The 258,271-nt window shown below is 40.3% G+C and overlaps 2 protein-coding genes across 3 annotated transcripts; both read right to left on the bottom strand.

Moving 5' to 3' along the window:
- Positions 1 to 41,353: 41,353 nt before the first annotated feature.
- Positions 41,354 to 227,853, bottom strand: lmntd1 (lamin tail domain containing 1). The gene is made up of 12 exons (XM_062981783.1): positions 227,727 to 227,853; positions 141,976 to 142,077; positions 91,319 to 91,434; positions 83,297 to 83,520; positions 78,450 to 78,497; positions 76,707 to 76,911; positions 60,102 to 60,288; positions 58,475 to 58,594; positions 56,530 to 56,726; positions 53,157 to 53,326; positions 47,209 to 47,276; positions 41,354 to 41,642 (listed from the first exon to the last, which is right to left on the bottom strand). The coding sequence occupies exons 1-12, from the start codon at positions 227,835 to 227,837 to the stop codon at positions 41,619 to 41,621; spliced, it is 1,572 nt and encodes a 523-aa protein (XP_062837853.1). The 5' UTR covers positions 227,838 to 227,853; the 3' UTR covers positions 41,354 to 41,618.
- On the bottom strand, positions 162,998 to 205,157 carry LOC134299314 (uncharacterized). 2 transcript variants are annotated; one of them, XM_062981780.1, is made up of 2 exons: positions 202,549 to 205,157; positions 162,998 to 163,999 (listed from the first exon to the last, which is right to left on the bottom strand). In XM_062981780.1, exons 1-2 carry the CDS (start codon positions 203,541 to 203,543, stop codon positions 163,981 to 163,983), a joined length of 1,014 nt encoding a protein of 337 aa, XP_062837850.1. In that variant the 5' UTR covers positions 203,544 to 205,157; the 3' UTR covers positions 162,998 to 163,980. Both variants share the same exon structure in this region; 1 of them encodes a protein (XP_062837850.1).
- Positions 227,854 to 258,271: the final 30,418 nt, after the last annotated feature.

Here is a 258,271-nt window from a genome sequence, read left to right as displayed (position 1 = left end):
GCCACAGCTGAACCAGTTTCTAGTTTTACTAGTTCTGTTTTTTCTTGGAAACCTGTTTTTGCAGATTAGAAGCTTCTCTTGGTTATACAACATAAACAAATGGAACTCCTTCCTCAATACCAATATCCATGTCCTGAATGAGATTATTGTGCCTTTGAGTTGACCCACCAGTCCATCGTACTTCTAATTCTCTATCTTAACCCCCAAAGATAGCAACGACTAGTTTTCCATTGCCGCCACCTGGCTCTTTCTCCACCAGACAGTTTTATGATTTTTCCCCCCTGCACAAGCATAAAGGGAGAGTTACGCTGTCTTATGATTCTTCATAATTCCAAGCAGGTTTCTATTAAAAGAAGGTGGCATTTAATTGGCACAATGGACTTTTACTGGGTAAATTATTCCCCTTCTTTAAGCCAAGCTTTACAGCTAACAAATCGTAATGCTCCAAAGCCTTCTTCCAGTGTAGCCTTGTTGAACTTCATTTTGGCAGTAGTTACTGCTTGGCTTGCTCTTCATAATTAGCCTCTCTACTGTCCCTCCTCAGAGTCACATTTGAATTGAATGTTCCTGAGGCCAAGTTCAAATGTGGACCATTTCCAGCATACAGAAGCGAGATCAGAAAAACTGCACTGGGGCTTTTTCCAAGTGTTTGTTCCATGTGTCATGAAAAGACCCAATGGCTTTGACATGTCTCATTTGCTGTGCTCAACGTTTCTGTGTTTGGATAACACTCATGAAATTGGCAAAGGCCACCTTGAAGAAAATCCCTGCAAATCCTCAAAAAGTTCAAGCACAACCCTCATCCCTTCAAATAGAAAACCCCGTTGGTGATGTTTGCCAGAATTGGAGCCAAAATGAGGCCACTTAGAAATAAAAAGGTTTAGTATGTGAAAGGTTTTGTCTGTCATGACAACCAAGCCTAAGAACCTTATCCCGTGTGGGGAGTGGATGGCGTAATTTAGTCAATTAGAATTATAAATCAAAATGTTCCATTATTACTTATCCCGTGTCTTCAGAATTTTCTTTTTTCTCCATTGTTAACTGTATCCATCCTTATCCCACAAGCGAGTGGATTGTTTGCCCTTTCCCATTTTTAAATTTTCTTTTAAAAACACTCTCAGTCGTATAGTCGTTTTCATCTCTTCGTGACCTCATGAACCAGTCCATGCCAGAGCTCCCTGTTGGCCGTCGCTGCTCCCAGTTCCTTCAAGGTCAAGCCAGTCACTTCAAGAATACCGTCCGTCCATCTCGCCCTTGGTCAGCCTCTCTTCCTTTTTCCTTCCATTTTCCCCAGCATCATGATCTTTTCCAAGCTTTCCTGTTTTGTCATGATGTGGCCAAAATACTTCACATCATGTATTTTGGAGGGTAGGATATTAGAGGCTCTAATATCCTTCTCTCCAGTGAGCAGCCGGGCATTTCCTGGAGGATGGACTGGTTGAATCTTCTTGCGGTCCAAGGCACTCTCGGGATTTTCCTGCAGCACCAAAGTTCAAAAGCATCTATCTTCCTTCGCTCAGCATTCCTTATGGTCCAGCTCTCGCATCCATAGGTTACTATGGGGAATACCATTGCTTTGACCATGCGGACCTTTGTTGCCAGTGTGATGTCTCTGCTCTTCACTATTTTGTCAAGGTTGGCCATTGCTCTCCTCCCAAGAAGTAAACTTCTGATTTCCTGGCTGCAGTCTGTATCTGCAGTGATCTTCGCGCCTAGAAATATAAAGTCTGTTACTGCCTCCATGTTTTCTCCTTCTATTTGCCAGTTATCAATAGGTGTAGTTGCCATGATCTTGGTTTTCTTGATGTTTAACTGCAACCTGGCTTTTGCACTTTCTTCTTTCACCTTGTTGATAAGGCTCCTAAGCTCTTCCTCACTTTCGGCCATCAGAGTGGTATCATCTGCATACCTATGGTTGTTAATGTTTCTTCCAGCAATTTTAACTCCGGCCTTGGATTCCTCAAGCCCCGCACGTCACATGATGTGTTCTGCGTACAAGTTGAATAGGGAGGGTGAAAGTATGCAGCCCTGCCATACTCCTTTCCCAATCCCAGTCTGTTGTTCTGTGATCTGTTCTTACTGTGGCTACTTGGTCTTTATACAGATTTCTCAGGAGACAGACATGGTGACTTGGTATCCCCATATCACCAAGAACATGCCATAGTTTATTATGATCCACACAGTCAAAAGCTTTAGAATAGTCAATAAAGCAGAAGTAGATGTTTTTCTGGAACTCCCTGGCTTCCTCCATTATCCAGCGGATATTGGATAAAACAAATTAAAATGCTAAAGATTACATTAAAGGACCAGAAATTTAGCAATCTAGCAAAGTTGTGAAGTTTCTTATTTTTAATTATATTTAAAAAATTTACCAAAACGGATCGAGCAGCCACTTTACAGCAGAGTACCATGGGACAGCCCATTTGCCAATGTCGAAGTAACATCAGGTTATTTATGCTATTAGGAAATTTCTCCATAAATGTCAGTGCTGGAACATATTGGTACTGAAAAAGCAGTCATGTTTTGATTTATTTTGGTCAGAGATGCTCTTTTGACTCAGGTGAAACAGCTATAGCAAATGTGTCATCCTGTCCTAGAATCTCTAACTTCTTATTTATTTAAGGCTGTTCCAACTGATGACTCAGAACAGAGTTTTGGTGACTCAGTGGTAGAATATGTTCCAAACCTCCTTAATATAGACAGCTGTGGCATATGGCAAGCAGGAAACGTAAACTGCCAAAATTGCTCCTGTTCTTACATCTGCACTGAGAACAAACTGAAGGCTCTGCAGTTTTTGCTTGTGACTCATTTCAAAAAAGCAGAATTGAGTTTGAGGTGCCTTCGGGAAGAATTGTGACAAAAAAGCACCACCCCATAAGAGCACAGGTGGTTCTTTCCATGCACCATTTGCCAGAGATAACAGGGAAAGCCTGCCTTTCTGTCCTGAAGAGGGGATGAATGTGCAGGAATGCTCCGCAATGCCATCTCTTTCTCTTTGGGCAGCCTGAAAGTGCACATCTTTCTGGATTGTACTGAAGAGAGATGTGCCAAGATGCAAATTTACCTAAGGCTCTTTGGCTGAGATGTGTTTGCATCCAACCAGCAAGGGGCAGTCTTGCCAGAAAAATAACAGCCATGCAAGAGAGTTCTTCATGCTGGGAGACTACGGCACTATTCGAGACATACTTGGTAGTGGGCTGCTTGAATCTTTTATTCCATTCCTGCCCCCTCCCCACACTTAACAAAATATAGAGCAGCCCCTTCTCTGCTGCTTTTTCTTCTCTCCCATAGGAATAATAATGTGGGTAATAAAATAAGACAGCTTTAGTCAACACTCCTTTCCTTCACTTTTTTTCTGTTCTTTACCAGCTAGCGTAGTCTTTTCTGTTTTTCACGCTCTTGTTTTCCCAGCCTACCTCTGTTCTTTATTTGCACCAGAGCAAAGGTTGATGTGGTCAACTAAACAATTAGTTCAATATTAGGAATAATAATAATAATAATAATAATAATAATAATAATAATAATAATAATAATAACAACAACAACCAGTGCAGGTGGTCCCGGTGGTGATTGGCACCAGAAGGCCTGATCCTTGCAGCCCAGGAGCAAGCCATCAGAACAAATGCAATTAAGGCCAAGATCGAAAAATCAGCTGATGACCCAAAATGCAGACTGTGCAAGGAAGCTGACGAAACCATTGATCACATCCTCAGCTGCTGTAAGAAAATCGCACAGACAGACTACAAACAGGCACAACTACGTGGCCCAAATGATTCATTGGAACTTATGCCTCAAGTACCACCTCCTAGCAGCAAAGAACTGGTGGGCTCACAAACCTGCAAAAGTATTGGAAAATGAACATGCAAAGATACTGTGGGACTTCCAAATCAGACTGATAAAGTTCTGGAACACAACACACCAGACATCACGGTTGTGGAAAAGAAATAGGTTTGGATCATTGATGTTGCCACCCCAGGTGACAGTCGCATTGACGAAAAACAACAGGAAAAACTCAGCCACTATCAGGACCTGAAGATTGAACTTCAAAGACTATGGCAGAAACCAGTGCAGGTGGTCCCGGTGGTGATGGGCACATTGGGTGCCATGCCAAAAGATCTCAGCCGGCATTTGGAAACAATAGACATTGGCAAATACGATCTGCCAACTGCAAAAGGCCACCTGCTGGGATCTGCACGCATCATCTGAAAATACATCACACAGTCCTAGACACTTGGGAAGTGTTCGACTTGTGGTTTTGTGAAACGAAATCCAGCATGTCTATCTTGTTTGCTGTGTCATAATAAAATAATAATAATAATAATAATAATAATAATAATAATAATAATAATAATAATAATAATGAAACAATACTTTATTTGGAGGAATCGACACCATGTCAGGGCCTGGGGAACTAAATACATAGTCTTAGGAAGTGGCACTAGTCCTTCAAATAGTTATATCTTACTCCATTTCCCCTAGAGCAGTGGTTCACAACATCGGGTACCTAGATGTTTTGGACCTTCAACTCCTAGAAATCATATTATAATAATCATATTATACTATACTAATAATATAATATATTATATATGCATATAATAATATTATAATGTACAGTAGAGTCTCACTTATCCAACATAAACGGGCCGGCAGAACGTTGGATAAGTGAATATGTTGGATAATATGGAGAGATTAAGAAGATACCTATTAAACATCAAATTAGGTTATGATTTTACAAATTAAGCACTAAAACATCATGTTATACAACAAATTTGACAGAAAAAGTAGTTCAATATGCAGTAATGCTACAGAGTAATTACTGTATTTATAAATTTAGCACCAAATTATCACAATGTATTGAAAACATTAACTACAAAAATGCGTTGGATAATCCAGAACGTTGGATAAGTGAATGTTGGATAAGTGAGACTCTACTGTAATAGTAAGGTAAAGGTTTCCCCTGATGTTAAGTCCAGTCATGATCGACTCTGGGTGCTCATCTCTATTTCTAAGCTGAAGAGCCGGCATTGTCCATAGACATCTCCAAGGTCATGTGGCCGGCATGACTGCATGGAGCGCCGTTACCTTCCCGCTGGAGCGGTACCTATTGATCTACTCACATTTGCATGTTTTCGAACTGCTAGGTTGGCAGGAGCTGGGGCTAACAGCGGGCATTCATTCCATTCCTGGGATTTGAACCTGGGATTTTTTGATTCGCAAGTTTAGCAGCTCAGTGCTTTAACACACTGTGCCACCAGGGCCCCCTATAATGTAATACAATATAATAATAACAACAACAACAATAATAATATAGACACTTGGGAAGTGTTCGACTTGTGATTTTGTGATACGAATTCCAGCACGTCTATCTTGTTTGCTGTGTCATGATAAAATAATAATAATACACTATTTTAATGGTATATTACTAATAATATTACAATATAGTGTTATAGTACAATATAGTAATAGATAATGCTTATATTGTGCTATACGAATAATATAATATATTGTATGTACTTATGACTTGTAAGATGCCCTGAGTTCCCTTCAGGGTGAGAAGGGCAGGAAATAAATGTTGCTAATAAATCAACTGGTTACACCAACAGAGAAAGCTGTACCTGCTTCATTTTTTTTCTGTAGCAAAGTTTTTAAGTTCCAGGAGACAACGGTTCATCTTTGCTTCTAGTATTTCTCTTATCCATTCTCCTTAAACTCCAGGATTTTTATGTCCAGCAGTCTTTCCAGTTGCTGTTCTTTTATCCTGTTCCTATGTGAATTTAAATCTTCCTGGTACTAAATTATACTCATTGACAACTAGCACTGGGCAGTTGATTTTAACCTTCTATAGAAACTGACAGATGTATGAAAATCTTATTGAAATTCAATGTATCTCTGCTTTAAAAATGAAATTTGAATCTCTATTTCCAAACCTACTAAATTATACAAAAGGAGGCAAAAGGAGTAGATGAAAGAAGGAAGAAGTTTGTGGGTTTCATGATGCTTAGGGACAGAGTTAGGGTTCTGTGGGAAAATCGGGAACAAAGTTAGGATTCGGGGCGGAGGGGAGTCTTCTGAAGGGTTCCATGATTGAAAATATTTGGGAACCGCTGCTCTAATCAATAAAAAACAAACTCATTTACCTGATTGAAAGATTTGGTGGACAACAGACCACTTGAGTTGCGAATCTTTGCAAGGGCTTTATACTTGCGGCTGAGCCTTCCCAAGTCTGGTTCTTCTCAAATGTGTTAATCTATGAATTCCGATCTTTCCAGCTTGGGTGCAGCTTGTCACTGTCCAACACATCTGGAGGACATCATTTTAGAAAAGGCTAGCAGAAGGAAGGGTGTCTGACAGGATCTGATAAATGTTGCAAAGCTTGCAAATTACTTTGAAAAAGCGATATAATGACATGCTGAAGCCATTCATAATGTAGTTGTTGCAGGGTGATGATGCTTTGGCACACTTCAGATATTTCCAAATGGAGAGCATTAAGTTGGGAAAGACTTGATTATTTTTCGTTTAAAAATATACCAGTTTTTGCCTGTAAGTAGCCTTTTAGATCTGAGATTGTGCATAATATTTCATTAATTTGCTGGGAAATTGCTTTTGAGGCAGGCATCTGCATTTTAAGCTTATGCAGATGGGCAATGTACTCTTAAAACCATTCGCTTCATGTTATCCAATGTAGTTCTAGTTCTTGATTTTCAGGAACTGTTTGATTCCTTCTAGTTTTATCTCTAGACAGTGAATAAAAACATAAATGGTTAACAGCTGAGGAAATTACTGCAATGAAAACTGAAGCTGGTGAATAAAATTACCCTTATTATCAAAGGCTTTCACTGGGTCGCTATGAGTTTTTCAGACTGTATGGCTATGTTCTGATAGCATTCTCTCCTGACATTTCACCTGCATTTGTGTGCGGCATCTTCAGAGATCTGTTGGAGATGAGGCCAGTGGAGTGTATATACAGTAGAGTCTCACTTATCCAAGCCTCGCTTATCCAAGCCTCTGGATTATCCAAGCCATTTTTGTAGTCAATGTTTTCAATATATCATGATATTTTGGTGTTAAATTCGTAAATACAGTAATTACAACATAACATTACTGCATATGGAACTACTTTTTCTGTCAAATTTGTTGTATAACATGATGTTTTGGTGCTTAATTTGTAAAATCATAACCTAATTTGATGTTTAATCGGCCTTAATCCTTATTATCCAAGATATTCGCTTATCCAAGCTTCTGCCGGCCCGTTTAGCTTGGATAAGTGAGACTCTACTGTATATCTGAAATATCCAGGGTGGGAGAAAGAACCCTTGTCAGTTTGAAGCAAGTGTTAATATTGTTACGATATGTAAGAAATCAGTTAATGTGTGTGTGTCAACTGCAAAATAAGATGCATGAAGCTTATTGGTTGAGCCATGTCTGGAGAGCTGTTAAGCCTGGATGTTTTTGATACTGTTGAAATTTTGTTCACGCTTGGGCTAAGCAAGTGCAGAGAGATAGTTGGGAGACTGAAGCAGAGAAAGAGACAGAGCATGAAGAAGCAACTCATGCTTTGTCCACATGGACAAAGGAAAGACTATTTTAAATCTCTCATGAAAGGACATTATGTGAGTCGGTGCAACTGAGCACATTGTACATATGTTGTTCAGGGTTTAAGAAGAATAAGCCACTTGTTCTTTATTGTTCACCTGTGTCGCACATATCTTCTTTCTCTGGTAAAGCAGTACGTGGACAATACATTATGATTTTTCATTATGTCACAAATATTGCAATTAGCACCACAGTTTAGAAGAGATAATGACAAGTTGGAAAGTGTCCAGAGGAGGGTGACTAAAATGATCAAAGGTCTGGAGACCATGAATCCCTATGAGGAGCATGTTAAAGAGCTGGGTCTGTTTAACCTGAAGAAGAGAAGGCTGAGAGGAGACATGATAGCTATGTATAAATATATGAAAGGATGCCATAAGGAAGAGGGAGCAGGCTTGTTTTCTGCTGCCTTGGAGACGAGGACTCATTGGAGCAATGGGTTCAAATTATAGAAAAGGAGATCCCACCTGAACATTAGGAAGAACTTCCTGACTGCAAGAGCTGTTCAGCAGTGGAACTCTTCGCCTGGGAGTGAGGTGGAAGCTCCTTCCTTGGAAGCTTTTAAACAGGCTGGATGGCCATCCATCAGGGATACGTTGATTGTGCTTTTCCTGCATGGCAGGCGGTTGGACTAGATGGCCCATGTGGTATCTTCTAAGAAATGCTTTGTGGAGGGAAGGATATTAGAGGGAGGAAAGCTTAGAGAAGAGAATGATGCTGGGGAAAATGGAAGGAACAAGGAAGAGGGGCCGACCAAGGGTACGGTGGATGGATGGTATCCTTGAAGTCACTGGCTTGACCTTGAAGGAGTTGGAGGTGGCCATGGCCGATAGGGAGCTCTGGCTGGTCTGGTCCATGAAGTCACAAAACAACATGAATGCTTTGGAAGTCAGGCCCTACATGGAATAGCTAAGGGGCAATTCCAAATCAAGTGGTAACTTGATAGCCATTTTAAAATATCTGAACATGTAGAAGATGGCACAGGCCTTGTTTTCTGAAACATCAAAAACTAGAACATAAACCAATGGATTTAAATGGCAACAAAATAGATTCCTTTCTATACTTTAGAGCTGTTCAACACTGGAAAGAGCTTATGTTGGATTTTCAAATAGATGCACTTTCAGGAGTGCTTAAGCAGTTTTCATGGCAGTCAAATTGAACTAGATGGCCCTTGGAGGGTGTCTCTTCCAATGCTATGATTCCATTATATGTTTTCCCTCTAATCTGTCTTCGTGATATAACATGACTTATAGTGGATATCTGGATATTGCTGCTGCTGCATGAATTGATATGCATGTCTATATGCATTTATTTCGTTAATGTAGATATTTTGTAACTTTTTTATTGTGTAATTCTTCTGATTGCAGGATAAATGCTTGACCTAACACTTCATTTATACAGAAACACAGAATTCTCAGTCTATATATATAAAAGGGTAATGACATTTCGGCCTAGGACAAAGCAACAAAACTGCACATCCCAGAAACACTAAACTTGGCAGCACAACCCCTCATCCATGCCTCTACGTGCATACAACAAAAAGAAAAGAAAAATAAAGTCCTAGTTAGAGGGAGAGGAATAATTGTTTTTATCCAATTGCTGCCAGTTAGAAGGCTAAGCTCCGCCCACTTGGTCTCCTAGCAACCCACTCAGCCCAGGGGATAGGCAGAGTTAGGCCTCACTTAGGCCTCTTCCACACTGCCTATCAAATACAGATTATCTGATTTTAACTGGATTATATGGCAGTGTAGACTCAAGGCCCTTCCACACAGCTATATAACCCATTTATAATGGACTTAATGTAAGGTAAAACCTTTACCCTTTACCTTAACTACCACCAGTTCCTCAATACTTTATTTCCCATACCACCATACTTCACCACAGCAACACGTGGCCGGGCACAGCTAGTTATTATATAAGCTATAGTTTAGTTATTTTTCTTGGCTATCTCAAAGATTAAGGTGGAATGGGGATGTTCCACTTCCTTTTAACCTTGTGAATAATGGATTGTCTTTCCCAATGAGGGACTCAATGATAAAAGCTGGCTACCATTCAACATTGAACAAATCTAGGACCATTCGTTTCATAGATCAGTTTTTCTGTGGTTTATTGAAGATAATTGAAATAAAATGCAAACTAGCTTATTAGGGCGAAAAGAGAAGTTCATAAGACAGTAACTTAACAGGGATTTAATTTCAATACATTGGATAATAGACATACACTACAAAAATATGAAATATCAAAACTTCAAAATTATTTAAATATAACTTCCATGAAGCAGCATCAAATAATTTGAAAGATGATGAAGTATACCAGAGGCTGAGAATTGGGATCAAGCCATCTCTAACTGCAACACATGTGTTTATTATGTTGACTAAGGAATTACAAAATGTGCATTGTTGTTGATGATAATTCATATCCTGTCAGTTCCTTAATACTGGGACTTAAGACAGTTTGCAAAAATGAAAGCAAATGCGTACAAAAACATAAGTAAAACATACAGAGTTATTTTAAAAATACAATTGCATGATCTATAGAATTAATATTATTAAAAATCAGTGTGTCATCTCAGGGAGACCTATTTGTACTTCTAAAAAGCTAGATGAGATTTATCTTATTGTTGCCATTTTGGCTTTGACTTAAGATAACCCAATGAACGGGTGACCTTCAAGACACCCTTGTCCTACTAAGGCCTTGCAGACTCAAAGCCAATGTTCAGTGATAGAGTCTCTTAAGGATGCGATTATGTTTTGTGCTTCAAGCCATTATTGATTTATGGTGACACTAAGGCTAATCTGTCTTGGGATTTGCTTGACATGATTTGTTCAGAAAGTAGCTTCATTGCCATTGCATGAAGCTGAGGTTAGGAAGTGGGTTTCTATGGTTAAGGAGGGATTTAATTAACCCTGGTCTCACAAAGTCTTAGCCCAATACTCAGACCACCACATCACACTACGTTCTCAACCTGGGGTCCCCTGATGTTTTTGATTGTTGTGTTGACACTGTTTTTAGTTATTGATACTTGTTTTAACTTGTTATGTTTTGTTCCTGTTTTGGGTTTGGCTCCATGTTAGCCACCCCGAGTCCCTTCGGGGAGATGGTGGCAGGACAGAAAAATAATTATTATTATTATTATTATTATTATTATTATTATTATTATTATTATTATTATTATATTGTATGACACAGCAAACAAGATAGACATGCTGGATTTCATATCACAAAATCACAAGTCGAACACTTCCCAAGTGTCTAGGACTGTGTGATGTATTTTCGGATGATGCGCGCAGATCCCAGTAGGGTGGCCTTTTGCAGTTGGCAGATTGTGATTTTGTCAATGTCTATTGTTTCCAAATGCCGGCTGAGATCTTTTGGCACGGCACCCAATGTGCCCATCACCACCGGGACTGGTTTCTGCCAGAGTCTTTGAAGTTCAATCTTGAGGTCCTGATAGCGGCTGAGTTTTTCCTGTTGTTTTTCATCAATGCGACTGTCACCTGGGATGGCAACATCAATGATCCAAACCTTTTTCTTTTCCACAACTGTGATGTCTGGTGTGTTGTGTTCCAGAACTTTGTCAGTCTGGATTCGGAAGTCCCACAGTATCTTTGCATGCTCGTTTTCCAATACTTTTGCTGGTTTGTGATCCCACCAGTTCTTTGTTGTTGGCAGGTGGTACTTGAGGCATAAGTTCCAATGAATCATTTGGGCCACATAGTTGTGCCTCTGTTTGTAGTCTGTCTGTGCGATTTCCTTACAGCAGCTGAGGATATGATCAATGGTTTCGTCGGTTTCCTTGCACAGTCTGCATTTTGGGTCATCAGCTGATTTTTCGATCTTGGCCTTAATTGCATTTGTTCTGATGGCTTGCTCCTGAGCTGCAAGGATCACGCCTTCTGTCTCCTTCTTCAGTGTTCCATTTGTGAGCCAGAGCCAGGTCTTCTCCTTATCTGCTTTTCCTTCAATTTTATCAAGGAACTTTCCATGCAATGTTTTCTTGTGCCAACTGTTAGCTCTAGTTTATTATTATTATTATTATTATTATTATTATTATTATTATTATTATTAACTCCCAGTTTACCAGCTATTAGGATTTCTGGGAGTTGAAGGCCAAAAACATCTGGGGACCCCAGTTTGAGAACCTCTACACTATCTTGAATCTATTTTGAGACTGATGACCCCATCAGATAGACTGATTTGCCCATCATATGCCACTTGCTCTCCACTATCGACATGACGACCATTAAATAACACAGAGGGACTTCCGGCTGGCGAAAGGGGAGAGCAAGCTGTATATGCCAACACATAACCAAAACAGGAGGCTTTCTGTGTTGCCTTTGGAAGAATGGGGGAAAGCTGGGTAGCAATGTTTCCCCCATGAGATGGGGATCCAAGTAAGTTGGGTGATGTGGAGTGTGGAGTGACAGGTTTGCCATATCCTTTGCCAGGACCTCACAGATTCACCATGATGCATCGTGAATTCATAGCCATTTGTGATGAGGTAGTGAGTCTATCTGTAATATACTAGAATATCCTAATACTGACTTCTGATGTAGGCAAAATTGAGATGAAAAAATATCTTATTTACTTATTTATTTACAACATTTTTACCCTGCCTTTCTCACCCGAGAAGACTCAAGGCGGCTTACAACTGGCAAAAATTCAATACCCAAATACAGTAGAGTCTCACTTATCCAACATAAACGGGCCGGCAGAATGTTGGATAAGCGAATATGTTGGATAATAAGCAGGGATTAAGGAAAAGCCTATTAAACATCAAATTAGGTTATGATTTTACAAATTATGCACCCAAACATCATGTTATATAACAAATTTGACAGAAAAAGTAGTTCAATACGCAGTAATGCTATGTAGTAATTACTGTATTTAGGAATTTGGCACCAAAATATCACGATGTATTGAAAACCTTGACTGCAAAAATGCGTTGGATAATCCAGAACGTTGGATAAGTGAGACTCTACTGTACAATCAATAAAAATCAACAATACATCTAAAACGATTAACAATAATTGATAAAAACACACATACAAGCTTAAAACATATACAGTAGAATCTCACTTATCCAACATAAACGGGCCAGCAGAAAGTTGGATAAGTGAATATATTGGATAATAAGGAGAGATTAAGGAAAAGCCTATTAAACATCAAATTAGGTTATGATTTTACAAATTAAGCACCAAAATATCCTGTTATACAACAAATTGGACAGAAAAAGTAGTTCAATACTCAGTAATGCTATGTTGTAATTACTGTATTTACGAATTTAGCACCAAAATATCACGATATATTGAAAACATTGACTACAAAAATGCGTTGGATAATCCAGAATGTTGGATAATTGAGACTCTACTGTACAATCAATAAAAATCAACAATACATCTAAAACCATTAACAATAATTGATAAAAACACACATACAAGCTTAAAACATATAGTTATTTAAATCCCTTCTTCCAAGAACCTTGTACGTAGACCTTAGTTCGGGTTTGTGTTAGGTTTGTGTTAAACCAGTTTTTCATCAAGGTAGAGCTGGTGGCCTTAGGAAGAAAAATAGTGTGCAATCCTCTATTAAAGACTGCATCAGTCATGTCAAACTGACACTTAGTCAAAGTGTAATGGACTGACAAACCCTATTTTAGAAACAAGGCTTTCAGTAGGTTCAGCTAGCTTTCTTCAGGAAACAGAGCTGATCACAGCACACAATTGTTGTCAGAACTGAAAACTTTTCAGTTATATAATATACTTAAAGCACAACACAGTTCAAATGTTTTCAGGGGATTTTCTCTCATTTGCCAACAACACTAAACATTCTTCCAGGTCTTAGTTCCACTTCTCTCTTGTACCAGGTTTCTCACAGGAACGACCTTGGCAGCTCAAGAGTTGGTTTTCCTCCTCCACTCATCTGCTCATTATTCCAAGCTGTGAATGAAAAACAACCCTTCTTCCCAGCATCATCAGCTGTGTAGCACATCCCATCACCAGTGTTACAAAGCATATGCAAAAACATGACAAGCCAGCATGGCAGGATCTACAATCCTGACATAAAGAGAAATTCCGTTATGTTCTGCCAGATAGACTTGCTTCTCCATCTTCCTCTACTTAGTGCCTTCCATCATGAACGTTTGCATTATTATGTCTCTTAAAAGCTGTGATTCTATACACAATAAATGTGATTAACTGCCTTGTGGCCTCACAGTGTAGAATTGCAGGCCTGAGAGTCATGCAGTTTCATGTATTTGTGAATCAATCATATTTATGGTTGGAACTGTGAACTAAAGGTACTGTTAAAGCCTCAAAGAAATCACTGGGATGTTAAGATGTATCTAGAACTGGCCTTATATTTTGCATCAATGGTTATATCAGTTGTTATCAATTCCCAATAGTAATGATAAATCCACTGGTGAGAGAAGCAAGTCAAGCTGCCCTTCTGACATACAGAGATTTACAGAGAAATCAAACTGAAAGTGGCTCTGAAGATCCAAGCTGCCTTTTCCTGGAGCAATGAATCACCAAACTATTTTTGCCGCAGAATGCGTTGAAAGTAACCCAGTTCTATTCATTGATCCTCTGTGAGATGCCAGGGAAAGTTAATGGGCATAAGAGATGCTTGGGCCAGGAGCCTGAAGTGGTAAGATGAATGGGCAAAATACTTCTGTAAAGCAGAGCCAGTGGGTGCCGCTGAGCCTACATAAATCACTCCTCCTAAATTAGGCTGTGAAAAAAAATAAACAAAACACACATGTGAGACACTTGGTAAGTATTAAGCATTGTGCGATCAATGAAAAAAATGTTTACTCATTACTACATTGGGTGGGGGGAGGCAGAAATGTTTCTAAAATATTATAAGGGGTCCATATCATAACTATTACACTGTAACAACATTTTCATTTCTATTTCATTATGTAATTGCGCAAGTGGAGAAACTTCCAGGCCTCCTTTCTCCCTCATTTTTAAAGCTATTGAGATGAAACTTGCTACAATTGTAGAACACATTTACCATTGTCCCCACTCCCCAGGTTTCAGGAAGTTTCACACATCTACTGATTTTTGGGAATTTTAATTTATTTTTACAAAAATTTAAAAAAAAACTACTAGAGTTCTCTATTTCTATTTTCAATGATACAACATAACCAGGACATCATTTCCCACAAGTTTCAGAAAGATTTGGACATACGCTGATTTTTAGGGAATGTTAACCAACATAAACTGAACAGTACTATTTCACTGGAAGACCCCAGGGGCCATCCAGTCCAACCCCTTTCTGCGAGATAGGAACAGCACCGTCAAATCACCCCCAACAGATGCCATCCAGCTTTGGAAATAATAATATTTCATTGCATGATTATAAAAAATGAAATATAAAGTGCAGCTGCAACTCCTCCATAGTCTGGAAAGGGATAACAACAGGACAGAGGAAGAAGAAGACATTACTGCTAACTATAGCTTTACTATCTAGTTTAGCTCTGAGAAATAATGTATTTCCATTTGCAGTCTTTCTAAACTTCCACATTCTCATATTTATACTGTAAATATAAAAAATAGAGTGAAATGCAAGCATCAACAAAAATTATTTATACAGAATTTATTAACTGTATACTTGTAAGAGAATGAATGCACGTATATGTATACAAATATCTCTGTTGAGATGGTAGATGAATTCTTGGTTATGACAGTATATCTTGGAAGAGATTAGAGAAACCATAGCTCTATATTTTAAAAAAATTAATCTAAATTCTTAGAACTGGTCAGTAGCTTATGGCATTCTCCAAATAGAACTGAGTTTAATTTACGATGACCTTGGATAAGTAATTCTCTCTGCCTCGGTTTTACAATACCCAATTCAGATGTGCTTCTAGATCTTAATTAAATATTGCAGTCTTTCAAGATGCTCCACTGAACAGAGAAAATTATTATTAATCTCTTTCAGAAAACCTTCCTATATCAATAGTTAGCGATTGGGACTTTAAAAACAATACACTACTAGATGTATTGCTACCTGGCATCCAACCAGGTCTTTATAACCTTCTATTGATCGGGGACATTTTTAGAAAGAAATGAAGGGAGTATATATATAGAATGAAATGGTAAGCAAGCCAATGTTTACAAAAGTCAATGCGAACCTTTCACTGGGGCCTTGTATCTAGTGTATGCTGCACTCAGCTTTTTAAAAAAATTACCAGGGCCTGGGTTTTTATTTGGGGGGAGGGGATAGGACTGGAGATCTAAAGGGGGGACAGTGAATTTCTGACATCTGCTTCCTTAAAATAAACGTCAAGGCTCCTTTCCATTGTTTTGGCCTACAATTCCCAGTAATGCCAGCCAGTTTACCAGCTGTTAGGATTTCTGGAAGTTGAAGGCTAAAAAATCTGGGGACCCACAGGTTGAGAACCACTGCCCTATGGTCTTTCCTCACCCAACACTGGTCTCCCTCCATCGTTCACTCTTCTTCTCAAATGGGGACAAGGTAGATAAATGGTGATGCTCATACACAGTTGCAGCTTTGCTTGTTTATTATCAATTAATTTGTAAAGGGCAAATATAGTATCAAAAAGTTTTTTTAAAATAAATTTTTATTGATATATAAAATAAATAGATAACGAAAGAGTGAGAACAATAATTTTGACAGAAAGTGAAGAAAAGATTTAGGAGAGAGAAATATATATATATGTATATATATACATACACATATCGATACACACCTATACATATACACACATATACGTATATAAAGATGAAGAAGAAAAGAAATTTTTTTTGAAAAATACAAAAAACAAAAAAGACTCCCGAAAAACAAAACAAAAATAAAATAAAATAAAAAATTAAAATGACTTCCGTCTTCACCTTTGCGTTTCCCATTCTGTATAAACTCAAGAGATTGATCCAAAAGAGAAAAAAGAAAATTGAATCCGTCTCTTTTTCTATAATGGTAAGGACTGACCCTAACAAGAGGGTGTTGCCCTTTATATTGGCTTGGTCAATGATTCTTTGCTTTGCATAAAGCTTTCGAGGAAAAATGCCCCGAAAATAGAAGAACAAAAAATTTGTTCTTCTAATTCTTCAACTAATATCCTTCAACTTCTTTTGTTTTCAAATTCGTCTACTTTAGACCAATCTGTATATCTTATCGGAGTCCCTGTGTTTTTCTTTAATAAAAAAGTGAGTTTATCCATGTCCTTTATCACTCTCACTTTCTGAAGCCATTCTTCCATTTTCGGTGTTTCTTTTTGCTTCCATATTTTAGCAAAGCCAATTCTAGCAGCTGTAGTTAAATATGTAAATAAAATGTCATCATTGGTACCTAAATGTAGGTCCCGGTCCGTTATACCTAGTAAATAGTACTCCGCTTTTCGAGGAAAATTTATTTTGAGTATTTGTTGACAGATTTTATGGACCTTCTCCCAATATTTTTTTGTTTCTTTACATGTCCACCACATATGGAAATAACTTCCCTCTTGTTCTTCGCATTTCCAACAGTTTTTTTGAGTGTTCTTATACATTTGATTTAATTTCTTTGGTGTAATGTACCAGCAATGGAACATTTTTAGCCAGTTCTCTTTCAGGTCCATTGCATATGTGTATTTCAGTTTTTTAGTCCAAATAGATTCCCATTCTGCTAGAGTTATTGGTCTTCGTAAATTTTCAGCCCATTTAATCATGCAATTTTTTTACTGTTTCCTCTTCTGTGGACCACTCCAATAGTTTATTGTAAATTTTTGTAATTGTCTTATTTTCCATTTCTAATAACTTGTCCCAAAATTGCTCACTTTGGCTAAATCCAATTTCTCTGTCTTTATTGTACTGTTCCTTAATCTGTAGATAGTGAAGCCAGGAGATGTGGGTAAATTTTTGTCTGATCTCTTCATGAGATTTCAAGGTAGGGGAACCTTTTATTAACAAATCCTTATAAGTAGGCCAGTTTGACCAGCCTAATAGCCTTCTTTGTTTGGCTTCCATAGTTGATAGCCATAGTGGGATCCTTAAATAAAAATACTTTTTATATTTTTGCCATATCCTGAGCAGGGAAGACCGAATAAAATGATTTCCGAAATTTTTCTCTTTTTTCTCTCTTTCGTACCAAACGTACGAATGCCAACCCACTCTCAAGTCAAAGCCCTCCAAGGTAAGTAATTTTTCTTTTTTAAGATTAATCCAGTCTCTAATCCAGTCCAAGGCACAGGCGTCGTGGTAAAGTCTTAGGTCTGGGAATCCAAATCCTCCTCTATTTTTTTTGTCAATTAAAATTTTGTATTTAATCCTAGGTTTCTTCCCCTTCCAGACAAACTTCATTAAGTCTTTATCCCATTCTTTAAATATATTATTGTTTCGTATTATTGGAATATTTTGAAATAAGAACAGAAGTCTTGGTAATATATTCATTTTGACCAGGGATATCCTTCCCAAAAGGGACAAATTAAAAAATTTCCATGATTCTAGGTTCTTTCTTATTTCTTTCCACACATTGACATAATTATTTGTTAGAAGTTGGGAGTTTTTTGAAGTGATCCAAATCCCCAAATATTTTATTTTTGTCACACATTGAATGCCTATTTTTTGCTTAATGTTTCTTGACTCTTCTTTGACATGTTCTTTGTTAATAGCATTGTTTTTTTCTTGTTCAATCTGAACCCTGCCAGGTTTCCAAATTCCTGTATTTTCTGAAGCCAAGTATCAAAAAGTTTTGATCTTTACAATAATGCCCCCCCCAAAGGTGAGTTACTCATATTTGTCTCATATTTGTATAATGCACTTAGAGGATGCCAACACCAGTATCCAACTGCAATGAAAAGAACAGTCTGTTTGTAATAAAATATATTCAGAAAATGATGTTTTGGGTAGAAATGTTCTGAAATGTATGGCAATATATATATATACAGTAGAGTCTCACTTATCCAACATAAACAGGCCGGCAGAACGTTGGATAAGTGAATATGTTGGATAATAAGGAGGGATTAAGAAAACGCCTGTTAAGTGTCAAATAACATTATGATTTTACAAATTAAGTACCAAAAACCATCATGTTTTACAACAGAAAAAGCAATCCAAAACATGGTAACGTTATGTAGTAATTACTGTATTTACAAATTTAGCACCAAAATATCACGATGTATTGAAAACATTGACTACAAAAATGCGTTGGATAATCCAGAACATTGGATAAGTGAGACTCTACTGTATATCTTCTTCTTCATTCACACAGTCGTTTCTGACTCTTTGTGACCTCATGGACCAGTCCACGCCAGAGCTCCCTATCGGCTGTCGCTGCCCCCAGTTCCTTCAAGTTCTTGTCAGTCACTTCAAGGATACCGTCGATCCATCTAGCCCTTGGTTGTCCTCTCTTCCTTTTTCCTTCCATTTTCCCCAGCATCATGATCTTTTCCAAGCTTTCCTGTCTTCTCATAATGTGGCCAAAATATTTCATCTTTGCCTCTAATATCCTTCCCTCCAGTGAGCAGCCGGGCATTATTTCCTGGAGGATGGACTGGTTGAATCTTCTTGCGGTCCAAGGCACTCTCAGGATTTTCCTCCAGCACCAGAGTTCGAAGGCATCTATCTTTCTTCGCTCAGTCTTCCTTATGGTTCAGCTCTCGTATCCATAGGTTACTATGGGGAATACCATTGCTTTGACTATGCGGACGTTCGTTGCCAGTGTGATGTCTCTGCCTTTCACTATTTTGTCGAGGTTGGCCATTGCTTTCCTCCCAGGAAGTAAACACCTTCTGATTTCCTGGCTGCAGTCTGCATCTGCAGTGATCTTCGCGCCTAGAAATATAAAGTCTGTCACTACCTCCACGTTTTCTCCCTCTATTTCACAGTTATCAATAGGTGTAGTTGCCATGATCTTGGTTTTCTTGATGTTTAACTGCAGCCCAGCTTTTGCACTTTCTTGTTTCACCTTGTTGATGAGGCTCCTCAGCTCCTCCTCACTTTCAGCCATCAGAGTGGTATCATCTGCATACCTAAGGTTGTTAATGTTTCTTCCAGCAATTTTAACTCCGGCCTTGGATTTGTCAAGCCCCACACGTCGCATGATGTCTTTTACATACAAGCTGAATAGTAGAGTGAAAGTATACAGCCCTGCCGCACTCCTTTCCCAATCTTGAACCAGTCTGTTGTTCCGTGGTCTGTTCTTACTGTGGCATGGATATATACTATACTATATATACACACACATACACAGAGAGAGAGAGACACACACACACATACACACAATGAGGGGGGTACAAGGGGACCCTATTTTGTTACGTTTTTGTCCATCTTCCCCTACATTGTATTTGTAGAACTAATATTGACACATTAATCAAATCTTGAATAGTGAATATGTAAATCCTGTTGATTTAATGAGTCTCCACCGGTTAAGATTAACAGTAAGACTCAGGACAAAATTGATGGAATCAAAATTGAGAGTATCCTTTGAGGGACAAAACAGAAATCCAAGAAACACATACTCCCTGCACCTGACTCTGAATGTTGGGCAACTAGTATGATTCACATCTCCCCAGCTTACCTTAATGTTATCTTTTTTTTTGGTTGGGGTAAATGAATTTTCTACAATGTTTTGCTGATAATTGCCTTGAGCTGTTTATCATCAGGTCACCTATCTCAAAGTTGGCCTGGAGCATTGATGAGTTGGTTTTGGTTCAAGTTTGCTTTCTCCCTCCCTTCTTTTTGTAAGGTAGAGAAGAACCTTTTCGATAACAGATAAAATATTCAGCTGCTCAACTCAGCTAACACCAGAGGTAGTAACACCAAATTAACCTTGAATAATATAGTTGAAAGCCCCTGCAGTAGTGCTCCTCTTGGTGCATATCTTAAATGATTCAGCACCAAGTAAATAAATCAGTTAGGTACAATATGTTACATGGTACCTGAATAAGAGTAAAATACACACCCAGACTGATCTTTTCATTGTTTAGAACTATTTCAAGCTTTAAAACAGCACCATTTTCTTTTCTTTAGATATGGATGTTCTGAATGTAAACAACTTGGAGGAAAGAATTAAGCATCTGGGACTGGTTTATTAGAGATGTCGGACTTGCAGAAAGTCATTGTCTGGGTGTGCAAGATGCCTTGCAGTTCAGCATCTCATTTAAAATGCTCTTAACCCATGCACTGACCCATTCCATGAAAACTCTTGCATGTCAATCATGTGTGACTCCAAAAAAGCTGCCCTGCTATTCAGATGCTACACACAAAAGAAGCACCAGTAAAATGCTGGATCAAATCATACATTAATGCAGAAAATTGTTTTCCTATGATCCACATCCACTCAAGTGAACCTTTACCTCAGGATCATTGATGAATAATATGTGCTTTACCAGATGTTCTAGGACCATGATCTCATTATTTATAGCTAGCCAAACCAGTGATGAGGATGACAGCAGTCAAATAATGTCTGAATGTTCAGGTGTTCTCAATCTCTCCTTTGAATATACTGGTCACCTGAAGTACACTGATCATCTTTCTCTATATCAGAGGTGGAACTACCCTTACATATGTTGTTAGACTGTCAAAAGTCAGACGCCAATTAGAGAGCAAAACAGAGTTTATTTAAGAAATAGCCCAAAAACAAGTCACAAACATAAAAGATGGCTTAAAACACTTAACTTTCAGTATTTTTAAGCAGTCCAAAACAAAGCAAAAACTTGGAAACTCCCAAAAAACTTCCCAAAATCCCAAACTATCAATGTAAACTTAAAGCTCCAAACGGAAAAACCAAACTGGGCAAAGGAGCTTTCCACTGAGCAGCTTGTAAACAAAATTTGGAAGCTGGTGCAAAAGGAGAGAGAGCGGCTCCAAGCCGCTAGGGAGGCAAACACCAGGCTTTGGGATTTAAAGGGACAGAGCAAGGAAGCATCGTCAAACCGGTCCGGAGTTGAAACAGGAGAAATAGCAATAAGAGTGCAGACAATGCCAGGAGCTCAAGGAATGAAGCGAAGAGTTGTCGTCAAGTCGGTCCAGGGTTAGGAAAGGAAGCAGCAGCAGGGTCGGGAGGCCAGACAGGAGTTGAAAACCATAGGTAGTCACAAATCAGGGAGCGAAGGCAGAAGCAGAGTCGAGTTCCAGTCCAAGGTCCAAGGTCCAGTAATCATCAATTCAAGGTCCACGAAATGGAATGGCACAAAAAGCCAAGACAACGGAGGCAACAGCAGATCTGAAGCAAAGTCCCAGTCCAGTCTTCAATAACACATACAAGAGTCCCAGTGGCGCCCAGCAACACCTTGCCACACGCAAAGTGAAGTGACTAAACATTCCCATTTTATCTCAATTCTCCCTGGGTGTCCAAACACCAACGCCCAAAGAGCAGGTGACCCAAATCCTTAATCTGAATCAGAACTCCACACAGCTAACGCCCGTGGGTCGGGTGTCCCGAATTCTTCATCAGAATTCCAATCAACCTGCCCACACCCAACACCATGCACACCTGAAGATCCATCTTCACTCCTCCAAGTAGACCAAGTGGGGTCTGCTCCTGAAGGCACCCAAGCTTCCCCAGTGTCAGCAGTATCCATGGGCCCCGATTCCTCCCCAGGCATCTCCGGTGCCTGTGACCAGTCAGTGCCCACTTCTTCAGCCACCACCTGTTCCCCAGCATCCATTTCTTCCACAGACTCCCCATCTGAATCTTCCTCAGAAGACTCCCCATTGAGATCCCTAATTCTCTTTCTGTGCAAATCCTCCAGCGAGCCCTCCTCGCAAGCGTTTTTGCCTTCCTCTCCTGATCCCACCACCATCATTCACAGTCCCCGAAGGCGCAGTCACAACATAGACCTCCCAGCAACCTAGCCAACATAGCAAAAGTGGAGGAATGTTGGAGTTGCCATCAACAAAATAAAATAATATTTAGGGAAGGCCTCTTTGTCCAATCCATGTCACATCCTGCAGAATTCTATTGGTGGCAACATGGCAATAGGCCTCCTTGCTGATGGTGCTCATCCTTGGAAATGACATGTCAGGTATACAATATATTCAATGTTCTGATAATGTTTATTAACACGTCTTTCTTTTGGCTTTCCTTAACCATTCTTTACTTTAAAAATTATCCTATGGGCTTTTGAAATGTGCAATATTGTTATTTTCTGGATTATTATGTATTGTTAAGCTGTTTTGTGATTTTTTTCAAAAGGTCATGGCATATATTTGAAAACAAATGAACAAGAAGACTAACTGGGCTGCCCTTTTTCATTTAAATTAATTGGGTTCTGCACAATTTACCATCTCTATCACTGTTTCCCACCAAAAAAATTGGAAATAGTGATGCAATGACTTATCTTCCAAAACTGTTTTGAGGATGATTATTAATCCATATTCAAAATCTTCTATACATTATTTTACAATCTTGCATATATAGTATGACCCTTTTATTCAGATTTGATAACTATAGTTTCACTTACCTACACTCCCAACAATATCCCTTCCTTGAAGTGTTTGTGGATCTCTTTATGTCCTCCAGTGTAATTCTATTACCGTGTTTCCCCGAAAATAAGACAGTGTCTTATATTAATTATTGCTCCCAAAGATGCGCTAGGTCTTATTTTCAGGTGATGTCTTATTTTTCCATGAAGAAGAATTCACACTTATTGTTAAACAAAAAATGAACATTTAGTATATACTGTACAGTAGTTGTCATCACAAACCAGTATAACCAGACAAACTGTGAATCCTATCAAGAATTTCTTGTTACTACCAATATTTCCATGTACAACACTCTATGGTACGTACATTTACCGATCCTGCATGCTCTGGTGTTCTGTTCGGCGGGCATGCTTCCAAACAAAAGCTTTGCTAGGTCTTACTTTCGGGGGAGGCCTTATATTTAGCAATTCAGCAAAACTTCTACTAGGTCTTATTTTTCGGGGATGTCTTATTTTAGGGGAAACGGTATGCGCTTCTGTCCAAGGTATAACCAATATAAAGGGTTCACTATTATCTACAGTTTCAAGTATTCACAGGGGGTCATGAATACGGGTGTTGTAAGTCCAGAATTATGCACACTTAGGTCTGAATTCTATTGTTAGGCCCAACTATAGTATGACTTTCCTACATTTAGTGTCAGTCAACATTTGGTTCAATTAGTTTACTACAGTTAGGGCTAATCAATTTATTTACTAGGTTCTTAATTTATCTTCTAAAATCTCTCTTTATTTGCTTAAATACTCAACACAAAGATGGTTAAGCATTCATAACCTTGCAATGAAGTATGTCCCAACTGTGGCGGATCAAATTTTGTGTATGGTGTAGCAATTAATCCTTTAGAATTTGCTATTGCTTGTGTACTAACAGAGGACAAAAGACATAAAAGAGACTAGACCTTCCAGGTATCTTTGAAGTAAAGCCCTGCACTGTCATGAATACTCCTACTACTATGGCCAAAATTCATTTTGGATAGTTATGAATGCATAACCATTGTAATTATATAGGCAGTGACTTCCACCCTGAATTCCCCATTTACTGGGTTGCAGCCACTGTGATCCACAGGGATCTGTTCCCTGTTGATGGGGAAAGAGCTGACTGATGTTTTCATCTCTTCCTGTGAGTGATTTTTGCTGCCACAGGGCGAAGTAGGGTCCCTGTTGAAATCCCCCCTTGGGCCAGTGGTTAGTCATGTAAGGTGGAACTGTCAGTCATTGCTTCCTGATTGACAGGGAAATAGATCTTCATTGACCGCAGCAGATGCTGTCTAAGTGGGAATTGGGGAACTTTCTTAATACCTATGTATCCTTTAAACTATGAATACATAGACATCATGAGTACGAAACAGCCACAAGTACATAACTCCAGTCAATTTCAGCCATCATTTCTCCTATTACTATTTTTAGCAGCGCCAGCTAAAATTTATCTTCTAAAATAAGGAGTAAACATCATTCAGACATTGTTTTTCCTTGTGTTTTTAGCCACAGTACCACCAGTCAAAAATGAATAAAAAATATTTGGCTTTCAGTATTTTTTTTCAACTTAGTCTCGCCTGTTTTTCCTTCATCCTGGCAGGCCTATATAGTTTCAGCACATAATTACCTTTCTCTTCAAAGTGCTTTCAGCTGTGTTTTCAGCCAACTTTTCTGACTTTGCCTGTTCCTTCAGCTAATTGATATATTGCCTTTACGAGTGCTTCTCAGAGGATCACAAAACTTGGAACAGCTTGGGGGGATCAAATGCAGTCCAAAAATAATATCTGAAGTGATTGTTAATAGTAACAGACCTCAGAAACTTGGATCAGAACCTTAGCTAATATAAATGATTGGAGCCAGGGCAATTTTAAAGGGTTGTTTGGATATCTGAACCTGATCCTCTTCAGAAAACTTAACATCTCCACCTTTTAAGAAAGCAGTTTGAAAAGCAGACATGTAACTCAAGCTGGTCCTCATTTAGAAAAGAAAAAGAGCAATTCCAGCTGAGAGGCCCCTTCTTTTCTCCTTGTGTGGAGCTTTTTGTGGAAGAACACTTGTCTATGGATGGATTGTGGGTGTGATCCTAGCTAGACTGAAACAACTTCAGAAGGAACATCAGATTCTTTACATCTAAACATGGACCATGATATGTTAGATAGAAATGGCAAATAATTTCTAATCATAGAATAAAATATTGTGTGATGAACAGGTGGTATATTGATAGCCTGTGAATGTCATAATGCAATATCTAAAGATCCCCTAATAGCTGAGTCTTAACCATGTGTGTGTTATTGCAAAGTGTTGCATCATCCAGTGCCCCTTACTAATGACCTATCAGCAGGTGGCTAAATAAGGATGAAATAATCCATCTTTCTCTCTCCTGTGTGACTCGGTGTGAGTATCTGCCTATGTTGTTTGTGACTATCTTATGACTCTGATTGTTTGAAGTACAAGGAATGAGGATCTGCAAATCCTGATTGTATATTTGTACATACAGTAGAGTCTCACTTATCCAGCACTTGCTTATCCAACATTCTGGATTATCCAACACATTTTTGTAGTTAATGCTTTCAATACATCGTGATATTTTGGTGCTAAATTCGTAAATACAGTAATTACTACATAGCATTACTGCGTATTGAACTACTTTTTCTGTCAAATTTGTTGTATAACATGATGTTTTGGTGCTTAATTTGTAAAATCATAACCTAATTTGATGTTTAATAGGCTTTTCCTTAATCCTTCCTTATTATCCAACATATTCATTTATCCAACATTCTGCTGGCCTGTTTATGTTGGATAAGTGAGACTCTACTGTATTGCAATGGTGAAGATTAAAGTCTCAGGGTAATTTGGATGAAAACCTGAATCCATGAGTTTACTAACCAGTGTGTACATAAGATCAGATGCTGGCAGTTGGACTCTGCTGATAGATGGGCTGAAGCATGTTTGTGCTGTGAAAGGACTCTGCTGTATTTTGCTTGCTTCTGGGACACTTGCTATCCAGCTTGCAGTGGTTCAGGGAGGTCATGATTTGGAAACTATAGATCATTTCACAAACCCATCCTACGATATGATATGGAGTAGGTCTTTCAAGCTAGCACCCCCTTGACTGATGGAAAGGTTGCAGAGTATGGCTCTGTTCTTCAAGTAGAATCATAGAATAGTAGAGTTGGAAGAGACCTCATGGGCCATCCAGTCCAACCCCCTGCCAAGAAGCAGGAAATTCGCATTCAAAGCACCCCTGACAGATGGCCACCCAGCCTCTGCTTAAAAGCCTCCAAAGAAGGAGCCTCCACCACAGTCCGGGGCAGAGAGTTCCACTGCTGAACAGCCCTCACAGTGAGGAAGTTCTTCCTGATGTTCAGGTGGAATCTCTTTTCCTGTAGTTTGAAGCCATTATTCCTAGTCTCCAGGGCAGCAGAAAACAAGCTTGCTCCCTCATCCCTATGACTTCCCCTCACATATTTGTACATGGCTATCATTTCTCAGCCTTCTCTTCTGCAGGCTAAACATGCCCAATTTGTTAAGCCGCTCCTCATAGGGCTTGTTCTCCAGACCCTTGATCATTTTAGTTGCCCTCCACCTTCCAGCTTGTCAACATCTCCCTTCAACTGTGGTGCCCAGAATTGGACGCAGTATTCCAGGTGTGGTCTGACCAAGGCAGAGTAGAGGGGGAGCATGACTTCCCTGGATCTAGACGCTATACTCGTATTGATGCAGGCCAAAATCCCATTGGCTTTTTTTAGCAGCTGCATCACATTGTTGGCTCATATTTAACTTGTTGTCCACAAGGACTCCAAGATCTTTTTCACACGTACTGCTGTCGAGCCAGGTGTCCCCCATTCTGTATCTTTGCATTTCATTTTTTTCTGCCGAAGTGAAGTATCTTGCATTTGTCCCCATTGAACTTCAATTTGTTAGTTTCGGCCCATCTCTCTAGTCTGTTAAGATTGTTTTGAATTCTGCTCCTGTCTTCTGGAGTGTTAGCTATCCCTCCCAGTTTGGTGTCATCTGCAAACTTGATAATCGTGCTTTCTAACCCTTTGTCTAAGTCAGGGGTCCCCAAACTAAGGCCCGGGGGCCGGATGCGGCCCTCTAAGGTCATTTACCTGGCCCCCGCCCTTAGTTTTATACTTAGACTCGTCCAAAGTATGAAATGACTTGAAGGCACACAACAATAAAAATCCTACTTAACATGACTATCTCATTGGCCAGAAGCAGGCCCACACTTCCCATTGAAATCCTGAAAGATTTATAGTATGTTGGTTAAAATAGTTTTTATTTTTAAATATTGTATTTTTCTTTCATTTACTAATATTGTGCTATGGTAATAATATAATATATTGTGTACACATATAATATTGATAATAACTTATTTATATATTTATTACAGTATTTCTACCCCCACCCTTCTCACCCAATAGGGGACTCAGGGCAGTTAATAATAATAATACAATATAATAATATTGAATAATATAATAATATAAATTATATATTATATATAAAATGTACTGTAATATTACTAATAATATTATAGTATAGTGGTATAGTACAATATATTAATATATAATGCTAATATTGTACTATATTAATAATATAATATATTGTATGTACATACAACTTGTAAACTGCTCAGAGTCCCCTTCGGAGTGAGGGAGGGTGGGGTATAAATGTAGCAAATAAATAAATAATTGTTGTTGGTGTGTGTGTGTTTGCACTACAAATAAGATATGTGCAGTGTGCATAGGAATTTGTTTTTTTTCCCCCAAATGATAATTCAGCCCCTCAACAATCTGAGGGACCATGAACTGGCCCTCCACTTAAAAAGTTTGAGGAGCCCTGGTCTAAGTCATTAATAATGATGTTGAACAGAACTGGGCCCAGGACGGAACGCTGCAGCACTCCACTCGTGACTTCTTTCCAAGAGGAAGACGACGCATTGGTGAGCACCCTTTGGGTTCGTTCGCTTAGCCAATTACAGATCCACCTAACCATAGTTTTGTCTAGCCCATATTTTACTAGTTTGTTTGGATGGAGTCTCATTCCATATTCTCTGAATTTGCAGTAAACAATAAAACACTTAAACATAAGAATCTGATTACCATATTATTGATGACATATTACCATATTATTAATGGCAGCCGACCTAGAGATCTCAAGATGTTGGAATGTTCTCCCAGGCCTATGCAAACACTCATGGACTAATCGTATATAGACAATAGTGCTTTATGAAAAACCTTCCAGTAAAAAGGAACATAATCAGTTGCAAAGACAGATTCAAATACTTTATGGAGACCTCATTTGTTTTTCTAGAAAACATAAAAGACGAAGGAAACCATGGGATCACCAGCAGACCATGTCATATCTGGAAAGACTGACTTGACATGAGCCTTTTTAAGTTTACATTGAAACTTGTTAAACCAGTCTAAATATTATGGTCTTTCACAATATGGCATGAACTTTACACAATGTTATGCCTATCCATCACTTAACTATGACCCACAGAAGAAAAGAATGATAAACACATGCATTCATACTGTCATAGATAGAAACCAAATTATTTGTACAGATTTATGTTATGATCAATAATTTTTTTTTCATCTCACAGTCATGGTTTTGGTTTGCATATAGATTTTCTATGAAGCAAAACATTTTTCAGGTTATACGTTACAGAATGAAGTCAAGCAATAGACCTCACTTGATTTTGAAATGAGTGTGTGCCATTAATATATAAATATTTGCATGCAATTTTTATGCCCAAGAACATATGATGTGTAATGGTGGTATCTAGTGCTCTTTCACCAAAACCTGCCTTTATGGGAGCCTTCTTTCCCTCCAGATTTGCTTGAGCATTTATCTCAAGGAAAAAAGGTTTCTGAATTTCCCCATAGAGCAGCTCCTGGCTAGCAAGCTCCATATCTCTATGCTCCATCCGCTTGTCAAGTTATCAAAGATCACAGAGTACCTGCTGCTTTTTAGAATTGATTTTTCATTGTAACTTTCATTGTAGTATGACTGGCAAGGGCAAGAGGTGTTTGTTATTGTTTGAGGAATCTCAGGTGAACATTTTGATTCCAACTGCTAAGACTTAGGAAACAAGTGATATCTCTATTGGTCACGGAAGAAGACAGAAAATGTCAATTTGTGCCTGGCTTCTTTAAGTGCTTGTTTATGAAAACCTACCAGTTTTCTATGGTTGTTGGGATTTATGCCTACTTGACCCTCTCCTGTACATGATTGTTTATTCCCCTAATATTTATATCTACACAACTAATTGCATGGACCATGTATCAAGTCTTAAAAAGTCATTATCTTTCTGTTTGACAGTATTTATGTTTAATTTTAAAATCATTTATACTGATATATGCAGCAACTTCATTTATTATTTCCTGACTCTTTTAGCTTTGTTGATAATAATTGTGATTAGAATTCATATTACATCAGGAATAGTGTTCTTCTTTAGTGGACTATATTTCTATGTCTCTGCAGGTAAATTATATAATTTGTTCCCAACCTTTTTCTAGCCATGTCCCTGCTAAGCCTCTCTAAATTTATTATCTCCCCCCGCCCCCGAGACATATAATTCTGATTATTTAAAACTACTATGTATTTATGTGGAGTATGTCTAAAAGACCATTGAATATGGTATCCAAGAAAGAGAAAAATAAAAGAATAAATTTATTTGAGTCATCTGCATAGAATTCAGGGTAACTTCAGTGTTACACATCTGTGCCGTTCGCGCGCAGATCGCCCCATTCTCCCTTCCTGGCGATCTGCGTCCAGGAAGGGAATGAATGAATAGTTTATTGTACTAGCCATAGGCCATGCCATCAGTAATGTACAACCTTTATAAGCACTTTCCAATATAAACATTAAAACTTGTTAAAAAATTTAAAACTAGCTCTTTAAAATTATGATAGCAGCAACATAACAATGACAGTGTCTGATTTGTATCATCCCAAACCATCACCATTTCCATTTCTGTCCTCAAGCCTGGATTTTGCTACTTTAGCTCTGATCTTTTGGGCTGCAATTGCAAATGTGGCAACCTTTAGTGTTATATTTTTGGAATAATCTGCTAGCAAGTCACAGATCACAGCAGATTGTTGCCATGCTGCCCTTTCTTCCAAGAGTGTTCCCAGGAGATTTTTCCTAGGATCATTATACAAGGGGCAATGTAGCAGATAGTGTGTTAGATCTTCTTTTTCCCCTGTGCCACAAATGCAAAGTCGTTGGACATGGGGGATCCCTCTGTATCTCCCCTCTAGCCAGTTTGATGGCATTGTTTGGAAGCGCAGAGCTGTGAATGCTTTCCTCAGGACTGCAGACATTAGGTCTTGAAGATATTGCTGACAATATTGGTCACTTTTTAGTTGGGGATACCAGGTAGAGAAGCCTTGCTGTTTACTAATCTGCAGATTGTCAGCTGCATCCATCTCAAAGATTTTGTCTCTGATCGCCTTCTTGTCCAGATGCATTAGAGTTGTTGTTGACCCATCGAAATACTGATGGAGCAAGGCTTGCCAGTATTGAACCCATCCTCCTTGCTTATACTGCTCCATCATGCATTGCTTTGTTATGCTCTTGTCCTCCATTCCCAGAAGTCTCTTCCCGTATGAGATGTTAAGCTTATGCATTCTGGCCTTAAGTGAGGGAAGATCCAATTCAAGCCTTAACAAGGCGGCTGGAGTCCCAGGGGGAAGGGCTAAAAGAGCTCTTGCAAACTTATTCTGAATACATTCAACCTGTTTTGTATTACCCTGTCCCCAAATTTCTGCTCCGTATAACAGTTGAGGTAAAACCTTAGCAGCAAAAATCTTTACTGTGGGACATACCAAGGAGCCTCCCTTTGTTTTCCCAAAGGCTAGGATTGATTTCACTGACCTCCAGGCAGATAATTTGGCTGCCTCTATATGGCTCTTCCAGTTCCCATTATATGAGAAGTGTATGCCCAGGTATTTAAAGCTATGACACTGCTCTATTGAGTGGCCATCCAATTCCATTTATGTATTTGCTTCCTTTTGGAAAATACCATCACTTTGGTTTTAGAGTGATTGATTATCAGCTTCTCGTGTTCACAGATTCTACTTAGTGACCTCAAAAGTCTCCTGAGACCTATTTGCGTAGTTGACAGGAGGACCATGTCATCCGCATACAACAAGACTTGGATTTTCCTACTACCTCCTAATGGAGGGAAGTGGTCAGGGGAGCTCAACTCAGCAACTAGATTGTTTATGTAGAAATTAAACAGAAAAGGTGCTAGCAAACAGCCTTGCCTAACTCCTCTTTTTGTTTCAATGTTGCTCGATAGCTTGCCTGACAGACCTAACCTCACTCTTAGGTCTGTTCCCGAATATAGCTGATGCAATAATAACAACAGTCGTCTATCCACATTAGTCTTTGCCAACTTTGCCCACAAACGCTGTCTGTCAATTAAGTCAAAAGCTGAGGTAAAATCCACAAATGCCGTGTATAGGCATCCTTTTGGTTTCTTCAGACTATTTTGGATTAGGTGCGAAAGCACAAAACATTGGTCTATTGTGCTTCTGCCTTGCCGAAATCCGGCCTGTTCTTCTGCAATAATATTATTCTCCTCTGCCCAGCTATGTAATTTATTTAACAGAAACCTACCATAGATTTTTGACACTACATCCAGCAGGCTAATAGGTCTATAATTGCGTGGGTCCGTCCTATTGCCTTTTTTATATAGAGGGACAATTATACTAGTTTTCCACCCATTTGGGATGATTCCTATCTGGTTGATATATGTTTCTCTGGTTTCTCTTCAGATCGTATAAATCTTTCGCGTCCAGGAAGGGAGAATGGGGCGATCTGTGCCGTTCGCAAGCGCGGACGGCACAGATCACCCCATTCTCCCTTCCTGGACGCAGATTGCGTTTATAAGACTGACTTTCCCCCCCTATTTTGGAGGAAAAAAAAGTGCGTCTTATAAAGCGAAAAATACGGTAGGTATTCTGAGTTGGACAGTCTTATCTTATTAAAGTATTATTATTATCTTAAATTACAGTTTTATATAAATATTCAAAAAAATTAACCTACTGATGCCTCACATAATGCAATTTTATTAATATCTATTTTTATTTTTGAATTTGACCCATAGCTGCTGCATTTCCCACCCTCGTCTTATACTCGAGTCAATAAGTTTTCCCAGTTTTTGTGGTAAAATTAGGTGCCTCGGCTTATATTCGGGTCGGCTTATACTCGAGTATATACAGTATATTCTCAATTTGACACGCTTAAAAAAACCTGATGTTAAATTTCTTGTGATTGATCATTATTATTTATTTATTTTTATACCCGTGAAAAGAATAATTGTGCTCTGGATTTTTTCACAAATGTCTTGCTACATTCATACGCAGAACAAAAAACATTTTTATATATTTTGCATATCTTGTAATGTTAAAAGAACATTGAGAGGAGTGGGGTGTTTGGAATGAAAGTTGTCTCCTTTTTCTGTGCTCATGCACTCTCTCCTTAACTCTATGATCTCCCAATGAGCAGTTTATGCCTCTCTCCATTGTCACCAGTTGACTGCTGCATACCTTCATATTTTAATGTTTAAAAGGTATAAAAGGTAAAGGTTTTCCCCTGACGTTAAGTCCAGTCATGTCTGACTCTGGGGGTTGGTGCTCATCTCCATTTCTAAACCGAAGAGCCGGCGTTGTCCGTAGACTCCTCCAAGGTCATGTGGCACATTGGCATGTTTTCGAACTGCTAGGTTGGCAGAAGCTGGAGCTAACAGCGGTCGCTCACGCCGCTCCTGGGATTTGAACCTGTGACCTTTCGGTCTGCAAGTTCAGCAGCTCAGCGCTTTAACACACTTCGCCATCGGGGCTCCTTTTAAAAGGTATATGTCACTATATATTTTGAAATATGATATATGAAGCCCCTAGAAACCATAAGAAATTAAAAATAATCACTGTTAATAACCCATTCTGGAATTATCTCCCTTAAAAATCAAATTGACTCCCTATGGGGCATGTGCCTCATGTTGGGAACCTGGGCTTTAGACTATTATGAGGTTTTCAGTCCTCATGACCTTCTAGCAAACAAATTAGTCAAATGTGGGATGGGCAAAACTATGGTTAGGTGGATCTGTAACTGGTTAAGTGATCGAACCCAAAGGGTGCACACGAATGCTTCCTCTTCATCCTGGAAGAAATGATGAGTGGAGTGCTGCAGGGTTCCATCCTGGGGCCGGTTCTGTTCAACATCTTTATTAATGACTTAGACGAAGGGTTAGAGGACATGATCATCAAGTTTGCAGACGACACTAAATTGGGAGGGATAGCCATTAGCCAACACTCCAGAAGACAGGAGTAGAATTCAAAATGATCTTAACAGATTAGAGAAATGGGCCAAAATGAAGTTCAACAGGGACATATGCAAGTTATTCCACTTTGGCAGAAAAAAATGAAATGCAAAGATGCAGAATGGGGGACACCTGGCTCGACAGCAGTACGTGTGAAAAAGATCTTCCAGTCCTCATGGACAACAAGTTAAACATGAGTCAACAATGTCATTCAGCGGCTAAAATGTCAATGGGATTTTGGCCTGCATAAATATGAGTATAGTGTCTAGATCTAGGGAAGTCACACTACCCCTCTATTCTGCCTTGGTCAGACCACACCTGGAATACTGTGTCCAATTCTGGGCACCGCAATTGAAGGGAAATGTTGACAAGCTGGAATGTGTCCAGAGAAGGGTGACTAAAATGAACAAGGGTCTGGAGAACAAGCCCTACGGGGAGCAGCTGAAAGAGCATGTTTAGCCTGCAGAAGAGAAGGCTGAGGGGAGACATGATGAGGATTATGTATCAAGATGTGAGGGGAAGTCATAGGGAGGAGGGAACAGTCTTGTTTCTGTTGCCCTGGAGACTAGGACGTGGAACAACAGCTTCAAAATACAGGAAAGGAGATTCCACCTGAACATCAGGAAGAACTTCCTAACTGTGAGAGCTGTTCAGCAGAGGAACTCTCTGCCTCAAACTGTGGTGGAGGCTCCTTCCTTGGAGGTTTTTAAACAGAGGCTGGATGGCTATCTGCCGGGGGAGCTTTGAATGCGAATTTCCTGCTTCTTGGCAGGATGGCCCACAAGGTCTCCTCCATCTCTATGATTCTATGATGATTTTAATTTTCAATAGCAAATAGTATTTCATAAAAAACAAATGAATTAACATACAAAATAAAGTGATGGATAAAATTATTTCCACACATTTTAACTAAGGCCCCTTCCACACAGCTGTATAAAATCCACATTCAACTGGGTTATATGGCAGTGTGGACTCAGATAACCTAGTTCAAAGCAGATATTGTGGATTATCTACGCTGATATTCTGGATTATATGGCTGTGTAGATGAGCCCCGGTGGCGAAGTGTGTTAAAGCACTGAGCTGCTGAACTTGCAGACCGAAAGGTCCCAGGTTCAAACCCCGGGAGCGGTGTGAGCGGCCACTGTTAGCTCCAGCTTCTACCAATCTAGCAGTTCGAAAACATGCCAATGTGAGTAGATCAATAGGTACCGCTCCGGTGGGAAGGTAACGGTGCTCCATGCAGTCATGCCAGCCACATGACCTTGAAGGTGTCTACAGACAATGCCGGCTCTTCGGCTTAGAAATGGAGATGAGCACCAACCCCCAGAGTCAGACATGACTGGACTTAATGTCAGGGGAAACCTTTACCTTTACCTTTAGCTTGGGAACAGCTTCATCACAGGGAGGTGGTGGAACAGCAAAATATATAGTTTCAACAAATAATTATCTTTTTCCTCAATATGCTTTCAGCTATGTTTTCAGCCAACTTCTCTGACTTTGCCTATTCCTTCAGCTAATTGATGTATTATATATATACAAGTGCTTCTCAGAGGATCATAAACGTGTCTTGGAGAGATTAAATACAGTCCAAAAGTAATATCAGAAGTAATTGTTAATGGTAACAAATGTCAAGAACTTGGTTCAGAACCAGAAGCTTGGTTCAGAAGGATAAGGACTATCACTTGCTTTTATACTGGTTTGTACAATAAAGTCCCATGTTCTTTTTATTGTGTTTGTGCATCTTATTGAGCTTATTCAGACTGACACCCAGAAACCTATGAATGGCTTTACTTCTTGGCCTCTGACTTTATTCACTGTAAGACACTGATTGAAAAAGGGGGAATTCCCGAGTAAAGGCCAAAGAGCATGTTCTTCCCAACACCTAAATAAATCTGCCTTCCATTCTTCTACTTCTTACTTTTGAATATAAAGACAATCAGACACAACACACACTTGCACATAATATATTTGAATTAAAGGGCAAATTATATGTTCATGTATTAAGGATAAATAGACCAACTAAAGCTGTATTCTCATTGGACTGCCCACTAGTTCAGCAAGCCCACATGTTGTCTATATTTCTTAAGTGTAAGCCCAATATTAGTTCTGGGATGGCGGTGAGAGACCAAGACAACATCTGGGCTATATATAAACATTTATTTCTCGATGTTTTTTTAAAAAACGTACCAGGGAAAAAGAGATATCGGGTTATTACTGCAGCAAAGTAGCTACTCCAACCCCTATTAGTAGTTACAGTAGCTCAACTCCATTCATGATATTAGTTTGATTTCAAATTCCAATAGTATCCTATTCCATCTGGACTTTGATTTAGCATTTTTGGCAGGAGATATATGTAGAACAATCTACATTACACAAATTGACACATTTTGATTTATACATAGTATATAGATCTCTGCCCAAATGCTAGTCAAACTGAAGAAGAATCCATTAATGTGACCTAGTACAGCTAGAAAACAAAGAGCTTTAGTCCTCCATATATTAATTTAGTCTTACTTTTGTAATTAGTAAATTGTTACATAATATACTGTCTAAACACCATATAGGTAAAGGTAAAGGTTTTCCCCTGACATGAAATCTAGTTGTGTCCGACTCTGGGGGTTGATGCTCATCTTCATTTCTAAGCCGAAGAGCTGGCGTTGTCTATAGACACCTTCAAGGTCATGTGGCCGGCATGCCTGCATGGAGTGCTGGTACCTTCCTGCTGGAGTGGTACCTATTGATTTATTCACATTTGCATGTGTTAGCAGGAGCTGGGGCTAACCGTGGGAGCTCACCCCGCTCCCCGAATTCAAACCGCCAGCCTTTCGGTCAGCAGTTCAGCAGCTCAGCAGTTTAATCCACTGCACCACTGGGGGCTCCACAAACACCATATAGTACAGAATATTTGTTTAAGATAGGTTAGGATAGTAAGATAATAATAATAAGATAGGTTAGGATAGTAGAGAATATAGTTCTCTATTTCTGTTCCTAGAAAGAACTAAAAAGAAAAGAGCAAAATCATGACCGTGTTGTCAAAGGCTTTCATGGCCGGGATCACAGGGTTGTTGTATGTTTTCTGGGTTGTATGGTCATACAGCCCAGAAAACATACAACAACCCAAAATCATGACCTACTGGTTAAACCCAACTAGAATAAGACCCATTGAATCAATTGTTCCATGGTGAAAACATAGCTAAATTTCATTCACCTAGATCTCAGAAATGTTGGCTGGTATCTTTTTAGGCTACATGGGCCAAATTGTGTTTTAGATGCTAAAAGAATTTCACACAATTCATGGCTGGATTTGTAACATTTGCAGGTTTCACTTTTGCAAATTTGATTAATAGGTTCTGTCTAGGTATCTCTAGGTCCTCCAGTGTGATGCTATGGTCAATCTCCAGTAGAAGGTAACTATTGAGCTGTGCTGGCGGACCTAAAGATTCCTAGAGAGAACACCTTTCTAGATATTTATACATTCTTCATGACAATTCTAATTGAACTTGACGAGTCATGCTGTAGGTCCTAGAGTTTCCTAGAGAAAAGGTTCTCTTGGGTAAAAATATAGTGTTTTTTGTTCATAGTTTTTTCCACTTTCATGGGAGTCCTATACCACAAATCCCTCCAAATGTGCATGGCGGACGTTATGTCTAATCTGACAAAGTTAGCATTGCTGACTAAAAAAAAGCCCAAATAATAGACATAGAGGAACAACAATTAAAAAACAAAAATGCCAGGCAGTGTCTATAAAAACATCTATTATTTGCCAGCAGCTGCACCCAGGCTTTATCTAATAAGCATGCACCTGAGCCTGAAGACATTTGTGCTACCAAATATAGAAATGTTCTTTCTTCAAGAAGTCACACAAATACATTCATAATTATTTATAGTAAACCTGCAAAGTGCTCTTCCATCTCCTCTCTGGTAAAATTAACATTTTATTTTGCAATTCGTCATGTTTGTCTCAAACTGAAGCTTTATGCAATGCTATGGACCAAGGAAACAGCTGGTTGCAATTTGTTCAGTTGCCATTAGGAAGACCAATCATTTCTATTTGATCACTATGAGAGCCAAGCAGTTTTTCATACATAAAAATATCTCATTAGCTTGATTATGTGTGAATCAGGTAACAAGCTAGTAAATTGAAATATGTATGTGCAATGTCATGGTGCCCTTTTATCAAATTTTCTAAATAAATAGATAAATAAATAAATACGATGTAAGTGTTCCCAGTATTTTTTAAAAACTAAACATATCTATTATTATGCTGATTTGGAAAGGTTAAATTACTAACAAAATATTACTATATGAGATCAGAGCACCACTCAGAAGGCTTAAGAAAGAAGAAAGGGATGATTGGCAGAACAATAAATATGGCTTGACTTACAAGGGAAACAGAAATAATTCTCATGCTAAACCCATACGTTAAAAACTTTTATATTGCATTCATTTCAGTAAGAAAGTTAATGCTATAGCTTTGATTCAATTTGATATGTGTGTGCAGTTTAGATGCAGACGAGCTTGGGCTTTCTTTGGTTAAAAGGTAATTTTGAAAAGAACCAAGAAACATCTGGAATAAGTGGATGTCTGTGTCTTCAACCATCATCATCAGACCTTTGGGGATCACACCATCTCCCAATCCTATAGTTTTTTTTAAAAAAACCTCTTGCACTCTCTAGGAAATTGGGAGTGATTTCACTATTGGGCCTGCCTTTCTGATATATTTCCAATGGTGTGGAGAACCTTCAGACACAATGGGAAGCTCTACTTTCCAGATTCATTACTCTTCATGTAAGGACAGCTGTAGAACTGACACTAGGGAACTAAGGCTGGATCTATATTCCAGGATCTGAGCTCAGATTATTTGCCAGATAATCTGGGATAAAAATAGAATTTGGGATCAGATCCTGGGTTATAGGGCAGTGTAGATCCAGCCTAAGGCTACTGAAATTATTTTTCCTGATTTGTTTAAATATGTGGTCTATATACCTCAATAGACAAAGGTTTTCCAGGTCTCCAAGGTATGTTGAGAAAACAGGACATCCTTTAAAAAATATCATAAAATCAAATTTATCTTTGGGGTTTTTGTATGTATTTTGTATGGCTATGTTCTAGAAGTATTCTTCCTGATGTTTCGCCCACATCTATGGCAGGCATCCTCAGAGGTTGTGAGGCATGGAGAAACTAGGCAAGGAAGGTTAATATATATCTGGGGAGAGTCCAGGGTGTGAGAAGAGTTCTTTGTCAGTTGGAAGTCAGCGTGAATGTTGCAGTTAATCACCTTAATTAGCATTGGAAAGGTTTGTCTCTTGTCTGGAGGGCATCCTTTGTTTAGAGTCATTAGCCGTCCCTGAAGCTCCTCTGCCCTCAGAGTGTTGCTTCCCATCTACTGTTCTGATTTTTGAGTTTTTTAATACTGGTAGCCAGATTTTGTTCATTTTCATTGTTTCCTCCTTTCTGTTGAAGTTGTCCACATGCTTGTGGATTTCAATGGCTTCTCTGTGTAGTCTGACATGATAGTTGTTGGACAAGAGGGATCCTCTCTCCTCTGCAGGAGTCTACCGGATACCATGCAGCTGTGGACAAGTCTACATAGGGACCACCAAACGCAGCATTGCCCAAACACGAGTCAACGAACATGAAAGGCACTGCAGACTAACTCAGCCAGAGAAATCAGCCATCGCAGAGCACTTGATGAACCAACCTGGACACAGTATATTATTTGAGAACACAGAAATGCTCGACCACTCCAACAACTATCATGTCAGACTACCACAACCCTGTGATCCCGGCCATGAAAGCCTTCAACAACAAATTTATCTTTCATCAATATATATTGGGCGCCCATAATTGATCTATAGGCTAATGCATGCTGAAAAGTTGCTATTAGATGCAAGGAAGGCTGTTTTGTTCACTTCCAAATGGCTCACACCAGAGCTTAGAAAAGTTACTTTTAACCTGCAGTAGTTGCCAGGACATCCTAGATGCTGTACTCCAAAAATTAACTTGTTAAAGCTTTGGTCCTGAATATAGACAAAACCAAAGTCTGAAATGACTTGAAGGCACACAACAACAACAACAACAACAACAACAACAACAACAATCCTAATTAACTTGACTATCTCATTGGCCAGAAGCAGGACCACACTTCCCACTGAAATCCTGATAAATGTATGTTGGTTAAAATTGTTTTTATTTTTAAATATTGTATTGTTCTTTCGTTGTTGTTGTTGTTGTTGTTTTTGCACTACAAATAAGACATATGCAGTGTGCATCGGAATTTGTTTGTATTTTTTTCCAATGATAATCCGGCCCCTCAATAGTCTGAAGGATTTAAAGCCCTTGGCTTTAAAAGTTTGAGGACCCCTGGACAAAACTAACAACCTCATAAGATGGGCTGCTGGAATTGTCACGCATCGTAGCGATTCCATTGGTGCATATCGGGGTGTATGGGGAACCTGTTGCCCCACATCCTGCATTGCCTGACTTACCCATTGCCCCATCTCACAGGGGGAAGCATCGGCCGCCTGGCTTCTCTCTGTTAATCCAATACAACATGGGAAGCCTCCGTGGCAGCATGACCAGTTCATCTATACCTTTGCGATGGAGCCTTGCCAGAAGTTGCTCTATGTTGTGGAATGGGAGACGATGCGTTTCATCGCAAAAGTATAGATAACAGGCACATGCCACCGAAAAGTACCCCATGTGATGAGGTTGTAATGCACATATTTCAAATAGTATTGATAGCTGTTAATTATGGACACTTTATCAATTTTAAAGTATAGTTTCCACCTAGTGAATCATCACCCAAAAGGTGGGTACGTACATACGTGTGTGTGTGTGTGTGTGGGGGGGGGGGGCAGCACTTTTAACCCCTATCAACCTACTGCCTCATCACACCAGAGCATGGATCCACTTTAAATCCAGTTTCTGTGTCCTGCAGAATTCTTTGGTATGTAATTGGGTGAGGCCCAGGACGGGTCTGGCTGAGCTGTTTAAAGGTTCCTCCCTAAAGTGGATTTAAAGTAGATGCAAACTCTAGTGTGATGAGGTCCCTAATCCATAATGTTGTCAGTGGGGAAGAACTTGATTGCAATCAAGGGCAGCAATAATTAAAGTCTTAATCCACCTATTCTATATCTTTGGATAAATGAAAAGGTACACATTTACCAAATTTTGCCCAAAAGGGAATTTTTATTGGAAATGCAACGATGTTTAGAATTAAAAGAGTTAAATGTATCTGAGAGAAATCACTAGTGGCAGGACTCAATAGTGTTTCAGTGATCATGTGTCTTCTCCATCTGTCTTAATCTCTTCAAGAAGTGGGATGACATTCTTAGCAATCTCTTCTCTTTTATTGTCTGCCTTCAAGTCATTTCTGATCTATGGTGACTATAAGGTGAACCTATCACGGATTTACCCCCTCCCCTCCCCAGATACATGATCTGTACAATCATGCTTCATCTATAGGTCTATGTGAATTTTTGTGTGCTAAAGCAACATAACCTGATTCCTTTCTCAAATACGGATGGATTTAAATAATTGCTACAGTGCATGAAAGGATCCGAAATAAACTTGCAATGCTAAGAATGGGAAAGACCCATTTTTGGAAAGTTGGATAACTGTTGCTAGCCATAAAAGATAAAAACTCCTTTAGTTACCCCAAGAAGCTGCAAAAGAATATTTCAGTCAAAATTGTAGCCAACATCTTGGTTAAGGTCAGTCACAATAACCCATTTCTTTGCAATAAAGGCACTAAAACAGTGATAGATTTGTGATGGCCATAAATTAAATCATAGAGTTGGAATATGAAACAACTTTGTTTCATATTTCACATGGCAGTCTTTCAGCCATCACATCTTGATGAAAAAGAGCTGTGTCCCTACTAGAAATTGATCTATTGTCCACATGTCATTTTGTCCCCACAAAACCCAAATACATTTCCCGTACAGTAAAAAGGACAATAGAATTCCTATCATGTAGTTCTTCTAAACAGCTGAAGTGGATGAAAAACCATCAGCAAACAAGGTTAAAATGCAAAGACGTGTTTATATTTTCATTAGGTGAGAAGCACAACCATGAGTATGCAGTCTGTACATATCATTGACTCTACTTGTTCAGCTATAAACAACTAACTTAGAGCGGTATCATGTTTAACCATGTCAGTGTAATGAACTCAACTCTCTTTAAAATGTCTTTATAGCTTACACTACTAGGTTGCCTTACAAGATTGTTTTTACATATTCTAAGAGCAGAAGACTGGTGTCTCAACTTTTGGCCTCTCACTGGTCATAAGATTAGTCTTTTCTCCACCTAAAGGAAAGTAAAAGTACAACACAAAGGTAAGTAGCTCATTGAGAGCAAGGCAGAAATTGCTTCTTTGTGATAGCATCTATATATATATAAATGTAATGTGCATTTTTTCCTATGGAGTAAACAACAAAACCACTGAACCAAATTACACCAAATTTGGCCACAAAAGACATAGTCATCCAATCTATGTCTTTCAAACAAAAAAGCCTAGAAAAATAAAGTCCAAATAAAAAAAACCCAATTGTATGCCATGCATGCCCAGAGGACCCCTGAGAACTGAAACAACTGCATTACCCAGAGGACCTTGTAGGTGTGCGCAGAGCCTAACGCCACTTTTAAAATATGTTGCCATGGTGGAACAGCCTTGCAGCTTCAAAGCCAGGCTGCCTCCTAACCAGGGAATCCTCGGTTGGCCACCTTGAATACCACTGAATAGCCTTACAGCTTCAAAGCCAGACTGCTTCCTAACCAGAGGGATCCTAACCACCAGACTACACCACAGCAACGTGTGGCCGGGCACAGCTAGTTGTTTTATAAGAACTACATTTGGATATGTATCTTTTATAGAACTACATTTTAATATGTGTTTTTATAGAATTTTTGCAATGTTTGTGTGTTTTGACTATGCTGTGACCTGCTTTGAGCCATGAGGAGAGGCGGATAATAATAACAATAATAATAATAATAATAATAATAATAATAATAATAATAATAATAATAATAATTTATTTATTCAAGTTGGGACTTTCAAGTTGGAGCTTTATTACATGTTACTTAGAGTAGTGCAAGTAATTTCATCCTGGTGCTGTTCTGCTAATATCTGTAAATTCTATTCACCTCTTCAAAATGGATTTCTCAACTAGGTAACACTGTACTGGTGACAAAGTTGTACCAGTGCAGACATTGTCCCTAATATCTTTACTAGAAAATACGTAATCTCTAATGTCTTTTCCAATTTGACACTGTGATGCTACTAGTGGCATCAAGGCAGCTTAACAGTATTCATGTTGGATGACTAGCTTATTTCCTGGAAAAAAAATTCTTGAACTATACCTCTCAGGATCTGGGAGCTATAGTCTAATATTTAAAATAGTATACAATGTGCCTTAACCTTAATTTAATGAGATGTTGGTTTAGCTGTTCACAAACCTTCTCATTCATTCTTGGTTGGTCAATTTCTTGAGGAGGTATTGAGGGGCACCTTTGGCTGATAGAATGCAGTTTTGTTAAGAAAAAAGTATTTAGGGTGTCATATCATTTTTCCATCATCCATTTGGTATAGATGAGAATCAGCATGTTTTCCTTGGGCGCTTCCACACAGCACCAAAATCTTCTCCAAAGCAGGTTTATGTAACCCACTTTGGCACAGATTTCTGTCGCCATCCCCCCGGCCCCCAAAACTCCAGTGTCTCTACTAGAAACTGATCTATTGCCCACATGTCAATTAAAATCGGGATGGCATAAAGCCCCCCGAAGCTCCCCAATTTCCCCCTAAAAGTTAAAGAAAAGGTATCTGGCTTCCATAACCTTTCTCCTTGCATCCTCCTGGTGCAGGGAAATCACACCTGAGGAAATGGAAGGGACAATAAGGAAAATCCCTCTCCCTATATCTTTGCCTATCATTTCCTCACATCAAGAGGATGCAAGGAGGAAAGTTATGGCAGCTAGGTGTCTTTTCTTTAACTTTTAGGGGGAAATTGGGGCTTGGGGAGAGGGGCCCAAAAGGAGCCCAAAAGGTGTAAGATGGCAATGGAGATACACCCCGAGGTAGTCCTGAGACTACCTGGAAGTGAGTCTCCACAGGCCCAATACCCCATTAGACCTGGGTCTTTCACGAAGGCCTGGATCTAATGGAATATCTAATTAATTCGGAACAAACCAGGGGAATCTTGGTTTATTCCGAATTAATTCGTTTTCACCAGAAGCATTGTTTGGATGTCTCCGGTAAAAACAGAGACAGATCCCAGTTTTTGGGCCTGTCTGGATGGGACCCTTATCATTTTTAGCAATGACAACAACAGAAATTATTTATTTTATTATCATTATAACACATATGGCATATATGTACTTTATGTAGTGTTGTCAGCATGCATGAAGCTATACAGAGTAGAATAGCACAAGTCCCTGTCCTAGGGTCTCATATTCCAAAATTCAGCATATGATGAATAGGAGGAAGTGGAAGAAGGAATAGAATATGTCATGTGATAGCCTCTGTGGGACTCCATATCCAAAATGGAGCCTAGACTGCATGTGATGAAGTCATTACAGTGCATTTGCACTGTAAAATTAATGCAGTTTGACCACACTTTAACTGCCATGGCTCAATGTTATGGAATCTTTGGAGCTGAAGTTTTACAAGGTTTTTAGCTTTCCCTGCCAAATAGTGCTAGTGCCTTACCAAACTACAAACCTTGTGATCCGTAACATTAAGTGATTGCTATTAAAGTGGGGGTCAAACTGCATTAACTCTACAGTGTAGATGCACTGCCTGTGTTCTAAAACTAAACAGCATTGCCAACAAAAAATATATAAATTCTACTAATACAGAAATGAACTCAAATAGCAGATCATTTCTCACTGAATAGCCTCCTCCACCCAGTCCTTGGGAACGGCCTATTCCTGCTGGTTCTTCTTTTGCTATCACCAATTCTTGCTTCACTTCTATAGCTAGTCACTTTAGAAGATCTGAAACAATATTTTCCCCTAGAAACAGTCAATTAATTGTAGGCTAGCCATATGATCTGCAGCAGTCATGCTGGCCAGATGTTCAACAAGCAAGGCCAATTGTTTCATCTTTGCCTTACAGTTCTGCCAGTTAATGAACTCAATTAGGTCACAGTTGGCTTCTAACTTTCTGATCCCCATAGCAGATCCTTCAGATATAGTCAGAGACTGAAACACAAAAATGTACAATATGCCTCAGTCCATGGTATCAGATCTCTGCATAAACTGGTAAGCTTTTGGTCTGAGTTCTCCAAGGTTGTACTGCCCTTTCCACATCTTCTTGTGAACTATGATAAACCAAAAATCATCAATTCTCTCCCAAAATCATAGTAAAAAAGATTGGCTTGTCCCGATTATGTCAAAACAGGAAACTGTAATTGACTATCTGAACTAATATCAAAAAGGAAAGTGAAAAAAACAACATTTGGCTCATTCATATTCTGAGTTAAGATGAGATATGACAATCTGTATACAATCTAGGTAATAGACACACATGTTGCTATTATACAGTATATCAAAGCTAATAAATTGTTATCAACTCAATTCTACCATAACCAATGAAGATAAATGTTTTCATCAGCAGCAAAGAAATCAGATTATAGAAAAGCTTTACTTTATTTGCCATTTCAGTTCAAGATGACCAGATAGACTGGCGTTGGGGAAGGAGGGAGGTTGCATCTTTCTTAAGGAACAAAAATAATTGCATTTCCTTTGTGAGAAAAGTTGTTTTCCCACAATCAAAGCATTCTTGGCTTGATCTAGAAATAACACTGTAAGATTGAGGACTGTTCTGTAAAAAGCAAGTGTAATGTAGCTTGTACAAAGGGCAAGTGGGTTGAAATCCTTGCTCAGCTACCAAGTCTATCTTGGACAATCATGATAGTTTTATTCAGAATAAGCAAACACAGGAGGAGCAGAATTATTGTACACTAGTTTTGCCCCCAAGTTCTTAATCATTCTTATCACGTGGAGACCAATATTCTGAAGAGGAGAGCCTCCTTTATGCACTAAAAATTCCCATGCCTTTAGGAATGCTGGACAATCAACCTTCCTCGTTGGGTGGAGTCTCCATACTTAGGGGTTGTTCTCCTATTTAGAAAGTCAATTTTCACTTTTCCTATTTGGATTGCCCTTTTAGTTCATTCCTCCCTTTTCCCCAGTGATTTGTTATGGTACTGTTCCATTATCTGGGTGGAGGCCACTAAAGGGGGGGGGGTGCTAGAGAAAGAAGGATAGTCCATTTTACAGGGGTGGAGGGTGGGTTGAAGGAGTTAAAGCATTTCCCCTGTTTTCTTGTTATTCCCTCCAACCATGTCCCCATTGTGGAAACATCCCTTGTTTATGACATGAGAAGTGGGGAGAGGGAATAACCAGTGAAAACAAGGGAAATGCTTTTCTCCCCCCCCCCCCATTGACTTTTTCTCTCTCTCTAGCACCCCTTAGTCCTTTTTACTTAGGCAATCCCTCGTAGTTCGAGGATGATGGTCTTCCAGTTGTGGGGTCTTGAGGGTGGGTTCTTAGGTGGCTGAAGAGACCTATTCTTGATCTGCATGTTCTCCCGCAGTGAGGACATCGGTTTCCAGGTGGAAGGTGGTCCCGGTCAGGGTTGGCTTGACGGGCCTTCCTCTTGGCACGTTTCTCCCTTAAGCCCTCAATTTGTGCCTCTTCGAACTCCGTAGCACTGCTGGTCACAGCTGACCTTCAATTACAGCGCTCAAGGGCCAGGGCTTCCCAGTTCAGTGTCTATGCCACAGTTTTTAAGGTTGGCTTTAAGACCATCTTTAAATCTCTTTTCCTTCCCACCAACATTACGTTTCCCGTTCTTGAGTTCAGAGTAGAGTAACTGCTTTGGGAGACGGTGATCGGGCATTCGGACAACGTGGCCAGTCCAGCTGAGTTGATGGTGTAGGAATATCGCTTCAATGCTGGTGGTCTTTGCTTCCTCAAGCATGCTGACATTTGTCCGCCTGTCTTCCCAAGAGATTAGCAAGATTTTTCTGAGGCAACACTGATGGAAATGCTCTAGGAGTTGAGTGTGTAGACTGTCCACATTTCGCAGGCATAGAGCAGGGTTGGGAGGACAATGGCTTTATAAACGAGCACCTTGGTATTTCTACAGATGTCCCGATCATCAAACACTCTCTGCTTCATTCTGAAAAATGCTGCACTCACAGAGCTCAGGCGGTGTTATATTTCAGTGTCAATGTTGACTTTTGTGGAGAGGTGGCTGCCAAGGTAGCGGAAATGGTCAACATTTTCTAATGTTACACCATTAAGCTGTATTCCTAGCATTGCAGAGGGATTACCTGGTGCCTGTTGGAAGAGCACTTTGGTTTTCTCGATGTTCAATGAGAGGCCGAGCTTCTCGTATGCTTCTGCGAAGGTGTTTAGAGTGGCTTGTAGGTCTTCTTCTGAATGCGCACAGACTACATTGTCATCGGCATATTGGAGTTCTATAATAGATGTTGTGGTGACCTTTGTTTTGGCTTTCAGTCTGCTGAGATTAAAAAGCTTGCCATCTGTCTGATAGATGATTTCCACTCTGGTGGGAAGCTTCCCATCAACAAGGTGAATTATCATAGCGATGGCCTCCACCCAAATAATGAAACAGTACCTTTGTTACTTTTTCTGTTTCTTTCTTTATCTACTAATCATCTGTTCACAGCCTAACATTTAGAAGTGTAGGTAGCCTCTTCTAATCCAAAGTTCAAAATACTGCTGGAAATGGACACTTGGTGCTTACAATAAGCTCTTAAGATCAAAGATCTATTACTCTGCTTATGCTATTACGAAAAGTACCAGTTTCCTCAATAATATTTGAAACAGTTGTTTTCATACTCACCCCTATGGATCGAGTTGGTCTTGTTGCACTTGTGCTCCTACTGCTGTCTTTTGTAGTGTAGAGAATGTCTGTGGAGGAAAAATGAAAGTAAATTTCTATACACACTGAATGAAAAAATAGGACATATAGAACAAAGGAGGACCACTAATGTGGAAACTAAGCTCTGTGAGGAACAGTTGAGTGGGTTGTGTATGTTTTATCTGGAGAACAGGGAAAGAAGTGATATGATAGATATCTTCAAATATCTAAAGGACTATGTGTTGTCGAAGGCTTTCATGGCCGGAATCACAGGGTTGTTGTATGTTTTCCGGGCTGTATGGCCATGTTCAAGAAGTATTCTCTCCTGATGTTTCGCCCACATCTATGGCAGGCAACCTCAGAGGTTGTGAGGACTGTCGTATGAAGGATGGGATGATTTTGTTTTCAGCAGCTCCAGTTGAATCAATGGTTTAAATTGCAGTAAATGAGTTTCTAAATAAACATTTGGAACACTGATGACCAGAGATGTTCAACTGCAGAACATTTCGCCTTGGAAGGTGCTGGGCTTTCGTTCTCAGGTGGTTTTTAAACAGAATTTGGATGACCATCTCTCAAGGATGTTGTAGCTGTGCATTTTTAAACTGGTAGGGGGCTAGACTAGACGATTGCTAGCATCCCTTGTAGTTCAACTCAATTATTCTACATGTGCAGGGTGGTGTAGGTGGAAAACTCCTTTTTGACAAATGTTATATCAAAATTTAAAGCAGAACATAATTTAATCTTTTAAAAAACCCAGAGCTGCTTGGGATTTAATATTTTAGTTGCTAGCGCACTCACTTTTCAAACATTTTGCAAGTATGTTTCTTGATCTTTTAAGCCAGATAAAATTATGTTTCAATTTTCTGCAGACGGCATAAATCTTTTTGGACTTTTATTAAACCTATCTGAGAGAGAGAGACTTTTATGAGACTATAACTTCACATATGACACGTTTGTTAAGCACTTAAAGGATAAAATTACTCATATTTGCCTCTACCCTTATTTTTAATGAACTTTAGTGGATCAAGGCACTTGAAGAAATGGGCTTGCCACACACATACACTCAACCCTGTCTTTCTTTACAGCAACAGGCAGGGAGAAATTAATCAGGGGTCTATTCACATTATACAACTATAGTGAAATATTCAATTTTAACCTGCAGTGGAATCTTGGGATATTTGCATTAAGAAAGGGGCATTCAGAATTTTCCGACAGAGAATTGTAGTGGGTTGTTGTATGTATTCCGGGCCGTATGGCCATGTTCCAGAAGTAATCTCTCCTGACGTTTTGCCCACATCTATGGCAGGCATCCTCAGAGGTTGTGAGGCATGGAGAAACTAGGCAAGGAAGGTTAATATATATCTGTGGGAAGTCCAGGGTGTGAGAAGAGTTCTTTGTCAGTTGGAATGTTGCGTGAATGTTGCAGTTAATCACTCTAATTAGCATTGGAGAGGTTTGTCTCTTGCCTTTGGGGCATCCTATGTTCAGAGTCATTAGTCATCCCTGGAGCTCCTCTGCCCTCAGAGTGTTGCTTCCTATCTACTGTTCTGATTTTTGAGTTTTTTAATACTGGTAGCCAGATTTTGTTCATTTTCATGATTTCCTCCTTTCAGTTGAAGTTGTCCACATGCTTGTGGATTTCAATGGCTTCTCTGTGTAGTCTGACATGATAGTTGTTGGAGTGGTCAAGCATTTCTGTGTTCTCAAATAATATACTGTGTCCAGGTTGGTTCATCAAGTGCTCTGCTATGGCTAATTTCTCTGGTTGAGTTAGTCTGCAGTGTCTTTCATGTTCTTTGACTCTTGTTTGGGCACTGCGTTTGGTGGTCCCTATGTAGACTTGTCCACAGCTACATGGTATCCAGTAGACTCTCTTGTCCTTTGCTGACCGTAGCATTTGTTGGATTTTCTTCGTGGGTCTGTAGATAGTTCGTAGGTTCTGCTTCTTCATCAGTTTGCCTATGCGGTCAGTGCTTCCCTTGATGTATGGTAAGAACACCTTTCCTCTGGGTGGATCTTTGTCTTGACTCTCATGGCTTGTTCTTGGCCTTGCAGCTCTTCTGATGTCTGTGGTGGAATATCCATGCAGCTGTGGACAAGTCTACATAGGGACCACCAAACACAGCGCCCAAACACGAATCAAAGAACCCAGTGAGTTTCCATGCTCAGTCCACTACATCTTGCTGGTCAATCCTAATAGATACGTATTTCAGTAAAGGCATAAAAGAAGAATCACAGAGTTGGATGAGACTACATGGGACATCCAGTCCAATGCCCTGCCATGCTGAAAAAGCACAAACTACCCCGAGAGATGGTGATCCAGGCTCTGTTTAAAAGCCTCCAAGGAAGGCGCTTCCACCACACTCTGAGGCAGTGAATTCCACTTGCCACTTTTTATACAGTGTTCATTGATGCAGATGTGCTATAAACTGAATAGTATACTTCCCGACTTCCCATCCTCAACGCAGCATTTTGGCGACGATACACAGCTGCAGGAAGGGGTGTCTGGCTGGTTGAGGATGCAAGCGGCAGAGTTTTGTGTGGGAGGAGTTGCCAAGCTCATTCATCGCTATGATAAGTGCTTAGATTTGAATGGCGACTATGTTGAGAAGTGGTATTTGGGCGTGGCTTTCAACTGCATATGCTAAATGTTTTCTCCTATACTTTGCTCATTTTTAATTCCAAAACGTAATCTACTTTCTGGATAACCCTCATATAAACAATCTAAGGTGAACACTCTTTTAAAGGACTGTTAATCTTTGTTTTCTTGGACTCCAATTACTTCATGTAGCTATAAACCTGTTTTGTAAATACATTAGACATGCAAAGAAAATGCAATATCTTAATAGCCACAGCTTTCAAAAATCAGCATTTCACCAGGCAAATGTTAGTAGCAATAATGAAATTCAAACAATGAATTCCTTTCTTTGCAATAAAACATGAATAAGAGTTCAATACATGGGATTCTTTGAAAATTCTTTAGAAACTCCACCTTGAATTTTCTATCAAATAAGTATAGTAAAAATGTACAGTGTTCCCTCACTTATCGCTGGTGTTAGGTTCCAGGACCACCCGCAATAAGTGAAAATCTCCGAAGTAGGGACGCTATATTTATTTTACTATTTATACATTATTTTAGTAGTTATACACTCTTTTAAGTTTTTATCAACCAATTGTGTGTTGATAAATCGCCTCCTTCTCCTCCCGTTGCCGCTTGGGCTCCTTTTCTCTCCCTTTGGCTTCTCCTTCCTCCCTTCCTTAGGCTGTAAATTGTAATTTTTTATTATTTATAATAGTCTTTTAGAGTTTATTGAGAAACCGCAAAACAGCGAATCCGCGAAAAGTGAACCACAAAGTCGTGAGGGAACACTGTATAGTAATCTTATAACACTTATTAGCTCATAATGTGAATAAAACAGAATAATGTAATGCACTTGTCACCCCTTTGATTTTAATAAGAGAGCATGAAGCAGTTGCTTAACAGAGCACTTTGGTTTGATCAAAATATTTCACATACATTAGCTCAGTAAAACTAACAATAGGGAGGATTTTTTTTGCCCAAGTATTATAAACTACAACTACCACAGTCCTCTATCATTAACCATGGTGATGGAGGTTTCATCCAAAAATATCTGGTGGACCAAAGATCTTATAAAGTAGGAAACCTAATATTATTTATCTCCATGGGAAAAGAGGACAATCTGAAACACCTCGTCTCATGACTGGGGGGAAAGTGGGGAAAAGCAGAGGGAAACATCTTACTTCATTCCGTCAAGGTCCGTCTTCTGGGATGGCTAGACATCCAATGTTGTTCACTCCATTTTTTTCCTATTTGTTGTAGTTTGGGCTCCATTTCCATGGGCTTCAGAAGTGAAGTCCCACATCATGTTATGTCCCCCATGGGACTCTGTTTCTGAAGCACATGGAAATGAAGCCCAGATTGCATGGGACGAGGTCTCTAGTGAGATCTTAACTGAACTATGATCCCCATTTATTTGTGATCCCACTCTGTTTCTCTTGGTCATTTAAATTTACAACAGTGACTCCATTTTTTCCTAAATACCTCAGTGGAGAGCAACCTTTAGAATTAAATAGTTTAGATTGAATCTGATATGCAAATTTTGAGATCTATCTAGGATTTTCAAACACAATATGTGTTTGACTGTTGTGGATTTAATTAATATATTTTCTCTAGGTCCTCCAGGATGATGTATGGTCAGTTTCCATCAAATGGTGATGACCGAGTTCCTTGGAGAATCTAAAGAATCATAGAAAAGTATTCTTTGAGGTATAAAAAAGTATTTTAAATATTCATGATCTGTCCACTTTTGTGGGTGTCCTGTCCTCCAACACCTACAAATTCGAAAGCCTACTGTATTTTCAAATTGCACTAGATGTGGCAGTAACAAAAGGCGTATCTTAAAATGTGTTTACCTTGCTGAAATGTTAATACCCTGTTTCCCCTAAAATAAGACATCCCCAGAAAATAAGACCTAGTAAAGGTTTTGCTGAATTGCTAAATATAAGGCCTCCCCCGAAAGTAAGACCTAGCAAAGTTTTTGTTTGGAAGCATGCCCAACGAACAGAACACCAGAGCATGCAGGATCAGTAAATGTACGTACCATAGAGTATTGTACATGGAAATAATGGTAGTAACAAGAAATTCTTTTTAAGATTCACAGTTTGTTTGGTTATGCTGGTTTATGATGACAACTGATGTAAAGTATATAATAAATGTTCATTTTTTTGTTCAACAATAAAAGTGAATTCTTCTTCATGGAAAAATAAGACATCCCCTGAAAATAAGACCTAGAGCATCTTTGGGATCAAAAATTAATATAAGACACTGTCTTATTTTTGGGGAAACACGGTAGCACAGTAAAGAGTACAGCATTTAAATTAAATATTACTAGGTGAGGAGAGATGGATCCTTTCTAGATGCTTTCCCTTAAAACCTATTATCCCAGATTGTTGTTATCTCCATTGTATTTACTTCCGAGTCCAGGCTAAACAGAGGGTGAATCCATGCTATCGCTTCAATTGCCATGGCTCCATCTAATTCAATGGTTCCTAACTTTGGTCCTAGAGATCTTTTGGACTTTAGCTCCCACAATTCCTAACAGCTGGTAAGTTGGCTGGGATTTCTGGGAATTGAAGTCCAAAACAACTAGTGGACCAAAGAATGGGGAACCACAGATCTAATGAAATCCTGGGATTTGCATGTTAAGAAGTAGCAAGAATTCTCTGCCAGAAAACTCTAGGGCTATAATTGAAGGACCTACTGAAAGATTTCATCCAACTATGTTCCATGATTCAACAGGATCAAATGAGTCAAGTAAAGTGGTATCAAATTGCTTTAATAGTGCAGTGTGGATATATCCTGTGGTAGGCAAAAATTATACAGGAAATAGAGCAAGGATCAGCATTCTGTCTTCCTCCCACTGTTTAACACATACATCAGAGCAGTGTTTTCAGACAGGGTTGCAATCAATCTCTTCTTCTCTGGTCTGCTCATCAATTGGAACCTAAAAGAGTGATGTGACATGCATTCTGTTCTTTTTACTCATTCCTGATGAAATGCAGTTCCACAGACACCAAAACCTTTTGCTGGCATCTCCCTGTGATGTTTGCAGCCCCTTTGCAGTTTCTTCACACTTGCTTCATTAACAAAGCAGTCGACAGAACGGGCCTCTCCTGATGAAACCTCATTTTTCATTTTAACTTTCTAGAAGAGGCTCCTAACAGCAAACATCTTGTACCAACACAAGAGAAGTGTTACCAATAAGTGTTGACAAGCCTGATGCAAGAGGAAGCTCTGATAGAAAACTTTCACTCCTATCACCCAGGGTTAATACTACCTACTGTCAATATGTTTTTTAAAAGGAAAGAAAAACAAGAAAAAATATCTCCATCAAAGCTCTTTAACTCACCAGGATCTGGACCCGGTCGTACTGGCTGTGATCTGGTTTGGCTGTACATGTGGCTCTTGTCGCCCAAGGTTATATATCTTTCCTGAACATAGTAAGGATGTGTGGATGAGTTGGGACTTTGACACCAAGGATTATGAACAGGGAACAGGGTGGGCAGTATCTTTTCTTCTCTGTAGAAATAAAAAAGAAAAGTGTTCATTCAGAAAATCAGTACTGTTCCATTATCTGGGTGGAGGCTAGACAGAGAAGGATAGTCCATTTTATGGGTGGGGAGGTGTTAAAGGAGGAAAACCATTTCCCCTGTTTTTGCTTGTTATTCCCTCTCTCCGCTCCCTATTTCATAAATGAGGGGTGTTCCACGATGGCAACATGGATAGGGGGAATAACAGGAAAACAGGGAAATAGTTTAACTCCTTATAACCCCCTCCCCCCCCCCCCCCCCCAAAATGGACTATCATTCTCTGTCTAGCACTCCCTTTTGGCCTCCATCCGGATAATGGACTAGCAACTGTTCACTTTGGACAGACAACTTAAATACTCATTATAGAGGCTGGCCATTTCTCCCTTTCTTGAGCACCAGTATATTCTCTCTTTGATTGTCTCTGTGTTAATTCTACTACAGTCAAAAGTCCAGGAACATTGCTGAAGCTAAATAGTGTGGACCTCAAAAATGCTGGAAGGTCCACTGAGTGCATAATTCATACCACTCTTAAGCCCTCATGGAAGGCCTATTTTTTATTTTTTTATTTTTTTAAATATATTTTGATTGAAGTTTTACCTTATAAGATAGAGTAAATTAACATCAAAAGAGTGAGAACATTTGATTGTATAGAAAGTAGGAAAACTGAGATTAAAAAAGGATCAAAAAGGGAGAGAGAAAAAAACCAAAAACCAAAAGCAAAGCTAAAGTGTCTCTCTCTCTCTCTCTCTCTCTCTCTATATATATATATATATATATACACATACACACACACACACACACACACACACAGAGTAGAGTCTCACTTATCCAACACTCACTTACCCAACGTTCTGGATTATCCAACACATTTTTGTAGCCAATGTTTTCAAAACATTGTGATATTTTGGTGCTAAATTTGTAAATATAGTAATTACTACATAGCATTACTGCGTATTGTACTACTTTTTCTTTCAAATTTGTTGTATAACATAATGTTTTGGTACTCAATTTGTAAAATCATAACTTATTTTGATGTTTAATAGGCTTTTTCTTAATCTCTCTTTATTAGCCAACATATTTGCTTATACAACATTCTGCCGGCCCGTTTATGTTGGATAAGTGAGACTCTACTGTGTGTGTGTGTGTGTGTATATATATATATATACACACACACACACACACACACACACACACACATACATATACATACACAAAAATCTGAACAAATGGCGATATAAAAATGCAAAAGTACTTGGTAAAGAAACACACCAAAAAGCAAAAGCAAAAAAGCATTAGACACTTTGAGCAGAATCGCTAGATTAGAAGCAGCTGACATTGGTAATGTTCTAACAAAGAACTGACAAAAACTGTTAAAGTTAAACTAAACAATCATTGTTGTTCCAGTACAACAGTTGGAAAATATAATAATAATAATAATAATAATAATAATAATAATAGTCAGGATTTCCAAGCAGTATGTTATCATTTGGTTAACAGATAGATAAAGAAGAATAATATAACGTGCATTTATGATAAGTCTATATTTTATTAAGGCTAGTAAAGAATCATGTTCTTACTCCTAGCCACCAGCAGTTGTGAACTCTAGTTCTTTTTTTCTTCATCATGACTTTTTTTAAACATAAATGAGTGGTGAAAATTAAAGTGTATAATAGTCAAATTTGGAACCCCCACGTTGAAATAGACTTTCCTTCTAAAAACCTTTTGAAGGCCTATTTTAATAATAACTATTAGAACAGGGGTCCTCAAACTTTTTGAACAGAGGGCCAGTTTATGGTCCCTCAGACTCCTGGGGGGGGGGCTGGGGGGGGCTGGACTATAGTTTGGAAAAAAATGAACAATTTTCTATGTACAATGCCAAAAACATGAAAGAACAATACAATATTCAAAACGAAGAACAATTTTAAGCAACATAAACTTAGTTGCTTAAATGTATTTTAATGGAAAGTATGGGCCTGCTTTTAGCTGATGAGATAGTCAAATTAATTAGGATTTTTGTAATTGTGTGATTTCAAGTTGTTTTAGACTTAGAGTGACCCTAAGCCTAAAGTTTAGGGTGAGGGCTGGGTGAAGGACCTGAATGAATCTGTGGCACTTTATCTATGTTTCTGAGTTCGCAACTTATAATGTGCACTTTGCTAATCTATCATTATAACCTCGCTGTTTTTAATTCTATGTTTTTAGCAAGTGTGTTTCATTTTTCTGGTCAATGTTTAAATATTATAACTGGTGCATGTACATTGTTGTTGTTTTGTATCTGATATTTCTGTGAGCTTCCCCAAGTCCCCTCCGGGGGAGATGGTGGCGGGATACAAATAAACGTATTATTATTATTATTATTATTATTATTATTATTATTATTATTATTAGGACCTTGGGAGGGCGCATTTGGCTCATGGGGTTTAGTTTGGGGACCCCTGTATTAGAATAACTTATTTTAGTACCTCATCTATTAGTGTCAAAAGACAATGATCAAATTCTGATATCTCCTCTTATGACCTCATAATACGTGGCTTTTTTTTGCAGCAACTCCAGTTGTGCTGCAGCTTTACCACTGAGCCCACTGGCTCCCACTACATGTGGGAGAAGTATTTCTGGAGTGGCTCTGGGGCAAAACTATGGAGCAACTGGGGTTGCTGCTAAAAAAAACCCCACCAACGGCAACACGGGAGGCTCCCCATGTGACATTGCCTTCAATGGGGCAAGCTGGCTGGCAAACACTTCCTCCCATGTGATGAGGGAGGGAGCTGGAATGATTCGAGGCATGGGGCAATATATCCCCATTTCCCTTGGGTAAGTGCTGCTGGGATCGCTGTGATGTGTGGCAATTCCGGCAGTGCGTGTGATGAGGTAGCAATGTTCTTTGATTATATTGTTTGTTTGAAACTTGAATCAAGGAAATCCAGGATTCCCAAATTAAAGACTACTTTCCCAAAAGATGTAGATGTCTTATCCTTAATGAGGGGACAAGTGGATGAAGATTTTCTAAGATGTTCTCTAACCGGATACTCTGACAGAGCTAATAAGGGTAAGAAACATCCAGTGTCAGTATTCTGCTTCCGTTCCTCTTGGATTGTTCTTGACGACACCATCCTCTGGAGAACCCCTGCGGAGTACAGGCTTGCATCTACCATTCACTCTTACATAATAAGTCAATTTATCCAAGAAATATACCTTAAAATAAATTCTGGTTCATTCTCCTTTGTATTACTTTGACTGACACTTCCTCGCCATGAGTCAAATGCCCTAGTTTCTTGCTGCTGATGTCCTCCGCTAATGGGTTCTTTAAGGTTGTTACTCATTTTACCGTTTTCTTCATCTTCCTTTGTTTGCTTTTGGTTCCAGTTTATGGGAGTGTACCAAGCGACAGCCTGAAGAGAGAGAGAAATGTTACCAATTTGCAAACCCCTATAACATGGTTGGCTCCCTCTTCTAAATATATTTCCCTCAAATTGGTTTAAGGGACTTTGGGAGGGCAATGTTATGAGTATTCTAATGTATCTTTGAGCCTCAGCATGTCTAGACTTTTTAGCTCAATCCTATCACAAGTCGAACACTTTCCAAGTGTCTAGGACTGTGTGATGTATTTTCGGATGATGCGTGCATATCCCAGTACGGTGGCCTTTTGCAGTTGGCAGATCGTAATTTTGTCAATGTCTATTGTTTCCAAATGCCGGCTGAGATCTTTTGGCATGGCATCCAATGTGCCCATCACCACCGGGACCACCTGCACTGGTTTCTGCCAGAGTCTTTGAAGTTCAATCTTGAGGTCCTGATAGCGGCTGAGTTTTTCCTGTTGTTTTTCGTCAATGCGATTGTCACCTGGGATGGCAACATCAATGATCCAACCCTTTTACTTTTCCACAACTGTGATGTCTGGTGTGTTGTTGTTGTTGTTGTTGTTGTTGTTGTTGTTATTATTATTATTATTATTATTATTATTATTATTATTATTATTATTATGGTACCTATATGGGATCCTGGAACCAAATGATACCAAAAGTCCACTGTACGGCACAGCAAGTACTAAGAATGAGTAAATAGGGGACTGAAAATTTTGTCTCAATGTTCTTCAGGCTGCTCAATAAATTCAATAAATTCACCAATATATGTAAAGATAGGACTGAAAGGATTTCCTACGGTTTCTAAGCAAAACATCCCAGAATGTTTTAAGAGAAGAAAGCACGGCCTGCAGTAATATAACATTATGAAAAATAGTGAGTTTACAATAAGGTCAAAGTATTTGTCCATGTAGCCTAGAACGGCCTTCTCTTGACTTGGCCGTGTCTATCCAGGGTTTCTGAAAATGCATTTCCCATTATCTGCCATCTGATCTTTCAAACAAGATGTGTTACAATTGGACTACAATGTGTCCACTTCAGTGCTTTCACCTCAGCTCACTGAGCCTGCCCAACTTCTTTACCTGAAACTGCTTCCTTAATCACTACAACTTTAAAATGAAAAATATGATCCTTATAGAAGTGTAGGCATTGCAAGGAGCGGGAATTAGGACGTTGGCCCTCCAATGAGAATTTCTGCAATATCACCCTGAAACTTCCTTTCTAGCAATGTAACAATACAAAATTTCACTTGAGCATTTAGAAACATAATTTGGGCATCCAACGAAAAGGGACACCGAAATTCACCAAGGGACTGCAAAGAGAGCAAAAATGAATTCTAGGGTGAAATGATTTGCTGTCTCTCACTCTGTAATGCTACCAATTTGGGAATTGGGGAAAATCACCTAAGGTGATTTATAGCCTGCTAGATCAGTGTGTTAAAGCGCTGAGCTGCTGAACATGCGGACCAAAAGGTCCCAGGTTCAAATCCCGGGAGCGGAATGAGCGCCCGCTGTTAGCCCCAGCTCCTGCCAATCTAGCAGTTCGAAAACATGCAAATGTGAGTAGATCAATAGGTACCGCTCTGGCGGGAAGGTGGCGCTCCATGCAGTCATGCTGGCCACATGACCTTGGAGGTGTCTATGGACAATGCCGGCTCTTCAGCTTAGAAATGGAGATGAGCATCAACCCCCAGAGTCGGCCACGACTGGATTTAACGTCAGGGGAAACCTTCATCTTTTAGATCAGAAATAGAAGGTGGACATAATAATAATAATTACCTGCCCAGTAGGATTGCAAAGGATTGTGGTGCATGCTGGTCCTGGCTTAAATTTCTCCATATCCTTCCAGAGGTAGTCTGTTGGAGGCTTATGTGGCATTTTAGAACAAGTAGCCCACACCTGACATAACAGGATAAGACAATAATGCAACGTAAGTTATCCCTCAGATTTCTTCACAACATAAATATATAGTAAGTAGAGTCTCTGCCTCGAGGGGAGTGATGGACAGTGGTTGTGTTTTCCAGATCCAAATCTCCTTCCTATGGGTTTTCTCCCATAGCGTGGTAAATTTGGGAAGGCAATGAGGAGATTACAATGGAATAGGGAAATAGAAAGCAAAGGTGATGTTTTAACTTCCATTTGCTTTTCTATTTTCTACCGCCTTTACCAGAAGTAACTTTTCCTTATCAAAAGAAGATTAAAGGCTATCAAGAACTGGTATATACAAGAACTGTTATATATTGTGCAGATCTTGGAAAAGTTACTTTGGGAGGGTGGGGGTATAATCCCAAACTTTTTCAGCCAAGGAGTCCTTTTTGAAGCAAAAGTTTCTCATGGAGCCTCAAGAAATGTTTAGTGTTTAGTTCTATCTGGCTATGTTCTATGAGGCATATTACATGCGATACGTATACAGTGTTCCCTCACTACTTTGTGGTTCACTTTCTGCAGATTTGCTGTTTTGCAGGTTTTTCAATAAACTCTAAAAGACTATTATAAATCATAAAAAATTACAATGTACAGCCTAAGGGAGGAAGGAGAAGCCAAAAGGAGAGAAAAGGCTGTGGCGCAGGCTGGTGAGCAGTAAATCACTCTGACCATGAGGTCATGAGTTCGAGGCCAGCCCGTGGCGGGGTGAGCACCCGTCAATTAAAAAATAAAAAATAGCCCCTGCTCGTTGCTGACCTAGCAACCCAAAAGATAGTTGCATATATCAAGTAGGAAATAAGGTACCACTTATAAAGTGGGGAGGCAAATTTAACTAATTTACGACGTTGGAATGAAGAAGTGCCATCAGAGTGGATGATGAAGCAGCTGCGCCCCCCTGTGGCCAGAAGCGAACATCCCCTTAGGAGAAGGTTAAATTGCCTCTGTGTCTGTCTCTGTCTCGGTTCTATGTGTATATGGGCATTGAATGTTTGCCCTATATGTATATAATGTGATCCACCCTGAGTCCCCTTCGGGGTGAGAAGGGCGGAATATAAATACTGCAAATAAATAAATAAATAAATAAATAAATAAATGTAGCCCAAGTGGCAACAGGAGGAGAAGGAGGCAATTTATCAACACATAATTGGTTGATAAAGACTTAAAATAGTGTATAACTATTAAAATAATGTATAAATATTAAAATAAATATAGTGTCCCTAATTTGCGGATTTTCATTTATTGCGGGTGGTCCTGAAACCAACTTTGATGTGTGCTAGTTTTGTTCAGTTTGTTGCACAATATATGGGAACTATAATAATGTGTGTGAATTACACCATGCCTCTAGCCAATATAAATGGCCAGTAATTTTGATGTCTGGTATAGGCAAAATTACAAGCACTTGATATACAAACATGATCTCTCTGGAGGTTATTTTGTGTTCTAACAGTAAAATTCAATCCATCTTTTCTATTTCACTCACTGTTAATGAAGTGTTAGCCTTCATTCTGACCCTTGGGGGGAATCTGTAAACTGCTATGGGATGTCCGTTGAGGTTCTGCTGGAGAGTATGATTTCCAATCTCCTCTTCTATATCTTGAGATGTGTTTAGTATCTTCACATAATGGCCACCTGAATGAACTTCAACTACTTTAAGGTTCCCAACAGCACTAAAAACAAAAACAGAAAACTGAGTTACTGCTTCTCAGGATCCCTGCAGCAACTGGGGATTACCAGTCCAGGTAAATACAAGATCATCATTTTTTGGAAGATTTCTTCTGGGAGAAGTGAACCCTCCCTACACCTTGGCTTTTCTATATTCATCATCATCATCATCATCATCATCATCATCATCATCATCATCATTATTTTATGACACAGCAAACAAGTTAGATATGCTGGATTTCATATCACAAAATCACAAGTCGAACACTTCCCAAGTGTCTAGGACTGTGGGGAAGTGTTCGACTTGTGATTTTGTGATATGAAATCCAGCATATCTAACTTGTTTGCTGTTTTATTATTATTATATTTATATCCCACTTTATCTCTCCCAAATGAGACCCAAAGCGGCTACATTTTTCCTCCAAAGCCTCCATCCTGATAGGATATCAGATCTTTGACTTCTGAAATGATAAATTTTAAGATGAAATGTTCATATATGTACTGTCCCAATTCAACTCTAACAACTGTGTGAGAAGACTTTTACGCACAATATCGGATCATTACAATTCTTGGTTTCCTTTCCTCAGTCCTTTTTATGGAAATGCCTGTGTTAGGTTTGTTTGATACTATAAAGTACAAGATAAGATAACATTATTTCCTCTGTTTTACTTCCATTAATGATTTCCTGCTTTTAGGAAGAGTTTTGTTTGGTTTAAGGAGCCCCGATGGCGAAGTGTTTTAAAGCACTGAGCTGCTGAACTTGCAGACCGAAAGGTCCCAGGTTCAAACCCCAGGAGCGGTGTGATAGCTTCCAGCTTCTGCCAACCTAGCAGTTCGAAAACATGCCAATGTGAGTAGATCAATAGGTATGGCTCTGGTGGGAAGGTAACGGCGCTCCATGCAGTCATGCCGGCCACATGACCTTGGAGGTGTCTATGGACAACGCCGGCTCTTCAGCTTAGAAATGGAGATGAGCACCAACCCCCAGAGTTGGTCACGACTGGACTTAACATCAGGGGAAAACCTTTACCTTAACCTTTGTTTGGTTTATCCTCAAACTGGCAAACCCAAAGAGGATCCTGATAGTTCAAATGTTCCTTCCACTTCAGGATCCTGCAGCTCCATTTGTAATAAAAATCTTAAAGGTTTTGAAATATTAATTTGTAATTATACTCCGAATAATGTATAATTTTAATATATCAAACATGGCAATTTTATGCCAGGTAAAATTATATATATGGAAATGGATTTTATATTCCTAAAGTCACAAAGCAACATTTAATCTGGGAAAGATGTCAATACTGTATTTTTCAAGTTTTTCCAAATATGTTAATTCTAGCTTCCTTTCTTTTACATTGGAAATTGTTGAAACAGCAACAACCAATAGCACCATCAGACAGTAAGTAGGGAGTAGCTAGTGTTCACATTCATTGAGGGCCTGGTAGGAGCTCGTTGTAGTAGTTGTAGTAGTTGTTGTGTATCTTCAAGTCATTTACAGCACATGGCAACCCTAAGGTGAATCTATTACAGGGTTATCTAGGCAAAATTGTTTCAGAAGAGGTTTGCAATTGCCTTTCTCTGAGGCTGAAAGAGTTTAAGGTCACCTAATAGATTTTAGAGACATTGTCAAACTCAAACCCAGGCCTGCATGGATTGCAGTCTTCCAAATGTTTGGGCTTCCAACTCCCAGAAGCTCTAGCCAGCTGTTTCAATGGCCAGGAATTCTGGGAGCTAAGTCCAAAACACTTGGAGTGCAGGCCTGCTTAAACCAGTAAATCAAATATCTCTGTTTTCACTTTGGGCTCCTCCATATCAGTAAATGCTAGCCGATTACAGGATTGAACAGATGCCATAACCTGGAGACAAGGAAAAGGACTATACATCTCTTGTATATAGAGCAATTCCCGACTTCCAATATTACAATAGATAGACATAAGGCAATGCAGTCACTTCACTTTGCTTCTGACTCAGCAAAAGATCTCATTCATTGTTTTTTATATCTATATATATAAAAGGGTAATGAAATTTCGGCCTAGGACAAAACAACAAAACTACACATCCCAGAAACACTAAACTTGGCAGCACAACCCCTCATCCATGCCTCTACGTTCATACAACAAAAAGAAAAGAAAAATAAAGTCCTAATTAGAGGGAGAGGAATAATTGCTTTCATCCAATTGCTGCCAGTTAGAAGGCTAAGCTCCACCTACTTGGTCTCCTAGCAACCCACTCACCCCAGGAGACAGGCAGAATTAGGCCTGACTTAGGCCTCTTCCACACTACCTATAAAATACAGATTATCTGATTTGAACTGGATTATATGGCAGTGTAGACTCAAGGCCCTTCCACACAGCTATCTAACCCATTTATAATCTTATATTATCTGCTTTGAACTGGATTATCTTGACTATACACTGCCATATAATCCACTTCAGTGTGCATTTTATCCAGCTTTGTAGAAGGGGGCTCATAGAAAGGGGCTTAATGTCAGGGGAAAACCTTTACCCTTTACCTTAACTACCACCAATTCCTCAATACTTTATTTCCCATACCACCATACTTCACCACAGCAACACGTGGCCGGGCACAGCTAGTTGTCTATATAAAAACTGAGTTCCACATCAGGGGTGCAATGAATCCACTTTGGGTTTTATTCCAGACTTTAACCGGTGCTGATCCCATTTTGAGTTCACTACACCCTGACCCACCAGCCACCACTGTGTACATACTTTATTCTCTTTTGCAGATAGTTCTCCTTATACTTATATTTATTAAAAGCACAGACAGCAAGGATACCGGTACATTTTTGCACTGATGAAAGTCAGGCTGGCCCATGTTGGTAGGCTCAGATATACAAGCCAAATGAGGACTTTGCATATGTTTTCCTCATTATGTCACTCTGTTGTAAAGTGCTGGTTACTTTGACCCACTCTGCTTTGAGAAGTGTGAAAACGACTTGGAGAGTGTTTTTTAAAATGTTGTTATATCACAGTCTACTGTTCTGTTTGATGAGTGGAATATCATTTTATTGCCTTGTTTATAACCACAAGATGCCTGGCATGCTTTGGAATGAAAAATCGTTGACTGCATTTGCTTTTCTGTGAACACAGTCCAAAAAGGGAAGATTGGTTTGCAAGTTGCTCAGTTTTTACATTGTACAAGAGCAAAGTCCCATATTCATCTTTAAACCATACTTAACGGGATCCAAAGATAAAGAAGATTGAAGGCTCAACGGTAAATTGTCAGCTAAAGGTCTGGATTTTTTTTTTCGTGTCAGGAGCAACCAGAGTTGTTTCTGGAGTGAGAGAATTGGCCGTCTGCAAGGATGTTGCCCAGGGGACGCCCGGATGTTTCTGATGTTTTACCATCCTTGTGGGAGGCTTCTCTCATGTCCCCGCATGGAGCTGGAGCTGATAGAGGGAACTCATCCGCGCTCTTCCCGGGTGGGATTCGAACCTGGCAGCCTTCAGGTCAGCAGCCCAACCTTCAAGTCACAAGGCTTTTATCCCCTAGGCCACAGGAGGCTCCAAGGTCTGGATGAAACTCTCCATCATGTGGTTTGGCCTGGACATAATAATAATAATGATAATAAACTTTATTTATACCCTGCCACCATCTCCCCAACGGGGACTCGGGGCGGCTTACATGGGGCCATGCCCAGAACAATACAATTTGACAGAATATAAAAAGAGCAACAAATCATAACACATTGAACAATACAATAAATGATAATATACATTACAACGCAAAATCAGAAGAACAATAAAAACAAGGGCGGGCCGCATGAACACTAAGTTAAAACTCGGCGTGAGAAAAGGAATAAGAATAAAAACCACAAAGAACAGGGTCATAAAATAGTGGTGCAATCTGGAGGATAGATATTGGAGCAGGGTAACAATTGGACATTAGGTCATTCCCTTAATGTCCTCTTGACAGTGGGAGGCTATAAGTGTTTTAGAACAGAATACTCCCCACAATGTTTTATAGTTTCCCAACATATTTTTAATTCTTTTTTAATTCTTCTCTGGACTTTCACAATTGCAGAGAAGGAGACCGACAGTGGACCAGTGGCTTTAACACCTCCACAAAGACTATATTGTTTCAAACCTTTAATACTATTTCTATCCCCTATATGTATATAATATATGCAATTTATGCCAAACCGTAACAAGATGAGCCTCAGAGGCCTTCACCTTTTAGCCACCCCACAGAGATATTTCCTGGAACAGGAGAGGCTGGGCTGATGCCTCCCCATCCGCTATACCTTTTGTCTCTGTATTCATGTTATGCTGTACCTTTGAAGACATTTGCTTGTACATGCATCCTTTCTGGCCAGATCAAATAAACCTCTGTGGCTCATCTTCACCCTGATGAGTAACTTTTTTGTCCTGGTCTATTTTGGTTAAGCTTGAACACTCATCGGGCACGAATCCTTTCATCTGCAGTCCTAGCTCTACATTTAACTACATAAGGTCAGACCTGGGATATAGAAACATGGTCCTCCCCACAGCCAAATCTGGCCTCTCACTTTTGCTTTACTATTTTTACATTGATAAGTTTAACAGCAACTAATAAGCATCTCAATTACATTAAAATAGTGTTAAATAGGCACCAACTCCTGCGACCTAGTAGGTCCCGAGAAAAGGTTTACAGGAATAAATGAGAATTAAACTGCCAAGCCCATGTAAAAAAAATATTGGATAGTTACACAACGTTTTTGTCTTGTTTTGTTGACAGAACAAATAACTGCTTAAATTGCCTTTGAGACACAGAGCACGTAAATCCTTCAACGAAAAACACAAAGCAATTTCTATTATACATGCAACTGCAGGAAGAAGGTGACTGACTCTACTTTCTTTCCATTCCCATCCCTATTCTAAACGTTTATTTTTAGAAATAAATTTATGACTATCTATTTTTTATTTTTTTTTAGTAGAGAATAGCATTGCTGGGCTTGTTGCCAGGGGAAAAAATAACATGAATAAATCCTTTTTTTAAAGGAGATCTTTTCTTTTTTCACGTTCATTCTGATTTGATGACTCCTTCATCCATCTAAAATGGGAGGAGAACTTAAGGGAGGAGAAGTTCCAACCCAGATCCACTGGGCATGATTAGCACCAGAAAAGGGACAAGACATATAATAGCAATAAGTATTGCAAAGAACCAATTAAATGAATTTCACTTACCGTATATACTCGAAGATAAGCCGAGTTTTTCAGCCCTTATTTATGAGCTGAAAAAGCCTCCCCCGGCTTATACTCGGGTCAAGGTCAAGACCAGCAACAGAGCCTGCAGGCTATTGCTTGCAATATGTGATCTATTTCTCTCTTCTCCTCGCTTATCAGTGTTTTCTTTTGCAAAGCCTCCCTGCTCTTAATCAAGGTAATGTTTTGCAAAGAGAAAGACACCCTTGCAAGTCAGGAAGAAGAAAAATATATCTTCATTAATCTTATGAAAGCATTTTCCCCTGAAATATTTGTTAAACTCTCCTACAGATATGTAGGCTTTAACCCTTTGCAAGCTTTTGCAATCTGTAAGTACCCTTATATGTGTATCTATCTATAGACATTAATTTTATATATGAATTTTCCCCTCATATGTTTGCAGGTCTTTGCAAATCTTTTATACATATAGATCCATGTACCTGTGCATCTGTAGCAGAGCCGGCCCAATGTAATTTTCAAGTGTAGGCGAACAGAACTTTGGCGCCCCCCCCCCCCAAACCTTCGGGGTGAGAAGGGCGGGACACAAGTATGGGAAATAAATAAATAAAATCAGGACAGTAAAAAAAAACACTCAAAAACAGAGGAATTCCAGACATGAAACAATCAGGGCCAGCTAACACCTCCCAACAAAGGATTCCCCCAGGCAGGAAGCAGCCAGGCTTTGAAGGTACTGCATTTCCCACCCCCGGCTTATACTCGAGTCAATAAGTTATCCCAGTTTTTTGTGGTAAAATTAGGTGCTTCGGCTTATATTCGGGTCGGCTTATACTCGAGTATATACGGTAATTTAATTGGTTGGTTAGTGGGAAATAAAGGCAATAATTCTTCTTGGATGGCACACTGAGATCATGTTCCCTCCATGCCATGGATAACTGTTTCCTGTTACTGACTGATACGAAGAACTGGAGTTTAAAGGGTTCAGTCCTTCCACAAAATACTACCAATAAGTCACAAGAGGATGTCCACATATGATTGGAATAATACTGGCTCTTCATATGTGCTATGCAGCTCTTTTCTTGCCTGCAGAATCACATGAGCAGTATATTGATTCTGGCACATGCAAGCAGCACTCACCATGCCCAATTCTCTCTCTGTGTGTAAGAAAAAGAGATGAGGAGTTGGTGAAGGGGACATGTGTTAGATTTATTTATTTATAGCATTTATATTCCGCCGCCCTTCTCACCCCGAAGGGAACTCACATTACACATTACACATATAGGCAAACATTCAATGCCTTTTAACATAGAACAAAGACAAACAAACATAGGCTCCGAGCGGGCCTCGAACTCATGACCTCCTGGTCAGAGTGATTCATTGCAGTTAATTGCAGCTGGCTTGCTCTCCTGCCTGCGCCACAGCCTGGGCCCATCTGCTTAATGACTATTAGCATAGACTCTATAAACCATACAAATATCTCATGCAAACAAAAAACAAAAACCCAAAACCAAAACCAAAAAATATAGAAAAATAGATTGGAGTATTAATCATACAAGATCATCTCTGTAGCTGCTCTCTTTCTTTTGCATTGTGACATTCCAGGTAGGAATCAGTAATTTTTTTTTTAAAAGAAGACCTTTTGAAATTTACCATTTTTCCATAATTTAGACAGAAAACATATTGGGAGTTTAAATATTTATCTATAGGAGATGGTGAAACTGACAGATTCGTTTATACTTAATCCCAGAAGCAATTCCATGTGAGACATGATCTAGAGCAAATATTGGGATGTGAAATCATTTCAGGCTATGCAAATAATTTCTGGGCTTGCTTCAATTCTGTGACTGTAGTTCTACGATTAATTATCTTTTTCTCTTGTAACACTACAAATTCCTGATTTACAAATCAGACCATATATTTTTTATAATTTGTAAAAATTATAGGATATTTTTGCACATAGGATAGTAGCACCAAAATAAATGGGCATCAGAACAAAAACTGTAGAAAAGGACTGCAGCCAGGACAGACTCTTACAACCTCATCACACGGGCCGGTGGAATCACCACACATTGTGGCAAATCTGGTGATCGTCATCAGGGGGTGTGGGGAACCCATCACCTCACGCCCCACATTGCCTGGCTTGTGAAGAAGCTGATCCTACGGGGGGAAGTGTCAACCACGCAGCTTCCCCCCATTGCTTCCTGCACAACATGAGAAGCCTCCCATGTTGCCACCATGGTGGCATATGCCGGTCCAGTCTAGATCATTCACAAACCATTACCGGAAGTTCCTGTGCACCATTCAGTGGGAACTGGTGGGCTCTTGTGGATGATCTAGAGCTTAACAGGCGTATGCCATTGGAAAAAGCCCCATCTGATGAAGTCATAACATAAAACTGGCATTTCACTGAAGTCACAGCATTGTTGATAGTTGATACATACTACATTGACCACCTTAGATATTTCTTCATTAATGCAATGGTGTCAATTCATCAATCCATGGGCTTACAATCAAACTTTCACATAGTCTTGTAATACTACTTTCCTGTATTACTTCTGTTCTGTATTATTTATTTATTTATTTATTTTATTTACAGCATTTATATTCCGCCCTTCTCACCCCGAAGGGGACTCAGGGCGAATCACATTGCACACATAAAGGCAAACATTCAATGCCATGGCACAGAACAGAGACAGAGACAAGACGCAGGCTGGCCTCGAACTCATGACCTCTTGGTCAGAGTGATTTGTTGATTTGTTGCAGCTGGCTTGCTTTCCAGATTGCGCCACAGCCCGGTCCTTATTATTATTATTATTAATATTATTATTATTGACACAACAACACAGTATGACACAGCAAACAAGATAGACATGATAGATTTCGTATCACAAAATCACAAGTCGAACACTTCCCAAGTGTTTAGGACTGTGTGATGTATTTTTGGATAATGTGCGCAGATCCCAGTAGGGTAGCCTTTTGCAGTTGGCAGATCGCAATTTTGTCAATGTCTATGGTTTCTAAATGCCGGCTGAGATCTTTTGGCATGGCACCCAATGTACCGATCACCACCGGGACCACCTGTACTGGTTTCTGCCAGAGTCTTTGAAGTTCAATCTTGAGGTCCTGATAGTGGCTGAGTTTTTCTTGTTGTTTTTCGTCAATGCAACTTTCACCTGGTATGGCGACATCAATGATCCAAATTGTGACGGCGCGAGTGGCGCCATCTATATGTTGGAACTATAAGTTTCAAGATTTGAATTGTTGTATCATGCCTGATTTTGCCCTTACCCTGTAAATGTAGTTGGATTGGTTATTTATATCTGTCAATCAATGTTGTTTGTACCTGTTATATTGCTCACTCAGCAAAACTGTTTGGCTCCACCTCTTCCTGAAGTAGGACAGTGTTTCCTCTTTTCATTCCATCAGCAAGTTCTCTTATCGGATGGACGTGAAAGAGAGGCTTGGCTCAAAAAGCCCTTCAAAAGTTACCTCTCAGCACCAATTCTGAGGTTCTTACCCTTGGGACTCACACTTCATGTTCAGGGCCAACCTGAACAACGTTGAGGAGTCTCAAGCGCCTTCACATCAGTCCTTTGGCAACAGAGGAAGACTCTTGTCTTCAGATATAGGTCATTGGACTGAGGCTGAGTTTGCTCCGGCATTCACAGCCAGAGAAAGAGGGATCTGGACAAGCTTCATGGACTTAAACAACCAAAGACTGTAATGTATATTTTCTTTTACCCCCTTTGTGAAGAATAAACCCAGTTTTTGAGTTATCTACAGTGTTTTGGTCCTTGGGAGTTCCAGTTTCCCTAAAGGAGGGCAAGAAGCAATCCCCTGGGGAAAGATCACGTCCATGCCTCTTTCACTAAGAGTTTATAGCCCCAGGCGCGACGGCACAGTGGTGAGAGAAGCCTTCTTTTCCAGAAGTACTGAGAGAGGAGCCTTCTTTTCCAGAACTGCTGAAAGAAGCCTTCCAGAAGTGCTAAGAAGGGAAAAGAAGGAGCCAGGAAGGGCCTTGAATTTGCCAAGCCCATAGTCTCCTAAAGATAAAGAAGTCAAAAGAAGCCTGCCTTTGCCTCCAGAGGGAAGCCCAGCCTTCACAAAATTGAGACATTTGCAAGCTTTCCCGCTCTTTTTGCATCTCAAGCCACCAGCAAATTGCTACATTCAGCTCTTGTAGCTGCAGCAAGTTCAAGCCTTCTGCAAAGTGGATACATTTGCTAGAAGCCTAGCCTTTGCAAAATTGAGACATTTACAAGCTTTCCCGCTCTTTTGCATCTCAAGCCACCAGCAAATTGATACATCCAGCTCTTGCAACTGCAGCAAAATCCAGGTTTCTGCAAAGTAGATACATTTCTCCAGAAGTCAGCCTTTGCAGACCAACCAAGCCTCTTCCAGAAACCAGTTTGCAAAGCAATAAATTCCAACCTTCTGCAGTTCCTGCCATTTTCTTCAAAGCCTGCTGCAAGTTTATGAAAGCCCAGGCTTAACTTCTCAGTTAAGCAGCTGTTTTAATTGTCTTGTTTAAAGTATTGCATTGCCCTTTTGTGTGCCTTTAATTGTATAGTTATATAGTATTGCATTTTGTACTGTTTGAAACTTGGGATAAGTTTCCTTTTGAATTACAGAATGTCAAGTCATAGCAATGAGATTTTGCAGACAAGGGTCAAATCCCCCCTTGTAGAAGGTGCAGAAGAAAGGGTTCAAGGCTCCCCATGTGTAAGCCTTAGATCCAGTCTGCTCAAGATTCCATCTAATGCTAGCCTTAAATCCAAGCATTCATCTAGGCATAGCAGTTCCTCCCAATCCACACACTCATTCATCAGTACTTCTTCCAAAGCAGCCCACTACAACAGAGAGGCTGTCCGTTTGAAAATTAGAAAAGAGGTTTTAGAAGCAGAGGCGTCTGCAGAAATGGCTAGGCAAGACTTTGCCTTCAATGAAGAGGAACTCCTCCTTCAACAGGCTAAAGCCAAGCAGAAACTGCTTCTAGCTCAGGCTAGGGCCCAGCAAGAAGCTGATCTAGCGCAGGCTAGGGCTCAACAAGAAGCTGACCTGGCACAGGCCAGGGCCCAGAGAGAAATAGAGCTTGCAATGGCTGAAGCCAAGCAAGATGAGCTGCAACGGGATCTAGATCTGCTTCAAGTAAAAAGAGACACAGCACAAAAGATAGTCAGAGCTAACATTCTAGCCAAAGCTCTATCACAGGAACTAACCCAAGAAAACCTTAGTTTCCTGCCAACACAAGAGCCTACAGCAAAGGTTTCAGCACATCTGCAACTGGAATCACCTGTAGTGCAGAGTCATATCTCCTTTCGCCACCTTGAAGATCGCTCACCTGTTCCAGTGTTCGCGACTTCAAGGCCAGCCCATTCCTCAGAAGTACAGCAAAGCACGGCCGGGAGAGTGCCATCTCTGTCAGAGTCCATCCCTGCACTTAGGCCTCAGAGATACCACCTGTCTACTTGGGAACGAAAGGATGACGTCTTTCAACAACATCCAGATGTCCATCCACATTGGCAAGGCATGGCCGGGAGTGAACCACCACATTCATCCCTGCATACCAAGTCAATTCTCCCATCGCTGAAGATAAAGGCTTCAGAGGTGCTGCCTGCCAGCAATCTGCTGAACCCAGCATCGCCTACCATCGCGACAAGATGTGTTCAACCGAAGAACATTAACTTCGTCGGGCCACATCACACTCCTCAGATGTACTCTTACACACTGGAGTCTCAATTGGGTTCCCTCTTGAGAAATCCAAGAAGAGACATCCGAGACAAAGGCGTCCAGAAATTCACTGACCGACCGGATGACTACCTTCTGTGGAAAATCACCTTCATGAGGGCCATTCGAGATTTCAAGCTAGAAGCGGATGAAGAACTGTCCCTTCTTATGGCGTGGCTTGGACCCAGCTCAGCCGAGCAAGTAAAAAGACTTTATGCTGCTCATGTAGCAGACCCCCAAAGAGCTTTGTCCACAGCGTGGTCTCGCTTGGACCAGCGCTTCGGTGCGAGCACTGAGATAGAAGCATCCCTCATGGATCGACTCAACAGGTTCCCATCACTGAAGATGAAAGATTGCAAACAGCTTTGGGACTTTAGTGATCTTTTACTAGAGCTAGCTTCAGCCAAAGGAAATCCAGAGCTGCCAGGTTTAGCATGTCTGGACCAGCACACGTCGCAGAGTACCATTCTCTGCAAACTTCCTTTTCCTCTTCGAGAAGCTTGGGGGAAACGGGTGTTCAAGTACAAAGAGGAGAATGCAAATGTATACCCGCCCTTCACTTTTTTGGTGGATTTCGTCACTAGAGCAGCCCGTGAGAGGAATGACCCTCAGACAGGTCTTCTCGCTTTGTACCAAGACCTAAAGCCTGAAAAGACCTCCAAAGAAGACAAAGCCCAGGGCAAAGATCTTAGAAGGAACCTGAGTGTCAAGATGACGGACGCAACTCCTGCAGCTTCTGCTCAACCAGTCAGCAACAACACCATATCCTGTCCCATTCATCAAAGGCCACACAGCCTAGCTGAATGCAGAGAGTTCGCAAAGAAGCCTTACAAAGAACGACTCCAAATAGTTCAAAAGTCCAAGGTGTGCTTTAGATGCTGCGGCGCCACTATTCACTTCTCCAAAGACTGCAAAGAAAAGGTTAAATGCCAACACTGCAACAGCATCAAGCATTGCTCTGCAATGCACAACTTCGATTCCCCTCAATTCAAAGCAAAGTTAAATTCTCCTACCAAAGAAGAAACCAAAGAAGACCAAAAGCCTACAGAACCTCAGGTAGCCCTCAAGGCTCCTGCGGTTGCCTGCACCAAGCTTTGTCAAAATAGCCACAAGCCCAGGATTTGCCACCCAATCTGCCTGGCAGAGGTGTATCCAGACAAGCAGCCATGGAATAAGAAAAGGGTCTACGTCGCTTTGGATGCCCAAAGTGACGCATCTCTTGCAACCCCAGAGTTCTTCAACATGTTCAACCTTCATACCGAGACAATAGATTACACCATATCCACTTGTTCTGGAAAGAATAAGATGAATGGCAGAGTTGCAACAAAGTTCAAAATCTCACCTGTTGGACAAAAGGCCAGGTACGATCTTCCCGACCTTATAGAATGCAGCCTGATTCCCAGGAACAAAGAACAGATAGCCACGAAAGAGGTGGTACAAGCCCATCCTCATCTCAAAGGTATTCAAGATCTAATTCCAGCTTTGGACTTGGAAACAGACATCGTCATGCTTATCGGTGCAGATTGTCCCACACTGTTCCGTGTTAGCAACCAGATTGAAGGTCCTAAGGGATCACCCATGGCCCAGCAGTTGCCTTTAGGATGGACGGTGTTAGGCCCAGTCTGCCTGAACAAGATGTTCCAGCCTGTCACTAAAAGGCCTTCACTAATGCAAGGATGTGCCAGCCACATCTCAGTTTGCTGCCAGGGAGTAATGCCCGATTACTCTCCCATCATCGAAGTCACAGAGAGAGATGAGCAAACAGCCTTCTCTAAAAATGATCAGAAGTTTCTTGAGATGATGAACAACCAAGTCACTCAAGACCCTGAAGGTAATTGGATAGCACCTTTACCTTTCAAGCCGGAAAGACCATCTCTACCCAACAACAGAGATGTTGCCCTTCATCGTCTCCTGTCCTTAAGAAGAAGGATACTAAAGGATCCGAAGGTAAAGACCCAGATCACCCAGTTTGTGGAAGACCTCTTCAGAAGCAACTACGCTGAACCAGCCAGCGTGTGTGCGGAGGGAGAAGAGCAGTGGCATTACATATCCACTTCAGAAAATCCGACAGATGTGACATCCAGAGGAACATCAGCCGCAAAGTTGTCCAAGTCATCCTGGATCACTGGACCCAAATGTCTCCAAAATCCTTCCTTTCCAGAAAGCATTTCCGTGCTCAAAGACACTGAGTTGCCAGAAATTCAGTCCTGCAAATCTACCATCGATGGCCAAGACTTATCAAGGCAAGGTTTAAATCCAGCCAAGTTTGAAAGATTTTCAAAATGGACTAGACTTCAGGCAGCCATTGCCAGGCTCATACATTACATCACTACAAAAAACAGTGGTGCAATTCAGCCCCAAGATCTTTCGAAAGCCTCAACAGTCATCCTGAGATCCACTCAAAGACAGTGTTTTTCAGAAGAAATAGCTTGTCTAGAAAGAAAAGCATCCTTGCCCAAAAATAGTTGTTTAAAGGACTTGAACCCCTTCCTGGACAATGAGGGTCTCCTTAGGGTTGGAGGTAGACTAAAAAGAGCAAAGATTAGATCCTGTGTTAAAAATCCTTTTATTTTGCCACACCATAGCCACATAGCTCTGCTGTTGACACAGCATTTCCACTCAAAGGTCAAACACCAAGGAAGGTCATTTACAGAGTCTGCCCTAAGAAACTATGGGTTTTGGATTGTTAAGTGCCAACTTAAAGGTTGGGGATTTGGTGTTACTTAATCAAAGATGCTCCTAGAGTGCGCAAGGCCCAGGTTAAGGTCATCTCTAACGAAAAGGTTTTTTTTATTTGACAGGCCTATTAGCGACATAGTTGAGTTATTTTCACAAGACGTACAGTCTTAAAGTTATTAGAGTTAAAGGTATTTAACTCCATTTTGTTTAGATTTCCGAAAGTCCGGAAATCTAGGCCGGGAGTGTGACGGCGCGAGTGGCGCCATCTATATGTTGGAACTATAAGTTTCAAGATTTGAATTGTTGTATCATGCCTGATTTTGCCCTTACCCTGTAAATGTAGTTGGATTGGTTATTTATATCTGTCAATCAATGTTGTTTGTACCTGTTATATTGCTCACTCAGCAAAACTGTTTGGCTCCACCTCTTCCTGAAGTAGGACAGTGTTTCCTCTTTTCATTCCATCAGCAAGTTCTCTTATCGGATGGACGTGAAAGAGAGGCTTGGCTCAAAAAGCCCTTCAAAAGTTACCTCTCAGCACCAATTCTGAGGTTCTTACCCTTGGGACTCACACTTCATGTTCAGGGCCAACCTGAACAACGTTGAGGAGTCTCAAGCGCCTTCACATCAGTCCTTTGGCAACAGAGGAAGACTCTTGTCTTCAGATATAGGTCATTGGACTGAGGCTGAGTTTGCTCCGGCATTCACAGCCAGAGAAAGAGGGATCTGGACAAGCTTCATGGACTTAAACAACCAAAGACTGTAATGTATATTTTCTTTTACCCCCTTTGTGAAGAATAAACCCAGTTTTTGAGTTATCTACAGTGTTTTGGTCCTTGGGAGTTCCAGTTTCCCTAAAGGAGGGCAAGAAGCAATCCCCTGGGGAAAGATCACGTCCATGCCTCTTTCACTAAGAGTTTATAGCCCCAGGCGCGACGGCACACAAATCTTTTTTTCTTTCCCACAACTGTGAGGTCCGGTGTGTTGTGTTTCAGAACTCTGTCAGTCTGGATTCGGAAGCCCCACAGTATCTTTGCGTGTTCATTTTCCATTACCTTTGCAGGTTTGTGATCCCACCAGTTCTTTACTGCTGGGAGGTGGTACTTGAGGCATAAGTTCCAATGAATCATTTGGGACACATAGTTGTGCCTCTGTTTGTAGTCTGCTTGTTCGATTTTCTTACAACAGCTGAGGATATGATCAATGGTTTCATCAACTTCCTTGCACAGTCTGCATTTTGGGTCATCAGCTGATTTTTTGATCTTAGCCTTAATTGCATTTGTTCTGATGGCTTGCTCCTGGGCTGCCAGGATCAGGCCTTCTGTCTCCTTCATTGTCTCATTCGTGAGTCATAGCCAGGTCTTCTCCTTGTCAGCTTTTCCTTTAATTTTGTCAAGGAACTTTCCATGCAATGTTTTGTTGTGCCAGCTGTCAGCTCTAGTTTGTAGTGCGGTTTTCTTGTACTGGTTTTTTGTCTGCTGTGCTTTAGGGAATTTCTGATTTTTTGACTTCAATCACAGCAGGTTATTGTTATCATCATCATCATTATTATTAACACAGCATTTTAATTTTTTAAATTGAATATAAATGTAAACTAAAATAAAAGGAAGCAATCATCTTGGGAACAGGGAGAGGAGGAGGTTCCTTCTCCCTCTTCGCATTGTTATCCAACAAAGGAAGCCAGTGCCTTCTGGATACTCTTTTGCGCATTCAGATAAACTATGTTGTAAAAAACTATAATATCCCAGGGAAAGGTTTTGAGGCCCATACAACCCCTGAAAAGTCCTGATTTGGCAGGGATAATCATGATTAATCCAATGCCACCCCACTTTTGTGTCGCTTCATTGCCAGACCATTGATACAGAAGCAGAAGGGATCCATCACATCAAGACAGGTGACAGCAGCATTGTGAATCTGGGGGCTGTTGATGAGTTTTGCCCATTAATATCTAGGCATGAGAAAATCACCAGCGAGAGGTAAACTAGCAGTGGGGTGCACAAAGCATCATGAGATAAGGATTGTCACCTGTGGTCTAAAAAGTGCTGATCCAGCTGCAATGCCAGTTTGCCTGCCTAGTGTTATAAAGTCTAAACACTGAAACAAAATCTAAACACATGCAATTGTTAATCTCTCATTTTCCTTACATCTTCTGGTGTCTTAGTCACACTGAAATTTAGATCACAAGTTCTTTGGGGCAAGAGCTTATCTGTTCACATCTGTCTGATGGTATTATTTTGGAAATAAGAACTGTAATAGTTTTCAACTGAGTGCTGGCAGCTGGTAAAGAGCTTGCACCAAGAGCTAAAGGAAACCGAATTCTCTGGGTCTCTGATGGGATAGTTCCCCATGGCTTGAAAAAGCTGCTTTTCAATAGTAATTGCTGATGATTATAATGTCGGTTTGTCACTGTAAGTATATAGTTATAGTTGCAGGGGGCTTTTTGGAAGGTAACCCTTTACTCTCCTGTTTCCTAAAAGTAGCTTGAAGGTTACACTTTTTAACATTTGAATGCTATAAGCCACAGTGCTCTGGTACAAAACACATTCTTCTCTGGTCCATCTTGTTGTTGCCTCTGCACCCACATCAGATCAGAAGCATAAGAAAAATAGTGTGAGTTAACATTTGAACAAGGTGATAATTTTCTTTTAGTGCAGTCATTCACTCATAACTATAAAAGTAATTGAAAATAAAGTTATCCCCGTTGAGTCCCTTTTAAGAGAAAAAAAGTGGGATATAAACAACAACAAATAAATAATATTACACAGTAAGAGGGGTGTGACATGATTTCTTAGTCATAACATATTATGCTTTCATAAATATTCCAATCTCTGCCCTCTAATACACTGTGACTGTACCTGGATGCTGAAGAGTTGTAATATTCAGATGGAATAGGTTGTTTTCCTTTATCCATTGGTGAAGCATCTGTACCAATCTTCTTGGACCCAGAGAATAAAGATCTGACATAGTCCTGACCTTGTCCAAGTACATCACTTCCAATATTAGAGAAGCTGGAGCAAGGATCATATTGTTTTTGTAGCAAAAAGCTGCCACTTCTGGGAGCTGTTAAGAAAAAGAGCAACAATGTGCAGAAATATATTTTTAAAATAGAGGCTAACATTCAAAACCTACTAGGGAAATCAATCAGCATAATTTAATTTACATTCTTTTTGGGTTTTGTTGTTGGTGTGAAATGATGCTCCCCCCCTTCCTTGGCACAAATCTATGGTGATAAAATAAGACACAGCTGGTAAAGTGAATATTTAGCTCCTGACATGCAGATTTATTACCTTGCTGGAATTACCTTTAGTAATAAATTGGACCATCAGTGGAATTGCTGTTACCATGAAATTGCTAGATGGCTTGATAGTATAGCATCAGTCAGGATCTATTGAGCTGTCTTCTACCTATAGAATGACTGTGCTAATGTTCCCTAATAAGACTTCTATTATTCCTTTACACCCCATCCTTTTGTGATTTCCTAACCACCAGGGCCTGCAATCATCTGCTGGATAGATATATTGGCATATTTCCCTTGGGGAACTGACAGATCCAGCTTGTCTATCCAAATGTATCCCCCTCTATGATCCACCTTGGAGGTTAAGATCATCGAGGGAGGCCCTGCTCTCGGTCCCACCCCTCTCGCAAGCATGACTGGTGGGGACGAGAGATAGGGCCTTGTCAGTGGTGGCCCCTTATCTATGGAACTCCCTTCCCATTGAAATTAGATTGGCCCCTTCACTCCTGAGCTTCAAGAAAAAAACTAAAAATATGGCTTTGGGGCCAAGCTTTTGCTGAGCAATAAGAGACTATAAATAACATAATGATGACTCAGATTGGTCCTGGAATATGACCTGGATTGTGTGATTTTAACTGATGTTGTAATGTTTATATTTTAATTGGTTTGGATTTTAATGCATTTTTAATTTATTGATATGTATATATATATATATGCATCTAATTGTTGCCTTTGTAAAACCGCTCTGAGTCCCATTCGGGGTGAGAAAGACGGGGTACAAGTGTGGTAAATAAACAAACAATCAAATAACAAATATCTGAATAACCCATGATGTTTGAAGTAGAGGTAATATCGATTAAAACTGGACAATAATTTTAAACAACACTCTGAAGATAGTTGGGAACTATACCGTAGAGCAAGGCTTTCCCAACATTTCATGTAATTCAATTTTATTAGCAATTTGGAAAGTTCTGTAGAGCAACAGGAAACAAAATATAGAAAAGAGGGGTCGGGGGGGGGGGAGGGGGAGACAAAGTTTGAAAACACAAATTTTGCATTGATATCCAGCAAGGCAAGCCAGTGCCTTCTGGGTACTCCTTGTGCATTCGGAAAAACTATATTGTAAAAAACTATAATATCCCAGGGAAAGGTTTTGAGGCCCAAACAACCCGTAAACAGTCCTGATTTGTCAGGGACAATCATGATTAATCCAATGCCATCCCACTTTTGTTCAATTTTTCCTCTCCTCTCACTGTCCCTCTTTGTCCTTTGTCTACTTCAGTTGCTGCATATAGAGCAAAATCTAACTGCTCTAGTCTTCCCTGGCTTTTGTGTTCTTTAGAAAATAAATTTTTTTTGCTACCTTGACCATATTCTGATGTTCCATGGCCATGTGCATCTTTGTTGTCATCTGTAAAATGTTCAAAGGAGCGAAAGTGTTAATGTGGTAAAATAACTGATAAAAACAAAATCATATTTTTCTATTTATTTTCTGTAACCTCAGAACCAAATATCACTGAATTTCCAAATTAAAAAACAAACACAGACACTAAAACAAGAAGCAAATACAAGAATTCAATACAAAAATAACTCCACCCAATTGCTCCCCATCCCTGCCAACTAAAACCAAATTCCACTTCCATCTTTCTTAAAAAAAAATAGAAAATAGAAAAATAGAAAATTAGAAAATATTAAAAACATGACTGATTTTCCTCTCCTTAGGTAAAGGCAACTATCAGAATATTACATTACATATACTTCTTATTCTAATTAATTGTATTTTAGGTCCTGCTATATAAAAACCAATATATTTAAAATTAATAATATTCATATAATATTCATATTTAAAATTAATAATATTCATATCTACAATTTATCCATTTTAACTAAAGTTCATATTCTTGTAAATTTATCTTTAGTTTATCACCACAATATCCCCCTTCAAATGTTATTCCTTTTAAATTTAAATTAATCTCTTATATTGACTGTTTTTAGTATTTACTGTATTTCAGCAATCTATATAGTATGTAATTGTCTTTTCTCTTTCATTGTCAATGTTTTATTTCACCAATCCATCCCTACCTTTAAGAAATCTTTATTTTTATTTTTTATTCTGCCAAAATTCTCAGTTTATTTCTCCCAGTCCATTTTAAACAATTGTGTGTCTGGACCATCACTTAAATAGGGAATTCTCTCTTTAAGCTTAACATGTTTCTCATTTCTAAACGGACTCTTATGCATTTTGTGCTGGTTTTCTCTTGATATTTGCATGCAGCTTGCACACTCACACAACATTTCACCTTTGTTTTTTGTAGTATTTTTTGTTTTTCCTCATTCTGAAGACAAGTCTTATCTATTCCTCTGATTCAATCACACCTACATACATAGTCTGCAAACCCTTTGACATTTCAAGCTGTCTAGGGAGGCCTGTTTGCTTTTTTACTCCAATTTTGTTGTTGTTGTTTCTTCCCTTGGTGTTCGCTGTTACCCTTCATCAATCTGTTAATACTGCTCTTAACCCTTGCCTGAATTCTGTTATTATATCTTTTGTATCCTTAAAGTCTTTTTTAATTCTAGCTGTGGTTTGAGTTAGTTTTTTTTAAAAAATCCCATAACAATAACAGCATTAGAAACTCTGCCATTATCCATGTTTTCCATAGGTAGAAAGGCAGTGAGAGAAGGTAGTGGAATTTTACTATCTACCAGCAAACATCATAAATTATACACTTATTGCAACTGGCTCATATTTTCTTGGAACATTAGTTACAATCTTTATAGTTCACAGCATATTAGCCTTGGGTTGTCTAGAAGTGTCTTCAAATTGCTAATAAATGGTTTTTCAACTCATAGCTAGTTCAGTCTTTACCCCCCTATGGCAGCCAAAAATGAAAGGAGAGGTGGTCTTAAGCCAGCTAGTAAGCTTGCTCTTAAATGCTGTACCTGAATTTAGACATACATAATGAGAAGCAGAAATCTTGCCTTCACTTGAGGAGGTTCTCAATGCTCACTCTTCTTTTAAGTTGTTTTATAATACCAACGGGAAGGTATTTTTCCTTGGAGTTTCATCAGCTTTATAGCTGAGGGGAATACTACAGAGGAGCTAAGATGGCAACCAGAGCTGCAGCCTTTTTTGTGACTGGTACTCCCTTTAGGACTTGCACATTATTAAGGCAAATACTGGCTCATGGTAGACAATCTTCTTTTATACTCAAAACGTGTAAATGGATGGTTTTGGATCCCCAAAAAACAGGTTTTCTCTGCAAATTGCTTATCTCCTATAACGAGCCAAAGTGAGAGAGAACTTGCCTTTTAGCCAGGGCCGGCCCTAGGTAATTTTCAAGTGTAAGCAAGAAGTATTTTTGGTGCCCCCCCCCCCAAAGGGACGGAGAAGGACAATTCACTCACCAGGCCCCCGGCCTCCTCCTTCGCTCCGGAGGAGGAGGTCGTGGGCTTGGTGAGCAAACCGCCCCTCTCTTCCTCACCAATCCCGCGGTCTTTTCTTTCACTCCGAAGGAGGAGGCAGCAGGCTTGGCGAGGAGGAGAGGGGTGGCTCACTCGCCAAGCCCCCAGCCTCTTCCTTTGCTCCGAAAGAGTAGACTGCAGGCTTGGCAAGGAGGAGAGAGACGACTCGCTCGCCAAGTCCGCAGCCTCTTCCTTCGCTCTGAAGAAGGAGGCTGCAGACTTGGCGAGGAGTAGAGGGCCAGCTCGCTTGCCAAGCCCCCGGCCTCTTCCTTCGCTCCAAAGGAGGAGGCCCCAGGCTTGGTGAGGAGAGGGGCAGCTAGCTCACCAAGTCCCCGGCCTCTTTCTTCACTCCTGGCTCGCGGGAAGGGGAAGGTGAGGCGTGCCCGGAGAGTGTGCCCCCCACCCCCCCGCAGGGAGGTGAAAAATAAACAAAAAAGACAAAAAAGAATCTGCTCATTTAGGGCATCAGCGCCTCAAATGCTCCCCCAGAGGATGGCACCTTCAGAAACCATGTAGTTTGCCTAACTGTTGAACCGCCCTTGCTTTCAGCTCATGGCCCCAAAGTCTGGAACCAAAAAAGGTTTCTAATTCCATATCAAAAACATACCCTTTCTACCTGCACTCATTACTGCAAATGCAAATAACTTTGTATTCATAATTTTACAAGGTATATGACACAGTAGAAGGTCTTGATTCTCTTGCCCTATCCAAGATTTATGAAGCAGTGCTTAGACAAACAGTAGCTCCAGAGTCTGGATAGTAAAACAGGTCCTAGTCCTGGGAAATGATGACCATATGTCACCTCTGAGTAGGATTGTGTGTGAGAAAGAGGAAGAAAGGCTGGTTGATGACTGCAGTACAATGACATATGGTGAATGCTATTGCAGGTTAATAGGCTGTGAAATCTGTACAGGATGAACACTATTCCAAATGGGATTTGGTAGCCAAAATCCAGTACTCATCTTCATATTGAAATAGCCAGAGTAATTGGGCACTTCATGCCTATTGCCCCATGCAGGAATGGGTATACCTCTGGGCAGAATAACTCACCTGTATAACAGCCTGCATAAATGCCAGCATTTGTGTTACTGAGATCTGGGAATCCACCAAAGGGAGCAATGTAACAAAATATATAATATCCTAAATTGGAACATTCCGTTTTATTGGATGGAGTAGGATAAGGAGAAGATCTAGAATTAATCTCATGGATTTGGGTTAAATACTCACTGGGTGCCCCATTAATTAATCCCAGAAAATTGTGTACACTCAGCTGGTGAAAAGTAATTAAGGATCAAACTACTACTATGTCATCAGAAACATGCACTGTGACTTTCTGCCCTGGGAATATCCACAGTAGATGTTTAATATGGAATGCTTTGGTTACTTACACCTGGTGGTCCATCTTATTTTATTTTATTTTTAACTCATTATATATGTTTAATGAGTTTTTATGGTTCAATGTATTGCTTTGTTTTAATGTACTTGTTTTGTATAATGTTGATTTTACTGTGTTTTTATTGCAATATGTTTTAATTGTTCTACTTTGTCTAGTGTTTTCGAGCCTTTGTCCTGTGTTAGCTGCCCCGAGTCCCTGCTGGGAGATGGTGGTGGGATAGAAAAATAAAGTTCCTTACTTACTTACTTACACATACACACACACACACATATATATGGACACGTAGAACACTATAGCATCACAAAGCTAAAACAATATTATTTTTCTGAAATTATTTTAAAGAAATCTTTTTTGGTCATCCACACTGGTATTATACTGTTTTAAATGTATTTATGGGATTGTTTTAAATTGATTGTTTTATATTGCTATGTTTTATTTTTCTACTGTATTGTGAACCGCCCTGAGTCCCTTCGGGTGAGAAGGGCGGCATATAAATGATGGAAATAAATAAATAAATAAATAAATAAAACATCATTGACTGGATCATTTAAAATCATTTAAAAAGTTGTTGTACATACTAAAACAAGGACGAGAAGGAGGAGGAGGAGGAGGAAAAGGAGAAGAACTAAAAAGCGGAGGAGGCAGTGGCAAAAAGAAAAAAAGTGCGAGAGCGAGAGAGCGAGAGAGAGAGCGAGAATATCCAATAACATCCACAAATAACAAGGAGACATGTCTATATTTTTAAAATGTCAGGCATTATATACAATCATCCCTCCACTTGAATGCGTTTGACACTCATGATTTCAATTATTTCTGTGCTTGTGCCACAGCAGCCCCAATATATATCTACCTTCCAATATTGGGGATGCTGTGTGAATATTTACATAGACAGCCCTATCCTCAGGAGGTAAGCACTGCAGGGGAGCTGTTGGTTGTCTAAACTCTTCTTCACTTTCCCCTCTCTTGATGAATGTGCAATGTTCATGCATTAAATACAGAATCCACTTTTCATTTTTGTTAATATAATGTACCTCAAAACATAGGCCTGGGCTGTGGCGCAGGCTGGAGAGCAAGCCAGCTGCAACCAGCTGCAATGAATCACTCTGACCAGGAGGTCATGAGTTCGAGGCCCGCTCGGAGCCTATGTTTGTCTTGTCTTTGTTCTATGTTAAAAGGCATTGAATGTTTGCCTATATGTGTAATGTGATCTGCCCTGAGTCCTCTTTGGGGTGAGAAGGGTGGAATATAAATGCTGCAAACAAACAAACAAACAAACAAACAAACAAATAATAGGGAAAGCCCATAATGTCCTGGCCATTTCGTAAGTAGGCATGAAGAAATTATACATTTACCTTTATCTTTGTCAGGAGTCATAAGTGATGATATGGGAAATCTGACCATTCTGGAAGATGATTTTCCAGAGAACAAGTTGACGATTGAACCGGACTGAGAAAACTGTGAAAACAGTACTTTGTCTGAACATTTGGGTGTAATGCTTGCTTTGTAATCCGAAGAATGCTGGAACTGGAGTGAACATCGAGGTATGCTTGAGATGGAACGTGCTGCTCCCCCAATTCTGTATAAATATAACAAAAACAAAGAGGATGACTCCACATCCAATGTGTCATTAAAGCAGGACTTGAACAAATGTTAAAGAAAAAAAAGAAAGTTGCTTTCATTGTATTACAATTCCCTTGTGTTATTAAAATCAGTGCTTAGAAAAGTTTTTTTTTTAAAAAAATAATAATTTAGCAACATTCACAAAGCTTAGAAAATTTCCAAGCATGAAAATATGTTCTTATTTGTTTTTGCTTTTATTCTATGATTCTATGATTATTTGAATGATAGCCATTCAATCCAAAGCAATATCACACAAATTGCTTTTGAATAATAACCTGTTGTACCATTTTTTCAGTTGCTTTACAAATGTCCCATTAACTCAGTGGGATCTATTTCCCCATTGCCTCAGCACTATTCAATGAATACAATATACTCCAACTGTCCCTATTTGTCAAGAACATTCCCATTTAACCCTCTGCCATCCCACTTTTTCAAATGTAGAAGGGGTCTCAGGACTCTTCCACACTGCCATATAAAATCCACATTATCTGATTTGAACTGGGCAATATGATAGTATAGACTCATACAATCCAGTTCAAAGCAGATACTGTGGATTATTTGATTTGATCATCTGGATCATATGGCAGTGTAGCTTCAGTGGCTTCAGGCAAAAGGAATTTGCTATAGAATTTGCTATGGGCCTGGACTGTGGCGCAGGCGGGAGAGCAAGCCAGCTGCAATTAACTGCAATGAATCACTCTGACCAGGAGGTCATGAGTTTGAGGCCCCTCGGAGCCTATGTTTGTTTGTCTTTGTTCTATGTTAAAAGGCATTGAATGTTTGCCTATATGTGTAATGTGATCCGCCTTGAGTCCCCTTTGGAGTGAGAAGGGCGGAATATAAATGCTGTAAATAAATAAATAGACACTTAAAGCTTATGTATTCTCACTAAACATCTTTGCCATCAGGACCACACTCTGAAGTTACCTGAGTGTCCACACATGTCCCAGTTGTCATCTGTGCAACACTGGAGGATATGGAGTAGGTCTACTCCAGACAAAAGCAACTAAAAAAATCCAGCCAATGCTTTTTGATTGATCTTGATTCAATCATTTTTGTATATCACTTTAAAAACTTTCTAATATAAGTTCCCTTTTTTTAGCCACAGGATGATTTTCAGATATGATTATAATTATCCCACTGGAGTGATTATTATTCAGCTTGTAGAAATGAATTAACTGGAGGTGTGAATTGGGGACATATTGCTTTGTTGTGATTAATGAATAATTCTGTGATTATTAATCATTCCTTCTACGCAATTCTGTGATTTTTAAAAAGAGAATTGAGCATTCTCTGAGCTATTGCAGTTGATTTATAGACGATCATCCTCAGTGATATCATCAGGGGTTTTTCCTAGGTCTCTGGAAGCCTCAGAGTCTGGAATTTCCTAATGTGGCAACTTAAGAGGGAGATATTTTCTGTGGAACATTGACTATATCCACACTGATTTTTTCCTTAATCCTTTTGCTACTTTCCCTAACGGGTCTTCTACACTGCCCAAAATACTGAGAGGAAGTGGGTTAAAATAACCCACTTTCTCCCGGGTTTCAGTCCCCACCTCCAAACCAACCCCCCCCTCCAGCCCCCCCCCCCCATTTCCCCAAATATACTTACTGGCAGGGCCTTGTGACAGCACAGGACCCTCGGCACAATACTCCTGATGCTTTTTTTTCATGTCAGGAGCGACTTGAGAAACTGCAAGTCACTTCTGGTGTGAGAGAATTGGCCGTCTGCAAGGACATTGCCCAGGGGATACCCGGATGCTTTTGATGTTTTTACCATCCTTGTGGGAGGCTTCTCTCATGTCCCCGTATGGAGCTGGAGCTGATAGAGGGAGCTCATCCGTGCTCTCCCCGGGTTGGATTCGAACCTGGCAGTCTTCAGGTCAGCAACCCAACCTTCATGTCACAAGGCTTTAACCCACTATGCCACTGGGGGCTCCTAGTTTCCTGATGCTACAAAATGATGTCAGGAGGTTTTCTTACATCAGGAATACTGTGCAGTGGGGCCTGCATTGCCATCAGATCCCTCCAGTAAGTTTTTTTGAGGGGGAAATGGGGGGCTGGAGGGCAAGGGGTGGGCACCTGCCTGCTCCTTTGGGTTCCAGGAAACCGAAAAACCAGGATGGATGAGGGATTGACCCCTGGGACTATGGAAGCAGTCCCGGGAGTCAATCCCCATAGGGTCCACACATAGAAAGATGCGGACATTAGCTTAAGGTCCGGATCTTTCCAGGAGTTTAATTAATGCAGAATAAACTGGGAAAACCCAGTTTTCTCCATATTAATTTGCTTTTATCTGAGGCATTGTTTGGACACCTGCATTTTGGGCCTGTCTGGAAGGGCCCTAAGAGTACTTGTATTCACCAATTTACTTTTTTCCACCTTCCGTCTCAAAAAAACACCTTTTTGAAATGGATGAATTTGTGACAGCAGTTGAATTATCCAGACAAATGTATGCAGGCTTCCTTAATCTGTCTAGTTTAAATGATGGAGACAGGCTTTGTACGTTTGGCTTACCACCATGGATTTCTCCATACTGTCTTTAAGATGCTATTTAAGCATTTATGTCTATTTCTATTTTATTGTTTTCCACTGGGCATGGAATCATATTGATTTGTACTATACAGGCAACTTTTGTTTTAAAACAGTTTGTTATGGCCTCACAATAATAGAGAAAAAAACTGTTTTTCCATTTGTTCGTGCACAAGCTATTTTCACACATTTCAGGTCAGACTTTAAACACACACATTTTCCCTCCACAATAGAAGCATCTGGTTTTATTTAGGGGAAAGTGAATCTCTCAGGCTTCAGAGGCTATTATTATTATTATTATTATTATTATTATTATTATTATTATTTAAAAATCTTCTGGTACAGTTAATGTATTGAAAATAAGAGTTTGCAAACTGAAAGTATCTACGAGAACTTTTTACAGGACTAAATTCCATTTTTTTACACATAGAGTTATTGGAGCTATCCTGTATAAAAGATTACATAAGGAAGATGAGAAAACTTGTCTTAGAGAAATTAGGATACATTGGTTGCTGCCAAACCTTTTAAGGTGGATGAATGCAAAGAAATGTGAAGCTATCCATTACTAACCAGCGGTAGGATGAATCTGGCACCCAGAGCATCATTGTTGTTTTATACCTTTCTGACTCAATCTATATATATAAAAGGGTAATGAAATTTCAGCCTAGGTCAAAACAACAAAACTACACATCCCAGAAACACTAAACTTGGCAGCACAACCCCTCATCCTTGCCTCTATGTTCATACAACAAAAATAAAAGAAAAATAAAGTCCTAATTAGAGGGAGAGGAATAATTGTTTTTATCCAATTGCTGCCAGTTAGAAAGCTAAGCTCCGCCCACTTGGTCTCCTAGCAACCCACTCAGTCCAGGGGACAGGCAGAGTTAGGCCTCACTTAGGCCTCTTCCACACTGCCTATAAAATACAGATTATCTTATTTTAACTGGATTATATGGCAGTGTAGACTCAAAGCCCTTCCACACAGCTATATAACTCATTTATAATCTTATATCATCACTTTGAACTGGATTATCTTGATTCCACACTGCCATATAATCCACTTCAGTGTGCATTTTTTCCAGCTGTGTAGAAGGGGCCTCATATAATCCAGTTCTAAGCAGATAAGATTATAAATATACAGTACAGTCTCACTTATCCAACATAAACAGGACGGCAGAACATTGGATAAGTGAATATGTTGGATAATAAGAAGGGATTCAGGAAAAGCCTATTAAACATCAAATTAGGTAAACATTATACAAATTAAGCACCAAAACATCATATTATACAACAAATTTGACAGAAAAAGTAGTTCCATGATCAACAATGCTATGTAGTAATTACTGTATTTACAAATTTACCACCAAAATATCACAATAAATTTAAAACACTGACTACAAAAACATTCACTACTAAAAGGCAGAGTGCATTGGATAATCCAGAACTTTGGATAAGCGAATGTTGGATAAGTGAGATTCTACTGTAATATGAAATAATTACTGTGGTAGCATAATACAGAACAATATAATCTCTAAAACCAGGACAATAAATAAAGAGCAACACTCTGAAAGCAGAGAAATTGGGAATTCCACAAAGGAAACAATCAGGGCCAGCTAACACCTCCCAAGAAAGCATTCTTCCAGAAAGGATGATGTGGTACGCTACCCCACAGTTTCCCTGCTGTCCACCAGTTATTGGACCTCCACGTGATGAGATCCCTAAACGGATACTTTAAAAAAGCAGCTGAAAAAAAATGGGACAACAGAAAATGAATCAGGACCTCCCTTGCCAAATCAAGATAGCTAGAGACTCTTTCTATTGATAATTTCCAGCTACTTATGGAAATAATACCTGAGAATTTTTTTTCCTTCATAGAATCGTAGAGTTGGAAGAGACCTTATGGGTCTTCCAGTCCAACCGCCAGCCAAGAAGCAGGATATTGCATTCAAAGCACCCCCGATAGAGGGCCATTCAGCCTCTGCTTAAAAGCCTCTCAACTCTCACAGTGAGGAAGTTCTTCCTAATGTTCAAATGGAATCTCCTTTCCTGTAGTTTAAAGCCATTGTTCCACATCCTAGTCTCCAGGGCAACAGAAAACAAGCTTGTACATGGCTATCATGTCTCCTCTCAGCCTTCTCTTCTGCAGGCTAAACATGCTCAGTTTTTAAGCCGCTCCTCATAGGACTTGTTCTCCAGACCCTTTATCAATTTAGTTGCCCTCCTCTGGACCCATTCCAGTTTGTCAACATCTCCCTTAAATTGCAGTGCCCAGAATTGGACTCCAAGATCTTTTTCACACGTACTGCTGTTGAGCCAGGCATTCCCATTGTGTATCTTTGCATGAGGAAAGTGGTATTGATACATCAAGATGCCCTGATAAGAAAGGGTTAACCACTCCTTTTTTTCATGAGCAATTTCGGCTTTTATTGTGAGGAAAAATATTTCACAAAACACTTGGTCTTTTTGAAAAAAGGAGTGTAAAATTTGACAAAATAGTCACATGCAAAACATGAAAAAAAATCATAATTTTACTCAGTACACTGAAGAGTTTTAAAAGTACTGAGTCTTGTGTGCCAAAATGAAAAAGTGAAGATTTATGTCTGCAGTTTTACATTAATTATTCTTTAAAGTAATGTTCCACACTTGACTTTTACTGTGGGGTTAGCAAGTATATATAGGATTTTGAAATATGCAACAGAAAGAACAGGGGGCGGAGAGAGGTTTTAATCAAGAACACAGCATGCAAAGAAAATAAGATTAATCCTTCCTTCTCCAGTTGCAGTGACAATGAAAATTATCTCCCAGCCCAATCCTGGCAGATCTTAAGGAAAAAAGTTCCCATGGATCCCAGTTTTATTTCAACGGCCAAATACTGGAGAGTTGACTTGTGTGCCTGGAGAAGGAAGGGTTTCACATCATCCCAATGGTAAAAAAATAATTCAGGAGACCTTTTATACTTCATCATTATAATACTATCGTTCAACTAGAACTGTCAAAATTTCATCTTATGGAAGTCTGAGATTTGTCATTCAGGGATGGATATTTAAAGGCACTAGATCCCATCTGATCTTGGAAGCTAAGCAGGGTTAGGTTTTGTTAGTACTGTATTCAAATGGAAGTCAACAAACAAATGCCCTCAAGTAGCCTATTGACAATCCCATGAATTTCATAGTGTTTTTAGGCAAGGAATACCTAGTGGTGGTTTGGCCAGTTCCTTCCTCTAAAATGTGGCCTACAGCACCTAATACTCATTGGCAGTCTGTCATCCAACTATTAATCAGAGCTGAATCTACTTAACTTTCATGATTAAACAAGCCCTAGAATTCTGCAGGAGGAAGAAGCTGGATTTAAAGTGGATCCATACTCTAGTACAGTAGTTTTCAATCTTCCTAATGCCACGACCCCTTAATACAGTTGTGGTGACCCCCATAAAATTATCGTTGTGATGACCAACCATAAAATTATTTTTGTTGCTATTGCATAACTGTAATTTTGCTACTGTTATGAATTGTAATGTAAATACCTAATATGCAGGATGTATTTTCATTCACTAGACCAAATTTGGCACAAATACTTGATACACCTAAATTTGAATAATGGTGAGGTGGTGGTGGGGGGTTGATTTTGTCATTTGGGTGTTGTAGTTGCTGGGATTTATAGTTAACCTACAATCAAAGAGCATTCAGTACTTCACCAACGATGAAATTGAACCAAACTTGGCACACAGAACTCCCATGACCCACAGAAAATACTGTTGGAAGAGTTTGACCTTGAGTTTATGAGTTGTAGTTCACCTACATCCAGACAGCACTATGGACTCAAACAAAGATGGATCTGGACCAAACCTGGCACGAATACTCAATATGCCCAAATGTGAACACTGGTGGAGTTTGGGGGAAAAGCCTTGACATTTGGGAGATGTAGTTGTTGGGATTTATAGTTCATCTACGATCAAAGAACCCTTTGAACCCCAGCAATGATAGAATTGGGCCAAACTTCCCACACAGAACCTCCATGACTAATTAAAAATAATGGAAGGGTTTGGTGGGCATTGACCTTGAGTTTTGGAGTTGTAGTTCACTTAGTGTGAAGAGGTCCTAAATCTGCATTGTGAAAGGCTCCAGGTGATATCTGTACCAGAAACAGAAACTTCTTTTCTAACTAACTTCATATGTCCCTGGACTATTGAAAATTAGGACCCCTTCTACACTGCCATATAATCCAGATTTTCTAATCAGATAATCCACATTATCTGCTTTGAAATAGATTATTTGAGTCTACACTGCCATATAAAGGGCCGGGCTGTGGCGCAGCTGGCTAGTAACCAGCTGCAATAAATCACTACTGACCGAGAGGTCATGAGTTCGAAGCCCGGGTTGGGTTAAGCCCCCGACCATTAAATAGCCCGGCTTGCTGTTGACCTATGTAGCCCCGAAAGACAGTTGCACCTGTCAAGTAGGGAAATTTAGGTACGTTTTATGCGGGAGGCTAATTTAACTAATTTACAACACCATAAAACTGCCAGCAAAACACGAGGAAAGGAATGAGGAAGTACAGCCACTAGTGGATGGTGAAGCAACAGCTCCCCCTGTGGCTGGAAATCGTGAAGCTGGAAAAATGTTAAAATGCCTCTGTGTGTGTCTATACTGGATGTTGTTTGTCTGTTGGCATTGAATGTTTGCCATATATGTGTTCATTGTAATCTGCCCTGAGTCCCCTTTGGGGTGAGAAGGGCGGAATATAAATACTGTAAATAAATATAATCCAGTTCAAAGCAAATAATCTGGATTTTATCTAGCAGTACAGAAGGGGTCTGAGACTTGAGAGAGAGAGATTCAGTACCCAGCAAACCATGAAATCCCCATGAAACCATAGTGGATGTACCAAGGGGGAGGGAAATTATGAGTTTGAATAAAATGTAAAAGAAAAACATAACTAATATGATAAATGCTGCTAAATATCAGACTCAAAACATCCTTTCTCTCTGCTATATAAATTGACAAGGAGTGTGGATGTATTTGAAGATGTTTATTCCAGATGAACTCAAAAGAGGAGATCAGGCTACCAAATGGTTTGGCTATAGGTCCCAAAGTTTCAAGTCAAAGATTCTGAGAAAGGTCTGCTTCAGCGTATAAAAACAGCCAAGCAATTGGGAAGCCCAGTGAAATATGCCACAAGAATGTTGCATGCAATCTAACAACATTTAGGCAATGCACCTACCTATTAAAAACGTGATATTTATTTTTCAATGAAATGATTTCTTCATGCAGAGAAGCATTCTTTTCCTCAATAGCATCCAGAGCTTTTATTTTCACTTGAATATTGCTTTGTATTGTCTATGAAAAAGGAAGAAATGAAATATGAGTTAAGTACCTGATGTGAGATTTTCATATATTTGGATATTAACACGGCGGATTTGCATTTTCTAAAGCCCCGTGGAGTAAAAGCTGCACAAAACAGTCCCATGAAATTTTAATCACTAGATTTACTGAGACATTTTGCTTAAGACTTTTAAAACATGGCTTTTGCATTGTTGCAATGAATATTTTCTAATTCTCACAATATCACAGAATTTCCATACTCTCAAACATTCCGCAGAGGGAGACTATGAAACTTGTGGCTAAGCAACATCAGACTGGGATCAAGATGGTAAACATTATTAAGGAGGAAGAACAGACAATATAGGTGAGGCTAGAGCAACCTGCCTTTTGTCAGCAGGTGGGGGTCAGGGAGCGTGCTGGGTAGGTTTCTTCAAACTCCATCAATCATCTGCTCCAGCACCCTGATGAATTGGTTGCAATCGTCTGCCACACCAATTCCTGTGTTCAAATGTCAGACTCAAACACATCAGTAGTCTGAAGTCCAAACATTTATTTCAATATCTATAAACATATTTACAAAGCATAGCAAAAACCATCACTCTGAGCTGGCATTCTCTACAGCCTCTTGCCTCAGCAAGCACCAGCTCAACTCACACAGAGATAAGAAAGCACATTCCTCAGTCTGCAGGAAGTCCCCGACCTCCAAGGCCAGAAATCATGCCTGATAGGCCATAGCAGGCTGTCAGTCAAAACTAGCCTGCTGTTAACTGTTTCGTTACTGAAACACACACTCTTGCCTAACAGCAGAAAACACTTGATTTACATTTCATACACATACAACCATGATCCAACACCTTTGCCTGATCCTAATCAAAAGATTGTCCCCGCTCTAGCTTTTCCCATGCTGAAGTAACCAAGTGGAGACACTTTGAGAACAGTTTGTACCAGTTGAAGTAAGTTGAGTACAAAGAGAAAATGTGAAAGTCGGAGAGGGAAATTGGGACATTTTATGAGCAACTGAAAAGGTTGAATGACAGAGGATTAAATAGGATTGTACCTATCAAATAGGGACAATTGGACATTTTTCATTTCATAATGTTTCATCATGCCTTTCTCCTCCAGCCTATCTTCTCATTGCTTTCCCTATGTACCTCTATCAATGATTCATACCACCACCAATCTTTTGTTTTTAATGTCTATGCTTCATGTGAATCCAAGGAAAAAACTGTGAACAGACATGCGTTAAGAAATGCAACCATTCTCTTCCGGATGCACGCACTAATTTGTCAGCCAATGCTAGAGGAAGGGGATCTGAAATGTTGTGTTTGGTGGTAGTCCCATATACTTTGGGTAATTTTATTCCTGACAGAAAGTGAAAAACAAGAACTAACGGTGATTGCACACACGACCTTATCAAAAGTGCCTCCGGAATCACTTGTTACCCCTCGCCCCACATTGCCCAACTCACCCGAGACCTTATTCCACAGGGGAAGTGTCTGTCATCCAGCCTACCCCCATTGATCCAAGGCAACATGGTGTTGCAGACCAGCTAGCTATTTTACACATTTTCACCCAAACTAACAGGAATCAATCAATGGATTTAAAGTTTATTAAAGAAAGTAGTGTTCTATAGAAAAATACATTCCAGGCTTCAAAACAGAAAAGTTTTTCCAAGGTATACATAAAAAACAAAAGCAGAAGTACATCCCAGAAGTACAGATAATAATAATAATAATAATAATAATAATAATAATAATAATAATAATAATAATGATAATTTTATTCTTATACCCCGCCCCATCTCCCCGAAGGGACTCGGGGCGGCTTACATCGGGCTATGCCCGGATGCAACAGCACAAAATCAAAACAAAAACAATAAACAAATCAGCCAACAATAAAACATCAACATGGATAAAAGTCATAAAAGGTCAATATACAAAATAATGTTAAAATCATGAGTTGGATCAAAAGATCTGGGCCAAGGTGCAGAGAAAATGTCAAGTCATCAGGGAGGGGTAATTACACAGCAGGTGTAGTAATTAAAGTGCTAAGTGTAATCCTGAGAAAGCATACCTGAGAGTCTGTTGCTTAGTAGGCAAGTAAGTCGATCCTACAAGGATCAATCATCAAAGGCCTTCTGGAAGAGCCAGGTTTTCAGGGTTTTCAGTTCATTATATTAGTTTTAATTTTTTAAACTTTTAACTGTTAAAAGTTTTAATTATTGAATCCTTTTAAATTGCGTATTGTCTAATTGTGTATTTTAGCTATGTTCGCTTAATTTGCTGTCCTGTTCTATTATTATTTGATATTGCTGTTTAATATGTTCTTGCCTGTTTATGATTGTTTATTGTTTTCCTGCACTTTACAACATTGAAGGTTTGCCTCTTTATGTTGTAAACCACCCGAGTCCCCTGGGGAGAGAGGGCAGGATAGAAATAAAGTGTTATTATTATATACAGTGTTCCCTCACTTATTGTGGGGGTTACGTTCTAGGACCACCTGCAATAAGTGAAAATCCGCAAAGTAGGGACGCTATTATTATTTTAATGCTGCTCAGTCGTTTAGTCGTCTCCGACTCTTTGTGACCTCTTGGACCAGTCCACGCCAGAGCTCCCAGTCGGCCGTCACTGCCCCCAGTTCCTTCAAGGTCAACCCAGTCACTTCAAGGATACCGTCAATCCATCTTGCCCTTGGTCGGCCTCGCTTCCTTTTTCCTTCCATTTTCCCCAGCATCGTGATCTTTTCCAAGCTTTCCTGTCTCCTCATGATGTGTCCAAAATACTTCATCTTTGCCTCTAGTATCCTTCCCTCCAGTGAGCAGCCGGGCATTATTTCCTGGAGGATGGACTGGTTGGATCTTCTTGTGGTCCAAGGCACTCTCAGGATTTTCCTCCAGCACCAGAGTTCAAAAGCGTCTATCTTCCTTCGCTCAGCCTTCCTTATGGTCCAGCTCTCGCATCCATAGGTTACTATGGGGAATACCATTGCTTTGACTATGCGGACCTTCGTTGCCAGTGTGATGTCTCTGCTCTTCACTATTTTGTCAAGGTTGGCCATTGCTCTCCTCCCAAGAAGTAAACGTCTTCTGATTTCCTGGCTGCAGTCTGCATCTGCAGTGATCAGTAATATTAAATATTATTTTAATATTTAATATTTATTTACTCAATTGCTGCTTCTCTTCAGGGCTGCCTCCTTGCTCCGTGCCTGGCATGTTCCTCTGGCTGCCTCTGCTCCTGCAGCCAGGGAAAAAGGAATGCCACTTCTCTCAGTCAGTGAGAGAGTGAGGGAAGGTGGGTGAGAGAGTGAGGGTGGGTGGCAGGAGCCTGGAAGAGGCACTTCTGCCACCGCTTCAGCTGGGCTATGCTGGAAACGTGGAGGACTCGGAAGAGGGGGCGGAGTCCTCCACGAATCACGTCCCTTCTTTCGAGTCCTCCACGTTTCCAGCGTGGCCCGGCTGGAGCAGTGGCAGAAGTGCCTAGCCGCCTCTTCCAGGCTCCTGCCACCCACCCTCACTCTCTTACCCACCCTCCCTTGCTCGCTCACTCACTGACTGGGTGGAGTGACATTCCTTTTTTCCTGGCTGCAGGAGCAGAGGAAGCCAGAGGAACTTGCCAGGCACGGAACAAAGGGGCAGCGCTGAGGAGAAGAAGCAATGCGGCAAATAAATAAATAAATATTTTCCCTGTTAAAGAGCGAGTCCGCGATAAGTGAACCGCGAAGTAGTGAAGGAGCACTGTATATTATTATAAATACTGGCTTCAAAATCATTCCAAAATATTAATTACAGTCATACTACATGGTAAGCCTCTTGCGTTGTCATGGAGGCGGCATGAACTGCTTCACTTTCCGTTTTACAAGAAAGCCCTGCCAGAAGTTGCAGTACGCCATGGGACGGGAGCCAGCGGGCTCTGTCGTAAAAGGATAGGCGAACCAACACATGCTGCCGAATTTGCCCCTGTCTGATGAAGTCACAAGTACTCTTTCACATTACATAAATATAGTGCTGTATTTCCACTTTAACTGCCATGATTCCATTCTACAACTTCCAGGGCTTGCCATTTAGGGAAGGACACTTAGATTACTCCTCCAGAAAGCTCTAGCATCAGACAACAAACCCTAGGATTCCACTGGTAGGTAAAGCTGAAGCATAGTGTCATAATTATGTACTGTGAAAAGGGCACCTGAAATTACTAAATGATTGTAATTCAGTCCTTTTAAGTGCCCCAAATTTCAGTAAGTTAAGGGTTTACTTCCTTTAGTTATGAAGTAGAAAAGGAGTCATAGGAGAAATATATGTATTACTTAGATAAACAAAAGTAAGCCAACTTGGAAGGCTACAGGAAGAGCCCAAGCTGAGAAGCCTTCCTTTTTATGTCTCCCCAAGGTCTCGCTTGCCAGGCCTTCATCAGCAGAATGACAGAATGTCTACAAATGGTCCAGCTGTGTCCACTTTTGCCAAGGCAAGCCTTTTTCTCCATTAGTAACCATGAACCTGAGCCAGAGTTGGCGTCAGATTACAGGCAGGCAGGAATAGAAATGATGTGGAAATGTCATACCCGTATCAGCTGTTTTCCTCTTTAAGCAACCTGTTATTATCTAGTCTACACAATAAGATCTTAAAAAATGAAATGATAGCAAACCTACTACATTTTAAGTAAGGTATAAAATCCAAATGCTTCACCATGACCATTTAATTTGGTCCTTACACTTTTTAGTTTAAAGTTTTGAAATATCTGAAAGTAGCATTATAACTCATAAATGACTCATGTAGACAACACACATTTTAAGGAGACATTGGAAGGATGTGTTTTTCACACTGCAATCATTTTTATTAGGTGGAGTGTATCCTGTGCCTGCCAATGTTCGTATCTAATCACCTGCTCCCCATCCCAAGGTTGCCAGCGTTATTATTAGTTTCTGGTTATATTTTTGAGACCGTTGCACAGTATGCAGTAGCATACGCTCCAACATTTCTTAAATGAAAACTTGGACATGTGTGGCCAAGCAACACATGTCCAACATCAGACATGTGTCTGAACAGAGTGTGTTCAAGATGGCAAAAGATATTAGAAAGAGCACACAAACCAGGAGATGTTTCAACAAGGTTCTTTTTTTGCCAATCTAAAGGCAAAATTCTCCCCTTCTTCTTTCTTTCCTGCTGACTTAATTGAGGGAAAATTTCAGAGGATCCTTGATATCTGCAGGGGTTTAGTTCCACTATGGACACCAAAATACATGTATGCTGAAGTCACATTGCATACAACATTGGAGTAAAATGGTGTCCTTCTATAAAATGACAAAATCAAAATGTTCATTTGGGATTTTTAGAAATACATTTTCAAGTTGTGCATGGCAGAAGTTGCATCCAGAATCCATGAATAGAAGCATGAATAGGGAGAGTTTTGGAGTCAAAGGGTTAAAATATAGGGAGGTCAACCAAAGTTTAAACAGAAGGCAAATGTGTCACATCATGGCTGTTTTGTAGGATGATACATTATTTTGTTATCCAAAATTATTTCCCACAAAATCCTACTGAGGACTCCATCACACTGTGCTACAGTCTCATTGTAACTACATTCTTTCAGGAAATGAAACCTTCCATTGTTGGAAATATTGCATTAACACCTCACTTCATACCTATATTTGCCCTATCCAGTGCATGTGTGCTTTCTTTCTTAATTTTCCTTTCTCCCTGTATTTTGTCGCAACTACACAGTTTTAGTGTTACTGCAAGATCTTTCCCTTCTTTGCTATGGGGTAGTATATCCCCAAGTCAAATGCCCGATCACCAGCTGTCACTTATCGATGCAAATTACATCCTGATAAATTGGCTTTTGAAGTTATAGACTCAATGCTTAATAGAGGCAGAAGGGGTTAAAAGAAAATGGTTAGGAAGTCTCTGGCCCAAATTTTAATTTAGGTCTCAAGTTGAAGTCAAAATTGAGAACATAACATGGCTTCACAGAGACTTCCAATCCAGGGATCATTCCATGCACCTTTTTGTTACCTTTGGGATGGCTCATTGCTTACTAGCACTCAGGCCTCAGCTTAAACTATGGGGCATAAACATCAGGAGGATTTGTATGGACCCCTGATCAGCCCCCTTTTAGCTGGTTTAAGACTACATCCTCATGGCGTCACAAATTCTAATAAGAACAGGATGCCTAACCCTGTAACTAACTCCCCTTCCCTATTGCTAGGAATTTGTTCTAAGACCCCCCCAATCTTATCAACCTCTGTCCAGTCCATCTCTCAATCTCTCCCACAAACCCTATCTAGGTATAGTCCACCCTCTATTCCAGACGAATCCCTCCTGTTATTTTCCCAGGAACCATCTTTCTACTCTGTACAGGACAGGAGTTCAGAGTGCTCACTCACAGTAGAGAGTTGACTAGGGCCCCAAAATGTAAATCTTGTCCAGCCGATCTCCCGGGGGGGGGGGGGGGGAGGGCAGAAGCGGAGGGTGCCCATTGAGGTTGTGTGGGGGAGGAGGAGGGGTGGTCACTTCCATCCCAGAAGTGCAAAGAGTTATTGCAACCCGGGCTAAAGGTCCTGCTGCTCAATGCCAGAGCCGTCAGTGGGAAAACATCAATCATCCAGGATTTGATCAGGGATGAGAGGGTGGATCTGGTCTTCACCGAAGCCAGATCCTGCTTCTTGGCAGGGGGTTGGACTGGATGGCCCATGAGGTCTCTTCCAACTCTACTATTCTATGATTCTATGAGACCTGGCTGGACGAGCTGGGAGTGGTGAATCTCTCCCAGCTGTGTCCTCTGGGCTTCGGGGTGCATCAGCAGGCCGGGGGGGGGGGGGGTTGAGGTGGTCTTTCGGCAGTCCATCTCCCAGTCCATCTCCCTGGTCAGGTGCGCTGTCCCGCAATCTTCTGGGTTCGAGTGTGTCCACTTGAGGTTGGGTACCCGGGACAGTTTCGGGATTCTGCTGGTGTACCGTCCACCCTGCGACACAGCAGTCTCTCTGTCAGAGCTAGCAGAGGTGGTCTCGAGTGTGGTGCTGGTTTCCCAGCACTTAGTAGTGTTGTGAGACTTTAACATTCATGCAGAGGCCACCCAAATAGGTGCGGCCCCAGGAGGCTAATGGGTCCGGATGGTTTACTGAGGTCTCTTGGGGATCTTCCTGTCTGGCTGACGATCCTGTCGACATCTTGGTGGATCACTATAATAGTGAGTTGGCCATGGCATTAGACACGATCGCCCCCGAGCGTCCTCTTTCGTTGTGCAGAGTTACTTCAGTCCCTTGGTTCTCTGAGGAGTTGACAGTGATGAAGTGTATGAGAAGAGGACTAGAGTTCCGCTGTAGGATAACTCGCAGCGTCTCCGACCGAGCATGGACTAGAGCTGCAATTAATGCCTACACCGCAGCTTTGTGGGCAGCCAGGAAGGCTTTCACGACTGCCCGCATAGCGTCTGCAACTAATAGATCATCGGAGTTGTTTTTGATTTTATACTGCTTTGTTATTTTATTGTTTTGCTTATATTTTAACTTGTTTACAGTTTGTCTTTTTCTGGGCTTGGCCCCATGTTAGCTGCCCCGAGTATCTTCGGGGAGATGGTGGCGGGATACAAAAATAAAGTATTATTATATTATTATTATTATATTGGTGGTGCAGCAGGAGGTCATTATCACACAAAGAAGAGTGGCAGAAGAAAAGCAATACTGGATTCATTGAATAGTTTTTCCCATCAGAGAAAAGAGATCATTCAAGAGCAATGGAACGATGAGAGAGACACGGCATCATGTAGTAAGCCCCTTGAAAAACATTTTTATTATGCCATAATTATGCTTTATCAGCTTCATGTGATTAAGTCCTAAGAGCACAGGATCAGAACACATATTAATTTGTACATTGGTCATGCCACTTATCTAATATCTGATATCTTTGCATTACAATATAGAAATACTAGCTGTGCCCGGCCACGCGTTGCTGTGGAGAAGTATGGTGGTATGGGAAATAAAGTATTGAGGAATTGGTGGTGGTTAAGGTAAAGGGTAAAGCTTTTCCCCTGACATTAAGTCCAGTCGTGACTGACTCTGGGGGTTAGTGTGGAGTCAAGATAATCCAGTGCAAAGCAGATAATATAAGATTATAAAGGGGTTATATAGCTGTGTGGAAGGGCCTTGAGTCTACACTGCCATATAATCAAGTGCAAATTAGATAACCTGTGGAATGCCTAAGAGAGGCCTAAGTCTGCCTGTCCCCTAACTAAACCCTGGCTGTCCTTGGCTGAGTTGGTTGCTAGGAGACCAAATGGGCAGAGATTAGCCCTCTAAACTGGCAGCAATTGGATAAAAACAATTATTGATCTCCCTCTAATTAGGACTTTATTTTTCTTTTCTTTTTTGTTGTATCAACCTAGAGGCGTGGATGATGGGTTGTGTTGTCAAATTTCGAGGTTGGAGGGCCTGTAGTTTTGTTGTTTTGTCGGTCGCCGTGATGCCATCACTCATTTATATATAGATGTGGAATAATGCTATATTTTCAAAGAACTTCTGTCAATATATCAAAATCAACTTCGTTAGGGGAGAGAAAATACATTATGATAAGGATGCTGGTATTCTTACAGCTTGTGAGAAAAACATTAAATACTACATGAATTTTAACTGCGTTGGAAAGGTTAATTGCCTCTGAGGGATTACTTAGTCTCTTAGGAATGCCTGCTTTCAGACAATAATGTCTGTTCACTTTACAGAAATGGTACATGTTTTGCTTTTGCATGATTAGCTGGCATGATGAAGGAAGATGAAAATATGAGCCGTTCAGGTCATTATAACAGAATGATGATAGCCATGGGAATAGCATTTGGAAATCATAAACCTTGCTCTCTATCCACTGTCCTTGAATATGGCAAGTTGGCAATATACATCTGCTATCAAGCATGAAATTCAGCTTTCAGCACAGACATGGGGTCACCATACACAAGGTTGCCCATTGTACTCAAATAATGCTACCTTTGTACAAAGGATACAGCCCAAAAGATGTTAAGAATAATTAGCAGGTTTTGTACATTTCACGGAGAACTTCACTTCCAATATTAGAAGCAAATGGAACTTATCTGTGAACAAATTACACCAGAATTGTTTCTGTCTTCCACAATAATTCACACATACATATAGCAGAGACAGATATTGTTGGACTTCAGCTCCCAGCAAAAATAGCCAGCATAGCCAATGGTGAGGAATACTGGGAATTTCACACTGATAGCCATTATTGCATACACAGAAGTGTTATTGGATGGTGGAGATGTAATTTTTAATCCTCGACTGTATAAGAGAACATTGTTGCTTTGCTGGAAAAGCATGAATGCTATGAGGGTTGAATGAAAAGTAATGTCTCCATCTTTGTTACTTGCGTCTGGATGGGGATATTTTAATAAATCAAACGCAGAAATAATCCTTAGAATGTGCTCTTTAACTAGCACTATTCACTTTTCCACATAATCACCAGACAATTGGATACATTACTGCCAACGATGAACAAGTTTTCTGAAGCCGTCACAGAAGAAGTTGACACTCTGTTTCCGCAACCATATCTCCTGTGAATGCATGGAGAAAGGGGGCTTGCATATGATGTTTAAGAAAAAGAGATCCACTGGAAGCAGATCTAAACCTGTAATTTTAAATATAATTGCTTATACTTTATCATCCCTTTCTCCTCATATTGTAGCTCATAAAGCCAAGCTATGGGAAACAAAAATTCTGTTCTTGGAGCATCTCATCATCTGCCCTTACTCAGCTCAGCTAAATTATATCTGATATGATTATATATGCTGATGTTTTCCAGACTTGTGAGCTGAACTTTGAAGAAAAGTCCAGACTCCCTAGATTTCAACTGGTCCTGCACTGAAAAAAATGCAACACATTTTTTTTTAGTGCACAGAAACTCAAATTCTGAGCAGTTTCTTGAAACAATCAGTGCTACTTTGTCAGGGAGAATTTCACTTGATAAGAGCTGAGCTCCATAACTTTCTGCAAATAATACTTTGGTTTTTCAGAATAAAAATTGCATATTTTTAGTAATGCCCTGAAAAGAAAGCCAGAAGATTTCTTACAATCATTTCAGACTAGAAAAAAGAAAGCAGAGACTTGTATAAGATACTGAATAACGAAGGTTGCAAATAAAACATAAAAACACTGGCCATGCGGTAGGCAAGCCAGCACTGCAGTCAGAAGCTATGTTCATCCCACTCCTGGTTTGCCTTCCTCCTCCCTGTGGTGCTTTTGTCAATAGCTCCCCATCTCACTATGTCCCCATCACCTAACTTGATGCAATGGATGCCAACAGTACGGTGGCATCAGGGGGTGAGATTTTCCTCCACTCTTCCACCCCCTTCACTGTTCCCAAGGTGATTGATTTGCTTTTATTTGCAAAGATACATATAATAATAATAATAATAATAATAAAAAAACTTTATTTATACCCTGCCACCATCTCCCAAATACATTAGCACAATATACAAAGGTTAAAACACAATAAGGTAATAAAACAAAAGTTAAAACAAAAGTTAATACTGATATCGAGCTCTTTTAGTTAGGGATTTCCTTCTTGAAGGGAATCCCCCGCTCCTCTCTCGGGCGTGAGTCCGAGGATCCTGGCAAGAGGGGGAGCCGCTATAGATTAATCAAGATTTAGCCAAAGAATTTCTCACCGTAAGGATGTTGAAGAAAGAACTCCTAGTTTTATTCAGTTTCAGCTGAAAAAGGATGACATCTGCGATCGTTCGTCAAGAGTCATGACATACATTTACAGATCAACCATTTTTATAACAAAAATATGGGAGGCGCGGATTGAATTTTGCGCTACAACTTTCCCCGCCCTCCTATGCGCCTAATGGTCCTTAAAATGGCGGCGGGAACCCTCGTCCAATCAGACGGCTCCTTATGCCTCGGGGTCCCCCACCAATCAGGGATGAGGAGGCGGGCTTATCTAGGAACAATGGACTTGCTGGGGATTAATGAGGAATTATGATTGAGCCATTGAGTAAATGTCCAGGAGGGGTTTCTAGACTGCTTCTTGGGGTGTAAATATATATTTTTGTCTGGCAGGCTCTGCCAGACCGTGGTGAGTCAGATGGGCTGCATTTGTTTTTGAAAGGTGTCATGTCCGTGTTGACAGCCAAAGTGATCGTGTCTTGATTGTCCCTGTTGTTAAATGGTCCCGGAATCCGGATGGCTGATTTCCCAAAAGATGGCCCTGCTCCGATGTCTTAATGGGAAAAAAACCTAATCTATTGTCCATGCAAGAGGAATGTGACAATTTCCTGGTGTGAGGAATTATCTTCCTCTGGGGTGTTGTCATTTGTCCATTTAATCCCTAGGTCAGGTCTCGGTCATTCTTTAATATAAGACATTTTTCACAGGGATAAGGGAAAAAGGGAGCATGCAGGGTACACAAATCACACATAGGAACAATATTTTCCCTTCGTTTCCCAAGCCTTTTATGGTGTGGAATTCATAAAATAAAATAAAAGTCCACAGGAGTCGAATCTGTGGCTCTCTGGGTGAAGCAACCCCACTGGGTCAAAAGGTCAGCAGAGGGTAGTTCGTGGATGGGGGCAGGGGCTCTGGGTAGCCCCAACATGTAGTCCGAACTTCAACAAGCCTGTCCCTGCAGAGAAAATCGCTCTGCAATGCAAGGGAACTCCGTTTTGACAGTTTTTGACAGGTTGACAATCAGCTGATCTGCCCCCGAAAACTGTCAGGCCAGGACAGAGGAGATACGGCCAGAAATGGGGGCTGGGGGTAGCCCGTTGCTCTGCGGCTCGCCTGGAGAGGGAGAAAAAAGAAGGGAGGGCTGAGCCGTGAGGGGGAATCCATGCTTGCATGCAATAGAAGATACAAAGTGGCTTTTTTGAATTGGTTACAAGGTTTGGAGCTTAGAAAGACACATGGAGAGAGAAAGGGAGAGCAGAAGATACATTTTTAAACTGCTGTTGGGGCATGTGTGTACGGCCGGATTAATTTCAGCGTGGATCCTTCTAAACCTGCGGAACTCACAGCTGCAGGTCAAATCAGGCTAGATGCAGATGGTCGCCCGGGTCCGACCACAATACAACAGTAATAATATCAAACAACTACCAATACAATTTGGTCAAACTTCATAGGTGGCGGGACTGCAGCAGCAATATAAAGATAGAATCATTAGATTAAAATACCCAAATATGAGGGACCTAGTAAAATTCAGAATAGAATTTGCCTTTTTAATGCTGAAATTTCATAATTGTGTTGAAAAAAGTAAGCGAACTGTAAGGTAGGTTGGGTGGGGAGCTATGTGGGAGGTATGGTTACAAGGGTGTGGAAAAGTTTGATTGCAGGGCCACTGGTTGGTGAACTGGTATAACTGTGCTACTAAAAAGAGTTGCAATATCAAAGTTACTCAAGCAATGCGACTTAAGCAACGTGCAGTCATTGAATTCTTGACAGAAGACGGTGTCACCCCAAAGGAGATTCACCAGAGAATGTAAGCTGTTTATGTTGATTGTGATGATGTGAGTACTGTGCGTCGTTGGGTGAGTAAGTTTAAAGATGTTGAGGTGGGAACATCTGAGTTGCGTGACAAACAAAGAGTTGGACGTCCTGTGTCAGCAACCACCGAGTTTCACAAGAAAAAGGTTGACAGATTAATTCAGGACGATCGCTATAACACTCAGAGAGAAATTTCAAGCATAATTGGCATTTCACAAAAACGCGCGGGTCACATTATTGCTTTGCTTGGCTATCGGAAGATCTGTGCATGATGGGTACCCAGAATGCTGACGCCTGAAATAAAAGTGCACAGCCTTGAAATTTCCCTCTCACGTTACAAGAATGAAGGTGGCGCCTTTCTCCTTTGGGGTGACACCTTCTGCTGTCAAGAATTCAATGACTGCACATTGCTTAAGTCACATTGATCGACCATCTCAGCAGGGTTCCATACTTCACACTTTAACAACACAACCATTCAATGCTAAGGCTTCCTGCCAAATGGAACTGTAGAGGAGAGTCTACTGAACAAGCCAGAACCTGCTGCATACCAGTGCTGCCATCTGTTGAGGAGTTACGAAGGTGGAGGCATTACTTTTCATTCAACCCTCGTACTATAAAACTGAAGTCCCATGGGCAATCCCTGGAGGTAGTCCTGCATCGATTCATAGCCTCCATGAGACTCCATTGTAAAAGTGTAAAAGTCTCCATGAGACTCCGTTGTAAAAGTGTAAAAGTCTATAAATGGGGAGAAACCTGCATGTGATGAGGTTCTAGGTCAGGTTGTTGAACAATGTCTGGACAGTGAAGCCATCAACACTTTGAAAGATCAATGTTGATGAGCAGTAGCTCAGTCCCATGTATTTTTGCAAACTGACAAACACTCTGAATTGACAACAGCGATTACCAATAGATGAGCACCAGGGGTACTAGCAGGAGGCCAGTCAGTCAATGTTTCAAGAGGGGAATTAGCTTCAATTAAGCTAATGCTCTTCCCATCCTCTGAACATTTTTGTTCATTTGTTTTTAATTAGAAGAGGAAAGATGCATGCTTTTGCTCTCTCTTTCTCCCTCTCGAATGCAAACTTAAAAGAATAAAACAAAAGCTACTTGTCTATGATCATGCTGGGAAAATGCACGTATGCCATGCCTCTGTTGCCTTCAGTAATTCTGTGCATTTATAACAAGGTCTGAAAATAATAGGAGGAATATGAATTCAAAAGACACAACCATGGGAATATTGAAGGTTTTATACATTGCCAGCTGGTACAGCAAGAAAAGCAAAGGCTTACTGTGTTGTGAACACATCATGCAGTACATATCAAGTGTCCTAAATATTTCATATATAGTAATGCTCACAATAGCTCTGTCAGGAAGATGGGTAGCATTATCTCTAGCCTGCAAATACGCATGGGAATAGGTTATGGGATTTCCTAGATAAAATACTTGTTTGGTTGCTATGTTATACAACTCTTGATGTCTGATGTGTTTGGGGAGTGAAGGAAACCGATAATTCACATGTTCTACAAAATATTAGTGTAGGATTGTCATCAAGTCCTGACAGAATAATATTGCCAGGCAATGTCCCTGTCATCTGCTTGAACGCCATCCCAAACAGGAAAGCTCTATTGTGTTTCTAGATAATGTTTGGAATTTCCAACAGGAAGGAAATCAAAAATGTGTGGCGGCCATAAAGAAAGTTTCAGTTCAGAGAACTCATATACAAATGCAATGGAGAAACTTCTCATAATATTCTGCAGTGGCACAGACATTTATCTTTTGGATATCTCAGTCGCAAAGAATCTGAATCTGAAAATTTTGTAGTTCTTCCCTAGCAATTGACACAATCTAAAAAGTTAGCCATGTGTGAAGATTTCTTTATAGGGAGTGTTTTATATTGTCTTTCTTGGCTTTATACGAGATCTTTGTTTTTCCATGATCTTGGTGGGTGGTATTCTTGTTGGGACTATGTTTTCAATAACTGTCAGAAAAGTAGTATATCATTAAGTGCACCCTTTAGCATATTAAACAAGAAAAATGAATGAAAACAAGAACAATCTCATATGTTTTTCATTGAACAGAAGATAGAACTTACTCTGTATCACATGACTAGAAGCTACAAGCCCAATCAAAATACAGGGCATAACTAGTTGGAAAGCACTTGAAGTTAAGTAGAAGTAAGTGAATATACCGAACCAAACAAAATATATAAATTCATATTTGTCCTTAGAAGCCAAGTTGATTAAATTGACTTGGCCATATTATGAGAAGACATAACTCACTAGTAAAGACAATAATACATTCCAGATGGATAGAATCAACCAAAGCCCAGAATCTAAGGCCTGAGCAGGATTGTTGAAAACAGAGACATTTAGAGATCTGTCATTCATGGGGTGTCCATATATTGAAGTCAATTTGGTGTCAGCTAACAACATTCTGTCATAGATACTCCAAACATATTTACTAACCCTGATTTTAAATTATTCCAGAACTGTTAATCTGAAGCTAATACCCAATAATATATTCATTTGCTGTATTTATTTACCGTTTTTCTCACTCTAGGATGAACTCAAAGTGGTTTACAACTTTCCTTTAGCTTCCTTTGCAGCAATAACAAAGGGTCTCTCAATATTTCATCTTTAATTTTGGATTTTACACCAATTTACATGCTGCAGTACATGCTTTTTGCAAGTACGCATATTTAGGATTATAACTTCAACTGAAAGCTCTGAACAAATGTAGCTTAATTTATTCCCATTTTCTATTAGTCTCAAAAATGTATGCAGTAACGATTTTTGATTACATAACTAATTCTGAGTATTCATTATTTTAAGGTAAAAGTAAAGGTTTTCCCTTAACATTAAGTCTAGTTGAGTCCGACTCCAGGCGGGTGGTGCTCATCTCCATTTCTAAGCTGAAGTGCCGGCATTGTCCGTAGAAACCTCCTAGGTCACATGGCCAGTATGACTGCATGGAGTGCCGTTACTTTCTCGTCAAAGTGGTATCTACTGATCTACTCACATTTGCATGTTTTTGAACTGCTAGATTGGCAGAAGCTGAGGCTAACAACGGGAACTCACCTTGTCCATGGATTTGAACCACCGACCTTCCAGTCAGCAAGTTCTGCAGCTAAGTGGTTTAACTCGCTGCGGCACCGTGGCTCCTTTATTTTACACAAGGTAAAAGTTACAGTAATAAACTATTGTCTATATAATAATACTAGTTGTGCCCGACCACACATTGCTGTGACCCAGTCTCGTTCAATGGGAAAGAAAGGATTGAGAATCATGTTATTTTCCTGCTGGGAGAGGCCATAGTCCCCTCCCAGGGAGCACCCCCAGTGCCTCCTCCTCCCTATTATTGAAAATCTGGTTACCAGTACAGTAGAGTCTCACTTATCCAAGCTAAACGGGCCGGCAGAAGCTTGGATAAGCGAATATCTTGGATAATAAGGAGGGATTAAGGAAAAGCCTATTAAACATCAAATTAGGTTATGATTTTACAAATTAAGCACCAAAACATCATGTTTTACAACAAATTTGACAGAAAAAGCAGTTCAATACGCACAAATGTTATGCTGTAATTACTGTATTTATGAATTTAGCACCAAAATATCATGATATATTGAAAACATTGACTACAAAAATGGCTTGGATAATCAGAAACTTGGATAAGCGAGGCTTGGATAAGTGAGACTCTACTGTATTTAAAAACTCTCAAATCAGGACATTAAATAAAGAACGCCACTCAGAAAACAGAGGAATTCCAGACATGAAACAATCAGGGCCAGCTAACACCTCCCAACAAAGGATTCCCATAGGCAGGAAGAAGCCAGGCTGTGAAGCTGCAGTGCTATTCAAGCTGGCCAATTGCAACATTCACACTTGCTCTAAGCAGAAAAGAGTTCTGTCACACCAGATGTGGTTTGCAGTTTCTCAAGTTGCTCCCAACTCCATGGCTAGGTCTCACTTGGTGCCTAGCTCCCATAGTAGGGACAGTCAACTCCTTCACAACAGGTGGTTGATTTTTTCTCTCCTCGCGCAGGAGGGGTGTGTGGCCAGGACAGTTGTTTTTGTGCATATGCTGTAGCATTTTCTTACTTTTGGGGAGTTTAAGTCCTTATTGGTTTTTTGTTTTGTTTTTGTTTTTTTGAGTGATGGTCACACATTGGATTGATAGGTGTATCGTGGCCAATTTTGGTGTCATTTTGTCCAGTGGTTTGTTAGTTATGTGCATCCTAAAAACAAACATTACTTTTTAAAATATAGATGAGCTGCATGTCTTTTTCAGAAACATACAGAGATCGCAGGAAGTAGAGATGCCTGATTTTTAGTTCTTTTTATTTTAATTAATTAATTAACATTTATTTATATGAATTATGGAGCCCCGACGACGAAGTGTGTTAAAGCGCTGAGCTGCTGAACTTGCAGACCGAAAGGTCGCAGGTTCAAATCCCGGGAGAGGAGTGAGCACCCGCTGTTAGCTCCAGCTTCTGCCAACCTAGCAGTTCGAAAACATGCCAATGTGAGTAGATCAATAGGTACCGCTCCGGCAGGAAGGTAACGGCGCTCCATGCAGTCATGCCGGCCACATGACCTTGGAGGTGTCTACGGACAACGCTGACTCTTCGGCTTAGAAATGGAGATGAGCACCAACCCCCAGAGTTCAACACGACTGGACTTAACGTCAGGGGAAACCTTTACCTTTACTACATGAATTAAAGTATTTCCAGGTATTTGAAGTCTGCAATTCCATCTTCAATTATTAGCTGACAGTCTTTTTTAACAAAGTGGGAGTGGACAGGGATTATAGGCATGGTGGTTCTATTTTGGGGTGAGTGCAATGTGTCCATCAAGCTGTCTAGCTTTGCTTGATGGCTTTGATGGGTCAAGCTAAAGCCATGCTAACCTATGTGAGTCTACATACTCGCACTTTTACTAGTTGAAAAAGAATACCAACAGAGTCGGTAATGCTATGTGAGCATTTTCTTAAATTTGTCAACTAGTTCTAGGATGAGTCATTTTCAAAGCTGCCTTATCTCTTCTTGTATATTACTCTGGCCAGAAATGCAAAAGTCATTCGTAATTGGTTTTGACATATTTTAATTGATCACAGTACAATATCATGAGGTCTCAACGCAAACTAAAGTATCTTATAAGAAAGCTCAATTGAAACAAATGGTAGTAGTTAATAATGGCTACTTTAAGTGCCGGTCTTTCAGTGGGACTGAACAATATTTTTTGAGGATTGTGGCCACTGACCATATAGAGATATTCACAACTACAGTAGAGTCTCACTTATCCAACATAAACGGGCCGGCAGAATGTTGGATAAGTGAATATGTTGGATAATAAGGAGAGATTAAGAAAAAGCCTATTAAACATCAAAATAGGTTATGATTTTACAAATTAAGCACCAAAACATCATGTTATACAACAAATTTGATAGAAAAAGTAGTTCAATGTGCAGTAAGGTTATGTTGTAATTACTGTATTTACGAATTTAGCACCAAAATATCATGATACATTGAAAACATTGACTACAAAAATGCATTGGATGATCCAGAACGTTGGATAAGTGAGTGTTGGATAAGTGAGACTCTACTGTATCTCTTTGAGGTGCTTTCTGTAGGGTGACGAAAGTAACGCAAAGCTGTTTCCCATTAGATATATACAGATTTGTGAGCATATTTGCCAGAGTTTAAACATTTGAAAGCTTTTCAAAATTGAAACACATATATCTATATATCTGGAATAAGTTTATTTTAATAGTAGAGATTATTTCTATCCATAAGCTTATTAATCTGTCAGCATCCATTTAAATCTCAGTAGCATCATTGATAAGGATGTCACGCTCACAGGCAAGAACCTAGAATTTCAAAAGGGTTTTTCCTAACTGAGTGAGATTCTGAAAGTTTATTTATTTATTACATCACTTTTACCCCGCCCTTCTCACCCGTAGGGATTCAGGGTGGCTTACAACAGTCGGCAATTTACATTGCCCAGAATACATTCAATAAAACAATAACAAAATCAATAAACATTACAACAATGCCACATCAATTAAAAACTCTATTAAACTCTATTAAAACATGAATTATAAAATTTTTAAATGCATATGTAGTTTCTGCTCATTGTTTAAATATTTATTGCACTTTGGGACTTTCTGCAAAACATTTGTTGGCAGAAAAAAGTTTGAGTAAATATGCTTTGGGTATGCAAAAGTCTTTTTTTTTAAAAAGCCTTCTAAAAAAATTGTAAAAATAAAAAATAAATTTCCTGGCATCATTTTCTTGGAGTCTTGTCTCAACATATGGGCACACTCATTTTTCACTGAAAACGAGAATCATTTGTGAATGTTCTTTACATTCCTAGGCTGGAATTCTGTATCAGCTACTTAGTTTATACTTTAAAATTTATTAACTAAAAACCTTTTCAGTCTGACTTTCACAAATCCAAAGGAAATATCATTTGTCCATACTGCAGTTACTGACAGAATGGACCCCCTTCTCCCCATGCAGCTTATGTCTAGTAACTTAGGTTGGTGGAGTGGGTAGGAGGTGAATTATTATCCTATTTATTATTTACAGTATTTATATTCCGCCCTTCTCACCCCAAAGGGGACTCAGTGTGGATCACATTATACACACATAGGGCAAACATTCAATGCCCATAAACACATCAAACAGAGACCGAGACAGACAGACGCAGAGGCAATTTAACCTTCTTCTGAGGGGATGTTCGATTCTGGCCACAGGGGGGAGCAGCTGCTTCATCATCCACTCTGACGGCACTTCCTCATTCCAGGTCGTAAATTAGTTAAACTTGCCTCCCCACTTTTTAAGTGGTACCTTATTTCCTACTTGATAGATGCAACTATCTTTCGGGTTGCTAGGACAGCAACAAGCAGGGGCTATTTTTTTATTTTTAATTGACGGGTGCTCACCCTGCCACGGACTGGCCTCGAACTCATGACCTCATGGTCAGAGTGATTTATTGTAGCAGGCTGCTCAACAGCCTGCGCCACAACCCGGCCCTAACAATAGTATCACAATCTTAACTAAAGACCTCATCACATGAGCTGAGGGAAAGTAGGGGATATCGGAGGTAACCTTACTCTCTTTCCTCCCATCATGGTCTGTCTTCTGCTATCTCACATCCTTTCTCCATAGAGTTCTGTCTTTCCCCTGTTTTGTGCCATTTGGAGTCAGGTAACATCCTGCTTAAACAGAGCCCCATGGAGTCCCGCCTTTCATCATGTGACGCATGTGACTCATGTCAGCAGTGAAGATAAATGAGGAGATGCAGAGAAGACTGTGTCTGATGAGGTCATATGTAGCAATCATGAATACAGAGAAGTTTTGAAAACTCTTAGTCATGATTGTAACATTATCGCCATGATAACAACTTCTCCCACAACCTACTTGGTTGGTTTGTTCCTCAACCTCATTCCTAACTTTTTGCAGCTTTAAAGTGACCCTATCACAAGGTTTCCTGAAGATACGAGTTTTTCATGGCTGAGTAGAGATTCAACCTCTCTTCTACAGAGTCACAGTCCAAAGCTCAAAACAAGGTTATCCATTCTCCTGGTGAATGAAGCATGGCATTTTTGGTGAACAAGGAGGTTAGAACAGGACAGGAATGGTTACGTACCCTGCATACTCATGAGTAAGTCTAAAAAATGTAGTAAAAAAATCAACCCAAAAAGTCCAGGTTGACTTATTCACAGGTCATTGTGAGGACTATATCTTAATTCTTATTTTAAAGAATCGTTCTCTTCTCTGAGTAGAGTGGTGAAAGGCAAGAGTTTAGTGTGTTTCAGGAGAACCTAAAAGAAGCACTGACCCCTCTACTCTCTATTCCGTTACATCAATCTTTTGGATGCCTGGGCACAGAAATGAACCCCGAAGTGGCATTGGTGCTATTTCCTCTCTGCAGAATGACTCTTAATATATCCACAGATCACATCAAAATCTGTAATTTCAGCCACAAAACCTGCCCTTGACTTATACATGAGGTATGCATGAGTATACATGAGGGAGTTAAGGGCCGGGTTGTGGCGCAGCTGGCTAGTAACCAGCTGCAATAAATCACTACTGACCGAGAGGTCATGAGTTCAAAGCCCGGGTCGGGTTAAGCCCCCGACCATTAAATAGTCCGGCTTGCTGTTGACCTATGCAGCCCCGAAAGACAGTTGCATCTGTCAAGTAGGGAAATTTAGGTACGCTTTATGCGGGAGGCTAATTTAACTAATTTACAACATCATAAAAACTGCCAGCAAAACATGAGGAAAGAAATGAGGAAGTACAGCCACTAGTGGACAGTGAAGCAACAGCTCCCCCTGTGGCCGGAATCGTGAAGCTGGAAAAAAAAGTTAAATGCCTCTGTGTCTGTCTATATATGTTGTTTGTCTGTTGGCATTGAATGTTTGCCATATATGTGTTCATTGTAATCCGCCCTGAGTCCCCTTTGGGGTGAGAAGGGCGGAATATAAATACTGTAAATATAAATAAATAAATAAATAAATACATACATACATACATACATTTAATAGCTGATATAGAACTGGCCCTAGATTTTAAAGAACTGTTTCAATGCTTCATTTTCAGTACAATTGTTCCGAGCCTATCATGAACCTCAGAGAGAGGACAGAAGTTAAAATAATCAATAAATCATGCCAAATGCTAACACGACACAAAAATGCCTTTTTTGGGAAAGCCCTGCATTAGCAAGTAAGCTAGACAAGAGTTTATTATAGAAGGAGGAATAAGTGGCACATAGATTATCTGTAAATGTACAGTGGTGATAATTTAAGGCAGACATAGTTTATTCGAGTAGCCAGATGTATTCATTCTGTTTCATCACTTATCCTGAGTCTATAAATAGGCTTTAAAGCATCTCTTTACTTTTAATAATCTGCAAAGGGGATGGTTCTGTGTAATAATAATAATAATAATAATAATAATAATAATAATAATAATAATAATACTTTATTCTTATATCCCGCCTCATCTCCCCAAGGGGACTCGGGGCGACTTACAAAGGGACCATGCCCAAACAATATAAAAATACAACAGTAAAAACAAATCCAAACACAGCAATAAATACATCCAAAAATGTACATGTACATGTTAGTTCTTTTTTTAAAAAAAAATCTGGGAAACTGCATGGGCAACTAAAACCAGTGATGACATGAAGGTCAAATATAGAGGATTCCAAGGCCATATAAACAATGGCCCTGGAATCAGCAGAAACATCCAGAGCATATGTACTCCAAGCTAAACTGCCAGGTATAGATGAATCCTAAGGCGCAGATAGACGAGTCCTGTGGCGCAGGCTGGAAAGCAGCTGCAATGAATCACTGCAATGAATCACTCTGACCAGGAGGTCATGAGTTCGAGGAGCCATGTTTGTCTTGTCTTTGTTCTATGTTAAAAGGCATTGAATGTTTGCCTATATGTGTAATGTGATCCGCCCTGAGTCCCCTTCGGGGTGAGAAGGGCAGAATATAAATGCTGTAAATAAAATAAAATAAAATAAAATAAATAATGTATGGTGGACATGTACTAAAACCACCAAATTTTGGAAAACAATACATATAGAATCTCAAAAAATACTTTAAAAATCCTTTCCGATGAAACCGGAATATTATTTACTAGGACTAATGGATTCTGAAACAAACTTTAATTTAAATGAAGATATTTTATTCACTTACATGAACACGGCAGCAAGAATAGTATATGTGAGATAATGGAAATCACAAGAGATACCAATGAAAGAACATTGGCTGGAAAAAATGGAAGAAATTTGAGATATGGACGAATTAACCTTCTGATTGAAAATGCAAAGAGGACAATCTATAAAGGGAACAGACTGGACACAGTTTAAAGAATATACAAACAAATGTAAGGAAGAGACTTAAAATTTGAGGACTCGAAACAGGAATAAAGAAAGCAACCAGGTTTATACAAACAAAAGATGGCTAAAGATGAGAACTTTATTATTTTTTAAAAAGAATTAACGAGGTCAGAGGGACTACATTAAAATTGGTTTTTCAAGACTTAAAACTTTTCTTATGTTGAAGAGATTGCCGTTTCAGTGACCAATGATGGAGTATTTGAATGGCTAGGAAATATAGCTAGGAAATCTTGCTGTTTTTACCAGGAGGTACATTGAACCAGGCATGTGGTTGCTGCTGCCAAGAAGCCAGTTCATGGTTGCCATGACTGCCACCAGTTTTCTGCCACCACCTTTTCTCTTCTGGGTTTGACTGTTGGCAGTGGAGTGGCTGCCAATGACAGGCTAATTTCATCTCGGATTGAAGGGCATGCGGCTGCCGCATTTGAGTCGACAAAGCCAGTCTGCCAAGGGCACCTGCTGCTCCTGAAATGATGCTCTTAGTTGGACTGGTTTTCTCTTGCAGTGAAACACAGCTGTATTTAAAGCCAAGACACAGTTCTGGTGGTTGTGCCAGGGCTATCAGTGTGATCTATTGCACTGACCCTGTGTGCTGTGGGAAGAGGAAGCAGAACAAGCTGCAGCATAGCTAATGATTTTGTGAGATGAGGAGATAAAATGAGCAACATCATGGCAGGAGGGAATGGGGAGAAGCAAGTGGTTCTGTCACATTTCGTCAAGAGAGGAAACAAGACCTACAACCTCATCACAAAGGCCAGGCAAAGTGTCCTGCTTTGCCTGGCTTTGCTACCAGAAAGAGAGAGTAGCAGGCTTCCATATTGTGGGGGAAGTGTCCAATGCCTCTCACTTTGGCAGGGCCTCTGCCGGAAGTCAAACAAAGTTGTGTGATGGCTAGCGTGAGGCTCCATCCCCAAGACAGGATGGAAACTTCCTAGGACACTAAATTGTCCCCTCTGATGAGGTCCCTAGGCTTTACTGCCAGTCCACAAATGCCATTTAGGATGGCATTTCACTGTGTTTGTGGGCCCAGACTGGCCCAAAGTAAAGAAAAAATAATAATTGCAAAATGCTCACCATGTTGTATCTCTCCGAGGTCCATTTAGGATAAGTGTTCCCTCACTTAACACGGGGGTTAGGATCCAGGACCACCCGCAATAAGTGAAAATCCATGAAGTAGGGATGCAATATTTATTTATTTATTTATTTCAATTATTTATACCCTGCCCTTCTCACCCGAGGGGACTCAGGGTGACTTACAAGTGGCAATTGATGCCGTTACACTAATATGCAATGAACTAAAACATTAAAACAGTTAAAACAGTCATAAAATACAATATACAAAGTTTAAAACAATGCAAATACTTATGCCATTCATCCATCAGACCTTATACAAGAGCCGTAATTCAGACCGCATCGAAGCCAACACATGCTTATTCTTCAAATGCCTGCGTACATAGCCAGGTCTTCAGTTTTTTTCTGAACCCCAAAAGGGATGGGGCCTGCCAAATGTCACTGGGGAGGGAGTTCCACAGCTGGGGAGCCACCACCGAGAAGGCCCTGTCTCTCGTCCCCACCAGCCGTGCCTTTATATTATACCTTATTTTAGTAGTTATACACTATTTTAAGTCTTTATCAACCAATCATGTGTTGATAAATCGCCTCCTTCTCCTCTCATTGCCTCCTGGGCTCCTTTTCTCTCCCTTAGGCTTCTCCTTCCTCCCTTCCTTAAGCTGTAAATTGTAATTTTTTATGATTTATAATAGTCTTAGAATTTATTGAAAAACTGCAAAACAGTGAATCTGCGAAGAATGAACTGTGAAGTAGTGAGGGAACACTGTACCGTTATTATCTTTGCTGTTTTTTTAAAGGAAAAGTATATAGAAGTAGTTTCTGCTCATTTCTTGTTGTTTTAGAAATAATACAGAGAGACTTTAAAACATGCTCTCATGCCTTTTGGGGAGCATTTTAGGGCAAAATTTGTTATGAGGAGAACAATAATTGCTGGCTTATGAACAAAGGTAAGCCCCTTTAGAAACTTTCTGAAATTTCTTCCACTTCTCACAAACCTTCAGGTGCCACAGTAATCACCCACCTCTGGAAAAAGAGCAAGCTGCCTAGAAATATGTATTAGATTCATCATAATCTGCTTGGAAAATATAACCACATCCTTTTGCAAACAGATTGAACCTTCACTAAAACCTTCAATAAAACCTGGTGCCAAAACCCCTGAGGTCTGTCTGGGGTATATCACTGCTCATGCAACGAAAAGGCTGGATGAATCTGTATAATTATTGCACCCTCTGGTTGCTATCTCTACAAAGTAAAAGGAAGAGGCAGCCAAGAAAAGGTAGGGACTCTAAAATGCGCAAGAAAGGGATCACTTTTGAACTGATGGGAAAATTGGTTGCAGTGAAGTGGCTAAAGACTGCAAGCTGAGCCAGGCTTCTGGGTGAAGGGAATACCTGGATAAAGGCCAGCAAAGACAATAAAAGTTAACCAGCTTAAAGGACAGGAGCCAAACGAGAAACATAACGAATATTTGGACAACCCTACTGTACAGTATATATTAAATGTTCATTTTTTGTTCAACAATAAATGTGAATTCTTCTTCATGGAAAAATAAGACTCCCTGAAAATAAGACATATCACATCTTCGGGAGCAAAAATTAATATAAGACACTGTCTTATTTTCGGGGAAACACGATAGTTATATTGTACTTAATAGTTAGCGGCCACAGGATGTGTCTGTGTGGAAAGTTTTTTTGGGAAAATAGCAGATAACATTTTTTTTAGCTGTGTTTAAAATGTTCCAGTTTCTCTCCCCTCTTTCCATGTTTGTTCTTTACCCACAGTTCATAAACCCTTATCTCACCCATGCAGTTGCTTATGCCAAAAAGGGAGGAGAATATGAAGCCACCATATCTGTAAGGCCACATTCATGGATCAGTGGCAGCCTCATTTTTTCAAGACTATTCCAGATCTCTTTTTATTATTTTACAAAGATGCACTCAAGTTCTTTTCTTACAGAGATAGAAAACATGTAGGCAACAATCTGCTAAGAAAACTGCTCCCAGTTCCAACATGATTTGGCTGTGAGTTGACTGACATGTAATACTTATTGTCAGATTCTATTAACATTAAGTGATTTATTGCAAACTGAACACATTATACTTCTGGCATCTAGACTTTTGCTGTTTTCCACTGGCTTAGGAAACTTCTCCTCCAGGTTTATCTTTGGGCCCTCCATAAAGTTTATGGCTAAGAGCCTAGACACCTTGTAACATTAACTCTGTGGGTTTCATTACCTCAAGGCACTATTCTCTCTGGCTGTATAAACTCATAATTGAAATCTCCTAGTCAATGTATTTACAAAACAGTTATAGTAGAGATTCAAGATGCTGATCTAAAAACCCAATTAGTTTTTGTAAAGTCACATGTTTCCACACTAGAAGATACACTAAAGAGAGACTGCAATCCTTTGGCATGGCAGAATACATCCCAGAGAATAAAATCATTTGGTTGCAGAACTCATATTGTATGTGTGCATGTGGGTGCATGCACACACACACACAGTAAACATATGTCTGACATGTATGCCTCAATAGTCCAGAAGACAAACTAGTATTTAAACTCTTGGTGAATTTCAAGGAAGACCTTCAACAAAACTAGTTATTGCTTAGACGTCTCCATCCTGAGTTATACCAGGTCTCCTCTAAAATATTATCTGAAAACTCAAGAAACACATCAGTCCAAGTGAATCAAGTCCTCTTTGTCTCTGCTTTTTCTCTCTTTCCTAAACTTGCATTATGGAGAGAAAGGAGTGGCAAGCCAACATACTATACAATTATAAGACCATTATTCTGCTTTAACATCAATGGTTCATCTGGAATCCAGGGACTAGTAGTTTTATAAAGCACTGGGATTCTCTGGTTGAGAAATCTAAATTCTTCTCCCAGGATTTCATAGGATGGGTTCATGGCAGTTAAAGAGGAGAAATATCTCTATAAATGTGTAGCATGGTTCCAAGAAGTGGTACAAAGCCAATCTTCCAAAATAGAATTCTTCTAAGGATTGAAGAATCTTCTAAGATTCTTCTTCTATTGGCATAGGTTATGGAGACAAGGCATTCAGTACTAGATAAAACTACCAAATCTCTCAACTGGGGAAATTAGCTGTGTTCCCTCATTCAAAAATTAAAATTGAGAAAGGAAAGCAATTACAAGTTTTATTCTGTTATATTAACAGATTGTGGACCTTATCACATTGGGATATACTCCATTGATACCAGTATGCATCAAGTATTTTTTAAGGACAGGATGCATGCTGACCCCATCACACCTGATTCTTATGTTTCAAAAATAATGGACTTTGAGTCATCATATTACAGAAGACTGACTCCTCCCAATCCATTCAAATGCCTCCCAACATAACTTTTAAAATTTCTTTCTAATATTGCGCAATGATGTAGTTTGGAAGTCTTGAAATGATGTAGTCTGGGAGTTCTCATGAGAGTTTACCTGACCGGATGCATACTGATTTTATGATCACATGTAAAAACGGCACCTCAAAACCACGTTAAATTAAAAAAAACATTAGGATCCCATGTGCAATTATTCCATTTCTGTGACATTTTCCAGACAGATTCCACAGATTACTGAGAATGAGATAGACATCATGTGATAGAACTTGCCCCTAATTGTGTTCAAAGAGTCTCAGAATGGAGTATATCCCAATGTATTAAGGTCCTGTGATTCGTATATGCACCCAGTATAAATGAACATAGAACCACCTCATGAGAGTCAAAGAAGAAAGGAGCCACCTGTCATGATGTCCCTCGTTCATGGTCAAACATAGTCAAAATCCAAGTCCAGAGGTCACACACAGAGAGTTCTTGAATTAAAGCTTACATCCACTATCCGAGTCCTGTTAATCAGTTTCCACATTCCGAGGTCAAACAATCTAGTAAGTAACAGTATAACTAATTGCAAGACGAAATCAAAAGTACAGTGTTCCCTCACTCATTCACGGTTTGGGTACAGTACAGTACGTTAAAAGAGGAAAAGAGGGAGCGAGGGAGGCTATATTTATTGAAATAAATATAGTGCCGTTACTTTGAGGTTTTTCACTTTTCGAGGGCAGGCTGGAACCTAACCCCCGCGAAAAGTGAGGGAACACTGTACTTAAATCCATGTCCGGTCCAGGGTTCACAAATCTGGTCACACAAGTCCACAATAATGCCATCCAGCAAGACGCTCCCTCTAGCAGCAAGACGCTCCCTCTAGCAACAAGACTGTGAACTCGAGAGTCTTTTATGCTTAAGGCCATAGGTGTTGCTTGTTGATAACCTGTTTCTCAGCTAACTTGGCAGACCTGCGTAATTGACCAAGGATGCTCAGGAGTACATAGCAGTTGTAGTAAACCCGCGAGCTTAGATTTTTGTCCAGTGACATGTGGCACAAGTGCGGACATACTGTTCCACCTCAGCATGCACTCGAGGCCACCAATAGTCAGAAGAAACTGTTTTTATACAAGCCAAAATGTCCTGCTGGCCGACTATCATGGCACAAAATGTAAGACGTCTATATGGCAAGGACCTGGAGGTACATACAGATGATCTCGATGGTACAAGATACCCTCTCAAATTGAATATGGATAGGAAACTCCATCCTGAATGCTCATCTGAATCAAATGATCTTGACTTTGAGCCTTGTGCAGCTGCTCCTGAAGGGTGTGAGATAACTGAGTAGCTGTCAAGTTTTCCGGATGTAGTATGGTCAACTGTATCTCATGCCTTGGTAGATCAGCATATTCAGGTTTCCTGGACAGAGCATCCACTTGCTGGGTTCAGGATACATTACATAGATGACCCAAAAGTTGAACCTCACAAAGAACAAGGCCCAGTATTGTTGTTGCTGATTCAACTTTTGCATCATTTGAAAATACTCTAGATTCTGGTGGTCTGTGTGGACTTCCACAGGATGAATAGCTCCTTTTATAAGATTTTATAAGACTTCAAAGGCAACTTTGATGGCCAACAACTTTGTCCCCAAATGGTGTACTTCCTTTCAGACACAGTCAGCTGCCGTGAGTATAATGTATACGGTAACAGATCTGCTCCAGAAAGTTGCAAGAGCATGACTCCAAGGGTTGCTTTGGACACATTTGTCTGCATAATAAAGAAGGTCTGAGGACTGGATGCTGTTGTATCAGTTCTGACGTCAATTGCTCCTTCAGCTCCTCAAATGCTTGCTGAGCTTGCAGGTCCAACAAAATGGTGCCTTTCCCTGTAGAACAGTATGGGGCCCTGGCAGGTGAAGTTGAAAGTTGGGTGAACCTACAAGCATAGATTTCTTTTCTAGAAAATCCTGCAAAGCAGCTAATTTGGGTTCTGAGAGAGAATAAATTCACCCCACTAGGATTGAGTCAACCAGGGCATTCCCAACACTATAGAGAAATGAGGCATGGCTGCCAAAAGGAAGGGAAGCTGTTCCACATTCCCCATATCTCCATAGTCAAAGGTGGAGTTTGGTGAGTAATGGGACCTGACTTGAGAAGCCTCCCATCAATAGTTTCCACGGGGTATAGCTCTAACAAGGCCTATATTGTAATGTTATTTTTGAGAGCAAACCCAAGATCTATAAAATTGTAAGAGGCCCCAGACTCAATCCTGGCTCTGATGTGGCAGACCTTGCTCACCAACATGAGTAAAGGATCCTTTCTGGGCTCATAGAAGGACAGCACCACTTCCAGACCTCCTTCCCCCAGGTGTGTGGACCAGATCTGTATTGACCTCTTAAAGTCCTTCATTCCAGTCCTGGTCTTGAGTTTCTTAGATAACCTGGCAGAACTGTATAATTGAGATTGCTCTCTGAAAAATTGCATATGAGAAGGAGCAGTTAACCTTCAGCAGCCTGCCATGAAATGCTGGCTTCTCTTTGTTCTTCCTGCTGGGACATGGTGGCTACTGCTAAGTGTTCTTATTCTGAAACTACTACGTTCTGCTGTGCAGGCTGCTGCAAGGTCTGTAGCTCCAACCACTTGTCCTTGATGTCTGAGCTGACCAGATACCACCTTCTACAATAACAAGGCTATCAGAAAAAAATAAGATTTCCTTATTGTCACCTGATAATCCGTAATAATAATAACAACAACTACTACTACTACTACTACTTTATGTTTATACTCCGCCTCCATCTCCCTGAAGGGACTTGGGGCGGCTTACATGGGGACAAGCCCAAATGGTTACAGACATAGCAATAAAAACACATCAATATAAAACAGATCAATAAACATAATAAAATCACAATAATAAAATACTCCGTACCCAGAGTATTTCTTGTTAATGACCCAACACATGACTGGTCAGCAAATGTAATATGTATTATTATACCATTAAACCTAAATCCAACTGCTAGTCTCTCAATTGCAATAGAGCCACTGAATCAATGGGAATATGGCAAATCACACTTACGTAGGTTTCATAGACCCCTTCCCTTCTATACCTCCATATAAAATCCAGATTATCTGCTTTGAACTGGATTATATGTCAGTGTGGATTTATATAATCCAGTTCAAAGTAGATTGTGGATTTTCTGCTTTGCTAATCTGGATTATATGGCCGTGTAGAAGGGGCCATTGATTCATTGAATCTACTCTGATTAGGGTTATTAGTTGGGTTTAGTTCAAGAGTGTAGAGACTCAACTGAGATGCTAATTTATTCAAGATGGAACAACAAAGCAAACTGTCATGGGTGTAACCCAGTGAAATGCATAATATAGCCATCAAAGATCATGTGAAATGTGGACAATGTCAAGGGATGTTATGCTTTATTATCAGCATGAAATAATTAGGCATGTCTGAAAGATGAGATACAGAACACATACTGGGCTGCCGAGAAATCCTATGAGGGCAACCAGGAGAGACAAAGTGCTATATTAATATATCTTTAGATCTTTTCCTGTCAACCAACTAACACTTAGTACTCATGAGAGCAATAAATAAATGTGCATTACTAAAACATTCGTAACAACCGACTTTTACCAGTTAAACCCACACTGAAAATAAATACAGCACTGTTCTTTAAGAAAAGTTTAATAGAGAATGCAGCCAATAACAGAATTACAGTATTTCGTCAATGTTATTTCATTGTCACTATTTATTTTCCCTATCATCTCTTTTTTGCACACATAGAAACTAGCCAGAGTTATAGATCTGCACGAATGCAGGTATTGTTGTATGTTTTCCGGGCTGTATGGCCATGTTCCAGAAGTACCTCACAATCTTTGATGATGCCTGCCATAGATGTGGGTGAAATGTCAGGAGAAAATACTTCTGGAACATGGCCATACAGCCCGGAAAAATACAACAACCCTGTGATCCCGGCCATGAAAGCCTTCGACAACAGAATGCAGGTATGTTACACATCTATTCATTCAGACATCCAGACTACCTTACATTCAATATATGCACATACATAGAAGAAATTAATTTAGAACTGAGAAGCTTTTTGGCAGATCCTTTGAAAAATATATGTGGAGTTTTATTAGAGATGACATTTAATGCAATACTGGGAATTTGGAATTGTTTTCTAAGTATTTTTAGATGCTGGGACTATGCCTTTTTTTTTACACATCTTTAACTGCAGTTCCCTGAAATATTCTGCAACTAGAAGCTTCTAGAAAATCAAATTAGCTCTTTTTATTAGGTGCTCGGAAGAAATAAATTTTTGTTCTTGTTCTAATACCTCGGGTTGGTTTTTTAAGGTATTTATTTATATATTCAGTATGGTTTCAGTGTTGGACCAGAATGACTCTGTGAGGTCATGGTTCAAATCCCAGCTCAGCCATGCAAACACATGACCTTGGGCAAGCATAGTTCCTAAATCTCAGAGGAAGGCAATGGCAAATGTTCTCTAAATTAATTTTGCCAAGAAAACACTATGGAGAGAAGCCTTAAGTCAGAGTCAACATGAAGGCACAAAAATACAAATTAGAACACATGAAAAAAGTATGCTATACCCCGCCTTTCTCAACCCGGGAGGGGACTCAGGGCGGCTTTACACATAGGCAATTATTTGATGTCTTAAAAACAGTGTACAATTAAAATAAACATTTTAAAATAGAATTATAGGTAAAGGTAAAGGTTTCCCCTGACGTTAAGGCCAGTCGTGTCCAACTCTGGGGGTTGGTGCTCATTTCCATTTCTAAGCTGAAGAGCTGGCGTTGTCCGTAGACACCTCCAAGGTCATGTGGCGGTACCTATTGATCTACTCACATGTGCATGTTTTCAAACTGCTAGGCTGGCAGAAGCTGGGGCTAATAGCGGGCGCTCATTCCGCTCCCCGGAGTCAAACTTGCGACCTTTTGGTCCGCAAGTTCAGCAGCTCAGCACTTTAACACACTGCGCCACTGGAGGCCCCAGTAGAATTATAATACACATTAAAACATTTAAAACTTCACTTTGAATTGTGCTCGGTAGCAGACTAGCAGCCAGTGGAGATAACCTAACAAGGGGGTTATATGCTCCCTGTATACTGCTCTAGTGAGCAATCTGGATGCCACCTGTTGGACCATTTGAAGCTTATAATAATAATAATAATAATAATAATAATAATAATAATAATAATAATAATAATAATTATTATTATTATTATTTATACCCCGCCACCATCTCCCCAGAGGGACTCGGGGCGGCTCACAGATATAAAACAAGCATACAGTGGTATCAAATACAAAAAAACACACAAATAAAATTAAAAGGCATAAAATAAAATCACAGTCATTATAAAACTCATGATAATACACAGCAATAAAATCATACAATGGACTGGGCAAAGTGCACTGAGTGAAACTTGTAAACATGATGGAAGTTAAGGTGCTATAAGATCATGGGGAGAACCTTAAACTGGGGTGAACTCTATGGCTTTCGAACAGTCTTCAAAGGCAACCTCACATAGAGCAAGTTGCAGTAGTCTATTTGGACTGTAAACAGAGCATGGACTACCTTGGCCAATTCTGACTTCCCAAGGTAGTGATGAGTCCAGGAGAACTCCCAAGTAGCGAACCTGCATCTTCTGGGGGTTTGTAACACCGTCCAACACAAGCTGTAACCCCTAATCCTGACAGACTACCTCTGTCTTGTCTGGATTCAATTTCAATTTGTTCGCCACAACTCATTGTGGGAGTTGTAGTAACATTTCCATATTCTGGTACAGACTGGATTTCCATGTGCAGAGGTGACAGCAGCATAAGATCAAATCTGCAAATACCTGTTCCCGTATTTGCAATATAATAAAGCCATGCCAGGCACATGCCCTTTGCCAGACTCAGTTGTTAACAGGCTGGAATGTTCCAGTAAGACTTGGAAATCTCTACCTAATCCTTCTCTTTATCCATGATTGGCACACACAGCCCTCAGTTTCTGGCAGCTGAATGTTTTCCACCTCACTTTTGGAAACAATCAGTGTTGCAGAGCAAAGCTAGACGTTTATGCTATGTAAGAAATGTATCCTTCTTCTGGCTGCCACGTGTGAGTTGCTTGTTGTCTCCCTCTGTTCTGGAGCTGGAAAAGCACGTAGGCTCTACAGCTAATTTCAAAGCTTGGATCTGCTTCGTTTCAGTGCCAAATGCTGCTGATGAGCCAAGAGCCCAGCTTGAGGGTGCTTTTGATCTCTCCTTGATAAAATACTCGAGGAATGCCAAACATAACTGGGTGGTTGAGAGCGAATACAAACACACACAAGAACAGATTAAGGTGAGTGGGTGGCCCCTGACTGATAGTAAAAAACCAAGATTTCCATGTATTAAGCTCAGCTTTCAAGTCCACGGCCCAACCATGTGTGACACAGAAGATCTGTGTGATCATGTAGCCTGGCTTTGCCTCTTTTAAAATAGGAATGGAGGCATCATAACTAATCAGTGCAGAAATGCTCAAGAGGAGAGACTAGCAATGACCCTATTACATCTGTTTTCCCTAAATTGTTCTCATGGGGCTATCGGCTGAGCAGGTGGTTAGTGGAGATGTATAGGCTCAGCACAGTGGTAGATTTGAAAGACATATATGTTGTAGTCTTCAACAGTATGCAAAGGAATTGTGTAGCACCTTTGAGACTGAGGATCTCATTACAAAGGTCCATGGATTCGCCACGCATCCATGGACTCAACAGGGTGGAGGGGTCATGGTGAACCTGTTGCTCCATGCCCCGCATTACACAAATTGTCACCGACAGGCTTCCCCCCATTGCTGGTAAAGCAACACGGGAAGACTTCTTTGTTGCTGTGGTGATGGCATACACCACTTGCTCTCCCCTTTCTGGACGGAGCCCAGATGGAAGTATATGTGCTTTGTGTAATTGGCTCCATCCTGAAAGGGGAGAAAAATAGCGTACGACGGGCCAAGTAGCCCATATGATGACGTAGTCAGATAAATAAATTGGGAGCATTACTGAAGTCTACTTTAGCAAGGTACATGCAGCTTGTCATTGTGTTTGGAGCTCTGTTGTAAAGGAACAGGGGAAATGGACAACATGTGGCTGCAGATGTCCCACGTCACACTGGTTTGACTGTTGATAATTGCAGCTCTCAGTTCAGGGAGCAGATTAGGGGAATTTAAAAAAGAGCTTTGTTAACTCCCTTCAAAGAAACTGAGAACCCAAAGTCTGTTTGTTTTGTTTGCTTGCTTGCTTACTTCAGTATAGTATGATTCCCCATGTCCATGGAAGCTACTTTCATAGGCATACTGGAATTACATGAGACCACTGACCCGATCAAGTGTCATAGAGACTGACAACCATCAACAAAAATCGTAAAAAAAATATCAGCAACATAAATGCTGATAACATAGCAAAACCTGGCCTTGTCCCCATCACTTATGCTCACCTAGCTTAACTTGTGAAAGAGCACATGAATAAGTACAGAACTTGGAAATAATTTGTTAAGAATGAATTTGTGGCCCTTAAATGCAAAACGTTTGAGCAGTGATATTATCATTGGTTGTTTTAATTACAAAATGTCAATGGCATTGCATGTTTGAGTACCAATTTTCAACATTTGTAGTAATTTACTTCACTAGTTTAGGGGTGGTAGCTGGGGGTGACCCTTTTTTAATGCTTTTGGTCATATGGATTGACCTTTTTAAAATGCTAGTTAATCATGCGTAGTGCTATTAGCATAATGAATTAATTTTATGATTTTCTGTTATCCTTGTAATTTGTTAATGTTAACAAATTAACTGTCTGTAACAATTCAATGGGAACAGTTACTGTCCATACTAATGTTTTCGGACTCCTAAAATGTCACTTTTGTACTTGAATAGGAACAATAAAGCTTAATTATGATCCTTGATACCCCCTCCATAATTACTATGCCACCTCCCTGGTGGTGTAGTGGATTAAAGCCTTGTGACTTGAAGGTTGGGTTGCTGATCTGAAAGCTGCCAGGTTCGAATCCAACCCAGGGAGAGCCCAGATGAGCTCCCTCTATCAGCTCCAGCTCCATGTGGGGACATGAGACAAGCCTCCCACAAGGATGATAAAAACATCAAAATATCCACGCGTCCCCTGGGCAACGTCCTTGCAGACAGCCAATTCTCTCACACCAGAAGCAACTTGCAGTTTCTCAAGTCGCTCCTGACACACACAAAAAATAATATCCCTTCCCTTTTCCACAAGCAATATGAGTAGATTGAAAGGAAGGTTTGTTATTGAAATTGGCCAACTCTCATTGTCCATATTCTTATTTTCAATATTTTTACAATCTCAATAGGATAAGAAAAAGATAGATTATTTGAGATATTCATTTTTTAAGAATTTTTTCCAGCAGCAGTTGGTGGTGGCTTTAATGATAGTGAAAAGGTGAATCCACTCTGGGGTTGTTTTCACTCAGAAAGAGCTATCTTTCTGAGTGAAATCTGGTTCAGCACTGTGGAGAGCTCCCATACAGTTGAGACTAAAGTCACTGGCAACCACTGCTACTCAGCTGTTCCATTTTAAAGCCATGTGTGGGAATCAACTTAATGGGGATTTTGCCATGTAATATTAGGAGGATTTGAAGCCTTGTGCAACTCTTCCAACTCTTTATTCTGATTGTAATTTTTCCAACAATGTATTTTGCTCTTGATGAGAGCTTTGAAAAGCTAATTGTTAGACAACAGGTCCCAGTATCTTCCAGGCAGCATGTCCAGTGAAGTTCAAGAGTATCTTTCCCAAAACTGACAATGATACATGGAGCCTTAGAAAGGAGGTGGGAAACACTGTTGGACTGAGAGTCTCAGCAGCTCTAGGCAGAGCAGATAAAAGTTTGGAATGAGTTGCAGCTCTGTATTTGGAGGTTGTGAAAAATGTCACAAGCAGCTTCTCCTTTTTTAAAAAATTGCAAAATATCATGCAGCATTAGCCAGCACCAGTCACAGTGGAAACTTCATGCATATTGTTGATGCCTACTAAAGCATTTCTAACTATATCCCTGAACTGATTTTAGAGAGGAGAATATTTTTACAGCCCTATCAGTTTGGTTGGGCAGTGAAGACTGTTTTGGAAGTTGAACTAGCCACTTGGTCATCTGGAATTGCTTCCATTATTCATTTGTTCCAACCCAAATAATCCCTCGCTTTGATACTCCCACATGAGTCTCGATGGGATGAAACAACCAACTCTGGCAAAAAGAAAACTTTGGATCAGATGATCAGAGAGAGGAGTACTAGATGTAACATCCTAGTCATAGTACACCCAGCTGAGCCTTGATACCGGAATATAAAAGGGAAATGCAATTTTCTATTGTGCACAATTTTGCAAGAAATATGCACAATGGTGGTTGGGATGAGGAAGAGTGGAACACAACTGAATGACTTTTTAAAGTTGTTTTATGGGGGCAGCAGCGCTGTGGGATACGCTCCTGGCAGCTCTTGTAAATGATGAGTATCCCCTTCTTTGTGTGTGGTTTCTTCCAAGATATTCCAATCATTGCACTCCTGCTGTGACAGTTATGGCAACAAAGCAAGAACACACACAACCCCCTCCCTCCAAAGAATTCCTCAATATTACCAGATGTGCACCTCCCAAATTCTGAACTCCGCAGATCTGTTATTAATTCTCTGTGTCTGTGTCACGCATATTAGGGAGGACAGGGCAGGGCTCCACATTTCCATTCAGAAGGGAGATTAATCTTGAAGCGAAAGCCAAGAGGGCGTTAAAAGCATGGAAAAGTATGTTCCCTTTGGGAACGGCTGTGCTAATTAAGCAATGCCATTTAAAGCTCGCTCTTTCTCCATCAAGCACCACGCAATAATGGTGTTCTGCCAATTAAATCTTTAGTGATTAAAAAATTATAATCTAAAAGGAAAGGGAGTACTTGCCTCTCCTTCCTGCTCAATGCAGTCAGCTCTCCAAATTTGCTGGTTTGATTTGATTTCTTGCAGGTTCGATTAAAAAGTTCTGTCCAGGAATCTTTACATCTTCCAGCATGAGTTGTGTTGAAGGAGCTAAAGAGATGTTCCCACAGATTAAAAAGTGGGGTTTTGATTCAGTTTTTCTACTTTCATGTGGGTCCTGCACCTGTAATCCCAGCATATGTGGTGGGCTGACTGTAATATTCTTCTCTAAATACACTCTAGGAATCATCGGCTGTGCAGCAATGACCAAAGATATATTGTTGTCTCAGGCAGAGAAACAAACCACACTGCCTCAAACCTCCAAATTGAAGTGTATGGAACCAAAGGCTATTTCTGCGGTGGCAGATAAATCTAATTAATTTACGTTTAGTGGAATATTGCAGAAGTATTTCTCTCTCGACCTGGCAGTAAAATACAACAATAATAAATAAATGAATATGAATCTGCTAGCTTTTCATGATGCACAAAGAAATCTGTTGCCTCATGAGGCTTTCTCCTTTTGCCTTATGGTAGGGTTGGTCCTCTAATTTTTTTTTTTGTCTTGTGTCAGGAGCAACTTGAGAAACTGCAAGTCGCATCTAATGTGAAAGAATTGGCTGTCTGGAAGGATGTTGCCCATGGGATGCCCAGATGTGGTTTTTTTTAATGTTTTATCATCCTTGTTGGAGGTTTCTCTCATTCATGTCCCCGCATGGAGCTGGAGCTGATAGAGGGAGTTTATCCATGTTCTCCCTGGGTTGGATTCAAACTGCCAACTTTCAGGTCAGCAACCCAGTGGGTTAAACCATTGTGCTTGGCAGGACTGATGACTTGAGCAGTCCTGCCAGCACAATGGTTTAACCCACTGCACCACTGGGGGTTCTATGGTCCTCTAGCTGTCTTTGTCCTACATATACCATCTGTTTCATATTGGCTCTGTTTATGTTCCATACACAAGGAGCTCACTCTAAACTGGATGGGATATGATTCTGAAATACAATAGAGCCCTGGTTATCCAAGATAAAGGGGTGGGCCCCATCTCGGATGACTGAACGGCTCGGATAGGGCAAGGGCCCGCCGAGGGATGTCTCCCTGGATCTCCCTCGGCCAGGCCCTTGCTGGAGGAAAGAGTTTCCTTCAGCAATGGCCTGGCCGAGGAAAACCCACGGCACGCTCCTCGTTTCTCGGAGGGACAGGCCCTGCTGGAGCAAGTGCCTGTCCCTCCGAGAAAGCGTAGCGAACTGTGGATCTCCCGGGGCCAGGCTCTCGCTGAAGGAAACATTTTTCTCAAGCAAGGGCCTGGCCGAGGGAGATCCGGGGAGACGTCCCTCGGCGGGCCCTCACCCTTTGGGAAGCAGCCCACGAGCGCTGCTGCCTAGCAGCACTCGTGGGGTGCTTCCCAAGGGGCAAGGGCTCGGCCCAGGGAAGCAGCCCACGAGCGCTGCTGCAGCAGCGATCACGGGTCTTCCAAGACGCTTCCTCCTCCCTCTCCCTCTCCTTCTCTTGAGCTCCCTTCGCTCGAGAGAAGGAGAGGGAGGGGGAGGGGCACCCCGGCAGCGCCTCAGATAATACAGAGCCTCAGTTAACTGGAGCTCGGTTAACTGGGGCTCTACTGTACCCCTTTTTTCCTTGACCTTGAGTCCCAAGTGTCACAGGGGTTTTGCTCCCTTCTCCTGCAATGGCTGTTTACTTATATGTCTATCTTCTCTTTGTATGTAGTGCTACTCAGCTATGAGGAGTTTGTGGCCATAGAAGGAGAGAACAGAGGCAACTGAAAATTAGGAGGCAGCAAAAGCATTTTTCCAGAGCTCACTAAAACCTAGAGGATGGGGCAAAGATCTAACATGAAACTTTTCTAGGTATCACCACACTCTATGCTTTGTTTATCTCTCCATGCTCTCAATATGACATTAGTAAAAACAGATCTCTGTGAAGGCTGCGATTCACATAATTGCAGCCCATTTGAAAAAAGTATGGATAAATGGGGGTCGGGCTGTGGCGCAAGATGGTGAGCAGCCTGCTGCAATAAATCACTCTGACCATGACGTCATGAGTTCGAGGCCAGCCCGTGGCGGGGTGAGCACCCGTCAATTTAAAAATAAAAAATAGCCCCTGCTCGTTGCTGACCTAGCAACCCAAAAGATAATTGCATCTATCATGTAGGAAATAAGGTACAATTATAAAGTGGGGAGACAAATTTAACTAATTTACGACGTTGGAATGAGGAAGTGCTGTCACAGTGGATGATGAAGCAGCTGCTCCCCCTGTGGCCAGAATCGAACATCCCCTCAGGAGAAGGTTAAATTGTCTCTGTGTCTGTCTCTGTCTCTGTTCTATGTGTATATGGGCATTGAATGTTTGCTGTATATGTATATAATGTGATCCGCCCTGAGTCCCCTTCGGGGTGAGAAGGGCGGAATATAAATACTGTAAATAAATAAATAATAAAATAAAGAAAGAATAGAATGGTGATACCTAAAACATGAATGTTCCAGAACAAGCTGTCCCTATACTTACTGTGGCATGTGTATTGACATTGTGATATTGTCAGGACAGGACTAAAGGCACCATAGCAGGGAATGGTCAATACTAGGGTGTCAATGTGCACCCTCTATTTGTTGTTGCACTGCAATTCTTGGAATTCCTCACCATTAGCTTGCTCTGCTAAGAGCTGGACAATATCTGGAGGTCCACATGATTCCCTACTTGTTTCATATAAGTAAAGTTAACATTTGACTCTCTTCTTGATACATTTCCTCCATTCTTTTTATTTTGAATACACATAGTCAAATACATGCAGCTATACATTTTTCTTCCAGGCCCAAATGGTATCTCCTATCTATTTCCTTCTGCATTTTGTTCCTGTTTCTATCTAGGTTTAATCCAGTTCAACTACAAACCTCTATCTAAGAGTCTCCACCATCTCATACAAAACAGGTGAGTCACATATGGCCCTCCAGATCTTGTTGGGTGATAATTCACCCACCTATGTCATATTATGATTATAATAATGCGGTCACTGTTGCCTGCTTTTGGTCTAAAGCTATTTAACTGCTTGTGACACCTTTATTTTATCACTTTTTAAAACTTTTTTATTATACAATGCTTTTGACATGAAATAAATAAATGATTATACAGTAGAGTCTCACTTATCCAACACTCGCTTATCCAATGTTCTGGATTATCCAATGCATTTTTGTAGTCAATGTTTTCAATATATCGTGATATTTTGGTGCTAAATTCGTAAATACAGTAATTATTACTACATAACATTACTGCATATTTAACTACTTTTTCTGTCAAATTTGTTGTATAACATGATGTTTTGGTGCTTAATTTGTAAAATCATAACCTAATTTGATGTTTAATAGGCTTTTCCTTAATCCCTCCTTATTTTCCAACATATTCGCTTATCCAACGTTCTGCCGGCCTGTTTGTGCTGCATAAGCGAGACTCTACTGTACTTCCCAAGATTATTTTGGGAAAAGGCACAAAACTGGTATTTGTAATATGAACTGGGCCTGGGAAATCATCTCTATCTCCGTTTTTGAAATGTTTGCTGGAAATAAGGGCCTAGCAGCACTACCCTTCACAGCAGGTACCTGAGTATCTTCATCAGTGCATGATAAACTTGTACTTGATAAAATCTGTTTTGCTCCCACACTTCTAGTGTCTCTTTATCTTAATATCCTTATCAACAATGTGTACATTTTGGTATGGCTAACAGCATACACAGAGGTGGCATTAGCAACAAATACTGCAAAGAACGCTTGCTATTTTACTGTCAAGAGAGCACCTTGTGCCCACTTTCATTGATCACCTTTCCATCTGTTTCTCCTTTCCAATGATCACACAATATATTGTGACTACTAATCAAACTGATCCCTCTTTGGGCTATTTGTCTGGTCACACAACTCCTTGCCATTATAAAGCTCTGTTGATTTTAGAGACTTCTACAAATCCCAAGATTTCCCTCAACTGGCTGATTATAACTTTATTTTGTTTCTTGGTGGTCCTTTTTAGCAACACAGACTCCCTTGAGTTCATAACTAGAGGAAGCGATAATGTGGGAATTTTGGAGCTTTTTCTGCTATGTTACAAGACACATCTCACAAGTGTGTGTACGTGCACATGCATCCACCCACACACATAGTTAAAACAAGCTCTCTAGGGTTTGAAAAATAACACACATCTCTCTACAGATGCCAAGCCGGCTCATTGGATGAACTGGTCTTTCTGTCTAATTACCTCAAATGTCCCTCTTTGTTGCAAAAGCTGTAATTAGAAAATGGAAACCTGGAGCTATGATCTCTGAAGCAGAACTGATTGGAAAAATGGAAGTTAGCAGTGGAAGGGAGTCATCTTTTCTGGGGTCCCACACAAGAAATAAAGGCTGCCTCACTTCAGTTAACCTTCTGACTGTCATTTTATGTTTGAGTACAATTTTTCCCCAGGCTAGCTCACATGAGCACTGCAAAGTACATTACTTTCCATGCCCTTATATTTATTTAAGGATACAAAAATCGACCATATAAAGCTGCAGATGGATAGCTGGGGCACTTTTGAACAGATAAGAGAAAATGGTGGGATTGGTAGAAAGACACCTGCCTCCGTTTAGGCTTAGGTTGCAATTTTACGAGGGTTAAATGAAAAGTAATGGCTCCACCTTCGTTACTTGGGTTTGGATGGGAGTATTTTAATCAAATCAAATCAAATGCAGAAATAATCCTTTTCCACATAATCACCAGACAATTGGATACATTTCTGCCAACGATGAACAAGTTTTCTGAAGCCGTCATGGAAAAAGTCGACACTCTGTTTCTGCAACCAGCGTCTCACAGTACCCACCGTGCACAGATCTTCCGACAGCCAAGAAAAACAATAAAGTGACCCACACGTTCTTCTGAAATGCCGATTATGCTTGAAATTTCTCTCTGAGTGATACGATGATCATCCTGAATCAATCTGTCAACCTTTTGCTTGTGAAACTCAGTGGTTGCTGTCACAGGATGTCCAACTCTTTGTTTGTCATGCAAGTCAGATGTTCCCACCTCAACATCTTTAAACTTACTGCACAGTAATCACATCAACACAATCACATCAACACAATCATCATAATCAGCTTGCATTCTCTGATGAATTTCCTTTGGGGTGACACCTTCTGCTGTTAATAATTCAATGACTGCATGTTGCATTGACTGACTGTCTGCTCAGGGTTCCATATTTCACACTTCAACAACACAACTGTTCAATGCTAAGGCTTCCCACCAAATGGAGCTGTAGAGGAGAGTCTACTGAACAAGCCAGTACCTGCCGCATACCAGTACTGCCATCTGTTGAGGAGTTATGAAGGTGGAGGCATTACTTTTCATTCAACCCTCATATGTTGGTTTCATGCCACAGCTATCGCCAAAGAATCAATTGCATTCTGTTTGAACTACTCAATTGCCTTGCAATTCCCAAGACTCCTTGAGAAGAAGGAATAATTATTTCAAAAAGCTTTTGCAACATTGAAATTCTCTGAACAGCCTGTTACGTTCTTCTGGTGTTTTTCACTCACACATCCAACCCATTAAAGTAAGATTAAAGACCAATTAGCAAATGCGTTGGTAGTGGGAAAATGTGCAATTCCTTTTGTGCAATTAATTAAGGCTTCATATCAGTTGTTACCTCCAACTATAGTAGATCCATGAAATTAATGAGAGTTGTGCTGATTTGCCAGGTTCTCACCATTTCAGTGAGTTTATCTAGGACTAACAATAGAATGTAGGCCTTTTTTCCCTAGAAGGTACTATAAGGATAGAAACACATAATAATAATTTTCCTGTGTGTTTTGATCATCTGTCATTCTTGCTTTCTAACTTGTGATAGCTGGTGGCTTCTCTATCAATGGAGTGGTGAATTGGCTCTAAGCAACTCTTCTATTGAATTGAGATAACATGTGTTGAGGCACCAAGCACTGTGTCCCATTACACAATGAGACTCATATCACAATTATGTCCACTGCACAATATAGGGTTATGGCTGTTTGGCTTGTACAAGGGTCCAATCACTTATCCTATTCCTGAGAATACAATTGTTGCATAGTAACACAATTCAAACGATTTTAAGTTAATTTACAATGACATCACTATTTAACATGATGCCAACCATTATTTTAGTCACCGAGGATAGCCTTATCTTGATGATTCTGAACATCAACTTCCATGCAAGCTGACAACATATGCAATCTGACTTTGTGGGAAACCTTCACTTCAGCATTGGAATGAACCAGGTTTGGACAATGAATCCTTTCATGTAATGTAGTAGCACACACATTGCAGGAGGGTAGAATTTGCTACCTGGAGAACAGTCTAGATGCAGGGTTGTTGTATGTTTTCCGGGCTGTATGGCCATGTTCCAGAAGTATTCTCTCCTGACGTTTAGCCCACATCTATGGCAGGCATCCTCAGAGGTTGTCACCTCACAACCTCTGAGCAGGGCCGGCCCCACCATAGAGGCCAGTGACGCCGCCGCCTCGGGCGCAGGTCCCGGGGGGCGCCGTCAGGCTGGGCGGGAGGCGGGGCACCTCTCTGACGGTGCCCCGCCGCCCGACCAGTGCGCCCTGGCCTTGTGGCTCCCTCTTTCGCCGCCCGGGAAGGGGAGGAGGGATCCCCTCCTCTCCTCCCCGGGTGGCGAAGCCTCCTTCTTTCGCCGCCCGGGAAGGGGAGGAGGAATCCCCTCCTCCCGTCCCCGGGCGGCGAAGCCTCCTTCTTTCGCCGCCCGGGAAGGGGAGGAGGAATCCCCTCCTCCCGTCCCCGGGCGGCGAAGCCTCCCTCTTTCGCCGCCCGGGAAGGGGAGGAGGGATCCCCTCCTCTCCTCCCCGGGCAGCGAAGCCTCCCTCTTCCGCCGCCCGGGAAGGGGAGGAGGGATCCCCTCCTCTCCTCCCCGGGCGGCGAAGCCTCCTTCTTTCGCCGCCCGGGGAGGGGAGGAGGGATCCCCTCCTCCCCTCCCCGGGCGGCGAAGCCTCCTTCTTTCCAACCCTGGCCGCGCCTCCCACGCTGCATGGGAGGCGGGGCCAGGGCAAATAGCATGGGAGGCGGGGCCAGGGCGCAGGAGGCGGGGCCAGCGGGGGGCGCTTTTCAGCACCCCCGCTTAATATTTAAATTTATCTCCGACCGGCCCTGCCTCTGAGGATGCCTGCCATAGATGTGGGTGAAATGTCAGGAGAGAATACTTTTGGAACATGGCCATACAGCCCAAAAAACATACAACAACCTTGTGATTCTGGCCATGAAATCCTTTGACAACACAGTCTAGATGCAATATCCACAAAAAGGGAAAACACAAGTTTTAGTTTCTTTGTCTAACATAGGGGTGGAGAATAACTTAAACTACAATGCCTAGGAATTGTGAGGTACAGAGGATCACGATTTGCCTATGCATGACTAAGGCCTACAACATCATGATTTATTTATTTATAGCATTTATATTCCGCCCTTCTCACCCCGAAGGGGACTCAGGACGGATCACATTACACATATAGGCAAACATTCAATGCCTTTTAAATAGAACAAAGACAAGACAAACATAGGCTCCGAGCGGGCCTCGAACTCATGACTTCCTGGTCAGAGTGATTCATTGCAGTGATTCATTGCAGCTGCTCTCCAGCCTACGCCACAGCCCGATTGCCTCTTACAACATCAGATGGGGTAAAAACCAGCAGCATATGCTGGTTCCTCTTTAGTCTTGTGACAGAGCTCACTGGCTCCCATCCAATGACATACATTTACTTCCAGTGGAGCTCCATCGCAAAATGGAAGAAGAACCTGTGTATGCCTCTGCTGCGGCAACATGGGAGGCTTCCCATGTTGCATTGAGATCAACGGGAGGAAGCCGGGCAGCGGATGGGTCTCCCTGTGGGATGGGGCCTGGGTTAAGTTGGGCGATGTGGGGTGTGGGGTGGTGGGGTCCTCCTACTGGGTATCATGGGATTCGCCACCATTCATCACATATGATGAGGTCCTTAATCAACTATACTTCTTTTCAGTTCCTCACTTTTCCAACTTAGACCGGTGCTTTAAATAGGGAAAGAATGACATATTATATTAGAGGCTATATTAGCTAAGGAAGACTGCAAAGGAAATGCTCACAGTGGTTGGTGGTTTTTTTTTTAGTTTCTTCTCCTTTGAAATGAGATAAAATAGTGAGGAAGAGCTGAGGAGCCTTATCACCAAGGTGAAAGAAGAAAGTGCAAAAGCTGGGTTGCAGTTAAACATCAAGAAAACCAAGATCATGGCAACTATACCTATTGATAACTGGCAAATAGAAGGAGAAAACGTGGATGCAGTGACAGACTTTATATTTCTAGGCATAAAGATCACTGCAGATGCACACTTCAGCAAGGAAATCAGAAGACGTTTACTTCCTGGGAGGAAAGCAATGGCCAACCTCGATAAAATAGTGAAGAGCAGAGACATCACACTGGCAATGAAGGTCTGCATAGTTAAAGCAAAGGTATTCCCCATAGTAACCTACAGATGCGAGAATTGAACCATAAGGAAGGCTGAGCGAAGGAAGATAGATGCTTTTGAACTTTGGTGCTGGAGGAAAATCCTGAGAGTGCCTTGGACCACAAGAAGATCCAACCAGTCCATCCTCCAGGAAATAATGCCCGGCTGCTCACTGGAGGGAAGGATATTAGAGGCAAAGCTGAAGTATTTTGGACACATCATGAAGAGACAGGAAAGCTTGGAAAAGATCATGACGCTGGGAAAATGGAAGGAAAAAGGAAGAGAGGCCGACCAAGGGCAAGATGGATGGTAGGTATCCTTGAAGTGACTGGCTTGACCTTGAAGGAACTGGGGGCGGTGATGGCCAACAGGGAGCTCTGGCGTGGACTGGTCCATGAGGTCACGAAGAGTCAGAGACAACTAAACGATTGAGCAGCAGCAAAATAATGCTAAAATTATAGCAATGTCTGTGTCATTCCAAGCTTTCTGTCTGACTGGGGCAGATCATTCTCAAGGCTGCTGTTCACAGGAAACTGCCAGGCAAGAAAGGCTGTGTCCCCTGAGCGTCACAAGGCATGGATTAATGGCTCAGAAGTCTCCTCTTCCCAGAAGTCTAGGACCTGCTTCAGGTAACCAGTTTGCTCCTTCAGTAAGTTGAATGAATGAATGACCTAAGTGGAAATGGCAATAAACTTCATCTCTTGTTACTTGCCACATCTTTTATGAGGTAGTTTCTCATCTCTTTCCGTTGCCCTTAGTTCTGTGTCCTCTTAATGGTCCATGTGCAAGCATGTGATGGTCTGGGTCAAAGCACTCCATAAATATATTACTCTATCAGTACTATAATCACTTCTTCCTTCTTTAGCATAAGGTAACTTGCCTTATTCACCTTATCTGTACCAGAATATTTAGTGTGAAATGTAAAGCTGACTCATACAGAGAAGTGGATAGGAAAAGTAGGAAATGTGAGTTGTTTGGACTGCAGATTCCAGAACCCACAGCCAGTTTGACCAGTGGAGGATTCAGAAAATTGTAGTTTACTCAGAAGTAACTTGTCAAGTTGTGAAAGGATAGCCACGAAATAAATCCAAGGCAAAGTGACCTAAGTTAATCTTACATTCTCTTAGTAGAGTTGACAGCTCTACTAAAGTTTCCAACTTAGGGCCCATTTAGACAAGCCCAAAAACCGGCACCTGCCTCAGTTTTACCAGAAGCATCCAAACAATGCCTCCAGTAAAATCATATTAATTAGGAATAAAGCCAGACTTCCCTGTTTGTTCTGAATTAATTAAACACCTGGTAAGATCCGGGTCTTATCAGATGTGAGCCCTGTGTGGACTGGATCTGGGGACTACATTACATGATCCCCGGGCCCAATCCACACAGCCATCTTGTTTTTTCAGGCTCCATGTGTGAATTTGAGCATTGCTGGAAAAGTGATTCAGAATATTAGTTTAATATACTGCTGGTCAACAATTAACCTCATTTTGGTTGCTGCCCTTGAGAGCTGTTTGGAAGCTGAAATGAGAAGTTATCAGTAATATCAGTTACTAACATCCATCTAGCTTAATGTCTATTTTATTTGCACTGTTCAGTATTTAGACAGATAATTTTAAATGCCCCTTACTCCTGTATTGAAAGATGTATGGTTGAGGAAAATGAGTTATACAAAGCAGACTACTGAAACACTTTCAGGCTCTGAAAGCTGACATTTGCTATCAGATCATTAGTCAGCATTAATGTCAGCTCCGATTTAGCTGATATTAAAGCAACTACATTACTTACTTCAATGTATGCTGTACAATTGATAGATCTATTCTGTCTATACTGGCAATGTTGGTCATAGAACCTGGTCCTCAAAGGATAGCTACTTAAATCCTGCAGTTGGATTATAGATCAAGATTGGCAGTAGAATAATGGCCTATGACTCTATAATAATGTTTTTATTGCAAAAATGCTTTTGTGTAAAGTTCAACCTTTCACATAGAATACTCTTATTTTGTGCAAAATACATTGGTTTTTGTTTTGCATAATTTTTATTTGCAAAACACGTTTCTATGGAGAGTTTCTTCTGGGCATAGCAATTGAAGGGAGATGTTGACAAGCTGGAAAGTGTCCAGAGGAGGGAGACTAAAATGATTAACGGTCTGGAGAACAAATCCTATGAGGAGTGGCTTAAAGAGCTGGGCATGTTTAGCCTGCAAAAGAGAAGGCTGAGAGGAGACATGATAGCCATGCATAAATATGTGAGGGGAAGTCATAGGGAGGAGGGAGTAAGCTTGTTTTCTGCTGCCCTGGAGACTAGGACACAGAACAATGGTTTCAAACTGTAAGAAAGGAGATTCCACCTGAACATTAGGAAGAACTTCCTAACTGTGAGAGCTGTTCAGCACTGGAACTCTCTGCCCCAGGGTGTGGTTGAGGCTCCTTCTTTGGAGGCTTTTAAGCAGAGGCTGGATAGCCATCTGTCAGGGGGGCTTTGAATGTCATTTTCCTGCTTCTTGGTAGGATGGCCCATGAGGTCTCTTCCAACTCTATGATTCTATGAGATAAAAGCATCTATGAAAGTGAACTATTTTCATGAAAGGCTCTCTCAATGTGTTGTGACTTCTTTATTTGTCAAGATTTTTTAAAAACTGAGGAGCATTCCTTACACCCCTAGTGTCAGTTATTAAAAAATTAAAACTATCAGCATATAGTTCAATTAAATGATTGTCAATATCTTTTTGAATTTATTTAGACAACCCCAAAATGTGCTTTGTCTCCATCTTGTTTTGTTGAAAGTGTTTTCATTCTAAAGATCTCTCACTGCCAATACAACAGCAATGGATCACCTGTGCCTTTCTACTGATCTTCAGATAATTATAATTGAAGCCTACGATTTCACCATTTTACTGACTGTGGTCCAACCAGTCAAATGTTTAACCTTTCAAACTGAATGCTGATTCTTTTACATTAAACTTGCCTTATTAAACTCTCTACAGGCTTGATTGCCAATTGTTTTCCTTCTATTACATGTAACATGCAACTGCTTAACTAGATCGTTTCTCTGCATATTGAGGAGGTGGAAGAATTACACTGAATTTTTTTACTCCACATTCCAGTTTTTTTTTATTATTTCGTATATATCTTTTGAAAATCACAAGGAACATTTTTTAAAGTCCAGATATACAGATTTTGCAAGGTTATTATCAAAGCTCTGTCTCATTTGAAACAGGTACGATTCCCCATCCCTATCAAAGTATTGAGAATTTGTCATTTTGCAGCCAACCTATATCTGTTTGGTACTCTCTCTCTTGTGCCTACTTAGCCTCTGTTTTTTACAACACCAAACCTACTGAAAGCGCTTTGAGAAAACTCAGAGCGCATTGAGCTTACTGAAGTTGCAAGGACATAGTTGTAGCCAATCCATGTATCCAATTCATGAGTTTGTTGTTGTTTATTCATTCAGTCATTTCCGACTCTTCGTGACCTCATGGGTATCCATGAGTATTCCCCCTTTGATTGTTTCATGACTGATAAACCCAATTAAACCTTTTTTTGTTTTTTTTAAATTGATTTTGCCAATCCAAAGAGTTTTACGTTTTAACAAGTCACCTGATTTACTTTTAATGACTGTTTTCAGTAACCTTATAAAATCCACATTCTTTTGTGTTATTATGGAGCAAGAGTCTTTTTCCCCCCCAGCAACTCCATTCTGTGAAACCCATAACCTGGGATTGTGGGGTAAATAACATCATGGAGGAGGCTCACATGTCATTTCAAAGAACATTATGCTATTCCACTGAAATTTCAGTACTCTGACGATATTCAGGAAAAATATCCAGTCATTCTCTCCTCTTGGGAAGAGAAAGACTTGCTGACATTTGTTGTGTATTTATATATTTACAAGGGGAAAAGTTCTCCAGTTTTGATTAACTTGTCAAAAAGTCAGATTTGTTAAACTCTGCTGAACTTCAATCCAATTTAACTCTGAAACATTTGAAATTTGAACTTCAATAATTAAGAGTTTTGAAATCTCTGTGCATAGCACAGCAGGCTTCTGTCTTGGAACAATTTCTCTCTGTAGAGATGTTTAATGTATTGTCGAAGGCTTGTTCCAAGATACACAGAGATTGGCAAATTACCACCATCAGCTCCTCTGAAGATACCAGCTATAGATGAAGGCGAAACATAAGGAGAAAATGCTGTAAGAACATGGCCATACAGCCTAGAAACCACACACCACCCCAGTGATTCTGGCCATGAAAGCTTTCGGCAATACCCTACAGCTGAGGATGGTATATAAGTAAATTCAAAATTACACACACATACACACAGAGTGGCATTCTGACAATACATAGGGATAAGGTTGAAGATGAGACAGTATCAATATTATATGTATATACTATATATTATATTATTAAAACTGATATAAAAATATTATATTATAAAACTGAAGGTGAGGGCCAGGTAAAGGACCTTGGAGGGCCGCATCCGGCCCCCGGGCCTTAGTTTGGGGACCCCTGCTCTGGGGTGTGGTGCTCATCTCCATTTCTAAGCCGAAGAGCCGGCATTGTCCGTAGACACCTCCAAGGTCATGTGGCCGGCATGACTGCATGGAGTGCAGTCACCTTCCCGCTGGAGCGGTACCCATTGATCTACCCACCTTGGCATGTTTTTGAACTGCTAGGTTGGCAGGAGCTGAAGCTAACAGCAGCTGCTCATGCCGCTTCCGGGGCTTGAACCTGGGACCTTTTGGTCTGCAGCTCAGTGCTTTAACGCACTTCACCATCGAGGCTCCTATTTGATTTGCCCTAAAACTGGGATTCAAGGCAGTTCGCAATACAATTAAAATTATAAATGATACTAAAACACACATACATTATATTATTTTAAAAATTGGCATTCAAAATAATGTAAAAGCACCAGCAGCCTCAATTCTTTTCTATTCCAGATTTCTGTTCTTGTGATATTCCAAGATTTCCTAATCTGATCTATACATTTGCTTCATATCCCTCTTCACACCACGTTGGCCAACATTTCTCACTGCCAACATATTAGCACAAAACAGGTCCCCTTCTTGCTTGTACAAAGAGTATTCTGTATGAAAATTTAAAAAAAGATTCAAGGAGAAAGGAGTATTTCTCTCAAGGGCCTGAATTCAGGCATTGTTAATGACAAACATGACTCTCTTTATGGAATGGACAATTTAACATTAGGGAGGGACACACAGAGGGAAATTAAATGGAAATGTCCATCTGCGTCTTCAGATTTTGCATTGTTGCTTGTTCGTGCAATTACCAGCAAACTGACAAGCACTGACCTCTAGCTTTGCCTCCAGGTCTTTGATATGCTGTTGACTGTTCACATGCTCCGCCTGCAGCTTTTCAATAGCGCCACTGCTGTTAGCCTCTTTGGAGAGGAGCTGTTGGAGGTAAAAGACAATTCTTTGTCAGGGTGAAGGAAAAGTAGTCCCAACAAAGAGAAGATGGAAAGACATTGCTAAGTGCTTTCATCTCTAGAGTGCTGCCAAATTGTCAACGGTAATACTTTAGCAAATCAACAGTCTTTTTCAACCAAGTGTCTCGAAGGGAAGAGACATTTATAGATGCATCACGCACCCCCCATCCCAGTGATATTTAAAACAATTATGAACAATAAGACAAGTTGAGCATCACTTATCTGGAATTCGAAACTGAAATTCTCTAAGATTTCCCATGTGGGCGAGACAGTGACAACTTTGCTTTCTCATGGTTCAGCGTACACAAACTTTGTTTCATGAACAAACTTATTACAATATTGTATAAAATTGCCTTCGGGCTGCTAGGTATATATGAAATATAATGAATTTCAGATCCAAAAATATCTTATTATGTACATGTATGCAAATAAAGGCAAAATCTGGAAAAAAAATCAGATAAGCCAAACACTTCTGGAGCCAATTATTTTGGATAAGGAATATTCAACGTGTATTAAGAAAAGGCTTTACAGTGTTCTCTCACTATTTCGCGGTTCACTTTTAGTGGGTTCGCTGTTTTGCGCTTTTTCAATAAACTCTAAAAGACTATTGTGAATAATAAAGAATTACAATTTACAGCCTAAGGAAGGGAGGAAGGAAAAGCTAAAGAGAGAGAAAAGGAGCCCAAGCAGCAACGGAGAAGGAGGCGATTTATCAACACACGACTTAAAATAGTGTATAACTACTAAAATAATGTATAAATATTAAAATAAATGTAGCGTCCCTATTTCGTGGATTTTCACTTATTACAGGTGGTCCTGGAACCTAACCCCTGTGACAATTGAGGAACACTGTATTTTGTTTATTAAGAAAGCTTTATTTTGCCTATTCTGGCTTTATTAAACCATTTCCTGGGGAAAAGTTTTACTCAAATAAATCCAAATAGAGTCTTCTATTTCATATACTAGACAAGTTTGGTTTGCTATATTATTGTTTATTATGCTTTTGAGGTTAGGTGAAGCAAAATTAAGGTTTTATTATAAGTTTGTAAAAATGAATAGTGAAATTTTCTGTCTAAGCTGTGGGAAGATGATTAACTTACGTTTTAATGATATTCAACATCAATATGTGGGTTTATATATATTTTACAAAAGATATATACATAAATTTTTTATCTGAATATTGAGATTTATTCTACTTTTTCAGTAAAATTTAATGCATGTGGTCAGATGCATTATTTTGAAGTAGGAATTTGTTTACATGATCATCCTTCCCAGTTTTTATGCATTATTGCGAGTCTTAGGACTTTATTACACGAGGCAGGCAAACCAGAATTGTAGTTGGCTATATCACCCTGCCATTGGTTTGCTCCCCCCGTCCATAGCTCTAATGGCATGCCCATAGTAATGTGACATCAAAGGGCTAGATACACCTCCTCTCCCCATCCCTGTTCTAAAACTGCCTGGTTTCCTTTTATTTTATATGTCTTCACCTTTTTGTTTTATATTATTATTATTATTATTATTATTATTATTATTATTATTAATAATAATAATAATAACAGCAATAGCAATGATGATGATGATGATGATGATGATGATGATGAGTCTGATATCCAGAGATGCATCCCTGTCACGACCCAGGCTGCAGAGCACCAATAACCATACACAGAGGCCAGAATCTATCTAATATCTTTATTGTAGGAATATATAAGGTTAATAAAAACAAGTGTAGAAAATAGTCCAGAATTAGACCTTTCAGGAAAGGTCAGAATTAGTCCAAAAAAGCAATGTCCAATAAGAAATATTAAGGTCCAAAGTTGTAATCCAATAACCGAAACACTCACTTTGCCAAGCAAAGTGAGGGGAGATGACAAGGTCCTTTAGTCCATGAAACTTGAGCGAGGCTAGGAAATAACTTGATACTTAAAACAAGGCTTGAACGTGGAACAAGGTAACTAAGAACAAGAACAAGGTCCGTGGAATAACTTGATAAATCCGTGGAACAAGGCAAGGATTGATCCTGGGAAACAAGGCAAAGTCCGTAGATAAACAAAGGCTGGGAAGCAAGGCGAAGGCTGGATAGCAAGGCAAGGCTTGAGCAGGAGCGAGGCTTGAACCGGAGCGCGCTGTCCAGACACAACTCGCTCCGTAGGCTGACGAATTGACTCCGCGAACTTACTACGCGGGTAAAACACCTAAATAGAGTCTAGCTTTCCCGCCGAAGCAGTTCTCTGGGAATCAGAACCGAAAGCTAACTCTGAGACCAGATGTGAGACTCCCCAAAGATTCTCACGAGAAGCAGTCTTAATTGGCCACATTCTTAGCTGCAATCCTCGCACTCCTGCGCGAAGCTGAATCCAAACTTCTCTGTTGTTTACAAAACTCCCGGCGCAAGAATACGGGAGAAGTAGGCTCTGGGCTTGTTTGACATACTTCTGGGAGACAACTTTCTTGCAGGTGCAAGGTTCCCAGATCTGCCTGGGAAAGATCTGGCTGAGAGGAATCCAGTTCAGACTGGGAAGGTAAAAAACCCAAGTTTTCATCTTCATCAGGAATTACAATGTCCTGAGCAGGACTACAAGGCCCATGGGTCATCACACTATCCCCCTCCTCAAGGCCCCTCCCAAACTGGGGCCCTCTCCCCGAGGCGCGAGGTCGTGGTTTGGTGGGATAGGTCTGATGAAAGCGACGGGTTAGATCAGGAGCATGGACTGTGGAGGCGTCTTCCCAAGAGCGTTCCTCAGGGCCAAAACCCACCCAGTCAATGAGATATTGTAGGCGGCGGCGGTGAAAGCGAGAATCCAAAATGTCCTCAACCTCGAACTCCTCCTCCCCATTCATCAAAACAGGAGGGGGGGCCGGTTGGTCTGTATCAGGTCGCACACCATCCGCCGGAAGGAGCAGGGAACGGTGAAACACGGGGTGAATGCGCATTGAACGCGGAAGTTGGAGTTTGAAAGTCACGGGGTTTAATTGCGCCACCACTGGATAGGGACCAATGAAACGGGCATCTAACTTCCGGCAAGGGCGGTGGGAGGGCAGAAAGCGAGTGGACAGGAAAACCCGATCTCCTACCTTGATTTCGGGGCCCGGCTGGCGATGTTTGTCAGCGTGGCGTTTATAGTCCTCCTTGGCTTGTTCCAGTTGCTGGAGCAAAAGTTGTTGCACCGCTGTGAGTTCCTGCAGCCAATCCTCTGCTGCGGGAACCTCTGAAGTTTCAATGACAGGGGGGAAGAAACGTGGATGGAAGCCGTAGTTTGCAAAGAACGGCGTTTCTTTTGTAGAAGCTTGAACTCCATTGTTGTAGGCAAACTCAGACAGTGGTAACAGAGAAGCCCAATTGTCCTGTTGATAGTTTACATAACAGCGAAGATACTGCTCCAAAGTGGCATTGGTGCGCTCCGTTTGCCCATCTGTTTGGGGATGATGAGCTGAAGATAAGCGAGAGTCTATGCCCAATAGTTTTTGTAGTGCCTTCCAAAAACGAGAGGTGAATTGAGATCCACGGTCTGTGACTAAACTCTTGGGCAATCCATGTAGTCTGAAAACATGTTGAAGAAATAGATCCGCAGTTTCCTTGGCCGTGGGGAGGCCTTCGCAGGGAATGAAATGGGCTAACTTGGTGAATAGGTCCACCACCACTAAGATCGTGGTGAATCCACAGGAAGGTGGTAGGTCAGTGATGAAATCCGCGGAAATTATTTCCCATGGGCGAGATGGGGTAGGAAGGGGGTGTAAAAGCCCTGAGGGCTTCTCCCTTCGTATCTTGGAGCGCTGGCATACTGGGCAGGTGTTGACATATTTTTCCACATCCTTGCGGATCTTGGGCCACCAAAAATCCCTTAGGATCAAATGCATAGTTTTAAATAGTCCGAAGTGTCCTGCTGGTTTGCAGTCATGACACAGACGAAGCGCTTTTTCCCTGCCCGGTCCGGGTGGGATATAAACATGATTTCTATAGCAGAGCAGCCCATCTTTAAGCGAAAAGGGGAAATGCAGACCTTGGCGAAGTTGGTCCTGCGCCCAGGCATCTGCTTGCTGACTAGCCCTGATTTCTTGAGCACAGATGGGTCCTGGAGTAGGGGAAGTTGAACCAATGGGAATGGATTTGGTGTTCCCCACCGTGAGCGTGGCAAAGTTCTCAGGTTGTAGCAGTTGGGATTCAAAGGTCTCCTTGCGTCCTGCAGCGTATTCCGGTTTACGTGACAGGGCGTCTGCTTGCTTGGTTTGGGCTGGGGTCACATAATGGATCTGAAAGTTGAAACGTTCAAAGAATAAAGCCCAACGTTGCTGCCTCTGATTTAGTTTGCGGGCAGTTCTTAGATGTTCTAGATTACGATGATCAGTGTGGACTTCAATGGGAAATTTGGCCCCTTCTAGCCAATGTCTCCAAGTTTCAAAGGCTGCCTTTATGGCCAGTAGTTCTTTTTCCCAAATGGTGTAATTCCTCTCTGGTGTGGTTAGTTGACGAGAATAAAAGGCACAGGGGTGGAGGTGATCTCCCACCGGTTGTAAGAGTACAGCCCCAATTGCCACATCAGAGGCGTCCGCTTGCACCACAAAAGGGGTTCCAGGATTTGGGTGCTGTAGAATTGGCTGGGAGGTGAATAGTTTCTTTAGTTGCTGGAACCCTTTCTCTGCTTGATCAGTCCAGCGGAAAGGCTGCTTTCCACGGATGCAGCTAGTGATGGGGTCGGACCAGCGGGCAAAATCTGGAATGAACTTGCGGTAGTAGTTCGCGAACCCCAAGAAACGCTGCACCTCTTTCTTGTTAGTTGGCGCCCGCCATTCCAATACTGCTGAAACTTTGGCTGGATCCATGGAAAGCCCTAGAGGCGAGATGCGGTAACCAAGGAAATCTACCTCTTGTAGATCAAAAGCGCATTTTTCCAGCTTGGCATAAAGTCCATGATCCCGCAATCGTTGTAACACCATTTTGACGTGGTTCTCATGTTCTGATTGTGATCTGGAAAACACCAAAAAATCGTCCAGGTAGATTATCAAGAACCTGTCTAGATAGTCCTGAAAAATGTCATTGACAAAATGCTGGAACGTTGCGGGGGCTCCGCATAAACCGAAATTCATAACTCGGGACTCAAATAATCCGAATTTGGTCTGGAAGGCGGTCTTCCACTCGTCCCCTTCCCTGATGCGAACTAAGTTGTAAGCCCCCCGAAGATCCAGCTTGGTGTAAACCTTGGCTCCTCGAAGCCGATCCAGTAGATCCGAGATTAAGGGCAGGGGATAGCTGTTCCGCTTGGTGATATTGTTCAATGCTCTGTAGTCCACCACCAAGCGTAGTTCCCCTGACTTCTTCTTCACAAACATCACTGGGGAGGCGGCTGGGGATTGAGAGGGTCTGATGAATCCCTTGCGAAGGTTTGTCTCTAGGAATTCCCTGAGAGCTTCTTGCTCTGGTTCAGTCAGGGAGTAGAGATGCCCTCGCGGGATCGGGGCCCCCTCCACCAAGTCAATGGCACAGTCATAAGGTCTATGTGGGGGTAATTTTTCGGCTTCTTTCTCATTGAATACATCCCAATACTCGGAGTACTTCTTTGGCAAGGTGATGATGGGCTCGGTGTCTGTGGCATGGCATACCTTGGCTACGAGGCAATGGTTTTGGCAGTACGGTGAAGCAAACTGCAGTTCTCTGTTGGACCAGGAAATGTTAGGGTCGTGGAGAGTCAGCCATGGAATTCCCAAAATCACAGGGAAATGGGGGACCTCGGTAACAAAGAAGGAAATCTCTTCCATATGTTCCCTTATCCACATCCTGGTGGGTTCCGACCACTGACTTACGGGGCCCGTCTTGAGGGGACGGCCGTCTATGGCTTGCACCACACGGGCATTCTTGAAATCATGATATTGTAATCCCAGAGAGTCGGCATACTCTCTATCGATGAAATTGTTGGTAGCTCCAGAGTCTATCATGGCGTGGATCATGACGGGTCCCCTTTTTGCTGACCATAATGTGACCACGAGAAGGAACAGGACCCCGGTTGGCGGCTCTTGGATGGATTTTTTGACCGGGTTGGCGAGCCTCTCTACACCCGGTCGCTGGCTTCCCCCGCCGGCTGTGTGCCAGTCGGCTCAGACGCCTTCGTCTCCGTGGAGGACGCCGCCGCAAGACGGGCGGCAGGCTTCCCTTTGGCTGGGCACTCTCTGGCGAAGTGGCCCCCGTTCCCGCAGTACCAGCAGAGGTTTAAGCGTTGACGACGGGCCTTCTCGGCGGCATCTAGTCTGGGACGCACATTGCCCAACTGCATCGGCACCTCCTCGCCTCCTCTGGGGTATGGGGTTGGCGGTGGGGGTCTCCACACCGGACGTGGTTGAACGCTGGCGGGAGCGGGGGGTTTTGCCCCGGCTCTACTGCCCTGGCCTCGAACCCACTGTTTCCTGTTGGCAATCATGACTTCAGCCCGTAAACATTGATCAATGAGTGCCTCGAGGGTCTGGGGAGGATCCACCTTGGAGATTTCTTCCAGCATTTCAATGTTGAGACCCTCCCGGAATTGTCCCCTGAGGGCTACATCGTTCCAGCCGGTGTTGTGGGCCAGCACTCGGAACTCGGCTATATACTGAGACATAGGTCTGTCTCCTTGGAAAAGGCGACGGAGTTTGTGACCGGCTGCCTCCAAATTGTCCTCGATTCCCCAAGTCTCCTTGAGGTGGTCCAAGAAGTGTTGCGCTGATCTTAGGTGTGGAGAGGCTTGGTCGAACAGTGCCGTCGCCCAGCTGGCCGCTGGCCCGTCTAGAAGACTGTAAACCCATGCCACTTTGATGTCTTCTTGGGGAAACTCGGCAGCACGGGCCTCTAGGTAAGCTTGACATTGGCGACGGAAGACATGAACCTTAGAAGCTTCTCCAGTAAACTTGGTTGGCAACGCCATGGCCGGAAGACGAACTCCGCGTTCCTTCAAACCCCTTATTTCTCCATCCTGTGCATTGAGCTTATCACGGATTCGGTCCACCTCTTCCTTGTCGATGGTGTAGGTAATCGGCTGGCCGCTCGGCCCAGGTACGACTCCGGTAGACATTCTGGCCGAGGTTAATTGGTGCTTAGGGTGGCGGAGTCAAACTGTCACGACCCAGGCTGCAGAGCACCAATAACCATACACAGAGGCCAGAATCTATCTAATATCTTTATTGTAGGAATATATAAGGTTAATAAAAACAAGTGTAGAAAATAGTCCAGAATTAGACCTTTCAGGAAAGGTCAGAATTAGTCCAAAAAAGCAATGTCCAATAAGAAATATTAAGGTCCAAAGTTGTAATCCAATAACCGAAACACTCACTTTGCCAAGCAAAGTGAGGGGAGATGACAAGGTCCTTTAGTCCATGAAACTTGAGCGAGGCTAGGAAATAACTTGATACTTAAAACAAGGCTTGAACGTGGAACAAGGTAACTAAGAACAAGAACAAGGTCCGTGGAATAACTTGATAAATCCGTGGAACAAGGCAAGGATTGATCCTGGGAAACAAGGCAAAGTCCGTAGATAAACAAAGGCTGGGAAGCAAGGCGAAGGCTGGATAGCAAGGCAAGGCTTGAGCAGGAGCGAGGCTTGAACCGGAGCGCGCTGTCCAGACACAACTCGCTCCGTAGGCTGACGAATTGACTCCGCGAACTTACTACGCGGGTAAAACACCTAAATAGAGTCTAGCTTTCCCGCCGAAGCAGTTCTCTGGGAATCAGAACCGAAAGCTAACTCTGAGACCAGATGTGAGACTCCCCAAAGATTCTCACGAGAAGCAGTCTTAATTGGCCACATTCTTAGCTGCAATCCTCGCACTCCTGCGCGAAGCTGAATCCAAACTTCTCTGTTGTTTACAAAACTCCCGGCGCAAGAATACGGGAGAAGTAGGCTCTGGGCTTGTTTGACATACTTCTGGGAGACAACTTTCTTGCAGGTGCAAGGTTCCCAGATCTGCCTGGGAAAGATCTGGCTGAGAGGAATCCAGTTCAGACTGGGAAGGTAAAAAACCCAAGTTTTCATCTTCATCAGGAATTACAATGTCCTGAGCAGGACTACAAGGCCCATGGGTCATCACAATCCCAGACACTTGGACCTAATGTGCATGTGTGCTGTGTTGTTATGTGCATGTAAATACGAGGGTTGAATGAAAAGTAATGCCTCCACCTGGTATGTGGCAGATACTGGCTTGTTCAGTAGACTCTCCTCTACAGTTCCATTTGGCGGGAAGCCTTAGCATTGCACGGTTGTATTGCTAAAGTGCGAAGTATGGAGCATTGCGCAGATGGTCGGTCAATGCAACTTACGCAACATGCAATCATCAAATTCTTGACAGCAGAAGGTGTCATCCCAAAGGAGATTCATCAGAGAATGCAAGCTGTTTATGGTGATTGTGTTGATGTGAGTATTGTGCGCCATTGGGTGAGTAAGTTTAAAGACTTTGAGGTGGGAACATCTGGTTTGCATGACAAACAAAGAGTTGGACGCCCTGTGCAAGCAACCACCGAGTTTCACAAGCAAAAGGTTGACAGATTGATTCAGGATGACCATCGTATCACTCAGAGAGAAATTTCAAGCATAATCGGCATTTCACAAGAATGTGTGGGTCACATTATTGCTTTGCTTGGCTATCGAAAGATCTGTTCACGAGGGGTACTGTGAGACGCTGTTTGCGGAAACAGAGTGTAGACTTCTTCCATGATGGCTTCAGAAAACTTGTTCATTGTTGGCAGAAAGGTATCCAATTGTCTGGTGATTATGTGGGAAAGTGAATAGTGCTAGTTTAAGAGCACATTCTAAGGATTATTTCTGTGTTTGTTTTATTATAATATTCCCATCCAAACCCAAGTAATATAGATGGAAGTATTACTTGTCATTCAACCCTTGTATAATAACTGCAATAGTGCAGAAAAGCAGGATAATGAGAGTGTGCTGAAATATGATCACAGAATAGCCAATTGGCACAACTGTGCTACTGAAGCGAGGTGCAATGTTAAAATCACTTAACCCCATATATATCCCTTATCTCTACACTAAAAACTGCAGTGAAATAGCAGGTTGGTGTTATAAAGTCAAAGATATTTTAGAAGTAGGGGAGGATAGTAGTCTGGTGGATAATTTGATCTGGGGAGAAGAATACATATTTGGAGGCAATGTCCTCATTTTGCACCCCTCAAAGATATACAGGCAATCCCCGAATTACAAACATCTGACTTACACATGACTCATAGTTAAGAACGGGGGTAAGACACCAGGAAGTGAGAGAAATCTATCCCTCAGAAGGGAAATTCATTCCTGCGTTATTCTGAGGGAAAGGTGTCTCCACAGAAGCTTTCTCACCAATCCTTGTTTCCACAACAAGCCAATTTTTTCTACATCTAATGATCACAGGGACAGCAAAACAGGGTGTTAACTCTTTCCTATGCTATCCAAAGCTTATATCTATATCTATCAGGCTAGATTTGCTGTAGGACCCATTTATTTGTCTTTTTTTGATGGTTCATGTTATTTTGAAGATTCCTCCAGCATCACATTTTAAATGAGCTGAATTTCTTCCTCGCTGTTCCCAGTGGAAAATATAGGAGGAGGAAGGGAGAAAAAGTTGCTTACTAATGCAAACTACAAAGTAATTTCTCGTAAATCAAGTCTATAGGTGTTGTTCCCCTAGGCAATATATCTGGCAAGATAGTAATCAGCTCAAAAGATAAAGAACAGTGCCTGATCCTATGCAGCCTGGTAAAGCTCACTCAATGAGTTTTAAGACTTCCCTCCCCCATCCCATTAAAGAAAAACATATTTTGAAGGCAGGAGCACTCCAGGTCAGGATACTGTTTTTCCTCAATCTTTTGGGATTATCTTCCCACTCCATCGGTGTCAATCAAAAGTCAAAACTGTAAAAACCAATTTTTCTTCCAAGCCAATGACAGGCATCTTAGTGACGTTTTGAAAGATGGAGAGCAAGGCAGGAATGCAAAACTTCCTTGCCCTGCAGCAGAAGCAATTTCTTTGTGGGTTGGTTTTGTTTTGTTTTTTTGGTTTTTGCAATGTGAACGTACACAGGCCCGCATGCATCACTTCATTTATGCCGCATCAAGCAGGAACAGCTGTATGAATACATACATGCCACAAACAGAGGTCTCACAGCAGCTCAGATGTAACATTTTTCAGTGGAGTCTGTTCCTGCAATTATTCGTGAGTCATCAACTGTAGAGTGATGAACTTGCAGGCCAGACAGAATCATATTTCATTTGCAATCATAAGAGGTAGCTTATAAATAAATAAAGATCCCCAATTAATCACAATGAGTCATATTCTCCTGCAGGCAACAATGAGTACAGAACCACAGCACTGGTTGAAGTTTGCAACAATGTGAAGCTGAGAATAGCATTTTTTTGTTGGATGAAGTGACAGTACTAAAAACAACCAGCTTACAATGTTTAGGATTCTCACTATTGAGCACTGACTCGAATCATTCAACTTTGCCATTGCTCATAACAATATGGGTCAGGAGTCTATCAGCTCTGGAAATTCCTTGTAAAAATGCGCACTGAATCCAGAGGTAAGAAATACGTGGCACTTTAGATCAGAACGTTCCAAATTGTGTGTCGCAGCACACTAGTGTGTCGCCTGTAGTCTACAGGTGTGTTGCATGAAAAGCTCTCCCAACAGACAGCCATCCAGCCTCAGTCCAAAAACTTCCAGAGGAGACACCATTGGACTCCCAAGCAGTCTATACTTCACTAGAGTTGGAAGAGACCTCCAAAGGGCATCCAGTCCACCCAGGCAGAAGTGCACATTAAGCACCCTTGGATGGCCATCCAGCTTCTGTTTATAAACCACCAGAGAGGATTAATCACTACAGAAGTGAGGTGCTGGTACTGTTTAAGTGTAGGTAGGTACTGCTTTAACTTTTATAATTCGCACTATTTATTGATTGGGTTGCAGTCCCAATCAACAAATAAGAAAAATAATTTGTTGTTAATGATGTTTGTGATGAAACCCATGAAGTGCCTATAGAGGAAATAACTCAAGGAAAAACTGCAGCACATAAGAAGTATTATATTATAGTATATTATAAAATATTTACAGTAGAGTCTCGCTTAGCCAACCTTCGCTTATCCAACATTCTGGATTATCCAATGCAATCTGCCTCCTGCCCAAATCCACAGCTGTTTATCCAGGCAGCAAGGACTGAACTTTTTACGGATTTAACTTCTGACAATGTTGGTACTACAAGTTCATTTTATGCAATTCTATCTTTAGTTTTAGTCAATTTGTTAGTAGCCAATGTTTTTATAGTCAATGTTTTCAATACATTGCAATGTTTTGGTGCTAAATTCATAAATACAGCAATTACAGTAGAGTCTCACTTATCCAACGTTCTGGATTATCCAACGCATTTTTGTAGTCAGTATTTTCAATACATTGTGATATTTTGGTGCTAAATTCGTAAATACAGTAATTACTACATAGCATTACTGCGGATTGAACTACTTTTTCTGTCAAATTTGTTGTATAACATGATGTTTTGATGTTTAATTAGTAAAATCATAACCTAATTTGATGTTTAATAGGCTTTTCCTTAATGCCTCCTTATTATCCAGTATATTCACTTATCCAACATTCTGCCGGCCCGTTTATGTTGGATAAGTGAGACTCTACTGTACTATCTAACGTTACCCTGTATTGAAATGATTTTTCTGTCGATTTGTTGTAGAACATGATGTTTGGGTGCTTAATTTGTAAAATCATAATGTAATTTGACATTTAATAGGCTTTTCATTAATCCCTCCTTATTATCCAACATTTTCGCTTATCCAACATTCTGCCGGCCTGTTTATATTGGATAAGAGAGACTCTACTGTACATATAAACACATATACACAAATTGTAAGGCATTCATATTCATTTATTTATTTATTATACTACATACTATACTATGATTATAGTGTATAATAGAACAGGATATATGTGATATATATATATGTGTGTGTGTGTGTGTGTGTGTGTGTGTGCATATGAAACTCTTATAAGAGGTAGGTGTAACCTCTGATGTGCTAGTAAAACCAAATTACCATGTTACAAAAGGCTGCATGTCTAAAAAGCGTGTCACCAACATGAAAAATTTGGAAAGCTCTGCTTTCCAACACTGCATTTCACCAGCCTCCATGGCAAATTGGTGCAGCAGCTGGGAAGTGTCGCAGTGTGGCTTAATTCTGCGGTAGCCCCATTATTCCTAATGGAACATGGGAGGCTACCATGTTGGCAATGCAGCATCCTAATACGCAGCCATCTCAGTTCACCCATGGGGCCCCGACAGAAGTTAGCCTACATTCCTAATGGGAGACATAGGGCTCTGTGAGTGACCTGTACAGAAGCATCCTACGACGCTTATTTTTTTCATGTGTGATGAGGTCTTAGATGTTGTTGTACTGCAACGTCCACCATCGCTACCCAACGATAAGAGCAAATGATAACAAATGTTATAAATTATAGCCCTAGTACATCTACATAGCCACAATTTGACTATACCTGACATAATTGTTTAAATTCATTGTAGATGTGCATACTCCCAGCTGTTCTTAGTGATGCCACTACAACCAATGGATGTGATCCTTAAAGTTTTATAAAACATGTTCATTCCATCAAGTCCAATATGAGTTAAATGCTGCTGTTTGAGAACAATATTTTGCATTTCTAGTGTTTTATTGTGTAAAATATGTGGATACGCGTAATAATTGTCAGAAGTATGGAATTATTAGAATTGAATGAAACAGTAAATTACTATCAAAAGATTTGAATACACATGGGGGAAATTTCTTGGAGTTTACTTTCCGAAAGTTAATAGCATACTTAAGATCTTAATTTAAAAATAATTTGTTGGAAATTAATTGCCTCTAGACATTAATAACCACTTTAGTAATTAAGCTGTTATGACTAAAGCCCAAGGTGAAATCTAGGGCAACAGACTTCTCATATGTTTTAGTATAGTGCAATCTATTTAAAGATTTTAACCTGGAAATAGTTAATTGTGTGGCTGATAAGGTAAAGGTAAAGGTTTCCCCTGACATTAAGGCCAGTCATGTCTGACTCTGAGGGTTGGTGCTCATCTCCATTTCTAAGCCGAAGAGCCGGCGTTGTCCATAACCTCCAAGGTCATGTGGCCGGCATGACTGCATGGAGAGCCGTTACCTTCCCGCCGGAGCAGTACCTATTGATCTACTCACATTGTCATGTTTTTGAACTGATAGGTCGGCAGGAGCTGGAGCTAACAGCGGCCGCTCATTCCGCTCCCGGGGTTTGAATCTGGGACCTTTCGGTCTCCAGCTCAGTGCTTTAACGCACTTCGCCACCGGGGCTCCTATGTGTGGCTGATAGTTAATTAATTAAAGTCTAAAATCAGATGTGAATCAAAGACAAATGGACTTGATTAATAAACTCCTGCTTAAAATGTGTGTTCGTGTGCTTTCATCCAGCAAATCCTTACCCCTTTGTGACAAAGTCCCAAGTCACTTAACATGTTATGGCAGTCTCATGAATTTTATTAGGTCTTCTCAGGCAAGGAATACTCAGAGGTAGCTTTGCCATTTACTTCCTATGAAATACAACCTACAGTAAAGGAGGAAACAAAACTGGAGATAATCTGTATTTTATTAATAACAAGTCAGGTTGAAGAAATTGAAGGGTTATACAACCTGTCTTTCAAACCTTAGATGTAAATGTGCCCTAGAGTAGCCATGGATTTGGCATGTTCATGACAAACAAACCCAAGGCCATTCTTTACAGAGTCAGGGAACACAGCCACTCCTATGGGATGGCAGACACTTTATCTCCTCCATGTCACTTCTGCTGCTGCTCCCAGCTGGCCATAGACCTCCTGGCCATCATGGGGATCTCTACTAACATCAGAATGGGTTGTATGACCAGAATGAAGAAGTGAGTGATTTCTGCTACTCTTTCCTAACTGGATGCCCAATTCTGTCACCAGTAATAGAGGTGCCCACATGACAAGGAAGAAGGAGGGGAGACTGATTGGTTGTGTGGGAACCTCTTCTGAAGTCAAAACATGATCTGGAAGAAGCCTCCTCCCCATTCATGCTGGTCACACAGGCACCCTATTCTGATGTCAGCTGCGGTGCCCACAATGGCCAGGAGTTTGAATGGAGCTGTCGCACCTCAGGTTAGCTTCACCTTGCTAAAGACACCAGACTGTACACCAAAAGTAGTCTTTTGTAGTTTATTAGGAAATAGAGAAAAGATAGTTCATAAAAGGCAAAAGTTCAGTTCCAAAAGATAGTTGCAAAAACAAGGCTGTAAGAACAAATCCATGGAAACATTAGGCATGAAACAAGGTCCTTAAAACAAAGCCAAAGTCCCAGAAATGAGGATATATCCAGGCTATGAGATAATACAGGAAGGCAGACTTGGTTCTTGATTCAAGCGAGGAAATTGCATTGACAAAGATTTTCCTCTCAGCAGACTGTTTTAATAGCATAACATGAAGGCATTTCTTTGCCCTTTGACCTCCGTCTTATTTGCTATTTTGAGACTTCTGTGCAACCCCCGAAATTCCAGACGATTAGCCCAATCTAGAGAAGCAGCCTCATTGCTTTCGCTTTCAAGGCCATAGGGCTCATTAATGTTATCAAACTGAGGCTGGGGACTGTTCTCCCTTTCTGCTTCTTGCACCTGAAAACCATCATAATTAACAACATCATTTCTTCCCATGGGAAAGCCTCTCTCCTCCTCATCTCCCACAGCAGGAACACTCTGCACCTGAATCCCATAATTCCCATCAGAGTCATCCTGAAACTCATCCTGAACCTGAATCCCATCATCCTGAAACTGCATCCCAGAATCCTCATCAGAGTCACACAAAGGCTGAATCATAACAGGAGCTCCTTTAGAGGGGCAGAGACAGCAACGCAGCCATGATCTCACCCCTGCCTTGTACTGATGTTTACTGGAAAGGGTAGTGGTGTCAGCTTCCTATCTGGACCTGATCCAACATTGTGAAGACAGCCAGCCTTCCATTTCTAATGAACCTTGGATTTTTGGCTGGTGTAGACAAGCCCATAGTTTGTCTTTCAGTTGTGTTGAAAATAACTCAGGATATGATAGCAATTTGCATAGTTCCTATTAAGTTCATACAATGCCCCTTTTCTGTGGAATCTTATTTTGAGGCTGGATCTACACTGCCGTACAATCCAGATTATCTGATTTTAACCGGATTATATAAGGCCCCATCTACCCTGCCACTGGATTATGTGGCAGTGTAGACTAATATAATCCAGTTCAACATAGATAATCTGGATTTTATATGCCTGTGTAGATGGGGCCTGAGTCTTCAATCAGGAATCCCTCCCACCCTTCCATTCATGTTACGTTCATCCATGACAATAATCAGTGACACCAATGCCAAAATCTGAATTTTTCCAAATTTGGAAAGTTAGTCTCTTTCCCCTTGGAACACCAAATCTATCAAAGCCACACTTCTAAACTCTGACAGATGTCGTAGATATTATGGTACCATCGTTCTTCATATTTCTGAGCTGTCCCTTTCAATAACAGTGACTGAAAAGCAAACTATATGTAAATGAAGTTATCTGCAAATGCATTTTTGATGTATTTAATTGTTACAAAGACCTTGAAAGTCATTGAATGCAGATGATTGGGTAATTAACGCATGAAAAATAGTGGGATGCCAAACCAAAATAAATTCAGGTAGAGTCATAAATCTTTGTACTTGGCTTTATTAAAATGTTAAGAATGCTTGATTGTGTTATCTAAACATAACACATTAATGTTTGCATTCATTAGTTTTTTTAAATGCCATGTGTCTTTGAGTTATTCTGCAGTAATGTGAATTTGCAATACGTCATAGTGAAAAGAAATGCCACCTTAATATGTGGATTTTCTTCCCTAGATCGGTTTGCATTTGCTTATTTCAGACAAATTGAAGAATAATGATGCAGGCTTGACTATGCATTTAAATGGAATACTTTGCAGTAATATTATAAAATTGGAATTGGGCGAGATTCAAAGGCTACTTGCAAAAACAATTGCTTCTTTTTAAAATTAATTTAGAGAGACAAAATGCAGCATGCTGATAAATGGCCAAAGAGACTGACAATCAAGTATAGTTTTGAAGGTACTATTGCTATCTAGCTGGGCAAACAAGGTTTGATTATAAGTGTATTCCCAGGAGCAAATAAAGATACAGCACAACAGAGATATGTTGTACAGTAGAGTCTCACTTATCCAACACTCGCTTATCCAACGTTCTGGATTGTCCAACGCATTTTTGTAGTCAATGTTTTCAATATATCGTGATATTTTGGTGCTAAATTTGTAAATACAGTAATTACTACATAGCATTACTGCGCATTGAACTACTTTTTCTGCCAAATTTGTTGTCTAACATGATGTTTTGGTGCTTCATTTGTAAAATCATAACTTATTTTGATGTTTAATAGGCTTTTCCTTAATGCCTCCTTTTTATCCAACATATTCGCTTATCCAACATTCTGCCGGCCCGTTTATGTTGGATAAGTGAGCCTCTACTGCAGGGGTCCCCAAACTAAGGCCCGGGGGCCGGATGCGGCCCTCCAAGGTAATTTACCTGGCCCTCACCCTCATTTGTAATATAATATTTTTATATCAGTTTTAATAATATAATATATTGTATATACATATAATATTGATAATATTATCATTTTATACAATACAATACTAACAATAATATCATATAATAATATTAATTATATGTTATATATTACATATAATATTACAGTATAGTGGTATAGTTCAATATAGTATAATGCTAATATTGTGCTATGCTAATAATATAATATATTGTATGTACATACAGCTGCTCTGAGTTCCCTTCGGGGTGAGAAGGGTGGGATATAAATGTAGTAAATAAATGTAGTAAATGAATAAATAAATAATTTTGGACTTAGGCTCGCCCAAAGTCTGAAATGACTTGAAGACACACAACAACAACAACAACAACAACAATCCTGACTATCTCATTGGCCAGAAGCAGGCCCACACTTCCTATTGAAATCCTGATAGGTTTATGTTGGTTAAAATTATTTTCATTTTTAAATATTGTATTGTTATTGTTGTTGTTTTGCACTACAAATAAAATATGTGCAGTGTGCATAGGAATTTGTTCGTTTTTTCCCCCCAAATGATAATTTGGCCCCTCAACAGTCTGAAGGATTGTGGACCGGCCCTCTGCTTTAAAAGTTTGAGGACCCCTTCTCTACTGTATCTTCTTTCACTGACACCATATTATTTATTTATTTATTTGTTTGTTTGTTTACAGTATTTATATTCCGCCCTTCTCACCCCGAAGGGGACTCAGGGTAGATCACAATGTACACACACGGCAAAACATTCATTGCCATACGAACATAGAGACAGAGACACAGAGATAATTTAACCTTCTGCAGCTTCCAGCTTCCTGAGAGTATGCTCGATTCTGGCCACAGGGGGAGCAGCTGCGTCATCATCCACTGTGACGCCGAGTCCTTGGATTCTTCCTCATTCCAAACACTGCTGGATGATTTTTTATGGTGTCATAAATTAGTTAAATTAGCCTCCCCACATAAGTGGTACCTACATTTCCTACTTGATAGATGCAACTATCTTTCGGGTTGCTTAGGTCAACAACGAGCAGGGCTATTTTTTTATTTTAATGGTAGGGTGCTCACTCCGACATGGGCTGGCCACAAACTCATGACCTTTTGGTCATAGTGATTTATTGCAGCTGGCTACTAACCAGCCTGAGCCACAGCCTGGCCCCTCAACCTGGGCAACACTCCTAAACATACTTACTACCAAGTAAGCCACAGAACACAATGGGGCTTGTTTCAATGTACATTCGCATAGCATTCTGGTCTACAATATTTTTTAGGCTGTTTCTGATGTGGCAGAAATACTAGTTGCAATGTTGTATCCTCTTGCACAGTATGTTGGCATTGCCATATAATGCAGTTTGCAGCTGCATTATACATCACTGTAGATGTATAATGTAGTTTTTAAGCTCTTCCTAAATGCTACCAGGGTGGGGGCTTGCCTAATCTCCCTGGGGAGCGGGTTCCAGAGCTGGGGGGCCACCACAGAGAAGGCCCTCTCGCTCGGCGCCACCAACCGTGCTTCTGAATGAGGTGGAAGCGAGAGGAGGGCCTCCTCTAATGAACTTGCAGTTTCATAGGAGGAAATGAGGTCATGAAGGTAGGTGGGGCCCGCTACTTTCTGTCCCATATGTAAGCCACCCTGAGTTCCTTTGAGGAGATGGTGGCGGGTATAAGAATAAAGTTGTTGTTGTTGTTGTTGTTATAATTATTATTGACACAACAACATAGTCTGACACAGCAAACAAGATAGATATGCTGGATTTCGTATCACAAAATCACAAGTCGAACACTTCCCAAGTGTCTAGGACTGTGTGATGTATTTTCAGATGATGCGTGCAGATCCTAGTAGGGTGGCCTTTTGCAGTTGACAGATCGTAATTTTGTCAATGTCTATTGTTTCCAAATGCCGGCTGAGATCTTTTGGCACGGCACCCAGTGTGCCCATCACCACTGGGACCACCTGCACTGGTTTCTGCCAGAGTCTTTGAAGTTCAATCTTGAGGTCTTGATAGCGGCTGAGTTTTTCCTGTTGTTTTTCATCAGTGCGACTGTCATCTGGTATGGTGACATCAATGATCCAAACGTTTTTCTTTTCCACAACTGTGATGTCTGGATTCGGAACTCTGTCAGTCTGGATTCGGAAGTCCCACAGTATCTTTGCGTGTTCATTTTCCATGAACTTTGCAGGTTTGTGATCCCACCAGTTCTTTACTGCTGGGAGGTGGTACTTGAGGCATAAGTTCCAATGAATCGTTTGGGCCACATAGTTGTGCCTCTGTTTGTAGTTTGTCTGTGCGATTTTCTTACAGCAGCTGAGGATATGATCAATGGTTTCGTCAGCTTCCTTGCAGAGTCTGCATTTTGGGTCATCAGCTGATTTTTCGATCTTGGCCTTAATTACATTTGTTCTGATGGCTTGCTCCTGGGCTGCAAGAATCAGACCTTCTGTCTCCTTCTTCAGTGTCCCATTCGTATTATTATTATTATTATTATTATTATTATTATTATTATTATTATTATTATTTTATTATGACACAGCAAACAAGATAGATATGCTGGATTTCATATCACAAAATCACAAGTCGAACACTTCCCAAGTGTCTAGGACTGTGTGATGTATTTTCGGATGATGCGCGCAGATCCCAGCAGGGTGGCCTTTTGCAGCTGGCAGATCGTAATTTTGTCAATGTCTATTGTTTCCAAATGCCGGCTGAGATCTTTTGGCACGGCACCCAATGTGCCCATCACCACCAGGACCACCTGCACTGGTTTCTGCAATTATTATTATTATTAATATTATTATTATTATTATTATTATTATTATTATTATTATTATTATTGTTATTATTGGAACATGGCCATACAGCCAAAAACACTCTCAGCAACCCACTTTTCCCAGTTCCCAAACTTGTAGCTCTTTAACAATTTCAGCACTCAGGTGGATGCTAGCTCTTCAGCAAACTATCCTTCTACTTTGTATTAACACAGAGAAAAAGGAAAGAGGGTGATAGTAGTGAAATTTGCATACAAATTAAGTTCTCAGTTTCATCAAGAACTAGGTTACTTGCACAGAGTGGTATAAAACAGCAATAAAAAGAAATTAGACAGCCTGACCAGTACATTGTAACTAGCTTAACTTTCTCAAATGCCCTTGAAAAATCAAGCAGTGAAACATAGTGTGTTCAATCATGGTGAAAGATGATACTGAGCTAAGGGGTGGTCAAGGGGCTTAGCTGAAATGTCCACAGGCAGTTTGTGTTAAATGCTAGATAGAATTAAAATGTTTTACAAGCAATGGTAGAATTAGAAGTAATTAGAGTCTTTAACTGTACTTTGCAGGAGATGTATTTTATTCTTAAATAATTTAGCATATATAGCCTTGGATGTTGGTAAGATGCAAATGCTCCATCCCCAATCATAGACCAGGAGCAACAGGAACATCCTTGGGAGAGTAATGGGCTCTCGGATGTATCTCAATGGATTGTCATTGATGAATACACTGGGGATGTTGAGGAGGAGGACAACACTTTACACCTACATGATTCACTTCAACAGGAACACTCTTCAGGGGACATACACACTGTCTTGCACAAAAGGGACCCTGTCAATCCTCAAAGGAAACAGGTCTTGGTAGTAGGTGACTCCCTCCTTAGAGGAACGGAAGCCATCATTTCCAGACCGGATGGGATGGCTCGAGAAACATGCTGCCTCCCGGGGGCAAAAATACACCATATCACTCAGAGGCTCAGCAGGCTCCTAAAGCCCCATCACCCTCCCTACCTTATGTTGATTCATGTAGGTACCAATGACACCGCTAGGCATACTTTTCAAAAGATCACAAATGATTTTCGAGCTCTGGGAACAAAGCTAAAACTGTATAATGTACATGTGATCTTTTCATCCCTCCTCCCTGTTGTAGGACACGGCTCTACAAGGGCCGGAAAAATAGTACAGGTCAATAACTGGCTCAGAAAATGGTGTCAAGAGGAGCATTTTGGCTTCCTTGACCATGGTCTACTCTTCCAAGAGGATGGACTACTGGCAAGCGATGGGGTGCATCTCACACAAGTAGGAAAACATCTTTTTGCACACAGACTCACAAACCTCATCAGGCGCACTTTAAACTAGATCCACTGGGGGAGGGGAACAACAGCCTGGCGAACACTATATTACCCACGACCACAGGGAACCGCCGAAAGGCTAAACGGAGGGCTGCACAAACACAGCAAGGACCAAGTACAGAGAGCACAATAATCCCAAATAAACAGTTTGAGGGGAGGTCACAGGGGCTTACATGTCTTTACACTAATGCTCAGAGCATGGGAAATAAGCAAGACGAACTCCAACTCCTAGCACAGCACCACACATACGATGTCATAGGCATCACTGAAACCTGGTGGGATGACTCCCATCACTGGAATTTAACCATTGAGGGCTATAACCTCTTTCACAGAAATAGAACAAAGGGGAGAGGAGGGGGAGTAGCTTTATATGTCAAAAACAGTTACGTTGCAGAAGAAATGCAAGACTGTAATCCGGGAAACCAGCTTGAAAGCATCTGGATAAGAATCAAGGGAACCGGGACTCAAAAAGATCTTGTCGTGGGTGTCTACTACAGACCTCCGAGTCAGGATGAAGGACTTGATGAAGCCTTCTGTCAACAGCTGACCAAACAGGCACAAAGAAGAGATATAGTAGTCATGGGCGATTTCAATTATCCCGATATCTGCTGGAAAACAAACTCAGCCAAGAGTACAAAGTCCAACAAATTCCTCACTTGCCTTGCAGATAATTTTATGGTCCAGAAGGTAGAAGAGGCAACAAGGGGATCAGCAACTCTTGATCTAATCTTAACAAATGTGGAAGACCTGATCAATACAGTTGAAGTGGTTGGATCCTTAGGGGCAAGTGACCATGTGCTCCTGCAGTTTGCAATACAAAGGAATGCTGAAACTAAGACAAGTCAAACACACTTTCTGGACTTTAAGAGAGCTGACTTCCAAAAAATGAAGGAATTACTGAGCGGCATTCCATGGACGCCGATATTAAAAAACAAGGGAGTTAAGGATGGATGGGAGTTTTTCAAAAGTGAAATACTCAAGGCGCAAATGCAAACAGTGCCAACAAAGAAGAAAAATAAGACAAGTGCAAAGAAGCCAGAATGGATGTCCAAAGAACTTCTAACTGAGCTAAAGCTCAAAAGTGACATGCACAAGAAGTGGAAAAGGGGAGAAATCACCAAAGAAGAATTCAAACGTATAGCCAACACCTGTAGGGAAAAGGTTCGCAAGGCTAAAGCGCAAAATGAGCTCAGGCTTGCCAGGGACATAAAAAACAACAAAAAAGGCTTTTTTGCTTACGTTGGTAGAAAAAGGAAGAAAAAGGAGGCGATAGGGCCATTGCAAGGAGAAGATGGGGTGATGGCGACAGGGGACAGGGAAAAGGCAGAACTACTTAATGCCTTCTTTGCCTCGGTCTTCTCAGAAAAAGAAAGCCATCTTCAACCTCAGCAACACGGAATGGACGAAGGATTGGGGGAAATCCAACCCCAAATAGGGAAACAAGTTGTCCAGGAACACTTGGGCTCTCTAAACGAATTCAAGTCCCCAGGGCCAGATCAGCTACACCCAAGAGTACTGAAGGAACTAGCGGAAGTTATTTCAGAACCACTGGCAATTATCTTCGAGAGTTCTTGGAGAACGGGAGAAGTCCCAGCAGATTGGAGGAGGGCAAATGTGGTCCCTATCTTCAAGAAGGGAAAAAAGAACGACCCAAACAATTACCGTCCGGTCAGCCTCACATCAATACCAGGCAAAATTCTGGAAAAGATCATTAAGGAAGTGGTCTGCGAACACTTAGAAACAAATGCGGTCATTGCTAATAGTCAACACGGATTTACCAAAAACAAGTCATGCCAGACTAATCTGATCTCTTTTTTCGATAGAGTTACGAGTTGGGTCGATACAGGGAATGCTGTGGATGTAGCGTACCTGGATTTCAGTAAGGCCTTCGACAAAGTCCCCCACGACCTTCTGGCAAACAAACTAGTAAAATGTGGGCTAGACAAAACTACGGTTAGGTGGATCTGTAATTGGCTAAGCGAACGAACCCAAAGGGTGCTCACCAATGCATCGTCTTCATCATGGAAAGAAGTGACAAGTGGAGTGCCGCAGGGCTCCGTCCTGGGCCCGGTTCTGTTCAACATCTTTATTAACGACTTAGACGAAGAGTTAGAAGGCACGATCATCAAGTTTGCAGACGACACAAAACTGGGAGGGATAGCTAACACTCCAGAAGACAGGAGCAGAATTCAAAACGATCTTGACAGACTAGAGAGATGGGCCAAAACTAACAAAATGAAGTTCAACAGGGACAAATGCAAGATACTTCACTTCGGCAGAAAAAATGGAAATCAAAGATACAGAATGGGGGACGCCTGGCTTGACAGCAGTGTGTGCGAAAAAGACCTTGGAGTCCTCGTGGACAACAAGTTAAACATGAGCCAACAATGTGATGCGGCTGCTAAAAAAGCCAATGGGATTCTGGCCTGCATCAATAGGGGAATAGCGTCTAGATCCAGGGAAGTCATGCTCCCCCTCTATTCTGCCTTGGGCAGACCACACCTGGAATACTGTGTCCAATTTTGGGCATCGCAGATGAAGGGAGATGTTGACAAGCTGGAAAGCGTCCAGAGGAGGGCGACTAAAATGATTAAGGGTCTGGAGAACAAGCCCTATGAGGAGCGGCTTAAAGAGCTGGGCATGTTTAGCCTGCAGAAGAGAAGGCTGAGAGGAGGCATGATAGCCATGTACAAATACGTGAAGGGAAGTCATAGGGAAGAGGGAGCAAGCTTGTTTTCTGCTGCCCTGCAGACTAGGACACGGAACAATGGCTTCAAACTACAGGAAAGGAGATTCCACCTGAACATCAGGAAGAACTTCCTCACAGTGAGGGCTGTTCGACAGTGGAACTCTCTCCCCGGGGCCGTGGTGGAGGCTCCTTCCTTGGAGGCTTTTAAGCAGAGGCTGGATGGCCATCTGTCGGGGGTGCTTTGAATGCGATTTCCTGCTTCTTAGCAGGGGGTTGGACTAGATGGCCCATGATGTCTCTTCCAACTCTACTATTCTATGATTCTATGATTCTAAGACTTTTTTTGACTGATTTTTTTTTTAATTGGAGGTTGTGGGATCTTTTGATCAGGTTTCCCAAATATCAGGAAACCCATTTTTGGAAAGGGTATGAATTTCCATTCCTCTTAATCCTGCAAAAAAAAATGCCATAATGCCCCAAAAGGAAACAAATAATATTCTAAATCATGGACAAAGTTTTTTTCTTGTGTGTAGGGAAACTCTCAGTGTTCGATTACATGAGAAAACTTTTTGCATTTCAGTACCACTTTTCTCACCACTAGGGTGAGAAAAGGGTACACACTCCTCTCCTTTAAGAAAGAGCTAAAAATCCACCTTTTTATTTATTTATTTACAACATTTCTACCCCGCCTTTCTCACCCGAGGGGACTCAAGGCGGCTTACAAAACTGACAAAATTCAATGCCGATAATACAAACCACATTAAAAAAAATAAAACATAAACATTAAAACACCTAAATATAATCAAATAAAAACAGTATACAAAATTTAAAATATAATATTGCTTTTCTTACTTGCTTACGGAGGGGAGGATGAGTAACACTATTGACTCTTTAAATGGACTGAAGTAGACAATAACGATTTTATTGTAATTTATTGAAGAGCTATATTTTTATATTTTTATACTTCATACAACTTAATTACTCAACTGTATGTTCCACAATGCCTGACTACCAGATTATCAGCCATTGTTTTATTCTATTTTAATTTATTTGTATAAATGTATTAATGTTGTTCAAATGGCATTGAATGGCAATTTTTATGTTTTGCATTTGGAAGCCACCCTGAGTCCTTCCAGGGAGATAGGGTGGGTTAAAAATAATTTACTTATTATAAATTCAAAATCCATAGTCAAGAGTCAGTCCAGGGATTCAAAGTACATCAAGGGCCACAATGAGATAGAAGAGCAACAGAGTCCACAAGATTCTTCCTCCATGACGGCTTCAGAAAACTTGTTCATCATTGGCAGAAATGTATCCAATTGTCCGGTGATTATGTGGAAAAGTGAATAGTGGTAGTTAAAGAGCACATTATTTCTATGATTGGTTTATTAAAATAGTCCCATCCAAACCGAAGTAACGAAGGTGGAGGCATTACTTTTCATATAAACTCTTGTGGACACTATACTAGATTTCAGGCACAAGGAAGCCTGATCAAAATTTGCGGCAAAATTTGCATGGAACTAAGCATAGACTAGGCAAGGATCAATTGCAAAGCTCTGGCAACAAGAAGAGAGTCCTTATTGGTGGAGAACAACTGGAGTTCTAAATACTTTGTGGCTAATTCCATATTTGATATTCATGATAGGAATTAATTAGAAGCTTATGCCAAATGAGTTGCCTGAATTCAAAATAAAGCTGCTGGATGTCAAGTCCCTTAGACGTATGTGTGTTAAAAATAGCTACTATGCTAATCCACATCCGTCTGTTACTTCAGAATGAAAATCAGCTTTGTCTGCAGTTTTGATCTGCCTAGAGACTGGGATACAGGAAATCCACTCCAAATATTTTCTTTCCAAAATATCCGTTAACAATATGAAATTATGAAGATTTTCAAAGAGGCCTTGTAAAAGAATTCATGTGAGAAAAAAATCAAGATCAGGTGCAAAAAGCAAACTTGTGCACAGAATGGTTCTTTTCAGGGTTGCTTCTCTTATTACCGTCTGATTACACACACATTGCTTTTACCAGTTTAAAATGCAATGTTATACTTATTCATGTGGGAGCAAACCCCATGAGCAGAATGTGCAGAACTGAACTGCTAGCATCTAAAAATATGTCATAGGTCAGATGCACATTCCATCAAACAAGTAAAAGTTGAGCGTTCGTTATCTGGAAATCTAAAATACTCCAAAATTATCTACATCGGTGAATGAGAAAATGTAAACTTTGCTTTGTGGTGGTTCAATCAATGTACTTTGTTTAAGGCACAAAATTAGTTATATTATTATATAAATTATTGATAGAATACACAGATAGGTGTGTATAAAACATAAATGAAATTTCTGCTCAGACTTGAGTCCCATTTCCAAAGTATACATACACTCAAATACAGGGATTCCATAACAACAACAACAACAACAACAACAACAACAACAACAACAACAACAAAATTTAAAAAGATTGAGGAATTAACAGAAGTGGACCATTTGAGCAGAGGTTGGTGAAAGAGAAGGGGGGAACCATGCAAAGTTCTAGGAAGGTTGAAAACTAAATTCTAGTCAAGGACATGATTACTTTTGGGTTGATAATTTCAATTCATAACACAGCATGCTATTTTTCAAAAAGTGTGAAGTGAACATTCAAGATAAAAAAAGACAAAGGGCTGGAGTCAAATTTAAAGTACTAACGTAACACATTCCAACCAGAAGCTCCTAAGGGGCTGGGCTATGGCGCAGCTGGTTAGTAGCCAGCTGCAATAAATCACTACTGACTGAGAGATCATGAGATCAAAGCCCGGGTCGGATTGAGCTCCTGACCATTAATAGCCTAGCTCGCTGTTGACGTAAACAGCTCAAAAGACAGTTGCATCTGTTGAGTAGAAAATTTAGGTGCCGCTTTATGCGAGGAGGCTAATTTAACTAATTTACAACACCATAAACTTCCAGCAGCATGAGAAAAGGAATGAGGAAGTACTACCATCAAGGACTCAGTGTCACAAGCGGACGATGAAGTGACAGCTCCCCCTGTGGCCAGAATCAAGCATACCCTCATGAAGCCGGAAGCTGGAAAATGTTAAATTGTCTCTGTGTCTGATTATATGTCATATGTTTAATGCACTGAATGTTTGCCATGTATATGTGCATTATAATCCGACCTTAGTCCCCTTCAGGATAAGAAGGGCAGAATATAAATACTGCAAATTTATAAATAAATAATAAATAGTTCTGTGTGTGTGTGTTTTAAAAAATGCATTAAATCACCCCAATAAGTTTTATTGGTGTAAAACTCCAGTAGAACAATTTTTCAGCACAGTAAGCTTTTTACAATGGATAAAGGCCACAGTATATAACGGAACTTGAGTATCTATGGTATCTATGGGATGTCCTGGAATTAAACCCAACAGGTAAGCACATTGCTACATACATTGAAACACAAAGCACATGAAAACATCAGTTCCCATCCATGCCTCATGCCCCCATACAAAGTGTGGGTTGTATCAGAGCTCTCACATCCAAATGCATAGTACAGATCTGCATCAAGATGTCCAGCAACAACTATGACTGAGATGGTGGATGTTCCCACCAGAAAGTAAATTTGCACATATGTTGGGCTGACCTGCTCACCTTTTCTTTATTTGTCATATATGAGAAAGGATTAATCTATAAACCCCCTCCAACTCAATGTATATCAATCTGAAAGATCTTCAAATGCAGCTCCCATTTCACGATGCCCAGCTACATCCAGCTGGACTCCAACCTTTCCAAAAGGAAAGGCGAACCGGCGCATGGAGTGGCGGTGGCAACATGATAGGCTTTTTGTGTACAATTGAGATCAATGGTCCGGGGGGGGGGGGGAGAAGAGGCGGGTAGCCGATGCTTCCCTCTGTGGGATGTGGTGACGGATGATTTGGGCGATGCGGGGCTTGGGGTGCCGGGTTCCCCATGCCTCCGATGGGAACTGACAGATTCACCATGATGCATGGAGATTCCGGCGGCCTATCTGATGAAGTCGATAATGTGTTGTTGAACGTTTTATGCATATCAATTGACACTATTACATTCTCTGTTGTTGGTACCCCCAAGTTATAGCCTATACTGCTTTTTGGCTTTCTATTCTGTTGCAAGAGTGACATGTCTTGCCCAATTTTGCTGATGCACTTCTTTGGCAGTTCATTGTTCCCAAGTATAGGCTACCTACATGCTGTATTTTATTCTTGTTATTTTTCTAATTTTGTCATGCTAGAGCTTTAGTCGCCAACTAGTTTTAGAGCAAGGCCACTGTGATAAAGGACTGAAAGGAAGTCAGCAATTTTCCCCTTTAAATCTTGTTTCAAAAGTGCTCTGCCAGTAAATCCAGTTATCTTGCACCTTTCTGTGAGCAACAGGCAGATCCCTTTAGTAATTCCTCTGTACTGGCATAAAGGAGATGAGAATGTCAATTGCTTCCTGAAAGACAACCACACAGACACTCATTGATCACCGCAGCTTCTTCCTAATAAGTGGGAAGCTGGAGATTTTCACAGTCCCTACATATCCCTAAGCTCCCGCTGAGGACATCCTTAACTTTTGTGTACTTGAGGTGAACAAATTCTCAATAAAAACTTTACTTTGACTAAATACTTTCAGGAAAAGAAATGGGGAAATAAATCCAGAAATCATGGGCTGCACAAATAAAATGAAACAAAAATTAAGAAAGCAGGGTGCAGCATAGCATGAGTCACTCCAGCTCCAGGAAAACTCCTAAGGGCAGTCAGCCAGAAGGCAAAACTGTGCAGAGCATATAAAAGTCTAGTTAGGTCTCAGGAGGCTTCTCTTTCATTTAAAGTCAATCAGATGTTTTATTCGCTCTTGCCAAGTATCAGTTTCAAACTCTTGTGGTTAAACTTTTTTCAAATCAGCACTCATAATTTTGGAGGTAAACCAGATCCAAATCAATACATTAAGCATATAACTGAGAGATGCTAACTTGGTCAAACATGCTTCCTAGAGTAGACACTTAATCACATGTTAAGACACATTCCTATCTTCACCTTAAAGCTAATAGCTTCCCTGATGTAGATGCTACATTCAGATACCTGACCATCAACCTCATCAGATGGGGTACTTTTTGCTGGTTCCTCTATACAGTAGAGCCCCGGTTAACCGAGTTCCAGTTAACCGAGGCTCCGTATCATCCGAGGCTCCGCCAGGGGTGCCCCTCCCTCTCCTTCTCTTGAGCAAAGGGAGCTTGAGAGAAGGAGAGGGAGAGGGAGGAGGAAGCGCCCCAGAAGCGCCCTGCGATCACTGCTGCAGAGATCGCTGGGTGAGGGGTTCGCTGGGCCAGGGGCTCGCCGGGTGTGGGGCTCACCGGGCAAAGGGCCCGCCGGATCTCCCTCGGCAAGGCCCTTGCTGGAGGAAAAAGTTTCCTTCAGTGAGGGCCTGGCCGAGGGAGATCCGCAGAGTGCTCCGCATTTTTCGAAGGGACAGGCCCTTGCTCCAGTAGGGCCTGTCCCTCCGAGAAACGAGGAGCATGCCATGGGTTTTCCTCGGCCAACCCGTCACTGAAGGAAACTCTTTCCTCCAGAGAGGGGCTGGCCGAGGGAGAACCGGGGAGACGTCCCTTGGCGAGCCTTCACCCTATCAGAGTCATTCGGTCATCTGAGATGGGGCCCGCCCCTTTATCTCGGATGACCGGGGCTCTACTGTAGTTTTATGATGGAGCCCGCTGGCTCACATCCCACAATGTAGAATTACTTCCAGTGGGGCTCCTTCATAAAACTATAGAGAAACTGATGCGGCAACATGGTAGGTTTCCTGTGTTCAATTGGTGTCTGTGAGGGTGAAGCTGGGTGCAGACGCTCCCCCCCCTTGGGATGAGGTGGGGGAAACCAGACAATGTGGGGTGTGGGGTGACAAGTTATTCCCAACCCCTGATTAGCACAGCTGGATTTGCAACTATACATGGCGATTCCAGCGGTCCATCTGATGAGGTTGCTAGTGGATGCTCAAAGCAAGAGATGAAAATCCACATGTAGCACTCACATCCACTGTGATATTATGTGATCTGAACTTAAAATGCTGTGTTCAAAAAGTAACCTCTTAGGTTGTGCTTCTACCATCACTTCTTCAGTGTAGCCTGTGAGTTTTTACTTGTTACTTTATCAATGTGTTTACTTTACTACATTAGGACTGCACTAAGAAATTACTTTTTAATTTGTTAAAAAATGTAAAATAAAAATGCCTTAAAAGCCCTCCAAAACAGTCTACCAGATATAGAAAGAAATAATTTTTGCACAAAACAATATCCTCACTACTAGTTTTTGCAATTTTGGGGTTGTCCCTTTATAACCCCATCCCCCCCCCCCCCAAATGCCATGTTACTTCCAAGTTCTGTATCTGACTTCTAGAGTACAGATGTGTAGCATAAGCAAAAGAAATCTGGCTGCTAGACTGAGAAGCTTGTAATAAATATGAAGAGTGTTTGGACACGAACAGTCACCCAACATAACTAAATGCACATAGAAGACACACACAAAACACCTAGTGATTCTTCCTTTACCCAGCTCATAGTGGACTTGGTGTTCTGCTTATTCAATCTCTCTCTCAGATCATCACTTGTGATAATGCTGTTTATTTGCAGTTCCTCTCAAATTGTGGGATGCAACCTCCCCTTCCCTAGGAAGGGTACAATAGTTTCTCAGTGGTGGTGGTGATGGTGGGGCACAAGAAAAAAATTGACATTACGTCATTACAATACTACATTGAGTGGGAGGTGAGGGGTGGTGGCCACATGTACAGTGTCCCCTCACTACTTCGCAGTTCACTTTTCGTGGATTCGCTGTTTCGCGGTTTTTCAACAAACTCTAAAAGACTATTATAAATCATAAAAAATTACAATTTACAGCCTAAGGAAGGGAGGAAGGAGAAGCCAAAGGGAGAGAAAATGAGCCTAAGCAGTAATGGGAGGAGAAGGAGGCGATTTATCAACACACGATTGGTTGATAAAGACTTAAAATAATGTATAAATATTAAAATAAATATAGTGTCCCTACTTCGCGGATTTTCACTTATTGCGGGTGATCCTGGAACCTAACCCCAGCGATAAGTGTGGGAACACTGGAGATGTAAAGAGGATCACAAGAGTAATGAATTTGAAAACCACTGTGTTAGGGTAAGAGATGGAGAAACGGATGGATGGGAGAAAAATAAATTCAGGAGGATCCTGCTACACAGCATAAAGGCACTTTTTCCATCTCCACAACATCCTTTTTAAGCACAGTGATAAGAAGGTACTCAGCATTCCATGGATTTTTAAAATAAGGACAGTGTGATATTGGCAATGTTATTTCTGATTCCTTGTCTCATTGTGCTCAACTTGGAATGTGGCCTTTTTACAAACAACAGCCACACTCTGGGTCCATGTTTTCTTAGCAGCATCAATCATGACGCCCAGGTCCCTTGATCAGTTGCTGCCAAGTGACATCCTGTCCATATGCATATGAAGTTGGAGATCTTTAAAAATCCTGGCATGCATTACTGTACACTTCTTTTCATTCGATTTTCATTACGTTATCATTCTTCTGGTTCATAGTATGGAGCATTTTAATTTCCTTTTAGTTCTATACATTTAATAATTTCTTAGTAGATGGGACTGTATAGCTTGCTCTACACCCCTAACTTCAGATTTTTCATCAGGAGATTATATATCTAAAGCTCATCTGATAGACATGTTTTGCATTTCGGGACTGTTATGTATGTGATCCTGTTATCTTCTAACATATCTCTACAGTAGTATGGTGGAAAAGCAGAGGTGTGAAGATATCTTGTTTGTTCGCTAAACAGTGTTTTACATATTTCCCCTTTGCTTATTATATTAATTGTATTTTTGTATTTACTCAATTTTGTAATACTTTCATTGTTTTGCCATTCCTTTTAGGGAAGTCAGATTTTTCCCAACTTCAGTTGGTTGCTATTTGTCATTTTTTTTTTGTCATGTAATGCATTTGGACTTTTTGTTGTTTTGTTTTTAAAAGTGCCTGCAAGTAGGTAAAAATTATAATGGTCTATCTGCCCATATAGAATCTCTCTCCTTTGAAACAGTTTTGGCATCCCTGGTTTACAGATAGAAAATGAGCAAGACGATAAACGTGACATTCATTTGCAATTCAGTCATGATTCCTATTTGTCCCCTTCGAAAAAGCTACTGCTTCACAACAGAGTTGTTGTTTAGAAACTTGATATATTAGTTTTTCTCAGTATGACTTTGTAAAAAGCCATGAGCCTGTCTGGAAATCTAATTCCCATAGAAACACAGGATTATGAATAAATAGCAGATGTTGAGGTGTTGCATTTTGTGTTGTTTTTTTCCATTTCCATTTTCCAGGTTGCTAAAGCTAGACCTTCAGCTCTACACTCCTGGGGAAATATATTCAGGGGCATAGCTTTTACTGTGTGGTGTATGAGATTAATGGATTTGAGCTCTCTGCAATGTCCCAGATCTTCACTAGGGTATCAAGGGGAGATTTCCCAGAGTTGTATTCTGCCTGTTGACAAAATTTCAATCTGAAAATGACTTGTTTTGTCTTTCATTAAATTCCAGTTCTGGATCCTAGGGTGCATCCAGACAACCCCTTTAATGCGGGATTTTTTGGAATAAAAAGAGAGCTATCTAGATGACGTCTGTGAAAAACATGAATTGATTTGATAGTGAGTTTCTTCCCACTGTCTGGAACCACTACTTCCACTGTCCAGACAGTGCCATGATTTTCCGGGCTAAATTTTCCTCCCCCCCCCCCCCCCACACACTTTCATTCCTACACACCAGGAGAGCTAGAGTGGCACTCTAATGGAGGTCTAGTAAGTTATTTTATTTTTAAAAGGGCTTTGGGGGGTTTTGGGGAGGTTTTTTTTTTTTTAAACGCGAATGTTACCGAGATAAATGACTGTCTGAAAGAGCCCCTAATCTCCAGGTTATGGGTTGAACTCAATTAAATTTCTGTCTGTCTATGTAGTTCTTTTGGCTAAAAGTAAATACAATGCTCACCACATCTGCCTTCTGTGCCTTTACGTTCACCTTGATACAGTTCTTCATTTTAGGGAAGGAACTGCCTGTTTCTACCTCAGAAAAGACTATGTATACTAATAACTTTATCACACAAACCTGTTATTCCACTACAGTTGCACAATCGCTGATAGTGGATAAATACTGGGCTGAGCACCTTCAATATAGCACCACTCTGAAAAATTGGCAGTACAGTAGAGTCTCACTTATCCAACATTCTGGATTATCCAATGCATTTTTGTAGTCAATGTTTTCAATACATCGTGATATTTTGGTGCTAAATTTGTAAATACAGTAATTACTACGTAGCATTACGGCGTATTGAACTACTTTTTCAGTCAAATTTGTTGTATAACATGATGTTTTGGTGCTTAATTTGTAAAATCATAACCTAATTTGATGTTTAATAGGCTTTCCCTTAATCTCTCCTTATTATCCAACATATTCGCTTATCCAACATTCTGCCGGCCTGTTTATGTTGGATAAGTGAGACTCTACTGTATTGTGATATTTTGGTGCTAAATTCATAAATACAGTAATTACTACATAGCATTACTGCGTATTGAACTACTTTTTCTGTCAAATTTGTTGTATAACATGATGTTTTGGTGCTTAATTTGTAAAATCATAACCTAATTTGATGTTTAATAGGCTTTTCCTTAATCTCTCCTTATTATCCAACATATTCACTTATCCAACGTTCTGCCGGCCCGTTTACATTGGATAAGCAAGACTCTACTGTACTTTCCAGGGACCATAAGGACAATTCTGAGTTAAAGCTTCCAGCGTTTGAACAGAAAGAAGGAATTTTAATTTCCACATAGACATCTGCATATGAAAAAGGGAGGAATGGTTTCTTTTGCTGTGACCTTTAGTAGGTCATCCAATATAAATAAACATTTTGGAGCTTTCTCCTATCAAGAAGTAAAGAGTTGCTTTTAATTAATAGTTTGAAAGCATGGCAAAACTCAAGGTGTCCCTCTGCATTTATGAAAAGGAGAGAAGGACAAGTATGGTTTGAAAAAGACGCATACATTTCTGCAATAATAAACACTTAAACTGTAGCACGGTCACTCGGCCAGTATTTCTTGGTCTTGTGACAGAAGAAACAAAGTAAGGGAGGTGAAGCTGGAGCGGCATACTTAAACAACCAAATTGTGACTGAGTTGAAATTCTTTCTGAGGAATGCTCTGCCTATGTAAGAACACTAACTCTGGCATTCAATCAATATTTTTCCCAAGGTCTTATTATTAAGGATGTTGTTGGTTTTTTTTTTGCCACTGAAGACAAAACTAAATCTTAGAGATTTCCAAGAAGCTGATTAACATTCCAAGTAAATCTGCTTCTCAAAGAAACAAAGGGGCAAATTCACAACTGTTTAAAATTGGGACCCATTTAATAGATTGAGGGAATTCTACCAACCAACAGCATCCTGTCCAAGAAATAAAGATGGGGAGAAAGGCAACCATCTTTTTCTGAAACTCCAAAAAAGGAAAAGACAGGATTGATTCATATGCATTGCTTTGTTTTAGCCTGAATTTAGCCCAAATGGATAATACAGTAACTAGGGGAGAACCACTTACAATACTTTCCTGGAGGCACAAGCAATAGAATCAGTGGATTAAAGTGGAACACAGCCCAAACCAGGTCAGCTGCCTCCCTTTAACTTGGCATAGTAGATGCTATATAATAGCCATGCTCGAGGAAAGGCATTCAAATGATGCATTTCCCTACAGCAGTAAAAAAAATATATAATCATCATGCTCAATAACGGTTCTTGTAACCATTTAATGGTACTCATGTTGTGTTGGTTGAGAGAGATGAGCTTGCTTTTAATAGTAGGATCAACTTTTAGTGTGAATATAATAATACTTCAGCCTCAACTGCCCTGAAAGACATTGCTGTTTTGCTGCATTTTATCTTGCTTTGCATTGTTGCAACTCTTCCTCATCATGATTTGAGGTTTGACATTCATCTGCAATCGCAGTACTTTTGGGACCAGAACAGCATGTCCTGCATCTGTCAAAATCTAGGTTGTTTGCAGAAGGGTGTTTTAAAAATTGCAGGCAATAAAGGACAAAAGTAAGTAGAGGTTACTATGATCGGATTGCCTGAACCTTCCCTTCCTTTAGAAAAGTGTGGGGGAGACAGCATGATTTTCATTGCATTAGAACAGGAGGAGTAGGGGAGGGTGCCTGCATTTCTTTTCACTAAAAACGATTTAGGTCACAGAAATTTCATGAGGATTCTTGCTCTAACAAAACTTCCATGTGCTCCACTTGTTGGAAAATGTGAGAGGCGGTACTGGATCTCACAAGGACAGTAATGAAACTGGCCAAATGGAAGCTGAACAACAACCAGTCCCACAGGGTCTTTCTGAGAAGATAAATATGCCTAAATGTTTTGGTAAAATTTATAAAGTAACTTTACTTACTAATATTTGGGCATACTCAAGTACATGGTCTTTGAAAGGAGAGGGGGAGGAGAGAAAAGTGACCGTGTAGATTACAATGCAGAACAGCAAACAAACAAATTCAGCAAAAATACTAAGCAACAACATAGTACACTTGGCTTGCCACATTTATGGCTTTTATTTTTGCAGATTTGACTTTTTGCAAAGGTGATTAATATATTATCTGTAGGAATCTTGAGGATATCCAGAGTGAGACTGTAAAGTACTAGAGAGAAAACTTCTATAGGCATTTATAGGCCTACATTTATAGGCATGCGTTCCTGTGGCCCAGTCTGGTTCAATGAAAAATACTCAGAAAAGAGTTATTTCTTCCACCCTGGACCTTCCAAAGATATATAAAGAGAAGCCTCCCACAGGAGGGTAAAACATGCAGATGTCCCCTGAGCAACATCCTTGCTGATGGCCAGTTCTCTCACGCCAGAAGCAGCAAGATTGTTCAATGCTAATCGATGGCCAATTGCAACATTTCTTGCAGTAAATAGAGAATACTACTCACATAAGAGTGGAATACCAGACATGAAACAATCAGGGCCAGCTAACACCTCCCAACAAAGGATTCCCCCAGGCAGGAAGTGGCCACGATTTGAAGTAGAAAGGCTATGTAATGCTAATCAAGTTGCTCAATTGGAACATTCACACTTGCCTGTAGCAGAAAAGAGTTCTTTCTCCCACCCTAGACCTTCCACAGATATATAAAGAGAAGCCTCCCACAGGATGGTAAAACATCCAGGTGTCCCCTGGGTAACATTCTTGCTGCTTGTAGTTTCTGAAGTTGCTCCTGACACCCTTTCCTTGGCTACGCCTCAGAGCCTTGGCCTTGCTTAACTCCTTGTAAGTGGTGAGGAGGCAGACCTAGCCTTCCCTTGTGGCCCTGCCCATACTGGTTGCTAAAGGGTGGAGACTCCTTGGCCGTTGCTTGCACCATTGCTAAGGGGAGGAGCCGTCTGTTACAATGGTTGCTAAGGGAGGAGGAGACTAATTGACTGTTGCTTCGGGGCATGATTTTACCTTTCTCAGGTGTATCAGGTTTGTGAGAATAGGCTTAAAGCACACGGCAGTTCAAATGCTATGTTGTGTCCAAATTTCATAGCAATCGGTGGAGTAGTTTTGGAGATATGAGGTCTCTCACTGACAGACATTACATTTGAGTCTGTCAATGAGTAGATTATAGTAATACTGGAGAATTCTCTTAGGTAAAAAAACACCTGTTTTTTATTTGCCTTTTCCCCACTTTTGTGGAAGTCCTGAGCCTCCAAATTCAACAAATTTGGATGGTTTTTTTGTGTCAGGAGCTTCCAAAAGCTACTAAACTCCATTATAGAGGGGAGTACTCCATTTGAAGAGCTGGCCAGTGTCTTCATTTTACATAACTTTAAAGTTATGTAAATGATCTATTGTCCTTTCTTCAGTCAATTTTCTTTGTTTTCTTAATGTTTAATGATACCCCTGCTATTGTACTTTCTTCCTTAATTTTCAATAGTTGTTCTAAGTCTTTGCTATTTTACTTTTTCCAGTTTTCAGTCCTCTTTTCTCTGAGTCTAATACTGCTTTCCATATTATATGTTATAAATAAACAAATTAAACAAATACGTTGATAAAATGCAGCTTGTTAATGGCAAAACTAGCCATTTCTGTACACTAAGTCTCTTTTCTTGAGTGTACAGTGAGTATCTGGGCTGTCATGGAGCACAGATTTCCAAAGCAGCGCAATGATACCAAAAGCTCTAAAACCAGTATGAATCTATTGCCTACACTAATGTGATTGTGGTAAGGCAACAGGCTGGTGTGATGCACTGAGAAAGTAGAATTAATCTATGAAAACGTAAGACTATAATCTTTGTTCCCTCTGTTAGGACTTTATCACACCAGCCATCTCATCATAATTGTATTATTGTAGGGAATAGCTGCATACTGGTTTTAGAGCATTCTGTATCACAACTCTCTTTTGCTTTTGAAATCTGAGGTCCCATGAACACTCTTCCTCACCGTTTCATAATCTTCCTTTCTTTCTCTACCCTACCCATCAGGTCTTATGTTTTTCATATTTTAAAAAAATATTGTACCATAATATTACAATTAAAGCAATATCATTTTTAAAGAGCAGAAATGAAATAGGAAAAAAGGAAAATAGCTTGCCAGAGAATAGTGAGAAGAGGAGGAGAATCACACCAAGTTATGATACATGACTGCTGGCATATCAGCACAGAAGCGAAAGGGACCTATTGCACTAAGATGAATAATGGGAAGAGAGTGGGATCAGGAGTTATTGCTAGGTTTTACCACAGTCACAAAAGAAAGGCAAATTGTTAGCTGGATGTACATGGCATCATATGATAGCTACCAGCAGCAGATGGGCTTATCTTCTGGCAATTCTGGTTTGCCAAACTTTGTGTGTTATAGTCCTTCATCTCTAAGGTGCTACAAGACCCATTTGACTGGAGGTTACTAGGTTACAGAAAGCCGCCCTGTTTGGACCTTAGTTTGCATAAACATCTCATCTGATCTAAACATCAAAGATACATTTATAGATTCAGGCCAGTCTTCCCTACATGTAAGTTAACTCACTTTACATTGTCGAGAAAAATCTGGTATAGAAGTAACACTATAAAATAGGAGGCTGAAACTAGTAGGAGTCAATTGTAGTTGTATCATATGCCTTTGGAAGAGCACTGGAAGAAAGGATTTCTACTACTTATCAAAAAATGGGAGAAAGATGAGTCAAGAGATATTTTCCCCCCTTTTCTTCCCTTCAGTCTTGATTTGGTTTGCAACCATGCAAATGAACCAGATATTTAAGCAAGTTAAGATAACTGCTTGGTAAAATCAATAGAGATAAATGCACTCTTGTAATCATGGCATGCCCAGAACGAGACCAGTTACAGTAATAGGGGTCATGAAAACAATTAGCATACAAATAGCTCTTCTCGTTTTTTTCTGTTTTAGCGTTTTGCCTTATAGCTAACACATCTAAATCTGTGCACCTATGTGCATTTTGAATAGAAATCCATGCAGATAATAAAGTAAATTAACTCACATCAACCTCGAATGGGCTTGATGTTCTTAGCATAGCAAATAATAAAGTCTTTTCGGGATATACTGTAGTTTTACATGTATAATGGAAAATGTCTACAAATAAAAGAATTCCTATATCACATCCTATGTGATACGTTGTCCTAAATAATGTTCTCCATTTCCCATCTACTTTTCACTTTTGATTTTTTTAAAATATAGGATATGAAAAAATGTAAATACAGAACAATCCCAAACAAAATAAAGCCAAACTATAATGTATAAATCATTATGGTTTATTCTTGCATACAAGAAGGATTAATTCCAAATGTTTTAAAATAAATTGCATTCTGACTGGATAATTTCAATATGTTAGTGTTTTCTAAGGGCACATCTACACTGACTACAGTGGCAGTGAAGAAAGATGGGGTTAAAAAGATATGTATGATCACAGAACCACGAACTGGCACAGTTGTGCAATTCAAGTGAAATGCAAAATTGAAGGTGCTCAACCCGATATGTATTCACTATCAATGATAGTGTGACTGTAGTTGAACAGCAAGTTTGTGCGATAAAATCCTAGCCTATTAACTCATTTGAAAGGAGCTGATGGAAATAAATACATATGCCATTGAACAAAGAGAATAAAAGGCTCTCATGTAATATAAACTGAGTCCATTTTTGATGGACCAAGGTGATTTAATTCTTCATTCTCTGATAACAATGTTTAATCTTAAATTGGTTAGAACCCTTCAACTTTTGTAATATTTCTTGATAAACTACCACTTACCAGAATAGGGGAACATGCTTTGTGAAGCAGCTGCATATGTGTACTCTTAAATAATACCAGAGCTCATTTGAGAGTCTCAAGACAGAATCTGCTTTATCATTTTGAATACTTCAACAAAATCCTTTCCCCCAAATGACTATAGTTTTATATCTCCATCACAGATGATAAAATGAGCTTTTTTTTCCTGACAGCCCTCTGGCATTTCAATTTAGTTAGACATCAATGTAACGCACTCTCAATGGGTGAAGTATCAGCTGAGAAAGGTTTTTTATTGGGTTTGAACTACCCAGACTTTGGGGACCTTGTCTGCCAAAAGATTCTTGTTCTCTTTTCAGCCCCAAATGCTTTCCACATACTTTTTTCAATCCATCCAAATTGCAAAAAATTAGTAGTATGAATTTTACTTTCCCTCTTTTTCAAATTATGACACGTTGTATCTTTGCATTCATCTTTGAAATGTGGGGGTGGTATGGCATATATTAGTTTATTAGGATCTATAAAACATAACGGTGTTCCATGCAGTCATGCCGGCCACATGACCTTGGAGGTGTCTATGGACAACGCCGGCTCTTCGGCTTAGAAATGGAGATGAGCACCAACTCCCAGAGTCGGACTCGACTGGACTTAACGTCAGGGGAAACCTTTACCTTTACCTATAAAACATTTTATCATGGTACTGTGCCTTAAAAAGCAAGGTAAAGTTTTAAACATAAAGAAAGATCATCCGGAGTTTTGGAGTTTGGTGTCAAATTTATGTGGGCGGCGCCCAACTCTATTACTCTTGTCCACCTAATACCAAGGATGCCGTCCTGTGCCTAAACCAGGAGGATAATTAGATAAAGAGATATCACTACCAGGCCTCTGGCTCAGAAGTATATCATATTTGGACCTTCTTAGTTCATACCAGCCCAATGGTCATCGTTTGACCATATAACCAACCTACACTGTGAACTCTAGTTAGCTGCTGTAAATTTATGTGAATGCTTGTTCGGATTTTATGTTATTATATAATTTTGTTTGACTACATGCAGTTTAATTTATTGATGTTAGGTCTAATTTACTGATGTTAGGCTTTAATTTGATGTTAGGTTTTAATGTTATTTTTATATCCGGGGTTTCTCTGGGATTTTATGTCAGTATTGTTTGTTTACGGAGGCACTGAATGTTTGCCATTGTATGTTGGAATCTGCCCTGAGTCCCCTTGGGGAGACAGGGTGGAATACAAATAAAATTTATTATTATTTTTTTTATTATGACACAGCAAACAAGATAGATATGCTGGATTTCATATCACAAAATCACAAGTCGAACACTTCCCAAGTGTCTAGGACTGTGTGATGTATTTTCAGATGATGCGTGCAGATCCCAGTAGGGTGGCCTTTTGCAGTTGGCATATTTTAATTTTGTCAATGTCTATTGTTTCCAAATGCCGGCTGAGATCTTTTGGCACGGCACCCAGTGTGCCGATCACCACCCGGACCACCTGCACTGGTTTCTGCCAGAGTCTTTGAAGTTCAATCTTGAGGTCCTGATAGCGGCTGAATTTTTCCTGTTGTTTTTCGTCAATGCAACTGTCACCTGGGATGGCAACATCAATGATCTAAACCTTTTTCTTTTCCACAACTGTGATGTCTGGTGTGTTGTGTTCCAGAACTTTGTCAGTCTGGATTCGGAAGTCCCACAGTATCTTTGCATGCTCATTTTCCAATACTTTTGCAGGTTTGTGATCCCACCAGTTCTTTTCTGCTGGGAGGTGGTACTTGAGGCATAAGTTCCAATGAATCATTTGGGCCATGTAGTTGTGCCTCTGTTTGTAGTCTGTCTGTGCAATTTTCTTACAGCAGCTGAGGAGATGATCAATGGTTTCGTCGGTTTCCTTGCACAGTCTGCATTTTGGGTCATCAGCTGATTTTTCGATCTTGGCCTTAACTGCATTTGTTCTGATGGCTTGCTCCTGGGCTGCAAGGATCAGGCCTTCTGTCTCCTTCTTCAGGGTCCCATTCGTGAGCCATAGCCAGGTCTTCTCCTTGCCAGCTTTTCCTTCAATTTTGTCAAAGAACTTTCCATGCAATGTTTTGTTGTTCCAGCTGTCAGCTCTAGAATTATTATTATTATTATTATTATTATTATTATTATTATTATTATTATTATTATTATTACTACTACTTCAGGTCTTGCTTATGGACCATTCTGGAAATGCTGGATTGCAACGTGATTTTTCTTACAGTCTAATGTGTATCCACTTCACTAAGATTTCTATTTTAATGTTATAAATCTTTATTCAAATTGATTTTAAAACCTCATACAGTAGAGTCTCACTTATCCAACATTCGATTATCCAATGTTCTGGATTATCCAACACTGTCTGCCTTTTAGTATTTATTTATTTCGTGTCAAAAGCATTGCATAACAAATACATTTTAAAATGATGAAAAAAATAGTAGTCAATGCCTTTTAGTAGTCAATGTTTTTGTAGTCAATCTTTTCAATACATTGTGATGTTTTGGTGCTAAATTTGTAAATACAGTAATTACTACATAACATTGCTGTGTATTGAACTGCTTTTTCTGTCAAATTTGTTGTAAAACATGATGCTTTGGTCCTTAATTTGTAAAATCATAATGTAATTTGATGTTTAATAGGCTTTTCCTTAATCCCTCCTAATTATCCAACATATTCACTTATCCAAAGTTCTGCCGGCCCGTTTATGTTGGATAAGTAAGACTCCACTGTATTTGTAGGAAATGGTCAGGTGAAACAGCCTGCCAACAAAGTGTGGCAAGAACACATTACAAATAACAGTTTGTTAGAAAAAGTATCTTTCAAAGCTCTCTCTGTATAAGCACCCATTAAAAAGCAATTACAACACTCCCTGCGTGCATGCTAACCCTTCCAACCACACTTATGAAAGGGTTTTAAACCTCCATTGTTAGAGCTTCCGCTAGTGCATTGGGTTAAACCCTTGTGCCGGCAGGACTGCTGACTTGAAGGCTGGATTGCGGATCTGAAGGTTGCTGGTTAGAATCCAATCTGGGGAGAGCACGGATGAGCTCCCTCTATCAGCTCCAGCTCCATGTGGGGACATGAGTGAAGCCTCCCACAAGGATGGTAAAAACATCAAAACATTTGGGCATCCCCTGAGCAACGTCCTTGCAGACGGCCAATTCTCTCACACCAGAATTGATTTGTAGTTTCTCAAGTTGCTCCTGACACAAAAAAAAACCCTCAATTGCTTAATAAATATATAAAAAATAGTGTCCGTTGTTTCCTTCTGGTCTTCTTTGCATCTCTATTTTTGCCTTGAATTAACAAGCCTTTGCTTCTAGGAAAGTGCTATTTCATCAGTTTAACAGATGAATAAAAAGACACATCTCACCACTATTTAGAAAACATATTTTGTATCACAAGGATCTCTTACTTTTTGGTAGTGTGTTTTAACAAGTAGGTTCCAAATGCTTAGGATTTCATGACAGAATGTATGACATTATAGAGTTAGATCCTCCAGAATCAAAGCAGCAAAACAGGTCTTCAACAGGCGAAACAAGATAAATTTGGAAAACTTGCTTTCAGTATAAATCAAGCTCATACCAATAGGAAGTACAAAAAAACAGCAAGGAGTTAGATAACATCAGTATTAAAGCGATAATGGTGCAGAATAGATAGAACCCGTGAGCTCAGAAAGGAAGAAAGAATATAGCAATTTGCATTTAATTACGAAAGACTCATTAATCTAGAGCTGCTGTTTTGTAGTTTATCACATGCCTTTCTCTGCATTCACCTTCATTTCACTGCATGCATCAGAGACAACTGCATCAGCATTCTTTCTATTTGTGGGAAATGGTGGCATTGACTTAATTCGAAGCCACGTGCACAACCGAGCACTGCTTGCTGTGACTAAGGGTTGCCTGGAGAAAATACATTGTGCTTATCCTTCTGGATTATTGGATTGTGTCCTCCATGCATGGAAACAATATTTGCTGAGTAACTGCAATGCACTCCCAGCACTGTAGCTATTTGCATATAGAGGATTCAAATGTGGATCATTCAAAATCCCTGTTCTATGGTGCTAGGAATTATCTAGATTGCTTTATCAACACTCCAAAAGAAATTTATCCCAGCATGCCAAGGCTAACCTTAGTAAAAAAGACTCTAGGGTTATATAAGTACAAATCATTTGGAATATATTCTTTGGACACAATCTACTATTCGCATTTATTATCATCCCATTTTTCTACACTGCTTTCAGATTTTGTAACAAGCATGATGACACTACAGCCACAGTGGCAAAACTTTATTACATTGCCAAAACTTTGTCTTTTCTCGTCCTAAAAAAAATTGCACATTATGGTTTGTTAAGTCTCTGTCCACCAATTTAACAAAGTTTCAGCCACAAAAAAAAGTTTCTGAAGTAGAACAATGACTTTCAAAGTAAAGACAACCCAATGAAACAGGAAATAACACTTCCAAACCAGGAACAGATTTTTGTTTTATAAAAACTTTGAAAATTCGCCAGAAATCTGAGAATGAGTCGAACATTCTTAGATTTGGTGAGCTAACAGTGGTAAATATGTTCTACTATTGTAGCAAATTTCATTAGGATAGATAAAAAAATGAGGGAGAGAGAGGTCCCTCATGTTTCCTCATTGACAATAATGTTTTCCTTCATGCACATGCGCATCCGCCATTAACGAGGTATATACGAAGATTCCGAATTTTTGGAAAGTTTCACATTTTTTTCTTCAAAATTCAGAAATGACTTTAGAAACGAATCACCAGCACCCCTACTTTCGAAGCGAGTATTGAACCATTTTTTCATGGATCGCACATGCCTATTATATACTGCTTAAATTTGCTTGGAACATGCCCAGTATCACAAGGAGTAATGCAATGGGAATACTTTAGCATCTGTTTCTGCTTGAGGCAGTTCTAAAAAAAAAATCTAGCAGTATTAATTTTTGGACATCTACCTGTTTTCCAGTTTTTAAGAGCAAAGGTTTTTTTTTCAAATCCTTTTAAAAAATCTCCTATAGTTCTATAATTTTTAACCACATTTCAGTTTCAACAATTTGTCTGACATTTAGAAATGTTTTTTGAAGATTATCCAACATTTCTTTGGCTGTGTTATATTGCAATCGCAGAGACTAATTATTTTCCAAGGAACTATAGATTATATCCTGTGCTACACGAGTCTTCCTCTCCAAGCAACAGTGTTTTTTTCCCTCTCTGTTGTTTTCAAGACACTTGGAAACATTTTGGGCTTTTAATGTAATTTGAATCCTGTTTCACCATTGCAGATAATTATGGAATAGTTAGTCTCATAATACTGACTTTATCACATAGGGTAGGTAAATCAGTATTGTAGTGGACCGCCATGAAAGGTGCATATTACATAATACTGTGTGGATCCCGCTATGAGTTTGCCTTCACCACAGTACGACTTTCCTGTTCCTGTTATTGACAGTTAAAACTCATTAATAGTTTCTAATCCTTCAGTGTTGCTACTATATATTATAAAGCATTGGATCCCTTTTGCATCTTTACCAGAATGACATCAGTGACAAGATTCTCCTCCTCTCCTCTTCCCACTATTTCAAAGATGATGGCTTTGCATTTATTTTATATATATCTTTGCCATATTTTTAATGCTAAAATTGTGCAATTACACAAATTTAAAAAATATTTTTTTAAAAATAAAAGAACTGCAAGGTATAGGAAGCAGTGTAGCAAGACAAGGGGTTGCAAGGGTGTGCAGAATTCCCAATGGGGGACAATGGGCTGGTGAATTGGTAGAACTATGCTACTGAAGAGAACTACGATATTAACTGTTGTGGAATAGAAAGTTGGTGTGTTAAAATTCTAAGTTGCACTTGTATTATCACTATAATGCTTTTGCTTGATTAGGAATTAAGAAAACAAATGAATAGCCCAATAGCCCAAAAAGGATAGAGGAAAATCTGCAGTGATTGTAATTAATCTGAGTCCCTTTTTGGGAGATGGAACAGAGTATAAATAAAGTGTTATTATTATATTATTATTATAAGTTTCAGGTGGATGAAAGAAAATGAAAATAACTATCAAAATTACAAACCAAATAAAAATAATGTGTGAGCAATGTGTTTAACTAGTTATACCTGTACTGAAATAACTTGCTGGGAATACAAGAGATAGGAGAGTTATCAGATTAATTAAAATCAGAGTAATCAATTGGCAAGGTTGAAGATAACCAAACACCTTTCTCACACAAAGGGTCTAGCAGAGGCAAAAATAAGCATAGTCTATTTTTGTAAGACATCTAAAATCAACTTTGCTCAAACATCAATTTAGAATAACTAGTTGCATGGTTCAAATTTGAAAAAAGAGAGAGAAATGTCAGCAACTTAGACTGATGCCAAAAGACAGAGTTAAAAAAACCTTAATAAACAGGAATCATCATATATAAAATACCTCAATTCATATTACAGTAGAGTCTCACTTATCCAACGTAAACGGGCCGGCAGAACGTTGGATAAGCGAATATGTTGGATAATTAGGAGAGATTAAGGAAAAGCCTATTAAACATCAAATTAGGTTATGATTTTACAGATTAAGCACCCAAACATCATGTTATACAACAAATTTGATAGAAAAAGTAGTTCAATATGCAGTAATGTTATGTTGTAATTACTGTATTTACGAATTTAGCACCAAAATATCATGATATATTGAAAACATTGACTACAAAAATGCGTTGGATAATCCAGAACGTTGGATAAGCAAGTATTGGATAAGTGAGACTCTACTGTATATATCAATATGCCAACTAACAATTAGTCATGAAAAGTGTACTAATTCTAAGAAAGTCATGGCTGATCTGATGGTACATAATAATGAAGCATTGTGAAGTGCTCTGAACCACATTCTTTCTTTGTTCTTTCTCCCTCATCCTCGTACTTGCATGACTGAAATAAGTTGCTGAACAGGTAAAACCATCAAATCCTAAACTAAACAAACGATGAGAAGGAAAACAGCTACTGCAGCTCAAATATTGGCCTGAGATGCATTTTAAGATTTAAATCCTAATATATGTAATAGCAAAATCATTCGTTGAATTCAGTGAGAACTATTTCTGAATAAACATGGTCAAGCTGCATGACAGAAAGTTGGAAGAAATATTATAGACAGAATGGTCTGAGAATGTCAATTATCAGTAAGGATCAAAAAAATGTTTTATGCATCACTACCTACAGATTGCCTCATTGGATTACTCTTAAAATGCAACCTTTTACTCTCAGGGATTGAAAGATGATTTGAAAATACTTGAAAAATTGTAAACAAAAAAACCCCTTTTTTTTTGAGGTCAGAAACTAAGATGAGGAGAATCCTGGAGTGTTCATAATCTTTTCCATTTGTAACTTATTCTGAGATTCTTTTTAAAAATCTTTTAAAAAGTTTTACCAAGAAAATGTCATATTTCATGGAGAAACAGCATTTTCAGTGCTGAAAAGAATATTTCTGTACAGAAATATTATCTGTCCAGAAAATGACCTCTCCTGCACAGAAAATGCTGTTTTCTGCACAAAGAAGCCACGTGACAGAATAATTCCATATATATATATATATATATATATATATATATATATATATATATCCAAAATATTTCATTTCTCGACAGCATTTCTATCAGCATGGATAAAATTACTAAAATTACTTCTTACTTCCTTCAGAAATTAAATTAGTGAAAAGTTACATCCCTTCAAACTCATTAAAACATTACTTGTAACTCACTACTTACAAGCTTGGATATGAACTCATATAATTATTCTTCAATTGTCTAGGACTGTGTGATGTATTTTCGGATGATGCGTGCAGATCCCAGTAGGGTGGCCTTTTGCAGTTGACAGATCGTAATTTTGTCAATGTCTATTGTTTCCAAATGCCGGCTGAGATCTTTTGGCACGGCACCCAGTGTGCCGATCACCACTGGGGCCACCTGCACTGGTTTCTGCCAGAGTCTTTGAAGTTCAATCTTGCGGTCCTGACAGCAGCTGAGTTTTTCCTGTTGTTTTTCATCAATGCGGCTGTCACCTGGGATGGCAACATCAATGATCCAAACCTTTTTCTTTTCCACAACTGTGATGTCTGGTGTGTTGTGTTCCAGAACTTTGTCAGTCTGGATTCAGAAGTCCCACAGTATCTTTGCATGCTCATTTTCCAATACTTTTGCAGGTTTGTGATCCCACCAGTTCTTTGCTGCTGGCAGGTGGTACTAGAGGCATACGTTCCAATGAATCATTTGGGCCACATAGTTGTGCCTCTGTTTGTAGTCTGTCTGTGCGATTTTCTTACAGCAGCCGAGGATATGATCAATGGTTTCGTCGGTTTCCTTGAAGAGTCTGCATTTTGGGTCATCAGCTGATTTTTTTTATCTTGGCCTTAATTGCATTTGTTCTGATGGCTTGCTCCTGAACTGCAAGGATTATTATTATTATTATTATTATTATTATTATTATTATTATTATTATTATTATGAAGAGGAGGGCAGCCAGGGGATCTGATGCCACAGATACCTTCCAGAGAATGTACAATTTATAGGAGAAGCAGGGACACAATTGAGAATAGATTTAGTGTCACTGAATCCCATGGCATCACAGGCTTGATTTCATCCAGTGCAGTAACTCATGATGTTATCTCCATGGACCTCCTCTTGTACCAGACCACATCACAATATTGTAGCTAAAATACCGGATAAAAGAAGTGACTATAAAAAACCTCATAGCAATGCAAAGAACAGTATGTGATTGTAGCACGTGTAGATGAAATCCCATGATTTCAAGCATTGTTGTAACTGAGTGACATTAAAAGTTTCAAAAAGTAAATATATATTTAGTTTTAGCCTTGTAGATATATTGATACAGTACATGAAACCTGAGCTTATGAAAAATGTTTTTGTGGTTACAACTAACTAGGGGGTATTTGAAAATAAAAATAATAATTTTCTCCTGAAACATGTCACAAATATTTTGTGGACAATCATTTTGGAGGCACCCCATCTGATTGTATCATTCAGTGTGTTTTGTGGTGATGCCACTTTCTGGATCCCTCCTGCCAAGAGAAGGACATTCCCTAACCTGGGTGCCACAGTAAAGATGTTTAATTTCCACATGCTGCCTCAGAGTACTGTTTCACACCGGTGGAACATACAGGAGGAACCTCAGTCCGACCTCAAGCAAGCATTTGTGGCAAGAGGTATTTCTTTGGATATCCAGATGCAGCCACTTTAGGCTTTTAAGAAATGTATTTGTCCATTTTGCGACTTCTTAGAAATAAGATATGTGGGGTGCTATGGAAACCACTATTAAGTACATTGGATTCTGAGTACAAAAATAGATTTCCGTTTCCCTGGTTTAGAAAAATTATCTTCAAACACTGAATATTATGCAGACTGGTTTGAGCAATGATACTACACCACAACTGGATCTTATAATATACCTGTATTTTTTAGCCCTCTTGTTATTTTGTTTACTTAACATTCAAAGATACGTGTCCCCTTTTAAAAAGCTATAACATTATTTCAAACCCTGCTGGGTGAACGAAGAATACCAGCTTGGCATTAGTAGAGGTGATAATAGAATTCTCCAGGCAGCCAAACATATTGAATGTGTGGGATTGATTTTTCTTGACAAAAGAGCAATAGAAACCATTCTCTGATTACACTACTGCCCATAGGTCTGTTTGAAAATCTCTTAATTAAAAATAAATTAATCTGTACTTGAAACAGTTTGATCTTATTATTTCTACCTGGGGCAAAGAGAAGTTGACTGTGATCAAGGGCTCTTCTACACTGACTTTTAAAGTAAGCCTGATCCAACATTCGAGACACAAGACTGGCAACTTCATGACACAATCAATTTTCAGTGTCCTAGGATGCTTTGGATTCAGTCAAGCCATGGAGCCCCATGCCACCCATCAGATGATGCAGGCTCAGTTCTGGTGTGGCTCCATGACTCAAACAAGGTGCAAGTGTCCTACAACGCTGTGCTGGCATTAGGAACAACAAGACTAGCGCAGGGGGAAGTTGCACGACAACACTTCCTCATGTTTGATGGGGAAGCACCACTGCTGCTTGGTTGGGGTGCCAGGATTGTCCCACTGCCCTGCTGATTCACCATTTTGTTGTTGTTGTTTACTTGTTCAGTTGCTTCCGACTCTTTGTGACCTCATGGACCAGTCCACGCCAGAGCTCCCTGTTGGCCATCACCGCACCCACTTCCTTCAAGGTCAAGCCAGTCACTTCAAGGACTAGTGCCACTTCCTAAGACTATGTATTTAGTTCCTCAGGCCTGACATGATGTTGATTCCTCTAAATAAAGTATTATTATATTATTATTACTCCTAATCATGGCTGGCTTCATTCACTCAGTTATTTCTGACTCTTTGTGACCTCATGGACCAGTCCATGCCAGAACTCCCTGTCGGCTGTCACCGCCCCCAGTTCCTTCAAGGTCAAGCCAATCACTTCAAGGATACCGTCCGTCCATCTTGCCCTTGGTCGGCCTTTCTTCCTTTTTCCTTCCATTTTCCTCAGCATCATGATCTTCTCCAAGCTTTCCTGTCTTCTCATGATGTGGCCAAAATACTTCAACTTTGCCTCTAATATCCTTCCCTCCAGGGAGCAGCCGGGCATTATTTCCTGGAGGATGGACTGGTTGGATCTTCTCGCGGTCCAAGGCACTCTCAGGATTTTCCTCCAGCACCAAAGTTCAAAAGCATCTATCTTCCTTCACTCAGCCTTCCTTATGGTTCAGCTCTCGCATCTGTAGGTTACTATGGGGAATACTTTTGCTTTAACTATGCGGACCTTCGTTGCCAGTGTGATGTCTCTGCTCTTCACTATTTTATCGAGGTTGGCCATTGCTTTCCTCCCAGGAAATAAATGTCTTCTGATTTCCTTGCTGCAGTCAGCATCTGCAGTGATCTTCATGCCTAGAAATATAAAGTCTGTCACTGCATCCACGTTTTCTCTCTCTATTTGCCAGTTATCAATCAGTCTGGTTGCCATAATCTTGGTTTTCTTGATGTTTAACTGCAGCCTAGCTTTGGCACTTTTTTCACCATGGAGGCTGGCAAATCAGCACAGGGGACCCCATCAATGTGATATGGTGCTTGGGCCACTTTACAACCCAACACTCCAGAAGACAGGAGCAGAATTCAAAATGATCTTGACAGACTAGAGAGATGGGCCGAAACTAACAAAATGAAGTTCAACAGGGACAAATGCAAGATACTTCACTTTGGCAGAAAAAATGGAATGCAAAGATACAGAATGGCTTGACACCAGTATATGCGAAAAAGACCTTGGCGTCCTCGTGGACAACAAGTTAAACATGAGCCAACAATGTGATGCGGCAGCTAAAAAAGCCAACGGGATTCTGGCCTGCATAAATAGGGGTATAGCGTCTAGATCCAGGGAAGTCATGCTCCCCCTCTATTCTGCCTTGGTCAGACCACACCTGGAATATTGTGTCCAATTTTGGGCACTGCAGTTGAAGGGAGATGTTGACAAGCTGGAAAGCGTCCAGAGGAGGGCAACTAAAATGATTAAGGGTCTGGAGAACAAGCCCTATGAGGAGCGGCTTAAAGAGCTGGGCATGTTTAGCCTGCAGAAGAGAAGGCTAAGAGGAGACATGATAGCCATGTACAAATATGTGAAGGCAAGTCATAGGGAGGAGGGAGCAAGCTTGTTTTCTGCTGCCCTGCAGACTAGGACACGGAACAATGGCTTCAAACTACAGGAAAGGAGATTCCACCTGAACATCAGGAAGAACTTCCTCACTGTGAGGGCTGTTCGGCAGTGGAACTCTCTCCCCCAGACTGTGGTGGAGGCTCCTTCTTTGGAGGCTTTTAAGCAGAGGCTGGATGGCCATCTGTCGCGGGTGCTTTGAATGTGATTTCCTGCTTCTTGGCAGGGGGTTGGACTGGATGGCCCATGAGGTCTCTTCCAACTCTACTATTCTATGATTCTATGATTCAATGATCCAACAGGAACTCTTGAGCCATCTCTTCCTCCTCTCAGCCTGTTTTGAGAGTCATGGGATCAGTGAGAAGGCTCGTGGCCCCTCGAGTGTATGGTTGGTGTCCATGACACTGCTGTACATAGCCACAACACAGGAGTAAGGGGTGGAAGGGACCCTGTGTCCTAGCCTCCTGAGCCTAGGGAGCACCAGATCCTTGTCAAGATAGCAGTTCATGGTTTCACTTGGGACCAGCCCAGTGGTCTTGACTGCTCCAACCTCAGGGGACAACCTAAGGTTTCCCCCCAAGTTAGTTTAACCCTCCAAGTTAATTCGAATCAACCCTGTGTGGTGTTTAGATGCCACAGGGCTGATTGCCTCACACAGTGACCTAAGTGGTCAGTGTAGATGTGTCCTAAGAAGTTCTATTCATTTCAATGAGTCCGCTTTAAGTGGGACAAACACAGGCGTTAGTCTCTAATCTGATGCACTTAACATGCTAAGTCTTTGAGGATGGGTAGGATAATAATATAAATACAATAAAAATGAATGGATAAAATTATGGTTTTTTCACAAACATTCTAAATTTCATAAATTAAAATACATGGGAAATGTGTGAATAAACGGAAAGGTCCCAGATTCAAATCCCGGGAGCGGAATGAGCTGTTAGCCCCAGCTCCTGCCAACCTAGCAGTTCGAAAACATGCAAATGTGAGTAGATCAATAGGTACCGCTCCGGCGGGAAGGTAACAACGCTCCATGCAGTCATGCCGGCCACATGACTTGGAGGTGTCTACGGACAACCCTGGCTCTTCGGCTTAGAAATGGAGATGAGCACCAACCCCCAGAGTGGGTCACAACTGGACTTAACATCATAAGCCAAGCGACCTGTGAATTTCAGAAAGGTGCGTCTCCACAAAATGAGAGTATGGCCAGGGGTATAATTGAATGAAAATGTTATTGATGAGGATAAACACACAAAAGTTAAGAATTTTTAGCAAATAGTTTTTTGGGATAATAGCAAATTTAGGAAAGCTCGGGGAAAAAGGAGTGGATCCCCAATCAGTGGTTGACATTCAATTAGAGTTATACATCTGTATGGTATATCACCATTATGTAATGGCAGTATTTTCTTGACCGTGGTAGAAGTAGATTTGTGCATGTTCCTCTATGTCTTGAATGTTATATTTGTGAGAAATCTGCAATGCATTACATTATGCACTGTGAATTGTGCATTGCACAATAGCACCTAGTCTTTGGCAAGTGTTGCCCAATGTTGCTATTCTGTAGCATCGCTCTGCAAGCAGATATTTATGCTATGCTGAGGAGATGTTGGATTGCAGCCAAGGTGTGTATGTTTTGGTTTTGCTTGTCACAAGAAGTAATTATAGGCTGGAGCAAAGTATTGGCAGGGAGGAAACAAACTGGATTCCAAAGCTCTGAGCAGCTACGGCAGCTTTACATCCACCATATTTCTTTTGCTGTTGCCCAGACCTTTCTGGGAGAGGCAAGACTCAGCCCCTCCTTTTCTCCCTGGCTGGATCTACACTGCCATATAATTCAGATTATAAAACAATCTAGATTATCTGATTTGAACTGGATTATATGACTCTACACTGCCATATAATCCAGTTATACAGAGGCTAAATGGCCATCTGTCGGTGGTGCTTTGAATGTGATTTTTCTGCTTCTTGATGGAAAATGGCAAATAACTCAAACGAGTGCCAGGGAGAGCCTAAGGATCTGTGAAATAGCAGGAGGCTACAGCAAGATATGCCTACACATAAGCATAATGCATATTTGTAGTATCCACCACCTTAACATTTTTAAACCATGGTTAGTTGAACCCATGGATGCAGAACTGAACAATTGGAGGTCCAACTGTATATCGAATTGTAACAAACTTGGAGCTGGTGTGCAGGTTGTGGTTGCAATTTGGTAACAGCTTCTGGCTCTAAAACAAATAAATGTCTATGATTAGTAAAAAGGGAACGATAGCAAATTAGGAATAAGTGGGGCAGGCTGACAAGCAAAGAATTCACAGGACTAGTGGCAATTGTGACTGATTTGGGACTTGCCAAGATCACAAGCCAACAAGAAGCTAGAAGATGCTGGAAGAGGCATAGTGTCCAAAACTTCCAAGATGCCCTGTTCTTCACACATGTACCCCAAATGCAGGAGAAAGAAATCTAGGGCTGGAAGCCATCATAATTTATTTTCCTGTTATGGAAAATCTATAAGAGCAAGTGGGCATAAATTTAAATTAACAATTTAAAGCAGCTTTTCTCAACCTGGGGGTCGGGGCCCCTGGGAGGTCACGAGAGGGCTTTAGAGGGATATCTGAAGAACATCAGAAAACACATATTTCTGATCATCTTAGGTAACCCCTTTGGCAAAAAAAGGCTGAAGATCTCTCTGTCTGGCCCAATTCTATCATTGGTGGTGTTCAAGGGGCTCTTTGATTGTAGGTAAACTGTAAATCCCAGCAACTACAACTCCCAAATTCTATTTTCCACAAACTCCACCAGTGTTCACCTTTCAACATATTGGGTATTCAGGCCAGGTCTGGTCCAGATCCATCATTGTTTGAGTCCACAGTGCTTTCTGGATGTAGGTGAACTAGAACTCCTAAACTCAAGGTCAATGCCCACCAAATCCTTCCAGTATTTTCTGTTGCCATGAGAGTTCTGTGTGCCAGGTAAAGATAAAGGTTTCACTTGAGGTTAAGTCTAGTCATGTCCGATTCTGGGGGTTGGTGCTCATCTCCATGTCTAAGCCAAAGAGCCGGCGTTGTCTGTAGACTCCTCCAAGGTCATGTGGCCAGCATGACTGCATGGAACGTTGTTACCTTCCCACTGGAACAGTATCTATTGATCTCCTCACATTTGCATGTTTTCGAACTGCTGATTGGCAGAAGCTGGTGCTAAAAGCAGGAGCTCACCCCCTCCCCAGATTCGAACCTCTGACCTTTTGGTCAGCAAGTTCAGCAGCTCAGCAGTTTAACCTGCTGCACCACTGGGGGCTCCAGTCTGTGTGTCAAATTTGGTTCAATTCCATTGTTGGTGGATTTCAGAATGCTCTTTGATTATAGGTGAACTATAAATCCCAGAAACTACAACTCCCAAATGACAAACTCAATCACCCCCAACCCCCACCAGTATTCAAATTTGGGTGTATTGGGGGCAGATTTGGTCCTGTGAATGAAAATACATACCGCATATCAGATATTTACATTATGATTCATAACAGTAGCAAAAGTACAGTTATGAAGTCACAACAAAAATAATTTTATGGTTGGGGTCACCATAACATGGGGAACTGTATTAAGGGGCTGCGGCATTAGGAAAGTTGAGAACCACTGATTTAAAGAAAAACAGTAATCTCTACCTTCTGCGATGGGTTGGAAGACACCCTCACAACCATTGGAAAGTGGAGGGAGAATGTTTTTTTTAAAAAAAAAATCAGTGGAGTTAAAGTCTAAAAACAAGAAATAGAGAAGGGGAGAGCTATGTCACATGGGCTGTATTATCACAACCATCATAAACAAGTTGCAATATACTTTCACACACCCTCTTCACTAGTGCTATCTTGTTTACTGTTTTTGTTTTGTATACTTGTTTACTATTTTTCTCACTACTGTTGTTCCACACAACACCGCTGACTCAGTCTTCCTTTCCACATATTGCCCAATCCAATGCATCCTTATCTTATTTTTTCTTTGTCGTAATTGCATAAGCACACAAAAAGGAGGGGAGAATCACACCTACTGGATTACATGGCCACCTAAAATATCACAACTGCACCAAGTCATGCCATTGAACACAGGTTCGGTTGTGCTATGACAGCATTATTCGGTTGTGCTATGGCAGCATTATTTGAGTTACTTATGCATTTTCCCATGAATGTGAAAAGCTGTTGTGAGCTAAGTTCCTCTAGTACTTGCAGTTGAGGTTGAGCAGCTCATGTGATAAAGCTAGAGAGAGAGAGATTCCATCTAAACATTGGAACGAACTTCTAAACTTTCTATGAAGGCTTTTAAACAGTTGCTGGGTGGTTAAGCTTGAGATGTCTTCCAATTCTATTAGTCTATTATTCTGCCCAGGCGGCACAAAACAGCAGGGCATAAGAAAAGGCAGCTTCTCCATATCGGTTCCAACTTCTCCTTCCCTGCTACTATTGTTCTGCCTGGGAATTGTTTTGTCCACAGCAGTATTAATGCAGATTTATAGAAAATGTGAAATATGGACCATTAAATTGATTTAACCCTCGAAGAGAGTCCTCCATTACTAAGCTCGGTGACTGCTCATAATATTTTTTCTTTATGAAGCCCTATTGTGAAGGAGTTTAAAACATGTTTTTCAGAACGTTTTTGCGAGGCTCAGTGCGCTTTTATTTTATACCCTGTATATTTCTGATTCTGCTTCCTAAATTATAGATAGCTCCATAAATAGTGAGCTAGCAGGTGGGTACTTCTCCCCGTCATTTAATTAATGTTTTATGTCATGGTGTTGTTTGCAATGAAACCACTTGCAAAGATGGATGAAAAAGGCCAGACAATGCCTTTTTATTATGAAACAAACCATTTCTATATTATTAAATCAAGTCTGATGGAGATAAAGCAAGTTGAAAAGGGAGTAGGCAAAACAAAGGTGCCATTTAGCTTCTTTTCAAATATATATAAAAAAGAAACATGGTATTTTCCTTAATGAAAAAATTAATGATGTAGGGGGTCTATGTGATATTAGCTATTTGTGGAATATCCAGTAATATTGCTAATTGTGTATATTCATATGGATAACATGTTATTCAGGCCAATAGATAACTAGGGGCACTCCCCTCCTTGACAGAATGAAAAGTACTCTTCTTTTGGACTGAGCTATGTCAAAGGCGAGACAGGTGCATGATTTATAGTTTTCTCCTTCCAATCACGCCCTCCCTAAATATGCTGATTGTCTCAGAAGCAAGAAAGGAAAATATTTATGTATTTATTTATTTGCTGTATTTATGTACCACCTTTCTCACACCTAGGGAGACTCAAAGCAGTTTCCAACATACGCATGGCAAAATTCAATGCAGAACATACATGTGAAAAACCAGAACAAAGACTCAAACAATAACATCTATATATATAAATCTAATGTGACGTTTTATTATGGAGGTACTTTAGGAATGATCTGAGCTTCCTGCCAGGGTTTTATCAGCCAATGAAAAAATGAATTCACAAGCTGTTGTGATGGTATAGAGGGCAAGAAAGTGTTTGATTGTATTTGGACTTTTCAAGTTTTCCATAGCTGCTATTTGGCTTCATATGGACTGTGAAGTCAGCATATTACCACTACACTTCTTTTGCTCTTCCTAGCTCCTGTAAGAACCTCGCTCATGTAGCTGATCCCAGAATAAACCGTATTTTGGAAAAGATACTAAGGTGATACTTGAAAACTACAACATCAAACCTTCACACATATAAAATATAACCTGCTCCTTCTATAGCAAACAATGGCAAAGATTATATCTGTACCAGAACATGTATTTTTTATACACAAAGAAAAACATGCTGAGATTTTTGAAACAACAGAAGGAGGGAATTTACAGTGGTAATCCTGCAATATAAGCAAGTCTAGGAAAAACAAGTTGTTAAGAATTTTTAATTCTCTGCTACCATCTGTTTAGAACATGGGTTTGACTAAAGTGCATTAGGAACATGAAATTCTCAAATCCAGCTACTCTGTCTCTTCCTGAATATTTTAGAGGCTGATGTTGCTGAACCATACTGCAAAATTCATAACTGCATGCTTTCAACTACTTGCATTCAGAATTTCACTGAGTGTCAATTATTGATTTGCAATTTATGTATAATCCAATAATCGCACAAACTCTGAAAATATAAGTAATTGTTCCAGTGTTAATAATGCATGCATACTTTTTTTCCTTTGAGGAAAACTGAATGTCAGAATGAACATTATCTCTAAGACATTTTTGTTCACCTCACTGTATTGTCCCGGCTAGCTTTGATATATATTTATCAAATGTATAGGTGTATTATTTATACACACCTTTTCATGCAGTGCCTCCAATAGTATACAATTAATAGTTTGCTTAGCACATTCTACTAAATCTGTTTCCTGATCTAGATTTCTTTTGACATTTTTTGATTTTGCACTTTTGTTGTATGTATGAATTTCCATTTTGAAAGGAACTAAGTACAGATTGAATATGCTTTATCCAAAATACTTAAGACCAGAAATGTTTCATATTTTGGATATATTTTTTTAAAAAAATGAATGTTGTATGTACATATTGAGATGTCTTGGAGATGGGGCCCAAATCTACACATGAAATTCATTTAGGTTTTATATATACTTTATACACATAGCCTGTAGATACATTTATCCAATATTTTAAATAATCTTTTACACGAAACAATGTACTGACCCATCAGAAAGCAATGTTGTCACTATTTCAACCAATAATTGAATATTTTGGAATTCTGGAGAAGAGATGCTCAACCTATGTAGACACATTGGGTGGAATTTCTTGTAGAACTTAATGGTTTGTTGTGCAATGAAAGTACAGTTAGTATACAATCCTATACACAGTTCCTTGAAATAAATCCCATTGAAATAAATTAGATTTACTCCACTTTCCTCCGTATGTATTAAAGAAATGAGTAAAAGGTATAGGAGTGCACTGTAGGTCATGAAAATCAGAACAAACTATAAATGTGAAAATTTCCTTCATTTTTCGTTGTCATTTCTTTAAATAGTTTAACTCCCCTACTATAACCCATATAAATAGAGGAATTATTTCTGGAGATGGAGAGCAAAGACACCCCACAATCCCAATTCAGGTCATTTGCATATCTTATTGTGAGCCAGTCATTCCATATTACAAAAAAAAATCTTTTTAATATTGTGGGGAGTTTTGAAATTCTGAAAAAAGGCAATTTAATCTATAACTTGTATATACTCATCCCTCAAACGGCTTTGACCACTGCTCCCAAATTCAGAGTTGCAGAGGCAAAGGTGATTCAGATAAGTCCACCTGAAAGCAGGATTCATTAACATGTTAAATTACAAACTTTTCATCATCTTTCCTTAGGCTGGATCTACACTGCCCTATATCCCAGGATCTGATCCCAGATTATCTGTTTATCCCAGATTATGTGGCAATGTAGATTTATATAATACAGTTCAAAGTAGATAATTTGGAATCCGATCCTGGGCTATAGGGCAGTGTAGATTGAGAAAGAATGGATGGAAATTTGCACGAGAAGTAAAATCTAAATTACATGCAGGACTTCTGCCTTTGATACTAATGTTAATATTTTCCCCAAGTCATATAAGCAATAGACTAGTATAATACTAACATGTGTGTGTATATGCCTTCAAGTCGCCTGTTGACTTATGGTGACCCTATGGATTTCATAGAGTTTTCTTAGGCAAGATATACTCAGAGGTGGTTTTCCTATTTCCATAGCCTAGAGCATCTGGTATCCATTGGTGGTCCTTCAGTCAAGTACTAACCAGGGCCGACCCTGGTTAGCTTCCAAGAGCAGACAGGATCTGTCATGCCAAGTGAAAGGAGAAAACAAAATAAAATATTAAATGAATAAATGACAATATTTTGTAGGAAGGCTTACTTGCCAAAATGTAGATTTTAAGATACAGTGTTCCCTCACTACTTTGCAGTTCACTTTTCACAGACTCGCTGTTTCACTTTTTTAAATAAACACTAAAATAATATTATAAATCGTAAAATAATATTTTACCCATTCAACTTGTTTTTACCCTATTTGTATGCAGAACACATCATGTGATGTGCGGGGCTTGACGATTACAAGGCTGGAGTTAAAATTGCTGGAAGAAACATTGACAACCTTAGGTATGCAGACCATAGAATCATAGAATCATAGAATAGTAGAGTTGGAAGAGACCACATGGGCCATCCAGTCCAACCCCCTGCTAAGAAGCAGGAAATCTCATTCAAAGCACCCCCGACAAATGGCCATCCAGCCTCTGCTTAAAAGCCTCCAAAGAAGGAGCCTCCACCACGGCCCCGGGGAGAGAGTTCCACTGTCGAACAGCTCTCACAGTGAGGAAGTTCTTCCTGATGTTCAGGTGGAATCTCCTTTCCTGTAGTTTGAAGCCATTGTTCCGTGTCCTAGTCTGCAGGGCAGCGGAAAACAAGCTTGCTCCCTCCTCCCTATGACTTCACGTATTTGTACATGGCTATCATGTCTCCTCTCAGCCTTCTCTTCTGCAGGCTAAACATGCCCAGCTCTTTAAGCCGCTCCTCATAGGGCTTGTTCTCCAGACCCTTAATCATTTTAGTCGCCCTCCTCTGGACACTTTCCAGCTTGTCAACATCTCCCTTCAACTGTGGTGCCCAAAATTGGACACAGTATTCCAGGTGTGGTCTGACCAAGGCAGAATAGAGGGGGAGCATAACTTCCCTGGATCTAGACGCTATACCCCTATTGATGCAGGCCAGAATCCCATTGGCTTTTTTAGCAGCCGCATCACATTGTTGGCTCATGTTTAACTTGTTGTCCACAAGGACTCCAAGGTCTTTTTCGCACACACTGCTGTCAAGCCAGGCGTCCCCCATTCTGTATCTTTGATTTCCATTTTTTCTGCCGAAGTGAAGTATCTTGCATTTGTCCCTGTTGAACTTCATTTTGTTAGTTTCGGCCCATCTCTCTAGTCTGTCAAGATCGTTTTGAATTCTGCTCCTGTCTTCTGGAGTGTTAGCTATCCCTCCCAGTTTTGTGTCGTCTGCAAACTTGATGATCGTGCCTTCTAACCCTTCGTCTAAGTCGTTAATAAAGATGTTGAACAGAACCGGGCCCAGGACGGAGCCCTGCGGCACTCCACTTGTCACTTCTTTCCATGATGAAGACGACGCATTGGTGAGCACCCTTTGGGTTCGTTCGCTTAGCCAGTTACAGATCCACCTAACCGTAGTTTTGTCTAGCCCACATTTTACTAGTTTGTTTGCCAGAAGGTCGTGGGGGACTTTGTCGAAGGCCTTACTGAAATCCAGGTACGCTACATCCACAGCATTCCCTGTATCGACCCAACTCGTAACTCTATCGAAAAAAGAGATCAGATTAGTCTGGCATGACTTGTTTTTGGTAAATCCGTGTTGACTATTAGCAATGACCGCATTTGTTTCTAAGTGTTCGCAGACCACTTCCTTAATGATCTTTTCCAGAATTTTGCCTGGTATTGATGTGAGGCTGACCGGACGGTAATTGATTGGGTCGTTCTTTTTTCCCTTCTTGAAGATAGGGACCACATTCGCCCTCCTCCAATCTGCTGGGACTTCTCCCGTTCTCCAAGAACTCTCGAGATAATTGCCAGTGGTTCTGAAATAACTTCCGCTAGTTCCTTCAGTACTCTTGGATGCAGCTGGTCTGGCCCTGGGGACTTGAATTCGTTTAGAGTGGCCAGGTGTTCCTGGACAACTTGTTTCCCTATTTGGGGTTGGATTTCCCCCAATCCTTCGTCCATTCCATGTTGCTGAGGTTGAAGATGGCTTTCTTTTTGTGAGAAGACTGAGGCAAAGAAGGCATTAAGTAGTTCTGCCTTTTCCCTGTCCCCTGTCGCCATCACCCCATCTTCTCCTTGCAATGGCCCTATCGCCTCCTTTTTCTACCAACGTAAGCAAAAAAGCCTTTTTTGTTGTTTTTTATGTCCCTGGCAAACCTGAGCTCATTTTGCGCTTTAGCCTTGCGAACCTTTTCCCTACAGGTGTTGGCTATACGTTTGAATTCTTCTTTGGTGATTTCTCCCCTTTTCCACTTCTTGTGCATGTCACTTTTGAGCTTTAGCTCAGTTAGAAGTTCTTTGGACATCCATTCTGGCTTCTTTGCACTTGTCTTATTTTTCTTCTTTGTTGGCACTGTTTGCATTTGCGCCTTGAGTATTTCACTTTTGAAAAACTCCCATCCATCCTTAACTCCCTTGTTTTTTAATATCGGCGTCCATGGAATGCCGCTCAGTAATTCCTTCATTTTTTGGAAGTCAGCTCTCTTAAAGTCCAGAAAGCGTGTTTGACTTGTCTTAGTTTCAACATTCCTTTGTATTGCAAACTGCAGGATCACATGGTCACTTGCCCCTAAGGATCCAACCACTTCAACTGTATTGATCAGGTCTTCCACATTTGTTAAGATTAGATCAAGAGTTGCTGATCCCCTTGTTACCTCTTCTACCTTCTGGACCATAAAATTATCTGCAAGGCAAGTGAGGAATTTGTTGGACTTTGTACTCTTGGCTGAGTTTGTTTTCCAGCAGATATCAGGATAATTGAAATCGCCCATGACTACTATATCTCTTCTTTGTGCCTGTTTGGTCAGCTGTTGACAGAAGGCTTCATCAAGTCCTTCATCCTGACTCGGAGGTCTGTAGTAGACACCCACGACAAGATCTTTTTGAGTCCTGGTTCCCTTGATTCTTATCCAGATGCTTTCAAGCTGGTTTCCTGGATTACAGTCTTGCATTTCTTCTGCAACGTAACTGTTTTTGACATATAAAGCTACTCCCCCTCCTCTCCCCTTTGTTCTATTTCTGTGAAAGAGGTTATAGCCCTCAATGGTTAAATTCCAGTGATGGGAGTAATCCCACCAGGTTTCAGTGATGCCTATGACATCGTATGTGTGGTGCTGTGCTAGGAGTTGGAGTTCGTCTTGCTTATTTCCCATGCTCTGAGCATTAGTGTAAAGACATGTAAGCCCCTGTGACCTCCCCTTAAACTGTTTATTTGGGATTATTGTGCTCTCTGTACTTGGTCCTTGCTGTGTTTGTGCAGCCCTCCGTTTAGCCTTTTGGCGGTTCCCTGTGGTCGTGGGTAATATAGTGTTCGCCAGGCTGTTGCTCCCCTCCCCCAGTGGATCTAGTTTAAAGTGCGCCTGATGAGGTTTGTGAGTCTGTGTGCAAAAAGATGTTTTCCTACTTGTGTGAGATGCACCCCATCACTTGCCAGTAGTTCATCCTCTTGGAAGAGTAGACCATGGTCAAGGAAGCCAAAATGCTCCTCTTGACACCATTTTCTGAGCCAGTTATTGACCTGTACTATTTTTCCGGCCCTTGTAGAGCCGTGTCCTACAACGGGGAGGAGGGATGAAAAGATCACATGTACATTATACAGTTTTAGCTTTGTTCCCAGAGCTCGAAAATCATTTGTGATCTTTTGAAAAGTATGCCTAGCGGTGTCATTGGTACCTACATGAATCAACATAAGGTGGGGAGGGTGATGGGGCTTTAGGAGCCTGCTGAGCCTCTGAGTGATATGGTGTATTTTTGCCCCCGGGAGGCAGCATGTTTCTCGAGCCATCCCATCCGGTCTGGAAATGATGGCTTCCGTTCCTCTAAGGAGGGAGTCACCTACTACCAAGACCTGTTTCCTTTGAGGATTGACAGGGTCCCTTTTGTGCAAGACAGTGTGTATGTCCCCTGAAGAGTGTTCCTGTTGAAGTGAATCATGCTGGTGTAAAGTGTTGTCCTCCTCCTCAACATCCCCAGTGCATTCATCAATGACAATCCATTGAGATACATCCGAGAGCCCATTACTCTCCCAAGGATGTTCCTGTTGCTCCTGGTCTATGATTGGGGATGGAGCATTTGCATGATTACATAAGTGTGACTGTGGTGATGCACTGTCCCCGTCAGGGCTATCCCCTGCGCATTGATCCAGGGTGGTCCACTTAGTGGTATCTAAGAAACTGTGGTCCTCCACAAGATGTGTTTCCTGATTGTATGTTAATGATGTAAGAATTTCAAATCTGTTGTGTAAATGCAGCTGAGCAGAGGAGTTCTGCGGAGGCTGCCTGGTCCTGCGTCTCCTTCTATGGGTGACCTCCTTCCAAGCCTGAGGGTTGTCTACCTTTGAGTTGATCTCCCCATAAGGTTCCTGATCATGGTCTTGGTGGTGTTGGTGTGATGCAGGCTGCAGATCTACAGCAGCGTGTTGTGCAGTGTCCAAGAAGAGCTCGAGTGCCTGAATGTCCTTAAGGGTCTTAATACGGTGCTCGAGCTGTTGGATCCTCTGCTCCATCAGAGTCATCTGTTTGCATTTGGAGCAGTTGTAGTTGTCTAGTTTTTGTGTGAAAAAGCGGAACATGCCACAGCTGGTGCATGTGATGGGAATGTTTTGCTTTTGTTGCATCTCTTGGTGAGCGTGGTGGCCAAGTGGGATCTTTGTACAGTTAAGTAATATGCACGCACTTTATGTGCAGACTGCAACAAACCACCTCTTTGTGTATTTGTTTATGTTGCTTTGTTTCCTGTATGTAATGCAAAGGATAGTTAGTAAAGGTGCCTTTTTCACTGGCAAATAAAGCTTTCCCAGAAACTCTGGCAAATAAAGCTTTCCCAGAAACTCAATTAACAGGGGACAATGCCTGCTGTCAATCAACTTAAGTACCTGGCTCTCTTTCAACACAACAGTCACACAACAGTTAGACTTTGACCACAGAAGCCAAGCCCACACTCAGTTTAAAATCTTAGCCAAATCTTAGCCAAATCCTACCTGAAGCCAGGGAGCAAAAATGTCCTCCTGCTGCCTCTGCTTCTGCGAGAATCAACTGCCCTTCTGGGATCAGGCTCTGGCAGAAACTCACACTGGCAAATAAAGCTTTCCCAGAAACACAATTAACAGGGGACAATGCCTGCTGTCAATCAACTTAAGTACCTGGCTCTCTTTCAACACAACAGTCACACAACAGTTAAGACTTTGACCACAGGAGCCAAGCCCACACTCAGTTTAAAATCTTAGCCAAATCTTAGCCAAATCCTACCTGAAGCCAGGGAGCAAAAATGTCCTCCTGCTGCCTCTGCTTCTGCGAGAATCAACTGCCCTTCTGGGATCAGGACTGATACCACTCTGATGGCCAAAAGTGAGGAAGAGCTGAGGAGCCTTATCACCAAGGTGAAAGAAGAAAGTGCAAAAGCTGGGTTGCAGTTAAACGTCAAGAAAACCAAGATCATGGCAACTACACCTATTGATAACTGGCAAATAGAAGGAGAAAACATGGAGGCAGTGACAGACTTTATATTTCTAGGCACGAAGATCACTGCAGATGCAGATTGCAGCCAGGAAATCAGAAGACGTTTACTTCTTGGGAGGAGAGCAGTGGCCAACCTTGACAAAATAGTGAAGAGCAGAGACATCACACTGGCAACTAAGGTCCGCATAGTCAAAGCAATGGTATTCCCCATAGTAACCTATGGATGCGAGAGCTGGACCATAAGGAATGCTGAGCGAAGGAAGATAGATGCCTTTGAACTTTGATGCTGGAGGAAAATCCTGAGAGTGCCTTGGACCCAAGAAGATCCAACAAGTCCATCCTCCAGGAAATAATGCCCGGCTGCTCACTGGCGGGAAGGATATTAGAGGCAAAGTTGAAGTATTTTGGCCATATCATGAGAAGACAGGAAAGCTTGGAAAAGATCACAATGCTGGGGGAAATGGAAGGAAAAAGGAAGAGAGGCCGACCAAGGGCAAGATGAATGGACAGTATCCTTGAAGTGACTGGCTTGACCTTGAAAGAACTAGGGGCAGCAACGGCCGACAGGGAGCTTTGGCATGGACATGAGGTCACGAAGAGTCGGAAATGACTATGCGACTGAGCAGCAGAGCAAAATAATATTATAAATCCCTCTTTCTAGTTCCTTCCTAAGTAAGGAAGGAAGGAAGGAAGGAAGGAAGGAAGGAAGGAAGGAAGGAAGGTGGGAATGAGAAACGGAAGGGAGAGAAAAGTAGGCTGAAGCAGCTTTGTTTTCACTTCACAAGGCAGTGGCAGCTACGAGAACGTTCCTATATAGCATCCAAATATAGTGTCCCTACTTCATGGATTTTCACTTATTGTGGGTGGTCCTGGAACGTAACCCCCACAATAAGTGAGGGAACACTGTACACTAAATAATTCTATCATTATCTCCACTGAGATTCCCTGTGGCTGGTATTGGAAAATTTGAAGTTTTCAAATCAATCCAGATACTAGAGGCTTTGAAATCTAGAACGAACATGTATGCATAAAGTGAATCAAGTAATATAATTACCATTCAATGCCCAGATGAAGTTCTATCCAAAAGCATTGATTATGCATCTATTCCCCACAGGGAGCGAGCCCCAATTATAATGGGTTGGATTCAATGGCGCTTAAACAATATGCAACTAAACACTCATTGATTTCAGTGGATGGGATCCATTTCAATACAATTAATATTAACATTTGCATTAATGTTTCTCAGTCCCCACAGTTTAACAATTATTTCATAGCTAAGTTATCATTTGAAAGAGAGACGAATACAGAACTTTGTTTGGGAGCCTTGACTTCGTCAAACAGGCAATGCGGAAAACAGAAACCCATTCATCCTAGGACAGCTGGACAACAAAGCCACATGCTATGAAACCGGAGCAGTTTTACAGGGAAGGAAATTAATTTGATGTTGGCCGGATGCCAGATGGAACTACAGCCTCCTCCTCCACACATTATATTTGAGGTTGAGAGGTTACTTGTGGTTGCAAAAGCTGCAATCCCTGTATTACAGAACCTTAAACTTCAGTCTTCCATTGTGTTGAGCTCATTTAATTTGGACGCTCTTGCCAGAAAAAGGAAACAAACAGGGCAGGCTGGAGGGCAATGCTTGAACAAAATCAGATGTGCTTGAACATGTGCCAGTGAAAAATTGTTTCTTGCTTCAACTGCAATAAATTGCAAGAAGGAACAATCCACATAGGTTGATCCTCAGCTCCTTGCTAAACATGGGGAAGGGGGCATTTACTCAAAACCAAATGTGCTCATCTGTGCCCTGACCTCCGCTCACTTTCAGAAAAAGAAGATCCACTGGCTTGCTTTCTCCCACAATGCCTTCCTAATTAATTCAGGATCACATCTTGGGAAAATTACTTTTTCGTACAGTATCCCTTATCTGAAATGCTTGGGATAGAAGTATGACTCATTTTGGATTTTTTTAAAAAGATTTTGGGATACTTGCATATACATAATGTGATATCTTAGCGATAGGACCCAAGTATAAATAAGGAATTCATTAATGATTTATATATACCTTAAAAACATAGGCTGAAGAAAAATTTATGCATAATATTTTAATAATTTAATGCATGAAATAAAGTTTGTTTATTGACTCATCAGAAAAGAAAGCTATCACTATCAGCAACCCACGTGGAAAATACTTTGGATTTTGGAATTTCACATACAAGATGTTCAGCCCGTGACATCACTGGGGTTGGTGTCACTTCGTGCAAGTAACTCATGGTGTTACCCCATGGGATTCCTTACATGGAGACCACAATATTGTAGCTAAAATATACAAAAATTTGACAAAATCAGCTATGACTTTTTTTAGTAGCAACAAAAACAACAGCATGTACTTGTAGCACTTGCAGATGAAAGCATATGATTTGACATTTCATTATAATTAGGTAAAAATATTGACAGTTATAATAATTCAGAAGCAAATGAGCACAGTATTTTAGCCTTATATGTACGAGGGTTGAATGAAAAGTAATGCCTCCACCTTCGTAACTCCGCAACAGATGGCAGTACTGGTATGCGTCAGATACTGGCTTGTTCAGTAGACTCTCCCTTACAGTTCCATTTGGTGGGAAGTCTTAGCATTGAACGGTTGTGTTGTTAAAGTGCAAGTATGGAACCCTGCGCAGACGGTCGGTCAATGCGATTTAAGCAACGTGCAGTCACTGTATTCTTGACGGCAGAAGGTGTCACCCCAAAGGAGATTCATCAGAGAATGCAAGCTGCTTATGTTGATTGTGTTGATGTGAGTACTGTGCGTTCTTGGGTGAGTAAGTTTAAAGATGTTGAGACAGGAACATCTGACTTGCGTGATAAACAAAGAGTTGGACGTCCTGTGACGGCAACTACCGAGTTTCACAAGCAAAAGTTTGACAGATTGATTCAGGACGATCGTCATATCACTCAGAGAGAAATTTCAAGCATAACCGGCATTTCACAAGAACGTGTGGGTCACATTAGTGCTTTGCTTGGCTATTGGAAGATCTGTGCACGATGGGTACTGTGAGACGTTGGTTGCAGAAACGTAGTGTCGACCTCTTCCATGACGGCTTCAGAAAACTTGTTCATTGTTGGCAGAAATGTATCCAATTGTCTGGTGATTATGTGGAAAAGTGAATAGTGGTAGTTAAAGAGCACATTCTAAGGATAATTTCTGCATTTGATTTATTAAAATATTCCCATCCAAACCCAAGTAACGAAGATGGAGGCATTACTTTTCATTCGACCCTCATATATTGATAAAGTATAAACTAGTAAAGGTAAAGGTTTCCCCTGATGTTAAGTCCAGTCGTGACCGACTCTGGGGGTTGGTGCTCACCTCCATTTCTAAGCTGAAGAGCTGGCGTTGTCCATAGACATCTCCAGGTCATGTGGCCGGCAGAGCGGTACCTATTGATCTACTCACATTTGCATGTTTTAGAACTGCTAGGTTGGCAGGAGCTGAGGCTAACAGTGGGTGCTCATTCCTCTCCTGGGATTTGAACTGGGACCTTTTGGTCCGCAAGTTCAGCAGCTCAGCGCTTTAACACACTGTGCCACCAGTAGGCCTATGATAAATGTTTTTGCTGTTATATCTAACTACCGGGTTTTAAAAAACAATATCTTTCTGCTGAAACACGGCACAAAAATATTAGAGACAGGCATTTGGTTGTCACCCCCTCTGATGGTGTCCCCTGGTCCGCACCTCCTATTGCCTCTAGCCAAAGCACCAAAGATGGCTGATTAATTCAAGTAATTGTTTTATTTAAGACAGCCACTGTGAAAGATGGCAATAGTGGCAATGGGATAGTTGATCTCACAATGCAGATGAACTTCCGGTGGGGCTCCATGTGTCAACTAGAGCAGAGCCATTGGATACCGCTGCAGCATCAACACGGGAAGCTTCCCGTGTTTTGAAGGAAGAAATGGGGGGGGGGGGGGGGTGTTGCACGGTTGATGCTTCCCCTTATAGGATCGGCTTTGTGGTAAGCCAGACGATGCGGGCTGTGGGGTGACAGGTTCCCCATGCTTCCTGATGGTGATCCAGCTTCGCCACGATGCATTGCAATTCCAGTGGCCCGTGTGAAAAGGTCATTATACAAGTATTGACCACTAAGCAACTGATAGATCTAGCAATATGAATTTAGGCCACAGGTGAGCAACGGTGCAAAGGCTAGTATGGTGGATCTTGGAGGACCACCAAAAGAAAAGAAATGAAATAGGAATGCTTTTTAAATTTACACAATTGTCTTAAATGTCTCAAAGGTGGGGGTTTCAAATAAGGTATTATTTCAGCCTAAATTGCACTCCCTGTCCCCTAGTGGACATTTTGGGGTAAAATAGGTTTTTTTAAAAATATCTTGAGGGGCTCCAAATACAGTAGAGTCTCACTTATCCAACATAAACGGGCCGGCAGACCGTTGGATAAGCGAATATGTTGGATAACAAGGAGAGATTAAGGAAAAGCCTATTAAACATCAAATTAGGTTATGAGTTTACAAATTAAGCATCAAAACATCATGTTATACAACAAATCTGACAGAAAAGGTAGTTCAATACCCAGTAATGCTATGTAGTAATTACTGTATTTATGAGTTTAGCACCAAAATATCATGATGTATTGAAAACATTGACTACAAAAATGCATTGGATAATCCAGAATGTTGGATAAGCGAGTGTTGGATAAGTGAGACTCTACTGTAGGTAGAAATGCAATCCACTGCCACAGAGTGCAATTGAGGGACATTTTGAAGCAAAAGAAATATTTTCAACATGTAGGAGGCCCTGATAGTGTCTATCATTTTGAATTGTGACAGTAGTGGTGGTGATGATGATGGTGGTGATAGCCAACCTTCCAGCAATCCTGTTTGGCAGGGATGGTCCTGGTTAATCCTCTTTCATCCCACCTTATCCGCTGCTTTTAAAATTTCCCACTTTCTCACTTATCCTCCCACTTTGTGTTTGGCTTACTTACTACTCAGGGCGGTTCCATACATACAGTTATCCTGGGAACATTTGCATTTAAAAACATGAATGTTCCCAGGTCCCCATCCACATACACCCCAGAAAGCGGAAGTAGTGGGTTTATCTCGAGCCTTCCTGGAAGACACGGAATAAACCCACTGTCTAATTAATTTGCCACAAAACAGGGTTTTCCTGGTTTAAGGCGAATTAATTCGTTGTATCCAGAAATGTCATCTAGACAGTCCCCTTTTTGTAGCAGGAAGTCCCACATTAAAGGGTCTGTCTGGATGGGCCCTCAGATTATCTGATTATCCTAGATTATCTGGCAATGGAATCTTATATAATCCAGTTTGAAGCAGATAACCTGGGATCAGATCCTGGTATACAGGGCAGTGTATAAGGGGCCTGAGCTACAAGTGAAAAAGTAGTTTGCACTCAGTTCACTCCGGGAGGAGAGTCTTCTCCTTTGCTGTAGGCTCATTTCTTTTTTCAGGCTTTCTTTAACTCAGTGAATACATTCCAGTGTTCCTTTGCTTAAAATAGCAGTCTCATGTGTTTTCTCTCATTAAAAGCTTTTCCTGCCCACATGCTTCTGACCGCATTCTGATGTGCTTGGCCTAATGTGTCCTGGTTTTCACCTGTGATTTCTTAGAGGCTATGCAATAAGAATATAGATTATTTTAAAAGTGCTTTTGATGACAGGCAGTTTACAAGAGAGCTGTGGTCATATTCCACGCTAGCAAGAACATTTTCATCCAGGTTGGAATAATCTCAGGCAGAATGCTACTAAAAATCAGAACCTCTGGAAATATCACGGTACCAGGAAAGCTATTCAAATCTGGTTTTGGAAATACGGTGTCATTTAGCCCTGTGTGTGTTGAGTGCAAATTGGCATGGGTGGGTATGTGGCCGCTACCCAACCAACAAGGTGAGGGTTTGCCCCCCTGTGTGGCTGAGAAATGTGGTGAAAATCAGCATTTTAAATGCCAGTTTTCTCTGAAGTGTATAAGGGCCCTTTGTTTCCCGGCTTCAGATGTCACAGCAAACCATGAATACTGGAAAATCCAAAGCAGATCTTTTGACCTCCCTCTTTAAAGGTTCAAAATGAAAAAGGTGAGCTTGCGATGGCTCATGATTGTAGTACAAGAAATATGGTTTCCCATTGTGTCTGGACCAAACTGTAGAGATTCCTGGATTCCTTTTATATAGACTTGCCTGCATCCCTTTTAGGGGCCCAATTTTAACTTATAATAACTCATTAGGACTGAGAAATGTATCAGAGTTTCAGACTTCTCAAAGTGCTGGGATGAAAGAGGAATAAATGCTACATGTCTAAGCTAAATATATCATTGCCCTGTTTACTGCCTTCATTAATGCATGAATAAACACCCTCTCCGAAGATTGCTATAATGTGCTCATTTCCCTTTGCTTGAACTGGATGGCATCTTTTCATTATGCATTTTGTTACTGGAGATAGCTCATGGCTTTTTCTGAGTAATATATGCTGGTCCCCAATTTCCATTCTAAATATCGTTATTAATTTTTAAACCCCTTTCAAGAAAACTTGTAATTCTGCAAACAATATGCCTGTCTTGAAGCTTTAAAGCTTATCGTACATATTTATAAATAGTGCAGTGAAAGGCTTTCTCCTGAATAAATCAAATATTGAGGTCCACTTGTTTCTTCCTCTTCCCTCACTTGCTCTATTTTATATTCTCACTGGGTTTTCATTTTGGAGAATGATGTACCCAAAATGTTGAAAATCTTTTGAGAGTAAATAAAGTTTCTGATGCAGAATTTTTTATATGCCTAGGAAGGTCCATTTTGGTGGACATCCTAAAATGTTGGGCAGACTAATCTTATCCGGACCAGGCTGTGGCGCAGGCTGGAAAGCAAGCCAGCTGCAACAAATCAACAAATCACTCTGACCAAGAGGTCATGAGTTCGAGACCAGCCCGGTGCCTGCGTCTTGTCTCTGTCTCTGTTCTATGTCATGGCATTGAATGTTTGCCTTTATGTGTGCAATGTGATCCGCCCTGAGTCCCTTTTGGGGTGAGAAGGGCAGAATATAAATGCTGTAAATAAATAAATAAATAAATAAATAAAATCTCTGTCTACAAAGAAGCAAGTAAATGTTCTTTGGATGGTACAGTAATATATCAATGGCAAAGAATGTACTGGATGCACCTTGGAGGTTTTGGAGAAAAATGCCTGTTGCTGCAATAGACCATGATATGATAGAGTATTCTTTTAAATCTACTGTGATACCCAGTTCAATTCAGAAATTTAGCAGAGCTGCATGGTTCCTATTAGCTCTCCTTTAGTTAGTTTCTTGGTTCATGAAGCTACAAATTTTATCATTCCATCTTCTTCCCTGTTCTAATGTCTGCAGCCTTCTATGCTTGCTGGAGAAAGGATTAAATCAATACAAATATTTTAATACGTTTTCAGTTATGCACAATGTTATGCAAGTCTTCTTAAAGCAAAGGGCTGGTCCACAATCCTTCAGACTGTTGAGGGGCCGAATTATCATTTGAAAAAAACAAACAAATTCCTATGCACACTGCATATGTCTTATTTGTAGTGCAAAAACAACAACAACAACAACAACGACAACAAAAGAAAAATACAATATTTAAAAATAAAAACAATTTTAACCAACTCAAACCGATCAGGATTTCAATGGGAAGTGTGGACCTGCTTCTGGCCAACAAGATAGTCAAGTTAATTAAGATTGTTGTTGTTGTGTGCCTTCAAGTCATTTCAGATTTTGGGCGAGCCTAAGTCAAAAATGTATTATTTATTTATTTATTTATTGACTACATTTACATCCTGTCCTTCTCACCCCGAAGGGGACTTAGAGCGGCTTACAATTTATATGTATATATAATATATTATATTATTAGCATAGAACAATATTAGCATTATATATTACTATATTGAATTATACCACTATACTGTAATATTATTAGTAATATTACATGTAATATATAATATATAATTAATATTATTATATTATTATTAGTATTACATTATATTACATTATAATATTACTATCTATATTATATATATTATATTATTAAAACTGATATAAAAATATTATATTATAAAACTGAGGGCAGGGACCAGGTAAATGACCTTGGAGGGCCGCATCCAGCCCCCGGGCCTTAGTTTGGGGACCCCTGATCTAGACCCATTTTCTGCCAACTCACGTCCTTTCACTCTTCAGGTCCACCACCAATCCCCCCACTTTGTGCCATTAGCCACTCTGAGCTCCATTTCTCAATGCTCCCAAAACATAGTCTCTTGGAATCCCAATGGAAGGTGCCCATCATCATGTGATGGACTCGTTTTTGTTACAGAGAATGTTACAGAGTTATGTGACCACTGCAGGGGTTAAACAACTATTCTATTTCTGTGAAAGACTGGCACCATGGAGAAATGGGGAGAAGACACAGAGAAGACTGTGTCTGATGAAGTTTTACCAGGTGCTGGAATAAACAAAAGGAGAAGACCACCATCATTTTGCATTTCTGGTGAGAACCCAGAAGCATTTAGCTACATTGAGATCCAAAGGCTGATATAGATGGAGTTTAATCTAATTCAGCAAGGCAATACCTAACAGATTAGAAATCTATGAAAAAACCCAACACACCCCTTGCAAAAATAAGGATGTCATTGACGACCTTATCACACAACCGCTGGAATCGTTCCATGTCGTCGGGGGGCATGGGGAATCTGGTGCCCCACGCCCCGCATTGCCCAGCTCCAGTAAAAGGAGATCCCATGGGGGGGATCAGCATGTGCCGGCTCCACCCTACTTCACCCACAGAGCCCTTCTGGCATTGTTTGATGAGAGTCCGTGGCCCCCCGAGTGACCTGGGCGAAACGGGCATCTGTCACTGATTTTAGCCCTTTGGGATGAGGTACCACTAGGTATATGCCAATACTGTGATATTTTAAAGCACATAGACTTCAAAGCACATACAGTAGAGTCTCGCCTATCCAATCTTCACTCATACAACGTTCTGTATTATCCAACGCAGCCTGCTTTCACAGAACTGAACTTTTTATGGATTTAACTTCTGACAATGTTGTTACTGTAAATTCATTTTATACAATTCTATCTTTATTTGTAGGCAATTTTTAGTAGTCAATGTCTAGTAGTCATTGATTACAATTTTTGTAGTCAATGTTTTCAATATATTGCGACGTTTTGGTCGTACATTCATAAATACAGTAATTACTACATAACATTACCGTGAATTGAACCGTGTATTGAACTGTTTTTTCTGTTGATGTGTTGTAAAACATGATGTTTTGGTGTTTAATTTGTAAAATCATAAAGTAATTTGACATTTAATAGGCATTTCCTTAATCCCTCCTTATTATCCAACATTTTTGCTTATCCAACGTTCTGCCAACCCGTTTATGTTGGATAAACGAGATTCTACTGTATATGCATATACATTATTATTCTCATTTGTGAAATGTCACAGATTCATTTGAGATTTGGCCACAATATGTGCTGGGAACTTTGCCACTGTGACTGCTGCTAACTTAACATACAAATCGATAGCATTCAAGCACTGTATTGTGACACTTCAACTAAAGCATATAATGGTCTCATGTATCACCATTCAGCTAACAGCCTTGTTGTTGTTCTCAGTGGGATATGCTATTTAATGGAATTTCCCACCAGCAGGGAGTAATACAGACTGAGTAGCAGAGACTGCATTCACATTAGAAAACCCCAGAAATCAAATTGTTGTACTTTTCACATTTTAAGTGCATCTTCTTCATGTCAGTAACTTGACTGAATATAAACTAGGGGCTGATCTGCATTAAACTCACATTGCCATTAAGCAAGGGATAACATATTACCCAATCTCTTGCTGCCATTACCAACTTGATATACAATCATCTCTCCACATTCATGGAGGACCCCCTTGGAAGTGAATAAGCCATGAATACCTCTAGCAACACCCCCAAACCCTGAACTCTTAATATTGTTGACCATATTTAACTTAGAAAAAGTATAGTTTTCTTTATGCAAAGACTAGAAAGTGAAAGAGAAGATATATTTCTGTCCTTTTGATTGAGAGATTTCAGGACAGCACACAGTTAAAACAGTATAAACAGTTGAAAAGCATTCTAGATAAAAAGATTAGTTTAACTAGGCTGGCGTTCCATTAGAAAGTTACAGTGTCATAAACTAGACTACTGTATTCACATTTACAGATCATACTCATGTGTCTCATGCAGAATTATAACAGAAATTAGCAGAAAGGGCTACAAAGGCTAAAATCATATATATGTATCCCTAGAATCTGGCATTCGAAACCCCAAAATAACAGCAGATTTGTTCCATCACAAATAGTTTTTTTCTCAGCTTGTTTTGATTTTCTATGTTGTAAGATGTGACTAAATGAAACTCGTAATGAACTTTGTGAAAGAATTCTACATTTGTATTGTGTTTTTCTTAATTCAGCTCCCCAAATTACATTACAGCTACAATATGGAAATACAGATTTAAATAGCCCTGTATAGTAATACTGTATCCATGTCAAGACACACATTTCTCTCTCCTTTGTAGCCTTTCTAAAATTAAGTGATTGAAATGATAATCTGATGTTTGTTAATAAAAATTTCCATGGTTGTTAATATTTCTTTTTTTAATCATAAAAATGCCCCTAAACACATATTTTTTTCAGCTATAAAATCAAATTGGGACAATATCCACAGGCCATCATCACCACAATACAGAACAGTAATTAATGTAACTTACATTATTCATGTCAAAAAACAATACAGGCAATCCCAAATTGCAATCAAGATAGGTTTTGTAGTGTTGTCGAAGGCTTTCATGGCCGGGATCACAGGGTTGTTGTATGTCTTTCGGGCTGTGTGGCCATGTTCCAGAAGTATTCTCTCCTGACGTTTCGCCCATATCTATGGCAGGCATCCTCAGAGGTTGTGAGGTATACTTCAGGAGAGAATATTTCTGGAACATGGCCACACAGCCCGAAAGACATACAACAACCTAGGTTTTGTAGGTTTGTTCTTGGATTTGTTGTAAGTTGAATTTGTATGTAAGTCAGAACGGGTACTTTTAAAAGTGTATTTCCAGATAGATAGATAAATAGATAGATAGATAGATAGATAGATAGATAGATAGATAGATAGATAGATAGACAGACAGACAGACAGATAGACAGAGACAGAGACAGAGACAAATAGACAGCATGGGGAGTTTGTTTTGTGTTTGTTTTGCTGTTTGTGGTGTTTGTTTTGCTCATGTGGTGTTTGTTTTGCTATTTGTTTCCTGTTCAGAAGATTTCACCTTACTTTCTTTACCTGTGATAATTGGATTTTGAACATTTTGGCCTATTATGGAAACAAGGATTGGTGATAAAGCTTCAGTGGAGACACTTTTCCCCATGATAACTCTTCCAGAAGTGAATGTCCCTTCCCAGAGGTAGATTTCTTTCCGTTCTTGTTGTCTCACCCCTGTCCTTCACTATAAGTTGTTTATAAGTCAGATGTTTGTAACTCGGGGACTGTCTGTAATTAAAAACTTGCTCCAAAATATCTTCCGCACTTACTAAAACCTTCCTTTCCCATGCCCTGTTAAAATAATTCTCAGGAGATATAATTGTACTATTTGAAGTGATACAGAACTGATGCATAAATACATTTTACAGAAAACTAAGCATATATCTTTTGCATACTAACATATGATTGAAAAGTGGATGCTAATAGAGGAAAACACTTACAGACCGAAGGAATGCCATTCTGACAGATGAACACTCTTGCTTGTCATCTATCAAGGTACTGAGAAGATATTTCAAAATTGAGTTAAAGTGTCTACATTTTCTTTGAAAATGCTGTCTATATATAGTGACGTTCCATACTATGACATCATGGCTACTATGATATCAAATCCCAGAATTCTTGGAGATGTGCTGTGCCAGTAAAACTGGGATATGCCTGGTATATATCTTTAGCACAGTTATTTTGTTAGCCTCAGATCAGTCCTGTACAACATACAGCCCTGGGCCACAGGCAGCCCCCAAATGCTTCTGTGCAACCCACAATGGCTAGGCAGAGCTACAATGCAGCTAACAGTGCCTCTCCTTTCAGGTGGAAGACAATAAGATGTTCATTTCCTCCTTGTACTGTGGTGCCCAGAACCGGACACAGGTTTATTTTTGATAAGGTCTGACCAAAGCAGAATAGAGGGGGATATGATGTCTCTTGATCTAGATTTGAACTCAAAGTATTGTAAGGTCCAGGAGAGCTAGAATAGGTGGATTTGTTTTCTGACATGTGCACCTCTAAGGTTTTTCAAAATTTAAGCAAATGGCATGGGTTTGTGCCATGTTTGCCTTTAGTGGTTGTGCAAACCACTTGTTCTCTAAGATTAATAGGTTTTCTGTTTGGTTTTGAACTATTTCCTATTCCTTTTCAGAAAAGAGGAACAAAGTGATTGATATGCCTCTTTTAAAATATATTTGGGAAAGGAAGGGAGGAAACTGGAGCATTTTCCTTTTGGCAACCCAGACCTGGTTGACTGGGAAGCTCTGTACTCAAGGCTATGGGAGGGATGCTAAGGCCTCCTTGGGCAGGTTCCCCAAGAGTAAGCCCTCACACACACCTCAGATCCTCAGGATGTTGCCTGAAGAGGTCTAGCCTATTTTAATTTTGGCCCCTTTCTACTGCTACGTAAGTTGTGTTGCCTGCCTTAGATAGACAATACTAGTCTTTGGACTTCATCACATAAATCCGCTTTTCCAGTACAGCTGCACTGTCACTGATAGCTGATACATACTGGGTTCCATTGTGACATACAGCGAGCCTCATAGTGCCTTTTCAATTTGTCCTGTGGTAACCCCTTCATGAATTACCCTGGAATGTTGCCCAAGACATCCCAGACTCCAGAAAACCATCTCAAAATTATCACCATCCCCATAATACATTGGGAAGGCTCTGGGGTGGGGGGTGGGAGACAATAGATTTCCCTAGGGGTCTTCTCCTATTTTCTCCCTGATATGATCTGAATCATTTCTGGGAACACTTCCTTGTTTGTGTCACCAAGGGGAACCCATTGAAATGGCTAACACCTTAAGCACCCTGTCTTCTGGACAGGGACTCATTGTGTTAATTGGAGCTGGAATATCAAGGCCCATTTCAGACCATTATTGCTTGCCCTACCGCATTCCTTTTCAATTGGGGTGGATCAATAAACGGATACACTCTAATGGCAGTTTATTAAATTTTTCTGCCACAATTAAGACCAACCAACAATGACATCAGATGGAGCCCTGGATCAATCAGGGAGTACATTCTAGCTGGATGCTTTTTGGACAAACCAGAAACTGGCACAGGAGTCTTGAATAGCTACAGAAATTTAAGAAATATTTATTTTTATTATATTTATATTTATTTATAATTATTATAAAAATATTATATTATAAATATTATATGTATAATATAATATTTATTATATTATGTATTTGCACTTGCAGTATGTCAGTTCTTTGGAGTGCTGTTTCCGCTGACATCCTCTTTGGCCATTGAGAATGAATCCTCCAATTTTGCCTTCAACCCATCTGTGTCTCATCTGGCCTTCTTGGAAGCCAAACACGCTGGGATCTGAATCTGCAGTTTTTGTGGAAGCTGACATTCACATAACATGATCATACTTCCACACATCCCATAATCACTCATTCCAGCATTGCTGCTGTTCCCTATTTTTTAATGTTTATTTTAGTGCAGTTGTACAATTCCAGTTTTTTTTTCCAAGTCAAATAAAATTATATAATAAAAGCAAAATCTCCAGTTTGGGAATTGTGAGGAAGAGGGCTAAAACAAAAATTCACTACTTTCATGTCACTTTACTGCTGGCATGATGGCACAGAAGCAGAGATCTTAGTGTTAATGTTAAAAACTGCAGAATGGAGTGTGTGTACATGTGCTGGAAGAGAAGGAACAGTTGTCACCCTGTCACATATCTTCAGTAATTTCAGAGACACCTGTTCGATATTGCTCATGACAGTCATAGCAGGGAAGTAGTTCAAATGGCAAAGGAAAGACTAACATTTATCCAGGAGCATGACATTGGTGTTTGAATGCCAAGAGAGACTGGCATCTGCAGAGCAAAATTATTCACTTAAAAACCCCTGTCTGAATGATTTATTTATATATCAAGTAATGCCTCACATTGTGAGATACTGTACAAAAATTTTAAACAGCATTGGCCCAGCTCTCAGATGTTGGCCCAAAAATTAAGACACATTAGGGAGAAAAGAAAGGAAGAGAAAAAGGGGCAAGAGTGCAAAAATGAAATAAAACCATTCCATACTCTTCTGCCTTAAATATGCACCAAATCTGCACTGGTTTGTTATACGAAAAAATCAAAGGTAGTCAAGTTGGCCATAGGAAAAAAAATAATCCATACTCTTTTGTACACCAAGCAAAATGGCACAAAATATATGCACATTGTCAAGATCATCAAATCTGTTTGTCAGACTGATGTTACGCAACATTACAAAAAAGATAGGAAAGGAAATATACCCTGTTTCCCTGAAAATAAGACATCTCCAGAAAATAAGACTTAGTAGAGGATTTGCTGAATTGCTAAATATAAGGCCTCCTCCGAAAGTAAGACCTAGTAAAGTTTTTGTTTGGAAGCATGGTAAATATACATACCATAGATTGTTGTGCGTGGAAATAAAGGTAGTAACAAGAAATAATAATAATAATAATAATAATAATAATAATATAATAACATTATTCTTGTATCCCCAGAAGGGACTCAGGGCAGCTTACACAGGGACAAGCCCAACAACATACATTTACACACGAACAGAAACTTAAAACAGAAATTTAAAAACAGTATAGCAATAAAATATAATATAGAAATTCTTGAAAGGATTCAGTTTAGTTATGCTGGTTTGTGATGACAACTACTGTACAGTAGATAATAAATTTTCATTTTTAAAAAATTCAACCATAAATGTGAATTCTTCTTTGTGGAAAAATAAGACATCCCCAGAAAACAAGACCTAGCGCATCTTTGGGAGCAAAAATTAATATAAGACACTGTCTTATTTTCGGGGAAACAGGGTATTAATTCACTGATGAAATCATGGTGCCTTCAGGATGACCCAAGACAGACATTCAGTTTCAAGATGTTTTGCAACCAATATCCCCACTCCACCTTTTGTAACCTCTGGCCTTGTGATGTCTCATGGGCCATTTAGTCCCGTTCCTAGTACTGTTGTGGCAGATGAAGAGGAAAATTTGGGTTTCCCACCGTTTCTGCCAGATTTAGAGCCCTTGCAGCTGCAGGATGTTTGCCCACAAGAAGACAGTCAAACAAGCCTTGAGCCGAAATCTCCCCCATTTTCTCGCCGCCTTTATTATAATCAAGATAGACACGCTAGGGAGGCGACTCGCCGAAGCGCCAGGATCGCTGCCAGACAATTAGATGATTAAGTCTGTTTCCCTTGGGAAAGTTTAAGGAGTCCTGCATCTGGACACAGAATAGGTTTCGTTTCTTGTTCCCCAGAGAAAGTGTTCTTTGGCGGGAAAACAAGATCCTATATAGGTGTTTGACCACAAGGATTCCTTGCGGAGTCAATTCGTCAACTTCGGGAGTAGATTGTGTGTGGACTACGCTACTCCAGTTTCCAGGACCTTGCTCTCGTCCCAGCCCTGCCTTGTTCCCCGGACCTCGCCACGGATTCGCCACGGACCCTGTTCTTGTTCCTCGTTTCTTGCTGCCTTGAATCAAGCCTTATTTGCCAAGAACCTAGTTTGCTCTCCAGCCTTGCATCAAGTTCCATGGACTAAGGGACCTTGTTATTTCCCCTCACTTTGCTTGGCAAAGTGTGTGTTTCGGTTATTGGATTACAACTTTGGACCTTAATATCTCATATTGGACATTGTTTTCCTGGACTATATTTGACCTTTCCTGAAAGGTCTACTTCTGAACTATATCCTACACTTGTTTTTATTGACTTTATATATTTCTTTAATAAAGATATTAGATAGATTCTGGCCTCTGCGTATGGTTATTGGTGCTCTGCAGCCTGGGTCCTGACAGGCCTTAAGGAGAAACTTGCCAATCTGAAAGCTTTCACACATTGGAGTCACCCTCTGTGCTGGTATGCTGCATAGCCACGCTTATCACTATGTCTTATTTTCAGGATATGGCTTATATTGCGCAAATGCTTTGAAATCTTGCTATAGCGTATTTTATGGGTATGTCTTATTTTCAGGGAAACATGGTAGATAGTAGATTAATCAGGATTGTATATTGGTTCTTTGGTAAAGGTTTTCCCCTTACATTAAGTCCAGTCATGTCTGACTCTGGGGGTTGGTGCTCATCTCCATTTCTAAGCCGAAGAGCCGGCGTTGTCCGTAGACACCTCCAAGGTCATGTGGCCGGCATGACTGCATGGAGTGCCGTTACCTTCCCGCTGGAGCGGTACACATTGGCATGTTTTCAATCTGCTAGGTTGGCAGTAAACAAATTACTGTAATACTTGAAGCAGTGTTTCTTGAAGGGAATTGTCAGTGAATAGATAGGCAACTGAGTGAGTGCCTGCATGAGTGAGTGAGTGAGTGAGTGAGTGACTGGCTGGGTGGGTAGATTGGTGAGCGGCTGAGCTAGTAAGTGAGTAAGTGAAGCAAACATGTGGGTCTTTGGGTAGGCTAGTGGATAGACAAGCAAATGGACTGGCAAATCAAAGGTGTGACTATTATGCGAGGAAAGCAAAAATGCCACCTTGGAACCCCCCAATAAGGGTGTGTGTGACCATTACACAATGGTGACTATTATTCAAGGAAATACAGTATTTTGAAAGGAGTTAAGTCTAAGATCCCACCTACACTGAGAATTTAATGAAATTTTAAAACGGTATTGAAAAAAGTGGTTTCACTGTGCAGATGATTACATACGAAATCCAGGAATCAGTTTGAGCCATGGTTTTAGCATCAAGTCATGTTGTGTTTCTGTGAAAGAGGGGCAGGCCAAACTCTAGATAGCACTTTCAGATCTTCAACATAATCCAGTTTGTATGCAGTAGTATCATTAGTGGATGCAGAGGATGTGAACCATGCCAGGAGGCAGAGAGGGTGACACCAAAATTGCTATTTATAAAAATTTTGCTCAGTTGTAACATAAATGTATTATTTTTATACAAATATATCTGTAGTGAGATACAACCTAAAAAACATTTTTCGTAAGACAGGCTTACATATATTGTATTAACACACCTGAAAGGCTACAACTCTATGCTGATTTACTTTTTGGACCTACTAACCGAGATATTCTCCACTCAGAGCTGTTCTAATTCCCCAGTTACAGTAAGGCTTCGAATGTCGTAGTTTTGTCTGTACCCACTACAAGCATGCAATTTTGTTTCGGTTACTGATGTTTTGGTTTTTTAAATAACTTATTTTCTGGAATTTGAACAAAGTATTGGGGGTTGGGCTGATATGGGCGGAGACCCATGAGTGGTTGCATGGGTGGCCCATGATTTATTGCATTGATGACACCAACTCATGTGACGCTGCACAGTTTGCAAGTTCTTCAAGTGATTGGTGTGTATAGGTGAACCAGCTGCTCTCTTTTTCTGCAACCTCCTTTTTATTCTGGGACAAGAAGATGGAAATAATGGGGAGAACTTTTCCTTTAATGATGATTCCCAGCTGTTCCTGTGAAAAACTGGCAGTAGGGAGGACCCAGGTTAGAAGGAGAGGCAGCTCCAATCTCCTTTTTCTTATCTCATTGCCACCTGCTAGAGTTTGGATCTGTCTTTCTTAATCTAGCTTGCTTTCAAAAATGTTCTTGTCTTAGCATAGCCCAAATAGCTATCTCCAGTTGTTTCTGATTGTTGCTAGGAACTGTAGGAGTGTATGTACATTCCTCACTGACGTACTGGAAAGACTTTACAAGTGCCGAGAAAGACCGAAGAGCAAGCCCTCTGTCTTAAGGGTTTTAAGGGAATCTGCAGGCCTCATTATCAGAGAGCACTTTCTCTGATATGCTGCGGCAAAGGGTCTTTCAGATTAACAAAGCACTTGCATATAATTTTTATGGAGTCTACGTGTAAACTTGACATACAACAGCTGAAACTTTCTCTCTGAAGCTATTCTTGGCAAGAAAGAAATTCTTGTGCTGTTGAGGTAGATCCATAAGCCTGGTTTTTCTCTGGAAGCTGTTCCTCCTTAGTAACCAGAATGTGTTGAAATCTCACAGGGGAGACAAGGAACAATCTATATTTTATGATTTTTTATTTTGGAGGGGAAGAATAGCACTCTAGTGCCGAAAGAAAAATATACCTAAAGAAAAAACAACAACTCTGAATCCAATTTTCATTTTCCAAATCAAGGTTCAGATAATCGAGATAACCTGAACCCCTTAAATTGGCCAGTTGAAGGAAAATGGGGAGAAATTTCATCAGACAGAGCATCCATTGCAGAAAGCCAGCTCCCTAGAATGTATGTCCATTATTAATTGAATTTCCATTGGAAGTGGACTACAAAATGGGTTATTCTACCCAGGAAATGGGTTGCCAAAAGCAGACAGATATTCCTGTACTATGGAACTGCTTCCAAATATGTCCCTTCCCTGCCATCCACTTCACAGCAGCAAAAGTTTTTATTCTAGAAGTTTGGTTGTTTAACAGGGTCCCTGAAAAAATTATTTTACAGGGTGTATCTACCCTGTAGAATTAATGCAGTTTGATACTACCTTAATTGCCATGACTCAGACTTATGAAATCATGGGAGCTATAGGTTGCAGATGCAGACTGCAGCCAGGAAATCAGAAGATGTTTACTTCTTGGGAGGAGAGCAATGGCCAACCTTGACAAAATAGTGAAGAGCAGAGACATCACACTGGCAACGAAGGTCCGCATAGTCAAAGCAATGGTATTCCCCATAGTAACCTATGAATGTGAGAGCTGGACCATAAGGAAGGGTGAGTGAAGGAAGATAGATGCTTTTGAACTTTGGTGCTGGAAGAGTGCCTTGGACCGTAAGAAGACCCAACCAGTCCATCCTCCAGGAAATAATGCCCGGCTGCTCACTGGAGGGAAGGATATTAGAGGCAAAGATGAAGTATTTTGGCCACATCATGAGAAAACAGGAAAGCTTGGAAAAGATCATGATGCTGGGGGAAATGGAAAGAAGTAGGAAGAGAGGCCGACCAAGGGCGAGATGGTTGGATGGTATCCTTGAAGTGACTGGCTTGACCTTGAAAGAACTGGGGGCAGAGATGGCTGACAGGGAGCTCTGGTGTGGACTGGTCCATGAGGTCACGAATAGTCGGAAACGACTGAACGAATAAAGAAGAAGTAGGTTGGTGAGGCACCAGCACTCGTTGATTGAGAAGGCAAGACCATTTAAAATTGCAATTCCCATGAATCCATAGCATTGAACAATGGCACTCAAAGTTGTATTCAACTGCACTCATACTACATATTAGGGTATTGTTCGATTATTGGGGCAGTTTTCAAAAGGAGGTACTAGAGAGACAAGGATAGTTCATTTTACACAGGATGGGGAGTTTGAACAAGGGAAACCATTTCCCTCTGTTTTCCTGTTACTCCTCCCATCCATGTCGCCCTCGTGGAAACAACTCTCATTTATGTAATGAGAAGTGGGGAGGGGGAATAGCCAACGAAAATGGGAAATGCTTGTCCTCCTTCAACCTCCTCCCACCATAAAATGGAATCTCCTCTATCTAGGTCCCCTTTTGGAGTCTACCCAGATAATGGAGTTTAGATGCATACTTGATTTTTATCATTTATTTTTAAAATCAACTTTAGCATAGTCTGATGTTCTATGTCCAAGGTTTTTGCTGTTACCTTTACTTGTTTTATTCATTTTATAACTAGGGGAAATAAAGTCAAACAAATACATGACTAAAATATTCAATTGATACTGGACACAAGCAAAACCCATCTACTAAGGGTTGGAACATATTTTTGCATTTTAAATTAAAACATTTACACCTTACCAACCTACAGCCTACATTGTAGTAGTTCTGATTGCCATGGATACACTCATGTTTGTGAGTTCAAGTGCTGAGCAAAGACACATATATCTCCAAAATTTTGAGACATGTATTAGACATACCCAGGAAATGACAGTTTGCTATAGTTCATTAGCCAGTGCTGACTGTATGCTTGCAGATCCACCTTCATAAATGCAGCAATATGACTGATTTTAAAATATTTCATTGTCCCAAGTGTTTGAACTAAGAAAATATGTAACCCTGTGTATCTAGCAATCCTCCTTAAATAGATAAAGAAAACAGGCAGGCCCCATGCCACTGATTAAGTTTCCATGGGGACTCCAAATTGTAACTAGTAGATCTAGCACATATCCTGCCTGTTGCTCATATCACACCAACCATTGCTACTATTGCTGCTAGTTTGGTCCTTGGTAGGAACCAGATGGCCCATGTGATGTATTTCCCAGAATACTAGACCTTGTCAGATGCATTTATAGCAGTGGTTCCCAACCTTTGGGACTCCAAGTGTTTTGGACTTCAACTCCCAGAAATCCCAGCCAGCTTACCAGCTGTTAGGAACTGTGGTCCAGTGGTTGGGAACCACTGATTTATAGAATGTATGGGAGGATTTTACATGGTAGCCATATGCAATCTCCAGCTGTAGTCACTGATGCAGAATGTTAACTTGATCATATTATGTCCTGTAATGGTATGTGTATATATAACCATGTCAAATATCCTGGAATGTCATTTAGTAAACCAGCTTTCAGAACGGTAGGCAGAAGGCCATTCCACACAGCCATATTGAAGGCACCATAAGCCAGAAAATAGTAAACTTTGGCATATATAGCTTTGCCTTTGCATATATCATATAAGCCTTAGCCATTTTATATAGACAAAATAAGTTCCTTGCATGATGAACTAAAGTAGTACATGTAATAAAGGACCTGTGCCCCTTCCTTTCTTTTTGAGCTGGTGCCTTTCTCCAGAAAGTTCCAAGAAGAGAAGCTAGCTTGGAGTAAACAAGTTAGGTCACAGATACCACCTGTGCCAAAATAGGTGTGGAGGTGAAGGACCCTCAGCAATTGGTCAAGTTTAGATAAGCCAAGATATATATTCTTTGTTAACTGCGACACGCTTTGCAGCGGCCATTTGCATGTACACAGCTTTGTGTGTGTACTGCTGTTTTGCTTTATTATAGCTATGATAACAATAAATATTTTGCTTTTGTACTCTCATGAGGACTGGATTTTCTGCCTGATTGCTTCCTGAGCTAGGACCCTAGGAATTGTAATTGCCTTACAATATAACTCACAATATCAAGGCAGATAATCCACACTATCTGCTTTGAATTGGGCTATCTGAGTCCACATTGCCATATAATCCAGTTCAATGTGGATTTTATACAGCTGTGTGGAAGGGGCCAGAAATGTTATAATGCTTAAGCTTTGCTCTAACCAAGGTCTCTTGAGAGGTCAAGCACTCCTTGTATATTTAAAACTATTTGCATTAAGAGTTCATTTCAAATAACACTCTCTTTTTAAAAAAAACTAAGTAGCTTGTGGCTTTGCATTCAGTAACAATGATTGAAGAAATATGTGGAAAGCATAGCAGTTGCAAAAATTGTGTACATGGGGAAAGATAGGCTTGTCTTTTCAAGTGCATTCCAGTTAATTGAGGCCTCGTTTACACTGGAATATAAGATCTAAATTATCTGCTTTGAACTGAATTTTATGACAATATACACTCATATACTCCAGTTCAAAGCAGATAATGTGGATTATCTGATTGATATTCTGGATTATATGGCAGAGAGGAAGGCGCCTGAGCCTTATTTTTCCGACTGATATTACCTTCTTCTGTAGAACCACAGCCTCCAAAGACAGCTTCTCAATTTGCTGCTTTAGGATCTTGTTTTCCTCTTTAGCCTGATCCACCAGGAACCGACCTCCCTTTATTATCATTTGCAACTTCAGAAGCTGTAGGGAAAAAAGCCGGGGTGGGAGGTAACCAGTTTAGGAACCAGTTCACATTTACGCTCCTGTGGGTATCAACATTATATACAGTGGTATAGTAAAATCGTGTCCTGCACATAAAATGGCAAAAATCAAGGTTTGTGTTTTGGGGTGGGTGTATATATTCAAACTGTAGTTGGTTGAATCTGTGGGTGCAGAACTGATGGATATGGAGGGCCAACTGCTATGTACTATCACATCCCATAGACAATTAGTCTGGAATAAATAGATTAATTGCCCAGATGTTCACTTGTGCTGAATATCCGAAAGGTTGATCTAAATTAAATCTGGTTTCTCTTAAACCTGAACAAAAACAGCAGGAAATATATTTCGTTGAACTTTTATTGAAGTGCAATGCTTCTTGCCTTTCATCAATTTCTGTTCTAACTGAGGTTGATATGGTGTGCAGTTTAACAGTACTGAAGCCCCATAAATTTCTCATCTCTATTACAATCCTGAAGTGTCATTATGCCTTTTAATTTTAAATCTGACTGAGTCAAACTGAGGTCTTCCTTATCATGCTCCACATCCTATTTCACACCAGAGGTGAGAGGAAGTGGCCAGGAGAATATACTTAAGACTGTAAACATCACTGAGATCTCAAACATCATATTAAATATTACTATGGTGTGGATATTATCAGGTTGGAAACAGCATCCATGGCCCCTTCTACACAGGTGTATAAAATCCAGATTATCTGCTTTGAACTGGATTATTTGGCAGTGTGGACTCAGATAATCCAGTTCAAAGCAGATATTGTGGGATTTTCTGCCTTGATTTCCTGGATTATATGGCTGTGTGGAAGGGCACATTGTTGCCTTCTGTCAACCCTTTTCCTTTCTGATCTGGCACAAAAATGTACCAAAATTATTTTCCCCATCCTGCAGAATAATATATAGCGGTGGTTCTCAACCTTTGGCCTTCCAGTTATTTTGAGCGTCATCTTCAAAAATTTCCTGGACTCTGGGCATGCTGACTAAGGCTTCCAAAACATCTTTGGAACAGTGGTTGAGAATCACTGGGGTATGACTGAGGGTCCTTCCACACAGCCATATAACCCAGAATATCAAGGCAGATAATCTGAGTCCACACTGGATTATCTGAGTCCACACTGTCATATAATCCAGTTCAATGTGGATTTTATACAGCTATGTGGAAGGGGTCTTAGTTTCATAGATGTATGGTTGAATACTTAATAGACAGGAATAAGGTTATGAGGTGACTTGTCACTCAGATGTTCAGATGTTACTAAAAGAAAAATGCACCAAAATAGAATTTGCTGAATATATATACAGCCATACATTGGGCATTAATACAGCAGCTCAGAAAAGCTCTGGATATCTCTTCAAAACAGGACTGGAAAATTGTGGCCATTTACACTGCCATATAATCCAGGTCAAAGGAGATAATATGGATTTTGTATGGCAGTGTAAATGGGGCCTAAACCAGCCTGACAAAGGGTGAGGTATAATGGGAATAGTCATTCATCAACGGAGAGTAACACATGGATATTACCTATCCTTGTGCTAATGTATTTATAAGGTTATTATTCAAACATACATTCAGTGTGTTTTTTTTATTTCTCATGGAAAACATGCTGATTATATTGATTTATACCGATATACAGCCCCCAATGGTGCAGCAGATTAACCACTGAGCTGCTGAACTTGCTGACCAATAGGTCAGTGTTTCAAATCCAGGGAGCAGGGTGAACTTCCGCTGTTAGCCCCAGCTTCTGCCAGCCTAGAAGTTCTAAAACATGCAAACATGAGTAGATCAATAGGTACTGCTCCAGCAGAAAGGTAACGGCGCTCCATGCAGTCATGCCAGCCACATGACCTCGGAGGTATCTACGGACAACACCAGCTCTTCATCTTAGACATGAAGATGAGCACCAGCCCCCAGAGTCAGACATGACTAGACTTAATGTCAGGGGAAAACCTTTACCTTTACTAAACCAACATACACTGTACTGCTCAGATCAACTAAACTCATCCATCTAGCATTCAGTTTTCAACAACCAACACCTAGGCTGGTTACTGGCATATGATCCAGTATCCCATCCCTGCTTTTAACTGGATTATATGAGTCTACACTGCCAGATAATCTGTGATAAGCAAATGATCATGAATCTGATCCTGGGATATAGGACAATGTATATTCAGCCTAAAACTGTCTGGATATACTCTGTGTCAACTTGAATACTACACGCCTTGTCTGGAGAAGAGGGCATTTTGCTTCAGATGCTAACAGACCTTGGGTTGTCCCTGCCATTGGATAATAATTTAAGGGAAATATTTTTGTTAGAACTAAAATGGGGAAAGAAAGTGTTTGTGTACACACACCCCTGTATAGACACACACACACAGAGAGAGAAATACTGTGGAACTCAATCTTGGTGCTATTTGGTTGGAATATAACATCATGAAATTATAAGTCACAGCATTGTAGTTTTGACTTCAGATAACATGAGGTAAGCACACATGTTAGTTAATGTGGGAAAAATAATTTTAAACTGACACATACTTTCATGTGCAGACATACGTACTTACTTATGACATTGCATGTATAGTGTTCTAAGTGTACACGCACACTAATTGTCAATAACAAGGGGATTTAGTTTGCATTGCTGAAAATGAACTGGTGTGACCTGTAGTAAACCAATAAATGCTTTTGTAAATTCTAAAACAACATACTGTTTTTATACAATTTTGTTTCATTGTACTTCCATGCCTTTGAAGATAACATGCTGCCAGTAAATGGCAGGAAAAGTGCACAGACTTCCTGGATTTAACTAAAGCCATATAAAATTTAGTCCACTGAGATTGAAAATACTTCCACAGAGATGGACAAACCCAATTATTTTCAAATGTAGGTACCCAGGAGAAACATACTGCTTTTATGCACATATGGACTTCATTGGTAAACTATAATTTCAATCTTAATAAAAACCCTACCTTTGATTAAAAGTTACAGAATTTCCCGGAATAATGAGAAGCACCATGCAAGGAAAGCCACAGACAAAATTTGGAGGCATCTTTGAACTATCCATTTCTGCCTTGTGGTATCTAACAATGAAGTTCATTTGCAGCCCAAGGCATACTGGGTAGCAAATCCATGCTTGAATGGTAAGTCAGACTGAATTAATTGTGCTGAAGTCTCCAGTGCTTAAGAGCAATTGAGAGGGTAGAAATTGCTTTTATTAAATGATCATGTAATGTTCAAAAAACTGTTAACCTTCATTCCGCTTCAGTCACATTTTACCCCTCCCAAAGAAACTTATTACTGAGCAACGAGAAAGGTTGGATATAAAACTAACCTTATATCATTCATAGACATTATTTGAATATGAAGCATGTGGTATGTCCCCATTAAGCAGATCTATATTACAATTTGAAGGGAAAGAGAGGCAGGAGCATCCACACTATGATTCCCCATTACTACCGAATATCAGTATCATTGTCCCCACTGGTTTGCTTTTAATTACTCTGATTTTATCTGCTTGGATTTTAATGTATTGTTCATGATTTTATTTTGTGTATCGTTGGAATGTTTTAAGTTTTGGTCAAATATGTTGTGTTGTTGTTTCGGGCTTGTCCCTGTTGTGAGCCGCCCCGAGTCTCTTCAGGGAGATGGGGCAGGATCTAAAAATAAGGTTTATTATTATTATTATTTATTGAGTGTCTTCTGACCGAGGAATCGCATCTTCTGTCACTCTCTCATTTCGTTTTTTATTGTCTGATCACAGAGTTTTCATGGTAGAAGACATCTAAAAAGGGCCTCCTTCTGCTCACTACTAAGAAGTGTTAGATATGATACCACTGCTATTGTCTTTGAGAGATTCTCTGACAGTGTCAACATTGCTCCCCACCATATTATAACTAACCCTCTGGAACTGGAAAATTCTGACTCAAAATCCAGGGCCAATTGGGTGTACTGGACAGTGGATTGGCCCCAGGTATGGGGGTATTTCGCCAGAACAGAGCTAATCTGCATTTACACCAACCTAAGAGTTAATGTAGATGTGGCCACAGAGGAGTCTAAGGAGCAGGGAAATGAGGCAGTTGGGAGACTTATGCCCCAGCAGGAAGTGGGAAATGTCTCTGTCCTTTGTGTCTTGTCATAAAAAATAAGGAAAAGCTATGGAGATCTCAGCATCTGTTAAATGCTATAAAACCCTGGGATTTGTAGTTTCATGATGTACTAGCACTTTTTAAGAGGCTAAATTGTAATGGCTTGTGCTGACAACGATGATGTGGATGGAGGAAGGATTACTTCTCCCAGTGTTCAAGTTGGGCTCAAATATAAAGCAGCACCATGTACAGCCAGATCCACCACTTTGGAACAGAAATAACAGCAACCAAGAGTGGACAATGAAAAACGTACAACTTCTCTGGGTTCAGAGCAAGGGCAGGATCAGGGTCTTAAGATGGGAGGCCAGCAGTTAAATATTCTGGACTAGCTTCAATTAATGACAGAGGGGATTCTAGTGCAGAGATCTAGTTAGTTGTTTGGCTCAGAACAGCAGGTGGGATCACTTGAGAGATCTGCATAAACAGCTGAAGTTTGGAATAGCTAGATGCTGGCGGCAATGTTGGTATTGAGCTGAAGCCTGAAGTTCCATGTCTTGAACTTTGAATCCTTGAAAGACAGACTGTATCCTGGATGTTGGACTACGGATTGTGGACTATTCTTGGAAACTGTGTTGGTGAGATATCTTGGTTTTGGAATATTGGAATGGACTTATGGCTTACCCTCTTGCCTCCTCTTTGCGTGGCTGATTGATGTATGTGTTGACCTTGAATTGTCTTTGAACTATGTTTGTGTGTTTGGCTGTGTTATAGAGACTTCCTGAGCAGGACTCTGACATAAAAAGCTTGCAAAACTACATTTCCCATGATTCCATAGCATTGAGCCATAACACTTAAAATGGTATCAAACTGCATTAATTCTATAAATGCCCCCTCAGACATCCAGTGGCTCGAGGAAAAGTCTGACCCAGTTTCCTAGAGAGTCTGCAGTTCAAATATTCCTCAGCAGATTTCCACATTCATAGTCTACCCCAGCCCCTTGCTGAGAAAACCTTTTATATCAGAAAGTAAGTGGAAGATATTATGGATGAGGAGATATCACAAATAGTAGCAAGGAACATTAACACTGTAACGTTTGACTGAACATATGCAGTACATTGCACAGAACCTGCCAGAAGCAATTACATCCTTACTTTAGATTTTGAACCAGTGCACTTTATATGAAGAACCTACCTAATCAGTAATGATGCCATGTGTTTTAAATCCATTATTTAGCAATTAAGCAAATGGACATGATGTCATCTAATGGCTGCCAGATATAAGAATATCTTTGAAAATCTGCACAATCTTATTTGGCCCTCTGTAAAATAAAATATTTACCACTACTTCGTCACTAATAAGGATATCCTGTGGCTTGATAAATTAATATTTATGGAAAGTGCTTTGAAGACTTTGGAAAGAACTTGCATCTTGGCAGCTTTTAGGCTAGGAATGGGACATACTTTTTAAGCAGTTTAGTTTTTTGATAGTGGAGTCTTTAATAGCAAAATTCAACACTTTCATTTAAAAGCAAGGGCTGTTTAAGCTGTCTCTGAATCTCTCATTTGTCATGTCCTAAATTTCTGGATTCTGCTACTGTCTAAAAACCTCTTCTCTTCAAAACACTGCTGCTTGCTTGATTTTCTATGCTAATGATTTTGGTCATGCACTTTCACTCTTTTTAATTCTATTTTACAGTGCAGTCCTACTCAGAAATGTTTTTTTAGTACAACAAGCCATTCCCCTATGTATATAAATAACTGCCATGGCCCAATATTATAGAATTGTGGTAATTGTAGTTTTATAAGGTCTTAGCCTTCTCTGCCAAGGAGTGCAGGAAATGACAAATCCAAGGATTCCATAACATTGAACAATGGCAGTGAAAGTGGTGTCAAACTGTATTAATTCTATAGTATAGATGAACCAGAATATGGGAAAGTGTGTTGCAAAGAAATGTTGCATATGTGATCAAAATAAACACTCGAGCTTTTGAAGTGTTTAAAGGCAAAGAAATTTTGAACTCAGGTCCACACCATGTTTGAAGGCCTTAAAATAAAACCTGGATTTTATCTGCTGAGAATGATGAAAGATCAATTAGAGAAGAATTGTCACTTTTTAAATATATGAATATACAGCAGCAAGGCCTTTTTATGCTCAAAGATGAAAGGATACTATTATACCAAAACAAGATATCTGTGTGATGAAACTATGTGATCTAGCCGAGATAGCTAAACGAACAATTTTGATTAAGGGGAAACTTATATACACACATATATGGTACTTTTCTCCAAAAAAATTTCAAGGTCATTTAGAGGGCACCTTATCAGGGATAATAGCATTTTCACTAGCAACATTGTTTTTTCCATCCCTTTCAATGCCTCTCCTCCTGTCCTATCAGTAGGAGATACTATTGCTGCAGGAATGAACAAGACAACCGACAGTAAAGAAAATGAGGAAGGAAGCTCCGGATAAAGAAGCCTAGCATATGCTGTGCTGCATTGTGCTTTCCGAGCAGCTATTTATTTAGCCTGTTTATATTCTATCTTTTTTTCCATTATGGAATTCAAATTTACTAAAATGGAAGTTCCAGATTGTCTCCCTCCTGGCAGTATCCAACCACAAATCTTTTAGCTTTAGGGAAATGACCGCATCTTGTTGTTTTCATATTAAAGTCAAATAAAAAACCTAACTCTTCTTTTGTGCACTATTTTGATAAAGGATGGATTTCCTCTTACATTTTCCACAATGTCATTGGAACTGAACAGCAGGTCATTATTTCTGATTAACAGGCATGTCCATGCAAATATATTGCTTTAGACAAATATCTACATTGTTCTACTTTTGCACGCATAGCAATTCTGGTATTTTATTTTGACCTTAAGCAATACTTTTCTCATATTGCTGAGTGCATAGAAAATAACATTGGAAGTTGCGAACAGCTGTCATTGAGCTTCAACTTTCCAGCAGGTGTATGTATAGCAGGATACAAAAATGACGGAATGTCATCCCTCCTTACTGTCTGCAGACAGACTTGAAAACCAAGTATTTAAGACATTTATGGGAGGAAAATACTTGAATTCCCCATAGCCTGCAGCAAAGTACCTGCTTCTTCCAAATAATTACTTAGTAGTCTAAGGCTGCCAGAAATAGGAGGAAAATTCTTTGCAATAGTTTCATAGCAGTGGGTTTGTTGTTGTTTTTTTGTCCTGCCATCACTTACCTGTGGCCTGTACGGTTGTTTGTACAGTTTTCTTTTCAGCAACTGAATACTTGCCTTACATGTTGGAAATCACCCTGAGTCCCTTTCGGGGAAATAGGGCAGTATACAAATAAAGTTCATTATTATTACTAGCCTGTGTACCCTGCAATGCCCGGGTTATTTGAAAAGAGTCTTGTTTGTTTTTGGGTGTTAGGATATAGCAATTTGGTCATATGATACACTGTCTTAGAAAAACAGTTTTTCCTGTTGTTTTTCTCTTATGAATGCTCCCATTAGAAAATGCATAAGGATGTGGGTGAACAACAATTCCCCAAAATCTTGGGTCAATCCTCCCAAAACTCCCCCAGTATTCACAGTTGGCCATGTTGGGGCTGTGTGCCAAATTTGTTCCAGATCTGTCATCTGCTGGGTTCAGTGGTCTTTGGATAAGGGTGAACTACAACTCCCAGATTACCAGGGTAATCACCCTGAAACCGTGCCAGTATTTATAGTTGGCCATGTTGGGTCTGTGTGCAAATTTGGTCCAGCTCCGTCACTTACTGGGTTCAGTATTCTCTGAATATGGGTGAACTATAACTCTCTGATGCCAAGGTCAATCACCCCAAGTTGGCAGTGTTGGGTCTGTGTGCCATGTTTGGTCCAGATTTGTCATTGGCGGGGTTCAGAGGGCTCACAGAATACAGGTGAACTCCCAGAGATAAAGGTCAATCACCTCCCAAGTCCACCAGTATTTCCAGTTGGCCAAGTTTGGTCCAGATCCGTCATCAGATGGATTCAGTGTTCTCTGAATACAAGTGAACTATAACTCCTGGATGTCAAGGCCAATCACCCCCAAAACCCGCCAGTGTGTAAATTTGGCCATGTTGGGTCTCCGTGCCAAGTCAGTTCCAGGTCCATTGTTGGTGGGGTTCAGAGTACTCTTAGATCGCAGGTGAACTATACATCCCAGTCCCTACAATTCCTATAAATCATGGTGAATTTTCCCCAAACCTCTCCAGTATGTTCAGTTGCTTATCAATTCCTCTGTTTGTTATGTGCCATAGGAAAGGGCAGGAAAGAGTTAAGGATGAGGCAGTGGGTGGGGTCATGCAAATGGAGAGAGAAAGGAACACTGGGATATGCTCACTGTAACCTGCAATGTCCTGGGAGGGAGTGACTTGGTGGCTTCTCAGCATTGGGAACTATAGCCTGATGGTGGAGGCTCTCTGTGTGAGCGGACACTTGTGCCATATACACACATACAGATTTTCACTTTTATTATGTTGTTGTTGTTATTATTATTATTATTAGTAGTAGTAGTAGTATTGCATACATTTTTAGAATTTGACTTCAGAGGGGCACACAAGGCCAGACGGCTGAATGTAAAGTAAATGCAGAACAGAAATATTCTGCTAATTAAATATTTAAAGATATTGCCGTAAAGATAATGGCTAGTCCAAATAAAACAGGCCCATTAAATCAATTAAACCAAGATAGTAAAAACAATAATCTGGAAACTAAGCTTAATTATGAGGAATAGATTGGGAAGCTCAGAATGTTTCGCTTGGAGAAAACTGTGGGTCCTTTCACACAGCCATATAACCCAGAGTATCAAGGCAGATAATCCACATTATCTGCTTTGAACTTGGTTATCTGAGTCCACACTGCCATATAGTCCAGCTGAATGTGGATTTTATACAGCTGCGTGGAAGGGGCCTGAGGATACTTCTATATTGACACTATAATGCAGTTTGCAGCCAGCATGAGGGTGGGGTGTCTACAAAACGCATAACCACATTGTGTGCTGTAGTGTGGATCAAGCCAGAAACAGTACGTTTAAAAAACTTTCCAGTCTTGAATAAGCCAGTTAATGTGCTGCAGCCAGTTTGAGTATATCCCATGCAGGAAGCAAATCTGAGACTGTCAGGACTCTGAAGCACTTGCTGAAGTACAAAAAAACACAGCTAGTTGGAAGGTCTAAAAAATTACCTCTCCAGGAGAGGAAATCACATCATTTCCATGGGAATGCTCACTTTCTGTCCCTTTATTGTCATTTTCTGTGCCCAGCCGGCCCCAAGCTGATCCTGAACAGACATGGATATGCACATCAGCACATAACAGTAGACCAGGTAAGGAAAAACCTCTGCATTTTTGCAAATACAGTAGAGTCTCACTTATCCAACATTTGCTTAACCAATGTTCTGGATTATCTGCCTCAAGGCAGGATCCACAGCTGTTTCTCTAGGCAGCAAGGACTGAACTTTTTACAGATTTAATTTCCAACAATGTTGTTACTGTAAGTTCATTTTATGCAATTCTATCTTTATTTGTAGTCAATTTGTTAGTAGTCAAAGTTTTTGTAGTCAATGTTTTTAATACATTGTGATGTTTTGGTGCTAAATTAGTAAATACATAACGTTACTGTGTACCGGACTGCTTTTTCTGTTGATTTGTTGTAAAACATGATGTTTTGGTGCTTAATTTATAAAATCATAATATAATTTGACGTTTAATAGGCTTTTTCCATAATCCCTATTATTATCCAACATTTTTGCTTATCCAACATTCTGCTAGCCCGTTTATGTTGGATAAGTGAGACTCTACTGTCGTCCTGTTCCTGGATTTGGTTCAAATCTATATTTATCAGATACTTTGGTCGCTGTCCCAACCTCAAACTGGTTTCAGGGGTGTTTGTGTAGGTGCTGCACAGCAAAACCTGTTCATTTTAATCCATTTCCCAACTGTATTATCGTGTCTGTATAAAACCATCCTTAGGGCCCTTCCACCGAGCCCCATATCCCAGAATATCAAGGCAGAAAATCCTACAATGTCTGCTTTGAACTGGGTTATCTAAATCCACAATCAGATAATGTGGGATTTTCTACCTTGATATTCTGGGATATAGGGCCCTTCGATGACATGATTATCAACTGAAAAGATCTGAAGAACTGTTAAGTAGAAGCTGGAGCAATCTTGTTATCTGCTGATCCAGAAACTCAAATATGAATTAATGCATCTAAATCACCAAATAAGATTCAACCTAAATATTAGAAATAGTTTATTAACTCTAAGAACTGTTTGACAGTGAAATAGATTGCCTTAGAGGGTAGTGGACTTCATCTATAAACAGAAATTAGATGGCTATCCTTTGGGAGTACTTTACTTGTGTATTCTTGCATGGCAGGTAACTGAGGCCTCTTCTACACTGCTGCATAATCCAAATTATCAAAACAGATAATTCACATTATCTGCTTAAAACTGGATTATCTGAGTCTACACTGCCATATAATCCAGTTCAAAGCAAATAATATGGATTTTATATGGCTGTGTAAAAGGGGCCTGGATTAGATAGTTTGAGAGGCCTTTATAGGGCATAACATACCATCCAACAATTATTCAGTGACTCCATTGTATTTAAGACTAGCAATCAGATTTACATCATTCTTTTCCACATCAAAGAGGGACTGATGAAATCACATTTTAAAAGTCATTACAAGACATTCCTGTCTTTCCTCCAAAGAACTCAGAATGGATACAGGATGTACCTAAGACTATAAAAAAGAAGTCCTTTGCGCCCAACTATTTCCAATCGGTATCTAATATTTTAACCACTCACTTTCTTGTATCTTTATTTATTTGATAGTTTTGTAACTTGTTTCTAAACAGGCTTTCTCTTTGGGGGAGATATATCATATTTCATGATATATAATAATGGAAACCATCACATTAAAACCACACCACTTTATCTCAGCACATTGTTGTTGTGCTTATGCACCATCAAATCATTTCCAACTTACTGTTTTGGATAGCATGAATGAGGGTTTGGCTGAGCTCAGTCTGGAAGAGCAACTCCCTCTGCCACACCATGGGCCCTTCTACACAGCCATATAACCCAGAATATCCAGGCAGAAAAATCCCACAATATCTGTTTTGAACTGGGTTATCTGAGCCTGAACCTCATATATCCCAGTTCTAGGCAGATAATGTGGGATTTTATTCAGCTGTGTGAAAGGGGCTCCAGAAGTAACAACTACTCAGCCTGCTGGCCAAGCTCAAAGAGTGTGTGAGGAATATGCTGAAGAAGAGTTAACTGGGCTTTTCTTTGTGAAACATAGGAAAGAGAAAGCACAGCTGAAGTGTTCAGCCAAGATTGCTGAGAAGAGGGTTAGCAAGAGGGATCAGCTGAGAAAGCAGCATTTAAGGGTTTGAAGTGTAATGTCTAACTGCTGGTTGCAACTTTTGTAATGAAACCTGGACCTTGTGCTCTTGAGATTCGTAGATGCTTTTGGAAATGTGAGTTGAATTGTATCTTGCAACAGGGACAAATGCAAGATACTTCACTTCGGCAGAAAAAATGGAATGCAAAGATACAGAATGGGGGACACCTGGCTAGACAGCAGTACTTGTGGACAACAAGTTAAACATGAGCCAGCAATGTGATGCGGCTGCTAAGAAAGCCAACGGGATTCTGGCCTGCATCAATAGGGGTAAAGCGTCTAGATCTAGGGAAGTCATGCTCCCCCTCTATTCTGCCTTGGTCAGACCACACCTGTAATACTGCGTCCAATTCTGGGCACCACAGTTGAAGGGAGATGTTGGCAAGCTGGAAAGCGTCCAGAGGAGGGCAACTAAAATGATCAAAGGTCTGGAGAACAAGCCCTATGAGGAGAGGCTTAAAGAACTGGGCATGTTTAGCCTGCAGAAGAGAAGGCTGAGAGGAGACATGATAGCCATGTACAAATATGTGAGGGGAAGTCATAGGGAGGAGGGAGCAAGCTTATTTTCTGCTGCCCTGCAGACTAGGACACGGAACAATGGCTTCAAACTACAGGAAAGGAGATTCCACCTGAACATTAGGAAGAACTTCCTCACTGTGAGAGCTGTTCGGCAGTGGAACTCTCTCTCACAGACTGTAGTGGAGGCTCCTTCTTTGGAGGCTTTTAAACAGAGGCTGGATGGCCATCTGTCGGGGGTGCTATGAATGCGATTTCCTGCTTCTTGGCAGGGGGTTGGACTGGATGGCCCACGAGGTCTCTTCCAACTCTACTATTCTATGATTCTGTGATTCTATGAGGATTGTTTTTTGGCTTCCCTTCTGCTTGTTCCCGTGGATTCTATTGCTGCCACAAACTAATTGGCTTGACCTTGGACTGTATGACTATTCCGCTGGAATTCACGTCACACTACACAGAGAAGCCATTGAAATCCACAAACATGTGGACAATTTCAACAGAAAGGAGGAAACCATGAAAATGAACAAAATCTGGCTACTAGTATTAAAAAAACCTCCAAAATCAGAACAGTAAATAAAGAGCAACATTCTGAAAACAGAGAAATTCCAGACATGAAACAATCAGAGACAGATAACACCTCCAAACAAATGATTTTCCCAAACAGGAAGAAGCCAGGCCTTGAAGCCACAGGGCCATCAAATGCTAATCAAGGTGATTAATTACAACATCCACACCTGCCTCCAACAGACAAGAGTTCTTTCTCCCATCCTGGACCTTACGCAGATATATAAACCTCCCTTGCCTAGTTTCCAACATACCTCACACCTCTGAGGATGCCTGCCACAGATGTAGGCGAAACATCAGGAGAGAAAGCTTCTGGAACATGGCCATACAGCCCGAAAGACTCACAGCAACCCAGTGATTCTGGCCATGAAAGCCCTCAACAATATATTCCGCTGGAGATTCAACATCTAAATCAGGGGGTCCCCAAACTTTTTAAACAGGGGGCCAGTTCACAATCCTTCAGACCATTGGAGGGCCGGACTATAGTTGGCCACTGAACAACAACAACAACAACAACAGTAATAACAACAACAGCAATAATAATAAAAAGAGCGTTGGAAGAGACCCTTTGGGCCATTGAGTCCAATCCCCTTCTGCCTTTGTGCACCGAAAGCACAAACAAAGCACCCCTGACAGATGGCCACCCAGTCTCAATGTTAACAACAACAACAACAACAACAACAGCAATAATAATAAAAAAGAGGGTTGGAAGAGACCCTTTGGGCCATTGAGTCCAATCCCCTTCTGCCTTTGTGCACTGAAAGCACAAGCAAAGCACCCCTGACAGATGGCCACCCAGACTCAATGTTAATAATAATAATAATAATAATAATAATAATAATAATAATAATAATAATAATGAGGGTTGGAAGAGACCCCTTGGGCCATTTTGTCCAACCCCCTTCTGCCTCTGCGGACCGAAAGCACAAGCGAAGCACCCCTGACAGATGGCCACCCAGCCTTAATGTTGATGATGATAATAATAATAATAATAATAATAATAATAATAATAATAATAGTAATAATAATAATGGTTGTAAGAGAAGAAGAGAACCCTTGGGTCATTTAGTCCAACCCCCTTCAGCCCTTGTGCCGTGGGGGCCAGATAAATGGCTTCGGTGGGCCGCATCCGGCCCCCAGGCCTTAGTTTGGGGACCCCTGATCTAAATTCATGACATTTATGGTGACCCCAAAGCAAACCCATCACAGGGTTTACTGCACAACATTTGTTCAAAAAGAGTTGTTGTCTTTGCTGTTCTCTGAGGTGGAGAGAGTATACCCAAGGTCACCCAGTCAGTTTCCATGGCTGAGCAGGGATTCAAACCCTGGTCAGCAGAGTTATCATCCAATGTTCAAATTACTACACCACACTGGCTCTCAATAGCAACTAATTAATCATTGGAGAGCTGTGCTGAGGAAGGTATGTAGGAGAAAAGATGGATATACCAGAGGGAAGAGCTAAGGCTCAGAGAGCTGGTAGCAGAGAGGTACAGAAGTAACAGTGTAGGACTAAACCCATGATGAAATATGGTAAACCCCTATTTGGATTCTGTGTATAATTTTATCACTGTGTAAGAGGTCAAGGAGATTCAGCTCCACCTACGCTAAGAAACCCAACACATTTTGATCTTCTCTCAAATTGTCCTTCTTCAGAAGCTATTGTAAAAATGATCAGAAACACATTTACTATTTACAAATATTTGAGACGGCACATAAACAACTGTTCAAAAGAATGTCTTTAAAAAGTTTCAGTATACATACTAATATTCAGAACTTTCCGGAGTTGAAGCATGCACTCTCTTTACAAGTGAATTTTAAATCATTGAATGTTAAAAGAAAAGATATGTCTATCAATAGGCTCTTATTTATGATGTGTGTTTTTTAAATGAGCCAATCTAAGAACTAATGAAAAGACAAGTGATGTAATCTGTCCCTAATGATACTCAGCTGATTTCTTACTCAGCTGATGTCATGGGCTGAAAAATTTCTCCATCCATATCCATCCTAGAATTTCTGTATTAAGAATTGTATCTCCAAATTCTCATTCAGAACTTCTGGTACTAAAAAATTAAGTTCCAAAGTCCATTGTCCCCCCTTTCTTCTTTTAACAATTCTTATTTCTGTTAAGTTCAGTCTCCGGTTTCTATCAATTTAACAATATTTATCAGTGCCAAAGATTAGGTTTAAACTCAAGGTAGCAACAATTTCTTATGAGTGGAAGCAATCATTCAGATAAACAGGTCGCAAATGCTTTAAGGGTTTAAAGTCCCAAAGTGACACAATAACTTGTACCTAATAACCAAGGAGAAGTTAGTGTAATCAGTGTAGAAAGCAAGCAATATATTCTGAACACTTAAGACTTTACCAGCATTCTTGCCACTGCATTTTCTTCTAACTTGACAAGACAAAGTGTCAATGTACTTTCTTTCATCCTTCCTATAACTGCCATTGGGTCTGTTCCATCATTTCTTTGCACGTATATGTGGAAAATAAGAGCTGCATATTATCTGTATATTTCTAACACCAGAGCTCTGAATTATTTCTTCCCAGAAGTCTTAAGTAGGTAGTTGAACTGTGAAGAATGCCAATGCCCAAAAAGTGGCACCTTCTGGGCAAATGCCTCCAGAAAGAACAAATGTCACATTATATGCATGACTGCGGTCCTCATCCCAGGCCCCTGATACACAGCCATATAAAATCCACATTGAACGGAATTATATGGCAGTGTGAACTCAGCTCAAAGCTTACATTGTGGATTACCGACCTTGATATTCTGAGTTATATTGTACGGCAATTATATGAAGGTCCCACAGAAATATGATACAGGAAAATACCACTGAAAATTGTTCAGTGGGCCAGGAACACAAACAGGACTGAACTCACAAACCCATTATGTGGTGGCAAGACACCTTTTATTTCAAACCCAGACACAAAAAAATTGAGATTTTAGCAGAGCTGGGGGAAAATAATGTTTGTATTACAAACCACAGAATCCCTTAGATCAGTGGTTCTCAACCTATGGGTCCCCAGATGTTTTGGCCTTCATCTCCTAGAAATCCTAACAGCTGGTACTGGTTGGGATTTCTGGGAGTTGTAGGCAAAAACACCTGGGGACCCACAGGTTTTGAACCACTGCCTTAAATGCAAGCTAAGGAATCACTGTGTCATTCAGAACTGCTCCAAACTGGCAAGTTAGCACTTTGCTCAGAGAGTTTAAGTTTAAGATTTGATTACAATTTCCTGAAACCATTATAAGGTTGGCTTCTCCAATAGTGATTTTAACAATGCTTCCTTCAAAGGATTTTACTAAGGTAAAGGTTTTCCCCTGATGTTGAGTCTAGTCGTGTCCGACTCTGGGAGTTGGTGCTCATCTGAAGAGCCGACGTTGTCCGTAGACACCTCCAAGGTCATGTGACTGGCAGACTGCATGGAGCGCTATTACCTTCCTGCCAGAGTGGTACCTATTGATCTACTCACATTTGCATGTTTTCGAACTGCTAGGTTGGCAGAAACTGGAGCTGACAGCGGGAGCTCACTCCGCTCCCCGGATTTGAACCACTGACCTTTCGGTCAGAAAATTCAACAGCTCAGCAGTTTAACCCACTGTGCCACTGGGGGCTCATTTTACTAGGGAGTCATAATTTCTAAACTTGGAGACAAAAAGTGGTTAACCCAGCACCAAATATCTTTTTTCCAGGCAGCTTTAAAAAATCTTTCATAGCTGTTTACACATTGGCTTTTGCTTTGTTCTCCTACAGTGCACTCCACATTTTATTACTGATTTAACATATACAGCTAAGAAAGTGTCCTGTGCTTCTGTGATGAATTAGCATCTGTGGTGTTTTGTATCTGATGCTTGAGTTGAGTGGGTTCTTAACCAGACCTCAGTCAGCAAGGGCTGTAAGCACTTCCCAGAGATAAGTAAGCAAGGACTGATACTTCTCCGCACCTTCTTTCTTCTTTATCAAACGTCTCTTAGCTATTCGATAGAGTGTTTAGAAATGATTTGCTACTTCTTTGGCTTGTCAGAGAAAGGTCACTCCAGAAAAAATGGAAAGTTCCACAGAGGTTATATCATGGACCTTTTCATCTCTAGATCACAGGCTAAAATTAGCCTCTTACAGCTTGGCAGAGAAATAAAAGTCACCATTAACTCCAGTAGTTTATGTGAAATGAGGCATGTAGCCTGACTCATGGCCTTACTATCTAGGTGTCTTTACAACTGGGAAAAAAAACCCACCACACAACTATAAGACTTAAAATTTCTGGTTCAAACCTTTTTTTCTAGGTAGAACCATTTCTAATCAACTCTGGAGACTGGGTCTCCAAAAAGCCTTTAACTTTCAGCATCCTTCTCCAACCAAGTTCAGGAATATTTTTCTTGGTTATGTCAAGAAAAAGCTTATGTGCCTTTAAGTGGACTCAGTCTTATGGATAACTTGTCCAAGTGTTTCTCAGCAAGATTTATTTAGAGATTTACCTTTGCCTTTCTCTAAAGCTTAGAGCAGTGGTTCTCAACCCGTGGGCCCCCAGGTATATTGGCTTACAACTTCCAGAAATCCCAGCCAGTTTACCAGCAGTTAGAATTTCTGGGAGTTGAAGGGCAAAACATCTGGGGACCCACAGGTTGAGAACCACTGGCTTAGAGAGTGTGATTTGTCTAAGGTCACCAAGTGAATTTCCATGGTTAGTCTCCTGGAGTATTAGTCCAACACTCAAACCATTACACCACTTCCAGTTCAATAATGTATTTTATATGCCCTAAGGTTGCTTGTAAAAAGTTGCCAATTTCACAGTATTTTCAGTAGTGGCTCCCCGCCTATGGAACGCCCTCCCCATTGAAGTCAGGCAGGCTCCCTCCCTCCTATCCTTCCGTAGGAAGGTAAAAACTTGGTTGTGGGGCCAGGCTTTTGAATAAGAATCAGCAGCATTAATTACTCTTATGTATACCGGAACTCAATTGACAGACCCAGTCTTTTAAACTTGTACACGCCTATCTATATTTTATAAATGCATTTTATGAATGTTATATGTAAGTTAATTTTTTAACTGATTTATAGTGTATTGTACTGTTTTTATATGTCTGTTTTATTGTAAGCCGCCCTGAGTCCCCTGTTGGGTGAGAAGGGCGGGATATAAGTATTGTAATAAAATAAATAAATAAATATTTCACAGGCAAGAAATACTCAAAGGTGTTTTTTCCAGTTCCTTCTTAAGGATTAGCTAACTGTGAATTTAGATTTTTTTTAACCCACGTGGAAACATAATTAAATTTATATTGAATCTTAACTAATTGGTTTAATTTAGAAATCTAGAATAAATGTTTTCCAATATTATATTCTTGAGTTATCAATTAATTGAGCTAAAATGCTAATGAACATAGTTTCAGACAACTTTCTACTCCACTATAAAAACATATTTATCTCAAATACATTTTGTTTCAATTCAATTATACAAACAAAAGAATGTTTGAGGATGTATCAAAGTTGAGATAAATATTCACTGAGAAGTGTTTGCATGAACATATTGAGATGGGTTTCATGTTTATTACTTTGCAAAACTGCAATTTTGCCCTCCCCTCCCACCATTCCCTTTTCCTTATATGTTGCATCTTATTTGGATTGTAAACTTGATGACAGGGAATTGACATATTAACAGTTTGTAAGCCAGTCAGAGAACCTTTCCAACTGAAGAGTGGAGTATAAATACTCTAAATAAAATAATAAATAAATCATACATTTCACCATCTGGTGATTTAATAAATGCAAATGGATATACAATGTTTCATTTGTTTAAATTCAGGATTAAAATATAATAGTGCAGTTAATTCTGATATCAAATGATTTCAAACCAACAAGAAGAGGGGAAATGGTTGTCCTCATGTGCTCTACATTGGACGTCAACACAGAAACTTTTCATGATATGTCAAACTAAAATTCCCACCATGTCCATGCTGGCTGGGGAGGATGGGAGTCATAGCCTCACATATCAGGAGATTACTAGGTTAGGGAAACCAGATCTGCTCTGCAGACTTTTGATGAAAACTCCTGCAGGTCCTTTGTGTCTGATATGAATAAAAGCTCCAGTCTGATGTACTGGTTAGTAGAGATAGCCAGATAATGGTTAGTGTTGGATTTCAGATGAAGGACCATCTCACCAGTTTTGGGATGTGTTTCCATGCGTTTTGGAACCCTACAAAGGCCATCACATGACGTAAGGGCATTTCCAGTAAGGCTTTATGGGGCTCTGTTTCTGCAGTACATGGAAACAGATTCATAATCCTGTTTTCAAGAGTCGGGTGTTACCTGACTCCAAATAGAGAGAAGTGAAATAAAGTGTGGGACAGACAGGCATCAACTCAGTAAGGATGTGCAATGGCTGGCTAATCCAGAAGATGCGGAAAGACAGGAGGGAACTGGGTAAGATTATTTCCTCTGCTTTCCCTGTGATTGTGGGATGAAGTCCTAGAACACAGGACTTCATCCCACAATCTCCTTGAAATTAGAAGAAAAAGGGGGAGAGCCAAGGATGCTACCTTGAGCTCATTAGAGGAAAAGTGGTGTGTATGGTGGTTTGAGTGCTGACCTAGTACTCCAGGAGATCAAAGTTGTTTTCAAACACAGCTAACCCCACCCCTAATAAAAAAGGGATTTATAGTTAAGAATGTGTAGTTTTTCGAGGACAACAAGCCAGAATGAGATAAAGCGGCACCTTCTTTTTGTGTGAAGCCTCCCAAGCACCACCACCTTTATACCCTTGCTTCTTTCCTCTATCCTCCTAACCGTAAACTATACAGGGTGTTTGAAAAAGAACTCCCTAGTTTCCATTTAATTTAAATGGAAACTAGGGAGTTCTTTTTCAAACACCCTGTATTTTATTCCACTCTGTTCCTATACATCTATTAAATATATTCTGTTTTACTTCTGAGACAAGAAACATTGATCTCTACCTGACCTAGATCAAGAGGCAAACTATCCAGCTATTGTGCCATGCTAGGAAACAGCCCCAGGTGTGGCTCCGAAACAAAGGAGGCTTTGGTCATTTTCAAAATCCTTTATTTGGCTGGCTTGGGCATAAACCTTTACAGAATCCTATCATCATGCTCAGACATCAAAGGACAAAACTACAAAACTAGGACCAAGCAGCTACCACATTTGCATCAATTCCTTTTCCCCTCTGAAATGTATAGACTGTACTTTTTTCCTACCTTATTTTTAAATGTACCAAATATAAGAAACTATGTAAACTACCTGACTGAAGCCAAATGGATGTTACTCAGGAATGCATTCTCAGCTTCAGACAATAACTCCCATCAGCTTAATCTGTTTGTTTGCTTCCAGAAGCAGAAGACCAGGGATGTACTATTAGGAAAATATGATCATAACCTATTAGGAATATATTCATAACCTGTTAGGATTATGATACCAATATGGTTAGATATTGGTGCAGAGTAACAAAAATACAGAAGTCTAGGGGTTTATGTGAGCAGAGGTGAGAAAAAGACAAAATAGCCAATCTCTCTTTCCTTTTAAAAGAGTCATGCACATAAAATAAGCATCAGAGACATCAGAAGTAAAATAGTAAAAATATGTTTACTCACAATCTTGTATGATGATGGTTATACAGGTAAAACATCTTAATTCCAAAAGAATACAGTTCAGGATACTACATATCTCTTAACAAGAAGTAACATCAGCATGGCAGAATCAAGAAGCAGGAAGAGGCAGGAAGAGAGAGAACAAAAGAAAGTCTCCCCTTTTATGCCCCAAATTCTAAAGGCATATGTAACTTCCTGTATGTCTACAGGAAGTATACTCCCATTTCCCACATCACATGCAAAGCCCCTAAAATGGTGCCATCAACTTTGGAATGCAGCTTTGGCTTCAGGTTATTAAGCAACAAACAAGCTAACTACATAAACCATCCCACATTGAAAATGCATGCATGATTGCTAGATAACCCAACATGTACTGTTTTCTAAAACCCTGCCTTTGCTTAATATAAAACTGGATTAAGCTATATTTCCAGGCTGTGCCCTTCCATGGCTCTGTAGTCTCCACTCTAGACCACTTCTGGGGTAGATCCTAACCAGTCTCTTTTTTGGCCAAACACAGACCGGGGAGGGATGATTCAAACTGGAACAATGGTAACCTGGTTGTAAAAACTGTTTTGCATAGCACATGTTCTCTTATGCTTGTATTTTTTGGGCAGGAGCCCACAAGCATCGCTTCTTCTCCAAGAATGCAATAAAACACCTCTGTCCTTTGTCATAGTTTCTTTAATCTGGAACTTTGGTTATTAATTTTGGCTGGCATAATGCTTGCCAGGCAGTTCCCTCTCATTTTATTGTTCCCTCATATCACACTCATGCAGAGAAGTGCAATGGCAATGTTCCTTATTAGTAAATCTTGCCAAGAAAACCCTATGACAAGGTGGCCATAAATCAGAATCAACTTGAAGAGGCATAAAAATAACAATGAAATAAATGGTGTGACACCCATATCCTTGGGGGAATCTATTCCTGAATTTACCATGGAGACAGAAAATTGTGTATAATAGCGAGCCCTATTAGAATGAGTAACTTGCAGTAGGTCCTATCATAGAATCATCCAGGAAGACTCCAAAAATTCCTAGAGAGGTATCTTCTCTAGGATTTTGCTAGGCCCCCCAGGCGACTCTATGTTAACTTGAAACATGAAAGTATAGCTTTAAGAAATCACAAGGGCCATCCATTCTAACCCCCACTTGGGAGACCTAGAAAATTCCTAGAGAGGACATATTTGATCAGATGTGGGTAAGTTAAACTACAAGTACTGATTCTGTAAGTGCAAAGGTGGTATTGTAACATATATAAATTATGCCTGTTCATTGATTTCCTGCCATTCATACAGATCATTTGTATACAGTGTTCCCTCACTTATCACGGGGTTACGTTCCAGAACCACCCACAATAAGTGAAAATCCATGAAGTAGGGATGCTAGGCTTCTTCTTAGGAAGGAAGTAGAAAGAGGGAGGGAGGGAGGGAGGGAAGAAAGAGGCAGCGGAACATGGTGCCACCTCCTTCTCGCCCACTCCATTTGGGCTCCTTCTCCGCCCTGCTGCTCGCACTCAACTGAGACCACCGCCACTATAAATCAGAATTTTTTTATGATTTATAGTATTATTTAGTGTTTATTAAAAAAACACAAAACAGTGAGTCTGTGAAAAGCGAACCGCGAAGTAGTGAGGGAACACTGTATATATTAACCTGTTTATCCTTTAAAACTTCACAATCTACAATGTACAGTAAATATATTGCTCTTTGAAGTCCATTCAGTTGGAATATTATAGTGTTCGGCTAATAATAATAATAATAATAATAATAATAATCCAGACTGACAAAGTTCTGGAACACAAAACACCAGACATCACAGTTGTGGAAAAGAAAAAGGTTTGGATCATTGATGTCACCATACCAGGTGACAGGCAAATTGATGAAAAACAACAGGAAAAACTAAGCCTCTATCAGGACCACAAGATTGAACTTCAAAGACTCTGGCAGAAACCAGTGCAGATGCTCCCGGTGGTGATCGGCACATTGGGTGCCATGCCAAAAGATCTCAGCCGGGATTTGGAAACAATAGACATTGACAAAATTACAATCTGCCAACTGCAAAAGGCCACCCTACTGGGATCTGTGCGCATCATCCAAAAGTACATCACACAGTCGTAAATGCTTGGGAAGTGTTCGACTTGTGATATGAAATCCAGCATATCTATCTTGTTTGCTGTGTCATACAATAATAATAATAATGAACTTCAAAGACTCTGGCAGAAACCAGTGCAGGTGGTCCCGGTGGTGATGGGCACATTGGGTGCCGTGCCAAAAGATCTCAGCCGGCATTTGGAAACCATAGACATTGACAAAATCACGATCTGCCAACTGCAAAAGGCCACCCTGCTGGGATCTGCACGCATCATCCGAAAATACATCACACAGTCCTAGACACTTGGGAAGTGTTTGACTTGTGATTTTGTGAAATCCAGCATATCTATCTTGTTTGCTGTGTCATAGTAAAATAATAATAATAATAATAATAATAATAATAATAATAATAATAATAATAATAATAATAATAGACTGCCCAAAGGGACTCTGAGCGGTTTTTAGCATGTATGGCAAACTATCAATGCCAAAAAGGGAAAAACATTCAAAACAAAATTACATCAGAGTACAGTTAAATAACTGTACTCTTCTTGTTGTTACCCATTAGTTGACAGCACCCACTGCTTGACTTTTAAACTCTTGATCTTCCCGAGCTAGTATTTTTTCTTTTCAAAGTCCTAGAACAACTTGTTTTTCTTCTTAAGCATGGGAAGCTGTTATTTTTCCTGTTAGTCCTCAGCAAGGAAAAAATAAAAAGCATGGGCTAGCCCACTTTCCCTTTCAGATAAGGGGACCTGAGGTCAACAGTGCTGACAAACTGTTGCCCAAAGAGTTTTAATAGTTTCTTTTGAAAGATTAAGGAGGGATCCATAAAGTCATCTGCTGTCCTTCTAGCAGGCAGTCATCAGCCAATCTGTCTCTAGCAGCACCACAGGCAAATAATCTAGCATTTTCATCCTCTTTTCCCTGGAGTTACTACCATTTTTACTTCCGTTCAGTGGTTTCTGAAAGGACCTATTCCTGGATAACATTTATAGGAATTATCTGGGGATTGAAACATTTCTATGACACTGAGGGATTTTTTCTTCATCACTGAACAATATAGAGTGGGGCATAGGGCTGCAGATGGATCAGAAAAGGAGAAAATCTGGTGCATTAAATGCCAGGCATTGTTAGACTACGCATCCTAAGAGTCCCAACCATGAAGAATTAGCAGATATATGAGCATATAGTGCAGAGTTTCTGGGAATTTAAATTTAGGAATAACTTTTTTAATTGGATTTCTACTAGCAGCAAGGCACCAATACTTTCCAGGGTCAGGGCTTGGGGAAGAAATATGTCCCTTGGATGCTCTTGCCACTGTTCACAGCTCTGGAAAACATCAGAAGAGTCAACCTCTTTCCTTCTAAAGTGACTTCAACTGCAAAATGTGTCCTGCTGAGACTACTATTGATCCAATGTGCATAAGGCTGCTCTTAAAGCTGATAATATTGCAGTATGGAACTATTCTATTTTTACAATAGTTTTGCAAGTTGTTTTTAGCCTTCTCTGCCAAATAGTGTTGGTGCTTCAACAAACTACAAATCCCACGATTCCATAGTTTTGGACCATGGCAGTTAAAGTGGTGTCAAACAGCATTCATTCTATATCAGGCATCCCCAAACTACAGCCCGGGGGCCACATGCGGCCCATTGAAGCATTTATCCGGCCCCCACGGCACAAAGGCTGAAGGGGGTTGGGCTAAATGGCCCAAGGGGTCTCTTCCAACTCTCTATTATTATTATTATTAATAATAATAATAATAATAATAATAATAATAATGTTTTATTGATTAGCCCATTGGCCTTATCAAAACAATTCTCAGCTGTGTTGCTTTGAATAGGAAAAGGGATTTTTGTGTGTTATTTTAGAATTCTGGCCAGCCAACAAAAATGAAGTTTTAATATGTGGGTCCCAATGTGTTTTGTGAATAATGTATGGCCCGAGGCATTGGTCTCTCTCTTTCTTATACAATTCACAGCTGATCAGTACATGTGCGATATCTTCCACTTCTGATGCTCCACAAATACAAAATTTAATAATAATAATAATAATAATAATAATAATAATAATAATAATCACACAGTCCTAAACACTTGGGAAGAGTTTGACTTGTGATTTTGTGATACGAAATCCAGCATATCTATCTTGTTTGCTGTGTCATACAATGTCGTTGTATCAATAATAATAATTATTATTATTAACATTGAGGCTGGGAGGCCATCTGTCAGGGGTGCTTTGCTTGTGCTTTTGGTCCACAAAGGCAGAAAGGAGTTGGGATTATTATTATTATTATTATTATTATTATTATTATTATTATTATTATTGCTCAGTGGCCACCTGGCCAACTATAGTCCGGCCCTCCAATGGTCTGAGGGATCGTGAACTGGCCCCCAGTTTTAAAAGTTTGGGGACCCCTGTTCTATATTGTAGATACACCTCAGATAGATAGACCTTTCTCTCCAGAAGAAAGGTTGCTTTTTAATGGACATGGTGTCTCGAACAAAAAACAGTCCGCTCACAGTAAACCTTTCCTTAAAGGTTTACTGTCAGAAAGATCAGAACTTCCTGACCGTACAAGCTGTTCAGCGGTGGAACTCTCTGCCTCGGAGTGTGGTGGAAGCTCCTTCCTTGGAAACATTTAAACAGAGCCCGGGTGGCCATCTGTCAGGGATACTTTGATTGTGCTTTTCCTGCGTGGCAGGAGGTTGGACTAGATGGCCCATGTTATCTCTTTCAACTCTTGTTATTCTACTACTCTCTATCTAACCACTACTACTCTCTCACTAAGCAACAGACTGTTAATAAAAATCTCTGTCGCCTGACTCCCAGTCCTCTGCTAGAAGCATTTTTGTACCTGTCATTTCATGAAGGCTTACACATGTTGTACAGCAAAGGGAATCCGGATTTCTCACACTTTGTGGGGAAGAACAACAAAATCACATGTTTCAGTGTTTTTATTCACACCTTCAGGTTCAGAACAAATGTCCAATAATAAATCTTCAAAGAGATTTGAGCTGTGTTTGATCTTGAACTCTATCTCGCTGCCAAATCCATAAATAACAATTCAACTGCAATCTTTTATCTTCACAAGTCAATATCCACTTTTCTTCTTTTTAAATACATACTGGATCCACTGCAGATATCTAATGTTGGATGAAAGGAATTCAGTGTCCAAGAACATTGATTTATTTAGAGCGGTGGTTCCCAACCATTGTCCTCCAGTTGTTTTGGAATTCAACTCCCAGAAGTTGAATCTCAGACAGCTCACTAGCTGTTGGGAATTGTGGGAGTTGAAATCCAAAGCACCCTTAGAATGCTCTAAATGAATAAATGTTCTTAGACACTGAATTACCAATATTATTCTTACCACAGACATCACTGTTGGATTTACTCAGATCTTACCAGGGAATCTATTGATTTCGGAAATAGCTTATACAATATTAAACACTCATGTGAATCTTGCCAGAACATTTGCCGATCAACAATTGATCTTTAACAAAGTTCTGTTGAATTGTGTCAGTTTGTCTCTTTACACTTTCTTCATTGAGGGGGAAATACTTTTGGGACTAAAATATCCAAAATCCCCTCACCAGCATGAGTTTATCCAAATTCTAATTTACAGCAAGGCACACATGCACTCATTTAAAACACCATAAGCAAACATTCACTGTTGCTCTCTAAAGCAAATGAATAATAATAATAATAATAACAACAACAACAACAATAATAATAATAACAATAACAACAACAATGACAATAACAACAACAATAATAACAAAACTTTACTGATATACTATCCTATCTCCCCTAAAGGACTCATGGTGGTGAACAACAAAATCAGCAAACATTCAATGCCATACAACAAAAATAAATAAATACCCATCCCACCCAAATCCCTTGGTGGCGCAGTGTGTCAAAGAGCTGAGCTGCTGAACTTGCAGACCGAAAGGTCGCAGGTTCATATCCGGGGAGCGGAGTGAGCGCCTGCTGTTAGCTCCAGCTTCTGCCAACCTAGCAATTCGAAAACATGCAAATGTGAGTAGATGAATAGGTACAGCTCTGGCGAGAAGGTAACAGCACTCTATGCAGTCATACTGGCCACATGACCTTGGAGGTGTCTACTGACAATGCTGGCTCTTCGGCTTAGAAATGGAGATGAGCACCAACCCCCAGAGTCGGACACGACTGGACTTAACGTCAGGGAAAACCTTTACCTTTACCTATACCAAAAGTAAGAATAATAAAACAGATGATAGCATATAATATTTATAATGATAGGAAGGAAGGCGCCATCCGAGCCCTCCCGACAGATGGCCAACTAGCCAAAGATAAGATTGACATAGATATGACTGAGAGCCTAAATTTCATCCAATCCGATAGGAATGCACCATCCAAGCCCTCCTGATAGATATCCATCCAGCCAAAAACAGATGGCCATAGATATGATTGAGATATATGAAATATTTCCATAAGATGAAACAGAGGGCCACAGAACATGATCACTTCGCTGAGAATCTCACCATGCCACAAACTTACAAAGTAGACCCATGTTTTCTTATCCCTGCCATGCTCAGTTACCTACTGTACATCACACAGTCATGATGACTCTCCTAACGAATTCAGCCTTTAAGGTGAATATAAATATTTTTGCCTGCCTTAATAAATCTATATTCTTTCATATTATTTTTTTTAGCTTCATCCTTTACATCCTTTGTTATATGTCCCTAGCTTTTCCCCTCAACTTACCAATGAGTCATATAAAAACCAATATTTTGGGATCCAAAACCTGGCCTTGATTTATGCATGAAGTCAATTCTGAAATCATATAATGTCCCATCACTAGTGCTGGATTCAACTGCCAGGCCAATTTGCCTCTGCAGATTGAACACCAATTTTTAGACAGCAAAGTTTGGCATATTTTGGTAGAGATCAATGAAGATTTATTTCTATTTCGTAATATTTGCCACAGTGTACACAGTTATAGGTGGTGTCTTAAAACCTGTCAACTAATGGCAACTCCATTAATTTCATAGGATTTTGTTAGGCAAAGAATTCAGAACGGTGGTTTTGCCAATTCTTCTCTTTGAAATATAGTTATTTGGTATTCATTGGCGGTCTCCCATTCATGTATCAACCAAGGCTGGCTTGATTTAGCTCCTGAGATTAGACAGGATCTCATGTCATTAAGCTCTATTTAAATGGACTGAACGGAGAGCCGAAGTCCACTTCTCTCACATTAAATTTTGAGAGAGAAGCACTCAACACTCCAAGATCCTACTAGATAGACACTCTTGTTTCCAGAATTCCCACAAATAAATAAACACCATTATGATAATCCTTTCAAGGAGAGAGGGGAAAACAGGTAAACATGCAAAAGACTGGAAAATCTGACTGTTGGACTCCAAGAATGTGTTCAGATAAGACCTTTAAAAAAAATAATTTTTAGTATAATTTCCCTGACTCATTCAAATAATTTATTGGGGTGTGTGTCTAGTTACCATTGTCTTCCATATAATTCTTCTATATTCCCCATTGCTATTCTTCCCTCCTTTTCCTCGCCGCAGAAAAGCCATTAAGGAGACAAAGATGGAATAGCTGCACAATGTCTTTGACAATGTCTTGAAGTTGTCCTTCTGAGAGCACCCCAAGGGACTGATAGCATCTTGCAGACATTTTTTCCTTAGGAGACATCACCAACCCTTCGTTTTTAGCACGACAAAGTGACAGCAAGAAATGCATATGTCCTCCTTCCATAAAGGACTCTGAAAAAGTGTCACAGAAGCAAATGGCAGCTAGTGGGTGTCACTGTTAATAAACTCTGGCAGATGGTTATATAATTCTCGATATGTGCTCCATTTCTTATGATCTGAATTCACCCATTCTACCACTTCAGCAGCATATTTCTGTGTTATAGTCTGTAACTACTATCACCATAAATTTAAACTCAGATAATTATTTTCCTCTTGCAATATGGATACCTGAATTTATTTCCCTCTAATAAGAGGTTTATGAAAAAGATAGCAGAAATATTCCAAGGAAGTTGTAATGGTGTACCTATCATTACTACATATTGGAGTCAAATACAGTCAGCCCTCCACATTTGCAGGTTTGAATTTTTTTTTACATATTTTATTGAAATGTTCTCTATGAATATCTATTGCAACTCTATGGACAACTTCTGCCAGAGGTCCACTCCTGAGTGCGTTTCTATGGACAATGTGTGTGTGTGTATACACACACACACACACACACTAGCTTTGCCCACCATGCACTGCTGTGGCTTATGGGAATCATTTGTTGGCCAGGTGGAATAGCAGTGAATAGCCTTGCAGCCTCAAAGCCCAGCTGTTTTCTGGAGTAGCCTGTTTATTTCCTTTGTAGGGGAATCATTGTTTGGCCAGCTTGAATTGCACTGAATAGTCTTGCTGCTTGCAAGCCTGGTCACTTTCTACCTTGCAGCATCCTTAGTTGGCCAGTTAGAAAAGCAATTAATAATCTCGGTGTGGCAGGTATGAATGCTGCAATTAGCCACCTTGATTAGCATTTAATGACCTTGCAGCTTCAAAGCCTGGCTGCTGCTTCCTGCCTGGGGGATCCTTTTTTGGGAGGTGTTAACTGGCCCTGATTCCTTTCTGGAATTCCCAATTTCCCTGCTTTCAGAGTGTTGCTCTTTATTTACTGTCCTGGTTTTAGAGATTATATTGTTCTGTATTATTATATCAAAGTGATTATTACATATTATATTTATAATCATATATTATCTGCTTAGAACTGGATTATATGAGGCCCCTTCTACACAGCTGTATAAAATCCACACTGAACTTATACTTATATGGCAGTATGGACTCAAGATAATCCAGTTCAAACCAGATATTATGGATTATATGCCTTGGCATTCTGGGTTTTATAGCTGCGTGGAAGGGCTTTGAGTCTACACTGCCATATAATCCATTTCAAATTGGATAATCTGTGTTTTATAGGCAATGTGGATGAGGCCTAAATGCACTCTGCCTCTGAACCCAATCACACAAATTTGGTGTGATTGGTTCAGTGGTTTTGTTGTTTACTCCATAGTAAAATGTCACATTACACACTCACACACACACACACACACACATACATATATACATATATATATATATATATATATATATATATATATATATATATATATTCATGGTAGTACTGGCTGGAAGCTGTAATTAAAAAAACTTTTCCTAACTCTAGCCACAATCCTGATAAAATATAGGATAGATAGGTCTTGTCTGATCCAAGAAAGCAGTTGTCAACAATATCATTAGATCAAGCTGAAGTAACAAATCTATGATCCTTCCAATAAAGCCCACAGTCCTTCAGCAGTTTCTTCTAAGTTTACTTGTTGAATTCTGAATCACCAACATAGACTGAGTGGTAGAGGAACAGACATAAAACAAACAATCTTGCTACCTTTAGATCTTGTTATCTGTAACCAGGTGTTTCCTATTGATAAGAGTTTTCTGCTCTATGATAAACATTGGCTTCAGGGTGGAATAGCAAGTCAATATGGATAAAATGCGGTTGTGAGACAGCAGCTGTGTGACCTGCACTATAGAAGGCATTTCCTATCTGAAGGGATATCAGAAGACAGTCCTCTGAAGATACCTCCTGTATGAAGGTTTGTCCAGGACAAGTCTGGTTATTCATTTATTTACTGTATATACTTGAGTATAAGCCTAGTTTTTCAGCCCTGTTTTAGGACTAAAAAAGCCCCCCCCCCGGGTGAGGGTCCGGGTTAGCTTATATTCGTGTTGGCTTATACTCGAGTATATATGGTACATTTATTATTACTGGTATTATAAAATTTATTATTTTACTCTAATTTTATTACTATTAATACATTTATTATTTCACTCTGACATTATTATTATTGTTATTACATTTATTATTTTACTCTATTTATTACTGCATTCATTATTTGACTGTATTTGTTAGTCTTATTGCATTTATTATTTTACTCTATTGTTATTAAAAGGATACATAAGCACATTTACATTGAAGAAGATGAGAATGATGATTTAATCAAAGTTGGAAAGCCTTATCTTAAATTACAGTTTTATGTAAATATTCAAAAACATTTCACCTTCTGATG

This window comes from Anolis carolinensis, chromosome 5, assembly GCF_035594765.1.
Source record: "Anolis carolinensis isolate JA03-04 chromosome 5, rAnoCar3.1.pri, whole genome shotgun sequence".
Classification (NCBI taxonomy): domain Eukaryota; kingdom Metazoa; phylum Chordata; class Lepidosauria; order Squamata; family Dactyloidae; genus Anolis; species Anolis carolinensis.
Note: the sequence above shows the minus strand (reverse complement) of the source record. Positions and strands in the feature narration are given on the sequence as shown.

What these genes read in the sequence shown, in the direction of transcription:
- LOC134299314 (XM_062981780.1), bottom strand. Translation starts at nt 203,543, where the DNA reads ATGGGAAATAAGCAAGACGAACTCCAACTCCTAGCACAGCACCACACA.
- lmntd1 (XM_062981783.1), bottom strand. Translation starts at nt 227,837, where the DNA reads ATGATAATAAAGGGAGGTCGGTTCCTGGTGGATCAGGCTAAAGAGGAA. An exon ending in GACTCCTGACAAAGATAAAG is followed by an intron (nt 78,498 to 83,296) that starts GTAAATGTATAA and finishes AACATTTTACAG; the next exon opens with ATGACAACAAAGATGCACAT. An exon ending in GACCAACTCGATCCATAGGG is followed by an intron (nt 41,643 to 47,208) that starts GTGAGTATGAAA and finishes ACTTTCCTTTAG; the next exon opens with GTGGAGAAAAGACTAATCTT.